Source organism: Artemia sp. Qi Xiang Cuo, chromosome 5 (assembly GCF_049724085.1).
Source record: "Artemia sp. Qi Xiang Cuo chromosome 5, ASM4972408v1, whole genome shotgun sequence".
Classification (NCBI taxonomy): Eukaryota; Metazoa; Arthropoda; class Branchiopoda; order Anostraca; family Artemiidae; genus Artemia; species Artemia sp. Qi Xiang Cuo.
Genome location: NC_142798.1, coordinates 73,628,960 through 73,871,597, shown reverse-complemented (window position 1 = coordinate 73,871,597; position 242,638 = coordinate 73,628,960). Strand labels below are relative to the sequence as shown.

At 36.0% G+C, this 242,638-nt stretch overlaps 4 protein-coding genes across 9 annotated transcripts; 3 read left to right on the top strand and 1 right to left on the bottom strand.

The window, feature by feature from the left end:
• Positions 1 to 52,703: 52,703 nt before the first annotated feature.
• LOC148952504 (phosphatidylinositol 3,4,5-trisphosphate 3-phosphatase and dual-specificity protein phosphatase PTEN-like) lies at positions 52,704 to 131,264 on the top strand. Of its 5 annotated transcripts, none has more exons than XM_089088993.1 (13): positions 52,717 to 52,745; positions 65,611 to 65,712; positions 70,684 to 70,784; positions 76,326 to 76,455; positions 79,187 to 79,361; positions 81,934 to 82,041; positions 84,887 to 85,031; positions 88,464 to 88,621; positions 91,407 to 91,624; positions 96,276 to 96,417; positions 102,020 to 102,305; positions 109,578 to 109,851; positions 131,023 to 131,263. In XM_089088993.1, the coding sequence occupies exons 2-12, from the start codon at positions 65,621 to 65,623 to the stop codon at positions 109,655 to 109,657; spliced, it is 1,635 nt and encodes a 544-aa protein (XP_088945119.1). In that variant the 5' UTR covers positions 52,717 to 52,745; positions 65,611 to 65,620; the 3' UTR covers positions 109,658 to 109,851; positions 131,023 to 131,263. The 5 variants fall into 5 exon arrangements, with proteins under 5 accessions (XP_088945121.1, XP_088945119.1, XP_088945117.1 ...); XM_089088991.1 differs by lacking the exon at positions 52,717 to 52,745 and adding an exon at positions 63,382 to 63,453; XM_089088992.1 differs by lacking the exon at positions 52,717 to 52,745 and adding an exon at positions 63,382 to 63,453 and having other exon boundaries at positions 109,578 to 109,714; positions 131,023 to 131,260.
• On the bottom strand, positions 55,656 to 56,777 carry LOC148952505 (uncharacterized). The gene has a single exon (XM_089089214.1). The coding sequence runs from the start codon at positions 56,775 to 56,777 to the stop codon at positions 55,656 to 55,658; it is 1,122 nt and encodes a 373-aa protein (XP_088945340.1).
• A 16,130-nt stretch (positions 131,265 to 147,394) lies between the features above and the next one.
• On the top strand, positions 147,395 to 166,965 carry lark (RNA-binding protein lark). The gene is made up of 6 exons (XM_089089934.1): positions 147,395 to 147,412; positions 152,116 to 152,266; positions 156,863 to 157,096; positions 159,076 to 159,296; positions 162,370 to 162,735; positions 166,707 to 166,965. Exons 2-6 carry the CDS (start codon positions 152,123 to 152,125, stop codon positions 166,744 to 166,746), a joined length of 1,005 nt encoding a protein of 334 aa, XP_088946060.1. The 5' UTR covers positions 147,395 to 147,412; positions 152,116 to 152,122; the 3' UTR covers positions 166,747 to 166,965.
• A 132-nt stretch (positions 166,966 to 167,097) lies between these two features.
• Positions 167,098 to 199,058, top strand: LOC148952502 (uncharacterized). Of its 2 annotated transcripts, none has more exons than XR_016141814.1 (12): positions 167,098 to 169,556; positions 172,874 to 172,981; positions 174,229 to 174,455; positions 174,789 to 175,003; positions 177,586 to 177,830; positions 180,050 to 180,221; positions 183,103 to 183,358; positions 184,719 to 184,946; positions 186,511 to 186,596; positions 188,429 to 188,532; positions 191,903 to 192,051; positions 194,605 to 199,058. XR_016141814.1 is itself a non-coding variant. In XM_089089935.1 (12 exons), exon 12 carries the CDS (start codon positions 197,438 to 197,440, stop codon positions 197,894 to 197,896), a length of 459 nt encoding a protein of 152 aa, XP_088946061.1. In that variant the 5' UTR covers positions 167,098 to 169,556; positions 172,874 to 172,981; positions 174,229 to 174,455; positions 174,789 to 175,003; positions 177,586 to 177,830; positions 180,050 to 180,221; positions 183,103 to 183,358; positions 184,719 to 184,946; positions 186,511 to 186,596; positions 188,429 to 188,532; positions 191,950 to 192,051; positions 194,605 to 197,437; the 3' UTR covers positions 197,897 to 199,058. The 2 variants fall into 2 exon arrangements, 1 of the variants encoding a protein (XP_088946061.1); XM_089089935.1 differs by having other exon boundaries at positions 191,950 to 192,051.
• The last annotated feature ends 43,580 nt before the right edge of the window (positions 199,059 to 242,638 follow it).

Genomic DNA, 242,638 nt, shown 5'->3' with positions numbered 1-242,638 from the left:
GTATCCTTTTCCTTAAAAAGAAGGCAAAATATAAAAAAAAATCCCCTTTTTCCATTTTGTTGGATAAATGCTTAAGAGGTCAAATTTTGCCCTCCTCCAACTGCTTGTAAGTATAGTCGCGACATCGGAACACAAATATAGTAGGGGTTCTATCATTTGCTGTGTTAGCTTAGGGACATTTCCCAATATAAATGCACTTAGGAAGGTCAAGGCTTGGTTAAAAAGATGGAATTGTCAGTGAAAAACTCACAAATATAGCTCTTAATATGGCTTTTCAGTGTGTTTCCCCAACAAAAATATGGAAATATGATAAAAACAGGCGAAATCCCCTTTTAAAAACAACATAAAACTTTAAACAGGGCTAAAGAGAACCTTAATATTGATAAAAAAATTTTGTCCTTAGTAAACACATACTAGATTTAATGTCCTCAGTAAAAACATGTACGAGATTTAATTTCTTTAGTAAATAGGCGGCAATAACGAAAATAAGGGTACGTCAAAGAAATGGGAGCTTCGCTTAACCACTATCAATGTGTCAAAATGTCACCCGTGTGTTACCACCCCCTCAAAAAATAGGGGGGTGGAATGAATTACTCAGAATCATGAAGGCACTATTTTTTCACTGAAAACAAAATGATATTTTTCAAGGAAATCCCAAAAGAATTATTATTAAAATCATTAGGGGGAGGGATAAGGGGAATCAGCGCCTCATTCATCATTTAGCACTAGAAAGTCGTTCAGAGGTGGATTGTCAACATAAATGTTGAGAAACTGCTTGTAAGTATAGCCGTAACATCGGAATTAGACAAAGGCCGTTTATAGCAAGAGCCTGTGAAATTTGACTCCCAAAACTGTCACTCTCTTTGTAACACGCAAGCTTTTCATTCAAACCAGAAAAATACAACATGTTTGGAAAAAGCTTGTTTCTGAATGATAAAGAACTGTCTTTAAAAACAATTAAAACTTGTAAACATAGCTATGTATGAGAGATTCTATTTACATAATAGAAGAAAGCGTGCTTTGCCTTTTCTATCTAATATACTCATCATCGTCTTAATATTTTGTATTGTTGGAGGGGAGGGGGGCTAAGTCCCCCCTGAAATTTGAATTTACTAGTAAAACGTTTTTTTTTTTTTCTTTTGGGAAATAAAAGAATGAAAAGTGTCCTCACATTGAAAATTGACGAATCCCTTGTTTTCAAAGTTAATAATATGTAGTGTACTATAACCAATGTGTTAAAACATAATGAAAATTGGAATGCAGTGTACAAACATTTATAGGGTTTTTTGCTTGAGTACATTATAGCTTGCCAAGTTTTTTAGAAAACCGACTAATCAAGTCATCATATGGACTAACCGCCAGCTCTCCCTAACCGACTGACACACAAAAAAATGTGTATCACATTAGAAAACCCGTCTGGTAAGGTAAGTATCGTTCGTAGTAATAGGTGACTGACCCTGGTAAACCAATGTACCTGTTAAATTGCTCACATATCCATGTGTAATTCAATGTGGGATCAGAGCGAATTGATGCCTTACTACTCACCCTCCCAGGAAGTTCCCATTTCCTTTAAATTTTTCCTTATGACATCCTCCCATCCCAGACAAGGAGGGCCTGCTTTCTGTTTAGCCCTAGAAGGCTGGCCGAAAAGGACAATCTTCGGCAATCTGTCATCCTTCATCCGCGCAACGTGCCCTAGCCATTTCAACCTTTCTTTCATTATAGTCCTATCAAGCGGGATAAAACCGCATTTTTCGTACAGACTACTGATTGAAATGCGGTTAGTCATCCGGGTACCGGGTAACAATCCCTAGGCAATTTCTCTTGAAAACATCTAGTGAATCTTCATCCACTTTTCGGAGCGCCCATGCTTCAGAGCCATTGTTGACCACTGTCATCACAGTACCTTCCTATATTCTAACCTTGGTTTGCAGACTTATCTTTCTATCTTTTTTTTCTTTCTCTTCTTTTCTCTCTTTTTTTCTTTCTTTCTAATCATGGTAAATTTAAAAGGCGTTATATGTATGTACTTTTTTTACCTTTTTCACCCCACGTCAACCGTTTGGTTTCGGGTGAATCATATTGATTTTTATGTGTAAATTTTTGTTAAAGTTAATTAAATATATGTATATATATATATATATATATATATATATATATATATATATATATATATATATATATATATATATATATATATATATATATATATATATATATATATATATATCGAATATCTATCCTTCCAAACTTTTGTTAACAGTGAAAAAACACCCTGAGCCTTGGCTATTCTACTTTTAACATCTTCACTGCTCCCAACGTCTTTATAATAATATTACCAAAGTAAGAGAAGCTGTCCACCTGATCAATCTTTTCGTTACCCAATGCCACCTTTTCATGTTCGTTTATTCCTAGCCTTAGTGACTTATTCTTCTTAACATTAATTTTCAAGCCAATTCTAGCACCCTGAACTCGCAAAACCTCTAAACTAAAAGTTCATTAATTTTGCTCAAACTTTAATCTAGGATGCTTAAGCCATCAGCATAATCTAAGTCCTGGAGAGTTTTTCCTCCCCATTTGATTCCGTGGTCTCCCATTGTCTTTTGTGCTTCTTAAGACAAAGTCCATCAAAATGATCCATATAGATGGGGATAGAACGCAACCCTGCTAGACTCCTGATTTAATACAAAACCAGTTGCTAGCCTCATTTCCTACCTTAACCAGCAGTATCATTCTCGTACATAGCACTAATCACTTTGATGTATTTGTCTGATATACCATAAAAGTATAAGATCTTTGCTAAAGCTCTGCTATCAACAGATTCGAAGGCTTGCCCATAATCTGTGAAACTGAGGACCAAAGGTGTTTGGCAACTAAGGCACTTCTCAATTATTAACCTAAGAGTGAAAATTTCACATCCTCTACCTTTTCTAAAACCGCACTGTTCTTCTCTTAAAACTTTGTCTACAGCATCTCTCAGTCTAAAAAGTATCATATTACTAAGTAATTTGCTACCTACAGAGACCAGATTAATGCCTCGATAATTATGACACTGACTCTTATCACCTTTATTGTACAGTGGTTTAATTAAGGTTTTCTTAAAATCGTTAGGTACTTCCCCTTTTTCAAAAATCATGTTCATATTCTTCAGTAACTTATTTCTAACCTCAGAGCCACCATATTTAAGAAACTCATTTATGACACTATCAGCACCTGGAGCCTTATTATTTTTTAATCCTTTTAGTACTGTCGCTAATTCTTCCTCACAAAACAAATATTTCTTCACATCCAAGGTATCACAAACTTTTTCATTTTCCTCTATATCTTTTCCTGTAACTGTATCTCAGTTTAGCAAATTCTTAAAATGTTTTACCCACTTCTCTTTACCTCTTTCCTTATCACTAATTGTGCCCCTGTTCCTATCTTTAACTGGGACAAGTCTGGATTGACTACTCCCTCTCAATTTATTAACATGCCGGTACAATAAATTACTATTATGCCCTCTAGCTGCATCTTCTAGATCCTCGGCAATTTTATCCATGGCTCCATTTCTCACCTCTTTAGTTCATATTTTAATGCCTTCTCCACTTTCTTTACATTCCTTTTGTTTTCATATGATCTATCACTCAGATAATTCTTGCATAAAGCCCTTCTTCTGTCTATTAAACATAAACTTTTTACACCAGAATTACTGGCTGCAGTCTTAACTTTCTTCCCTAAGACACCATCAGCAACTTGACAAATTGTTTTTCTAAAATTAATCCAACCATTTTCGACATTGTCAAATTTTAAACTTTCAAATTTAGTATTCAACTGTTCCTGGAAAGTTTCTTTCAAATTCTCATCCTGGACTCTAGCAACATCATACCGAGAGGTAGTCCACCTTCCGAAATTTCAGCTTTAAATTAACCCTAGACACTACTAGATAGTGATCTTTACTTTTAACATCGATAACAGCACTCCTATATACCCTAGTATCTTGCATTGATCCTGCCAGTCCTCGATTTAATATTTTCCTAAAATATATTTAACGTGAGTAATATTTTATAAAAATTAGGCTTAGAGATAATGAGTACTACTTAGCAACGCAATGTTTGTATTAAATTGTTCTTGTTGCTATGATAGGAAAAAATACGCGCACTAAAAGACAAACAACGTCTTAAGATTCATCTTTTTTACGAGTAATTCATTGTATGATGATAACCAACATTTATACATTTTCTACTATTATTAAATAAAAAAAACAAGTTTTTTTAACTGAAAGTAAGGAGAGATATTAAAACTTAAAAATAACAGAAACTATTCTGTATATGAAAGGGGCTGTCCCCTCCTTAACGTCTTGCTCTTTACGCTAAGCTTTTTTATTGTTTTCAAACAGTTCGTGGTAACAAACTGTAAGTAAGGAGCGACCCGGCTCAATAGTAACCGAAACTCTAAAAAACAGAATTTTGATACCAATAGATACATCAAAAGAATTGGATTTTAATGCCGATTTCAAATATATAATTTTCATCAAGTTTAGTCCTGCGCACCTGACTAAATTTGCCTGATTTTCAAAAAAAGGGGAAAACACACCCTAAAAGTTATAGAACTTTAATGAAAATTACATCATCAGATTCAGCGTATCAGAGAACCCTACAGTTAAAGTTTAAAGCTCATATCTGCAAAAATGTGGAATTTTGTATATTTTGCCAGAAGAAAGATCACGGATGCGTGTTTATTTGTTTGTTTTTTTCTTCTTTCCCCAGAGCTGATCGTATTGACCCAGTGGTCCTCGAATATCGTGGGAGGACTCATTCGAACAGAAAATAAAAGTTCTAGTGCCCTTTTTAAGTGACCAAATAATGGAGGGCAACTAGGCCCTCTCCCACGCTCATTTTTTTCCCAGCGTCACCCGATCAAATTTTGAGATAGCCATTTAGTTCAACATGGTCGAATTATAATAAATATGTCTTTTAGGATTACTTAATCCCCGGAGCTCACGGGGGGAGGGCTGAAAGTTATGAACTTTACCCAATGTTTTTGGGAAGTATTGGGAAGTATAGGTTTTTGGGAAGTATACAGACGTTTTCAGGGGGAATTTTTCTGGTAGTTGGGGGGGGGGGGGTCGGCTGTTATGTGGGAGGATCTTTCCATGGAGGAAATGTCATGGGGGAAGGGACATTGCTATGAAGGGGGCGCCGGATTTCCCAGCATTATTTAAAAAATCATCAGAAATTAAATAAAACAAAACAAGTTTTTCAACTGAAAGTAAGGAGCAACATCAAAACTTAAAAAAAACAGAAATTATTACGTATATGATTGGGTTCACCCGTTAGTCAATACCTCGCTCTTCCAAAGATTTGTTAGTGCTTTCATAAGAGCTATTTATTCTAATTAACGGGCATTGTGATTAATGGGTCATTTTTAAAGAATTGGAGCAAAATTAGAACTTTAGCGTTAAGAGCGAGGTACTGAATAGGGGACGAACCCCCTAATATACGTATTAAAAATATATGAATATAGAAGTTTGTTACGTAAGCTATTTCGTAAGTTACATATATTTATTACTAATAAAAACGTTCGTAAATAAAATTTAACTACTTTCGAGAAAGCCATTTAACCAAATAAAAATAAAATTAATATTCAAATTTTGTTTTAATTATTCATTTACGGTGAGCCAAAATCAAAACCTGCATTAATTCAAAAACGTTCCAAAATTAAATAAAAAAACATGTTTTTTTTAACTGAAAGTAAGGAGCAAAATTGAAACTTAAAACGAACAGAAATTATTCCGTATATGAAAAGGGCTGTTCCCTCCTCAACGCCTTGCTCTTTACGCTAAAGTTAGACTCTTTCTCACAACGCTATTTTTTAAAACAATAAAAACTTTAGCTTAAAGAGCGAGGCGTTGAGGAGGGGACAACCCCTTTCATATACGGAATAATTTCTGTTCGTTTTAAGTTTTAATGTTGCTCCTTACTTTCAGTTAAAAAACTTGTTTTTTTTATTTAATTAAAAAAAACAAAGCTGTGAGACAGAGTCAAACTTTAGCGTAAAGAGAAAGGCGTTAAGGAGGGGACAGCCCCTTTCATATATGGAATAATCTCTGCTCCTTTTAAGTTTTAAGGTCGCCTTACTTTCAGTAGAAAAAAACCTGTTTTTTATTTAATTTCTGAACGTTTTTGAATTAATGCAGACTTTGATTTTGGCTCACCCTACATGAATAATTAAAACGAAATTTGCATATTAATTTTACTTGTTTTTCGTTAAATTGCTTTCTCGAAAGTTGTTTAATTTTGTTTACGAACGTTTTTATTACTAATAAATATATTTAACTTACGAATTAACTTACGTAATGAACTTATTTATTCGTATATTTTTATTACTTATATTAGGGGGTCCGTCCCCTAGTCAATACCTCGCTGTTTAAGCTAAAGTTCAAATTTTGTTCCAGTTCTTTAAGAATGACCCCTTAATCACAAAGGCCGTTAATTAGAATAGATAGCTTTGATGAATTTACAAAAGAAACTTTACCGTAAAGAGCGAGGTATTGACTAGGGGGGAGAACCCAATCATATACGTAATAATTACTGTTCGTTTTAAGTTCTGATGTTGCTCCTTACTTTCAGTTGAAATACTTGTTTATTTTTTATTTAATTTCTGATCGTTTTTTAAATAATTCTGTGAAACCCGGTGCCCCCTTCATATCAATATCCCTTCCCCATGAATACTTCCTCCATGGAAAGTTCCGCCCACGTAACCCCCGCCCCTCCCCACTAAGAGAAGGAATAACCCCTGAAAACGTCTGTATACTTCCTAATAACCACTGCTATTTGTAAACATTGGTCAAAGTTCATAACCTGCAGTCCTTCCCCCGGAGACTGTGGCGAATTAAGTCATCCTAAAAGACATAATTATTGTATTTTTCGACCATGCTGAACAAAATGGCTATCTCAAAATTTTGATCGGGTGACTTTGGGAAAAATTACTTTGGTGAATTTGGGGTGATTTTTTCCTCCTTTGAATTGCATGACTGGAGGACTACGCACTTTGGATATACACTACTGAAACAAAAGAGCATAAGTGAAACTTACCCATTAAAATCTTTTTTAAAAGTTCAATTGTTGATGTAACAACTGTCATATTCCCATTAGTTCTTGATGAGCTACCAAGAAGATCATGGTAGTCTTTAAATTTTTTGGGACAAATAAGATCATATTTTTTTTTTTTTTTTTTTTTTTTTTTTTTTTTTTTTGCCTATGCTATCTAGTAACTAGGCACAATAATCAAAGGTTATTTACTTTTTCTACTTGATCACGTTGAGGATTTATTAAAAAAAAAGGAGATATGAAAACACTACGTTTACATAGATATACTTGTGATTTAAAAATCTTAGACACTCCTCATATTGACCTCATTCGTCGTGATTCACCAATTCAGTATTCAAAAGTTTTTCCGTTTTCAGTTTTTTAGTTGCTTCGTTAATTGTCTTATGTTTTTACATAACTATCCTTGTGATTTAAATATCTTAGACACTCCTCAAATTGACCTTATTCGTCGTGATTCAGCAATTCAGTATTCAGAAGTTTTTCTGTTTTCAGTTTTTCAGTTGCTTCGTCAATTGTCTTATGTTTTTTTCTTTTTTATGTTTCGTAGTTTGTTTTTGAACTTTTCTACTCATGGAAAAAATCTCTGTTTCGGCACACTCACTATCTTGACCCTGTCACGCATGAAGGTTATATCTGACATTTTTACATTTCCGAGATCATTGTCACCTTTTACTAAGCTATACTCAAAGGAAGCTATACTCAATGTTCAATCATGCGTTGATCTTCATGATTGACATTATTCTTCTGATCCTGATCATATCTTTCAGAAAAGCTTAGCAAGCAGTTTTGGCTATTATCTCATAATATCTAATAATGATATCAATGCTACCAAATAATAGCAACATAATATCCATAAAAAATAAATAATACCTCACAAGTTTAAAAATCTCGGATACGACCTTTAGCCATTACATCAACAAATTCATCCAGAGGGTGCTTAAGGAAGAGACAACCCCACATCCAATTTCTTGTGTGGTGGTGAGACCGTTGACATAACTTCTATCTGTACAGAGAAACATTAATCCTCAAAATTTTATTTCGGAATTATACGATTTCCTTGCGAAGCATAATTTTGTCTTTTCAAACAGTTCGTGGTAACGAACTGTAAGTAAGGAGCGACCCGGCTCAATGGTAACCAAAACTCTAAAAAACGGAATTTTGATACCAATAGATACATCAAAAGAATCAGATTTCAATTCTGATTTCCAATATATAAGTTTCATCAAGTTTAATCTTACCTATCAAACGTTACGCGCCTGAGAAAATTTGGCTGATTTTCGAAAAAAGGGGGAAAGACCCCCTAAGGGTTATAGAACCTTGATGAAAATCACACCATCACATTCAGTGTATCAGAGAACTCTACTGTAGAGGTTTCAAGATCTCATTTAAAAAAATGTGGAATTTTCCATTTTTTGCCAGAAGAAGATCACGGATGCGTGTTTATTTGTTGTTGTTTTTTTTTTTTTACCCATGGGTAATAATATCGACCCAGTGGTCCTAAAATATCGTGGGAGAGCTCATTGGAACGGAAATTAAAAGTTCTAGTGCCCTTTTTAAGTGACCGAAAAAAATGGAGGGTAACTAGGCCCCCTCCCACGCTCCTTTTTTCCCAAAGTCACCCTATCAAAATTTTGAGATAGCCATTTTGTTCAGCATGGTCGAAAATATTATAACTATGTCTTTTAGGATGACTTAATCCCTCAAAGCCCCCAGGAGGAAGCTAAAAGTTTATGAAGTTTATCCAATGTTAACATATAGTATTGGTTATTGGGACCCGGCTCAATGGTAACCGAAACTCTAGAAAACGGTATTTTGATACAAATAGATAAATAAAAAGAATCGGATTTTAATGCTGATTTCAAATATATAAGTTTCATCAAGTTTAATCTTACTTATCAAAAGTTACGCGCCTGAGAAAATTTGGCTCATTTTCGAAAAAAGGGGGAAAGACCCCCTAAAAGTAATAGAAACTTAATTAAAACCACACCATCATATTTAGCGTATCGGAGAACCATATTGTAGAGGTTTCTAGCTCCTATCTACAAAAATGTGGAATTTTGCATTTTTTGCCAGAAAAAAGATCACGGGTGCGTGTTTATTTGTTTTTTTTTTGTTTTTTTTTCCCAGGGGTGATCGTATCGACCCAGTGATTCTAGAATATCGTGGGAGGGCTCATTGGAATGGAAATTAAAGGTTCTAGTGCCCTTTTTAAGTGGCCAAAAAATGGAGGGCAACTAGGCCCCCTCCCACGCTCATTTTTTTCCCAAAGTCACCTGATCAAAATTTTGAGATAGCCCTTCTGTTTAGTGTGTTCGAAAATATTATAAGTATGTCTTTTAGGATGACTTAATCCCCCGAAGTTCCCGGGAGGAGGGCTGAAAGTTATGAACTTTACCCAATGTTAACATATAGTATTGGTTATTGGGAAGTATACAGTACAGACGTTTTTAGGGGAGATATTTCCTGGTAGTGGGGGGGGGGGGCGGGGGTTATGTAGGAGGATTTTTCCATGAAGGAAGTTTTCATGGGGGAAGGGACATTGCTATGAAGGGGACGCCAGATTTCCCAGAATTATTTAAAAAAAGATCGGAAATTAAATATAAAAAAACAAGTTTTTCAACTGCAAAAGTAGCAACATCAAAACCTAAAACGAACAGAAAATATTACATTTATGATTGGGTTCACCCCCTAGTCAATACCTCACTCTTTAAGCCAGAGATTGTTTAGTACTTTCATAAGAGCTATTTATTCTAATTACCGGCCTTTGTGATTAAGCGGTCATTTTTAAATAATCGGAACAAAATTCGAACTTTCGCTTAAAGAGCAAGGTATTGACTAGGGAGCGAACCCCTAATATACGTATTAAAAAGCTATGAATATAGAAGTTCGTTACGTAAGTTAATTCGTAAGTTACGTATATTTATTACTAATAAAAACGTTCGTAAATAAAATGAAACAAGTTTTGAGAAAGCCATTTAACCAAATAAAAGTAAATTAATATGAAATTTTTTTTTAATTATTCATGTACTGTGAGCCAAGATCAAAACCTGCATTTATACAAAAACGTTAAAAAATTAAATAAAAAAACAAGTTTTTTTAACTGAAAGTAAGGAGCGACATTAAAACTTAAATCAAACAGAAATTATTCCGTATATGAAAGGAGTTGTCCCCTCCTCAATGCCTCGCTCTTTACGCTAAAATTTGACTTTCTCACAACTCTATATTTTTTTTAAACAATAAAAAACTTTAGCGTAAAGAGCGAGACGTTGAGGAGGGGACAGCCCCTTTCATATACGGAATAATTTCTGTTCGTTTTAAGTTTTAATATCGCTCCTTACTTTCAGTTAAAAAAAACTTGTTTTTTTATTTAATCTCTCTTAAAGATAACGGAGACGATCGGACTTACAGCACTGGTCTGTTGAAATAGATTGCTTAAGATTATGAAATACAAATAGTAAATTAATGATTATGGGTGTCAATCGACGGAAAATTATGGGTAGGGGGATCAAAAAAATTTAAAATCTATGAGGACGCAACTTAGTGGTTCTTTCTATTTATTGATTAAATACAAAAAAGGCACTGTAGTTTTAATTAAAATAAAAAAAACAAAGGATTTTTCAAAATCTAAGGCTGAACAATTGCCTCCCTCCCTCCCCTAAAAAAGTCCTGGATCTGTCCTTGTTGCAGACAGTGATAAGTGTTAACCAAAACAATATAATTAACTCGCTCTTCATCCTTTTTTCACTTGCTATTACGGGTAGTCACGCGAACTATTAATTTAAACTTCCAGATAATAGCATAAATCACCTTTCGTGATACTGGTTACCAACAAATATTCTAGCTAAGGGAAAAACCTATTAGCAAAGGCCAAATTAGCAAATTTGTTTAGGAGAAGGGCTAAGGCTTAAGTCACTGGGAGGGGAGCTAAGTTGTAGTTTCATTTAATTTGATGAAACTTTAATGCCTCATACCGGTTCGACCAAATACAAGAAAAAATCAGTTTACGAAAAAAAATTTGAAATTTCTACTTATTTAAGGAAAAACATACTTTTAAACTTGCAGAAGCTCCAAAATTTGGTGACAACTATTTCTAAAATAATAGGTCTCTGGGGAAATGTGGCTCCCTAAATGAAGGTATCAAAAGAGCTGGTGAACTTTATCTCACTGGAATTCATTTCTCAACTAGTCTTTCTAAGAGAGTCCAGATTAAATAAAGCTGTTCCTTTGCTAATAATTCTTCACTTCACAAAGCTTTTTCCACCCACCTCAACTATCTGAAAGTCCAGCACAAGAACGGTTGCTAGATAAGGCTACCCATTTAGTTCTATATATGCCAAAACTCACTTGACAGGATTTTAGAGGATCCCAAATTCGGGAAAGGAAAGGACTGCCAAAGCGCAACTGTTGTAAAGTTCTTTAGTTGTAAAGATTTTTTGGGATATGTATAGAAAGCTGAACGCTAAAGCTTAGATTATTGTATTGTCATGTGTTACTGAACTTACTCCGCAAATTACGATTAAGAAATTTATTAGACAGCCATTTATAAGACATTCATTAGACTCTGGCTTCTCCAACCATGTATTGCTGAACCTCAGCATGTAGCTGTGATGACTTGTTTATTTAGAGGGGATGATGTCTCGGTAGCCAATTACGCTGATAATATTCTGAACATTAGTCGAACGCAGACTGAAATAAAAGAGAATTTCATTGTCGTTTTTCAATTTCATTTTCAATTTCATTTTCAATATTGTCAGAGGAGGGTGACCATTTCGGACTAAAGTTAAACGAGAGTAGAATTGAATTCCTGGTTTTAAAACACTGCACCTAAGAGCCAGTCTGTTTGTCTGTTTGTACCCGTTTCGTTCATGAACAAGATCACCTTACTTACCTTGGAGTACCAATTGGGAAAAGTTGCCGTGCAACACGAACTCTTGAACTGTTGAAAGATTTTTTTTGCGAAAAATAATAGGAAAGCTTTTAGCCTTTTAGTCGCTATGAAATTTAAGTTTAGTCGCCGTATCCAAGGATCTCTACAATGCTTTTGTAGTCTCGCATTTACTTGCTCTTTCGCCTTTTTGGCAGCATTTCACTCGAAATGATGTTGCTGATATTAGAAAGTGTTTTTGCAAAATGTGAAATACCTACTACGTGTACCTTTTTGGACTCGCGACACCACATCATCGAGCAGATATGGACTCACAAGCCCCTTAGATACTATTTGAAGCAGAACTGAGTCGTTTCGAAAGCTGGTAAATTTTGATTCTATAAATGAATGAATGATACTTTATTTAAAACGAAATTTCACAGCATTAAACTGCCGAAAAACATTAAACTGTATTAAACTTCTAATTTCCTGAACGTATTTCTACAGGCTATTCATTTTTTTTCCTACTCCGTCAGTTTTGTGCTTTTGTACATTATGATGGACAATAAAATTTTATTATTAGTATTATTGCTACCTTCGAAGGTGTGCTTGGATGCACAATTAATGGCGATCTTCAGCAAGAGCATCTATTCACTTTTCATGATGATCTTTCTCTTCGTAAGTTTCCCATACAGATTTCAAAAGGGGATCAACATCAGAAGGTGCAATTTCTTATGACCTTTTCTTTTTTATTGGTATTCTGAACTGTAATACTTTTGTGTTTGTTTTTTACTTTATTTTTTTCGGAGGGTTGGGAAATGAAACTGCTTACCAAAGGGTTTCTAAAATTTAATGACTGTAGGTAATTAGGATGGCGATTCCTGGAGTATTAGCTGCTTTCAAATTTGGAAGCTTCAAGTGTAGATTTTGGGTTATGTTTATGAAGCAGCTACATCGAGTTGTGATGTTGGGATAGCTGGACAATTTAAACCTAAAAATTTGAAGTATTTGTATAAAGATGAAATTCAATCTGAGTATGGGGAAGGTGATGCGACAGGCCTCAAAGTTTTCTACCTTAACTGCCAATGATCATATTCTTTCTTTGATTCTCTCAAACGAGATATATGAACTTTCTACATTTCAGGTTATCAGTCTTACCGAAACATGGTTAAATGACCACAACTCAGCTCTCTTACAAACTCCTGGATAAGATAAGATAAGATAAGTTTTATTCTTCATTAAATACACATACAGTATTACATGTTATTAATCCCTCAAAGGCTCATTGGCCTGTACAAAGAGGGAAGACATATGAATTACATACTCAGAGATAAAAAAACAAAAGAAAATTTAAAATGATCACCTACTCACATATGAAGGAGAAGAAAAGAAAATATAGATAAAATGGAAGCTATGTAAAAAATTTGAATAAATAAACTAAATTAATTAACTATATTCAATAGACTCAAAAAGAAAAATAATAAAAAAAAAAAAAAAAAAAAAAAAAAAAAAAAAATTAATATAATCGAATTCCTATCGTCGAAAAATAATTATTTGTATTTTCAGGTAGAACCAAAAGCATAATAGCTGTTACGATATTATTCATAGCTCTTATCCAATATATTAAAATATCATAACTTAAGCCATATACAGCCCTTTTAAGCTTGTATTTAAAACTATATAAATTCCAATTCAATCAGCTCTGCTTATTTCTTAGGCTAGGTAGCAAAATTGACGTTTATGGGTTAATTCAGTCATAAGGCTTATAATTATTGAACTGTAATATAATGGTGCGAAAGCAATAAAATTTATCATGAATGCTACTCCTTAGTGAACTATACAAGTTTCAGCAATAAATATTGATAGTCATACCTGTGGCCTGGGAGTAATAACGCAGAGAATACCACCATAAAACAAACTAAACATTCGGGGGACATCAGGGTACATAAACTCCACAAAAAAAAAAAAAAAAAATTAATTATTCAGTTTGATTATTAAATAAATGGTCCTTAAGAATCCTCTTGAAAGTGCCAAACGAGTGGCATTTCTGTACTGAAGAAGGCAGGGAGTTCCAAACATGATGACAAGCGATGAGGGGATTGAAATTTGACCGAACAGTGGGAGTAGGAGGAATGCAGATATTATGTGACGAACGAAGGTTATATGGAGCTGAATCAGAAATAAACTGAGGAGTTTTTTGAAGAGATTTTGGAAGATTGCCATGAAGCTGATGAAAAACAAAAGAAGCACAAGAAAGAATGTAGATAGACTGTCGTTATTGGTGTAATGAATAAATCGTGGAGTCAAAGCATATTATGAACTTAAAATAATAATTTCAGCTTGTTAATCAATTTTTTCAGATTATATTTCATAACTTGAAGCCAAGTATCGTTTTAAATAATGCAAATTTTCACTGCTTTTTTATGATTACATTATGTCCTTTTTTTTTTTAGCAAACCAATCTACTAAGATCGTACCTCTTTTGAAAGAAAACGATTATTTTAGGAGACCTGATGGGTCTGATCTTAGTCTTACGGCTACTTTTCAAAAAATTTAAGTTTATTCTGCTCTGATCAGTGGTCTAAGGATGTTGACGAGAATATGATTAAATTCCTCTGTTCAATATCCTATTGGACAGAAAATTTGTAATTTTAGCACCATCAACTGATATCTGTAACGTCTAAGATCTTAGCACTTCGATTAAGTAAAAAACGAAAATATGAGGAGAGCAACAGAAATCAGAGAGGTAAGATCTTTGCAGCAAATAATGGACCTATTATATCTTTGAACGTTGCCTCTTTTAAACGGGCGCCATGTGTCCAAAAGAAATTATCCAAGTGCTTGATAGCTTGGTTATATGAGGTTTCATAAAAGAGGCTTAGGCCCTGTCTTAATTGACACGATTTACCCTGTCAGTAGCATTTTCTGTAGGAGGATTAATCATGGACAGCTGGCTTTGATTGGACAGCAAATATAACTGGACCGCTTTCGGAATTTTCGAAGACTATGATTGGCTGTCTAGTTGATGCTGGCCCTTCTGCTAGGAGGATGAAGGGTGGCAACCAAACCAGGCTTTATACTTACATACGGTATCAAATAGTATTTTAATGTGATATAAGTAATATGCCTAGTATGTTTCAATAATTACTACTGCGTCTCTTGCCGTTATTTGAGATCAACAAATATGGAAAAAGAAATGTTGTGAAGTTCATCCGGGACTGTTGTGAAGTTCATCGTGATATACACATGAGTTAATACTTATTTCACAAAGTCTACCACAAGCTCCTAAAAAAGCCAAATTCGATTCTTATGTCAAGCAATAGAAATAAAAAAAACACAAAGAATAGAAATGAAAATAAACAACAAACCTTAAAGGAATGATTACATTGAAATAGATTTTAGACAACGGATTTTATATTCTCTGCTATTTTACTTGTGCATAAAGAATCCCCTCCGGGTCTAACACTTGATGACCTAGGTTTGAAAGTTTCTGCTGAACGTTTCGCAGTACGTATAGGCTTCTAGTACGTACTAGTCTTACAACCTAATATTGCTTCGTGCCATAGTAGATAAAATTAGTACTTTGAAATAGAATTCTCTAGACTAATATTTCTTGTTATTTGTCTATGTACTGTACTTGGTGAACTAAACTATTTATATCTGACCGTCTATATATTAGAGATTAAACGAAGACACAATGTTTCTGTTATTTGAATCTTGAAATAGGTGATTATGACATTTTGTTGGAGGAAAAAATCAATCTAGGAATTTCTAGAACTCGAATTAAAGAATTCATAATTAGAGAAACTTTTTTGTGTCCTGTGCTTAGTTAACCAGATTATCTATACTTGAAGCCGAAGGAGCGTCCTCTTTAAACCAGTTGGTGGACATCTCGGAACACTATAAGTCCTGCACAGTTCCACAGCGCTTAACACCGTTTCCTCCAAGCTCGGTATAACTTCCGCCACGTTTGACACAGTTTCCGCCACGCTTGGAATAATTCTGCCATGCTTGGTGCTTGCCACCTGTTTATAGGTGATTTCTGAATATGGGCCCCCATCAGATTGAAACTGACGATACTCTCTAAGAAGATACTGAAAACAAAGTGCTTCTATTACTTTGAATCTGATTATGAGAGACTATAAATTTTGTTGAGGGATAAATTTGATATCAGAGGATTTTCTAGAAAGACAGAAGAGTAGCTCATTAAATTTTGTTCGTTGGAGTATTATAATTTTAAAAAAATATAGAAAATAGTTTTCCCTTTGAAATAAAATTACTTGCTGACGGATATCCGTATGAACTTACTCATGTTAATAAACATTAATTAAAGAGCGATCTTATTAATCAATGAACCATTCAATTTATTTAAATCACAAAACAAAGTAATTATATGGTTTTACACCTTGAAGTTCATTTGAGGCTTGTTAAAATTGTGCACGGTGAAGTATATTTGGGCATCCACTATTAGGGAGGAGGGCTAGTAGGTCTCTGTGCAGGTTGGAGCTAGGGTAGTGTGCATAAAGATTAAAAAAGTGAATTTTAATGCCCAATTTTTAGATAATTATAGAAGGTAGTTTTGAAAGCTGGGGTAGAAATTAGTTTCCCATCTCCCTATTTGAAGCATTCATGTTTCAAATAGTACTAAATCTTCACTTGAAAGAATCGACATAAGAATTTGATGGAATAGCCCCTCAGGAAAACGGTTGATAGATTTACAGCACAAAAAAAAGTTGTTCAATAGCTCTTTCTTGGGCATTTCACTATTCACGTAATCAGAGACAAATGCCTGTCGATGTCTCTGTGCTTTGCACTGACAAACGTTGCTAAAAAAGTAGTTGAAATACTAGCAAAAGTTTATTTGCTAACGCAAAAAAAAAAAAAAAAAATTATTGTAGCACATGAAAAGAATCCGTTGCGATGGTGTGCTGCTAAAAAAAATAAAATAAAAAATATAAGGCACAAAGAGTTGAAGAATGAAACCGTGTACTGGGAAACACTTGCTTAAATTTTTCAAACGCAACATAACTGTATAATATGAAGATCCCGAAGCAAAAGTAAATATAATTTTAATAACAATTGAAAAATTTCAATAAACATTAAAAAAATAATTATTATTAATTTTTATTAACATTCAATCTCTATCTATTACGAAGGTAAACTTACACAGCAGCCGTAAACATAAATTTGGTTAATGATGCAAATTGTTTATTATGTAATTGGTTAAAGTGGTCTATTAAGTAGCTTAGAGTTAATATTCATGAAGATTTATAATTTAAGCACCGTGTACAAGTTATTGTTGAAATATTATCTCGTAATCGACCTCAAATGAAAATTGACTAATGTATAATTCTTTCATATTAGAATAAAGCTTATTCCGAAGCCTCACCCTCTGTTAATAGTTTTAAAACTAGGCGAATAATCTCAATATCTCCTCGTCCGAGTCTGGCGATAGTGATCGTTAAAAAAACACAAAGATGGAGACATGACGATAGACGACAGCCTTGGCTTCTTAGATTCCTCTTTCCTTGATCTTATGCGATCCATCGTATTTCACAAATAGTGCCTCTTTTAAGAGTCAAAAGTGATCGGAGGGCAACTAGCCCTCTACCCACGCCCTTTCCCCACAAATTCATCATGTGTCTTCCGCTGTAGGTTTTAGACTTTTACAGTTAGAGAAAGAAGCAAACCCAAACTCTTGTTTGTAGTGATTTTTGTTCGTTTCAATCTTAATTTGAATATTCAATTTAAGTTTAACTCTTTTTAAGAATTATTTATTCGTTCATATTAGTACCTATTGTATGTTTGTGTGCTATGATTGTTTATTTAGTTTATGTCCGCTTTGGGTTTCATTTATTCTTTAATAGTAATTTGTTGTAATTTATTCATTTATATTAGTATGTGTTGTATGTTTATTTTGTTATTATTGTTTATTTAATTTCTGTTCGTTTTGGGTTTCATTTATTCTTTAGAAGTAATTTCTTGTAATTTATTTTGCTATGATTGTTTATTTAATTTCTGTTTGTTTTGGGTTTCATTTATTCTTTAATAGTAATTTCTTGTAGTTTCTAGTTTAAATTTAACAGGTATTTGTATCTACTTATCTTAAGTTTAATATGGCCTTTACTTTTCTTTGAAAAACTTCTTTTTCGAAAAGTTTTTAAAATTAGTTTTTGTTCGTTTTTCATTGCAAAAAGTTTCAAGTTTTTAGGAAATGCCTTATTTCAAAATCATTTTTTTTCAACTTCAAACTTACATCGATGCATCAAAACTAGTATCAGAGTACCAAAGTATCAAAGCAAAGAAAGCATCTAAGTAAACAAGGTATCAACGTAAACAAAACATCAAAGTAAAAACAAGCAAGTTCCTTAACTCGCTTGTAGAACCATTTCCCCGGGTCTGGGGGGAGGGTTAAACCCGGAAGCATATTTATTTGGCCTTTGAACTATTTTGAACAAAATGGCTATTTCAAACTTTGACCAGATGTCCTTTGGGAAAGTAGGGCGTGGGCTAATTGCCCATTGATTTCTTTGAACTCTTAAAAAAGAACTAGAAGTTTCAATTTCAGATCAAAAGAGCCACCTCCAAAGGTAATACGTCCACTTTTTCCACAAAAAACTTATAATAGTAGTATCCATCTTTTGAATTCTACGAGACGTATAGGAAAACATTTCTACGAGACGTATAGCAATTTCCATGTAATTTGCTTTCTGGTAGGTATTCTATTCTACAGGTCATTACACTCTTTGCCAAGAGATTTACGCAATTAATTAAACCTGTATTATAAAACCAGCGCGTCTTGTTTCGAGTTTTAACGGACAAGTTTTTGAAAAGCAGACAGTTTTTTTTTCTTGTTTAGCATTTGCAAAAAAGGGGTAATTAGTGAGTCGAAAATTTTTTAATGCTTTTACAATCGGAGATGTTTGATTAACCTTTGCAAAAAAAAGGGGTAATGGGATTTGTGAATTGGAGGAGATGCCATGATTATGTACTGTATAATACACAAGTGATGTTTTGGAGTGTATTGTCAATTTAACGAGAAAATGACTGAAAAGTGTTTTGAGGGAGAAGGGTGGCATGGAGGGTTGAGTTGCATGAGAGTTCAGTTAAAGGGGTTACAGTTTCACGGGGTTTTCGGTTATACAGGGGTTCAGTTACAAGGGGTTTCAGTTGCACGGTGGTTGAGTTAAATGGGGATTGAGTTCCACGAGAGTAGTGCTTTGTCGTGGTTTAGCTTGTCACAGTTTTAAAAGAGCTTTACGGGGATTGAGAGACTCAGTTGCCGGATTCCGTGTGGTTTTTCTTTAATTTGTGGTCATTAAAAACGAAATTTGTGTGTTAAATAAGTATTTTTTTTTTCTTTTAAAAGAGATTTACGGGGATTGAGAGACTCAGTTGCCGGATTCCGAGTAGTTTTTCTTTACTTGGTGGTCATTAAAAACGAAATTTTTGTGTTAAATAAGTAGTTTTTGTATCTTTTTAAAAAGTGAACTAGAACTTTCAATTTTCAATCAAATGAGCTTTCTCTGAAGTTTATACGAGCATCCCTTGTATACATATAACCCCAGGGCATAGCTTACAACACCTGCCCCCGGGCCCTGCAGGGTTGTGTAGACCCTGGAGTTATGTTATATGATCTTTGAACTATTTTTAACAAAATGGCTATCTCAAAATTTTTATCGGATGAATTTGTGGGGAAAAGGGGCGTGGAGAGGAGGCTTGTTGCCCTCCCATCACTTTTAACTCTTAAAAGAGGCTCTAGAACTTCCGATTTCCAATCTAATCAGCCTCCTCTGAAGTTTATACGACAACCCCTTCCATATGAAGTACCTCTAGAAAAAAATAATAAAACATTGGAACCGTATGGCCTTTAGTATAGCAACACTATTGCGTTGCCTCTGATTTGAGTTTTTTAGATCCAAGAGTTGTTATTAAAGATGGATCCGGCCATTTTGGGATCTTGACAAGACTTGAGGATCTTGACAAAGCCAGCACCAAGAATTTCGAGGAGTGCAATGTCCATGTTTAGCCAGCTTTTTCTGTGAACTATAGTCTTTCTAGCCCAACGAGTTAATTCTTAGCCGATCCCCAAAATAAATGTTGGCTTTTTTGGGACCCAGCTATAGGGGACTTTACCTCCAAATTTTTTACGTAGAACCCCCTTGACCAGTTATTTACGGCTACAAGCTTCACGTTAATCAGAGACGAAAATTTTTTTGATCCATTCCTAAGTCTTCTAGTAACCTTTTGCCCTCCCAACAAAACGCTAGGTCTCCTGAGCACCGGCAATGGTTCTTTGAGGTTTCAAGTCAATCGGAAAAGAACTTTTTTGAACATAGGTTTACCTCATTTTTGGGAGCCCGAGCAACAGCTAAAAGAAGGTTGTGGAATGATTTGTTTGACCATAGGGATGATGTAAATACATGTTTTCGACGATTTTATTATATATTGATTTCGATAGAATGATTAAGACATGTACGATGGATCGCATAAGATCAAGGAAAGAGGAATCTAAGAAGCCAAGGCTGTCGTCTATCGTCATGTCTCCATCTTTGTGTTTTTTTAACGATCACTATCGCCAGACTCGGACGAGGAGATATTGAGATTATTCGCCTAGTTTTAAAATTATTAACAGAGGGTGAGGCTTCGGAATAAGCTTTATTCTAATATGAAAGAATTATACATTAGTAAATTTTCATTTGAGGTCGATTACGAGATAATATTTCAACAATAACTTGTACACGGTGCTTAAATTATAAATCTTCATGAATATTAACTCTAAGCTACTTAATAGACCACTTTAACCAATTACATAATAAACAATTTGCATCATTAACCAAATTTATGTTTACGGCTGCTGTGTAAGTTTACCTTCGTAATAGATAGAGATTGAATGTTAATAAAAATTAATAATAATTATTTTTTTAATGTTTATTGAAATTTTTCAATTGTTATTAAAATTATATTTACTTTTGCTTCGGGATCTTCATATTATACAGTTATTTTGCGTTTGAAAAATTTAAGCAAGTGTTTCCCAGTACACGGTTTCATTCTTCAACTCTTTGTGCTTTATATTTTTTATTTTATTTTTTTTAGCAGCACACCATCGCAACGGATTCTTTTCATGTGCTACAATAATTTTTTTTTTTTTTTTTTGCGTTAGCAAATAAACTTTTGCTAGTATTTAAACTACTTTTTTAGCAACGTTTGTCAGTGCAAAGCACAGAGACATCGACAGGCATTTGTCTCTGATTACGTGAATAGTGAAATGCCCAAGAAAGAGCTATTGAACAACTTTTTTTGTGCTGTAAATCTATCAACCGTTTTCCTGAGGGGCTATTCCATCAAATTCTTATGTCGATTCTTTCAAGTGAAGATTTAGTACTATTTGAAACATGAATGCTTCAAATAGGGAGATGGGAAACTAATTTCTACCCCAGCTTTCAAAACTACCTTCTATAATTATCTAAAAATTGGGCATTAAAATTCACTTTTTTAATCTTTATGCACACTACCCTAGCTCCAACCTGCACAGAGACCTACTAGCACTCCTCCCTAATAGTGGATGCCCAAATATACTTCACCGTGCACAATTTTAACAAGCCTCAAATGAACTTCAAGGTGTAAAACCATATAATTACTTTGTTTTGTGATTTAAATAAATTGATTGGTTCATTGATTAATAAGATCGCTCTTTAATTAATGTTTATTAACATGAGTAAGTTCATACGGATATCCGTCAGCAAGTAATTTTATTTCAAAGGGAAAACTATTTTCTATATTTTTTAAAAATTATAATACTCCAACGAACAAAATTTAATGAGCTACTCTTCTGTCTTTCTAGAAAATCCTCTGATATCAAATTTATCCCTCAACAAAATTTATAGTCTCTCATAATCAGATTCAAAGTAATAGAAGCACTTTGTTTTCAGTATCTTCTTAGAGAGTATCGTCAGTTTCAATCTGATGGGGGCCCATATTCAGAAATCACCTATAAACAGGTGGCAAGCACCAAGCATGGCAGAATTATTCCAAGCGTGGCGGAAACTGTGTCAAACGTGGCGGAAGTTATACCGAGCTTGGAGGAAACGGTGTTAAGCGCTGTGGAACTGTGCAGGACTTATAGTGTTCCGAGATGTCCACCAACTGGTTTAAAGAGGACGCTCCTTCGGCTTCAAGTATAGATAATCTGGTTAACTAAGCACAGGACACAAAAAAGTTTCTCTAATTATGAATTCTTTAATTCGAGTTCTAGAAATTCCTAGATTGATTTTTTCCTCCAACAAAATGTCATAATCACCTATTTCAAGATTCAAATAACAGAAACATTGTGTCTTCGTTTAATCTATAATATATAGACGGTCAGATATAAATAGTTTAGTTCACCAAGTACAGTACATAGACAAATAACAAGAAATATTAGTCTCGAGAATTCTATTTCAAAGTACTAATTTTATCTACTAGGGCACGAAGCAATATTAGGTTGTAAGACTAGTACGTACTGCTAGTACGTACTAGTACGTACTGCAAGTACGTACTAGTACGTACTAGAAGCCTATACGTACTGCGAAACGTTCAGCAGAAACTTTCAAACCTAGGTCATCAAGTGTTAGACCCGGAGGGGATTCTTTATGCACAAGTAAAATAGCAGAGAACATAAAATCCGTTGTCTAAAATCTATTTCAATGTAATCATTCCTTTAAGGTTTGTTGTTTATTTTCATTTCTATTCTTTGTGTTTTTTTTATTTCTATTGCTTGACATAAGAATCGAATTTGGCTTTTTTAGGAGCTTGTGGTAGACTTTGTGAAATAAGTATTAACTCATGTGTATATCACGATGAACTTCACAACATTCCCGGATGAACTTCACAACATTTCTTTTTCCATATTTGTTGATCTCAAATAACGGCAAGAGACGCAGTAGTAATTATTGAAACATACTAGGCATATTACTTATATCACATTAAAATACTATTTGATACCGTATGTAAGTATAAAGCCTGGTTTGGTTGCCACCCTTCATCCTCCTAGCAGAAGGGCCAGCATCAACTAGACAGCCAATCATAGTCTTCGAAAATTCCGAAAGCGGTCCAGTTATATTTGCTGTCCAATCAAAGCCAGCTGTCCATGATTAATCCTCCTACAGAAAATGCTACTGACAGGGTAAATCGTGTCAATTAAGACAGGGCCTAAGTCTCTTTTATGAAACCTCATATAACCAAGCTATCAAGCACTTGGATAATTTCTTTTGGACACATGGCGCCCGTTTAAAAGAGGCAACGTTCAAAGATATAATAGGTCCATTATTTGCTGCAAAGATCTTACCTCTCTGATTTCTGTTGCTCTCCTCAGATTTTCGTTTTTTACTTAATCGAAGTGCTAAGATCTTAGACGTTACAGATATCAGTTGATGGTGCTAAAATTACAAATTTTCTGTCCAATAGGATATTGAACAGAGGAATTTAATCATATTCTCGTCAACATCCTTAGACCACTGATCAGAGCAGAATAAACTTAAATTTTTTGAAAAGTAGCCGTAAGACTAAGATCAGACCCATCAGGTCTCCTAAAAGAATCGTTTTCTTTCAAAAGAGGTACGATCTTAGTAGATTGGTTTGCTAAAAAAAAAACGGACATAATGTAATCATACAAAAGCAGTGAAAATTTGCATTATTTCAAACGATACTTGGCTTCAAGTTATGAAATATAATCTGAAAAAATTGATTAACAAGCTGAAATTATTATTTTAAGTTCATAATATGCTTTGACTCCACGATTTATTCATTACACCAATAACGCAATAACGGGGAGATAAATAAATAATTGTATTACCTTTAAATAAATACATAACTAGATATCTATAAACATTGTGCATAAATATGTTACGTAATAACATAGTAAGTAGAGTAGTACCTACCATTTTGCTTACTGCCACAGGAATTCCCATGCTATTTGCTTACTGCCATAGGAAAAACATTTCCAGAGTATGTACTATTTGCTTGCCTTATGTTCCTTGGTACCTTTCCAGAGCATGTACCTATGGATTCTAGTCGACTATGTTCCTTCCTATGCTATTCTAAGGGCTTAGGTTCCCTCCCATGCTATTCTAAGGGCTTATGTTCCCTCCCATGCTATTTTATAGCGCTATGTTCCTTCCTATGCTAATATAAGGGCTTATGTTCCTTCCTATGCTATTATAAGGGCTATGTTCCTTCCTATGCTATTGTAATGGCCTATGTTTCTTCCTATGCTATTATAAGGGCTTATGTTCCTTCCTATGCTATTATAAGGGCTTATGTTCCCTCCCATGCTATTCTAAGGGCTTATGTTCCCTCCCATGCTATTCTATAGCGCTATGTTCCTTCCATTTTTATTCTATGGGACCTCTATACGTGATTAAACACATTATGAAACTATGTGCTATTTGCTTATTTCCCGTTGGTACCTTTCCAAACGAGCGGGGGATTCCCCTCCTGTTCCTAAATATTGCAAAAAAAGATAACAGTATGAACGGGGATTCCCCACACAAGTTTTTGTTTCGACTCCAACTTTTTTCAACCAGAGTGTTTTTCGAGTCAACATCTGTTTTTTATTCGTCCTTGAGATTCCGTGTAAAATGTTCATACATTACAATTTAATTTTTATTATCATTTAACATATCATACATAGTACACTGAATATTATTAACTTTGAAACAATGGATACAACAATGAATAATATTGATGAGTTAGAAGCCTTGGCAACAAATATTTACAATGTGAGTACACTTTCATTCTTTATTTTCAAATAAAATTATTTTCCTTGGTCACCCTCCAGTATATTCAGGAAGATCCCCCCTCCCACTCTAATACAAACTCCACCATGCTATCTTTATAGTCGTTAGAAGACTATAAAATATGCTCTTTTTAACCATGTAGCCCCCCCTCACTCCCCCCACTGTTTACGACTAATTCTTGCAATAGAAATAATTCTCTTTTTCGATAAAATTCTTGCGTTCTATATTTCTATCTAAAGTGACAACCCTTAGCTATTAATATACCGTTTTCCATTTAAGCCGTCACTAACTTGACAATACATTTCAATAAGGTTATAATTAGCTGACACCCTACAATTGCACTTCCTGTATGTTTACGATAGCGGTCTAGTCATAATTGATCACAGATTCAAAATGGATTGCTTTTCCCGTCAAATTAAAAACAGTTTCACGCAAAAAGAGATTGCGATAATTAAGCTTGTGGGTTCACAACCTGTATGGAAGTAGAGAAACGACTTATTTCCAAAATTATGGTCTAACAATATTTTTTTAGGACATTATGTAAAAAAGGGGGGGGCTATGCCTCAATTCTATCACCATCATTATAATGTGAAAACAAACTGTTTCTTCGCGTGAAAAGTAAGGGGCTGAAATTTCTAAAAAAAGATAGCTTTATTATCTGCAAATTGAATACCATTTACATCCAAGATCGTAAATTTATGCCTATAAGCTATTGGGTTAACAATCTTTTTTCTATTTTAAAGCCTATAGACGGGAATATTTAAAAAAAAATTCTCAACAAGGTAAAAAATAAGAGCATTTCTCGTAAATTTTACTTTTTGCTTTGCATTTGGCTTAGGGGGAGGGGGATTCTTAGTGATTAATGCTTTCTAGACAAAATTATGGTTAGGGGGATGGGGGTACTAATTTTTATTCTGTGAAAAAGGGGGAAACTATTTCGATACTAAATTTTTTCTCTTCTTTTAAGGACATTTATGATGAATGTGCGCCTCCACCGGAAAAGAGAGCTAAGGCTAACGGCGTTACTCCAATACAACAAGTGGAGATAGCTGACCCATCGGGGGCCACCCACATCCATTCCAGACCGGCGCTGCCTGCCCAAGACCCACCCGTGCCAACCCCTATGCAGCCGGGTAGAAAGCTGAAGAGAGAGTGGATGATAGCTCATAACGTTACTGCTGCTGCACAAGATTGTGAGGTCACCCCCTATCAAGCATTGCCGGACCCTTCACGACCAATGCAAGGCGAGAATGATGTAGCCCCTACAGCTCTCAACATGCAAGCTGCAAATCTAAATGTGAGTTTTCAAATATTATTTCTCGCTAATGATTCTTTTTCCCAAGTCAATTTGAAGGACTGAGAATTGTACCGCTAGACATAATTCCAAGATTCTAATTTGCATAATAAAGAATTTGATGTGAGATGCGAGACTTAAAAGTTTAAATTTTATCATTTGCTCCAGAAAATCTTTGAAAATAACAGACTACACATTGAAAATAGGCTATTTTTAGGAGATGTCATGATTTTCACTATTTTATTGTGTGTGTGTGTGTGTTTGCGGTGCATGCGCCGCTTATTTTTCTGTCTACCCGATAATTCATTGAGATAGTATAATGAATATTGCAAATTCAATAACGACTTAATGATTTTCACTATTTTGTTGTGTGTTTGTGTGTGTGTGTGTGTGTGTGTGTGAGCGGTGCATGCGCCGCGTCTACTCAATAATTCATTGAGATATTATAATGAATAGTGCAAAATCAATAACGACGTAATGATTTTCACTATTTTGTTGTGTGTTTGTAAGTGCGTGTGTGTGTGTGTGAGCAGTGCATGCGCTGCTTATTTTTTCTGTCTACTTGATAATTCATTGAGATAGTATACTGAATATTGTAAATTCAATAACAACGTAATTATTTTCACTATTTTGTTGTGTTTGTGTTTGTGTTTTTTTTTTTTTTTGTTTGTTTTTTTTTGTTTGTGTTATTGTTTGTTTTTTTTTGTTTGTTTTTTTTTGTGTGTGTTTGTTTTTGTGTGTGTGTGTGTGTGTGTGTGTGTGTGTGTGTGTGTGTGTGTGTGTGTTTGTTTTTGTGTGTGGTAGTGTGTGTGTGTGCGTGTGTGCATATGTGTGTGTCTGTATGTGTATTTGTGTCTGTGTGTGTGTGTGTGTGTGTGTGTGTGTGTGTGTGTGTGTGTGTGTGTGTGTGTGTGTGTGTGTGTGTGTGTGTGTGTGTGTGTGTGTGTGTGTGTGTGTGTGTGTGTGTGTGTGTGTGTGTGTGTGTGTGTGTGTGTGTGTGTGTGTGTGTGTGTGTGTGTGTGTGTGTGTGTGTGTGTGTGTGTGTGTGTGTGTGTGTGTGTGTGTGTGTGTGTGTGTGTGTGTGTGTGTGTGTGTGTGTGTGTGTGTGTGTGTGTGTGTGTGTGTGTGTGTGTGTGTGTGTGTGTGTGTGTGTGTGTGTGTGTGTGTGTGTGTGTGTGTGTGTGTGTGTGTGTGTGTGTGTGTGTGTGTGTGTGTGTGTGTGTGTGTGTGTGTGTGTGTGTGTGTGTGTGTGTGTGTGTGTGTGTGTGTGTGTGTGTGTGTGTGTGTGTGTGTGTGTGTGTGTGTGTGTGTGTGTGTGTGTGTGTGTGTGTGTGTGTGTGTGTGTGTGTGTGTGTGTGTGTGTGTGTGTGTGTGTGTGTGTGTGTGTGTGTGTGTGTGTGTGTGTGTGTGTGTGTGTGTGTGTGTGTGTGTGTGTGTGTGTGTGTGTGTGTGTGTGTGTGTGTGTGTGTGTGTGTGTGTGTGTGTGTGTGTGTGTGTGTGTGTGTGTGTGTGTGTGTGTGTGTGTGTGTGTGTGTGTGTGTGTGTGTGTGTGTGTGTGTGTGTGTGTGTGTGTGTGTGTGTGTGTGTGTGTGTGTGTGTGTGTGTGTGTGTGTGTGTGTGTGTGTGTGTGTGTGTGTGTGTGTGTGTGTGTGTGTGTGTGTGTGTGTGTGTGTGTGTGTGTGTGTGTGTGTGTGTGTGTGTGTGTGTGTGTGTGTGTGTGTGTGTGTGTGTGTGTGTGTGTGTGTGTGTCTGTGTGTGTGTGTGTGTGTGTCTTTGTGTGTGTCTCTGTCTGTGTGTGTGTGTGTGTGTGTCTGTGTGTGTGTGTGTGTGTGTGTGTGTGTGTGTGTGTGTGTGTGTGTGTCTGTGTGTGTGTGTGTGAGCGGTGCATGCGCTGCTTATTTTTTCTGTCTACTTGATAATTCATTTAGATAGTATAATCTTTGTGAATGATCCTCCACAGTCTGTTAGTAAACTGGAAACAAGAATGAGTGAGATCGTCAAAAAGGATAGCGCGGCTACAGTGCCTATGTTTGCTGATGACACGTCTTTAGTGGTGATCACAAAGTCAGAGAGATTGCTCCCGGAAAGTGTAAGAGAATTACTAAATGGTGTTTCAAGATGGCTGACAGTGAATCAGCTAAAGGTGAACCCCACTAAGAGTAATTTTCTTATATTTTCGAGGATATCGAATTATTATCCATGGATACAGCATATAGCATATGAAGATGGTATGATTGCTCGTCAAAAGGCAGTAAAGTATCTGGGCATTATTATAGATGAGACTCTCAGTTTCCAATCCCATATTGAAACTTTATCCTGGATTCTATCGCGTAATTTGGGGATGATTTGTAAACTTAAAAATGTGTTTCCAACTAGTATACTTAGACTTCTGTATTTTTCATTAATCCATCCCTATATTTTGTATTTTTCTTCTGTATACATGGGTAAATTTTCTTCAATTGATAATCCTGTGCGAATTATCTAAAATAAGTCTATTAGAGTATTATCAGGAAAATCAGAAAGAGAATCAGTTCGAGAAGTCTATAGGGATGTTAGGATACTGCCAGCGGCGGGTCTTCATCATTTTTATATATTAGTATTTATGCATAGGTACAATATGAAGCAGCTGCCGGAGTGCTTTAATGGTTGGTTTTACAGCCGATGGAATATACATAACCAAAATACTAGGGGCAAAAATGATTATTATACTCCACCTATAGTTTCTGACAGGTCCACGTTTTCTTTTGTTATAAAGGGTATAAATTTATGGAATAATTTGGATAATGATATGAAGAAACTAGAAAATTTTAGTGGTTTTAAAGCAAAATTGAAAGAAAAATTATTAAGTAAGTATGAATTCTAGTTTTGTTTGTTTTGGAGGTGACTTGATTTGATTTAATTTAAATTAAGTTGTAATTGCTTGTTGGTTTGTGAGTGCGACCCCACAACATGAATATGGTATGTAGTTACTGTCCCTGTACTATTATTATTATTCTTTATTTATTTTTTCTTTCTTTTCTTTTGTCTCTTTTTATCTTTCTTTTTTATTATTGTGTATTTTAATTTTTTTACATGTTTGTATTATTTTTTTTTTTTTTTTTTTTTTTTTGCTTTTTTAACCCCACGTCAACCGTTTGGTTTTGGGTGAATCATATTGATTTTTGTAGTTAAACTTTTTGTTAATTAAATATATCACTATCACTAGAAAAAAAAAATATTGCAAATTCAATGACAACGTCATGATTTTCACTATTTTGTTGTGTGTTTGTGTGTGACTGTGTGTGTGAGTGTTATTAAAAATTTGCAATTCATTACATATTTGTTTTGTAAATAATACTATAAGCAAAAATTCGTAATTTATTATATATTTGTTTGATAATTTAGAATCCAATTAAAAAAAATAAATTGTTTGATAGATCCGACTACGAAAAATACACTTTGCCTTAAATGTAATAAAACTTTCCTCAAAGAAAAAAAAAATTGTTTGATAAATCCGACTAAGAAAAAAATAGTGTGCTATAATTATGATACAACCTTCCACAAAGAAAAAAAATTGTTTGATAAATCCGACTAAGAAAAAAAAAAGTGTTCTTTAATTGTAATAAGACTTTCGTCAAAGAAAAAAAAACTTAATTCATTCAATTTCTAGTTACAGGGGGAAGTTACGAAAACAACTGCATTCCCTGGCCCGGGACTTCAGAATATCATGGGTAATTGTCCCTTCTCGCCGGATGATGTTAGTGAAGGTACGTCATTTAATACCCCCCTGGATTTTCAATTTACAACTGAAGAAATGGACAGACTTATGCAAATTGTTGGACTTAATGTTCCCGGGGACTTTTTTGACGATGACTTTATAATTAGTGAATTGGATCCTGTGCAAATAGGTGCAGGACATGAAAATAGTGGCATGTCCCCGGAACTACGTGAATTTTATTTGTTAGAGTCTGCTCTAGGTCACTTACAAACACATAGGGTAGATTTTAATCCTCCCGAAGAAAACGTGGTTGACGGGAGCGTTATTTTAACAGACCCGATAAATGTTCTTCATACCTACATCGACCGAATTCGAGCACTTATTGAGATTCAGATTCAGAAATGGGGGGGGGGGGGTCAAGCAAGGATTAAGGCATCGGTAAATCAAAATGTTTATTTACAAAAGGTAACAACTAGAGACATTTTTTATTTTCATTTTTCAACTGGCAATCAAACTTTTTAGCCTGGTATAAATGAATTTGAGGATAACTTTTTCAACTGGGTTAATAAATTAATATCGACTTTGGACACGTTTAACGAGAATGGAAGTGGGTCCACAATTTTATACATTGAACACATGGATCTGAATCTCAGTAGATTTAAAAAAACTTTATTTTAAGGGGAGCGGGTAGTAATCGACAAATAAAATGCCATCCAGATTTGTCGGCTACAGGAGGGGTTCAGGGTTTCAAATTTGAAACAGGGCTGCAATGCTTAAATATGCATTTTTAGCAGCATCCCATAAAACATTAAAAAAAGATTCAACAATGAAAAATCTCGACGGACTTGCGCGTAACGGTGGTGAAAATTTCACTAAAGTAAGTTTTGACTGTTTAGAGGGGAAGTATCCGGTGTCCTTGAAAGAGATAACCGTATTTGATACCAAAAACGAAATTCTCGGGTAGGGGATGGTTATTCTCCAGCATGAAACGGACTTTTTGGTTAGGAGAAATAAAATGAATAAAAAAGGAGTTCTGTATTCAGTGAGAAGACCGATGATGTACTATTCTGAAAATTGTGTTTGAATTATTTACAAACCCCCCAAAGACGTAAATTCCTATGGCCATTTTTTCCCCGTTACAGCAATAAGTCGACTCTTATCCCAAGGCGTTCAGAAAGGGGAACGTCTCTATTGCCCCATGTGCTTTTCCGCATTCACATCTGAAGGAACATTCTCGGATCACATGAGACATTGTAAAATTCATGCTAATCAAAGAATAGAAATGCCGGCAGAAGGCAAAGATACTTTACAATTTAAAAACTTCCAAAATTCCCTGCTACAAGTTGATAAAGTATCTTTGGATTTTAATCAAGACTGGTGGAGGTATCAGACCCATCAAGGCCAAATATAGTAAAGGGACACGAACTAGTTGCATTTTCCTATGCACATGCCCGTCGCGATTCGAATAATAAAATGCAGCTAGAAGAGTTTTTTTTGGCTATGGATGAGGAGGGTAGCATGGAAAAGTTATTGGTGTCTTTAATAAAAACAGCAAACGGCGCAATTTCACGTTGGCATCACACCAACTACCCAATGCCATTATCAGATAAGGCGCAACTGGCACTAGAAAAGGGGACCATTTGTTGAGTTTGTAGGGATGTTCTAGCCCCAAAAGACGCTGTCGAGGATTACAATCACCTTATTTACCCCAATTCAACGGGAAAAATTAATTTTCTGGGGTGGGCTCACAATTCATGTAATTTAAAAATTAAACAGCAACTCTTTCTTCCGATTCTTATACATAATTCTAACTACGATCTGAAGTATGTGCTACCAGCAATGGCAGATCTTCAAAGAAATGGAACAGTGGATGATGCATGGGTGATAGACAGCTTTTCCTACAAAATCATTCCTAAATCATTGGAAAAGTTGCTTGTTTTGGAATTTATGTGGAAATTTGTTGGACGACATTGAGTACACGAATAAAATTTACTTCTTAGATTCCCATAGTTCTTGTACCAAATCAATGAGCGAATTATTTCAAGTGCAGGAAAACGATGAAAGCTGAGACGCTTTCCCCCTTCTCAAGTAACTATTGCCAAATTATTTATAGTATTTGTTGACGGTCACGGGCATATATCCTTATGATTATTATTGTTCCATGTCGAGATTCGCCGAGGAAACTATTCCCTCGATTGAAGCGTTTTACGACATTCTACACGATTGTAGGTGCACCCCCGATGAATACAGTTTTGCTAAAAAAGTGTGGGCACAGGGAGGGTGTAAAAATGGGTTTGACTACTGCAAGCTGTATTTTTCAAGTGGTGTGTTAACTTTGTTAGATATGATGTTTAAAAATACGGACAAAATCTATGAGGAATTTAATCCTGACTTAGGACTTTATTTTTCATCTCCTCATCGGGTGATGGACCTAATCCTAAATATTACCGGGGAAAAAATTGGGCTAACCACTGGCATCAATTAGCACCTGTTCTTCAAGAAGTAAATGAGGGGTGGATACGTTTTTCATAGAGATTGTATCTTGTAAATTGATCCAACTTGAGAGAAGACAGGGACAAAATTAGATGTAGTTTTCCTTGTTATGAATTCCCTCTACCCCTTGGCCATGTCCCATTATGCACTACCGTGTGATGAATATAAATGGCTCAATGACCCTCAAGCCTCCATTTCCCAAACATTGACATTGTTGAGGAGACTGGACCGGTTGGATGGTTTTTTGAAATTGATTGGGAGATACCATTTGAGCTTCACGATTCAGTAAAGGATTCTGTTTTCCCGTGCATCAATAGACCTGTGACTATGGACTCTTTGAGCCCTCGCAATAGGTGTTTAGTTGTGAGGGGCTAATTTTATTGGTTACTTTCAATACAAAAACTCACTATTAACCTTCTGTCGAAAAAAAATATTGCCGTACATGAAGGGGTTTTCAAATGGATATGCAGCGATGATGTCAACGTCAAACAAGCTCTAAGAGCGTCCCAGTTGAGTCAAAAGCCCGATCTGAAAACGTTTGTTGACATTTTGGTCAAGAAACGTTCTGAAGCGCAAACGAAAGCCGAAAAAGAAATTTATAAGCTCATTTTGAATTCGGCTTTTGGTAAAATGTGTCAGAGTGTTTGCAATAGGAATCGTTGCGACGTCGTGACCGATCCCAAACAGTGTGCTCGAATTATTGGCCATCCAAATTACACTTCCTTCACAATCATTGGCCCGGACATGGTACTATTGAATAGAAGAAAAAGAAGCATTGTCCTGAATAAAAATATTGCTGCAGGCAGTACGATCTTGCAGATCTCTACAAAGCTCATGTTGGAATTCTACTACAATGTGGCTAGGGTACAGTGGCCGGACAAGGGGCAAGTAGAGGTCTGCTACGGGGACACAGATTCTCTACTGCTAAGAGTAAAAACCCCAAACCTAATTGATGATTCGTCGCACGGTGAAATTATCAGCTCACGGATGGACTACATCAATTGGAGTGGGATTTACCCAGAGCTAGTTAAACGTCGGGCGCAAAATAAGCTTTTATTTTTTAAATCAGAAACTGTAAGCGACATGATTTCCAATGGTATATTTGTAAGTCCGAAGATGTATTTTATACAGACACACGATGAGGAAATCAAGTAACGTTGCAAAGGAGTACCCACGCGCTATGTGGATAAGAATTTCGACATGAACATCTATAGGAATTGTATTGTTCAAAATACAATTCCACGAGCCAAATTGCTGGCAATTCGTTCCCTCAACTACAGGAACTTTACTGTAAATGTAGAAAAAATTGCCATGAGTACCATTTCCGACAAGGTCTATGTTTGTCAAGACGGTGTAAATACCCTCCCCCTTGGGCACTATTTAACTTCAGACCGGGCCGAATGTGTTATCCATAGGGAAAGTCTCATTTTGAATAAAGTCCAGTAAATTTTTTCCTAAAACCTTTTGGGGGGGGGGCCTCGCGGCCTTGGGGGGGGGGGGGGGCTCGTGGCAGGGGGGGGGGGGCGGCCGCCAGCGGGGGGCGCACCGCCACTACCAAAGTTATCTTTTTTTACTTAGAGCAGATTTTTTTGTACATGTTGCATTGAAAAGCAAAAAAAGTGATATTATTTTAAGTGCTTTTTCTAGTGCATTTTTTATAAATAAATTTAAAAAGTGTATTTTTCTTTGTTTTCTGCAAAGTGTTGTTTTTTTTATAATACAAGAAATGCGATTCCTTATTGATTTTGTTCTTGAACGGACTACTAATAGGGAAATTATTTAGTCATTAGACAACTACAGTCTACAGTTAGTTTTCCAGGTGAATTGTTGAACGGAACATCTATCAATTTAAAACACCATTCAGATCGTTTCTGTGTGGACCGTCAATGTCGGGCAAGACAACAATCTTAACTAAAATAATTAAAAATTATGCTAAAATATTTGTAGAAAAGCCAAAAAAAATCTACTATTGTTACAGTATTTGGCAGGAGTCATTCGATAAAATAAAATCAATTGGCACTGTGACATTGGTACAGATACAATTCATACAGGCACTTGATGTTTTCAGAATTATTGAAGAAAACTCTTGGCTGATTATTGATAACTGGGCTTAATCTATTGAACAATTGTCCCAGAAAATGCTGCTATCATTCACCATTCGCTCTCATCATGAGCAGATATCCGTTACTCTGGTTCTACACAATCTCTTTCATCAGAGCAAATCTATGCGAACATTTGCATTGAACTGCACCTACTATATCATCTACAGAGCTGTTCGTGATTCTAGCTCGCTAATAACTCTCAATAAACAAATCTATCCAGGTGCCTCCAAATTTCTGCTCTCAGCATACAGTCAGACAACTAATAAACCCCTCGGCTATATCCTAGTGATCTTAATAAAAATAACCCGAAGATTTGAGTTTAGTCAAAGATATTTTCGACAATAAAATTACAGTATATCTCCCCGTGAACACTAAAAAGATCTATTAGTTACTATCATGACACTGAAGGAACTACATTAATATAGACATATGTTTTTAGTTCTAAGCACTTCAAAACCCCTGCTTAGGAAACCCATACTCACACATGGTATTGACAATGATTTCATTAATCTAATATCGGAACTTTGTTTAAATTTGACCGAGGGTAATGTTCAACTGCCAGATGTAGTTAAGCAACGGGCAAAGCAACATAGTTCCATTGTACGTACATTGGCCTCTAAAAAGAAAGTAAAGAATTTTAGAAGGAAAAGTCTTTTTCAGGTGGTCGGTAGCTTGTTCTCATTTTTACTACTAATAATTGCAAGACTTGTAAACAATGTTTTCTAGAGAATGGCAAAACCCTATAAATTGACTCCAATAAAATTTAGTTTCTCACTCTTAGAATGCTTTGAGAACAATCTGACTAAATTCCTTGACAACGAGAGTATTGAGGATGATAAAAAACTGCTTTTACTTCAAGATGCACTTCGCCGATTGGAAAAACATAAATCCTATCGGACAAAACCCAATGCTACTGATCATAAAAAAGAATAATCTCCTAAGGATTCTCCTGCTGCTGCTGCTGCTGGACCACAATTAAAGACGGATTATGGATATTAATCTTTTTTGAAATTTGGAAATATGCGGCCCAATTCATATCAGGAACAAAGTAAACGACTCATAATCTATCTCTTGGAAAGTGGTCAAGATCATATTCAAGTTGAGAGCAATGGGAAAGGGATTATAATTCAGGGCAAGAGCTATAATCTACTTGATTTAATCTATGATATGGTTACAAATCGTAAAGGATTATTATCATATTACGCTCATATATAAAGATTTATAAATATATTAAACTTCCTCAGAAGTATTATTAGCAATAGACAATTTATAAAAAAATTAAATGAACATGCATTATTGTCAACGCCCTTAAAATATGAACATGAAAAAGAACAAGATTTTAAATCAATTTCGGAAAATATTAGCACCCCACCGATAGCTAGACAAAAGCGAAGACGTATCAAGTCAACGTCACCACCACCACCACCATCACCACCAACCGCCAGTATACAAAAGGGTAACGGACGTTACACAACGTGTTTACGTTCAAAATGGTTGAAGTTCTGAAACGTGTTTATGAAAATATTGGTGAAGTGGGGAGTTTAAGTTCCGGCGCCACTCTGTCCAAAGCCACTAGTATTCGAGGTAATAGTCTATGAAACTGCATACATAATGGAACACTTTTTAATTTGCATGGATATCATTGAAATCTTTATAGTTATCAATATTGCAAAACGAAAGCCTTTTACCCATTATATATCATGCAAGAAGATCTCTTGGCCAAAGATTAGATTGAAAGACATTACAAAATCCTATTAACATCTATTCTAATTGCAATTGGTGTCTTTAGTCGACAGTCCTATGTAGTTCCATCGTAAACAAAAAGAGGTAACGAAGCCGCCAATGCTGTTGAACCCATTCTTTCACAGATTTCACATAGAAAAATTCAATTGGGTCACTGCATTGAATTTGTTAATCCTCATGTTGCAACGGTACTAACGAAACATAATACACTGCTCCATCATGGCCATAGCCCGATAAAGGCTGCATTGGCCGAACAATTAATATGAACTGTTCGACTTTTAATTTCAAGATACTGTACATTGAAAAATACACAGACTTTTATTCATGATTTAGATAAAATCATGTTGATTTATAATCTACCACCTCATCGATCATTGTCCAATTCAACCCAAACGGAAGTTTATCATACTGATCATGATACAATTGACACTTTTCTCAAACAGTATTCCACTGAAGCGATTGTCAAGAAGAAAAATTAACTCAATTTTGTTGATAATATTTGAATTAACAGAACAACTAATGTTTTGAAAAGGGGAATTACTTGTGGTCTACAGAACTTTTTAAAGTGACAAAATCCTAGACACCAAACCCATAACTTATCGTCTACGAGACACCAAATATGAAGAGATTCTCGGTGGTTTCTATGCCTATGAACAAAAAAAATTAAGAAACACTAGTGAGATTTATCAAATTGAAAAGATATTAAAAACTCGTACTCGCAGAGGCAAGAAACAACTCTGATTTTGATTCTTGGATCTGTGTTGAAGATATTGACAATGCCCAATGATTTCTATGTAACTTTTATGTCCAATGTTTCTAATCCTCTCTACAATAACTTGAATACGACAAGTGATTTTTGAACAAAACTCTCCCCCGCCATCAAATTTGACGGTGCGCATGAAGTGGCTCTTGTCGAAGGTATTCTCAAAAATACCTATGCAATCCTGAGAAAGGATCGTGTTTATGATATAAAAGTTATACCATTCAATTGGACACTCTTTGTCGACTATGAATGGGTTGAAGCACTTAAATCTAGCGTATATACACATGTTAAATTGAAATATATTGAATATGATGATATAAGAGATTTGTGTCGTACAATCAATAGAAAAATTTCATATCGTAGGAATGGTACATTCCATTTTAATTATTCATTGGAACACGATAGGATTTACATTACCTCAGCTGTTGACACCGAAATAATTATTCTCAATGACAATCTGAGAGATGTTCTTGGCTTTAAACAGAATATGATCAATGGGAAAAATGCTGGCACCGTTTATGGGATGAATCAAGTTATTTTTGCTGATTATCCATATGGTTTCGCCTCGGACTCATTCAAATTCTTTTATTCATCCTTTGTGTAAAAATCTAGAGTCGGTATTTCAATTTCTCCCCCCCTACGTATCCTTGAACAAAAAGATACGGATTAACTTCTTCATCACTATAGTATGAAGCCTCTTCAGTATGCTCCTGTAAACAATTCATGTTTGGTATTCTGTCAGTTAGCATTAAGAAGTGAATTAGGCGATCCTCTAGCAATAACAAAAGGCTTAGCAGTGATTACATGTCATTTTAGACCCATTATCGGCGATAGCACAATCACCTAAAATGAAAAATAGGAGAATTCCGTTTGTCTGTCGCGATATCGATTGTTATGTTGATGCTTTGAGTCCACGTCAAATAGGCAATGGATTGGAATACTACAAGGGACGTATTACAATGTCTGGCTATGGTCTTGGTAGCTGGTTTGCTATGCTATATCGTTCTGCACTACCCCTTGCCGAAAAATATCTTGTACCTGCTGCATCAGATTTTGCTGCCTCTACACTACAGGACTGGGGGTCGGGCAAAAATTTCAATGAGAGTGTTAAGGAAAATATTAGATCTTCAGCAAGAGCCTTTGGTGAGCAACTAAAATCTCGACAAAATGGGGAGGGATTGAAAAAGATGCGTGCGCGTCATTCACTCATCAGTCTCCACCCAGGCGGGAAGCGAAGGACATCAACAAGGACTTTGAGGAATAAAACAAGGAAGACCAATAAGGAGAAGAAGAAGAAAAAGAATAGGATTGTTAGATCAAAGAAGGACTTCTTCTCTTATGATGACTTATCTCCCCCACAAGGAATCACATCCATCAATCAGTTCCTCATTGAATCTATTCAATGCTGAAAATGTTGATGTCAGTGTCAAGTATGGCTACTATGAGCAATTTCATCCCCAGAAATCCCTCTCAGAAAATATACAATTTTAAATATTTTCCAATGATGACTATTTCATTGATTTGTCATCAACATTTATTGATTTAAATGTCGCGGTGAAAAAAATGTCAGATAATACAACTCCAAATACTGGCGATGGTCTCTCCTATAAAAACTGCATTCTACAGAACCTATTCAAATAAATTAATGAATTTATTAATGGAACATTGGCGAGCACAAGCAATAATTTATCCAACAATGAAAGCTACATACAATTTATGATGGAGACACAAAAGGCACATAAGGAGTGGAGAGGACAATCATTGGGCTATGAATATCGATCAGGTGTTGATACTGACGGCTAGTTGACTACTGCAGTGACCCAGGAGTATCATCTGGTTGGAAAATTAAATCATGAGATATTCAATATATCACAATGGCTAACCCTCAACGTAAAGATTGACATATAGCTGCAACTGGCACAATCGAATTTCATTTGGAGAGACACGCTTTCTGCAGCACCTAATTCAAATATTATGATCACATCGACACGTCCTTTTGTCTTAAAACCGCAAGTAATGAGCTCTGCCGTATCGCCAGTAAAAAGGCTATAAGCCAATGGTGGTCATTATAAACTTCTTGTTTCTCAAACAATCACTACTAAAAGTCAGAATGCCACCGGTTCTCGTAGTTATACCGATTCACCATTTATCAATAGAGAAATGCCATCAAAATTGTCCTTTGCCTTTGTGAAGAGTTGCAGTGCTGTTTGATCCTGGACTGAATCCCTCCATGATTTTAATTTTTTCGGTCTATCTAGCCTTGTGTGCAAAGTGAATAGTATTCCACTAACACTCTATCATTTGACAAAAAATCCTATAGAACTCTGTACGAGTTGACCATGCAATCCCTAGATCATGACTCTCAACTATTTGAAAATAGAATAACCGATTCAATGTTTTCAAAAAATCATGGGGTAATTGGGGTAATCAATGGGGTAATGTATTTATTAATGGAACATTGGTGAGCACTAGCAATAATTTATCAAACTATGCAAGCTACATACAATTTATGATGATGACACCAAAGGCATACAAGAAGTTGAGAGGACAATCATTGGGCTATGAATATCGATCAGGCGTTGATACTGACGGCGAGTTGACTACTGCAGTGACCCAAGAGTATCATCTGGTTGGAAAATTAAATAATGAGATATTCAGTATATTTCAATGGCTACCCCTCAATGTCAAGATTGACATAAAGTTACAGCTGGCCCCATCGAATTTCATTTTGAGAAAAATACTTCCTGCACCACTCGATGCAAATGTCATTATCACATCGGCAATTCTCCTCGTTCGAAAACAACAGGTTATGGGCTCTGTTGCATTGGCAGTGGAAAAGCTAAGAGCCAATGGCAATAACATTAAACTTCTTGTCCCCCATACGATCACCAATCAACGTCACATTGCCACCGGCTCTCGTAACTATAGCGATTCATCATTTATAAATGGAGAAATCCCATCAAAATTGGCTTTTGCCTTTTTGAAAAGTGGCAGTGCCATTGGATCCTGGACTGAATCTTCCCATGATTTTAATTTTTTCGGTCTATCTAGCTTTGTGTGCAAAGTGAATAGTATTCCACTAACACTCTATCATTTGACAAAAAATCCTATAGAACTCTGTACGAGTTGGCCATGCAATCCCTAGATCATGACTCTCAACTATTTGAAAATGGAATAACCGATTCAATGTTTTCAAAAAATCATGGTGTAATTGTTTTGGACTTGTCGGGGACTCAGGATATGACCATAGTACGAACAGGGAATGTACGTTTAGAGTGCACATTTGCTGATGCTTTGACTGAGAGTATCACGCTAATATTACTGAGTAAATTTGAAACCTATTGGGATATCACACCCGACGGCCGTGTTCTAATAGACTTTGCACCATGAACACAAACCAAATAATCAGTATATTTAGTATAGATCCATACATGCCCCATTACAAGTCCTATTGTATACCTTTGGACTTCATTGAAAAAATTCCAAGTGTTAACAATACTCTTATCATTGTTAATAGCAGTCCATTGACTTTGAAGACTGGCCATTGGCTATGCATCTTTCAAACAGCGAAGAATATTGAATTTTTTGATCCTCTTGGCCTATCGTATAAATTTTACACTCCATACATCAGCAACTTTATTGAAAGCAGTGGGAAAACCCTTATTCAAAATCAACAAAGAGTACAAGATTTAACGACTAAGACATGTGGCTTTCATGCACTACTCTTTTGCCTGTCCAGATATCGTGGCTATCCGTACAAGTAGTTTCTCTACATCTGCATTGACCTACCCCGAGTTAACGACTTTCTAGTGTAAAATATACTTACAAGCATATTTAATATTGATTTTAGTGCTCTACGAATAAAATGTTCTAAAAATGTATGTGAAATTGTTTATTAATAAATGATTACAAATTTAAATAGATGATAAAACGACTTTTCTACTCTTTAGATTTCATCTTTTACTAGGTAAAGGTCTTTGTCGACAACAACTAGTGCAGGTAGATTATCTGAATTCACAGTGTCCTGATCCTGATCTACTGCAATTTCAGGCTCACATTTTCTACAGTAGAGTGTAACTTCACTCTTGTCATATCTCTTTGTATAGTCAATGATACTATTCTCATTCATTCTATAGATTTCACATGTTTCAATTTGCATATTTGAAGCAATTTCACAAACAGTGTCCTCAAGTGTCGAATCACATTCCGTCACAGCCAAATAAAAATCAGTGGGCTTATAATCGTAGTAGTCATTGTTTTCACAACGATGACGTAGAAACCATATTCTTTTGTTGTTCCAACAGTTGAATCGCTGACCCGGCTCCTCCTCCCAGAACAATCTAAAACCACGACGATACCAATCTCGTAGCAATAAACTAAAATCATACTTAGGATTCTTTCCAACCATGCCGGGATACGTATTCTCCCACTGATTACATTTATGATAGTGGCAATTGGAGCATAGGTACCCTCTAGGATGAGAGTCACACACCTCTTCAAGACAGGAATTACAATCTTTAATTTGTACAGCATATCTTCTATGCAATTTACACGGGTTGCATAATCTACACTTTTCATCATACTCATCAATCATTGTACAATTCTCACATGATGACCAGCTGCCCAGTGTGCACATACATAGCGGGCATGTATGGAACATTTTTTCATGTGTTGACACTCTCACTGCCACAATGAAACTGAGCTACCAACAACAAGAAATTGAGTGGGATAGAGAGAGGAGTAAATACCTCCGATGTCTCAGATTGGCCATCTAAAAAACAGATGTTGACTCAAAAACCAGTCTGGTTGAAAAATATGGAGTTGAAACTCACTTGTGTAGGGAATCCCCGATAATAGTGCTATCTTTTTTGCAATGTTTAGGAACTGGTGGGGAATCCCCGCTCATTTGGAAAGACACCAAGGAACATAAGGCAAGCAAATCCATAAGTACATGCTCTGGAAAGGTACCAAGGAACATAAGGCAAGCAAATAGTACATACTCTGGAAATGTTTTTCCTATGGCAGTAAGCAAATAGCATGGGAATTCCTATGGCAGTAAGCAAAATGGTAGGTACTACTCTACTATAGTAAACGTTGACAAGGCTCTGCTGACATTCAAAAAAAATGTTATAGAAGAAATTTCCGAGTAAAAATTGACCATGTTCTAGAAAGTTTGAGCAGAAATTTCCGAGTGAAAATTGACCGAAAATTTAAACTATAGGATGAAAAATAACTTCAGCCTTCAAAGGATTGAACCTACCCTTTAGGAGTCTACGTGTGCGAACGGTAAGCTTTTTCGTAGAAAAGGCAGCGCAGTTTTGGCAGTTATTTTAAATATATAAACATGGACGCTCAAGGCAGAGAATTCGTTTGGCCACCCCATCAAGTAGCAAGTTAGCTGAGGTTGCAAGAGTTTAAATCTCTATAGCAAGTAAATCCACCAATACTAAATTAGGACTTTTATAGATAGTCTCTTAACCTTGAACAGTGTAGAAAAGAAGCTCAACATGAGCTTTAATGTTGAAAGAAATCCCGCTTCAAAATCTAGCGTAAAGGATTGTTTTTAGATTGAAAAAATTTTTTTTTTGGAAGATGCTTTTCTGCTATCTATTTAAATATTAGAACGAACACAAAAATTGAAATAATCATGTATTGAATGCTGAGCAAGTAAAGCTTAACCGAAATACTTGCTGTATATTAAAAAAAGAAGCTGTCTACGATTACAGGAATTAAATATGTTATCAAGTTATCCCAATGGTATTAGCGAAAAGAAGAGAGCCGAAAATTTATATGAATAACTGGTAAGTGTGTTACAAACATAGATGGCAGACTAGTAAAAAATACTTGGCAGCTAGTTTTTTAAATACTTAAATTTTTAATCTAGTATTTTACTGATTATGAAAATGTTCCAAAAAGGAAATTTTTACAGAAAAGTAAAAGAGTTACATTGAAACCTAAAACGATCAAAATAAAGCCATTTAATAATTCTAACTTAAAGCTAGAAATTACTATGAATGAAAGATGAAATAAAAAAAAGAATAATAAAATTAAGCATAAAGGCCACAGATACTGCAATCGATAAATGGATGAATCTTAAAACGGAGGGAAATTAAAATTTAAATTAATTAAAATTAAGACAAACAAAAATTGCCATAAATAAAGGAAAAAGTGCGACCTCCTTAAACCTTCTAATGGCCATAGGGGGAAAACTGCATGGATTTTAATAAGGACTTGTTACCTTAAACACGAGTTTTTTTTTGTGTTTTTTTTCTTGTGCACTGGAGTCATCCTGACCCAAATATTTAAGAATATAGGTTTGGGCTGACTAAAACAAAGTTTTTGGTTCGTTCTTGGGCCCCATTTTAGGGTGTACAATTCACCGAAACAATGTTTTTAGACTCTTCTTAATCCAGGGGCTTAAAGCTCCCCCAGCAACCTCTCCCAATTATACTACAGCATCGGGAGAAAACTGCTTAACAATTAAAACACTGTCAGCTTCCTTAAGAGATGAACAAAGAGACCTTTCACTTTTGTGTACAGAATTGATAAAGTATGAGAGGGGCTTTTTCGAGATATTCTATGTATTGTTCTTCATGGATCTAAATTGCTTCTTTCTTCCTATAATTGTTTGTTTGTTTTTTTAGAATTATGTATCTAAGATCATCTGATTTTTTTTATTTGATCCTTTTTGTATTTAGCATTGCATTTCTTTTGAGATTGTATCTTGGTCTTCTGAAGATTTTCTCAATTTTTCGGTAAGTTTGTCTTAAGAAACTTACCTTCGATGTGTTTCAAACAGCGAGTGAATTTGCTATTTCTGAAACGGTTTTCAGAGTAATTGAATGTTCTTTAGATTTTGTTAGTTGCAAAATATGGCAGTCAATTTAATTTTTATAATTTACTGAGAGATTTCAAAGTCATCAGTACCTTAAGGAATTGTCTAAAAATATTTCAACGGGCTTTTAAAGTCATGTCGTTCAATGCTGGGGCAAGGTTGAAATTCATCTTCGCTAAAACTACGACTCAACAACTTACATATAAACTCAGATAAACATGGAGCAACCTAGTATGTTCTACTTTTGGAAAAATTTTAAAAGTTGGAATCTGATAGTTGTTATAGAAGGGTTAGCTGTAGCAGTACGAATATTAATAATAGCAGACGGATTGTTTACGATGGTCAAGGCAATAGAAGCCAGGAAGTTTTGTACTTCAAGAATAAGCAGAACCCATGGTTATTTCTTTATTTTATAAGTAAAATATGACCGTAACACATTCATTATCAGTTTGGTTTGATAAGGTAGCGAATTTATGACTTATCTTCACAAAATTTGAAGCACTGAAAAAAACTTTAACTCTTCAATTTTTTCGGTAACATATATATTTGTTATGGATATGTGGAATTTCACACTGCTTATCTACAAAAGGCTCTTGAATTAAAGTGACGTCGTAATTCGTTCTTTTCAAGTCTTTATATAAAGTCATTTTAACACCCCTACGGTGTTTCAGTGACCCGCTAGTGCTGTAAAAAAAGAAAGAAGACAGGTTTAATTCCAAGCTCTTTTTTGGATTTTCTTTTTCGGGCATTTTTGCGGGCACACAAAACTTCCACACATTTAGTTTCTGCAATAAGCTTTTACTATTAAGATGAATCAAAATAATAACTTCCATTTCAGAATTAGTATCAAAGACAAATTTTCCTTACGAGACAGTTTGGTTTCGTTTTTAAACGCGTTTTTCAGGTTTTGGTTCTATGGGCCGTGGTTTGCTCTGAACTCTGTTCAAGCCCTGGGCACGAATTGCTTACTGTCTTATATATTATATTTGCGTGTATTATATTTTCCTGTTTGAAAGTTGCATATTTACCTGTCTTATATATTCAAATATACAAAACAGAAGGAAAATAATTGTTTTGTTTTAAAAAGGGTACATGAGAATTAACCAACGAATAAAGACTATGTTATCCGAGTCAACTTTTATCACTTCCGACAAAACAGACTGAGTTACATTTTCTAGTTATATTGTTCATTTAAGGAGGTGGTATTTGAAAGGGGTTAAGTTAAAAGATATAACGCAGAACTGGCTAGCCATGACAAAAAACACAAAAAAAAAATTAATAAAAGACGACAAACGGGTCTATGGACAGTAAATTAAAACGAAGAAAAACAACAAAAATCAAACGAATATTTTGCCCGTATCTAACAAGGCTTCTTTAGCGTCGAAAAAAAACTAAAACTAAAAATATAACTAAAAAATATATGTAAAATTAAAATAGACTAACCTAAAACATATAATATACAATTACTTAACATTTACAATTTGTAGCTACCTTAATCAAACCACAAAAGAGCTGGATTAAAGAATTTAAAATAACAATTGTATCAGGAATATATTATTGTGTAAAGCATGATTTTATGCAAAGCATCAAAAGCTTTGCATAAAATTATGTCGCAATAATATATTCCTATTTCATTTGCTATTTAAAAATTTTTAATCCAGTCACTTTTATGGTTTGATGAAGGCAGCTACAAATTGTAAATGTTAAGTAATTGTATATTATATTTTAGTTAGTCTATTTTACTTTTACATATATTTTTTAGTTATATTTTTAGTTTTAGTTTTTTCGTTGTTTTTTCTACGCTGAAGACGCCTTGTTAGATACGGGCGAAATATTTTTTTGATTTTTGTTGTTTTTCTTCGTTTTTATTTACTAGACATAGACCCGTTTGTCGTCTTTATATTCATTTCTTTGTGTTTTTTGTTAGGGGTTAAGTTGAATGGGGATGGAGGCTGAGTTTCATGGGTGTGGGTTAAATAGGCTGTTAAATGTTAAGTTAAGTTAAATAGTTAAGTTAAATGAGGTTGAGTAAATGAGGTTGAGGTTGAGTATAGGAGTTAAGTTATTTGGGGTTGAGTCAAACGCAAGTCGAGCTGAACGAGGATTGAGTTAAAGGGAATAGGTTAAATGAGGATTGGGTTGAACGAAGGTTGATCTAAGCGGGTTGGATTAAACGGGAATGATTAAGCGAGGGCTTAGCTGAATGGGAACTGCGTTATTTCCAAATCTCTGACCTAAAAGATATCTTGTATTTAAATAGATGAAATACACATTTAAATACTCAAAATATTGGAACTAAAACATATAAAGAATAATACTCAAAAGAGGATTAGGAGGTTAACCACATGGGTTTCATTTAGGTTATGCTGTACTCATAAAAACACTACAAAAAACAACAAAAATGAATATCAAAACCTCGTCAATCTGCTTCACTTAAAATACAAGATGTTAGTTTACTTTCAACATTAATTTTTTCCAAATCTATCATTTGCAGGTAAGTTTCTCCTGCAAGTCCAAATGGCACCTCCAACTGAGAAAAGACACTCTACAGGAGCAGACAATATGATTTGCATGTTATATTCTGTGAATAATTTTTGAAATCGTTGGTGAGCCAACATTTTGCCTCTTGTCTTCAAGAAACTGTAGAATCTCTTATTTAAAAAAAAAAGATTGGTACATTTAAACTAGGAATAATCTTTAAGACTATTCCCTTCCATAAGCAAAAAACTCTCTGTACGAAATAGAGGTGGTAGGAAATTGAAATTACAAACTCACTCAAGGGTTTACCCCAGAAGTCCATAGAAGGCGGAATAAGTTTATCCGGTGTATAAAGAATTGTATAAGCTAGTGAAGCAGCTTAGTATAGGGCCTTGCTATGCTTCACAAGAATTATATTCCTCTTCACCCTTATGAGACTGGAACACTGTACCCGTGTAGTATCTTTTTATCCTTGTAAAATAACTAATGCTTTAAAGAATGGAACCTGCACACATTCACTCAGAAACTGAATCTCTAAATTTCTTAATCGAGGTAGTTTGAGTTCATCTAGCTTTTTGCAGCTTTCCTGTTTCATGAATCCTAAGAATTCGTTTGACAGTGTCGCAGGTTGACTTCCAACGTGTTGTATTTAGGAATTTAAGATGTTTTTCTGTCACTTCCATAAGTTTACCCGATGTCTTTGTGCTATACCCTGTGGCCTTCCACAGAGCATGGTACTTGGTACTTAGAAATACAGCTCTTTAAGCTTTTTATAGGGAACATATGCAAAGGAATACTCAACATATTTAGTAGCCAATAATTTGATAGGGAATTTGATATAGTATGGGGAATCAGCTAAATGGGGTTGAATCAAACGCAAGTCGAGCTGAACGAGGATTGAGCTAAAGGGGATGGGTTAAATGGGGATTGGGTTGAACGAAGGTTGATCTAAGCGGGTTGGATTAAACGAGAATGAGTTAAGCGAGGGTTTTTGAATGGGAACTGCAGTATTTCCAAATCCCTGACCTAAAATATATTTTGTATTTAAATAGCTGAAATACACATTCAAATACTCAAAACATTGGGACTAAAACATATAAAGAATAATACTCAAAAGAGGATTAGGAGATTAACCACAGGGGTTTCATTTAGGTTATGCTGTACTCATAAAACGCTACAAAAAACAAGAAAAATGAATATCAAAACCTCGTCAATCTGCTTCACTTAAAATAAAACATGTTAGTTTACTTTCAACATTAATGTTTTCCAAATCTATTATTTGCAAGTATGTTTCTCCTGCAAGTCAAAATGGCACCTCCAACTGAGAAAAGACACTCTATAGCAGCAGACAATGCGATTTGCATGTTATATTCTGTGAATAATTTTTGAAATCGTTGGTGAGCCAACATTTTGCTTCTTGTCTTCAAGAAACTGTAGAATTTTTTATTAAAAAAAAGAAAAAGATTGGTACATTTAAACTAGGAACAATCTTTAAGACTATTCCCTTCCATAAGCAAAAACACCCTCTGTGCGTTCAGTTTTGGTTGTATTTTTAATTTTTTGCTTCAGATAGACCTTTGGCTTTGTACTTTTGTTCAGAAACTGTAACCATAAGTCTAATCTCTATGAGCAGATAATCATTCAAGGTTGCTCTTCAGTCTTCTGAAAGCCACACAGTCTTGAAATAGAGGTAGTAGGAAATTGAAATTACAAACTCCCTCAAGGGTTTACCCCAGAAGTCAATAGAAGGTGGAATACGCTTCACCGGTGTATAGAAAATTCTATATGCTAGCGAAGCAGCTTAGTTTAGAACATTGCTATGCTTCATAACACTTATATTCCTTTTCACCATTATGAGACTGGAACACTGTACCCATGTAGTATCTTTTTCCCCTTGTAAAATAACTAATGCTTTAAAGAATGGATCCGTAACCTTCACACATTCACTCAGAAACCTAATCTTTAAATTTCTTAATCGGGGTAGTCTGAGTTCATCACAAGATTTTTGTGGCTTTCCTGTTTCATGAATCCTAAGAATTCGTTTGACAGTGTCGCAGGTTGACTTCCAACGTGTTATATTTAGGAATTTAAGATGTTTCTGTGTCACTTCTGGGGGGCTGGCCCCACCCCCCATTGCACTACCTGGCTGAGGGCCACGAAACGGAGTTCAGCACCGCCGGTTTAGACCTTAAGGGTCTAGTGCCGTCATACTTACTTTTTTTTTTACTTACTTCCAAAAGTTTACCCGATGTCTTTGTGCTATACCCTGTGGCTTTCCACAGAGCATGATGCTTAGAAAATACAGCTCTTTAAGCTTTTTATAGGGATCATATCTAAAGGAATACTCAACATATTTAGTAGCCAATAATTTGAGTATTTGATTGTTCGTTATCCCGACCAGCAGAATATATTGTCCCTTCCAAAGTATTCTGTAATGGCAAGCCATCTACTACTGAAATTTCAATTTGTTTTATTCTGGCAGATTTTAATTGACGCTGGATGCGAAATTATCTGGTATTTCGAATCCAAGAAAAAAAAGTACTACTTACTTGTACTTGCAGCGGGACCAAGTGTTTCCGCCTCATCCGACATCCGAACGAAGCTTCTGAATGAGGGTCTCCCATGAGGGCTTATTTTTTGCCAATTCTTTAGCGTACCTTAGCCATTGCTTGTCTCATTTTTGGCAAAATATACAGAAACTTCCAGCAAGCTCCAGATCTTGTCTAAAGAGCAACCACCAATTTTTTAGTTGCTCTCCTTTTCCTCTACGCTATGTTGGTAAGGATTCAACAAGAAGTATGTTTAATGAGGTGGTCATTAGGGTGAAACAAAACGTTTCCAAGCCTGCGGAGCTGCTGGAATTTGATGACGCTTGAGATGATATGTCGGTGGATAGAGTCGTTCGAAGTCTGATCTGACGTCCAGAAGTGTAAAATTTAACATAGGCAATGGTGGTACAAAACCTCTAGAGCACGTCCGTGAGCTGCTTTGATGGGCCTTGATTCAACACCACACAGTAGGACTGCCTTCACTGTCGACCTACATATGCTTATCTTCGTTCGCCAGCTAATTTCTCGACGGACCCGGAGATGTTTTCCAATCTGAGTGAAACTGGATGAGCTCTAGATATAATTCAGTTTACATCTTGATCATATCCTCCCATCGAATTCACCTCGGATCCCACATAAACAAAAGTGTCCACCTTTTCAAGCGGGAGACCATTAAGGGCTATTTGGCAATCAGTAATTATGTTCAAATCAAGAACTTTTGTTTTCTTCGTATTTATTTGTAGGCCGAGAAAGTCTGAGAATGTGCGAATTCGTCAAGAATTTGCTGTGCTGAATTTGGGTCTGGCTCGTGAAGGATTACGTCGTTCGCGTATTCAAGATCCGTCAGTTTGATATTTCTACCAACTACTATTCCTTCAATTCCCCGTATGGCAGGGTCAATGATTTAATCGATATAATAATTAAAGAAGACTGGTGAGAGTATACAACCTCCCCCCCCCCACGCCCTATAGAACCGTGACGACTCTTCCCCATGGACTTGAACTCAGGATAAACATCCTTCATAATCAGATTCTAAAATGTCAAAAAATTCTAGTGGCATGCTGTCCTTATAGAAAATCTTCCACAAGGATTTTCGTTCAACTGAATCAATGGCAACGTCAAATTATATAAATATTTTGATAAAGGGAAGGCTGTACCTTACGCACGTCCGTGAGCTGCTTTGATGGGCTTTGATTCAACATCACACAGTAGGACTGCCTTCACTGTCGACCTACATATGCTTATCTTCGTTCGCAAGCTAATTTCTCAACGGACCCAGAGATATTTGCCAATCTGAGCGAAACTGGATGAGCTCTAGATATAATTATGTTTACATCTTGATCATATCCTCCCTTCGAATTCACCTCGGATCCCACATAAACAAAAGTGTCCACCTTTTCAAGCGGGAGACCATTAAGGGCTATTTGGCAATCAGTAATTATGTTCAAATCAAGAACTTTTGTTTTCTTCGTGTTTATTTGTAGGCCGAGAAAGGCTGAGAATGTGCAAATTCGTCAAAAATTTGCTGTGCTGAATTTGGGTCTGGCTCATGAAGGATTACGTCGTTCGCGTATTCAAGATCCGTCAGTTTGACATTTCTACCAACTACTATTCCTTCAATTCCCCGTATGGCAGGGTCAATGATTTAATCGAAATAATAATTAAAGAAGACCAGTGACAGTATACAACATTCCCCCCCCCCACTCCATATAGAACAGTGACGACTCTTCCCCATGGACTTGAACTCAGGATAAACATCCTTCATAATCAGATTCTAAAATGTCAAAAAATTCTAGTGGCATGCTGTCCTTATAGAAAATCTTCCACAAGGATTTTCGTTCAACTGAATCAATGGCAACGTCAAAGTATATAAATATTTTGATAAAGGGAAGGTTGTACCTTTCACTTTGCTCCATGATCAGGCAAAGGACAAAAATATGATACGAGCATCCACTGCCAGACCGGTATCTAGACTGGTCTTCCCGTGTTCGCTTATCTTTTCTTATTTGGAATCTGCATAGTAGAATGGTAGGAAATTTATATTTATTTTTCCTGTATTTAAATATTATTAGAGATACATTACTACTACTACCACTACTACTACTACTAACAACTCACCGCAGCACCAAGCCGCCTGAGGCCAACACAGCTACGCACGCTCCTCCTTCATCCCAATCTATTCAAAGCCTCCCTTTTTACACCCTCCCAGGAAATTCCCATTTTCTTTAAATCTTTCTTTATGACGTCCTCCCACCCCAGACGAGGATGACCTGCTTTCCGTTTAGCCCTAGACGGTTGGCCAAAAAGAACAATCTTCGGCAATCTGTCATCCTTCATTCGCACAACGTGCCCCAGCCGCCTCAACCTTTTTTTCGTTATAGCCCTAGAGAGCGGTATTGAACCACATTTTTCGTATAGCTTGAAATACGGTCAGTCAGCCGGGTACCCAGAACAATTCTTAAGCAATTTCTCTGGAAAACATCTAGCAAATCTTCATCCGCTTTTCTGAGGGCCCATGCTTCAGAGCCATATTTGACCACTGTCAACACTGTAGCTTCTAATATTCCAATCTTGGTTTGCAGACTTATCTTCCTTTTCTTCCGAACTTTTTTTAACTGATAAAAAACACCCTGAGCCATGGCTATTCTACTTTTTTAACATCTTCACTGCTCGCATCATCTTTACTATTAATACTACCAAGGTAAGTGAAACTTCCCACCTGATCAATCTTTTTATTACCCAACGTCACCTTTTCATCTTCACTTATTCCTAGCGTTAGTGACTTAGTCTTCTTAACATTAATTTTCAAACCTATTCTAGCACCCTGAACTCGCGAAACCTCCAAACTTCATTCATTTTGCTCACACTTCCATCTACGATGCTTAAATCATCAGCATAATCTAAGTCCAGGAGCCTTTTTACTCCCCATTTGATTCCGTGGTCTCCCATTGCCTTTCCTGTGCTCCTTAAGACAAATTCCATCAAAATAATCCATATAAAGAGGGATAGAACACAACCCTGCTTAACTCCTGACTGAATACAAAACCAGCTGCTAACCTCATTTCCTACCTTAACCGCAGTTATGTTATTCTCGTAAATAGCACTAATCACTTAAATGTATTTGTCTGGTATACCATACAAGCATAAAAACTTTACTAAAGCCCTTCTAACAACAAGATCGAACGCTTGCTCATAATCTATAAAACTGAGGACCAAAGGTGTTTGACAACTCAGGCACTTCTCAATTATTAACCTATGAAAATTTGGTCGAAACATCCTCTACCTTTTCTAAAACTGCACTGTTCTTCTCTTAAAAATTGTCTACGGCATCTCTCAGTCTAAAAAGTATAATATTACTAAGTAATTTACTACCTACAGAGACCAGACTAGTGCCTCGATAATTACAACACTCACTTTTGTCACCTGTCTTATAAAGTGGCTTAATTAAGGTTTTCCTAAAATCGTTAGGTACTTCTCCTTTTTCAAAAATCCTATTCATAATCTTCAGTAGCTTATTTCTAACCTCAGAGCCACCATTTTACGAAATTCATTTACCACACTATCAGCACCAGGTGCCTTATTATTTTTGAATCCTTTGAGTGCTGTCACTAATTCTTCATCACAAAACAAATCTTCCTTCACATCCAACTTATCACAAACTTTTTCATTTTCCTCTATATCTTTCCTGAAACTGTATCTCGGTTAAGCAAACTCTCAAAATGTTCAGCCCACCTCTCTTTAGTTCTTTCCTTATCGCTAATTGTGGCCCATTCCTATCTTTAACTGGGCCGAGTCTGGATTGACTACATATTTCAAATAGACGCATTTAAATACTATCCTGTCACTTTTCTTGTACCTGCAGGAGTGTTCAAGGCAACCATTTAGCCAGAATGACAGTAACTTTCCTCATTTGGCATTTCTGATAGTCAAGTGGCAAGTAAGTAAATCTTTGCATGGTAAGTACAATAATTGCATCCTATTCATCATGCATTCAAGAAAAGAGGATACAAGACAAAGAATAGAATTAAAATATCAAGGCATCCAAAATTCCTCGCATCCCGTATGTTACATTGCTAAGCTTATGTGTATTTGTCATTAGAGAAGCTGTTTAAGCTGAGTATCTTTATTTGAGCTTTACGAGCTGTATATTTGTATGCACAGCCTGTAGCTTAATCAATGCATGCTGATTAGCCTAGCACCAGCAGATCTCAAAAGACACTGGAATTCCACTTTGACCCCTCAAATGTTGTCAATTTAGAGTTTTCCCATTACTTAGATTGACAGAAGGTGTATATACAACTAGATTATCTTTTCCTGCTCTTTAATGCCACTTTTGTCACACAGTTTGTTTTGAGCCCTTAAAGTGATTCCTTGTTTGAAAATCTTAAATTACCTTAAATCGCAGTGTCCAGCAAAATAAGGAAAGATCCTGTAGAGTCGCTGGTTAGTGATGATGGGGAGCCATTGGTTTTGCGGCGTTCCACTCTGTTTTCCATGTTTGTTGGACCAATTCTTATCAACGGCGATCTTGGATGCATTGACAGAGGAAGCGGTAACAGTTGCATTGGGAAGACTGCCCCAGGGGCCCACCACTCTATTGGAGAAGTAGTGGTTGTGGAGTCTGCTGTGAGCTCTTCCTGAGCAGCTTCTTACTATCAGGAATCTTATCAAGTATAGATACTTTATCTTATCAAAAGATACTATCAGGTATCTTTATCAGGAATTCTGGTGAGTCTTTGCCATTAAATATATTTGAATAAAACAGTAAAATGTATAATTTGGGCAATACATAGGCCTATAAATATTAAGGAAGGGGGATTTAAAGTAAAGTGAAGTACTTTTAGGAATGATATAGCCTAAGTAGGCTAGGCTATTTTAGGTTTTTGGTAAGTTCTACTTTAGCTACTTTTGGCTATCTTGGAAAGGGGTTAGGTTAGGAAAATGAAACTTACAGGGATGGGTCTACAGGCTAAAGTATGTCCTGGGAAGATATTTTGAAGTACCCACCTCCACTCCTTCTCCCTCTAGAGGGTCCTGAAATTTGCCTACATGACATGTTGAATGACTACATGGCAGGCATGAAATTTGCCTATTGAAATTTTTACATAACAACATTTTACCTTAATTTTCAGTTATCAGATTCTTTTTCTCTAGGTTTAGTTCTGAAAATGTAATTCCTGTTATTTGAGTGGAATTTTAAGCCATATGAATTTTTTTTCAAACTTTAGGAAATATATTTGCATATCTTGAAAACCTTATAAATTAGGATTGAGCAAAGTTGTGAAGCTGAAAACAATTTTGTTGTACAGTACTTTATTTAAGCAGAAGATCTACTTTGCAAGGTTTCACTTTTATAACACAGATTTTTTAAGGTCATCAAAGGTCAGGACCCTCTAGAGAGAGAAGGAGCAGAGGTAGGTACTTCAAAATACCTTCCAGGGACATACTTTAGCCTGTAGATCCATCCCTGAAAGTTTCATTTTCCTAACCTAACCCTTTTCCAAGATTGCCAAAAGTTTCTAAAGTATAATTTTACCATTTTTTCTTATGTTGTTTTCAGAATTTAAGTTGTTTCAGAAGGGTGTAATTTGCTGTGGGACAGGAAGGGGAGGGGGGGGGCAAAACACTTGAGAGCCTAATGGTCTAGATTAGGGGCTATTGGGAAGGAAACATGTTAAGAAAACAATTCTTACTTCAGAACATAGAGATTAATTGTGTCCAGCACATTTTTGACTGCAGCTCCACTATAGGGGAGAATGGGGCGAACTTGGACACTTTTTAGTTTTCCAAGCATAACTAGGTACTGGATTGACATAAAACAATTTAGTGTGGGTCGTTAGAAAGGTAAAAGTCTGGCACATAATGGTGAATTTTTTTCAGATTTTTTAAAGATCACCCTGAAGTGTGAGTACCATGAGAGTAGGACCTTGTCAAGTGTCCAGTTTCGCCCCGTACACAGGGTGAAATTGGACAGGCATGGGGCGACTTTGGACAAGACAGTTTTAAGCAGTTAAACTTTATCCAAATACAGAATATTCGTGTAAAATGATACATAATCACTCAAAATCATATGAAAACTCAAAATTGCATAAAAAAATCAGCCAGGAACATTGCACAGGCATCCGGGTTTCAACTAGAATTGTCATTTTAAAGCGTACATCGAAAGATCACAACCAAAGACAAGCCCCTGAACTGCACGACCGGTTCCACCAGCTGAAGAGGGGACATGAAGCTTCAGTTCTATGTCGGTAATGTCTATCTCAGCAATATCGGGAAGCTGAGGAAACATGAATTTGTCCTCTTGTTTCCGAAGAAAGTTAACCCTCGCAAACTGCTTTTCTACAACATCAAAAACTTCGCCAACATAATACACAAGGGCTTTCTTCTTTCCATACTCGAACTTGACAAGAACAAAGTCTCCGGCTTGAATGTCCTTATCTACGTCATCCTTATCAGCCTCATGGAGGTGCAGAGAATTGTCAGATGAATTGTCGTCAAGTTCAATGTCATCACCACTACTTTCCACTGGAGATTCAATTTGCTTTCTTTTCTTGGCAGTGGGCTGCTTGGCCTGCTTGGGCATAGGCTTTTTACTCTGCTTTTCCTTTCTTGCTCGTGCTTCAGCTTCTAAAGCATCTTTTTCAGGTGTGTCGGTAAGAATACAAGTTTGACCTTGATTTTTTGCAGTCCTTCTGGGCTTTGTCATATCTGCTGTTTGAAAGGGTCTTACCGCTTCAGGAGTCTGTTTTCCTAGCTAGCTTTGGGAAAGAGAAGGCGGCGGAGGAGAGAGGGAGGGTATTGACTACATATCGAGTAACGAATCGTCCGGGGGTGGATGATTTGTCACCTCAGCAGGTAGAAAGTCTACCTCAGAAAATACACTTCTGTTGAAGGGCCAAATTCCAGCTTTCGTGAAACCAACTGTTATATTTTCCGGGTTGAACTTGCAAAGGAATGGTTCTTTGCAGAGCTAGGCAGTCTCGTGAATCGTAATTCGTTGACCTGGATCGATCTGCAACCAGGTGTTCAGTGATTCTCTCATCGCAAACTTGAATGGTCCGTAGACAGAGACGTCCAATGGCTGTAAGCGGTGGGAACAATGGGGAGGAAAGGTCAGGAGGTGGACCCAATTATCTTTGCACAGCTGCACTAATTCCACCGAAACATGGCTATCGTGGTTGCCAAATAGCAGTAGCACAGGGTCTTCTTTCGATGGTTTCACCAGCTTGATGAAGTGCTCAATAGAAGCTACAAAATTGATGGAAGTCATCCAACCACTAGGGTGAGAAAGCCCGAGACATCCTGGGGGGCCTTCTCGAAAAAGCCGGTCGTTCACCATCACCCGTGGGAATATAAAAATGGGGGGAAGAGCTTGACCAGTGGCTGAAATAAACCCGAGCATTGTAACATTTTCCCCTCTCTCTGCTGACACTGTCTGGGAAACTTGCTTCGATCCTTTCCTTGCGATTACTTTTGGAGCTGGCAATACAGTAGGAACCCCAGTTTCATCACAGTTCCAGATACGGTTTGGTGGGAACTTGAATTTTTCGTAGAGTTTCTGCAGGTTGTCGAAGAACAGATTCACAACCACTGGATTGAAGCCAGCAGCCCTTGCCTGGCTGGTCTTTTCAGGCTTACGAATAGATAGCTCTGGGTTTCGTTTCATAAAGCCTGAGAACCAGTCAGCCCCAGCTATGTTGTCTCGCACCCAGCTCTTCGGCGTTTCGACGCCAATCAATTTGCCCCATTCAAAGGCAAGTTTCCTCGCTTCTTTCGGAGTGAGGCCGTGATTCATCAGCTGACATTTTAGGAGATACTCTACAAACTCTTTTTCTTGTTTGTTAGAGAAAACAGTTTTTCTCTTCAGGTTGGGCGATGGGCTTGGGCGACCTGGGGGTGTAACTGGATTCGCTCGAGGTTCTTCAGTAACTCCTTGTTGATTTTTCAGAGCATAGGTGACGGTTGATTTCTTCAGTCCATAGGTTTTTGCGGCATTTCTAATAGATAGTCTACGCTCTAAGACTGCATTCACTGACTGCTCCATGGATTTGCCATCTGGTAGATCGTGTTTCCTGATGTAGTTGCGAATCATTGTCCAACTAGAAAGAACAAACAGTAAATGCACGGGAAATAACCTGGAAATAGCTTTAAGAAGCAATGATATGAACCGGGTCCCTCCTTACTTACAGTTCGTTGCCATGAATTGTTTGATCATGTAATTAAAAAAAATTATATTAAAAATTAAATTTTTTTTTTTTTAATTAACTGCTTTTGTTATTAAGGGGTCATTCTTAAAGCATTGGAACAAAATTTGAACTTTAGCGTAGAGTGAGGTATTGACTAGGGGGTGAACCCCCTAAAATACGTAATAAAAATATACGAATATAGTTTGTTACGTAAGTGAATTCATAAGTTACGTCAGAACAAAATTTCGAGAAAGCCATTTAGCCAAAAAATAAATAAAATTGATATATAAATTTTGTTTGAATTATTCATGTACGATGACCCAAAAATGAAGCTGCATTAATTCAAAAACGTCCTGAAATTAAATTACAAAAGACAAGTTTTTTTAACTGAAAGTAAGGAGCGTAATTAAAACTTAAAACGAACAGAAATTATTCCATATATGACAGGGGTTGTCCCCTCCACAACACCTCGCTCTTTATGCTAAACTGTTTTATTGTTTAAGAAAATAGAGCTGTGAGAACGAGTCAAACTTTATGTTGGTAAAGAGCGAGGCTGTGAGGAGGGGATATACGGAATAATCTCTTTTCGTTTTAAGTTTTAATGTTGCTCCTTTCATTAAGCTAATTAAACAGCCAACTTAACCTCGTTTTGTTGTGCGAAAAAAAAAACACATCTACACACAAGCAACGCCATCTAGCATCATCAATCAAACTCCAAATATTAGTTAAGAAATTCTCTAAAAATTGCCTCCAAAGAGGCAAAGACATTCTCTAAAATGATAAACAAAACTAGCACGGGGTAAAGTTGGACACACGGGGCGACCTTGGACAGTGTCCAAAGTCGCCCCCGAATTGCTGTCCAATCTCGCCCCTATCGAACCAATTTTAGAAAATGGCGTCCTGAAAAAGAAGTACTTGGAATAGACAAATCAAACTCAGGGCATAGATAGAGGATGTATCTAGCAACTGTACAACATCAACAACAAAGTAAAACTACCACCTTTTGTTACCTCAAATCGAACTAATGTTGCAACCCCCAGATTTTTTTTAAGCATCTAAAAACTTTCTTACCTCTTATCCTGGTGTCAACAGTTCCGTTAGATTTCAAACTTCCCGCCAATGTAGACATACATAAGCCCCATCTACCCTATTTTTTGTGGATCGATAAAAGCAATAGGCTAGTTGTCAGGTTCGACGTCCAAGTTTGCCCCTGTCCAATTTCGCCCCGTTCTCCCCTACTTTACCATGGGAGCTTGAGTTTTTCCCCTGGAAAAGTCCCCTATACACAAAATTAAGCAGGCATAACACTCAGTGCCTTTTTATGCTCTTTATGAATATAATAGCCTAATTGCTTCTATCACAACTTCAAATTTACCCACCCTGCCCCCTAATGTGAAAATATATACCCTTAATTGGAATATACCATGAATTGCCAACAGCAAAGTTTTGAATAGCAAAATTCAGCACTGATTTTGTTGATGGCATTTGAAAAACATGAAATGATAGGAAAATGTTTTATATTTGAGTTGCACAATAAATGAGGTTTGAAATATTATAATTGATTATGTTTAGAATATGTTACTGTTGAACAACTTATTTGAAAACTAGTGAGGTGTTTTCAAACACATTTCAATAACTTAACTAGTATTGATAACTTCTTTTTGTGGTCACAACTCAGGGCATATATTTGCACATTAGTAAATGTGAATGTTCAATAGAAGCAATTAGACCTATTATATTTGTAAAGAGCATAAAAAAAGGCATCAAGGTGTATGTTCACTTCGTTTGTAAGTCAATAATATGAACTGTGAAAAATTTACCACAAAAGGACCAGATATCAAAAACAATTTTAGGATGGGCTGGTTGGTCTCCAATCACTTTAAACTTACAAAAAAAGGACCAGAACTCTTAATCTCTAATCAAATTGGCATTTTCCAAAGTTTCTACAACCATGAAGGGGTGATTAGGATGAGGAAGGGGCAGACCCCCTCCTATATAGAATAAATTCTGCTCATTTTGGGGTTTAATGTTACTCTACTTACATAAAATATTCCCAGAAATCAAGAGTAATTAAATATCAATTTCTACCTCCAACCCTCCCCCCTGCTCCCTCCTTAGAACTAACTCTGTATTAACCTGAAGGCTCAACAAGAGTTAGGATGTTTTGGCATTAAAATGCATCCTTTCCAGCATCTGTCCCCCTCCTTAACAACAAAACAATTAGGGAACCCTACTGTAGAGGTTTCAAGCTCTCATCTACAAATATTTTGAATTTTGTATTGAAAACCCCTTACTGCCTTGGTCTATAATAAAAGAAAGGTTGAGATGGCTATCCCACATTATGGGTAGGACAATAGCTGGCTGACAATAAAGTTAATAGTTATTGGTATCCATCTGGAGGCTGTAGAATGGGTGATGCAGTTTCTTTCAGGAAGAAAGCAGAGAGTTTAGGTATTTGGAGACAATGGGCAAGAATTCTTCTCAGAAGTTGACAGTGGTGTGCCTCAGGAAACAATCCTAGCTCCAACATTATTTAACATTTTCATTAATTATGCTCCAGAAGCTCTAAGAATTAAGATCCTGATCTTCTTTATCCTGATGATTCAAAGCTTATTGGCTCTGCAGAGTTGTCAGTTACAAGAGCTTCCATACAAGAAGACCTGAATTTGATTTCACCATGGGCCTATGAGTGGAAACTTGAATTTAACATTCAGAAGTGCAAGTCAATGCACTTTGAGAGAGATAACATAAGGTGGCAGTTCCATATGGTAGGAGGGGAGGGTTCAAGACAATTGATTGATTCTTTGGCAGAGAGGAGAGATTTTGGAGATGTTGTTGATGAGGACCTAAAATCTTAAAAACATACACCGACAGCAGTAATTGCTAAAGCATCCCAGGCATAATCAAGCATACTGTACATAGATCATCCAAAGTTATGACCAAACTGTACTAGGGTCTTGTGCAACCATTGCTAGAATTTAGGATGTGTGTTGCACTACCCCTGAACAAGGGAGATCAGCAAAAAATAGAATATTTTCAAAGATGGGCAACAAAAGTTGTTAATGGGTGCAAGAATCTTGACTATCCATCTTGATTGAATAAACTGAAGCTTCCAACACTTGTGTACAGCTGTCAAAAAGGGGCTGTTATAATAGCTTATAAGCTTTTGAATGCTGACTCCTCCTGTCAAAATCAATTTCAGTTTGATGAATCCTCCAGGACAAGGGGGCATAGTAAGAAGTTGACCCAGAAGAGGGCAACCAGAGTCCACTACCACTACTTCTCCAATAGAGTGATTACCCATTGGAACAGTCTTCCTGATACTGCTGTAACTTATCCCTCTGTTGATGTCTTTAAGATTGCTATTGACAAGAGTTTGTTCATTGAGCCATGGAAGACAAAGTGGGATGCAATTGAGTCAATGGCTCCCCATTGTCACTAACCAGCAACTCTACAGGATTTTTTCCTTATTTTGCTGGACAATGTGATTTAAGGTAATAGCTTACCAAAACCTAGCTTTTTGAACATCCACCAGGGGTCATATAAAAAGCAGGTCATCCCCAATGGAATAGAAAGAGTAAACTTCATGGAAGGTTTTAAAGAGTGATGCTTTAAATAGACTGGGTTGGAGGAGCATGGGCAGTTATGTTGGCCTTGTGCAGCTTATTTCAACAATGAAGTATTAGTAGCAGTGTATATTCATGCATTTTTTTTGGAGGGGGGAGGGGGCTCTATTGTAGTAATCATTATATTTGAAGTGTCTATAATGAATTGTCTGTAAAGATTATAATAAGGTAAATAATTACTTAAAAGACCAACTATCTTTAAAATGCCTTTTTCATACAAAAACTCTAGCCTATTCCATTTCTTACAACTTTATATGGCTTAAAATGGTGTTGTTCCAGAATAAAATACTTAACATATACTGCAATTTAAAAATTATTATAGCAATGAAGGCTCCAGGGTTTGTCTAGTATACAGACATAGCAGGTACACAAATTCTCAAAAAAGGCATCCACTGCTTCTGCATTCAAAATTATTTGAGCTGTAAAGCTCTGAATGCAGATCAAGCCCAGGGAACAGAAAGGGATATAAGTTTCTTCAAATACTTTATTGTTTAAATGAAGATGATAGAGACATCTAATTCCTCTTAAGCCATATTAATAATTTCATTTGCTGGACCATCTTCAGTAAAGAAAGGTAACTTTTGAAGCAAAAGGACAGGCACTCATAAAGGAATTTGTTTTTGTAAGGGTTAAAATTTTTTTTATTAACAACAGAAAAACAGGTTAAACAGAAAATTTTAAAACAGGTTAAACAGAAAAATTGTTATTAACAACAGGCAAATTAGGTGGAAAATATTGGAAATTGTGGAAAAAATGTTACTTATTAGAACAGGTCACTGCTTTAAAAAGAAAATAAAAAAAGTTTATGCATGTGACAACCAGGGGCAGATCAAGGGGGGCCCCTCCCCCCTGCCCCATATATTTTTCTGGTGCCCTCCGTTTTTTTTTTAAATAAATAGTAACTGGGTGAATACTCTATTATCTGCTGAGAAGCAGCAGAGAATTAAAATATATTAGTGAAAATTCTATTATTTGTTGTAACTTTATCTTAAGATGCCCATTTTATAAAAGGAAAAATAGCTTTGAGCAACTGAGATTGGTCTCTCACTAAACACTTCTGTCTGCTTTTACCCAGAACTTTTCTTAATTGTTATAGTAAATTAATGACCAATAGAAAAAGTAAAAGGGGATTTTTTTTTTAAGATGTCTTTCAAATCCTTAGCCTTTGAGGACATGTATCCTAATTGAGCATATTATTAAGTCAAAATTTCTTATAACTTTTTTCTGAGATGCCCATTTTGTAGTAGCAGGCTATATGAATAACCTTCTAATGAGTGACTGAGATTCTCTCAAGAAGTAGATCTGTCTATTTTATCTACTACTTTCCTAAATTGTTGAATAATAGAATAATAATAATAGACTCATAGACTCATTTATTTATAAACAACTATCGTAGCCGTGGCCGAAGCCCCGACTAAATGGCGCTGTTTAGTACATTACATAAAACTGGTCACTGGCGGTTTAAATAACTGACAAAAAAAGGCACGAAAGAATTGCTGTGACGGGTTGTTCGACACTTTGGCGGCACTAGTTGATTTTTATGGCGGGTGTTGGCGGTGATAGGTGCAGGTGGGGGAAGCAACGAACGGTGTTTCTCGGACGAAAGAAGGGACTGCCCAAAATTACACATTAACTGTAAGCGCCTGTCACGCAACGTTGGCAGTCGTAAGGTACTAAGGGCAGCCTCATAAGAGTTGTATTTCGGGCCTAGTATCACTTTCACTGCCCGTTTTTGAATGGCTTCCAGATCTTCACTTAGGTATTCAATATTATGAGCCTGAGGGCCCCACACAGGACACGCATATTCAAGGATTGGGCGCACATACGTGACGTAAACCGTCTTCAGCTGACTTTGTGAGAAACCCAGTCGGCGCAAGGTAATTAGCGACTGTAATGCGTAACTACCTTTTTTCACCAGACCGGCGATGTGCGCGCTAAATGAACAGTCGTCACTGAAAGTAACCCCGAGAATCACTGAGGTTGAGGTAGTAGGGTACCAAGGAACCGGGCATGAGAGGTCACGCTTAAGCGGATTAAACCTCATGACTTTTGTTTTATTCATATTAAGCTGGAGGTCATTAATGCTACACGCCTCGAGAAAGGAGTTCCTGATCTCACTGCTGAACTGGGGATACACGTCTGACTTTTCAGCAAGATATTTCAGAAGTAGGGAGAGATCGTCCACGTATTTGAATCTGTCTTCAAACTCGAGGATAATGTAGTTAATTACCGCTAAAAACAAAAGAGCTGCCAGCTTAGTGCCTTGTGGTGCGCCACACGTTAGTTCAGCCCACTCAGAGTTTAAGTCACTAGGGAAGAGAGCATAGACACACTGACAGCGGTTACGCAGGAAGTCAACAACTAAGAGCAAAATATGCTTCCTAGCGCCCATCTTTTTGAGGTTATTTGCTGCTGTATAGTGGCGGATCAAGTCAAAAGCCTTACGATAGTCGACTAAAAGCAGGTCAACGAGGCTACTGCCTTTGTCCAACCACTCGGTAATCAGGTGGTAGAGACGTACTAGATAATGCGTCGTACTACTCCCTTTCAAACAGCCGTACTGAAACGGATCTAGGGCTGGCTGAACTTGGGCTAGGAGCTCTCTATAAATAAAAGATTCAGTCACTTTAGCCATATTAGGCGTAATAGAAATCGGACGAAGCTGATTGCAGGACTTCGGGTCTTTGACTTTAGGTAAGACGCGGACGTAGGCTTTTTTCCAAGCACTCGGGAATTTGTGCTCCTTGAACGACTGATTGATCACTGATGAGAGTGGTTTTGCTAAAAACATAGAATATTCTCTTAAAAGTTTAACTGGCAATTCTCCTGGGTAAGAGGCACAGTTGCTTTTTAACTTTTGAAGTTCTTTATACACCGCGAACTCGGATACTTCAACGATTGTATCTTCAGAGACGTCAGCAATGAGGGCTTCGATTTCGGCTTCGGTGAAGGACGGGTGAGTAGTACAGATTGAAGTGAAAAAGGCGTTCACTTCGGCTGATTTTATCAGCGTTTTGTCGTCTTTCTGTATCTTAATTTCACTGGTGGTACGTTTACCGGTAAGACGCTTGACTTCAGAGTGCCACCTACGGGGCTCACCTTGAAGGAGAGGCGAGACTTTGTCATGAACGTACCTTTTCTGCGCTGCTCGTAACAGTTTAACAATGCGGTTACGAAGTTTATTTGCTTGAACAATATCCCCACTGCGATGTAACTGGCAGCGAGTTAAGATAAGCTTCTTTAGATCGGGTGTTACCCAAGGTTTGTCAGTATCACTAACAGTTATTTTTTTCTCAGGGAAATGTTCGTGATATTTACATGACAGCAAAGAGTTGAAAGTATCAACTTTCTGGTCGATATCTGTCATAGAGCAAATCTCATCAAAGTCAAACGTCCCAATCCACTGTCCAAAGGAACGAATTGCCTCTTTAGTCATAGGTCGAGTGGTAATTTTTACTTTACGTGGTGCTGGAAGGCCAACTTTGGCCTTCCAAAGAAGTGTGTTATGGTCAGAGTTATGCAACGGACCGAGAGAGAAGGGTACTTCGTAATAATCGGGAATGTTCGTGAAAATAAGATCTCATATACTACCACTGACGTGAGTAGGGATTGAGACAACTTGCTTAAGGTCAAGCATGCTGGAGACCCATGCCTTATTAGTCTGATTGAAATCACCAGCGATTACAAAAGCAGGCGCTGCGTGTCTGCGGCGTAGGTCATCAGTGCAGTTTTGGATATACTGGATCAGTTCTTTTCTGTTCTTTGCACTTTCGGGGTAGTAAACTGCAGCAACAACCAAGCACGAATATCGCTTTGATAGGCGCTTTGGTTTGCATTCGACCCAAATAACTTCATGGCATGATTCACTGGGCTGACTTAGTAATTTACAAGGTAAGTCTTCCCGAAAGTACAGTCCGACCCCACCGCCTCGTCGGTTAATCCCTCGGTCGCGTCTCGTATTAAAAAAACACTTGTACCCCTTGATATGCCCGGTTTCATCGTTAATATCCCAACATTCTGTGATAACAGCAATGGGGGAACTCGTCTGTTTGAGAACTACTTCAAGTTCGTCGGTTTTATTGTTTAGTGATCGGGCATTACATACTAGGATATTGGGGAGTCTGCACTTCGACAAGAAAAACTCAGGTGTTAGGGGGGGTGGGGTACTTGACAGTGACGATACTGGGTCAGCGTACCACGGACGAAGCGAAGGAGGGATTTCACTAGGAGGGATGCAGTTAACTACTGTCAGAATACGTTCCCTTGCTGTACTGAGAGACCTCGCTCTGTTGTTAGAAACGAGAACAGGGATAGCACAATTTTTATTTCTTTGGCCTCCTCTTGTCCCTCTGTGGCTACGCTTGGAACGCTGTTGACTTGGATTGACATCTGGCGGCTTTCTCAACAGTCGAAAGAGCCTTAAGTTAATGAAAATAAATGGCGCCACTGTCAGACGAGATGAATTCAGTTCGTATAAATCAGCTTTTCCGTACTTTAATGCCATCGTTATTGCACTAATGGAAACTATGACAGTCAAATTTTCGATTATTCATACCACCACAGCAGAAAAGAAACCATGAGAAAATTCACAAATAAAGCTATACTTGTACGACGCTCAGGCTGCTATTTGAGCGCTCTGGAACGCCATCTCCAATTAAACTCCAAATTACAAAATAGATGGCGCCACTGTCAGCGAGATGAATTCAGTTCGTATAAGTCAGCTTTTCAGTTCTTTAATGCCATCATTAGTGCACTAATGGAAACTAGGAAACAATAAAAATAATGTTGAATAATAATAGTTGATAATAGAAGAGGTAACCAGGAAAAATTTATTTATTTCAAACCCCTAACCTTTGTTTTTCTATATCCTTAGTAAGTATATTCTTTAGTTAAAATTTTAGATTTCTTGTTATTTTCTCTGATATGTCTATTTTATAGGAGCTAATAACACAACTGAACTTTTTGGGAATGATAGCCTCAAAAGTAGTTATGTTCTCCTAAATTACATTGTTTATAGTTCTAATATTTTCATGATCTTATCTCCATGGATATGCTAAAGGTTTTATTTTAGTCATTCCTGTAATAAAATTATTTCCTGTAATTTATTTTTTAGCTTTGCTGTAATGAATGAACATCGGAACTCGGATACTTCAACGATTGTATCTTCAGAGACGTCAGCAATGAGGGCTTCGATTTCGGCTTCGGTGAAGGACGGGTGAGTAGTACAGATTGAAGTGAAAAAGGCGTTCACTTCGGCTGATTTTATCAGCGTTTTGTCGTCTTTCTGTATCTTAATTTCACTGGTGGTACGTTTACCGGTAAGACGCTTGACTTCAGAGTGCCACCTACGGGGCTCACCTTGAAGGAGAGGCGAGACTTTGTCATGAACGTACCTTTTCTGCGCTGCTCGTAACAGTTTAACAATGCGGTTACGAAGTTTATTTGCTTGAACAATATCCCCACTGCGATGTAACTGGCAGCGAGTTAAGATAAGCTTCTTTAGATCGGGTGTTACCCAAGGTTTGTCAGTATCACTAACAGTTATTTTTTTCTCAGGGAAATGTTCGTGATATTTACATGACAGCAAAGAGTTGAAAGTATCAACTTTCTGGTCGATATCTGTCATAGAGCAAATCTCATCAAAGTCAAACGTCCCAATCCACTGTCCAAAGGAACGAATTGCCTCTTTAGTCATAGGTCGAGTGGTAATTTTTACTTTACGTGGTGCTGGAAGGCCAACTTTGGCCTTCCAAAGAAGTGTGTTATGGTCAGAGTTATGCAACGGACCGAGAGAGAAGGGTACTTCGTAATAATCGGGAATGTTCGTGAAAATAAGATCTAATATACTACCACTGACGTGAGTAGGGATTGAGACAACTTGCTTAAGGTCAAGCATGCTGGAGACCCATGCCTTATTAGTCTGATTGAAATCACCAGCGATTACAAAAGCAGGCGCTGCGTGTCTGCGGCGTAGGTCATCAGTGCAGTTTTGGATATACTGGATCAGTTCTTTTCTGTTCTTTGCACTTTCGGGGTAGTAAACTGCAGCAACAACCAAGCACGAATATCGCTTTGATAGGCGCTTTGGTTTGCATTCGACCCAAATAACTTCATGGCATGATTCACTGGGCTGACTTAGTAATTTACAAGGTAAGTCTTCCCGAAAGTACAGTCCGACCCCACCGCCTCGTCGGTTAATCCCTCGGTCGCGTCTCGTATTAAAAAAACACTTGTACCCCTTGATATGCCCGGGTTCATCGTTAATATCCCAACATTCTGTGATAACAGCAATGGGGGAACTCGTCTGTTTGAGAACTACTTCAAGTTCGTCGGTTTTATTGTTTAGTGATCGGGCATTACATACTAGGATATTGGGGAGTCTGCACTTCGACAAGAAAAACTCAGGTGTTAGGGGAGGTGGGGTACTTGACAGTGACGATACTGGGTCAGCGTACCACGGACGAAGTGAAGGAGGGATTTCACTAGGAGGGATGCAGTTAACTACTGTCAGAATACGTTCCCTTGCTGTACTGAGAGACCTCGCTCTGTTGTTAGAAACGAGAACAGGGATAGCACAATTTTTATTTCTTTGGCCTCCTCTTTTCCCTCTGTGGCTACGCTTGGATCGCTGTTGACTTGGATTGACATCTGGCGGCTTTCTCAACAGTCGAAAGAGCCTTAAGTTAATGAAAATAAATGGCGCCACTGTCAGACGAGATGAAGTCAGTTCGTATAAATCAGCTTTTCCGTACTTTAATGCCATCGTTATTGCACTAATGGAAACTATGACAGTCAAATTTTCGATTAGAAAAGAAACCATGAGAAAATTCACAAATAAAGCTATACTTGTACGACGCTCAGGCTGCTATTTGAGCGCTCTGGAACGCCATCTCCAATTAAACTTCAAATTACAAAATAGGTGGCGCCACTGTCAGCGAGATGAATTCAGTTCGTATAAGTCAGCTTTTCAGTTCTTTAATGCCATCATTAGTGCACTAATGGAAACTAGGAAACAATAAAAATAATGTTGAATAATAATAGTTGATAATAGAAGAGGTAACCAGGAAAAATTTATTTATTTCAAACCCCTAACCTTTGTTTTTCTATATCCTTAGTAAGTATATTATTTAGTTAAAATTTTAGATTTCTTGTTATTTTCTCTGATATGTCTATTTTATAGGAGCTAATAACACAACTGAACTTTTTGGGAATGATAGCCTCAAAAGTAGTTATGTTCTCCTAAATTACATTGTTTATAGTTCTAATATTTTCATGATCTTATCTCCATGGATATGCTAAAGGTTTTATTTTAGTCATTCCTGTAATAAAATTATTTCCTGTAATTTATTTTTTAGCTTTGCTGTAATGAATGAACATAACCCTTATTTATTTTAATTCTGATGTAATGAATAGGTTTAACCCTTTGGGACAAGAAGGGTGGTGACCACTCACTCAAAATATTAAATGGCACATTTTAGACAAGTGTTTCAATTTCTTAAACAACATTGGCCTGCCATAATATAAAGAAAAAATGATCAAAGATAGTTTTTTTTGTTTTTTTAGGCCAAACGAAAATACTGAAAAACAAGGTGAATATTTCAGGAGGACAACCATGTCTCTTCTTTAGTGTGAACAAAAAAAAAAAATCAAAGAAAATGCAGAAAAAAAATCACATCCCATGCACAAGCCCTTTGAGATCTGAGGGGTTGATGACATGTTTTATTTTGTGAATGCAAAGTATATTCAAGGATTATTTCAGGAATAACTAAAGTAGTGGCTTCACTTTTGAGAAAACCAAAATATGATTCACTTGTTCTTAAGTCACTGGGATCTCTGTTCAGAGCTAAACCTAAATTTTGGTATTTAAAAATCTTGAGAGCCTCTCTATAGTGCCAGACAAGGTAAAGGCCATATCCTGAAAGGGGAAAACTCTGGTGTTTACAGAATTCTGTGCTCTTGCGGTCTTTGGTACATTGGAAGGGCCAATCAACAGCTTATGGATAGAACAGCTCAGCACTCCACTTCAATTGATAACATCCTTAAAAAGCAGATAAAATTGAAAATTTTGACTCAGTGCTTGTAGACACATTTATGACTACCCAGACCAGTGGCGGCTCGAGGGGGGCGAGGGGGTGCGCCCCTCCCCCTAACGTAGTCTAAAGTAGTGTAATTTACTTAATTAATGCAAGATTGCGTTAATTAAACTTGCTCCTAATGCAATTTTATTGGATCAGCCTATCTTGTGCCCCCCTAAAAAAAATCCTGGATATGCCCCTGACCCAGACCATCACTACAGAGAGGCTTTTGACATTTATAGATACCAAAATTTAGGTCTAGATCTGAACAGAGAAACTGGTGACTTAAGAATAAGTGGCTCATATTTTCAGTTTTCTCTAAAGAAAAGCCAATACTTTAGTCATTGCTGAATCAGCTTTTCATTCACAAAGTGAATTGCATCATCAACCCCTCAAATCTCATGACTTTTGCATGGGATGTAATTATTAAAATCAGAAATCAAATAACAAGTTCTCCAAGTATTTAATTGCTGGTCATTGGCTTGGGTGAATGAAATTTTTTCACTAACTGATCATTTACTAGTATCCTTAGAGACTGGTTCAAAAGTTTTTGAATTTTTGTTAACTGTGGGTATTGGTGAGTGACTCACCTTTGGTTTTAATTATTTTAATTTTGGCTTTTATTGAATTTTATTCTTCTTTTGATTTTGTTTTTATTGGTTTTTATTGGTTTGTTTTTTATGTTGACTCTCCGTGTTGTTTTGGTTTTCTTTGTCTTTTCAAATTTTTTGGGTATTTTCCTTGAATTTTTTTGGTTCATACTGAAGAAGAGAGGCAGTTGTCCTCCCAAAATATTTGCTTTGTTTTTCAATATTTTAGTTTGGCCTTAAAAAAAACATTTTTAATGGTTTTTCTTTGTATTCAAGTTTTAAAGAGAGGGTCTGAACCCACTTCCCTAAAGAATAAGATGTTTTCCCTTATCCAATAAAAATGAGGAATTGGCAGCTCAAAAACACACTTCTTGTATTGTTAACCTCTTCCCCAAGAAAGATTGTGTGATGCAACCAGGGATTGCACCTTTGACCACACATTGATTTCTTCTCTTTCTGACTTTGTTGGGGACGGGGGGGGGGAATTTGCTTGGGAAAATTTTACCTTTTAGTAATGATTACCACCTCCACTAACAACACAAAGCTGTCTAAGGCAAACATAACAGTATATAAATCCTTACAGGGAAAAGTCCTTGCAACAAGAAGGAATACTCTAAGCAAACAATGGATAAAAACAATAACATAACACAGGATAGTAGATAATAAAAAAACAAAGATAATAAAGAGAACTAATAAAAACAAAGGATAGTAGGATTACGTTTCTATTTAGAAGTGGTATTTGTTTTTACATAGTTTTTTTTTTTCACAGAAGTTTTGGAAAGCAAATTGTACTAGAATATAAGTCTTCACCAGCTGTGTGCATTTTTGAAGGGTCAGTAATGGCATTAGGCATCAAAGTGACATTATTTTGCTCACAGTTTTCAAAATAAAAATCATCACAATCATTGGTGTATCCAGGTCCAACTGTTTGGTGGAGGTGGAGAAAGGGAATTTTCAGAAGCCTTCTTTTTTTCTAGAGGAGATGGATGATATAAGATGGTGCATCTTTAGGGCTCTATTTTTCAATTTTGCTGCAGGAGTTATTTAGACCAAATTTGGAGGAAGAGAGAATTCCTTGTCTCCTTTCAAAATGTGATCATATCTGTACACAGTCCTGGGGAAGAGGAGATTCAAAACACAAAAGATTCATTTTAGGCAATAATTATGTAATTTGTCTCATAGATTAGGGTTGGAGTGTGTTGTGAAATTGCAAAATGATGTTTAAATTTACTTCTTTCAATTATCTAAAATGTATTGTTGCCTTACTGCAGAAGTAAGTTCCTTGCTTGTATTAAATACCAATCCCCCCCCCCCCCCCAATCTTTTGCTGAATTTGGCAGAATATGCAAAACTAATTTAGTATTATATATTTATCTTGTACATAAATGCTTGAACATACAAGGGTGGGGGGCCTCCAAATGGGTCCAAAAGAGCCTCTTCCCCAAGGATTGAGTTATCTTTCTATGTGTAACTGGTATATTGTATTTGAACTTAAGTAAAAAAAAAATAATTCTCTTTCAGGAAATCACTGGGAATACTCCAAATGGCAAACCCAATAAGGGCAATTGTGTCCCGTAAAAAAATACGATATAAACAGGATGGTTTTGACTTAGATTTAACTTGTAAGTTTTTTTAAGTCTATAATTGCATTAACAATCTATAATTGTCTCACGTTTACCTTCGTTGAACATTCTTACATATTTTATTGATTTATTCTATATTAATTACTTTTTTATGTGTTATTCTTACTGTTTTATTGTCTTACAGTTTCTCTTTTTATTGATCCTAGTTTCAAACGAAAAACTACCCAATTACCCATTTTTAAAGAGAAGGTCAGGTTGAAATGCTTTAGACAACTGTCAACATACTTCTATGAATGAAGTGCAAACTTTGAATCAATTAAAAGCAATGCTTCCTCTGTTAAAAGAATATTATTTCTGTTTTTCTTTCTTTTTATATTTCTCAGTCTCTCTTCCTCTTCCTCCCTCTCTTTCTCACACATACACACACACGATTTTAAGCTGAACTGGCAATGATTGAAACAATTGCATCTTTGATGTAAAGTTTGTGCTACCACCCTCCTTTTAAGAATGTAGGCTATTAGCTTTCATTAACTTTTGATATTTCCATACTCCATAAAATTAATTGAAGCCTTAAAGTAAGAAGATATGGCATAATCATTTGTAACAATGTTGTGGATTACTTTTTCTTGTTGCTAGCTGAAAGATGTGAATATCAAGTTTATTTTAACCACCCCAAAAGCTCTACTATGAAGTTCTACTATATTTTTAATCATCCTTAAAATTTTCTAAAAATGAGGGCTAAAAACAAAAAAACGAGACAAATCACTCAAATTAACACTAGAAGCAAGACCAAAACACTTTTTTGCCACCAAATAGTTTTTTAAAAGGGAGTTTGGTAAAGCGAGTTTGGGCCATCAGTAAGTTTTTCTAAAGGGAGTTTTGGGAGTTTTGGCCATCAATTAGTTTTTTAAAAGGATTTCGCAAAGGGAGTTTTGGCCATCAATTAGTTTTTTAAAGGGAGTTTTGTAAAGGGAGTTTTGGCCATCAATTAGTTTTTTAAAAGGGAGTTTGGTAATGTTATATACTAAATTGGACTTCAGCATCTTTTATTCTGCTCAAGTACATAGGTATAGCTAGGGATTTTTCCAGGAAGGGGGGGGGGGTTGCCATCTTATACAAAAATTTGTTCTCTGCTTGCTTCTGAGGGTTTTTATAGGACCACCTGCAGAATCTCAAACACACATTAACACCCAAAAATCCTAGCCATTTTTCTCATTAGATGACTGGTGAATTGAAATGGAACCTTATTTTATATCTTTTTTTTTCAATTGTTCAATGTTTTTTTTTTTGTTTTTTTTTGTATGGACTAGATTAATTTGACTTCCGATTTGCTTATGTAAGTTAATCATAGCCAAGAAATATCCTTAACATGGTAATATTTACCTGAAATGAGGAATGACACTTGACAGTATTTACACTCTAGAATAATTGTAATAGAATTTTATTTCAAAATAAATCACTAGTCATTATTGAAAATAGTACAAGACATAAAATATTAGATACAAGTTGACAAAAACGCAGTGTGACCTTTGATATAGATAACCTGAAAAAGTTTCCTGAGACCTGTGGTTGAACAAAGATTTCAATCCCTATAAAAATTTGGATGCAATTTGAAAATGAAGTTTCTTATGCCTCTCTATTCCCCCTCCCTCCATTTTGAATTTCCAACCCATTGGATGTTAGGGCTCAACTTAGGAAATAGCCTTTATATTATTTATTCATAAATCACTTACAAGGTGACAGTAAAGTAAAATAAACAGTCAAATCACGTTTTATTTCTACTGTTTATGAAACGTTTTGAAACAATTCCTTTTGAAGTTCAGGTGGAGAGGTATTTTGAATTTTTGGTAGTAGGCTAAAACTCTTTAACTCAGAATTGCAGGTGGGCAAATAGCCTAATTCCCCTTTTATTGTAGCAAGATCTGGAATTTTGCATTGTTTGTAATACTTAATTCTTCAAATTGGTATTTATCATTGCCCTCTCGACACCCTAAATATTACGGTTATCTGGGTCTCTTGCTACCAAAAACCTGAAATTCAACAAGGGCATACTCAGATCAGTATTGTTAGCTATTCCATGGTACTCCAACTACCTGTTTGCTTGTACAAGATTCAAAAAATATTTCCACTTTCTTCTCGTGTGGGAAGGAGTAGCCAAGTTTCACTCTGTCATTACTCTGCGCGACAGAGGTTTACTTTGCACATGTACTGATTGTAGTTATGGATCACCTTTGAGCAGGGGCGAATCTCTAGCATTTTTATAAGGGGGGGGGGGCGCAAGAGGGGTTCATATCTGGATAGTTAAAGGGTTTGGGATGTATAATAATATTTTCTTCACATTATTGGGGGGGGGGGGACTGCCACCCCAAACGACGCCCCTGCCTTTGAGCATTATACATGTATATGCTCTTGATTGTTTCCTTTCCCAAATCTTGACAAAAGTCTCAGCTATATTATCAGTACATTTGGGAGCCATTAACGCTGACTCATTATTTTACCACTGTGCCCTAGCTGCAGCAAGATCACTTTTACGTCAGTGGTTCACCTGTACCTTTGCTTATCAATGATTTCTCACCTTCCAGAAGAACGTTGGCAAATCGATTTTTTACCTCTGTTGCATTGATTTCTCAAGCTTAGATCTCTTCAAGGAGGGGAAATGTAGGGAAATACCAATCAAAGAGTAAATTGAAATGCTTAGTTGAGTCTGAGCTAAGAAAAGGACTGAGCTCCTACCAATCCCTTTTTAACGGGTGCTCGAGGAAAGATGGAAAAAAAGGAACCTGGAGGAAAGATCTTGTTTTTCGGGTAAATTCCGAAATCTAGCACTAGTCCATTTGGTGGAACCATTTTTCTAAGCCCAAAGGATGTGACTTATTCAGTACATATTCCTTTACTATGATTTGCCCATGAGATGGCACCATTTGTTCATCAATGAAGCACTGAAGAGTTCTTAGAACCATGACAGATTGAACTTACTATACAGATACTTTTCAAAGCTTGTCATTTGACTTTTGCTCATCAGATGTTCCATCATACATGTCAAAAGTGAGCAGCGCTACTAAAATGAATAGGTGTTTTCTGATATTGTGTTCACTTCTCCAAGGCTGTAGGCTTTGGCAAGACGGTTCAAATGACAATCACAATACCCATAATTTTTTTAGCTTATACAAATTGATGCTAGCTGCAGCTCTCATTTCTTTTATGTTGTGGTGGTTCATAGCTAAGGTAGTCTCTTCGAAGAATATGTCACCAAACTGCTAATTAAAACAAATCCAGTCTGATGATTTCTGCTGGGGTTCATAAATAGACCCTTCATAATTTGTTGGTAGCAAGCAATAAGAACCTGTTCTTTTCCATAATGGCCTCCTATTTTCTTGGTTTTGGCCTTATCTTTTGTGGCACTTGTTACATTGAAAGTTTCTTGTCAGGTAAAAAAAAAAACTAACATTACCAGGAAGTATGTTTCTGAAACGGGGGTGTCTCGGAAGACGGACTAGGATTTCTTAGACATTTTTCAGAGGAATTGTCTGTGGATTGTTTATCTTTGGAAGTTAGCTAATGAAAGAGCTTCTGGTATTTTCTTCAGTTTGGTAACATTTCTTACAAAGAGAGGAATGATAGAAACCATGTGTAAGAAGAAAACTATTTCGAAATAATTGCTGTTTATAGACTGTAACACAATATTTAACCTTTTCTTTGGACGAAATGAGCTGTCATTATTAATTGTCTAGTTTTTTCACCGACAGATTTGGCAACAAGCTAGAAAGTTTGATCTCAGCAATACCGTTTGCTGACACTCAAGGCTCGAATGCCTTAATAGTTTTTAGCCATGGTTTCTTTTTTTTATCCTATCCCTTGTTCTGATTTCGATTATATCTACGTGTATCATTGGCTAAGGTACGTAACTCTTAGCTTTGAAAGCAATCGGGTAACGTTATATAAAGTGCACCATAAACCCTCATACAAAGCGAGGAATTTCCATTATGCAATCAGCGTCTGAACTTCCATTGGTGATAACCATCGCCGTTATCATTGAAGCTAGTTCTTCTTCCCCGTACTCGATATGCACATCATGGCTTCCAAATAGAATAAAAAAGATTGTCATAATCGGAACATAAAACAAGGTCGTTTTCAGCTTTTTGAAGAATTTGAAGTACTTCCTCATCTGTAAACCCTAAAAAGGGTACTAATTAAAGTCGAGAAATAGTCGGAATAAGTAGGAATGGTAATCCTACTAACAAAGCTTCTGAGCAACTTGATTCTACTGTTGGCGAACATTTATTTGATCTTCTGCCTCATAACAGAGACAAGCCTATGGCTTACTTTTTTTTCTTAATAATGAACAGTTTTAAAAAACTAAAATAGTTCATAAATATCCTAGAAATTAAAATATATTAGCCTATACAGGTATTAGCATCAACAATGATGTCCAAGATTGCATATTTCTAAATCTTCATTTCTTCTTCTTTATTGAGTTTTCATCTTTTTATGTTGGTTCCCTGTTTGATTTAGCTATTTAGTCTAATTTTCTTTTGTAATTTTTTCCCGTTTATAAAGGTGTTTAGAGGTATAGTTGAAATATTCGAGCTATTTTTGTTAGTATACTCACTGTCTTGGTTGAAATTTTTATGCGTTACTTGCATATCCGTGTATTTTCATCTTATTTACAAAGCTTAAAAAACTGAGAAGTATCAGCGCAAATAGTGTTCTGGTCTTTGGAAGGCATAGGTGGGGGGGGGGGGCTTACACCTGTTTATGGTATTTTCTGTTCGTTAGGGATTTTTCATATTATTAATGATATTAATTATGTTAGTTTTACTCTTGAATTACTATTTGACCTTGTGTCTGCTTGTCTTAGGTTTAATGTAGCCCTCTACTTTTCTAATAGGAAAAGTAGAAAAAATTCCACCTGATAGCCATCAGAGCCAGTTACCCAAAAGGTGTATTACCATACCCATGAACAACCTTTTGTGCAGAAAAATGAAGCTGAGCATTTGGAGTTTTAAAAATTCACGCTTTTACATAAACAGTATTGCTTGTAGTTTTTGATTATCTCAAAATAGAGGTCATTAATATTCCAAACAATGGCCAAAAAAGCAGCAGAAGCAACGGACTGCATCTAAACCATTCTTCCATAATTTTCAAAATTAATCTAAACATCGCCATCTAGTAATTTGTAATTTTTCTATAAGTAGATGCCGCTTGGGAATGCCAGTCATCCTTTTTGAGAGGAAAGCTGTTACATGGTGGAACTAAACACAACTTTTAATAAGAAAAAAGGCCACAGCCGTTAAGAATAATTTATATCACTTCGATACCCCCACCCCCTTCCTCCATTCAACAACAACAAAACTTTTGCAAGTTTCGGAACACGAAGTAGGTAGGTATAACTTCCAAAAAAGTAGAGACTGGTGAAAGGAGAGCCCTGCTTGTAAAGGGTCTCTTACCCAACTTCATGTCTATTTTACTACGTACCAAAACTTAAATCTGAGTGCGAGTGTTCAGTGATTTTTAATTTTTGTATTTGTCCAATTATTTTTAGGTTTTATGTACTGATTTATTTGTTGTTGTTTTTTATAGATATTTTACCTAATTTGATTGCTATGGGCTACCCTGCTGCTAAGTTAGAGTCCATCTATCGGAATAACATTGATGAAGTTATTAGATTTTTAGAAGAAAAGCATAAAAACCACTATCGTATTTATAACTTGTAAGTATTGACACGTATTTTTTTGCATTGGCTTATCTGTAGCTTAATGATGAAAGGCATCCAACACTTGATTTTGAGTTGTATCTAGGATATATCTGCTGTTATAAAACACACCTATGAATGACTGCACCCAGGAGGGTTGGGGCAGTGTCGTTACTAGCCAAACTGTTTGGGGGGGGGGGACAAGAGATTTTACTGACTGGCTGGTCATTTTTACCGACTTTTTTTTGTCAATAATAAGCATAATGTCCGTTTCGGATACAATACGTAAAATCACTGCACGAGTCGGTAAAACCGCTGCACTTACCAATCGAGATTTAGATTTCGGTACATATCATGTCACTATTTTAATGCTGATTATTCAATCAAATGGAAAGTTGTGGCACCATCTATAAAAACAAGGCAGGAGTAGGTAAAATTACTGCATTTACCGACCAAGTTCGAAGTTTCTGTAGATGACATGTCAGTGTTTTTGTGGTCTTTATTGAACCAAACAAATAATTTTAACGGTGTCGGAAAAATCGTGGCGCAAAGTGCCCCGATTTTACCGAATTATTTTTTTACCGAGTAACCAAAAGCATTGGGGGGCGTCCCCCCCCCCCCCTATGGTCAGACGATTATCACTGCTCATGTCCCTCGGCAAGTCACTGCTATCTTCGCCCCATCACAGACTGATCCTCCCACCAGATGCTCCTGTTAACCAAAGAACCAGATCCCAGTCGAAGCTACAACCCCCTGTCTGCAGGACCAACCGCTACAAAAACACGTTTGTCCCCTCTTTCGTAGAAGCATACAACAAGACTTAGTGTTATTTGAATTCACGTGTTAGTGTTTTTATAGTGTTATTTGTATTTTTTTTTTTTTTCATATTGTTGTAAAGACGACATAAATTAGCCATGGCTACGCTGTTCGATCTTAATAAACCTATGTCTATGTCTATGTCTATGGGACGGCCCTGGGTTGGGGACCCAACGTTTTGTTCATTATAGATTGTCATGAGGTCCATTTTTTCATGTTACCGTTTCATCTTCTCTTATTGCTTATGTTCAACTAATTATTTAATTTTTTTAACGCTTAATTTTTAATGTTGTCTTGTATTAGCCTATCTCTTGCTTTAATATTTTGATGAAAATTGATGAAATTTGACTGTTGATGAAAATATTTTGATTGGAAGATTAGTTGTTAATCACTTAAGATATCCAAAACTTCAATTTGGGTTGTATTTAAAATGTAACTGGTTAAGGAATACACCTTTGCATGCATAAACCCAGGAGGGTAAGGGTAGTGTTTTGTTTATAATAGGTTCTCATGATGTCCATCAATTTTTTTTTGGGAAAAAAAAAGTTGATGTTTTAGAAAGATTTTTTAAATTTAATTCATTATAGTTTTTTCCAGGTCCATTATATTTTATGCTGATTTATCATATTTCAGTTTATGTTCAGGGTAGAACCTTTTTTGTTTTTCACAGAAAATGTTGCGATTAGAAGAGCTTTTACAACACTGAAAGACGATCGTGACTGCAGCTTAACTCTAACTGTGGGTAACATTATATTGAGAACCTTGAAGCATTTATATGTGGCCGTGGGGAGAATGTGTAAGAGGGTCGATATGGGTATTCTGTCACCAATAGACTAAACGTCTTAGTTGTTGTTGTGGTTGGTTGGGTTTTTTTTTTTTTTTTTTTTTTTTTTTTTTTTTGTAAATGTTATTGCGAAATAAAATGAAAGGTTTTTCAGAACACTTTTTTTTAGAAAGATTTTTTTTTTATTTTAAGTGTGATCAATTGTAGTTTTTTACAGATTCGTTATATTTTATGCTGATTTATTATGTTTCGGTTTATGTTTAGGACAGAACACTTTTTGTTTTCCACTGGGAATTTGGCTAATAGAAAAGCTTTCACAACACCGAAAGAATATTTGACTCCAGCTAGCCTTTTAGTACTAGACACCAACTGTGGGTAATTATATTTAGAACGCTAAAATTATTTATGTTTTCCATGGGTATAATGTGCAAGAATGCTCTGACACACTAGTAATGTGGAAAAAACTGATCAGTATAATTTTGAAAGGCAATTGGTAAATAAAACACTTGCCATCATCAATTGGCTATATTTTTTGCAGTTTAAAAATACTTTTCCTTATGCACCTTTTGAACTTTTGCGTAGTGAGTGGGGTCTGCGGGAGGGGGGGGTGGAAACCTCATCATATACGTTATCATTTCTATTAGTCCTGATGTCGTTCTTTTCTTTCATTTGGAAAATTTTTGTTACTACTTTTTTCAACTTTAACTATAAATAATAAAATGGCCGGCTACTGCAAACGACTTCTAGTGCAAGTTAGAAGCAGAATTGGATGAGCTCTGGAGATTTCTTCTAACCTTTGGTTCCATTGGGAACCGTTGGTTCCTAATGCTTGTCCAATCAAAATTTTCAACATAGTGCTATAAAAAAAAATCTTTGTTTTTCAACTTTAATTCAGTAGATGTTTTTTTTTAAGATCTTAAGAACGAAAATGTGAATTTTCAGAAGTTTCGTGACCGGGTTGCGACATACCCTTTGACAACTATAACCCACTCACTTTAGAATTCAGGTTATCTTTCTGTTGGGATGTAGATAAAGAGAGCTTCAGCCCTCGTCACACACAGAGTAATTACTGTTCCAGCTTTGATTTTGCTTTTTACTTTCATTTAAAATAAGGTGTTTGTTTAAATTGAGTTTTTTTTTTTTTTTAAGATGTTCAGAACGAAAATATGACGTTAAAAAGTTTCAAGATCGAGTAGCAACATACCCGTTTGAAGACCATAACCCACCCAAGTTAGAACTGATGCTACCATTCTGTAGGGATGTGGATGAATGGCTTCGATCAAACCCGGAAAATGTTGCTGCTGTTCATTGTAAAGCAGGAAAGGTTAGCCGTAACTAGATTCTTGTCTCTTTTGGTTGTTTATAGTGGACCTAATTAATTGTCTAGGGAGCAAATTGCTTCCTTATCGTTCGTCATAACTTCGAATTATATACTTTTCAAGAATTTAAGTTTATATATACGAATGGTCAATAAAGTGCTAAAATAGAATTTTGATATTTTTGAGGGGTGTAGGGATTTATGTTTAGGGACAGCATTCTGTTTCGTACTCTCTGAGAAAGTATCTCCTGTTTTTTTTTTTTTTTTTTTTTTTTTTTTTTTTTTTTTTTTTTTTGCAAAAGACGAATTCGTAAACTTTGTCCGTGAACAAAATAAAATCTACAAAATTAGCCATAGCTGTATGATCACAAATCACACTACTCACAAGTTTTTTTTTTCAATTTAAAAACAAACAAAAAACATTTTAACGTCGTTTTTTATTTTCATTTCAAAAAGGCATATTTTCATATTTAAGTGGAAGATGTCTTGCGATAGAAAACCGTCATTAGGTCTGCTTGTAAAGATTGCAAGTCACAACAATCTTAATCACACTGTAGGCTTACACATATTGTAGGCTTAGTCGAAAAATAATCATCAGAAAATAGGAAGGCTAAGGGTTAAAATTTTCTCCGGCTCCTTCCATATTTATCTGGATAACCTCTCACAGAAAGTTTTTGAAACGACTCAAATAACTCAAATAGTTAAATTATTTGTTTGGTCTGACAATCACAAGTTATGTGCAAGCTCCTTATTGTTACGGAATATAATAATATTATTTTTGACATACGGTTCCTGGCAGGGAGACTGTCACGAATTACATACTTTGACAGGCCATAGCATCAAATTCAAACTCAAGTCCAAGGTTTTTTTTTTTGGTTTTTTTTTACCTACTGAGAACGCTTGACAGGCTACACCATTGGGCCAGACAGGCCGTATCATGCTCTGACAGGCCGTTCTGCTCTTGCAGTTGGTGAAACATGAATGCCACTTTGCATTTTAAAAAGAAGAAAGAAGAACCCGATAAGATTAGCCAACCTTTATTATTTTTTTTTTTTTTTTTTTTTTTTTGAACTGAGAATAATTTGACTGGCTAAGCTAAGCCATAGGGCCTTGTAATTTGCGAATACTAATCGGAATAAATTAAATTTGTATTTGTATAATTAGCCAAGTATATTGGCAATGCAGTTCCAAAAGGCCGCCTCATGCACTGACAGGAGATAAAACTGTTACTGTTCGTGGGGAACAGAAACAAAAGAAGTTTTGGATATGAAAAATAGAAAGTCGGTTTCTTTTTGTAAAACACACGCAGGGTTAGTCAAACAGTAGCTTAGTTGAGGCAACAAGATATTACTTTTTTTTTTTTTTTTTTTTTTTTTTTTTTTTTTTTTGTGATAAAAAGAAAAACATCTGAGTCAAGGTGAAACAAGGCTCTATTCAGCTGAGTTTCAAATGTTTTATACGGCTAAAAAAGATAACTATCAAGGCAATCAGAATATTTTCGTTATTGTTATTGTTGCTGTTTTATACGGCTAATCAAATGTTTTATACGGCTAAAAAAGATAACTGTCAAGACAATCAGAATATTCTCGTTATTGTTATTGTTGCTGTTTTATACGGCTAAAAAAGATAACTGTCAAGACAATCAGAATATTCTCGTTATTGTTGCTGTTTTATACGGCTAATCAAATGTTCTTTTACGGCTAAAAAAGATAACTGTCAAGACAATCAGAATATTCTCGTTATTGTTATTGTTGCTGTTTTATACGGCTAATCAAATGTTTTACACGGCTAAAAAAGATAACTGTCAAGACAATTAGAATATTCTCTTTATTGTTATTGTTGCTGTTTTATACGGCTAATCAAATGTTTTATACGGCTAAAAAAGATAACTGTCAAGACAATCAGAATATTCTTCTTATTGTTATTGTTGCTGTTGCAAATGTCAAAAATTTTAATGTACTTTTAGAAAAACCACCAAGTTTGAGTTATTAACTCATCAACAAGACGGAAGATTTTGAAAATAATATTGACTCGCAGCTCTTATCTGCTTGATCGTGGCATCGAGAGCATGGTAGCTATGCTCCTCTAGACGAACGAGTCTGCTACTGAATGGGGGGAGGGGATTTACTCCGTAACAATATCAGCCATGTCCAAAAGCTTCTTGAGGCTGTCCTTCCCCCTAATGCGTGATGTACCCCTTGAGTAACACGAACTGTTTGCTTCAGGACTGAATTCACAGCCTACTTGAACTGGGGTGATTTATGCTATTTGGGGAAGGTGTCCAAACCGTCTTGGGATTCTTTGTGCAATTCGAATGGAGGAACGGCGCTCGGGATGCATTTTGGTATTTGTAAAATCATATTAACAAGCCCGTGAAAATATTCTGTCTGAAATTGAAACCAGAATTGGCTTTACTACGACATATATGGAGGATATACAAAGGCTATTGAGCCTTCCAGCGATGAAGCTTTGGTATAATAAAACATTTTATCAAATTTCTATCCTTGCTTTTGTAATTAGTCCTATTAAATAAATTTATTGTACTTAATTTGTCTTTAATAATCATGCCTTTTTTTAGGGTCGCACGGGTTTGATGATCAGTTGTTACCTTCTTTTTAGTGGAATATGTAAAACTGCAGAAGATGCAATGGAATTTTATGGTAAAGCTAGGACTTCTGATAGAAAGGTATTAATTCGTTAGGATGCGCTTATTTGCTTTTTTTGTTGCTTTCTATTAAATTAGGCATGTCGTTGCTTTTGCTTTTCATCGTTGCTTTCCGTTAGGAGAGGCATTCTGTTGTTTTTTATCATCTTCATTGCTTTCTATTAGGGGAGGCATATTGTGTTTTTTAATTTTGGTGCGCCTTCTGTTAGGGAGCAATGCTTTTTCATTTTATGAGACCTTAAAAATAATTTCATTTTTATAAAACTAGATTTTGCACAAGTTATACAAACTGCCTTCTCTTTAGTTTCTGCTTTTCATTTGTAAGGTTAACGTCAAATTTTTCAAAATTTACGGATGATTTCTTATCGTTTTCCCAGCTGCTGTTTTCTAAAGCTCATTATCAAAATCTAGACCTTATTTGGTGCTCTTTCGGTATGTTTAGTGTATTTTTTGTGTCGTTCTTATCGGTCATTATCCTTTCTCCCTCTTTTGCTGGAACAATTTAAATAAAAGAATACTAAACATACGTACAGAAAGACACAAAAAATATACTAAACATACTAAAAATATACCAAAAATACAAAAAACACTAAACATACAGAAAGAACACCAAACAAGGTCTAGATTTTAATAATGAACTTCAGAAAACAGCAGTTATGTACCTCTCCGTGGTATGTTCTTAAAGATATTATAGTGGTAAACTTCTGTCCAATATGATTTGGAGAAGAGAAAGGTGGTTAGGGTAGTTGCCTGATGTTCTTCGTTTTCAGTGCTAATAGCCATTACTAAATTCAGTCCGTGGTAATACTTGAGAGTTAGGGATCTTTTGAAGGAAACATGTTAATAAAATAAAAATAGTACCAACATATTCCTTATTTCATACCGTTTTTTCATATAATGGTCATTAAACTACCCTGATAATGTGCCCTACTCCCCCATGGTTCCAGATACCCTAGGACAGTGGTTCTCAAACTGTGGTACGGGTACCCCTTGGGGGTACACTCAAATTTTTAGGGGGAACGTGGCCAGCCAAAAAAAAACAAAAACAACCGTTTAACTCTAGGACTGGCAATTTTATTTACATTTTAGCTATAGTTTATTAGTACTGGTAACTCAGAAGGGGTAACTAAAATGTTTTGTGGTTAAAAACAAAAACAAACCCTAGGATATACAAAAAACGGAAAGTAAACGCTAAAAAATGAAACTCTTACTTTATAATGTGCAGTATTATTGATTATATTATCACGTTTCTTTCGATTGCTATCCATATTTTAAATAATATTTTTATTTAACAATTCTATTGCAACAATTATGTAGAGTCTTTTGGCTTAAAAATAAACCCATTTTATCATTGTATTTAAAAATAAACCCAAAAGCAAACCCATTTTAACAAAGATGACATGAAACATGATAAGATGATAAATAGTGAAGAAATACTTTATTTAGGACTAGGAATACCTTAGTAAAACTGAGTCTTTTGTGGGTTTTTTAATTGTACTTTTCCTAAGAAGTGTTGATTTGTAGTTTTAATTTTTTTAGTTTGTTTCCTATACTCATCTGTATACATTTAAGTATTTATAGAGAGCATAAATGAATAATTACTATTTATCATTAAAGTAGGAAGAAAGAAAAGAAATAAATGAAAGAAAGAACGAAAACAAAAGAAAAGAAAGAAAGAAATTCAAGATGAGGGGCTTTTCCCTACCCTGGCAAGTAGTTGAGTTAGGTGAACAAAACTTTCAAGAATGTATCCAGAGCCTCAATGATGCCTCCACCCCTCCCCCTCCAAAGAGCACTGACCTTGGTAGCCTGACATCATGGATTAGCAGTTCTATAAAAGAAAATAAAATAAATGTAGTGCCATTAGATTTCTTATTTTACATTCTTTTCAAATATCATATTTGTAATTTTGACACCCTCCCTGGTGGTCCCAGGTATAGCTCCAGCATATACAAAAAAAAACTGAAATAAGACACTAAAAAATGAAATTCTTTCTTTATAATATGCAGCATTTTTCTACTAATTAGTTTTTCATGTTTCCTTTCATTGTTTTTCATTTTTTCATAATGAACCTGACAAAACATAGCAGTACATAGTGGTATATTCTTAAGTCCTTCTACCAACTTAAGTTGAGTAGCCATTGCAGCTTGATTAACGAAGATCCAACAATAAAGATACAAAAATAGGCAGCCTCTTGGAAAGAGGCTGCCTATAATAATAAAAATAATAATAAATAAAATAATAATAAACTATAATAATAATAAATAAATATAATAATAATATAATAATAATAATAAATATAATAATAAAAATAATAATAAAAAAAAACTCTGGTCTAGTTTTTTCTTCTTCTTTTTTAGAATTGTAGCTCTTTACCCAAAAATATAAAACATGAATACCTCCATCAGGGCCGTATCCAGGATTTTTGTTCAGGGGGGGTTTTACCAATTTTTGACTTTTTTGGGGAGGGTTTTACTAATTTTTGACTCAGTTTTCGACTAATTTTACTGATTTTTACCTAGGTTTTACTAATTTGCGACTTATTTTCGAGTCGGTCAAAAATTTCGGGGGGGGGGGGGGGTTCAAACCGGGTAACCCCCCCCCCCCCCCCCTGGATACGGCCTTGACCTCCATTCCGCTTAAAAACTATACTAATGAAAAACTTCGTAAAACAATAAAGGAGAATTGCAAAAATTTTAGAAATTTTGACTTGGCACTATGGTCCATTGACTTGGCCCTTGTCAGCTCTTATCCTAATTGTAAAAGTTGTTTCTCTCTATATATTTTTTTTTTATTATGTTGTATTTTTTGGTATTTTCGCATGTCCTACTCCTTTTATCAGATTGTTACTTACCTGTTATTTCAGGGAGTTACCATACCTTCACAGCGACGGTATGTGAAATACTTTGAGCAGCTAAAAGTGCAGCGGAATTGTTCCTATCAGCCTGTTGCTCTTGAACTACAAGAGATATTTCTGCCGTGTTTACCTGCTATTGTGACAGGAGTTTTTGGTAAATCCTCTTTAAGTTTAATTTGATTCCTTAATCTCATACTTTTCTAGTCTAAGGCTGGTCTAAAAATAATGGAATTTCTTGTTAAAGTTATTTTCTATAATTGTATAAAAGTTGTCTTGTCTAACCAACTTATATAGATGAGGGATCCGATGGTTTAGGAAAGGAGCGGGAAGGGGTTTAATACCCTCAGGGAAATAATTCGTATTAAAAAAATCGTATTATCTTACAGAGCGAGGGAGAACATTATTTTCGTTCATTTTCTCCGCTGATCTGTCTAGTAATAAATGTTGGTTTTATTCAGTATGTTTGTATTTTGTAGTGCTATTTTCCAAAATGTAAAATTTTATTTTGTATAATATATCTACACACAAGGAGGGGAGGGGGTGTCCTCTCCAGATTTCTTCGGTTATTAATTACTGATTGAACACTTGGTTCTTAGTTTTGAACTTAAAAATGATGTTTAAAATATTAAGGCATTTGATTGGTATCTGTTTTCACGGCCCCATTTGTCACCAACAATTTTTTGTAATTTTGGGGGAAAAGATTTGATGGCTAGCAAAAAAAAATTAATATCATTTGATGGAAACGAATTGATATAAACGGAAACCTTTATTTTGACGGGTCTTCTGTCGTTTAATCGTCAGACTTGTTTTGATTTAAATTCTCTGCCAAAACAGGAGCCAAGAAATGAAATCATTAAGCGTCCAGAAAAATAAACACCGGAAACGAAAAACAAGACTAAAGAAATGCAAAAAAAAAGCAGACTGAAAGAAGTTGGGTTATTGTTTCTGGAAGAACAGAATGAAATGTAGGTTTCTTTAATTTGTTCAGTGCAGGGTCTGAAATTTCATCTAGCCCTACTTATTTTCCGTTTTTATTAAATTTTTTTTTGGTATCGGATTTTGGATTTTCATTATTTCAATGGTCTCTCTGAACTGTTTCAAACCTATGCAGGGTATTCTACCCACAAAAAAAGGGCGCACTGGGGTCTTATTTGGCGTTTAAGCCTCTTGATTTGATTGGAATGGATCTTTCTTTGCTAGATAGATTGGAGTAGATTTGACCACCAAAAGGGGGTGCTATTGAAGTAGATGCTATTCCAGAGGTAGGGAAGAAAACCTACTATTTAACAAACCCGCTACTTGGTGAATTTAAAAACATAACGCAATATATTATAAACAATAAACGTACATTAAACAGTCATAAATATAAGTGCTAGTGCCTGGCTTTTGCTAAAATTATCAGCAATAAGCTGCTGCAGACTACTGTTGTATAGCGTAAACAAACTTTCGGGTGGGTGAAGGTAAATGCCGTATACACTCGGCTTTTTCAGCCAGATTCACAACTAATACTGCAATACATACCCTCCCTCCATTTTTACCAACCCCCACGCCCAGCACAGGATGCTCAATCTCATAACTGAACCAAGCTCTATTCAGCTAGATTACCGCTCTGTATACTGTAGATGCTATTTAGTATCTCTGCCAACTTGTAAAAGTGGATTTGTGAATTTTACTGATTATCATGGCTGAATGGCTAATTTTAAGTGTTAATTTTGTTAATTTAATTTGTTAATTTAAAAGTAAATTGTTAATTTTAGGTTTAGCTACTACCTTTTCTTTGATTTTTTTAAAATAATTGGTATGTTTGCAATATGTATGTTTGCTCTACAACAATGCTAAGATATTATGATTTTCTGATTTTATCAGATTTTACATAAAATATATACTATTTTTAAAATAGTTGGCTGTAAATGTTGCAATCCGACGAATTTATATGTAAAACCGGCACTGCATATTTGAACATTACATAAAATGATTTTACATAAAATATGTACTATTTATAAATAGTTGGTTGTAAATGTTGCAATCTGACCAAATTATATTTAAAACTGGTACTACATATTTGAAATTGATTTGGGTAAAATTGGGAATTCAGTATTTATTTATAAAACTCCATATACAGTCTTGTAGTTTTTGGTATTAGTGGGTCCCAAATTAATAAAAGAAGAAACGTGGATGAAAACCAGCAAAAAAAGCTAAAAACATATGCCACCAAACAGCTAAAGCAGGTGTAGATTTGCTTTGCAGATGTAGTTGTCGTCAAAGCAGATTGTTAATATTTGAATTTTTACGGACTAAACATTGTCAAGTTTAATCTGTTATTTTTCATTATTTATTCTCAAGGATCAATTTGGCAATACTGACGAAAATGTGATACTGCCCTAGAAACTTCATAATTTTTAAACAACCATTAGAAAAATCGTGGGAAATTGCAGTTTTAGGGTATGAATAGACCTGAGATAAGTCCAGGGGGCATAAATTGTTTTCGTTTTGATGTCATTGATACTTTAAAAGTAAGGTTGGATGTGGTATCAGCAAAAGCTAATGTCCCTTGAGATTTTTTCCTGAAGCTTTGGATTCCAGTCCTGAGCTTGGGATCTTGGGAAGAGTTTATATTTTAAATATTAAGCTCTGTTTGTTTATTAAGGATATATACTTTTTTTTTTAACTTTGGGATTTTTTGAAAGTGTATCTTGGGGAATGGCTACAATTTCTGACAACCGTGGTTTTAATGACTGCCTGGACGAGTTATATGGGATGCTTGAAATTTTTCCGTCTATCTAGCTCCTGCTCCATTTTCCCTCTATATTAGTCTTTAATAAGACTTGAAGCCGAATGGGGCTGCCCGTTTTACATTGGGACTCTATGAACTTTTAATAAGAGGATTCAGAAAAAAAATCAGTAGGGTAGACTGTAAGCCAAAAAATCTTAAAAACTTCAGTTTTTAACTAGCCCTGAAAAGTTTCGTTAATTTTAGTTAATTACAATAAAAATCTGTTTTAGTGAACATTTATTTTATGTTAATTTTTTTTTTCTTTTTATAGTGTTTTGTTATTCCGTTTCGTTATTTAATGCGGCAGATGACTAGAACTTTTTTTGCTTGACACCGATTGCCATTACTTCAATAAACTATACTTTTATTTCCCCCTCCCCTGGATTCGTTTTGGTTTGAAGAGGTATTCATTAGATGTATTTGAATATTAAGTAAGATACAGTAGAGTAATAGAAATAGTAAATTTATAATTCTAATTAAGTTTTTATTTAAATTTATGTTTTTCTAGATGTCTTAGCTTTAATAAAACTCGAAATGTTTTCGATAGGGCGTTTTTAAATTGTTATGTTCAGTTCTCAAATGACTCCATTATAAAGGAAATTTGTTGCCCCCCCCCCCCTGGATCTACCGTTTCATCAGAATTGTTTGAAACAAGTTGGAAACAGTAAATCTTTAGAGGTAGCAAGGAGGTAACCCTGAGTAATATTGTGTTTATAAATTAACTTTTTTATGTTTCTTGGTTTCATTAAATTTGTGAAATATATTTATAGGGCATTTGTAAGTCGTTTCATCATATTAATCTTTTCTCTTTAGCTCCTCAAGTGATTGTTTATGAGAATGAAAATCGGAGACATACAACCGTTCCCAGTGAAGTTAGGAAAGGAGCAACTGGTGTTAAGTTCATTTTCACTTGTCCTATTGTACTATCCGGGGATGTCAAAATTGTACTCAAGCACAAATCAATTGTCAAGGTAGGTAATTGTGTGCTAAATAATACTTATATCTTTTCCTGCCTTCTACTTCTTTTTTGAGACGCAAACTGTTGCAGAAATTTGATCCAATTGCCGCTTATTTTATAGAAACGATTTTCAGTTAAAGTTGTTTATTATTATTATAGAACTATTAATTATTATTCTAAAATTATAGTTAAATATGATAGATGCAATATAGTAACTGCAACATTAAGTATTTAATAAAAATAATAATGATAAACCAAAATTATTTAATCAGATAAATATTTAATGTATATAGTAATAATAAACATAATAAATATGTTGTTGTAATAAATGGCCTCTGAAGTCTAAAGAAATCTTTTTGGTCACCGGTGATCCAGAATTTCCAGAAAGAACAAAACGGTCCCAACTTTCTGGTTTATTTTTCTCTGTTTCTTCCAAACGATTTTGTTTTTTTTGTTAGAGTTCAAAATACATTGATTTATAGAGTCATATGTTGGACAAAAAAATAATAATAATAATAATAATCGCCATCATATTCCTCCTGTAAGATTCTTATGACCTGGAACCTCTAAAAGATCTGGGCAATTTTTTTTATATGCAGTTCGAACAACAATTTTAACCATTAAATCTAAACTCTTTATTTGAAAAAAAAAAACGCATAAAACTCGTAATACGCCAAAACATTTTTTTTTTGTTGCAATACTTTATGTACAAAAAAAGACAAGAAACCCATTCAGTCAATTCGGTATTAAATTCAAAACGATATGACATAATTACGCTCATATTTCGGAATTGAAATTTGTAGAAAAGCGGGAACGAAACTATTCACACCTCGCATGTTGTGTGACAATTGGCTGTACTTGGAAAGAACTTGCTACCGGCCCTTGCAAAGGAGTCTGAGTGTTAGAGAATAATGAAAGGGGAAAGTTATATCGATGAATAGGGTGGTTCGAAAAAATAATCCAAAGATTTAGCGAAGATTCTGACGGCGGTCGGATGTGATTTCAAGCTTAAGGTCCTTAAGCAACCCTAGATAAAGTCCAAGATAAGAAGTCCTTAAGCAACCTTAGATAAGGAACCTTAGGCTCCCTAGATGCTCTTCTTAAGGCTCTAGACTGAATCCTCTCTCACGAGTCAAACTCCTGGGGGCTATGGTTTTATTGCTTCCTTAGTTTTTAGCTTTTTTTCTTTTTTTTTGTTATGTCTAGTGATTTCTTTTTTTTCTGCTCGACGCCCTTTAGAGAAAATTTAAAATCGAAATTCCTAAAATTTCGAGTCCAAAAATGTGGAGATGTCTATTTATGTATTCAAGAGTCATTGTGATTAAGGAAACGTGATCTATCATAACCGTTAGATGTGAAAGTTTGAAAAACCATTTAATTAGAGAATTATTTATTTTACCGAAATTTGCTATTTCAAAGACTTGAATGAGCCGAAATAGAAATTCTAAGGGTTATCATTTTCATTTTTAGAAGAAACATCTTTTGATTCTTTCTATAAAAATTGTCCTATCCCTGCAGTGTCAAACTACGATTTCATCTTCTTCCTTTTAAGGTTTAGTCAATTTTGCTGCACGGAAGCATTTATTTATTTTACTTCTTCCACATTAAGTAAGTAAGTAAGTAAGTATGACGGCACTAGACCCTTAAGGTCCAAACCGGCGGTGCTGATCTCCGTTTCGTGGCCCTTCAGCCAGGAAGTGCAATGGGGGGTTGGGGGCCAGCCATCCTGTGCTTTCGCACACCCTTTCTGCTTACCTTCCCCAGATTTTTCCAGGTACCCATTTAGAGCTGGGTTGACTCTGGCTAAGCTTACAGGGTCAAACCACTGACCCGCGTCCCGAACCAAGAAACTGGCCATACCAGGGATCGAACCCGCGCCCCTTGGACAAAGAACTCAACCCAGCGCGCGTCCACTTAGCCAGGACAGCTAAAATTGGGAACTCCTACAGAGCTTCAAATGACGAAATTATTTATCTTTGCCCAGCGTAAATTTGTAATTTGACTCATTTTTAGTTTGATAAATTTGTAATATAACTCACTCCAATGACCACACCCTCCTAGCTTTATTGTCTGGTAAGTGCCTGTACGAGTAAATTAAGACAAACGCCAAAGCCGTGAACACATTACTATTCTCAAATTCTGCGTTTGAATTCTTTTCATCAACTACCTTGAAACTATTCTAGATCTTTCATTCGGAATATTCTGAGTACACCCTAATTCTGGTGCGTACTTAGGATTTTTCTGGGGGGGGGGGGGTAACAAGAAAATAATTAATTTTATTTAATAATTGGAATAAAACCTGCCCAGGAATTCAGGGAAAAATCAGATTTGGGTGAGGGCACGAAATGTATTGGCATTGTATGTGTCATATTATATTGTCATTGTTTTCGCTGTTATTTACTCTATGGGTATTTTATTATTCGTCTCTTTTCGGTGGCGTCAACTCACGAAAATGGGGGTGGGTCGGCAAAGTATATTTTTCATAGTCTAGGGTGGGGTGGGGGTTCTTTTTTTCGATGATAATACTAAAAAAGGTAGTTTTCAATGAAAATTCCCAAAAAAAGAATGTTTTTTTTAAATCTTTGGGAGGATAAAAATATCTGGAAGGGAATAATGTCTCCCTGTCCTATGCCTCCCAATTGGCGCCGCTGTATCCCTTCTAAGTTCTCTGCATAAGAGGAAAATTTACGGAGATTGCTTGAAATATCCTTATTTTGGGGTCTATTGTATTCTAAGATCTTTGCTTTCAGTGCACAGTGCAGTGTCGTCAATGAGTGAATTTTGTTCCTTATTTTAAGGAGACGTTATTTCATTTTTGGTTTAATACGGCATTTGTTGATACAGTTTTGGATGCTCCTTTACCTTCAGATTCCTCAATAGTTGTTATAGATGGAAGTGCTACTCGTGTACCTGCCGTTGGAACTGCCCACCCTGCAGACTCTCGTAGTAATAGGGGCTCAAGTCAGCAGCCAACTATGACCCCTACCATTCTTGGTAATAGATTCTTTTCCCAAAGGTTTGTTGTTTTTTTGTTTTGTTTTTCGTTTTTTTAATATAATTAAGTTGGTATATATACAGGGATTATTTTCATGTACATTCACTGTGAAGCTATTGATTATGCTTTTTAGCTCTGTGCAGGTTCAAATATTGTTTTGATGAATTAATATTCTAACAAAATAGTAGACGTTATTAATGTTCATAATATGTGAGCAATAATCGTATATATATATATATATATATATATATATGTGTGTGTGTGTATTTATTTGTTTTATCTCGAAAATAGCTCTATATATTTTCGGGAAAATTGGTATCCTGATATATTCTGGCCTAAAAAACGATCTAGATAGGTCATAAGTTTGAAAAAATTCGTTAAGAGCTTTAATTTTGGTTTTTGCAAATGACGTCATGTAGTAAAAATTACAATGACATCAAGGCACTTATCTCACTTATGTGGAAAAATCGGAGATTTTCGTATATGGAGAAATTTACATTAAAGTGCTTAAAGAGCAAAACTGGTAATTGCAAAAATATTTGCATATATTTTGACAAGGAATTACAACAATTCAAAACCTTAACAAAGAAAACAAAAGTTTTGAAGCTTATTAGAAATCGATGTTAGTGATTGGACTTGCGGTAATAATCAAATATCTTTGAATAGCCTCAGTATAAAAAGACATTAAATTGCGTAAAGAGCAAGAGAACTAGTAATTGCAAAAATATTTGAATATATTTTAACAATTGATTACAATTAAAAAACCTTAAAAAGAAAACTAAAAGTTTGAAGCTCACTAGAAATAGTTATTTTAAAAGCATCATTACCGAATTTCTTTTCTTATAAGTACAAGCAATGTCTTTTCAAGACACGAAAAATAGTTGAAAAGTTTTTTAAGTTCAGTCAAGAATCGCTAAAGTTACTATTTTAACTGCAAAATATTTACGGTGCCTGAGCAATAATTTTAATGTTTTAATTCAAGCTAGAAAAATGCCAGAAAATTTTAAAATTAGTTTGTTTTTTTTTGCTAGATAGAAACAACTTGCTACGTGATTAAGCTTACGGGTTTGAACGCAACCTTCATATTATGTTAGTAGGAAGGCCCAAAAAACGAAAACATGCAATTACAAATGAAGATTCTTTATTTGGACAAGAGATTACAATAATTAAAAACCTTAAAAAAGATAACCAAAAGTTTGAAGCTTAGTACATATCGCTGTTAGAAATTGGACTAGCTTCAATAATCAAATATTTTTGAACAAACACAGTATGAAAAGGCTTTACGCAATTTAATGTTCCTGGGGTGAATACAGCAAAAAACTGAAACAGCCATGTGGTTTGATTACCTCTGTCTTTGAAAAGACAGAGTATGAAAAGACATTAAATTGCGTAAAGAGCAAAAACTGTTGGTTGCAAAAATATTTGTATATGTTTTAACAAGGGAGTATAACAATTCAAAAACCTTAAAAAGAAAACAAAAGTTTTAAGCTTAGTAGAGCAGGTATCGTTATAAGAAATCGTACTTGCTTTAATAATCAAATATCTTTGAAAAGACCGCAATATGAAAAGACAGCAAATTATCTCAAATTGTCTGCGGTTAGAAGACGAGTGACGATGAGAATCCATATATAGAAGTTTGCCGAGTGTCGGGGTCTGACGGCGAAGCCGCCGGGCTCCCGGTACTATATATATATTGTGTTATGTAATAAACATAACACAAAATTAAAAATTAAATCATTTTTTTTTTTCGAAAACATTGACCTTCCTATGCAAGATGAAGAATGACACCATATTTATAGCTGGTATGACGTTAAGATATGGCTTAAAATTTGACATCATAGTCAAAACTATGGCGTCATTTCTCTTATAAAAGCAGACAGCTTAATAGGTTTGTTCCATTTATAAACTGTTTGAAAATGAATACGATGTTTAAAAAAGATCTTCAAATGGTCATTGACCATAAAAATACCTCTGTATTGAGAAAGATCGGAATAAAGAGTGCTGAGGTATACCGTTCTTTTCCTTGCGACATGTGGCATCGAACCGGTCAACCTTGAATTAGGGACACGGCGAAATCCACTATACTGTCACAAGGTATCTTAGTGGATGATTCTTCTTTAACATTCTTTACTGTAATGAATGTTCCTGTGTTTATGTAAATGTTCAGTTTCAAATGCAAATTCTATGTTCTTTCCTATAACATCCTTGACGATGACGAGAAACTTTTTTTTTCAAAAAATCAGAATTTATATTGGAATATGGCAAAATACAAAAAAGGGGATTCGGCCTTTGCTCGTTTCCAGGATTACCCACTATGGCCGGTTCGCGTAGTCAAAATGATTAACCCATCTGGAAAAACTTTTCGATACACTGATTTTTGCTATAGAATGTTGTCGAGACAACCCTGCAGGATTTTAAAGAAAATTATCCCGTTGCCTCTAAAAAAAAAGTGCAAAAGGAGTAAAGAATGCTTTCTGTGAATACGAAAATCATCCACATATTTACATTGAGATTATAAAAACGGGCAACGAGAAAAACGAAAATACAGAAGTAACTGCAGTTTCTGTAGGCTTAGACACTTCGATTATTCGTAATCAGCTTAACTCTACTCAAGCAGAAATAGAGGAAATTAAAGCAAATTTGATGCAGGACATTCTGAAAAAAGTAACGGAGAAAATTAGTCCACCAAATGATGGTGTGTCAACAATTACTCAGTCTAAGGATACTCAAAATATTTAGCTTTCAGAGATTTATGATTCGATCACACATACAGTGGTAAATTTAAGCAAATGAAAAAAATTCCTAGTAGGCCTTAAAGGTCAAATTGAATCTCTTGAATTTCGTGTTGAAAAACTTGAAGAAAGGCTGAACGATTTCGAGCAGGAGAAGCTGCAGAATTTGTTTTTGTTTTCTGGACTAAATTTAAGTAGATTTCTTTTTTGTTCAAATGGTGACTTAAATGGACTCTAAGTAAAACCTGCTTTTGTCAATATTTTAAGCCGTGAGACGTGCCTTGCACAAACTCGAAAAATCCTGTTGATGTAATTGGTATCGTAAATAATTCTGTGGGTCATGCTAATCAAAATCCGGTTAATATAAACCCTGTTTGTATATATATATATATATATATATATATATATATATATATATATATATATATATATATATATATATATATATATATATGAATACGATGGATTACTTTAATCTGTAAAAAAGAACCAGAAATTACAGATAAACCACAGTAGTAAACCTGCAAGGATCTTCATTATTTAGAATAAGTCATTAAAAAGCTAAAATTTGAAACCTGTCGAGGCATAATTCGGCGAGAATGTATAAAACAAATTTGTATATCGAGGACCGTACCCTGGGTCTTGTTGCGAGGGGGAGTGTGAAATTTACAAAAGACTTTATAGCCATTGAATAGCTAAAAAGTACGGTAGCTAATTCTTGCATTTTTTGTATTCAATATAATCCACCCCACCCGTCTCTAGGTAAAACCTCGTGTGCGTTGCACTGTTGGGTGGTCGGATGGCCCTATGTTACTCCTTTGAAAAAAAAATCTGTTGTTGAAGATGCTGTCGTTTTCTTTTCTTGTTGTAGACAACTTAAGAAAGGAAACAGAAATAAGGCTGCTACTGGGAACTTTGGATCGAGAATATAATTAATAAAAATATGATTTGGGCAAAATGTTCAAAATTTATAGTTGAATTTGTTTTTTTGTTTTTTCTGTGTATTGATTAGTCGAAGAAAAACCGCTGTATTTAAATTTCTCAAAGTTACAGGATTTTTTCAGTTTGTATTTTATGCTGTTTTAATGATTAGATGTTTTTTTAGAATTTGGTATCGTAAGAGTTTGAATCGTGATAAAGTTGAAGGAAATTATATTAAAAAAAAAAACGAAAAGAATTTCAACAATTTGGAAGTAAATTACAGTTTATTTGGCAAGGAAAAGATACTAAGAGAATGACAGTACCAAGAGGAGACAATACTAAAAGTATTGTCTATAATACTGATACTGAGAAAATAATATAAGATAAGTACTGAGGATCACTAATAGGAATTTTATAAAAGAAAAGGAGCAAATTAGCTAATTTACTTACTTAACTTACTTAATTCTCCTGCTGACTTGGCACCAGCGTGGAGAGAGCAGACGCATTCTTTCTCCAGTAGACCTGGTCTTGAGCCGCCGTGGGTACATGTTCATGTCTTATTCTTGCCTTGCTTAGGAAATTATGCAGATTATCGGACCATCTTGTTCTTGGGCGACCGCGCGGTTGTTTCCATCCAGCGGCCACAGGGAATTAGTTAACTGTGACGTCAATTTGGGATGGAGAGAGCGCCACCGAGGGGGTCCACCTTCTCCCCCCTCGATTTTTGAAAAAACACATTTTTTGGAGGGTACGCTCATTAAAAAAATGTCTTTTTCGTGTTTTTATTGGAAAGAATGTCAGATTCCCCTCAGCTTTTAAAAAGTACATTTTGCCCCTCCTCTGTCCGTAATCTTTCATGAATTGACGCCACTGCTACAGACTTTAGGAAAACTTCGATTAAACCTCTTTATAGGAAAGGTGATAGGAAAAGTCATTTTTATCTCCCGCAAAGAGTTCTTAGCGTCACCAATTTTCAGATAGGGATTTTTATTCTACTAATCTCGCTTTCTTCTATCCAGATCTTCAACGATGATTGCATCGCTACCAGCTAGTTCAAGTAATGAACCTACCCGGGGACCAAGGTTAAAAATGGAGTTTGTAACTTGTGACCTAGATAAAGTTTTCAAAGACAAGCATAGTAGATTTGGTGCAAATTTTATGGTAAGACCATTAGTCGAAAACCAAGGTAGACTTTTATATTTGGCTTAATAGAGAGATAAATTTATTAAAACCAAAAGTATGTATATATATATATATATATATATATATATATATATATATATATATATATATATATATATATATATATATATATATATATATATATATATATATATATATATATATATATATATATATATTATATATATATATATATATATATATATATATATATATATATATATATATATGTATATATATACATATGTATATATATATATATATATATATATATATATATATATATATATATATGTATATATATACTATGTATATATATATATGTACTATATATGTATATATATATATATATATATATATATATATATATATATATATATATATATATATATATATATATATATATATATACATATATATATATATATATATATATATATATATATATATATATATATATATATATATATATATATATATATATATATATATATATATATATATATATATATATATATATATATAGTGTGTGTGTGTGTGTGTGTGTGTGTGTGTGTGTGTGTGTGTGTGTGTGTGTGTGTGTGTGTGTGTGTGTGTGTGTGTGTGTGTGTGTGTGTGTGTGTGTGTGTGTGTGTGTGTGTGTGTGTGTGTGTGTGTGTGTGTGTGTGTGTGTGTGTGTGTGTGTGTGTGTGTGTGTGTGTGTGTGTGTGTGTGTGTGTGTGTGTGTGTGTGTGTGTGTGTGTGTGTGTGTGTATATATATATATATGTATAGTATATATATATATATAGTATATATATATATATATAGTACAAGAAGCTATCGTATAATCCAACAGACTCTTTTACAAATAAGTTTAAGAACGAATTGAAGTGCTTAAATGATGAAGGAAAAATTACACCTCAACTCTATTACAAATGCCTGCCACGCAGTTCTTTGTGCCCTAAATTATATGGTCTTCCCTAGATTCATGAGCCTAACCTACCATTATGACCAGTTGTGTAAAATACAAGGTCGCCAACAAGTGTTTTGAGCTAGTGGCTAGTGTCAATCTGTAAACCACTTTTGTCTAGACTAGTTTTTTATATTAAGAATTCTTCGAATTTAGTTGAAAAACTGAAAAAAGTAGAAATTTCTTCAAGTTCTTTGCTTTTAAGCTTCGACATTGTATCAATGTACACAAATATTGATGTAGAAGCAGCCGAAACTCTTCTAGAAGGAAAGCTCTTAAGAAATTTGGATTTGATTAGTGGCAAAACAGATTTGGAAGTTTCTGTAATTATGAATTTAGTAAGGTTGTGCAATAAGTTCTCTTATTTTTTTCAATTTAGAGGGAGTATTTCGAACAAATAAATGGTTTACCTATGGGGGCCCCTTTATCCCCTTTATTAGCTAGTATTTTTGTGGAGAATATTGAAACAATTGCGTTAGATTCATATTTTTTAAAACATATTTTTTGGGGCTGGTATATGGATGTTATAATTTTAGTATGGGATTATGGGGAGGAGGGATTAAAAGTATTTTTGGAACATCTTAATTGTTTAGGAGGGGATTTAAAGTTTACTGTTGAATTGGAAGAGAATGGGAAACTTCCTTTCCTTGATGTTCTTCTTTTGAAAAATCAAAATAGTCTGGATTTTAAAATTTACAGAAAACCGACAGAGAACAAAATATTTTTTTCTTATAGTTCCGGTCAAGCTCGCAAAGTAAAAATTTGTTTGATCATTTCTTTAATTGACCGGATCTTTAGTATTTGCTCTCCAAAACTTTTTGAGGAGGAGTTGTCTTTTATAAGAAAAATACTAATAAGTAACATATATCCAGAATTGTTAATTAACCAGACTTTTTCAAAAAAACAACAAGGTTTCTAAAAGTTTCCAAGGAAGTTTCGAAGACACCTCAGGAGAAGGGTGTTTTTGTTCCTTGCCATCTGTACCCGGGGTAAGTGAAAATCTGAAAAGAATTTTACAAAACAATGGTCTAAGGGTAGCTTCAAACAGTAATAATACTTTGGGTAGTTTTCTAAATTCTGGGAAGGATCTACCTTCATTGGGGCAACAAAGTGGGGTTTATCAGATCCCATGTACTTGTGGAAGCTCATATGTGGGACGTACTAACCAGAGTTTGGAAATGAGATTATTACAACACAAAGATTCTATTTCTTCGGCTTTAAAGCAAGTTTCTAAGTCTGAAGATTTCACTTCAGCCCTTTCTGAACATATTTTTAATTTTCCAGACCATTTTATTTTGTTCGAGAATGTCTCTTTGATTTCTAGGGATCGGGGTTTAAAGCAAAATTTTCGTGAAATTCTTGAAATAAAGAAAATCTTATTCAAGAATATTGCTTTGAATCGTGATACAGGTGAATATGGGCTGGACTCTATCTATGATAATTTATTAAAATCTGAGAGAGTAAAGTTCAATTCACCCAATGTAGTTGACCTTTGTCCAAATGTTATATCATTGAACGCTAACGAACCGAATCCAAGAAGGTCAAGGAGATTAGCTTCCGCCTTTGCTTTGAAAAGAATTAGAGATTCAAACAATATGTAGTGTTATTTGATTTAGTATATAAACTTTTGTTTTAAATTGTTTTATTTTAGTTTTACTACTGATGACGGTCACTGTATATGTGACCGAAATATCTGGTATTTTTGTGAATTTCTATCATCACTGTCTATTAAAAGGATTTTATCCCTATTTGAACTTTTATTTATTATATATATATATATATATATGTATATATATATATATATATATGTATATATATATATATATATATATATATATATATATGTATATATATATGTATATATATATATGTATATATATATATATATATATATATATATATATATATATATATATATATATATATATATATATATATATATATATATATGAATGCAATGTCTGTTGAACGGCCACCCCGAGAACTAAAATACTTGTCCGAAGGGGTGGTAACTGCAACAATAAAACATAGTAACCTAACAGATAAGATGCTTCCTTTGGAACTACAGACCTTACAAATAAAATCCTTATAAACTATAATAGAGTCAGTATTGTTATTGCTTTGTCTTAGAAACAGGATAATACTTAAATATGTAAAAAATAAATATGTGTAAAAATTAGTATTTTTGTATGCAAATAATTTTTGTAATTTTATCAGTCTTGGCACGCAACAGCTTATATGATAAAATCGTGTTTACCGATATCATCGAGGAATTCGATATTCGATTTGACGAAAACCGGTCACTCGACTAGTTCAGCTATTGTTGCCAATGCATCTTATAATTATTCTTTTTTTTAAGCCCTTGTCTCACAGAAGAGAATTAATTGATGTAAGTTGAAGTAAACTGACTAAAGTACGAAAACAAGCGCGCAAGAATAAAGTAGATAACTCACCACACTGAGCTAGAATCCTACACAGATGAGAAAATTTCTTTGTGGTGCTTCTATTTCCGTAGATACAACAATTTTTTGTCAATTTGCCACTTTTCTTCATAAACCCTTCAAGGACAGATAACTTGTTATTCTCACTAACCGTGCATTTCCCCGTTGACAGGATGGATCCCATCCAAACTAAAATATCTGTGTAACCAAACCTCTGTAAACCAAAAAACCAGAATAATACTTACAATATATATAATTGTTTCCAATATTTAGAAAACTAAAATATAAATAAAGAAATACAATATCTGTTTAACGGCAATCCTGAGAACTTAAATAGCTAGTCCAATGGGGGTGGTAAATTACCTACACTGTAACAACAAAACATTGTAACCCAACAGATCTGATGTCTCCTTTGGCACCATGCATCTATAATCTATCCACCATGCACCTTATAACCATGCAGCTTCTAAACATACACCATGCACCTTATAGACCTAAATAGAGTCAGTATCGTTATTCCTAACTGTTATGGGAAGAATAATTTCTTGATTCCAATATTTTTAAAAGAGTCTTTAGTGTGAATCGATTTAATAATGGTTAGTGGTTTAATCTTAAGCTCATTTTGACTTTTAGCCTTACAGCCATTTGCAAAGGGGGGGGGTTCCTTTTCTTAAAATTGTAGCACTCCTTACTTTAATAGTTTTTATTGTGCTTGGTGATAGGGGGAGGGATTTCTCCATAAGATTTATTCGGAGGACCACTTGCTTGGAAAATCTTTGCCCAGATGATTTTTTCTTAGAAATATGAAAAAAAAACATACAGCCCTATTCCAAGCGACTTCCGTGAATTTCTTCTTTGTGAACGCTTTGGAACACTCTTAAATCAATTTTTATTCTGGTAGAAATCTTGTCATATTTTTGGCTTGTCATTTCAAGTTAACATATATTCCAAAGTAAATTGGAAAAAATAGGAAGTAAAAGATCTTAGAAAAAACCTTAAATTCAGTTAATTTAATAAATATGTCAGGGATTAAACCTGTTTCTTGACTATTTATGTGTAACTTTAAAGTGCTTTTAAACTTTTGCCAAAACGAGAGTTCTTTCTTACAGCACACTTGACTGCTGTAGAAACAAAATGTTCAATATAATATCTAATGAAATAACATACAAAACATAAGGAATGGAATGATATATCATTTGATGCTAAAAAAAAATTTTATTCATTTGTTATTTCTGAAGGATTATTAAACATACGCGAGATTTTGTTCTTTTTTAATTGTTTCATATTGATAATGCCTGAAAATTAAATTAAGTTATTGTTCGTTCCTTTTTTATTCCCTTCCCTCTCTCTATCAATCTCTCTTTATTTCTCTCCTCTCTCTCCCTCTGTTTGTTGTTCTCTTTATATTTCTGGACATGTATATTATAGGGCCAAAAGCTTTTGGTTGTGCTAATTTTAGCAGGTGTTTTACAACGTTTATTAATCATGGTATCAGTGAAGTTTACTCGATCGATTGATTTAATTTGCTACATTATATCTTACTTTGTTCTCGAGGCCTTTATCTTCCATAATTAGAAGCTTACAAATTGTGCTATTCAGCTTTGTGCCGTCTTATTTTAAAGGCGACAAAATACTTTTTGTATAAAGAAACTGTTTTTAGTAACAACCTAAAAACCAAAAACACTTTCAGTTTATTTCGCTCTCCTAGCCGGGTGGTCAGCACGCTAGATTTGAAATCCTTAAATCCTTAAAGATTAAATCCTTAAATCCTTAATTGTCCGTAAAGACAGGAGTTTGAGTCTTGGTGTTGCTGGTTATTCGGTTTGGAACCGGGGTCAGTGACCCAACTCTGTAAGCTCAGCCAGAGTCAACCCAGCTCTAAATGGGTACATGGAGATATCTAGGGAAGGTAAACAGGAAGTGTGTGCGAAAGTGCATGATGGCTACCACCCCCCTACCGCATTGCACTACCTGGCTGAAGGGTCATGAAACGGAAATAAGCACCGCTAGTAGGGACTGCAAAGTCCAATGCCGTATTCCTTGCCTTTTATGCTGTGTGACATACCACCTTTGGATTACTACAGTCATCTTATGAGGGGCCTTATGAGTCAATTTGTTTTGTTTCAGGTTTGTTTATGCTCTAAAACGTATCTTCTTTAGCATACATTATGTTAGTTACGTCATTTCAGGTGATCTGTATATTTGCAAAACCGTCGAATAATAACAGCGCTCAGAGTAGCAATGTTGGTTATAGACGGACCCGGGCCCTGTCGGGTCACGCCATCAATTCAAACCTGAAAGAACTCCGTCCTCCTCTGTCACGAACAAGCTTGAGCAGTTCTCCCCAAGTAAGAATTACCTGTGGGCCCGTATGTTTTCGTCGAGAATACTCAGATGGAGCTTGCAACTGCCAAGAAGTGTCCGACTCAAGCTCCACAGTTGAATCTGAAAGCGAAGGAGGAGGCTGGGATTCAGGTATGCATTATTTTCTATGATTCTATGATGGGTAAATTCATTTTGTCTCTCTAGCGATATATCAAATTTTAAATATGGAACCAAATGTAGCATAGTGAATCGTGGGGGGGGGGTATACGTGTTTTGTTGGCCAAATTGCCGGTTTTTATTTTTTTTTTTTTTTTATTTTTTATTTTTTTTGTATAATGTCAAATAAATAAAGCCGAACAAAGTAGATGTATGCTGCAATGAGGATGCTTATAGTTGGATTGGACATACCTGCACGCCAATGTTGCCTCTGTTCGAAGGGGGAAATCACTCAGAAAATCTCCCCAAAATATCAATACTAAACTTACTAAAGCCGTGTCTCCATTTAGATCTTTTCTTTGTTTTTATCAAAGCAGTCAGAAAGATTTGTGATTAAAGTTTCGTTTTTTTTCTTTGGATTTTTTAGAAATTTTTTATTTTTACCTTTTTATTTATTTTTTATGTTACTTATATCGTCATAGTTGTTTTTACTTTTATGTGGCTTTCATTTTATTTTTTAAGATTTTTTTCACTCTGAGCTAAAGAAGAATTTGTAAGGACTATATATTACTAATTAATTCCAGTTAGTCTGTGAAAATAATTAAATGGCAAAAATAAAAGGAGAATCAATGGTCACTTTTCTTCGTTAGTTAGATTTGGGAATTGATTCCGTCTTTTGTCTGTCGCCAAAGGATTTTGATGATTGATGAAATTAGTATTTATAAGAACAGGTTAGTGCTGGATATTTGAATTCTTTGATGTGAGAAAAGAGGGAATCAAGTCCCGAATTCTCCACGCTCTCGATATTGAGAACCAAATCTCTCCTAGCCGAGTGGTTGGCACTAGTGATCTTGGCTCTGATCAGCAACTTAGTAAAATTAAATTAGTACCGGTCTTTGAAACCCTTTGGTGTGAGAAAAGAGGGAATCAAGTCCTGTAAATCTCAACACATCCGGCTCCCTATATACGCTGTAGTAATGTATTTGCGGAAAATATTGTTAAAAATGTCGCAGAAAAAAAGAACTTAGAAAAGAAAATTGAAAAACCAATGAAAAGAAAAGAAAATTACTAAAACAAATTTAGTTTTTAGAAAATTACTAAAAACTAGTTTTTTGGCAATTAATTTAGAGCTAGAGATGGTAACCTTGATAGAGTTATCAAGGATACCAGGTGAATGGGGGAGGGGGAAAATATTATCTAAAAAGAGTAGGGCGGCTGATTGAGAAGCATATTTAGCATAAATATGCTGCTTGGTTCTGTTTTACCAACATTTTCCAAGAGGAAACGGGATCTTTGATGCCTCCCTTCCCTATGTTTTTGAATATGCAATTAAGATGTTTAAAAGGTATGTACGCTAAACATTGTGAACGTAGCCTTTTTTAGTAATCTCATGCACATACACTATCATCGTGAAGGATTTTGAATTTAGTAGTTTCACTTTTATAGTGTTGTGACAGATTGTATTTGGCGGTTGGTGTAAAAGCTTTTGGTTTTGGTTAAATGCATTGGATAATTTAAAGAAATGTAGTTAAATTGTCTGTCTCAAAAAATAATTGATGCCGTACACCCCGTTTTTTTTTTTTGGGGGGGGGGGGTCATTTTTCGAAAAACGCCCAATTCGAAAAAAGCTACTTTGGGCCGTTATTTTCTTTATGAAAATGATCTTTCAGCTCCGTTTGGGGAGTGGGGGAGTCTTTTATCCCACCCCTTGCTTCTGGTATGTGTATGACCTTCATCTTGAAATTTTTCAGGGTGCTACTTAAAAAGAGTATCCAACTGCAATTCCCGGCAAGCTGTCCCCTCCTTTCTCCTTGGGTGTCATGGTTTTGAAACAAAAACAATATTAATAATGTCAATATTAACAAAATCAAATATTCAGAGCTGCTAAATAGAAGCTATAGGTGAGTAAGGAAGTGAGGTTGCGGTGTCAAGAAGTAAGGAGTAAAAGTCCGGCAAAAAATGCCTGTAAGATGTTTGTTTGAAGCTAAAGATGCTCACATTTGTATGTAGACTTTTATATCCGGGATCACTCCGGATTTTGGTCTTTTTATATACATAAAATCTAGATAAATATCTAGTTAATAATATGTGCTAAAATGGACCATTTTCCGCTTACTTTTTTTTCTTTTTATTGTGTCTCCCTTTTTCTAATATTTCATAGTCTAAAATCGTCAGGTTATCTCATATACCAAATAACTCCGGATAATTTAGGTTGTGTTCTCATTCAACTTGGTCACTAGCATGTAAACATCTGCCTGACTGTTTGGTTGGTCAAAATTTGCTTTCCCGTAAAGCTAGTGGTAGAGTTATAGTAGTCATAAAGATAGAAAAAAGAATGGAGGCCAGATTCCGCAGAATTTCGTGATCGGATTTTGCCGTTAACCTGAAGTCACGCTATATACCCGGAATGGATTTTTGTTATAGAACAATCGAATAAGTGACGCCATCTAGTGAGAATCTTGCCTCTGGTCCATTTTCTCTCTTTATGATTATAGTAGTATTGATATTTAAGCTAAGTTCTGACAGAAGAATGTAACGTTTGTTAAGGCAAAGAGAACCGTGTGACTTACGAAAACAACCGTGTGGCGTCAAACGACCGTTCTGACAGAAGGCCATAATTTATGTCAGGCAGAAACAACCGTATGACGAACGAAATTCGATTCCTGAATAAGTGGATGTGAATTCAAAAATTGGCTTCAATAAAAAAAAGGTATCAATAGTACATTTTTATTGACGCAAAAAAACTACTACTAACAACTCACTGGAGCACCAAGCTGCCTGAGGCAACACAGCTGTGCACGGTCTTTCTCCGCCCCAACCTGTTTCTTGCTTCACTCTTTACCCCTTCCCATGAATTTTCAATCTCCATTAAATCATTCCTTGTGACTTCTTCCCAGCTTCTGCTGATATATAGTCCAGGACTTTTAGGGTTTGACCCGGACAAAATTGCAATATAAACGAAAATGGTACCAAAATGATCAGAAAAAAATTCTGTACAACATACTAAAAGTCACTATAAATCTGAGTGGTGTGAGTACCCAAAAAACAGGGGAAATGCGGGGGAAAATGGGGAAAATGCCAAACATGCCCAGAAAATAGTTCAAAGTGAGTTTTCTGGGGCTTTTCCATACGCTGATCACGAAACTGACCTTTAAAATTCAGTATAGAATAAGAGTACGACGGAAAACGGGGGGAACAGGGGAAAATAAAAATGCAGGATAGGGGTAGAAAGCACTTTGAAATATGTTTTCTGGGGTCTTTCTATCTGCTGATCCCGAAACTGACATCTAAAATGAAATAAAGAACATGAGCCCCACCTAACGGGGGAAAAGGGGGAAAGAGGGGAAGAAAAGGGACAATTGAAGTCAGGGGTAGAAATCAGTTTGAAATGTGCTTTCTGGGGTTTTCCTATCTGCTGATCACGAAACTGACACCTAAAATGAAGGAAAGAAAACGAGAATCATGAAAACCGAACAAAACTGGAGGAAATAACGGAAAAGGGGAAGGGAAGCCTGACTCTTGAGCCAGCTGCTAATGGCTAATAAGTAGGCCTATGGACAAAATAACTCGCTTAAGTATCAAACTTTTACTTTCTTGAATCACAGACATTTCTTACAACCATTTGAATTACTAAACATAAAGAAAACAACCGCTTGGCAGTGGTCACAGTATAAAACTTCAGCTATTATAGGTAAAATTTGTACTTTCGAAGGCAATATCGTTGAATAAAAAACTAAAAAAAGAACTTCAGTAACTATAGGTAAAATCTGCACTTTTTAATGCAGTAGAGTTGACTTGAAAAACACAGCATTGATGTCACTAGTCGAGATCCTCGTCTTCGACAATCTCGTTGTCCCTGTTCAAACAGTTGATACCCTGACAGTCTCCGCACGCGAACGTAAACGCTAATCCATTTTTCTTGCATCTGCATCGCGAGTTCTCGCAGCCTGTCTTGCAGTTGCATATCACGACACTCAAAAGAGTCTTAGGTGCGGGCAACAAATCGGTCATCACAGGTGAGTATTTATGGTCTCTGAGGACCCAACCCTAGTCAGCCGGGTCGAGGTCAGCTGGTTCCCCTTTCCAAAGGGATACCTGGAGGCGCACTCGCTGGGAGTGGAATGAAGCTGCAGCTTCGGTTGGCAGAAGCCTTTCAGGCTTAACAAACGCCGTAGTATTTGACGAAGAAACTTTTTCCAAGAAAATTCGATGTCGCAGCTTAGTGAGATCTTCGTTTGTTCGTGCTTTATACAAGCTGAGGAGAAGATATTCATCCGCTTTCACTATTTCATCTTTGGACGATGATTCATCCAGAAACACTTCGCATTTTTTTCTGAACACTTCGCTCTTCTTCAAGAGAGGTAGCACAGCTTGTTTTCCAAGTCCGAAAACTCATGAGGTCGTGCCACATCCCAAAAGTGCGTGTCCTACCAGAAGCAGCCTGGATACTTCTCACATTTTTTTTTTAACTTCGTTTAGGCACCAGAACCGTGTTATTTCTTCTTTTGCGTTCGTTGACGATTCGAAGTAAAGTGTTTTTGTATTAGGCGGGAGTGGATACAAGAGTAGAATCAGAAGATCAGTGTCGTTGCCAAGAACTATTGTTTCAGAGTTTTCTGCTTTCGTTACGGCAGTTTTCATGATTAGATAGTCAGCATCGTCCTTCGCATGGACGACTTCAAATCCTTTGGCTCTGAGTTTTCCCCCGATGTAGCTTATAATTCGCTGTTTGTTCTGAGAGTTGCTCAAAAACTCTGCCTTCTTTTTCTGGAGCTTCATCCCTAAACTGAAATCGATCACTTGATGCTGGCTTCCATTACACCTTCGGTTGTGGGTAGCATCTTTCGTGGTTGGACCAGCACTGTATCCATCGAAGACAACAGTAGGGAAGGTACAGCGTCGAGTAACGAAACTAACATAGCTATCACAGATTGAATCATAAGTATCACCAATCTTCCAAGGTACTTGCTGAAGCAGCCAACCTCCGTCAACTACAGTGACACGATCTGACACTGGCAGGTGGTGAATCGAGTCCGTTTTCGCTTCTTTCCATATTGCTTTCGCTAGTGGAGGTTTGTCTGGCTGACGCATTATGCCAGAATTCTCAAACAAAGCGGGCGGATAACTGCACAGTTCGTAACGTAGAGTTTCTGCCATGTCATTTTCAAATGTATGGGCAGCAGTCGAAAGACGTTGAAAAAGCAGTGCAGGGTCGACATGCAAAATCTCGCCATCTATCCTAATGTTCCCATCGGATGCCAGTGTAACGACTTTGTCTTTCTTCCTGAATAAAAAACTTTCGACAGATTGACCATCAATGCGCTGGAGGATCAGCACACCTACAGCTCTAGAATCCTCTGCATTGACGTCTTTTTGGGCAATCTACTCGGAACCTGTACTTCTAAGCTCTGTGGAACTAGTGAAAGGACAGTTTTATAGAAGGAATTCAAGAAACGTCAGTAGATCCTTAGTATCTCTCTTTATTCGTGCTGCGGTGGCAGTAACGTGCTGTTCACTAGAACTGTACTCTAGGCCCATCAGTTTCTGCATTAGATCATTCACCAAAGCGAGTACTGGCGCAAAATTATGCTTGACAACAAAAAAATCTCGTCGTACCTTGATTTATCCTGCTACCATGTCACATGTGTATGCATCCATGCAGACTGGGGACTATTGGATCCGCTAGATGTCATTCCGTCAGGATAGGTTCTGTCGTCGGCACTGGAACTCCGCGGTGACTAGTCTACCTTGCTTCTCTTACTGAATGTCGAATTAGAACAGGATTATGTTGACGAACCCACGCGCTTGTTGATAACGGCGAGGAATACGGAAAAAATTAATTTCAGTTTCTTTCCGTTTTTCTTTCTCAAGTTTTTTTTTTTTTTTGCCTTTTCCGTACCAATGGGGTAGCTTAACCTCTATAGATCTCCTGTATTAACATTTGTAAACATTTCCACAGGCTTTCTACCCCTACCCTGTATATTTCCCTTTTTCCCCTCCCTCCCCCCCCCCCTATTTCCCCGTTTTATGTTAATAAGTTTTTTTTATATCATTTTAGTTCTCAATTTCGTAATCACCAGATAGAAATACCCCAGAAAATATCTTTCAAAATACTTTCTACCCCAACCATGTATTCGTATCTTTTCTCATCTCTGTTTCCTTTTCCCCCGTTGTTAGTAGTACTTGGATTCTACAAGGCACTGCATATGTCAAATCCACAATAATCGTATATGAAAACAACAGGAAAAACACTTTAAAATATTTTATTGGCATGTTCGGCATTTTTCCATTTTCTCTCGCATTTCCCCTTTTTCCCTTGTTTTCGGGTACTCGCCCCAATCGGATTTATGGGGACTTTCAGTATGTTGTACAGAATTTTTTTCTGATCATTTTGGTACCATTTTCGTTTATATTGCAATTTTGTCCGGGTTCGACACTTTTTTGAGCTAAGTCCTGGACTAATACCCATAATATCATTTAAAATGTTTATAAGTGTTTCATTTGTGTCACTTTAAAAGTGCTGGTTGCAGTGCATTCACAAGCATCTGCAAGAAGCTCGCGGACCAGTACCCCGGCCAAAGTTGCCGGCCAAAATTCTATATCTATTTTGTGGGAAGGAGTGTCACCCAAGTTATTAAGTTAAGACCTACTGGAACTGCTTGTTATCCGGTAGACTCCAAACATCGTTTTTGATTTGGCGGTTGGAGAAACAAATCATTCAATTCTGCTCTGGACAATGGTATTTCTTCACATGAAGATTTTTTTTTTTTGGGGGGGGGGGAAATCCGGTATAACTCCTAACTGTTTTGTTGGTCGATATTTGCTTTCCAGTAAAGTTGTTGGTAGTGTTATAATGACATTTTGTATAGTAATATTTATATTACTATATAATAATATATTTATATTTAACTCATAAGACAGTAAATTTTGTCAAGCGAAAACATTCATGCGACATCGCTGTGAATTTCAGAAAATTGAATAAGAGTACCTGTTTAAAAAAGAGCATAGTATATTTTTGCCCATGGAGAAACCTACTTTTGCCCGTCGGACAGCCTTGTTTTTCAACTCTCCGACACAGAAGCGGACCTAATTTTCTTCTTTATTTCGTAGATATTTTTTTTTACCAGACGGTGCGAAATCCGGTAGGCGAAGCAAAAATCAATATCTGTCAGAGCTTAGCGTTATATTTCTGTGTTGCACAGCTTTGCTTTTTCTCTTTTAAAAAGGTGGACATAACTTTTAGCTTCTTTTATTTTCTTTTCGCAGCGAATGACTCGGACCAGCCAAGCCAAGTTCGTTATCGGGCTCTTTCCGAATCGTCTGTGACGACAATCGAACCTTCCTGAGACTTCCTTCCTATGCTTTACCTTCTTCCTGCGGTGTAGTGTTGCACAGTAGACCAAGTATGTTGGCTTTAGAAATTCGCAATTTGCGTTATTTGGTAGTAGCGACTCTGAATGGACGAATAAACCATCTCTTGTTTAAAGCTAAGTTGCCTGTTATGTAGGGTGAGAGTGCTCAAGCTACGTTGTCAATTAAGGTGAACGGACAATTTTGTGGTCTAGAATGAAAGATATAATTTTATTTTATACGATTTTGAGTCAGATGTACCATATGAAGCCCATGTTTTCTGAAAGTGGTAAAACTCAGGAAGAAAACTTCCTGTTAAAGGTGGACAACCGTTTTATATGATCATAAAAATGATCATCAGCTCTGATCGTCAGCAGCACAGATAACCTACTACTGAAGCACGTACGGTGGAGCTTATTGCGGGTGACGACACGGGGTAGAAATTGGAAATAAGCGCATAATCAGGTGAATTGTATGGACAATATACGCGGTTATAAGAAAAAACGCATAAATCACGCAGTATCAAGGAGGCATAGACCCGAAAACTATTCTCCCCCTGCGTACAATCTGAATTGAATTGTTGTTATTTCAATGATATCCTAAAATCAGTGAAAGTAAAAAATCGAACATTTGTGATTGATTGGTGTTAAACGAAACTACCAAAGCCACGCTTTCTTATAATTTAACTGTAGAAACATCTGTTAAAAAAAACTGGTGAAATTTGATTTTGAGCAAGAAATTTGAAAGATCATTCAGAGATCTAGCATGATTTTGCTTCTTTTTTAAAAAAGGGAAATGTAGCTGAATATTCAATATGGATTTTTCGGTGACGTCGCATGTGCTTTTTAACTTTCTGACAGTTCCAGTCTCCATTGTTGCTTTTTAAGGGTTAAAGAGCAAATAAGGCGCAATTTAAGTGGTTTTTTTTTTTCTAAATAGCTTTTAGCAAAAGTCAAATCTGGTGGACGAAAAACTGTTTTTACTCGACTGACTTTGCGGAGAAAGCCACAATGAAGACGGGGCTTTTTGTTTTTTTTAATTTCGAGACTAGATTTTTGAAGTCGAATAGCAGCCGTGTCTTTTCAGTAGAAGGAAATTTGACCGTGCTAGTCCACCTGTCAGGAAATATTTAGTAACATCATGACAGTAATTCGGTTTTAGTACACTACCACCTTACTTGCTCATGACTGGTTTTGCGACATTATGTTTTTATTCTGGACAGCCAAATTATAAACCCTAAAGATCTTTTTTATTCTGCCACTGATTATAGTTATGTACAATGTTGGCCCTACTCTGAAACTTCATTCATTATTAATAACAAACACTGAAAAATTCCGTTATTGGTTTAAAATCTTTTGAAATGATAAAAAAAATTCTTTCAATCTATTTAATATTTCTCTGACTTTAAAATACTCCAGACTTGTCAGGTTAAGGATGGTTCCCCTAAATTTGGATATGATATAAAGATGACTGCCTAATTTGGTGCAACTTGATCTAGGTATAGATCAAACCTAGACGAGATCAGTGTCCCTAGCAGATTAGTTTGAACTAGTCCCCTCCTCTCATTTCATCAACATGATTAGTAATTGCAAAATTGTAGAATAGTGCTGATCGTTTTACAGCAAATATTGGGAAGACAGCTTCGGCAGTTCTCTTCGGCACCTAAAAGTGTATACCTAGTTGCACAAATTGATTATAGAAATTTAAAATTAAAATTGGGTAAAAAAAAATTGAAATTGTGCTACCAGTGAGCCGTCCTGGCTAAGTATTTGGCGCTCTGGGTCGGGAATCCTTTGTCCGAGGGGCACGGGTTCGATTCCTGGCATGGCTGGTTATCTGGTTTAGGTCGGAGGTCAGTGGCGTGACTCTGTAAGCTCAGCCAGGGTTGACCCAGCTCTATATGGGTTCCTGGAGAAATCTGGGAAAGATAAGCAGGAAGGGTGTGTGAAAGCACAGGATGGCTTGCTGGCCCCCAACCGCGCATCGTATTTCCTGGCTGAAGGGCCACGAAACGGAGATCAGTACCGCCGGTTTGGATCTTGAGGGTCTAGTGCCATCATACATGCATACTACTACCAGTGATAATGGTGAAGAAGCGAGGGATTAATGGTAATTAAACCGTGTGGCGACTGTACTGGAACGTGGTCAATTTGTTTGAGTTTGTTTTCCTTAAAATAAATACCATAAGAAAAAACATAGGGCGAATAAACGAGGAAACACTCAGACAGTAAAAAACAAGAAAATTATGCAATTCCAAGATTACGGGCTTTGGTAAATTCTGTATTAATTTTACCATCCTTACCATGAAAACTCCCTCGCCATCTAGCATTCTTGCATGTAATCAGTTTAACATCTATCCTTTCACTATTCAAAATTTGTTTACAGTCTTCCTTTCTTGCACATCATTACTTTACGATCCAGCCATTTGCTGTTATTATTTACCAGAAAAACTCCATCGCCGTTTTGTGTTTTGCATATAGTTGGTTTACCATTTATCCTTTTACCATTTACAACTTAAAATTTGTTTACCATCTTGAGTTCTCGCAAATAATTGCTCTGCGATCTACCCGTTTGCTATTGTCATGTGTGAGAAAAACTCCCTCGCCATCTAGTGTTTTGCATATATTCGGTTTGCCATCTATCCTTTTACCATTTACGACTTAAAATTTGTTTACCGTCTTAAGTTCTCGCACATTATTGCTTTGTGATCTAGCCGTTCGCTATTATCATTTATCACAAAAACTCCCTCACCATCTAGCGATTTTTGCATATAATTGGTTTACCATCTATCCTTTTACTATTTAAAATTTTTTACAGTCTTCCTTTCTCGCACATATTTGCTTTACTATCTGGCCCTTTACCATTATCATTTACCAGAAAAACCCCTTACCATTGAGGGTTCTCGCACATAATTGCTTTGCTTTCTAGCCCTTTACCATTTTCATTTACTAGAAAAACCCCTTACCATTGAGGTTTCTCACACATTATTGCTTTGCGATCTAGCCCTTCACCATTATTATTTACCAGAAAACCCCCTTACCGTTGAGGGTTCTCGCACATAATTGCTGATGAGGCACATTTCGCTGGAGCAGGCACATATGTAGGAATCATTTATTTTATTTTCTGGTGGGGAGTAATATTGTCCTTGGGGGTGGGGGGTAGGAGGAAAAATAATAAAAAAAATATATTATAATTTTAACAAGAAATGCCCAGAAATTCAATAAATTTAGGTTTTTCGGGGGTTAGGCGACGAGCCCCTGCCCTCTTACGCACATGTCTGCGTCGAAATACTGCAAAATTTAATATATCTAAATGTATATATTTAATCTATAAACTTAAGCTCAGATACAATGGAAAAAAAACAGTCTTCCAGCCTTAAAAACCGGCTGCTTGTCCGGGGAAAACTATTTACTTTTTTCTCTCTTATCTTGCATAGCCTCTTTATATATATATATATATATATATATATATATATATATATATATATATATATATATATATATATATATATATATATATATATATATATTCTTATACCTTTATATCTTAGGAAATAATACCTTAGATAAAAGGTAAAAATATCATAGGAATAAATAACGATTTTTACTTTACAAAAGTCTTAATTTCTCATTTTTATCATATATCACGGTACCTGTAAGTTTGAACAGAAAAAGTTGTTTAAATTCACCTCTAGCTATGAAAGAATCCGCCATCAACTCAACCACAAGTAACCATTTTCCCAGTTCTACGTCATGTCATCATTTTTTTTTTTTTTTTTTTTTTTTTTTTTTTGAAGACATCAAATTTAAAATTTCTGCCAAAACATGAAAACTAAAGCTAAAATCCCTTGATATTCAATATCATAAACACGGAAATAAAAGTGACCATTCAAAAACAATTTAGGGTTTGACAGACGTAGCGTTTTCTTGGTAGAATACTTCAAATTGAAGAATTTGGACACTAAAAGAAGAAACTTTCTTAAATTAGACGCCAATAAGTATATAAAGTGTGACTGCATGAGCTTAAACCTTTATAGTAATGGTTTCCGTAAATCTAGAATAAAAAATGTTCTGTTGTGTTCAAGTCAACTTTTCAAAAGTAATAAAGGCAGCCCATTATGTATCCTAATTTCTGTTCGATAGAGCGGGGGGGGGTACCAAAAATTACAAAACGCATCAAAAATTTGTTTATATATATTTTTGTTGCTTTTTGACGAGTCGCACCCAAATTTCGGAGGGGGGCGGGTTCAAACCCGGTAAAACCCCCCTCCTCGGTAAAAAAGCATACAAAATGAGTCGTAATTCATAAGTAATTCCTACCTCGAAAACGGGTAAAGTATGCCCGTATTGAATAGTTATGGCAATTTTTAAATTGAAAGCGGTATGTCTGTATAGTTGTTAGAAAAAGATAAAATTACTGATTTTGAAGTAAGCTGAAATACCAGAAACACGTTTTTTTATTAAATGGTGCACTGTTGTTGCTGGAGGACTTTGAATGCCAAGTATGGCTCTTCGAGGCATATATTACAGGCTCCCAGATTTGGTGCCCTGAGATATGTCTGCTTGATTATCGCGGGAGAAAAAAAAATTCTACTTTAAATGCTGCCTTTCAAACGATGTATGTCTCGAGGTTAACGTCCAGCGTATATTTCAAAAGGTTTTAGTGAGTTGGGAAAATAAATGTCAGCACGCACAAACTTTTTTGTGAAATTATAATATAATTAAACAATTAATTTTATTGACAAAATTTCCTAGTTAAGCAAATTGACCATATTCCAGTTAAGCGGCGCCCATAGAAGTATCAATTTATAATATGTTGGAGGCAGCGTGAGTTTCGGTGACCTCTTTCAGCTTTACTTCTTTACAACCAACGAAGGTTTCCTAAGACCTTTGAAGCAAGCAAAACTAGTTATAAAAGTCTGCGTCCCTGTTACTACCATTGATTGCAACTTCTCTTTTTAGATGTATTGTGGCTGTTTACGAGTGTTGCGATATTTTTTTTCATTCATCTTGCTTCTATTATTAAATATATATGCCTAAATTATACGCTTAGCTCTTTCAAAAGTTTAAAATTTTTACTCTAATAATACCCCAATTATTCCTGATCAAGAAGAAATGGCATCTAAACTAATCTGCCACTTGCACTAATGCCATCTAAGGTTAGCTATAATAGGAATAAGTGTATTTGAAGAATGCTTTATATCGCAGGTAAAAGCAATTTGCTTAAATATAAGATTAATTAGCTTTAAAATTACCCAACCGATATCTGTTGAAAACTATGGCTTTCTCTAAAAACATTGAGTGAATCGTATCACAGACTAAGTGTGTACTCGAGAACTCAATTATCATTGCTTATTTGCTAGCACCCTATGGCTAAAAATAGCAGATAACTACAAATTTAGCCAATAAAATGCTTAGTTTTATTCTGGAACTAAGTTATTAATTTGGGAAATCTATTCAGTCGGAACTGCCATTGACTAGTCAAAGACATTGGCAAGCTTTGTGAGACTAAAATTAATTCAGTTAAACGGGAGCAAAACTAGATAATTTTTAATATATGATTAGCCAGTTAAAAATAATTTGGGTAAGCATAAGAATATTTTTCTTAGAATTTTGGCTCGGTAAAAAACGGCTTTTAGAGGTGACTTTTTCCCGGGCTTGGTTTATAAAGCGTATGTTAAAACATCTAGTCAAGTTGGAAATATACGGAAATATAGTAGATGAAAGCAATTTGCAAAAATAAATTCTTCGCAACGAAATATATTTTTGTAAAAATTTTATTTAGCAAGCAAAAGCCATTTGCTTGAATATAGTTTTTCTTTGTTTTTCATTGTAAGAGGAAAGTCCGTTTTTTAGCGTTAAATGTGACCAAATTAATTTGTGTCGTTCGAGTTGCTTCGTGAAACTAGTTCATTTCCTGTAGGCAGCTTGAAGTTCTTGAAGTGAAATTGACAATTGAAATTTGTATGGGTGTCGTAAATTGTAGTTTTGTTGGTATTGTATGAAAGGCGTATACTGTGTCACACTATATGGCTTATTACCGGTGGATTTTTTGATCATAGATAACTTTTGTTAAAGTATGCTTAATTGGTGTTTTTGCAATTATTTCGATTGTCTTTTGTTGTATGCCTTACACTTCCTATTCTAAGTGCTTTTTTAGAAAGGTGAATTTGCCAGTTTTCTAAATTTAACTTTAAAAAGGATATTTAAATAGAAAGTCTTACAAGCATTTACATTCAAAAATCACTAATGTAAGCTGAACAAGCTGAACATGTGAAGGGTTTTCATTCAAGAGCTTGTTTTGCTCAGTCCTAATTTCAAAGGAACTTCAAAAGCTGATTTCAGCTCTTCTCCGTTCAGGTTTTGAAAAGGATTTGAATTCAGTAGCATATAATTTATCTTAAAAATTGAGGGAAGTTTTTCTTTGCTCACGCCTATCTGCAGAGGGATTTCAGAAGCTGAGTGCAGTTTTTGTCTGTTGATCTTTTGGGAAGGGTTTTAATATAAGAGCATTTAATGCGTCAGAAAAATAGAGGGAAGTTTTTTTTTTTTTTTTTTTTTTTTTTTTTTTTTTTTTTGCGTCTAATTGCTGAGTGCTTTTTACTCCTTACTGCAGAGGTTTTCAGAAGCTGAGTTCAGCTTTGTCCTTTTCTGCTTTTGAAAAATTCAATTGAATTTTTTTTTTTATCTAACTGCGGTGCTTTCTGAAGCTGAGCTCAGCTTTTGCCCGTTCCTCTTTTGAACAGGGTTCTCGATTCAATGGCATATAATACATCTTGGAAATGGAGGGAAGCTTTTCTTTGTTCACGCCTATCTGGTGATGACTTTCAGCAGCTGAGTTCAGCTGTTGTACATTCAGCTATTGAAAAGGGCTTTCATTTCATGATCATTTAATATGTCTTAAATTGGCGGGAAACTTTTTTTTTATTCTGGCCTATCTTCAGAAGGCTGTACCCTAAACATATTCAAGGGTAACGATTTCAGGTTTTGAAAATATAAAAACCAAGAACCTATTTGGAAAGGAGTTTAGTAATTAAAATAAAACTGCAGATAACCTATGTGGAAAATATAAAAACCAAGAACCTATGTGGAAAGAAGTTTAGTCATTAAAATAAAACTGCAGATAACCTATGTGGAAAATATAAAAACCAAGAACCTATGTGGAAAGGAGTTTAGTAATTAAAATAAAACTGCAGATAACCTATGTGGAAAATATAAAAACCAAGAACCTATGTAGAAAGGAGTTTAGTCATTAAAATAAAACTGCAGATAACCTATGTGGAAAATATAAAAACCAAGAACCTATGTGAAAAGGAGTTTAGTAATTAAAATAAAACTGCAGATAACCTATGTGGAAAATATGAAAACCAAGAACCTATGTGGAAAGGAGTTTAGTCATTAAAATAAAACTGCAGATAACCTATGTGGTAAATATAAAAACCAAGAACCTATGTGGAAAGAAGTTTAGTCATTAAAATAAAACTGCAGATAACCTATGTGGAAAATATAAAAACCAAGAACCTATGTGGAAAGGAGTTTAGTCATTAAAATAAAACTGCAGATAACCTATGTGGAAAATATAAAAACCAAGAACCTATGTGGAAAAGAGTTGAGTCATTAAAATAAAACTGTAGATATAGTAATTAAAATACAACCGAAGCTATTTTTTCAGCTATAGGACCAATAAGGACCAAAAAAAATCGATTAAAAAAAGTTTGCTTCATTGCTATTTCGCTGAGTACAGCTATTGGTCATGTAGCCAAAATGTTCACTTCGATTTGTATTCTAATTCAAGATTTTTTTTTTACTTCACAAAAATTTCTCATTCCACCTATCTTTTAATTTTTAATATGATGGAAAGACAGTGTCGTCTTCGTATTTCCTTTCGAATAGGGTTTGATTGAAATCTGTTTTTACAGTATCCAAGAACGTATGTCGTTTGGCGTATTTCCCTTGGCAATGTGTGATGTATGTAGTAAAAAAAGCTATTTTGACTGTAATAATTTAGGCATAGAATTTGGAATTTGAATTTCCAAAATGATTTTTGGTTAAAAAATAATCGTGTCATTATAATTTGGCATACGAATCTCAATAACATTTTAAAGAACTTCTATTTTGCGAAATAACTGTAAATGCTACTAAAATTGTATCATTAAAAATAGAATGTCTTGCAATTTGTTTTTAATTTAAGATTTTCAACGCTATTTATCATCAGCATTATCGAAATAGCGTGAACTGAAGAGTTCAAGGCTCAAGTATACGAGGCGAGTTAACAAGCTTACAAGCCGGCTTCCAAAAAAACGGCGAACACGCTAGTTGGCGCGTGGAAACTTCGTATCGTCTGCTGTTACGGCTAATATCCCTAAATCTACTACAATGTATTTCTATGCTAGCAATTCGTGCATAAGCTAATGTTAGTGCACGTGGCAAGTTAGCTCATTTAAAATTCGGCAAATAGTCTTTTTTCCAGACTTTTTCCTTCAACTTTTCCAGAACGTCTTTTAGAAGCAGCTAACGGAGCGAATGCATCGAGTACATTAGACTAGTTTATGACCAGATTGTGGAAAAACCAGATTATAGCCTGTAAATTCGTCTCGTGTACTTGAGCCTTTACGCTACGCTATTTTGATGTCGAAAAACTATTTATTTGTTATGCAGCACATTTTATTTCGAGAACATTATTTGTTTGTTATGCAGAACATAATTTCAAAACCAAGAAATGAATCTCAAAATGGCAAATGGATCTATGGCCAGTAAAAAGAAACGAAGAGACCAAAAAATCGAACGAATATTTCGCCTGTATATATAACTAGGCGTCTTCGACGTAGAAAAAAAAAAGCAACTAGAATGTAAAACTGAAATAACATGAATACAAATATTTACAAAAGTAAAAAAGAATAACTAATATATATCTATATATATATATATATATATATATATATATATATATATATATATATATATATATATTTAAACATTTTTGCCTCTCAATTACTCGGACTTGTCCTTTTTTTCTACAATTAGCCATGTCTTGATGCTTACTACAGAATACTTGATTTTCAATTCCGAGTCCGTTGATTTTGAATTGAAAATGAAGCATTTTGCAGTAGGCATCAAGAGATGTCTAATTGTAGAAAAAAGCCAAGACAGATAGTCCGAGTAATTGAGAGGCAAAAATGTTTAAATGGCGTGTGTGTATACAATTACTCACATGCAATTTACAGCTACCCTCATGAAATCACAGAAGTAACTGGATTATAAATTTAAATTTCCAAATGGACTTAATTATATTGTTGCGACATAATCGTATGGTTGCCGTTTGATGCTGCCAGTGTTTGTTCTCTTCCTTTCCTTTTACTGGCCATAGAATCGCTTCTCATTTTCAGATTAATTTCTTTGTTTTGTCATATTTGGCCAGTTCAGCTTTAGGTCTTTTGTAGAACATTACTTCTTTGTTATATTGTTTGAACATCACTTTTTTCTTCTTTTTTTAATCATTCGTTATTGAGTTTTCAATATTTGTCTCATCTGAGTCAGTATAATTTCCAAAACAGGACGAGGTAAAACGCCATTTAAATCTTATGGACACATTATTTATAAATCCCTCTCCCCCACGGCCCCTCTTAGTCGCTAAAACCTGCCATTTTTTTCCTTCGATTTTTTAAATATTTTCTTTTTAAAAAAGCAAAACAAGCTATTTCAATTACCAAATTAAGTACAACAAAATATCAGATTTATCTGAAGGGGAAGGAGGCTTCTTTGTTTGCTGTTAATAATTTATTTCAGTATAACTGTTGAATTTTATTTTACTAATTGACTGATAGGGCCAAGCTTCAAATTCCCATTCCCTCTTGATCCAACCCCAGCCCCTTCAACTTTTAGAGTCAGCTCTGATATCGCAATTATGTATTCAACTCAAAGTAGCGAGCTACCATACCAAAGTAGCGAACGAGACTCGAGCTGTTCACACAGGGTTGGGAATTTAAAAGACCGGAAAATCTCCATGGTCTGTACCCTGTTGAGCGGTCTAATTTTAATAAGCCCAGTTTTAAATTTGGTAATATTATAAATACAGTAGATTGACTTTTAAATTTGCAACTTCACATGGGAACCCTTGAAAAATACGCTTTGTTATTTGAATTCTAAAAAAAGTGCCTGAATTCCATGCTATTGCCTATGTTAAAACACTTTAAAACTTCCGAAATTCTGGGAAATAAGGGCTTTATACTGAAATTAACAACGATTTGACGATCTTAAATCTGACTGAAGCAGATTTGAGACATTCAACACTATGTTTTAGCTTAACTTGTTGCCCTAGCACTTGATCAGCCCGTGGCTTCGGATGTTCGCGGTGAAATTCCCTAGAATCAGGATTAACACGCCGAAATAGGAGAAACTTTTGTTTATTTTTGTATAAGAGAGCAATTGGACCAATACTATAGTTGAATTTTTCAATACTTAAAATGTTATCAAAACTCTGATGCATGACTAAAGATTATTTGGTTTGGGACCAAATTTGGTCCCAGGCCAAATTTCCGTTAGTAGTTTTTTTTTGCGTAGTAAAACATGAGAATCTTTAGTGTTTATTCTAAACCTTTCACAGAGAACATAACCCTTAAGTTGTGGGTATGAGCGAACTTCCTGTAACCTTGGAAGACCTTTTCGGGTTTTCTCTAATTCTTTAAAGCCAGAAGGTCTTTTGTACTTTACTGGAAACATTTTTTTTATTTCAAGAAGTTTTAATTAACGGCAAAGTATGACCTCGAAAATTTGAAAATATCACCTCTGTATTTTTCTTTGGGTATGACTGAACATTTATGACACAAAAAAGGGTCACGAAATATAATGAAATGAGGTTCGGAGATTTGGAACTTACGCCACTGTCACTGTGACAGACCAGAACAAAATTCACACTTTACTGAAAACAGTCTTTATGTCGATCTGTGTTTTATTTTTCCTAACATCAAAAAAGAAGGCAAAAATCACGATCTTAACCAAGATTACTAAAAAAAAACCTCCCACCAAAAGGACTGGTACGACACAATAAAAACCGGACGTGCATCTCCGTCGCTTTTTTATTTTTAGTTCCATTCAGAATATTTTTTGTTGCTCAAATACGAAGCAAACGCCAAAAATTATCATGAACATGTTTCTTTTTCTCCGCTCAGGGGATAATTAGTACATCGTGATTAAAACCAGAACCATATTGCCTATGCTAGTATCTTTTTTTTTTTTTTTTTTTTACGGGAAGTACTAGTTTAATAACCGAGTAACTTATCGTACAAACTCTTCATGATTTTTTCTCTTTTTATTTCATTAAAAAAGAATATGTTAAAATTATACTAAATCTGTTTACGGTCCGAGTCATAAAAGACGAGTCATCAAACTTGTAGAAAAGACGTGGTGTGGTCCAATGATCAACATAATGTAGCGTTTTTGAATAAATTTGATTATTATATTGAAAACAAAAAATGCTATCTAGTGTCGCCAAGCGAAATCATAAATCCGATTGCAACAACCTAATAAATATTTCTTGATAAAGACCCGTGTTGGCAAAAACGGCACAATAGTTATATTTGTTTACACTTTTACCGTATGATATTTATTAACACTAAAAGCATTTATGAGTCATGGTTAATTCAAAAGTACAACAACATAAAATTTGTAAACAAAGACATACCGTAAATCCAAATTAATATAGGTAATTTTAGAAAATGATCCTTATGTGCCATACCTTTGCCCAACAACTTTTCAACTTCTTAATCCCATAAAAACTATGTTACTTAATATAAAATCCACTCATTCCTCCCATATATCCCATCCCTAAAAATTTCGTCCATCATGTCATTTAATACCTTACATTTAGTTCTTATGTTCTGCCGATTAACTTAGCCCTGACTATTTTATAATCCAAAAAGGAGCTTGAAAACAAAACAATATCCGTATTTTCCAAAAAATTTGGATGGATAAAAAAAAATTAATTAAACCTTTTTTTTCGGATTAGGAGTTTCATAGATTAATTTTAGACTGAAATCAAGCTTATTTTGAATTTTGCTAACTCTTCCGGGTACCACTGCACTGTTAGTGGCGCAATTATCTTTTAATTCTTAATACGTCCATGCAGGCCTCTTTCCAAATTTTTTTTCGACTCGTAAAAAAGTAACGAAATACATACAAACAAATTTTCGTTGCTTTTTGTAAAGTTTTTTTTTTGTAACCAACCCTCGAACAAAAATCATGGATACGCTCGTGCGTCCATATTATATCGCAAAAGATTTGCTTCTCTTCAGTTTCTTGTTTTGTTCGGTGTAGGGACTAAACGATTTTGAAATGGTAAAAAGTCTTTTTAGAGAATTTTTTTTTGGAATAGATAATAGTCCGAAATATGTGCTTGTCTTTTTTTTGCTGCTGTTTACTATATCCTTTTCCCCCTTTTCTACACGCTTTTATTTTACAGTTTGGGGTTCGGGTTGCCCTCTGTATTTATAAATAGCCCAAACATATATGCTTCTTCTTCTTCATTTTTTGCTGTTGTCTGCACTTTTCTTTCTTCTTTTTTCTAATGCTTTTATTTTACTGTATTGGATTTTGGCTTTACCCTTTGTAATTATAAATAGTTGCAAATGTTTTATATTTTTCTGGGAATAAGCAATAATCCGGCTTAAATAGAAAACGTAGAAGACAGGAAACTTTTAACTGCTCCGAACTTACAGTGGAGCTTAGTTAGAGTAATCGTCATTATACTTTATTTATTTGGATGTAAATATTGATATTACTCCTGATTATGGTTATGTTGGAGCTTTTGCGCTTTGCCATTAAAGTCGGAGTCTAAGATTATTATTATCTAAAGAAGATATGACATCGTGGAAAAAAAATCCCGGACAAAAATTAAAAAATCGAGACAAAAATCCCGGACATTTATAGAGATTAGTCATCGTTCCGTTGCTTAATTTTGCGCTGTCGCTTAATCCTTAAAATCGAATTGAACAATTATGACGACATGAATGTAAAGTTTTAAAACATCCAAAAGGGGGTTAAGACCAGTAAAGTGAAAAAAATGGTAGATATGTTTTTGGCCGATGTCCAGCTAAGTAACGATCAAAGGAAGGAAAAAGGGAAGGACAAGATATAAAAAAGTGATAATAAAAATAATTGTCGTTTTTAACGACAATAACAAGCAACATTGAATGGCAAGTTTTGTTTCATATCAGATCCATGGTCTTTTTTCTTGTCTGTTTTCGATGTCAAATCTGCACCGGGAATATCAACCAGGAATATTTGCTTCTTCTTCATTTTTTGTCATCAGCCTTATCTTCTTTTTATTTTTCATCAGCGCCGTCTACTTTTATTTAAATATTCCTCTTTGGATGTTTGGAAAATCTGTGTTTCGTTTTATGGTTTTAGCAGTTGTTGCTGTACAACTTTTGGTTTTGTTATTATAAAAATCAGAAGTTTTAAAAACTTGTCCTAACTGATTACCAGATTTGTTCAGTCCAGTTTGTCATCATGAGAAGTGTGTGTCTTATCTTCATTAGTCACATATAATTGTTGATTACAATCTTGAATCTTTTTTATTATAAAGATTATTTTTGGTCTTTAGAGTAAAAGATCTCTTGTGTTTCCTTGTTTTTTTGTTTGTTTTTAACCAGTGCAAATTTTCTTAGAGCAGGAAAAATCATTATTTGGAAATTAAATCGAAAGTTATAATAAATTGGATAACGAAAATAAGTTTCCTATTACTGTTAGGTTGAAGTATGATATCCGTCTTGGTGCATTCTGAGAACTGGTCCGAAGCATCTAGGCATCTTTTTCATGATACATATCGTCAGGTGGGTATCAAAAGATCGTATCTCCATAATTGTAAATTTTCAGAAGAGCAAGAAAAAACCTCACAACTTTTATTTCACCTTTGATAAGCGTAAAACAAAAAGGGATTAATATGTAAAATCAATACATATCAATCCGTCTTTGTTCTACGGTTATCGGAGGGGAAGTAAAAAAGTTGTGAGTTTTTTTTTTTTTTTTTGCTTTTCTGAAAAACTAAAATTATTGATATGACCTTTTGATAACCGACTGACGATATACTAGGTAAGTGTGTAATACTTAGTTCTAAAAAGTTACCTTTGTTCAGAAGGAATGATCAATGAAAATAGGCTAGCGAAGGGCAGGGAAGACAAAACCCGTCAGAAGATTTGAATATTCAAGACTAGACAGATGTGCCTCTTTCATGCTGCTTTTGATTAACGTTGCCCTGACTTACACCGGTGTATTTTTTCTGACGCAAAAAGTTTGACGTGCAACAGACACTCCAAAAGTATATAGTAGATACATGGGGCAGTTTCATGTTGAGCAGTGTAACCCTGGGTTTACAAAGCTTTATATTTTCTGACGTAAAACGGCTCACGAACAAAGGATGTAGCAGAAGTTTTAATATCATACGCAGGATTCTTGTCGGGGAGGATGATAAAAAAAATTAATTTTATTTGTTGCTTTGCCTAAACAGTGCAAGGAAATTCGGAAGAATTTAGGTGTTTGGGGTCGGACCCCAAGGCTCTCCCTTGCAGACCGACCTGTTCGGTTGGCTTATCAAACAGTTCGTTGGTACTTACAGCGAACTGTAAGTAAGGAGCGACCCGGCTCAATAGTAACCGAAACTCTAAAAACGGAATTTTGATATCAATATATACATCACAAGAATCAGATTTTTATGCTGATTTCAAATATATAAGTTTTATCAAGTTTAGTTTTACCCATCAGAAGTTACGCGCCTGAGAAAAGTTGCCTTATTTTCGAAAAAGGGGGAAACGCCCCCTAAAAGTCATAGAACCTCAATGAAAATCACGCCATCAGATTCAGCGTATCAGAGAACCCTACAGTAGAGGTTTCAAGCTCCTATCTGCAAAAATGTGGAATTTTGTATTTTTTGCCAGAAGAAAGATCAGGGATGCGACTTTATTTGTTGTTGTTTTCTTTATCCCAGGGGTGATCGTATCGACCCACTGGTCCTAGAATATCGCGGGAGGATTCATTCGAACGGAAATTAAAAGTTCTAGTGGCTTTTTTAATTGACAAAAAAATGGAGGGCAACTAGGCCCCCTCCCACGCTCTTTTTATCCCAAAGACATCTGATCAAAATTTTGAGATAGCCATTTTGTTCAGCATAGTCGAAAAATATAATAACTATGTCTTCCCCACAGTCCCCAGGGGAAGGGCTGCAAGTTCTGAACTTTGCCCAATGTTACATATAGTATTGGATATTGGGAAGTATACAGACGTTTTCAGGGGATTTTTTCTGGTAGCGGGGGGGGGGGGGGGTTCGGGGGTTAAATGGGAGGATCTTTCCACGTGGGAAGTTTTTATGGGGGAAGAGACAATGCTATGAAGGGGGCACCGGATTTCCCAGCATTATATAAAAAAAGATCAGAAATTAAATAAATAAAAAAACAAGTTTTTCAACTGAAGTTAAGGAGTAACATCAAAACTTAAAACGAACAGAAATTATTACGTATATGTTTGGGTTCGCCCCCTAGTCAATACCTAGCTCTTTACGATAAAGTATTTTTTTTTTTTAGTACTTTCATCAGAACTATTTGTTCTAATTAAAGGCCTTTGTGATTAAGGGGTCATTCTTAAAGAATTGGAACAAAATTTGAGCTTTAGCGTAAAGAGCGAGGTATTGACTAGGGCATGAACTCCTTAATATACCTAATAAAAATATACGAATATAGAAGTTCGCTACGTAAGTTAATTCGCAAGTTACGTATATTTATTACTAATAAAAACGTTCGTAAATAAAATTTAACAACTTTCAAGAAAGCCATTAACCAAAAAAAGTAAAATTAATATGCAAATTTCGTTTAATTATTCATGTACGGTGAGGCAAAATCAAAACCTGCATTAATTCAAAAACGTTCAGAAATTGAATAAAAAAAAACAAGTTTTTGTTATTGAAAGTACGGAGCGACATTAAAACTTAAAACGAACCGAAATTATTCCTTATATGAAAGGGGCTGCCCTCTCCTCAATGCCTCGCTCTTTACGCTAAAGTTTTACTCTTTCTCACAACTCTGTTTTTTAAAACAATAAAAAACTTTAGCGCAAAGTGAGGCATTGAGGAGGGAACAGCCCCTTTCATATACGGAATGATCTCTGTTCATTTTAAGTTTTAATGTCGCTCCTTACTTTGAGTTAAAAAAAACTAGTTTTTTTTTATTTAATTTCATGTACTAAAGACCACAGGGCAAACCATAAACAGGGGGTTGAGTTGAAAGTCCGTTAATTTTCTTTTCAGGGGTTCAGTTTAAATATTTAAACGCAGCCGTTTTTGTACAAAGACGCCGCTGTGTGAACCTGGTAAGTAAGAGAACGGTAAGCTTCCTTTTCGTGTTATCTTTAACCACGTTCCCCCGTCGCAATCAATTGCTACAATAGGCAACAACCTATTGAGTTCAATCCAATTTTTTACCTAAAAACAGTAAAGAAGATAAAGCAATGAGAAACTTTCAAATACTGTGAATTCTAGAAGAAAATTACTTGAATATTTCCGCTATATCTCCAATAACCGTCGTCAGCAAAACTGAAAATTTCAGCAAAACTAGAATAAACCCAAAATTCAATTTGCAATAAAAAAAACGAGGACATTAAAAGTAAAACTAACATCATCACTATAAGCAAGTTCAGCTTGGACCGAGAAGCAAGGTAATTGTTGTCCTCCTTGGGATCAATAAAAAAAAAATTGTTTTGTCAACTGAAAGTAAGGATTAACATTAAAACTGAAAACGAACAGAAACTATTATAAACATCAGGTGGTGGTGCCCCCTCCTCAAACCCCCGATCTTTACGCTAAAGTTTGACCTTTTGTCCCAGTTCCTTAAAAACAACTGCTCAAACACAAGGACCGTTAAATTGGATAAGAAGTATTCTTAAAGCACTGTAAAACTTTTGCGTAATGAGTGTGGTGTGAGTCTGGGGCACTACCCCCTGATATTCAGAATAATTTTTTGTTCGTTTTCGTTTAATTTTTGTTCGTTTATCTCTCGTTTATTTTAATTTGATTTTTTTTTTTTTTTAACCAAAGGAATATTGTGGTGGTTCTGTCGTTTATGAGGAGGCCTGCCCCCTCCTCAGTACCTTGTCTTCACTCTAAAGTTTATCAGTACTTAAAAGGTTTCTTTAAAAAAAAAGCACTTCTGAGAAATTAAAACAGGAAAATATGAGTTTTTGAGGTCTCGAAACGTTCAAAATAAGTAAGAGTGATTTGCGAAGATCACTTTTGGCTGCACTCTATGGAGCCATTTTTAACTGTGAAACCTCTGCAAGACGAAGTAGATTGAAGTGTGACAGTTTCTTACCAGCGAGTTCTGAAGAACTTTTTCCAGCATCGGGAAAAAATATCATATGGCATACAAGGATGCAGATTGGAGGATCCAAACCTGGCGTTATGATGCATTAGCGATGGGAGTGTGTTTGGAAAGAACGTTGAATGGGAAGTCAAAAAGTGTCTTTTTCCATCTGATCTATACCCTGGTGTGTAAGCATAATCAACCGAAATATGTTGGCTCTGTTAAACAAAAATAAGACAAACCAACAAAATCTGCAACCTTTTTTGTACGTAATTCTGATGAACGCCTACAGGCCCACGGCCTATAGTCACACACCAGAACATCGTAGCTGTGCTCCAACTTACCAGTTAACTGAACTTGAGGTTACCCACACACTGAAATACATTTGGAGTAATAAGTACAGATCTTAGCGTCAGTACCGTATCCAAGGGGGGGGGGGTTACTTGGTTTGAACATCCCCCGTACGAAATTTTTGACTGATCCGCACAAAGGTAACAAAAATACATGTAAACGAATTGTTGTTACGTTTTGTAAAGATTTGTGTACCTTCCCACCCCCAAACAACACATCCGGCCTCTGAACAAAAATTCTGAATATGGCCTTGGTTGGCATATCTCCCCTAAAAATTAAGTAAGGGCATTTCGGGACTCTACATAGTAAAAACTATAAGCAGTGGGAGTTATTTTCCGTTGAAATTTTTGCTCGATGATTCTTTTGAAATTTCTACTAGATAATTTTGCAATTTTTGAAGCAATCTTATAAGTTTTCAGTAAAGTGCAAATGACACTTACAAATCCAAAGGAGCATGATTTTCATTAAATTACCTGGTCCCATATACTGCAATATGCTGTAGCTTCTAGTTTTACCTGTTAAATTTACATGCAACTTGACGGTGAACAAATTTTGACACAACTCTTTTCATGGATGTTGGGATTAATGATTGGGATATTTGACTGTTTTGTTTGTTAAATGCTTTTATTAAACTTCAACTGTTGAAAGGGATTAAATCTTCAATGATAAATTCTTAAAAAAAAAAATTAAGTACAGAACCCGTTTAAAGGTAATATACAGCCTATTAGCTGTTTTGAATGCAAATGTTGAATAGTTGACAGTGGCGTGAATTCAATTTTTTTATTGGGGGGGGGGCAAATGGAATTTTCTATATCTAGTATTGGGGCAAAGTGTTACTTTCAATCTAAGGGAAGATTTTATCGTTTCTTGAATGAAAATACCCAAAAAAAGGAATTTTTAAAAATCTAAGAGGAAAGAAATCTAGTTGGCAGAGCCCCATTCAAATGACCAAAAATTAGGGATGAGTATCATTACGGGGGGTGTTGATACAGAGGGTATAGGCACTCAAATCACGGTGTGCAAAGTATTATTTACATACTTAAATAGTGGGGAAGTCCCGAATACAACTATGCCTTGCACAGACCAGAACGTTATTTGCGTTTTGCTGAAGATTATTTTTATTTAGAGATGTGAGTTTGGTTTTCATAACATCAAAAAAAACAAATCATCTTATTAACCAAGATCACTGAAAAGATCCAATGAAATGCAGATCGACAGTCTAGTATATAATGATATTCACTTCTGGATGTATCAGCAACTTTGTATTCATCAACTTGGTAAAAAAGAAAGCTTAAAATGTATTTTGTTTTCAATAAAGTGCAAATGGCGTTCTGGTCTTAAGCAGGCAATGAGGGGGTTTGCTCTTCTCGTGTTTGTGGTAGTTTCTGTTTGTTTTATGTTTACTTTGATTAATTGCTGTAATTTTTCAACGTTTTCGGTTTATTTTATTTTTTTGATAGTAATTTATGTTTGTCTTGCACGTGAATTACCATTTGCCTTTATTTCTGCTCCCTTTACTTTCGTTTGAAAATTTATTTGTGGAATAAGTTTTTTTTATTAATTCGTATTCCTTTTTAGGCTTTTTTTATTGGGGAATAAAATAAATAACTGTTAAAAACTTTTTTTCCGTTTTTCTGCTTAAGAATCCAGATTTTGGCTTGCTATTTGTACACTAGACAAAATTTTGCAATAATTACAAAATTTTTATTTTGCAAATAATTGAAAAAAGTTGTACTATAGAACTTTGGAAGGATACGTGCGTGGAATATTATTCAAATAAATGAATCAAAAATCGAGAGCTGGGCAGTCGGTTATAAGTTATAACCGACTCCAACTCCATTCAGCAGAAGTTTACTAAAACTCCGACTCCACAGCTCTGTTTTAAAGCTTCATTTAACTAGATTTTGTGAGTTATAAGCTTATAACCGACCTCGGCTCCATATATTTTCAATATGCCGACCTTGACTCCATTCAGAAGAAAATTCACTAAAACTCCGACTCCGCAACTCTGAATTTTGACTCTGATAATATCACCTGTTCTTGGCCACTTCCTGTTTTTCTTTCAAATTATACATTTCCTGAGGTTAAACACAATTATTAAAATGCTAAAATGAACTCCAACCAAACGAGTGAGGATTTGGACTAATCAAGAATGGGCCCAAGAAGAAAAATCCTGCCAACGGAAAAAATTTTAATTAATTATTTTTGTGTTAAATATTTTTATTTTTGTATCTGCTGATTTTACGTCGTTCGTGACACATCAATTAAGTTAGCAAAACCAAAACTTAAATGAATTTACAAGTTTCGAGGACATTAAAATAATCACATTTCGCTCCCTGGACTCATCTTAGGTCAAATTATAACTGAAAAAGATGACTTTCGCGGAAGCACATTTTGGTCAGTGCTTCCGCGATTAATCTTGAAAGTAAATAAGGATAACTAATGAGTCATGTTTGACGACGGTTTCCGTCCATAAGATTCAAACTGTTACAATCTGTTGACTCTCAAAGATAATTAGACCTTCTAAAGCTGTTTGCTGCCATATTTTTGGCTTATTTTTTGCTGATTTTTCACCAGTGTTCTTCTTTTTTGGCTTCCGCTACTGTCAAAATTGCATAACTGTACCTGAAGGTCTTTTTCATTAACAATCGACTCCCAATTATTTTTTTTTAAGATTAATATGGTTGTGTAAATTCCCGCTTAACCGCTTCAAAGACTCATATTCCATTTACACTGTCCTTGGATACTAAAAGAATATTAGCCTAGTAGCAAGTTTGTTTATTAATGTGTATGAGTTTATTTGAATTAATAAAGAGCGTCAATAAGGTTTGAATTAATGTATTATCTCAAGTCTATGGTGACAGTCCCAGTCCCCCTCTAAACTCAGAGTCTTTGGATGGTTTTAAGAACTGCCTTCTTGGTTCAAATTATAATAAGTTTTGCAAATTTTGAGATTTTTTTATTTTTTTTTATGAGCATAAATTTCTGTGAGTGCTCCTTAGAAAAACCCTAGTGATTTTCCTTTCTCTTTGTATCAATGTGGTAATTTCTTTGTATGTTGTGGTAAAAAGGCTAATAAAGGAAGGGTGTATAATTTATTTTGAAAATAAGAGACATTGATCGTTTAATCGGTTCTTCGCAGATTTGTCATTCGATAAAGGAAAGACGTTTGACAAAAAAGCGAAAAAATAAAAATTAAGAAACCAAGAACGAGGTTGGTTTTCAGCGGGTGGAAAAGAAGCAAACCGAAAAGACAAACAAGATAATTCGGCAAGGACCTCCGGCAAGCCCTCCTCATCGTTACACACAAAAAAACACAAAACTTTTGAGGCAAACTGTAACGAGACAGAGAAAACACATCTGACGCATCAGAAAATATTCGGTATTTTCTCTGTCTCGCTACAGTTAACTTCAAAAGGTAAGCTTTTTTTTGTGTGTGTTGAACGATGAGGACAGCTTGCCGAATATCTGCTTTGTCTTTTTGTTTCGCTTCTTCTTTCTGTTTCTCTAAAAATGGCCACCGTTCTTGGTTTCTTAATTATTTCTAAATTTTCTTTCGTTTTTTCATCAACCGTCATTTACAGCCACCGTGTTTTTAGAATGTATTTACTTTAAATAAAGAAAATAATTGCCAAAATTTATAAATATGTTTCTTATTTATAATTCTAGGTGAATCTACATATCTGTAAACATACAGAGCGCAGTCAAGCTGCAGCAGCTGACATATAAACAGCTGATTCCCTACAGTACAAATTCTACCTGCTCAACCCAGTGATTTATACAATGAAAGTCAAAACGTGACTTTAAAATGTTGCAACAGCTATGTTGTTGTGCAATACGCTTTGTTGTTAATTTATAATAGGCCTAGATTTGTCGTGTAATAATTTTGGTGTTTTAAGATTTTTTCTTTTGATTTGTTTTATAATAAATAAATCCAAATATAGCATCAATTTTATAGTTGTTAGCGAACAGAACTACTGAAATATTAAAATCTTAGACGTTCTAAATTGGTTCAAATAGAAATGTTAAATCTTTTGCTTCCACTTTGCCTACTGCTTGTGGGCATGTCAGATGCAGCTAGAACCTGCGCCTCGTTCGATTTACTTTATTAGTTAACTAATAAGTAGATTTTGCCGTTTTTGTCCAATTCTTAGTTAACTTATGAACTGAAGAGTTGACTATCATGGGGTGCCGGCATGGGTCCATGCCCCCCTCCCCGGAAATTTGGGACTTTAAAGTAATTATAAGGAAACCACAAGAAAAAAAAGTAGAATAAACAAAAACCATAGAAAAAATATGCGTTGTCCCATTGTTGACTGCCTACCAACAAATTTTGACCCTATAATCAAAGTGTAAGAGCCTAACTACTGATAACATTCGATCAAAGAATCAGTTCCTTATGGCGATCCTAAATATATATTTGTTTATTAGTAATTAGTGCTGTTATTAGTACCCAAGAAAGTTCGTATAATTAAAGAAAACACAAGGAAAACAACTTAATAAAGGGCAATTTCAGTAAAAATATGCCGTCAACTTTCGCTTGCATTGCCAGATTTGAAGCTACTATTTGAACCCTACTGTAAAAGTTTGAAGCTCCTATCTGTAAAAATGTGGAATTTTGTATTTTTTGCCAGAAGAAAGATCATGGATGCGTGTTTATTTGTTTTTTGTTGTTTTTTTTTTTCCAGGGGTGATCGTATCGATCCAGTGGTCCTAGAATATCGTAGAAGGGCTCATTCGAACGGAAATTAAAAGTTATAGTGCCATTTTTAAATGAGCAAAAAAATGGAGGGTACTTAGGCACCCTCTCACACTACTTTGTTTCACACAGACACCCAATAAAAATTTTGAAATAACCATTTTGCTCAGCATGGTCGAAAATATAATAACTATGTCTTTTAGGATGACTTAATCCCCCAAAGTCCCCGGGGGGAGAACTGAAAGTTATGAACTTTACCCAATGTTTACATATAGTATTGGTTATTGGGAAGTATACAGACGTTTTCAATGGGGATTTTTTTCTGGTAGTGTTGGGGGGGGGGGGGTATGTGGGAGGATCTTTCCGTGGGGTAAGTTTTAATGGGGGAAGGGAAATTTCCATCAGGGCGGTGTCAGATTTTCCAGCATCATTAAAAAAAACGATCAGAAATTAAATAAAAAAGTAATTCAACTGAAAGTATGGAGCAACATCAAAACTTATAACGAACAGAGATTACTACTTATATAATTGGGTTCGCCCCCAAGTCAATAGCTCGCTCTTTAAGCCAAATATTTTTTAGTACTTTCATAAGAGCTATTTATTCTAATTAACGGCCTTTGTTATTAAGGGGTCATTTTTAAAGAATTGGAACAAAATTCAACTTTAGCGTAAAGAGAGAGGTATTGACTAGGGGGCGAACCCCCTAATATACGGATATAGAAGTTTGTTACGTAAGTTAATTCGTAAGTTACGTATATTTATCAGGCAGCGCGCTAGCGCCGCCTAAGTAAAGAACGATGTGGGCACAATTTGTTTTTTTTCTTCAGACCGGCACTTCGTATCGAAGGAGTTGTCGTAGAAACTTCGAAAAGGGCTCATTCCATTGGAAATTGGAGTGGCTAGTGCCCTTTTTAATAGTCGAAAGTGACTGGAGGGCAAATAGCCCCCCCCCCTCCCACGCCCATCATTCCCCCAAGAACGATGTTGGCACAATGTACTATGTATAACTTTTTTCCTTTAGAGCAGGACCCTTCATATGGAAGGGGTCCTCGTAGAAACTTCAAAAAAGGCTCATTTGATTGGAAATTCAAAGGGCTAGTGCCCTTTTTAATAGTCGAACGTGATTGGGGGGCAACTAGGCCCCCCCCCCCCCACGCCCATCATTTCCCCAAACACATCCAATCCAAATTTTGAGATATCCATTTTGTTCAGCATAATTGATTTCCAAATAGAAAATATGTTTTTGAGGAGGACAATCCCCCACAACCCTCAGGGCAAGAGTTTTAAGTTATGCCCTGGGGGCAAAAATAGCGACGAAGACCACACTGCCTTTTGCATAACAACAAGACAGTGGAGATAATTTGAATGAATATTTCGGCCCTATGTCCAAGGGCCGTCCTCAGCAGGACAAAAATATATAAAAGAAAAAAGAGTCACAACAACATGTGCCCAATAAAGCCAAAAATTAAATTTTTTTTCAAAACAGTCATCCTTACTTCAGGGAAGTTCAACCAGGACTGATAATAAGTAAGGTGAAACAAGGCGATTCAATGAGATGAAAGAAAAATAATTTTAAAACACGTTCTTATTGCTAATCCAGCCTTTTTTGCAGCTAACCTCAAAGGTCTTTTTGTGATCGGTTCTGTGTTAATGTCTATTGGTTTTTTAAAATATTTTGTAAGATCATTTTTAATTAAATTTATGTATAGAGCATTTAGTGTATATTCCCCCAAGTCCCTATTTAAGGAAATATTATTATTAATCTTAAGTTTGATTTCAATTGGTTCTCGGACTACCTGCTTCAGTCGTCAAAGAGCAGTCGTAATATCCCTCGTCGATCGTGCCCTAAACATTTGTTCTGATTCCCACATCACAGCAGAACTAAACTTTATCAGGGACATACTTTTCGGAAATGGTTATCCTGTTTTATTTGTTAATAGTGTAATTAACTGAAGACTGAAAAGGCATTCCCGTAAAATTAATGACAGTTTACCGTGTGAGATTTCTGATAATCCGTCAAACCTAATATAGCTTCCCTAGATCCCAGAAATCACTGCAAATCTTAAAAAAGTTTGCACACAAAATAATCTGTATGTAGTATTCACAAATAATTTAAAAATCAAAAATTTTCTAAATTCTGGTAAAAATAAAACCCCAGTTACTCGCCAAAGAGGGGTCTATCAAATACCATGCGATTGTGGCAAATATTATGTAGGTAGAACACACCAGAATTTAGAAAAGCACATACAACAGCATAAAGATGATATAGTCAAAGCTCTAAATTCTCATATTTGCGCTGTTTCATCTGAATCTGCATTAGGCAGCCATATTTTTAAAATCCTAGCCACAATATACTTTTTGATGAATCCGCCCTTATTAGCAACGACCTAGGCATAAAGCAGGTAGTCCGAGAATCAATTGAAATCAGACTTAAGATTAATAATAATATTCCCTTAAATAGGGAGTTGGGGGAATATACACTAAATGCTCTATACACAAATTTAATTAAAAATGATCTTACAAAATATTTTAAAAAACCAATAGACATCAACGCAGAACCGATCACTAAAAGACCTTTGAGGTTAGCTGCGAAAAAGGCTGGATTAACAATAAGAACGTGTTTTTAAATTATTTTTCTTTCATCTCATTGAATCGCCTTGTTTTACCTTACTTTTTATCAGTCTTGGTTGAATTTTACTGGGGTAAGGATGCTAGAACCGTTTTGAAAAAAATTTGATTTTCGGTTTGATTGGTCGCATGTTGTTGTGAGTCTTTTTTCTTTTATATATTTTTGTATTGCTGAGGACGGCCCTTGGACATAGGGCCGAAATATTCATTCAAATTATCTCCACTGTCTTCCAAAAAGATTTCCCTATTGTTGTTTGTGCTTTTGTTATTTGCCCTGGGGGCATATAAGGTTTTTATAGAAGGGGTCGTCGTAGAAACTTCAAAGGGGGCTAATTCGACTGGAAATTGAGAGTTCTAGTGCCCTTTTTAATAGTCGAAAGTGATTGGAGGGCAACTAGCCCCCCCCTCTGCCCATCATTCCCCCAAACACATCCAATCAAAATTTTGAGATAGCCATTTTGGTCAGCGTAGTTGATTTCCAGATAGAAAATATGTTTTTGAGGAGGACACTCCCCCACAAACCTCAGGGCAAGGGTTTTAAGTTATTCCCTGGGGGCATATAAGGTTTTATGGAAGGCGTTGTCGTAGAAACTTCAAAACAGGCTCATTCGATTGGAAATTCGAAGAGCTAGTACCCTTTTTAATAGTATAAAAATTTTGAGATAGCCATTTTGTTCAGCGTAGTTGATTTCCAGATAGAAAATATGTTTTTGAGGAGGGCACTCCCTTATAGAAAAGAAGTTTCCCCGCACATAATTTAAGCTGATCTGCTTAATGAATTTAAGGTATTTGAACAATAACCAAAGTATTCACCTTCATGATCGTAGACAACTTCTCTTGGTCTATATTGAGGAGTGTGCGGCTATTAGGACTTACGGCTATTAACCCTCAGGGCAAGACTTTTAAGTTATGCCCTGGGGGCATATAAGGTTTATATAGAAGGCGCTGTCGTAGAAACTTCAAAAAAGGCTTATTCGACTGGAAATTCAAAGGGCTAGTGCCCTTTTTAATAGTCAAAAGTGATTGGAGGGCAACTAGCCCCCCCCCCCTGCGCCCATCATTCCCCCAAACACATCCAATCAAAATTATGAGATAGCCATTTTGTTCAGCGTAGTTGATTTCCAGATAGAAAATATGTTTTTGAGGAAGACACTCCCCTACAGCCACAAGGACAGGGGTTTTAAGTTATGCCCTGGGGGCATATAAGGTTTGTAAAGAAGGGGTTGTCATAAAAACTTCAAAAAAAGCTAATTTGTTTGTAAATTAACAGAGTTATTGTCCTTTTTAATAGTCGAAAGTGATTGGAGGGCAACTATCCCCCCTCAGGCCCATTATTCCCCCATACACATCTAAAAAAAATTTTGAGATAGCCATTTTGTTCAGCGTAGTTGATTTCCATATAAAAAATATGTTTTTGAGGAGGACACTCCCCCACAACCCTCAGGGCAAGGGTTATAAGCTATGCCCTGGGGGCATATAAGGTTTTTATTGAAATCTTTTTCTTAGAAATTTGAAAAGGGGCTTATTCGATTTGAAATTCAAGGGGATAGAACCCTTTTTAATAGTCGAAAGTGATTTGAGGGTAACTAACCCCCCCTCTCACGCCAACCTTTTCCCCAAACACATCCAATCTAAATTTTTAGATAGCCATTTTATTCAACGTAGTTGAAAGTTTTGGAAAATAGATTTTTAAGGATGACAACCCCTGCCCCCACAGTCCTCAGGGCAAGGGTTGTAAGTTATGCCGTGGGGTATATAAAGTTTTTATTGAGATTTTTGTCGTAGAAACTTCAAAAGGGCTCATTCAATTGGAAATTGAAAGGACTAGTGTCTTTTTTACAGTTGAACGTGATTGGATAGCGACTAACGCCCCTCTCACGCCCACCATTTTCCAAAACACATCAAATCAAAATTTTGAGATATCCGTTTTGTTCAACGTAGTTAAACGTTCTGGACATTAGGTCTTTTAGGATGATAACCCCCTCAGATCCCTCAGTACGAGGGTTGTAAGTTATACCCTGGGGGCATATAAGGTTTATATAGAAAGTTGTTGTATAAATCATAGGCAGCAGGATCGCGTTGCCTAAGTAAAGAACGGGGACACTCGAGAACGAGACAAGAAACCGGGACTAAGTAAAAAGGAGGACCCTCCCCCACAACCCTCTGGGCAAGGGTTTTAAGTTATGCCCTGGGGGCATATAAGAACGATGTTGGCACAATGTATTATTTATTAATTTTTTCCTTTAGAGAAGGGCACTTCGTATCGAAGAGGTTGTCGTGGAAACTTCGAAAAGCGCTCATTTAATTGGAAATTGGAGTGGCTTGTGCTCTTTTTAATAGTCGCAAGTGATAGGAAGGCGACTAACACCCCTCTCATGCCCACCATTTCCCCAAACACATCCAATGAAAATTTTTAGATAGCTATGTTGTTTAAAGTAGTTGAAAGTTCTGGAAATTCGGTCTTAGAGGACGACAACCACCCTAACAGACCTTAGGGTAAGGGTTGTAATTTATGCCTTGGGGGCATATACGGTTTTTCTATAGAAGGCATTGTCGTAGAAACTTCAAAAAAAAAGATCATTCGATTGGAAATTCAAAGGGCTAGTGCCCTTTTTAATAGTCGAAAGTGATTGGAAGGCTTGACATTTTAATAGTAAAGATCGAAGTGGGTATAATGTATTATTTTTTGTTGTTGTTGTTGTACAGACCCGGGCACTTCGTATCGAAGGAGTTGTCGTGGGAACTTCGAAAATGGCTCATTCAAAATACAAATGAAAGTGCATTGTCAGTTTAATATACATATACTGATATTTAGTAATCAAAATGTTAATATTCTTTAATTTTTTCAAGTTCTAAAAGGAATAACATTTATATTTTTTGAGTATAGTGCAAGTTTTGCTCTGACTTTGGGAACACATGAGGTTTTTGTACCCAAGCTATGTTAATTATTGCTCGTTTGGAGTTTGACTCGGTTATTTATTGTAATTTAGGTTCATTTCTGGTTTCATTTATTTATCGATGCTGATTTGTGGTAGTTTCACGCTTGGTAGATTATTTGATTTTATTTTTGGTCACTTTTTGTTTAATAGAGTTCTTTACTTTTCTTTGAAAAACTTATTTTGTGGAAATTTTTTTTAAGTTAATTACTAATAAAAAAGCTCATAAATAAAATTAAACTACTTTCGAGAAAGCCATTTAACCAAATAAAAGTAAAATTAATCTGCAATTTTTTTTATTGTTCTTGTACGGTGAGCCAAAATCAAAACCTCCATTAATTCAAAAACGTTCAAAAATTAAATAAATAAAAATCAAGTTTTTTTTAACTGAAATTAAGGAGCAACATTAAAACGAACAGAAATTATTCTGTATATTAAAGGGGTTGTCCCCTCCTCAACGCCTCGCTCTTTACGCTAAAGTTTTTTATTGTTTTAAAAAATAGAGTTTTGAGAAAGAGTCTAACTTTAGCGTAAAGGGCGAGGCGTTGCGGAGGGGACAGCCCCTTTCATATACGGAATAATTTATGTTCGTTTTAAGTTTTAATGTTGCTCCTTACTTTGAGTTAAAAAAAAACTTTTTTTTTTTTATTACGTATATGAGGGAGGTTGTCCCCCTCCTTATTACCTCGCTCTTCACGCTATAGTTTTTCGGCACTTCAACAAAAACTTACTTATTGTTCTAATTAGACGACCCTTGTGTTTCAGTAGTTGTTTTTGAAGAATTGGTAGAAATTTTCAAGTTTAGCGTAAAGAGCGAGGTGTTGAGGAGGGGCCAACCCACTCATATACGTAATAATTTCTGTTTGTTTTAAGTTTTAATGTTGCTCCTTACTTTCAGTTGAAATTTTTATTTATTTATTTAATATCTGATCGTTTTTTTTAATAATGAGAGTTTTTTCCTAAAAGTATTTAAAAATAAACTCTTTTCAACGTAAAAAAAAAAAAATACTATAATATATTCTCTGTCACCCAACCACCATTGATATTTTGGCATTCGGTCCCCTCGCCCTGGAAAATTTTCTGCCGGCGCCCTTGTTGACTATGGGTTAGATTAGTGGAGGAATGGTCATACTTAGGTGTTAAGTTTAAGGCAAAAGGAAATTTATTTTGTAGCCATATAGAGATTAGGATCGGAAAAGGTAAGGCATTTTGCAGTGGCGGATCCAAAGAGGGGCGTGTCCCCCCCTAGCTTAATCTAAAGTAGGGTAATTTACTTAATTAACTCAAGTTTGCGTTAATTAAACTTGCTCCTAACGCAAGTTTATCGGAATCAACCTATTTTACCCCCCCCCCCCTCCCTAAAAAAAATTTTCGGATCAACCTATTTTACGCCCCTCCTAAAAAAAAATCCTGGATCCGCCTCTGGCATGTTGTAATATGGTATTAAGAAGTCAACTTAGGGATATTAAAAAGATACAAGTAGTTAAAGAGGTTTTCAGGGCTAAAATCTTAGGTGTAATGCACTATGGTTCTGAGGTTTGGGGGTATGTGAAGGAAGATAGGCTAAAAACAGTGCAATTAGGATATTATAAGAGGTGGCTAGGGGTAAGTAAGAATACAAATAGTTTAAGCACCTAGAGGTGATTTAAGTTTGTTTTCTTTAAGAACGCGTAGGCTAATTAACATGGTTAGGCTTCGGGAAAAAATTTTAGTGATGCCTAGGGTGCGGGTGATGAAGGCGGCTTATTTAGAAATGTTATGTTGAAATGTTGATCAATGTGGACTAAGCCATGTGTGGGGAGGTGGTTTAGGGCTCAAGGACATGGGTGACCAAGTAAGTAGATTAGTTGAAAGGACTTTACAGGACCAGGAAATACAGGCATGGCAGGCCCAGCGTTCGCTTTCGAATTCACTGGGTCTATATTGCCGGTCGAAGGAGATTTGGGGTGAAGTTTTATTTTCTAAGGTGGGTTTGAATAAAAATGATATAAAGTTATTAATTGAAATGAAGGCTGATAGTTTGCCACTGGGCCAAAGAAGAAAGTTTATCGGGAGGGAAAGGTTAAAGGCTAGTCCTTATTTTTGTCCTATGTGTGGAGGTTTATATGAGAGCGTATATCACTTGATTGGTGAATGTGAGGAGCTGAGTGATTGGAGACTTGAAGTGATTGGTAGGGGGGATTATGGTTTTGCATGGTTGGTGATAATGTGTGCGGATGAGTGTTTTATGGGTATCAGAAGCTTGGCACAACTGCTTCGTCTCACGATGAATCACAAAAGTATATTTCTGTAGGATTACGTTAGGATTTGTGCAACTTTTTTTGTAATGGTTCTTTGTTTATATTTTTTGCCATGACCTATGGGCTTTTAGCGCAAAATAAATTCTATTCTATGAAACTACTGTTGGGAGTTCTTCGTTGTTAGATATCTACAGAGAATTTCTGGCAAAAATTCGAACTCGGATGCTCATGCTTGCCTCTATGATAAAAGGCTTGGCTCCTGCAAAATATGATTATTCATTTAGGATTTCCCAGAGTGAATGATGTAGCTGTTTGTTAAAAGCACTCACTCATCGACCGTATTTTTAAAGCTAGAGCTTACTTTTCTTATTGTAGGAGAAAGCAAGAGGTGTAAAATTTTCACAAAAAGGTTGTTATCCAAAATGTTTTTGGCCTACTTCAATAGTTTGACTGTTTCAGGCCTCCCCTTCCTAAACTTAATGGTCTGTTCCCAATGTCTTGTACGGCTCACGTTATAGTAACTTCGAATTTTCTACCAAACTTTCCATTCTATATGCAAAAGCCCGGTAAAATTCCTTAGTTCACTTTCTGGCAAATAAAACCCTAGAAGCGGAAAAAGTAGACTTTCTAGTTAACTAAGTTCTTTTAAATTGAACACGAATCTTTCCCCTATCTTAAGATCAGGCAATTGCGCCTTCGCGCAAAATTCGCACAGTACACTGAAATATTTTTTTATACACTCACATAGAACACGCGTTTTTGCAATAAAACGCGTCTAAGTTTGTCCGACAAGCGACGCATTTTTGCGTCTTGGGCGCATAGTGGCTGCATATAAAAATGTATTTATGTATGAGAATAAAAGGCACTTATTTGCAACACATAGTGAAATTTTCCAACAAGCAAGACTTTTTTCCGTCATTGAGCCATGCTGGGTGCCTGAAAATATTCCCATTTATTTGACGACGAAAAACAAGAAATAAAATTTGAATTCATAAACAAACTAATATTAGGTATACTTTCTGCATAATTAGTTCCACTTGGAACTAAACGTTATCTTCCACTAAACGTTAAAAATTAACTTTACGTTTCTTACGGAACTGAACTTAAATAATTAACTTCCAATCAAATTAACTCAACTGAACGTTATTTCTAATTTATTTTGACTGCCGTATTTCAACTATTCTTTGCCCTAGTATAGTTCTTCGTGTTTTATTTGCAGGTTGAAGTGGACATTCGTAAGTTTCTTATGTACCGAACATAAGATACCGGTGTATAAAACAAATGTTTGACGTCTCTGCATCACTTTGGGGTTAGACCTTAGAGAATTTACTTGTAAAAAATACCTAGAGTCAGAAACGTTTTGTTCTTTTTACTGGCTTAATATTTCTCACAGAAGAACCAATGAGAGTTTCAAAAGGCATAGTTATTTGTTTTCCCGAAAATTACATTACTTCATTAGTTCAGATTTGTCACTCAGCATTATTTAACCCGGGTTTAAAAAAGCGATACAATTTTTCTCTCCAGAAATTTGGGATAATGCTATTAGCTTGCAAAAAAAAAACGTCATAAAAACAAAACGATGGGTAAAACACACTTTTTAACACAGAAATACTGAAAAATAATATCTCTTTTCGCTCTGCTTAAATGCTGAAATGTATTTTTGAGAGCCTCTTAAACTCGATTATATTGGCTCTCAGTTGTATGGTTATTTTATTTGAAGAGCACTAGCCGAAGCTCTTTATTCTTCAATAGAATAGGTATTTAGAATAGGAATCTCAATTCTAGCAGTCAAATAGCTAGACACCATTTTTAAATATTATATAGACAAAAATCTAAAATGCACCGCATTTTAGATTTTAGATTTTTGAAGCACGCTGCGGTGCTTCAAATGCACCGCAGCTTCTTGACCGCATCGCCAAAATATCGTCTTAGAATAAGAAATGAAAATTTTGCAGACCCGTCACAAAAGGGATTTTTATCCTCACAATCAAGGCCGTACCCAGGATTTTTTTCGAAGGGAGTTTTTACTAAAACAAATCCAGGGGGGGGGTTACACAAAAAGACGTCAGAAAACGCATACAAAATTTGTTTATATCCATTTTTTGTTGCGTTTTTACGAGTCAGACAAACATTTCGGGGGGGGGGGGGTTCAACCCCCCTCTGGGTACGGCCTTGCTCACAATATCCTTTCATAAAAGGAGGGATACTCTATGGATCTGAGACTGCTCCCATTTCTTTTCATGATTTTGGTTGGGTTTTCTATAAATAGTTTCCTACGTTTTGTGATCAAGGAAGAGAAATGGTATGATGTGTATCTCCTAAACATAACCCTTCTTGGATCTCAAGTTTAAAACTTTTACACCATTTATTTCCTGCCAATAATAAATCCATTTTTTGTCCTCTTGTGGGTATTTATTAGATTTAGCATAAGTTTTATATAAGAAAATGTATAAAATATTAATTATTTTTATTGGGAATGGTTACTCTATTAGGAATGTGTATATTTTTATTGCGACTAAGGCTAAGGTTAATGAGATGAAAGTTTTAGGAAATATAGCTTATTTTTATTGGGAATGGTTATTTTATCAGGAATATGAATTCTGGGGAAATGGTTAATATGACAGATGAAAGGGTACTTTTATATTTAACGCACTCTTTTATATATGTCAAACTGGAGACGCGACAGAAAACCCGTTTTGTATGGGTTGATTCAAGACACTGCTATACAGTAATAAATGCTTAGCTTGGTTTTCAATGCGTTGACGATATTTAAACTATTGTTTTTGGGGGTTTAGGGGGAGAAAAAGGTACCTAGGTTAAGTTAGGTTAGGTTGCTTATTTAATATATGCTCTCCTTTACCCCCATCCCCACCCCCCTAATGCGCAAATATATAAACCAAATTTGTTTATAAACTAATATATATTAATCCTATTTTATTTCATTAGCATCAACCAAACTAGCACTATATAACAGAGTGCGTTTAACATAAAAGTCCCGATGAAAGAAGAAAGAACAATTAAGCAAAGGGAGAATTGTTAAAGAAGCGGAATGGATCAAAAATATTTTTATGTATTTATGTGTTGTCTTTTGTTTATCACAAAAATTAAAGGAAGATGTTGGTAAATACAAGTCAAATCAGCTTTTGAAAATTGACTAGCTGTGGATTATTTACTTACCACTTGGAAAAACGTTTGATACTATCAAACAGTTTGTGGTAACGAACTGGAAGGATAGAGTGACTCGACTCAATAGTAACCGAAACTCTAAAAAACGGAAATTCGATATAGATAGATATATCAACAGAATAAGCTTATTATGCTGATTCCAAATATATAAAATTGCTTTCAGTTTTCTACACAACTGAAAGCTGTAGATCTAAAAAAAAAGAGTGTTAATAAAATGTTGCATACCCCCTTAAGGAGGAGGTATCCAGAAAACTCATGTGTACTTTGTTTTCACCCAGTACAAAGAATCTAAAATGTAGCTCCCCTCTCCTGATTGAGCATCTGACCTTACTCTTTCAGATGATATTCTGTTGTGGTATAGTTCCTGATTTGCTCAGTACTGGAGTAAATAACCCAGTATCAAAAAGGGGAAAGCCCTCGGACCAATGTTCTTGTTTTATGCCAATTACGGTGTCACTGGTTTTGTGCAAAGTTTCTGAGTTACTAGTTAATGACGAGATGTCAGATAAGTGATATACACCGGATAACCAATTTGGCTTCAAGAAAGGAGTAGGCCACGACCATATTCACCATTTGATTGCTAATTTACTTCTACATGCTCATGAAAATAATGAGGTATTATATTTTGCTGGGTTAAAAGTATCTACAGCTTTCGACACGGGTGTACATCCACATTTCTTATTGACTGCTTATAGGGGTGGAGTTAATATTTCTGTCATCAAATCGATACGTGATCATAAACAGCGCGCTAGCGCTGCCTAAGTAAAGAACGATGTGGGCACAATCTCTTTTTTTTTTCTTCAGCCGGGCACTTCGTATCGAAGGAGTTGTCGTAGGAACTTCGAAAAGGGCTCATTTGATTGGAAGTTGGAGTGGCTAGTGCCCTTTCTAATAGTCGAAAGTGATTGGGGGGAAAATAGCCCCCCCCCCCCCGCCCATCATTCCCCCAAACACGTCCAATCAACATTTTGAGATAGCCATTTTGTTCACCGTAGTTGATTTCGAGATAGAAAATATGTTTTGAGGAGGACACTCCCCCACTGCCCTCGGGGTAAGGCTTTTAAGTTATGCCCTGAGGGCATATAAGAACGATGTTGGCACAATGTACTATGTATTATTTTTTTCCTTTAGACCAGGGCACTTCATATGGAAGGGATCGTTGCAGAAACTTCAAAAGGGGCTCATTCGATTTGAAATTGAGAGTTCTAGTGACCTTTTTAATAGTCGAAAGTGATTGGAGGGCAACTAGCTCCGCCCCCACGCCCATCATTCCCCCAAACACATCTAATCAAAATTTTGAGATAGCCATTTTGTTCAGCGTAATTGATTTCCAGATATAAAATATGTTTTTTAGGAGGACACTCCCCCACAATCCTCAGGGCAAGGGTTTTAAGCTATGCCCTGGGGCATATAAGGTTTTTATAGAAGGCATTGTCGTAGAAACTTCAAAACAGGCTCATTCGATTGAAAATTCAAAGGGTTAGTGCCCTTTTTTAATAGTCGAACGTGATTGGAGGGCAAATAACCCCCCCCCCACGCCCATCATATCCCCAAACACATTTAATCAACAGTTTGAGATAGCCATTTTGTTAAGCGTAATTGAGTTCAATATAGAAAATATATTTTGCTAGGAGGACACTCCCCCAAAACCCTCGGGGCACGGGTTTTAAATTATGCCCTAAGGGCATATAAGAATGATTTTGACACAATGTACTATTTAGTAATTTTTTCCTTTAGAGCTGGGCACTTCTTATGGAAGGGGTCGTCGTAGAAACTTCAAAAAAGGCTCATTCGATTGGAAATTCAAAGGGCTAGTGCCCTTTTTTAATGGTCAAAAGTGATTGGAGGGCACCTAGCCTCCCCCCCACCCCACGCATATCATTCCCCCAAACACATACAATCCAAATTTTGAGATATATATTTTGTCCAGCGTAGTGGATTTCCAGATAGAAAATACGCTTTTGAGGAGCCAACCCCCAGGGCAAGGGCTGTAAGTTATGCCCTGGGGGCATATAAGGTTTTTATAGAAGGCGTTGTCGTAGAAACTTCAAAAAAGGCTCATTCGATTGAAAATTCAAAGGGCTAGCGCCCTTTTTAATAGTTGAAAGTGATTGGAGGGCAACTAGCCCACCCCCTCGCCCATCATTTCCCCAAACATATCCAATCAAAATTTTGAGATTTGTTCAGCGTAGTTGATTTCTAGATAGAAAATATGTTTTTGAGGAGGACAATCCCCCACAACCCTCAGGGCAAGGATTATAAGTCATGCCCTGGAGGTATATAAGGTTTTTATAGAAGGCATTGTCGTAGAAACTTCAAAAAAGGCTCATTCGATTGGAAATTCATAAGGCTACTACCCATTTTAATAGTCGAAAGCGATTGGACGGCAACTAGCCCCCCCCCCCCCCCACGCCCATCATTCCCCCAAACACATCCAATCAAAATTTTGAGATAGCCATTTTGTTCAGCGTATTCCGGATAGAAAATATGTTTCTGAGGAGGATACTCCCCCACAGCCCTCAGGGCAAGGGTTTTAAGTTATGCCCTGGGGGCATATAAGGTTTTTATAGAAGGCGTTGTCGTAGAAACGTCAAAAAAAGCTCCTTCGATCGGTAATTCAAAGGGCTAGTGCCCTTTTTAACAGTCGAAAGTGATTGGAGGGCAACTAGCCCCCTCCCCTCCCACGCCCATTATTGCCCAAAACAAATACAATAAATATTTTGAGATAGCCATTTTGGTCAGCATAGTTGATCTCCAGATAGAAAATATGTTTTTGAGCGGGAAACTCCCCCACAACCCTCTGGGCAAGGGTTATAAGTTATGCCCTGGGGGCATATAAGGTTTCTATTGAAATCTTTGTCGTAGAAACTTGAAAAAGGGCTCATTAGATTTGAAATTCAAAGGGCTAGTACCCTTTTTAATAGTCGAAAGTGATTAGTAATATTTTTTGTTGTTGTTGTTGTTTAGACCAGGGTCCGTGGAATCGAAGGAGTTGTAGTGGGAACTTCGAAAATGGTTCATTTGATTGAAAATAGAAAGGGCTGATGCCCTTTTTAATAGTCGAAAGTGATTGGAGGGCAACTAATCCCGCTTCCACTGCCACCCTCTCACGCCCACCCTCTCATCTGCCCATTATGTTTAAAAACTAAATGTTACCTTAAGATTAAATCAAAATGCACTGTGATAATGCTAATTCCCAATAAGGCATCTCAGCAGTATCCCAAGAACGACTGAGGGTATTATGTATAAACTTTCGGGGCTATTTCTGCTTTTAAAGTTTTACCAAATCAAAGTAATATAAGTGTATCCAAACTGTCAAAAAAAGTAAACAGATTTTTTTTTTGCGAATGGTATCAATTTTTCTATTTCAGGTCAACTAGAAGAGGTATGAAACTAAATTAAACAGTACTATTCGTGTCCAGATTTATAAAAGAGTGTATGTCGTTAAAAATGGCTGAAAATTTTTCTCAACCCTATAAATAGCAGCCCAAACTATAAAGTCATAAAAAACGAAAAAACTTCAACTGTTACTTTCTTTCTCTCTGAAAAGACTATGTCAATATAAAACGAACAAAAATTAATTAAAAAAACTTTTTCCACAAAATAAGCTTTTCAAAGAAAAGTAAATAACTCCATTAAACAAAAAATGAGCAAAAATAAAATCAGATTATCTACCAAGTGTGAAACTACCACAAATCAGCGTGGATAAATAAATGAAACCCAAAACGAACAGAAATTACAATCAATAACCGATTGAAACCCAAAACGAGCAGAAGTTTACATAAGTTGGGCTCAAAACCCCTATGCCTTCCCAAGGCCAGAATATAATTTGCATTTTACTGAAAAAAATACAAATGAATGTACTTTATCAGTTTAATATACATATAGTAATATTTAGTAGTCAAAATGTTAACATCATTTGACTTACTAAAGTTATAAAAGTAAAAACATTAATACTTTTTTTATTACAGTGCAAATTACGTATATATATTGCCCTTCGTGAACCCAATCATATACGTAATATTTTCTGTTCGTTTTGCGTGCCTATCCTCTGCGTTTCCTATCTTTCATTGTTAAAAAGGTTTAGGTATGAACGTGCCTTTAGGCTATGTGTGATGACATTACTGCACATTAGAAGCCTAATAAACTGAACATAGACGAGCACAAGCAGCAAATTAATTGGTTCCACAAAATTTTTTCAGCTTGACGTTTGTATCACACACGTTCGCCTGTGACCTGCATTAACTCGTCTTTCTCAATCTTCAATGACATCTATATTGTAATTGATGAAACCGATGGCAGCATTTAAAAATCGTACGAAACCTTGAAACTTCGAGAAGAAAGTTACTACTAAGGAAATCTGATAGTGAGTAAGTAATACTTTTTATCTATTTTCATCTTCATTATTGTTTGGTACTTTGCCACACTAAATGTAAATTCATGATGTATGAAGGCATAGTATTGATTTCCTAAGCAGGTACCGAGTCTAATTTTACTAATATGGTACTTCCAGGAGTATATGCTGTTTCTCTTTTTCTAAAGCATAGCCTAGAAGATAGACCGATCGAAGACAAATAAGCATAGTCTATCTCTCTGAGTAAGTTAGAAAATGGATAATGGCCCAGATAACTAACTGGAGAAAAGGAAACATGTTAAGAAAACAATTCATGCTTCGTAATATGCCGAATTATTCTAGTTGACATATTTTTGCATGCACTCACTGTACTTTACCTCTGACCCTCACTGATGTGCAAATATATAGCTCAAATTATTTTTTATGTAGTGATCAAATTTCAAATTAATATATAGCTTTAATTATATGTTGTTTTGTTAAAATTACAATAGTTATAGACTTGTCATGTAGGCAAATTTCAGGACCCTCTAGAGGGAGAAGGAGTGCAGTTAGGTAGGCTACTTCAGGGGTGTTCCCATTTGAGCGCTTTCCCATTTGAGCGCCACGGAATTTTGTTCCATTTGAGCGCCATGGAATTTTGTTCCCATTTGAGCGCCACGGAGTACCATTTGAGCGCCAAACCCAAAATTGTGATTTTGCGGTGGATGAAGCGTGGTTTGCTGCCACATTGACCTGTAGAAATATTTATTGCCACGAAGACAACGAACAAAACTGAGGATTTTATTGGGTCAATGGTTGTGAAAATAACTTCCATTTATAGTATTATAAACTAAGTAAATATATATAGTATTTATGTATACCATATATATTTACTACTAAAGGTATATACAGGTACTTATGCATTATGCGGTATCCACCGCTATATACTGTATGAGGAAAACAGACATGAAGACCCGTCGGTAAATTTTTCGCAGTTGATATTATTGACATAAGAATAAAGTAAACATACCACTCGATACCTTTTTATGCTCTTTCCAAATAGAATAATCATTTTTTCTGATATGAATTTTACCCCCACCCCTATATATACCAATTCATGGTATTTATTTGCACATTAGGGGGTGGGTAAATTTTATTTCTGATGTTAATGGGAGTTAAGTTTAAACTTTACCCCCACCCCCTAATGTGCACATATATGCCCTGGATTGGTATACATAGGGGTGGGGGTAAAATTCATTTCCGACAAAAATGATTATTATATTTGGAAAGAGCCTAAAAAGGCATCGAGTGGTGTGTTTACTTTATTCGTAAGTCAATAATATGATTTGCTAAAAATTTACCTGATCACCTAGCTATATCACCTAACATACGCAAAATTTTATCTGGCGCTAAACTGGCACACAACTGAACTAATTAAAATACGGCGCGAAAAGGGGAATTTCCAATTTGCGCGCCATGGCGCTCAAATGGGAAAGCGCTCAAATGGGATACACCCCTTCAAAATACCTTTCTGGGACATACTAGACCCATCCCTGAAAGTTTCATTTTCCTAACCTAACACCTTTCCAAGATAGCCAAAAGTAGCTAAAGTAGAATTTTACCATATCAGTTTATCTGGTATGCTAGACTCCCACAAGAAAACATGATAAACAAACAATTATTGCTTCATAACAGGCCTTGAAATATGTAGTCAGTAAAGTCTCCAAAAGTATGTTTTAGGTGTATGATTTGGTTGCTTATTGGGTATGAGCTTAGGCCTCTAGCAGAACATAAGGAAACATGTTAAGAAAAAAAAATATCCATTAGACTGCTAATTGCTGCTTACAGTTTCTTCTTGATTTTGACTTTGGTATTCTACTGGGCTCTGCTTGGTGTAGTGACACCTGCCTCCTCTATCTGCTTTGGTCAAATGCATGTATTTGTGCTTTGATTGGGTCTGATATTTACCATTGCCAGGAACTTGGACAGGCTGTCTGACCATTAATTCTTAGGTAGGCTAGGCTATAAGGGGTTAATTTCTTGTTCATATTGACTTAAGAATAAAGTAAATATATTAGCCTGCTTAATACCTTTTTTTATGCTCTTTCCAAATATAAAAATCATTTTTGTCAAAAATATATTGTACCCCCACCCCTAGCCTATATATACCAATTCAGGGTATAGGGTAAAAGACCTCTTTTTGGGAAAGACGACTTTTCTTTGGCATTTTGGAAAAATAGCAATGGGTTTTTGGACCACCCCTTTTTGCTACAACATGAAGCAATGTGAGGGCAGTAACAAGAACCCCGCCTTGGTCAAATTTTCACCAATGATTTGTCAGCATAAATTGAAAATACGGTCTCTGTTTAGACAAGCAATTGAAAAGAAAAACTTTATTTAATATTTGTGATTTATAGAATAAATATCAAGCAATAAAAGTCACATTTCTAGAATCAGAAGAAAATCAGCTTTCTCTTAATATGTGAATAAAACTGGAACATTGAATGGATATATACATCAAAATAGGATAATTGATATTTCCAAAAAGAGGTCCCTGCAGGTAAGTCAATAAATTAAGAATTTCAAGTCTCTGATCTTAAATAATATGAATAATAACCATATTGATGCATAGCTTAGACTTTTTGCTATTCATTAATGTACCCAATTCTTCTCAATTCCTCTTTGGTAACAAGATGTGAGGGTTTTAGTTTTACATAATTTTGCTCAATTGGATACTGTTTTTTTACCCTATATTTGTACATTGGGGGGGGGGGGAGGGGGAAAGTTTAAACTTACCTCTCATTTACATAAATAATATTTAACCCCACCACCCTAATGTGCAAATATATACCCTGAATTGGTGTATATAGGGGTGGGGGTAAAATTCATTACTGACAAAAGATTATTGTATTTGGAAAGAGCATAAAAAAGGCATCAAGTGGTATGTTTACTTTATTTGTAAGTCAATAATATGAACAACAAAAATTTGCACTGCAAGGTTGCTTCTAACCAGCTCTTATTTTCTACAATTAGATCACTATAAAATCTCTTGTTATCCAGCTAGAAAGTGGATTTTTTCAATATTGAATTTCCCTTAAATTACTTTAAATTGCTGCTAGGAGCAATCTAAGGATCTCTCTTTGTAGAGCTCCTGAATGATGACATGTTGTTTTCAAAGTGGATTTGTCTAGATTTTTTTCCTTATAACAAGTAGACTATGTGATTAGCTTAAATATATCAATGTATTATGGTACAACTGATAATAAATGCATTTATTGTTAAAAGTGAAGCCACATCACTGACTTGTACTTAAAGTCTGGGCCCCGATTTGGAGAATGATGTCATAAAGTCAGAAGAAAGCATCTCAATCATAAACATAGTCAGTCATGGATGCATTCAATCTAAAGAAAATGTTGTGAAGTAGAATAGTTGTTTTTAAGTTTGGTGGATATAACAGTAACCTTTTTAAAATTTAAATGTAAAACAAAAAATCCCTGGTTTTCACCAATTTCTACCAACAGACCAAATTATCAGCCAGTCATTTATTTTACTGTAATGGTTATGTTTTTCTAGTTTTACCAGCTTTTTAGGTACACAGTCATATAGCAAAACTTGCTATAGTCACCATGCTGCATATATTAACTATGCTTGTTGTAGTCAACATGTGCTGCATCTTAGGATCAGGTCAAATGTTGATATGAATGCTTAAAAAAATGGATAATAAACAGCTGTTTTTTTTTGTGGTGTTTATGGATTTTTTTAATTTTATATAACACATCTTGCAATAAAATAAGCTCATTTTTTGCAAGGACTAAACCAACTGAGGACAAATGTGAAAATTCCCTTGCAATACTGAAATCACTTGTTCTTACCTCTCACAATATTACCAATTGGCAAATATTCTGATTAAATTTTTGAGAAACAGAATAAAAAAATTAATGTAATAAAGATGCTGCCAAAGAACATTTCCATTAGAACATTTGTTTGGATGCAAGGAGTACCTGTTGCATAACATTTCTTATACATTAGCATTTCAATTGGCTTATCAATTGACACATTTGTAAAAAAATATTTGAGCAAAAGTAATTTTGAAATCACTTAATTTTTCTCCTGGGAAGCTAATATTTTTGTAGATACAAGGTATAAACTGCTGGGTGAAATGACCTTTTTGTAGATCCTAACCAGAATGCTGTGCAGCTTCCCAGAAGAATGTAGCCTTCCTCAATAAAAAGCTCTATACCAAAAAGCATGTATACCATCAAGACACCAGGCCCTAACTCAAAGGACAGCATAACCATTGTCTTGTAGAATAAAGATGATCAAATATATTAAATATCTAATATGAAGCTGTATAGGTTCATATTATTGGTATATATTCATAGATTCTACCCCCTGGACAGTATTTTTCCAGGAAGAAGGTGGAGACTGAAGCCTAAAGTTTGGAAGGGTAAAAAAATTGCTAATCCCTCATTTTATGGTATAGCAGGATCTATTGGCAAAATAAATCTTAATTTTAGATTCTGTATCTGACGTATATCTAGATCAAGGAGGAATATTAAGAATATCCTGTGGTACATCTAAAGCTCTTCTTCCTCCAAAAGCAGGCTTCAATCCTCTAGTTGTCTTGACCCCCTTTCCCTGCAGACTAGTCTTCTAAATTCTCACTATTTGAATCTTATGTTCAAACTTGTGAACTATTAATTATATAACAGTGTAAATAAAATGTTTGGTTATTTTTAGACCCAAGATGCCAATTCCTAACAGAGGAAAAACTTTCAAGATTTTCCTTGGCAACCTAGCTGAAGGTGTAAGTAATGAAGATGTCCGTCCACTCTTTGAGAAATATGGTGAAATTGTTGAATGTGACATTGTTGGAAGTTTTGGATTTGTGGTAAGTTTTTTTTCTTTGCTGAACTTAATAGGCTACTGACATAAGTAATTCTCAGAAGTTGAAAATTCTAAACATGATTTGTGTATTTTGTATCTTCTTCCTGTTTAATATGGATTCAACTTCATTAAGCAATCCATTTTTGAAAAGTCAGTGGTAACAAAGTGTATGTAAAGATAAACTCAGCCCAATAGTAACAGAACTCTAAAAAGTGATTTTTTACAGTAATTTATACACCAAAAGAGTCTGATCTTTATCCTGATTCCAAATATACGAAATTTCATACAATTAAACAATTGCCCATCAATAGCTTAAGTGACCAAAAACATTAGAGGCAAACTAGCCCCCTCCCTTTTCCCTGTAGGCTGTAAGTTGTGTAATTGCCTATTGTTTACATATAGACTAGGTTGGGAAATAAACAGAAGTTTTTTAGGGGAGATTTTTAATGTTAGGGACTTACTGCAGGGAGAATGTTTCATTAGGAGAATTTAGTTTCTAAAGGAAATTTAACTAGGGGGAATTTTTTGGTATAGTTTGAAAAACAGTCAAAAACTAAATAAAAACTTTTTTTTCAACTGAAAGTAACAGAAATTATTCTGTATGTGATCAAGGCTGTGCCTTCTTCAACCCTTAACTCTTTATGGTAATTATTTGAAAAAAAACTACGAGGCTGTGCCCTCCTCAACGCCTCGCTCTTTACGCTAAAGTTTGACTTTCTCACAACTCTTTTTTTAAACAATAAAAACTTTAGCGTAAAGAGCGAGGCGTTGAGGAGGGCACAGCCTCTTTCATATACGGAATAATTTCTGTTTGTTTTAAGTTTTAATGTCGCTCCTTACTTTCAGTTTAAAGAATTTTTTTTTATATTTAAAGGCTGCGAAAGCGGGGGTTTGGGGGGTGGTAGCCCCCCAACTGTGCCTCCTAATCCCTGTACGTTTTAAGGTTCGACCTTGTAACTCAGCCTCTTTAACTCTTTAGAAAACGTAGTTTTTTTCAAATAATTTCTGCACGTTTTTGTACAGTTTATTACTTATTATTGCTTGACTAACTGTTAGCTGATCGTGTCAGGAGTTAAAGTTGGGGGGCTGCCGCCCCCAAACCCCCTGCTCTTGAACATTCTTGTGTTAAGGCTTTTAATTCCTGAACACTCAAATCGCGTTGTACAGGGTGCCTCCTAATCCCTGTACGTTTTAAGGTTCGAACTTGTGACTCAGCCTCTTTAACAGCCCCCCAACTGTGCCTCCTAATCCCTGTACGTTTTAAGGTTCGACCTGGTAACTCAGCCTCTTTAACTCTTTAGAAAACGTAATTTTTTTCAAATAATTTAAAAAAGAAACTGAGTTTCTTTTCAAAGTATATAAAAAAGTTGCTCTGATGGTGAATCGAACCCGGGTTTTCCGCCTGAGAGTCTGGGGTATCAGCCGCTGGACTATACAAACACAATAGTTATTGTTGTTTAGCAAATTGAATATATTTTAGACGCAAGCAAATTCCCAAAAATCTTGAGATGTGGTTTTTGGAAAACAGGGAAGGAGTGATCAGATTGAGCTGAAATTTCGAGGATAAGCTCCCAGGCCCCAGGAAAGCCTATCCTCTAAATTTCAGTCAGATCAGACAACGTTAAAGGGGGGTTGTGGTGGGAAAAATTAACATGGGCTAATATAGGAAAACGAGGTTTTTCGTAAATGTAAATTCGGGGGGTAATTTTTTCGGTCTGAAAATATCAAAAGGCCCTAAAAGGTCGAATTCTGCTTTGAATGAGTCCTCATTCAACCGGATCCGTGGCCAACTGTGGCCTGTAGGCGTGGATAAGAAAAAAAAAAGAAATGAATTTTAAGTGGCTATATTTGGTTTTTTGAAAACAGGGAAGGAGTGATCGGATTGAGCTGAAATTTCGAGGAAAAGCTCCCGGGCCCTAGGAAAGCTTAATCTCTAAATTTCAGCCCAATTGGACAACGTTAAAGGGGGCCTTTGGTGGGAGGGTCCAAACTTCCGGCCCAGTTTACCCCATGAAGATAAAGTCGGAGGTGGATGAAATTTTGCAAGTTTCTTAGTTTGAGCTTGGGCTACAAAATGCGATTACCGCCGTCTCTCTGCGACCTCTAGGACCTGAAATCGCTTAACATTGTGGTGGGTCGCCTCTTTATAGAGGCACAAGTGTGCCTCCTTGATGTTTGACTTTTTGCCACAATTAATCAAAAACAATTCCTAAAACACGCGGGTTATTGAATCACCTTACCTTAAATTGCAGCTAGGAGCAATTTAAGGATTTCTTATGTTGAATTTGAATGTATTTTTTAAAGAGCTTAAAGACTTGCATAAAGACCAAGTGTTGGGAAATCCCTTCTAGATGAATGATTTTGTTTGTTTTAAGTTTTAAAGTTGCTCCTTACTTCCTTGTTTATTTAGTTGTCTTTAGAGTTTGGGTATGGATTGTAAAATTTGGTTTCGAGTTTCTTGTAATTTAACATTAAAAACTCAAGACTAAACATTTAAGTACAGATTTCTTGTGTTGCTCTGATGAAATTTTTCTGCAAGTTAAACTTAATACAGGGATGAAACCTATTAAATACAATTTTGTGGTTTATTTCAACTTTGGTCCTGTTTCTTATATTTTAGTTATGCTGTGGCTATTATTGTTTTTCAATCCCTTAATGCTTGAAATTAGTTTTCAAGTTTTCCATCAAAGTTCTTGCATTGAGTTTCAGATTTTAACAGCAAAATCTTTGTATGTAACTTTCTAAATTCCTGTGATGTAGCTTTAAGAATCTAAGACTAAACATTTAACATTTTCTTGTGCTGCTCCAATGAAGTTTTTCTGTAAGTTCAACTTGATATGGAAATGCAATAAAATACAATTAAAAAAACTTTTTCCACAAGATAAGTTTTTCAAAGAAAAGTAAAGAATTCCATTAAACAAAAAATGAGCAAAAATGAAACCCAAAACAAAGAGAAATTACAATAAATAACGGGTACAAACTCAAAACGAGCAGAAATTAACCTAAGTTGGGCTCAAAACCCATATGCCTTCCCAAGGCCAGAATGTAATTTGCACTTTACTGAAAAAATATAAATGTTTTTACTTTTATAACTTTAATAAATCAAATAATATTAACATTTTGATTACTAAATATCAGTAGATGTATATTAAACTGATGATGCACATTCATTTGTTTTTTTTTTCAGTAAAGTGCAAATTATGTTCTGTCCTTGGGAAGGCATGGGGGTTTTGAGCCTAACTTATGTTAATTTCTGCTCGTTTTGAGTTTGACTCGGTTATTTATTGTAATTTCTGTTGGTTTTGGGTTTCATTTATTTATCGATGCTGATTTGTGGTAGTTACACGCTTGGTAAATTATTTGTTTTTTTTTTGCTCATTTTTTGTTTAATGGAGTTCTTTTACTTTTCTTTGAAAAACTTATTTTGTGGAAAAAGTTTTTTTTAATTAATTTATGTACGTTTTATATTGACATAGTCTTTTCAGGGAAAAAGAAAACAATACTTAAAATTTTTCGTTTTCTAAGAATTTAGTTTGGCCTGCTATTTGTATGCTGGAGAAAAATTTTCAGCGATTTTTAACAACATACACCCTTTTAAAAATCTGGACACAAATAGTAGTGTTTAATTTTTTTTCATACCTCCTCTAGTTGACCTGAAATGGAAAACTTCATACCATTTGCAAAAAAATCTGTTTACTTTCTTTGATAGGGGCATATGAGCCCCTTTCGAAGTTTCTACGACAACTCCTTCGGTACAAAGTGCCCTGGTATGGAAACAAAAAAATAAATAATACATCAGCCAACATTGTTCTTTACTTAGGCAACTTAGGAAACTTCCTAAGTTTCTTCGTAGAAACTTAGAAAAGGGCTCATTCGATTGGAAATTGAAGTGGCTAGTGCCCTTTTTAATAGTCAAAAGTGAATGGAGGGCAAATTGTCCCCCCCCCCCCCCCCACGCCCATCATTCCCCCAAATACATCCAATCAAAACGCATATGCTGTGGTGGTACCTGCTGAATTTCTGGTACCGGTTTGAGCTACTTGTCGCGGAAGCCATTTGTGTGAAAGGATATGCTTATGGGGGATGATTTTACTTAGCCGCGGATTCTCCAAAATAACAACACAAAATTTAAAAAACAATATATCATGGCGTATTGAAAAGAGTTGTAAGGGAATATTGTTTGAAAGGGAGCAATAAGGGACTTGGGGAGATTTAGTCACTACCTGAAGAGCTTGGTATCCCCCCACTACCTGGGGGGTTGGAACATGATGACTAGCAAAGGGTTTTAAAGAAAGGATAGCCAGGTATCTTTTCTCTCATTTGGATCTCAAATGATTAGCTTTTTTAGTAGCTTGTGTGAATAAGAAGGAGTAAAGTATTTTCTAGGCAAATGGGCGTTTTGTCCAGGGAAGGGCAAAATTAAGGGCACAATCCTCTTAAAATATATAAATCCTCTCACAATCCTCTTATTGAATGATGAATTTTCAATCACCAAGATCTTTGAATCCTGATTACAACTATTCTCCTGATCTTCATGATCCTTATTATTGTTTACAGTCTTTTTTACTGACAAGACCTTAAGTGTTTCCCTCGTTTCTAGCATATGAGAAATGCAGATGAGGGAAAAGCAGCTATTGCTGACCTGAATGGACATTTCATCAAAGGAAAAAATATGAGAGTGGAAGCCTCAACAAGCAGGCCATCAAATGTACCATCTGTCAAAATATTTGTTGGTAACTTGCCAGATGATGTGAATGGTACTGAGCTTAGAGAACTGTTTGAAAAATATGGAACTGTAATGGAATGTGATGTTTTGAAAAACTTTGCCTTTGTGGTAAGTAAGAATTTTGTTAGACCTATACCCAAGCCACACCATAGTTCCACCTGTCAATATGAAAGCCAAGATTTAAGAATCGTCCATGCTTGTCTTTGACTTTTGTATCAGCTGTATTTCAGAAACAGTTAATCAAAATGGCAAGAACTTAGTTTGGAAAGCCTATATTCATAACTTATTGTGTTCACTCTTGTAGTAGTTCAACAAAGAATAAACTATCCTTCAAAGTTTAATGCATTCCAACTCCTGAATGCCTTGTTCACAACGGGATTTTACTAATATCGAGATTTAGCTAGCACTAGTTTAAGCCAATCAGAATTTTCCATGGAATTTTTAGCCAATTGGAGAAAGTGAGGAACCCGATTAACTCAAAACTTGTGTTAGCTAAATCTAGGTGTTAGTAAAATCTCATTGTTGCTGTGGATATGCTATTGGCAATGTAGTTAAGTGTCCTTTATTTTATAGTGATTATTGTGTCCGTTTTGTGGAATGGGTAAAATGTCAAATTTGGGGGGATGTTTTTTTTTCTTGTATGCAAATTATTTTTTTTTTAATTTTTCTGTTGCAATGCCTAGCATTGAGTGTGAAGCCATTAAAATCCAAGAATCTTCACGGCTGTCAAACGGGAGTGTCTTTCTGTAAAAGCTTGGAACCAACTGATTTGTCACCAAAAAAAGCGTCTTGAAACTCCTATTTCAGGACTTTCAACCTTCAGGGGTCTGTAATTTCAACCAGCAGATGATTTTATGAAAAATAAAGGGGTTTGGGATGAATTTTCCCAAAATTGTAATCTATTTAGATCGTTTTTTACACGGGAAAAGGTAGTATGCCAATTTTTAGGAAAAATTACAATGCCATGTTTGAGAAAAAAATTGATGTATATAATTGCTCGTTTAATAAGATAGATTGCTCATTTATTAAGATAAATTTGACAAGTTATGGGAGATAAATAACAAGTAACACCAAATAAATATACCATTGATTACAATAAGAGTGGTTTCCAAGATTTAATCTGGATTCTATGACAAACATGAGGATTTATTTAGCCTGTACATATGTCCAGACCAAAAAGTATTCTCCAAATTTCAGTTTTGATTCTCGCAATTTCCTAATTCTGTCAAACTTGGCCATATTTTCTTACAGTTCATAGCTTGACTATAACCTCTGATTTGAACATTGTTCTACCCATTCCTGAAAATAAAATACTGTGTATTTTTAGAATTTTTAAGCTTTTGAACTTTTAATAAATATAGGTAGTCATCTCGTTTTTGTTTCCTCGTTTTCATTACCTCGTTGCATTTTTAAGTTACGAAACGTTATATACAAGTATATGTTTTCATGTTGTTTTTATCTTGGTTTTTGTATCCGTTTCTGTCACCTTCTGAAAAACAGCACCTGGAATCCACAACTCCTTTCGGCTTCTAGCAGGTTTCTTCTGAATACTCATTTGATATTTCAAAACCAAGTAATCGCCAGATAAACAAAAATGTTCTTTTTGCCTTTGACATATGCACAATCTTTATACAACTTTTTTTCTATATAATCGTGAAGGAATATAATATCTCATCTTGCTTCCTAAAAGCCAGACTATTTGATCACTTTTTCCCTAGCATTCACCATGATGAGCATGAAGTAACTCATATTGTCTGTCAGAAATATTTCTGCTCTTGGTGAGGATAAGAACTAATTTAATTGGAGGGGTAACGTCCCTTGCATTTTTTTTTCTTGATTGCAGTAATTAGCCCTTACTTTCTTCATAGCTGATATTCAGCCTATATAGGCTAAGAGTATTAGCAAAACTTTCCATCGGGGTTGTCTAAACTTCTTAATCTTGATGAATTGCTATTAATTTATCATAAAACTAATGCTAATGCAGTCTGTTACACCGTCGACATTGCTGGTTAACAATTGATGGAAAAAAACGATCAACATCTATGATTAGTTTCCCAAATTGAAACATAATTAGCTCTATGTTTCAGCACATGGAAAAAGGTGAACCGTCCAATAGAGCCATTCGAGAATTGAACAGTTACAACTATCATGGCAACCCTTTGAACGTCCAGTTTTCGACCAGTCGTGTAAGAACCAAGCCAGGAATGGGTCAATCAGACCAATGCTACAAGTGTGGTCGAAGTGGCCACTGGTCAAAAGAATGTCCTGCTGAGAGATATGGAGGACGCAGTGGTGGTTTTAGAGGCCCGTAAGTTCATTTTTTATGTTTATTTAGTCCAACATGGATAAAATATGGTTGTAATATATCGAAAATGGTTCCGTTTGGAAATTTGATGTACAAAGAGCTGTTTGTATTAAGATGATAGATTAAGATTATTAATATTAAGATGATAGATTAAGATTATTAATATTAAGATGATAGATTAAGATTATTAATATTAAGATGATAGATTGTATTAAGATGATAGATGTTTGTATTAGATGATGTATTAAGATGATATATAGGGAAATAGATTTGGCTTCTGGATTTCTCATTTTCAGTAAAGAAACTTCGTATTTATGCGTTATAATAGCTTGTTTATTTTAATTCATCATTTTTTACATTGAAACACGGGCTTTTTTCATCTTATTCACTTCATTCTAGCCTTTTTGTCTTTATTTAATACAATCTTTTTTTCTTTTTTTTTTATTAATATTCATTAATAATGTTTAGAGACAGATATTTTATGAATGACAAACAGGTATTTCTGCACCTCGTACACTTTGTCGTTGTTGGAGTGCATTGCTAGCCTGATTTGAAGTTTTAATTGTGAATTTTAGATTAAATGTAGGAAGTTCCATTAATATCACATGCTAAGTTGTTTAGCCAAATATCAGATTATTTTGATAAAGTGGGAAAGGGAAGGGGTAAAAAATTTTTCTTTCTCATTAATCTCTTGACGTGGTTATCAAAAAGAAGAGATTCTATGATTGATCGACATACAAGGGTGGGTAAGATGAAATCCACCTTGAGGATAGTCGAGGGAGGACAAGACTAAATATAACTGGCTAATTACATTAAAAATAATTTTTTATGCGTAAATATATATGTATATATATCATAAAGTTAAAATTATATTCATAAAAATTATAAGAAAAGCGAATGACTCCTTCACATACGTGCCTGTTTAAGATAAAATTCAGTTGTTCTGTCATTGTGTACCGCGGTACGGTTCTATGTCGTGAATTTCTTGCGCTGTTACGTATATTTTGAAATTAAGTAATAGAAGCTGAAAAGAACTGCAGCTTTCTGCTTCATTTTTATGTGTGATTGTATTTCTGATATCTTACAAAGAAGTCTTAGTTAAATAATATAAAGTTCGTCCAGTTGTAGCTGCTTGAAATTTAACTATAGGCAACTAAATGAACTTTATTTTATCGAAGTTTTTGACATGGCTTTATGGTAGGTTATAACGGGTTGCGCTAATACTTTAGTTCGGATTTTTTTTTTTTTTTTTTTTTTTGCTTGCTTCGCGCGCCAAGACATTTTTCTCTTTAATTTGACTCACACCACTTTTTGTCATAAAATTTGAGGTTTCCTGCAGAATTAAGAAGCTTGAAAACCATCAATCTGTTCGTAGTCAAGATTTAAGAGATTTCCAGTCTTCTAATTCCATATTTGTCTTGTAGCTGTGGATTGATGTTCAGGTTGGCAATATGGGGCCCACGGTTCGATCCACGCTGTAGCAAAATTAGGCAACAAGCTTGAAACTTTTCGCTGTAAAAAGATATGTTCTCTCTGCAAGCTGTTGGTAGGTTATTTTAAGCAGTCCTATGGTTTTGATGTTGGAACATTGGATGGCTATTTGCTATCTTTTGACAGTTGAGAATTAGCTTCATCCATCTTCAAACAATAAATTGTAATTCTGTTTTTTATATCTTGTTAGACTGAAAATACGCCATAAATAGTAACTACCTTGTCCTTTTGGTGAAGTTACAGCTGTAGGCTTGTCACAAAGTCATACTTCTGGAAGGGAACATGAACCTTACGGGAAACAAGTGTTTCCTGTTTTGGCTGAAATGGTTTTAAATAAATAGGATTAATCATACTCTGTTGCGTAAATTAATTATTTAAACTTTGGGGTGTATGATTTTTTTTATTACCACTCCTTAAAGAAGAAAAGGTTTAACATGCTTCTTGCTTTCTTAAGTGGATCGGCAACAATGGTGCAATGCCGTGATGGTTTATTTATTTTTTCTTGTAAGTGAAAATTGCGAGACACATGTGATTCAAGTGGTCCCCGCTGGAAATTGATTTCTTGTTCATTGCCTAGTGTTTTGGCTTTTAAAAAGCCGACATGAAGCCTAAAATAAATGAAACAAACTACAGGTCACGAGGGTGAATGGTCAAAAAGACATACGAGGTAACGAATGCTTAAGAAAAAGTAGGTTTGGACTAATATACAACATGATAAAGACGACAGAATATGTTATGTCTTCAACGATGATGCGAAAATTACTTTTGCATAAAAAAGTTACTGTTTTTTGGGGATTTTCTGCTAAAACCTTCTTTAAAGATGGTTCAATTATTAATGAATTGACCGTTTATATGTATAGAACTGGGAGCCTTGTGGCCTTGCCGCCGGGCCCGGCACTCGGCAGGCTTCTATATATAGGTTCTCACTGTCGCTTGTCTTCTTAACCCAGACAATTTGAGCTTGGATGTCAGGACGTCCAAATAGACCTTAAATTAGAAGTGGTGCCTTGGTATAATTAAATTTTTTTATTGGACCTTTAACTTTTGCATCGGCTTGTCTTTTGTCATTATGAAAGACATCGCCAAACCTTTGTTTCTTTCAATTCTTCAGGTAGTGGGACAACAACTTTTTCTTACAGCTATTTATCTAGTACAGGTTTTTGATTTTACAAGGTGTGGAAGGCATTCCTGACCACCTTTGTTCCTTGTAATTGTTCAGGCGGTGGGACAAAAACTTCTTTTTCTTCCAACGATTTATCCAGTACTCACGTTTAAAGATAGTATATTCAAGGGTAGATTCCTGTTTTCTCAATCCAAGTTATACAAAGATTATAATTTTAACACTTTGTATTTGCCTTTATAGGGTATAATTACTAATAAGCATATGGATGTCGAGGAAGCTAGAAAGTATACGATTATGATTATAATAGAAAGCATATTGGAAAGGACGTTCGTAAGACGAAGCTGACAGACAAACCTATTTCAGTTTAAAATAAATTAGACAAATTTAGCGCCTTATTACTGTTTGTTACTTATTTCTCTAATAATTACGTACACTTTTTACGATCTGAAATATTTTATTTAGTGGAGGATTTGGTGCGCCTCCAGTTTACGGTGGATCACCTCGATACGGAGGATCGTCTGCATATGGTGGACCATCTGCCAGAGGCCCTCCCCTACGTGGCCCTCCACGTCGAATGGATGCTCCAGCACCTCTTGGTCCCGGTAAGATGTACTCGCGACGCTATGAGGATGACTTTTACGAAGGGGGTTCAGCCGATAGATACCGTGATTCCTATGATGATTATGGAAGGTCTGGATATGGAGATGTAGGAGGCTATCCATATGAGCCAAGTGACAGCTTCACTTCTGATTATCCACCTGGTGGCTATGGTGGATCTTCATTTTCTGATTATCCCCCTGTTGGTCGAAGCCCCGCTGGTCGAGGACGGTAAGAAATGTTTAATATATTTTTGTTTTTTAAATGTGTTCTTCAATCGCTCGTGTAATTGATACGACGATGCAATATTTACAAGCCTTAAAGTACCAAGGACATCAAAATAAAAGACATTGTCCCTCAGGTCTATTCATGCCTCAAAACAGAATTTTTTTTTGAGAATTTTTGTTTGTTATTTCAAAATTATGAGGTTTTAAGGCAGTACCACATTTTGGCCTACGGTGCCAGATTGAACAAAGAGAATAAAGAAGCAAGACTAATTGGTTAAATTTGTCAAGACTTGCCGCCATTAAAGTTCAGACGTTCATTTATGCTGAATCCAAAAGACGATTGCACCTTTAAAGGAAAGTTATGCAATATTAACCTGTTTGGTCCCATATTTACCTGCCCTGTTATCCTGTTTGGTGCCAAAGATATGCCCTTTAACCTGTTTCGTGCCATATTACCTGCCCTATTATCCTGTTTGGTGCCATATTTACCTGCCCTGTTATCCTGTTTGGTGCCAAAGATATGCCCTTTAACATGGGCGTAGACAGCATATTGTCTAGGGGGGGGGGCAGTCGATAGTGTGATGGAGTTTTATCAATTGCTTTTTCCAAACCATTGCTTTTTCAGCCATATCTAATGTAAATTTGAAGGTCTAGGGGGGGCAGCGGCCCCCCTCCCGACGCCCATGCCCTTTAACCTGTTTCGTGCCATATTACCTGCCCTGTTATCCTATTTGGTGCCATATTTACCTGCCTTTATCTTGTTTGGTGCCATATTTACCTGTCCTATTGTCCTGTTTGGTGCGAGAGATATGCCCTATAACCTGTCTGGTGCCATATATTTGCACGGTTCATCCACATCTTTCTTTTTTAATTTGGTACTTGCTACTACTAAAAACCGCATATAGAGGTCTTCTTCAGATTTTAATTACTGATACTGATTTTTCTTAATTTATATATATATATATATATATATATATATATATATATATATATATATATATATATATATATATATATATATATATATATATATATATATATATATATATATATATATATATATATATATATATATATATATATATATATATATATATATATATATATATATATATATATATATATATATATATATATATACGGGTAACAAGTTTCGCGAAACCCATTCAAACTTTTAGATTTATTTTCACTGTCCTTGGTACAATAAGTATTGTAAGAAAGCTTGTCAAAATTCTTCGTGTTTTTCCGAACTTAAGTGCCAAAGCCAATAAAGCACACTCTTCGAAATGTAAAATAAGTGGCTTAGAAATCCTATCACCCTAGCTTAAATGCTAAAGTTAAGTTTTTGTCACCTAGTTAGTCAAATAATAAAGAAAATCTATTACTGGGGACTTGGCCATCAGAGCCTTTCTCAAATATAAGCATAAAAGCCGAATCAAATTGACAAATGGGATGAAAGTGGGCAATTCCCCTATTAAGGTGCTGATTAACTTTATTTAGGTTATTAGGATGAAGCTACTTTTTACTTCTTAAACAAGCATGAGCTCGGAATCTATACTAAATCGTGTTGTAATGTCTGTTAATTCTTAAGGGATGGATGGATTGAGTGTTCTTGTTTTAAAATTAGCTGTATCTATTTAACATAGGTATATTTTACGCCGTGTTTCTAAATATGTATCATTTCTTCATTATCACTCATTTTGGGTATTTAAAGTTCGGGGGATTGGCTAAAAAATTTTATATTTTCAAATTGGATTTTGAAAGTACTTTCAATAGTGGTTTCCACTCACCCTGTCACTTCTTGGCTGAACAATTTTATCCTGATGAGGATCCATTTTTTATGAATTTGACGTAGTTGCCAAGAAAACAGAATCTGCTCTGTAATAAGGTCAACTTATCCGTATGTACGTTCTTAAATTGCTCCTGACCAGCCCTTTATCCTTGGTTCAATCAGCTGCGTTTAACTCAAAACCGGTAACTTTCATTTCTCCCCATTTTATTATTTTCTGTTTCATTTTGCATGGTGATCCAATAGCTGTGTTGGAATATTTTAATCATGTTGTTATTAAAAGAATTAGTTAAAACATTTTAGTTTGTTAAGAAATGGGAATATTGGTGGAGATGAGAAAAAATGTGCCGTTGCATTAAACGCGGTTATCCATTGCTAGATTATGCGAATCCTCTAGAAGCTGAATTATTTTAAGAAGTACAAATTTGGATTATCCGTGTTAACCATGCCGCACAATTCTGCGGACAATGGTGAGTTAGCATCTACTTCAACTAACTTCATAGCCATTAAAAAGTATGGGCCTCTTTTACTTCCTCTGAGTAGGAAGTTCTCTAACTGCTCCATGCTTTGTGGCTGCGTTTATCTCTTTATGTCAGAAAAGCGTAGCTGTCTGAACTAGGTATATGCGTATTGTCCTCTTGAGTTCTGCCTGCTACTATTTTTTTTTTTTTTGCTTTTATCATTGGAAAAAAGTAAACCAAAGAACTATTGAATAATTCGTAAATTTGAATTAAATCGTATGTACGCTAGGCTGATTAGGAAAGAGGGTTGTCCTATTTAAGGCAAGAGGTAGAAAAACCGCCATTATCATCAATAAATTTATAAGAGTAGCCAAAAAAATCGAAGTTTTCGCAACCACTTGTCAATATACGCTTTTGCTTATTCGGGGAAGTCTTGAAAGTATCCTTAATGTATTTTTGTGAAGAATTTTAAATTTGACTAAAAAAAATATTTTTTTATCAATTGTATCCGTTGTAAGCTTATTGTTGAAAAATATTGCTTCAGTCTTGAATTTTCATGAGTTAAATAAAATCGTTTCCTGAATGTAAGCCAGTTGTTTTTGTGCGGAAAAAACTTCAACCCATGCTAGATTTTGAAACCCATCCAACTATGACAATTGTCTATTCTTTTACTGTTGTGTGAGTTTTCCCCATTGACTAAAGGCTAAACAAATGCGCAACTATTACCAACATTGTAATTTTTTATAAACCCCGCTACACTGTTGACGGGTCATTTGTAACTAACTTGCCTATCAAAACTATAACTAATTTTCATCGAAAATAAATTAAAATGATGGAAAAAACATTTTTACGCCCAGTAAGACATTTCTTAATCCATAAAAATTGAATATAATATAGTCTATTTATTACAGTTGACTAAAATCGCTAATTTTTCTCTTATTAATGTCTGAGAATTAAACCGGTACCGTTTTATTAAATCGACTATAGAGCGTTGAAAACAGTTAATCGCGTTTTTTTTATCGGAATCAGTTCGAGTAGTAGGGCAATTTTGATCTCAGGTCACAAACTCGTGCCGCGTTGCTCTTGCGTCTTATTTTTGTATAATATTGAAAATAACTTGTTGCAAACTTTAAAGTGCTTGTTGGCCTGTCAGTGAATCGGATCTTAAATCTGGAGTGTGCAGTCTGGGTGCGTTCCAGGTACTAAACTGTAGTAACAACGAAGTCACTTAAAGTTCACATGCTCCAGGAATGGGTGGGAAATAACCAAGGAATTGTTTGACTTAAAATCATTTAAGTTCCATTTTATTAATCTTTCTTTCGCTCTAATTATATTTTTAATATGCCTCTCTGATAGTAGTGCTGATGATGATTATATGATAATGATTCAGATTTACTTCTCGAGATGCCCATTTACTGTCTTGGGTCTAAAAGTTACTAGGAAAGTAAATTCAAAGTTGCTGCTCTATCACTTGTGACAACGTTATCTGGGACGAAAAAGTTAGTGTTTCGTAACATTTTGTCGAACCTGGAATGCATCCTCTATCTCAGGATCTTCTTGAAGGAATTAATAAGATTTTTTGAATTTGTATAAGAAAAGAGTACAAAGAGTGCTCATGTACAATCTGTCGGTAAATTGAAAGTAGAGGAAACAATTTATAATCATATCTGTTCTTTACTACAGGTGGTGAATATTATGTAATCCATTATTTTCTTTTGATACTAGTGGCGGTCGTGTCGGAGGTTCTCGGTTCACACCGTACTAAGAAGCGGCGTATTTTCGTGTTTTTACGACTTTGATGGAAATCGGCGGATGACTGGAAGTTCGGTGCGGAGTCGTCACACCTTGCGTTCATGTTGGAGCGTCCGGTTTTTCAATTTCTTATATTATTTACCTATCTGTATATTATTTGATATATTAGTTCTCTTTTTAGAAAAAGTGTCTGTTGATGTTTTCTACTCTTAAATACACTGGTCACTATTAACTTTTCTTATCTACAAATGTATTACAAAACGGAAGATTATATTAGTCTGTTGACTATTGATTCTGGGAATTGCCAATAATATCGTCGTTATCGCGCCTACGGGCGCTGTGCATGGCCTCTGAGATACTTATGAGATAATTACCGAAAACCGTTTACTAAGCTGTGCTCAGTGGGAGGATCGGCAGGGCAATGTATGTTAAATGGTCCTTTTTTTCTTTTGCTGATCTGCCTTATTGATCTCCCATTTGAAGACACCCTTATAAACGTGTTATACTAATTATCTCAGAAGGTTTGAAAATCTCAGATATGGTCCTCGGGCTTGACAACGGTAATATGGGGTTATCTTTTAAACACATCCCTTATCTCAATATAAACTTTTTCATGTGTATTGGGTAATAAACATGAGCAGCTTTATTAACGATCAGCACTAAGATCTTATGTTTTGATCAGACCTGTAAAATTAAACTATACCTTGGATAGGAAGTTTTTGACGGATTTTAGAACCGTGTGATTTATTAACTGCTAGTATTCTATTAATTTCTGGTGATGGGAAGTGTGATAAATGTTTTAATTCCGCGTTAGGACGGATCTACTATAGAAATAACTTCGTAAGCTTATTTAAATATTTGGTAACTACCAGGATTCGTAAAAAAATTATAATCATTAATGGTAAATCATAGGTCAAGCTCAAAATAGGATAAGGCCTATTGAGACCTGCAATCGGATGTGATAATTCAACCATTGTTACTTTATTTAAGCTATTTACAGTTCATCCCCTTAAGCTACGCAACCTGTATCAATGTCCTTATTCAGCTCTCCGGATGTCAATAAGTTTTTTTTAAAATCTAAATCTATCTTTCCTGCCCCAAAAATTGTAGATCAGCGGAACTTGGAACTTTTTTCGGTATTTAGGATATAGCTTTATGCCTCAAACATCGATTAAGTTTAGTTAGTTTGTTCGTAACATTGAATGCAAAAAAAGCTTCCTTAGATAAACTACTTCCCCTTGATAACAGTAGGAGTAACTTAAGCACATTTTTAATCTTTTTTCGTTATATTCAAATTTATGCAGATTATACGATTATACAAAGCGCCTTTTGAGCTACTGATTCTAAAAGTCACCTGTCCCAAGAAGCAAATAATTGACCAATGAATAAACTAGGGATTTAAAAAAATTATAATTTCAAACGACCTTTTTCTTTACCACGTTCTTTCTTCTTTTCTTGAAATTCAAGGAGAAGCTTCTTCATGTGCGTATGACTGTTTATCAACAGTCAATTGTTCTTTTGACAAGTCAAGAATTTATAAAACAAATTGTGCAATGAGCGAAGATAAATTTTTTTTGTATTGCTTTCTTATGTTTATTAGTCTTATCACATGGTTATCGTAAGAAGTTAAATGTTATCAATAGCTAGGTTTTGTTTTTCATAGCAAATGTTGTATCTCAATTGGAATTATTCTTACAGAATGTTCTAAAAACTGACCCAATAGATAGCTCGCTAGATTTGTTTTGTGTAAAAGAAATTAGCTTGAATCACATCTTGTCTTTTATACTGTTAGATTTTTCTGTAAGTCAAATTGCTGCCAACTTAGCCGGATTGTTCTTATATTATCCCTAATTTATTACTGCTCACACGAATAAGGAATGAATACCCATTAGTTCGTCTCAACCCAAGTTGGGGTACGGAAGCCCATGCCTATTCACATTGGGACTACTTCCATCTCCCGTGATTGTTGTAAATAATCCGTTTGTTTACGTGGAAGTTAAAAAACAGGTGTAGAAGTAAAAGTTCTGTCACAGATCCCCCCTCGACACTCCCTAAGGGCTATTCCTGATTGCATATTTACGCGAGCTAGAATCAATTAATTTTTTATGTTACATTCTAGGCTTGTATTATGTGTGGTTCTGTGCACTGACGGGGGAGAGGGGTTAAATGGTTAAGGACGCTGCAGAAACCCTAGGATTACTTTATTTTGAAAATAATGAAAATTTACTAAAACCATGTACGTTGTTGTATGGTTCTAAAAAATTGTAGAAATCTTCTTGTCCACTCGTCTTTATTCACTGTTGGTACTAGAGATAGCTTATTTATGACTACGGTTCAATGTTTTGTGGTTCATGTGGTTTAATGAGGCAAATTACAGAAATCGCCATCCACATATTGAAAAGAAAAGTTTTCGTCAACTCCCATCTAAGTTTTCGTACTCAAGTAGCACTTTATGAGAATTATATTTGCAAAAGAAAGGTGAAAATGAATTTGTTTGAAATTTAGCCTAAAAAAGATAAGAAGTAGCTTTTTTAGTTTTACCACGCCTGAGTTTTCTTTAACTCCGCATTTCCAACGCCTTCTCATAAAATGTCTAACATAAAAATTTGCGGAATAGGCTACAAATTAAAAAATATGAAAGAAAAATCTCCAAAGAAGACACCGTGATAAAGTAACAATAAGAAGTACTGCATGCTGACTATTGGCATATTAAAAAGTCAATTTCTATTGGTAGAAAAGAAACGATCACTCATGACTCTTGGACGGAGCGCCGACAATGTCTGCAGTATGCTCCATATGGCTGAGAATTACTTAAAATTTTAGGTAAGATTCTTTCCCTCTTAATTTTATTTTAATTACTTCATTGTTTTAACTTTTGGGGCGGAGGAAAAGCAAGCATACCTGTTTTGGCCTCAGGCGACTTGGTGCTGCAGCGAGCTGTTAGTAGTGGTAGTATTATTTTAATTTTATGCCTGAGTTTAAAGTTGTACGCTTCGGTTTTTCTTTTATTCTTTTGTTGTTTGTGTCTCATATTTCTGTCAAAGTTACCTAAAAAGGCCGTCTTACAGTTCTTTTGACAAGCAAAAAGCCGTCTTTCGTCGCCTCTCAGCTCGCTCGGGGTCATAGTCTTTATTTCGCTTGAGTCTGGGCTCAGGTCTTCGGCTCTGGTAGTCAGTAATAATTTTGTTAATGCAGGACCCTTATATAGTTTAAATAAATAAAAGATGTCTGAAAATGTTACCCATAAATAAAGTGTCGATCGAACACGGTTGTTTTACTCTGTTGATATGGGTTTTCTCGAATTATATGCAGTTTTGATATTTTCTAGTATATAATCTGGACCTAAAAAAAATCGGATATGGTTATGGATATTATCATAGCTAAAAATGCCGCCTTGTGGTTCTTTTGGGAAACAAAAAGCCGGTCTTTGGTCAACTCTGTTCTCCCAAGGTCTCGGTTCTCGCATCACTTGGGTCTGCTCTCGTATTGAACAACAGTTCGTTTTTGCAGGGCTTTTATGTAGTTCGAATCTAAAATGGAGTTGTCTAAAATTATACCCTTCAATAACGAATTCTACATAATTTTATGTTTTCAAGTTTGCAGTATAGACCTAAAAATATATACGAACACCCCAATTTACTTAGAACACCTAGTATTGGCTTGTATTCCATCTGAAGAGGACGGAAACATGATGGATCTGTAACTGTAACCTGCAATAAAATGACAAGATACTCGTATCATCGGATTGTTTAGTCTTAGATCTATTCATTCATTGAGCGAGAATCACGTTAGTACCTAGAATTTCTCCTTGACAGGGATCTTAAAAAAATAAAGAAATAAATGAAAAATTATTACTTAAAAAATAGAAAAATTATCTTTTTTCGACAATTTTTTAACAATTATAAAAAAAAAACCTAAAACACCCTGTACACCAATTTTCAAAAATATAATTTGGTACATGATAGAATTGAATCTCAGCTAGAGAGTGATAGTAAAATTTTATCTTACGTTGATGCAGTAAAACTAGGAAATGTTTTTCAAATGGATCGTAGGCCTTGAACTATGTCATGTACAGGTACAATCATTAATGAACGGAGATCACTAAATGAGCATTTTAACTTAAAAAAATGCTCATTTAATAAGAGACAAGAGACCCACCTTTTACTCCATGTTGATTTTTTGATTCACAAATGCAGCTTCTACCCCCCAAAAAATATATTTTCAGTAATTGTACTTTTTTATAGGGTAAGCGCTCAAGGCCGGGGTCAACTTCCGACCCCGAGGTTGAGTCTGATGGGGGATTCGTGTACATGTGTAATCAAAGTAACGTTCTTGTATTGTGACAGAAAAAGGGAATTTATTTGTGTCACAACTCGTTGTGACTCGCGTAAAGCATCAAAAGACGCACCTTAGTATATTGTGATCTGTATTTGAAAATATTGAAGGACCAGAATTTTCTTTAATCATATAGCCATAGTTACAGGAGGATTCACATGGAGCAGAGGAGTTACTATGAATGCTTGTGCGTTTCTTATGTATATTCTGTTGTAATTGCTTTAATTTTGTGCGTTTTGTTTGGACCATTCAGTTGTTAAGTCGTTTTTACGGATATATCAAAGTGAACTTTGGCTCCTTACGTACTAATGCAGGGATTTGGGAAAAACTTGAATTTGAAAATCTTGAACTAAAAAAAAATAATCTTATTTTTTTAAAAAAAAATTATCTTAGACGTATTTGGCACCCACACGACTGCCGATGTATCAAATCCCAAAAGTAGATCTTGTTATTGGAGTAAATGAGGCAGTTGGGGAGTATGATGTGTGGTTTTGGAAAGTGGATGAAGTTAAGTTTGGCTCCTTACTAATGCAGGGATTTGGAAAAAAAAACTTGAATTTGAAAATCTTAAATAAAAAAAAAAAAAAATTAAAATCTTCGATGTATTTGGCACCCACACAACTGCCAAGGTCCCAAAAGCTGATGAAGTAGATGAGGCAGTTGGGGAGTATGATGTGTGGTTTCGGGTCCTTCTCAGCATCAGTCTACGTAAACAGTTAATAACACTCAGGAAATGCGTAGAGAAAGATGCTTCGATACCAGGAAAAGATCGCCCCAGGAAAATCTTTCATTTGTAGCACACAGAGGCATTGTTGTCCGCTGATGCCCACCAGCATGGATGACCTAATACTAATAAATGTAAGGATTGTGGCTCACTTTATTAAGTCAACAGGATGGTAGTATCCAATGTAAATAATATTAATTATAATTTATTTATGCCCTCTATACATACATGATGTACACAGAGGAGTATAGGAAATAAATGAAAAGAATACTGAAAAATACAAAATTACACTTCTAACGAAAAGGACGACAACAAGAAGCTCATAATACTCAGTAACTCATGAATATATAATAAGTAGCTTATGATAGCTCATTAGTGCATAACACTAAAAAAACTCGTAAAACATAACGCATAAACACTCATAATACATACCGCATAAATAGCTGTTTTATTAAAGCAATGGCGACAAAACTATTTTTCTGTTAAACGAGACAATCAAGGGGAAAATTCTATTTTCTCTAGATCGTCTAAGAAATCGGTCGTATTGTTGAACTGTTTTAACAGTAATATCAAATATTCCAAATTTTCGAATAATATACCTATTTTTGAACCACAGTGGAATTCCAAGAAAATATTTACAAAACCGGAAAAATTACACACGGATACGCTTTTTATCATATTTACTTAAAAACTTCAAAAATAGAACAATGAAAAATACATGAGGTCCAAACATTGAATTATAAATTATAGCAAGTGTTTGTTTATCAAAACGACCTTTCACCCTGACTAAATTGGAAAAGGGTGGGTACCTTTTTAGCCAGGCTTTGGGAAAGTTTATTAAGAAAATGGCTTCAACCCTATATATTTATTTATAATATTAATATTCTTTTATCCTGATATCCCTTTTATCCTTTTATCCCTGATATTCTTTTATCCAATGAAACAATTTTTTATGATGATACAACCCCGCAGATATGAAATTATTTTGATTCGAAAAATTTCCATTATCTGATTGAATGCAATCTATTTATTGTCTTATTTCCATATGTTTTTTTGGTAGTTCTGATTTTTCCCTTTACAGTTAGGGGATTAAATCATTCCTGTGAATATCAACCAACCGAGAAAACGATACTATTGGAGATTTGTGGAGACTGAAGATTGGAATTAGATGTATTGTTTGGTGATCAAGGTATGCTTCATTTTACATATAAATTACTTCTTTTTACCTTATTTATATCTTGTGTTTCCTTATGTTTTATATGATCGTTTTATGGAATTAATTTCGTTACTTATAATAAGATCCTTTTTGAATAAGATAATAATCTTTTGATTGTTAACAGCTGGGTTAACATCTGCGACATAAAGTGGGGGAACTTTTTTTTGTGGCTTAGAAAATAGTTGCCCAAGATTTTTGTTCGGTTGTAAACTATGTTTGATATTGTATCACAATGTATTTTATGATTCCTCTTTAGATCAATTCTGTTGTTAATTTTTTTTTTTTTTTGGAATTAAAATCTCATTCAAGAGCCATGGCTAATTATAGTAAAGCCAAGATAGATGGTGTCTGTGAGAGGGAAAGGTGGCATAAATTTTTCAGAATTGTATAAAAATGATTCATTATGTCAGTATGACAATGGTGATATTCTACTTTTTAATTTTATTTCAACGTTTTATCAATTGCCTGCGTCAACCCGTGGTTAGTAGAACATTAGTATATTTAATTAAAAGTTAATAAATAGCACAAATTGAAATTTGAATTTTAGCGTATTTGTATATTTAAATTGGTATTATAATTACGTATCTCAGCAAATAAAGTTAGGAAAAGTTCTTTTTTTCAGTCGAACTGACTTGAAAAGTTAAATTTATATCTTGATAAAGTTTTTCAAAGTCAAACTTATATCTTGTAAAAGCTAAACTCAAAATTTGGTGAATTAATAGTTATGTTGTGAAGTGGTGATCAATAGTGACAGTGATGTGGCCAGTTGGAATTGTAAGAGAAAATGGGAGTGCCGAAGTTAATCTGAATGATGGCAATGCCTTGTTGCCAATCCAAAGGAATTAAAACTTGAATTTTGGAATTTTTAATGTAAGTAAAATAAGTCAGTTTTTAAAGGAACAAATATTCGCTATTAAAGTTTAACCAGTTAAAAATTTGTCTGCCTTTAGTGGCATTATTAAACAGTGAAGGGGCTGGGTCAGTGATGATTGTGGTGAAAGTATGGGCTGCAAGGAATTGAAAAGTAGAATTGTAATATTGCCAATAAAAGAAAGAACAAAGAAAAAAACTGTCATTTATTTAATGAGTATGATGATCATTCTTAGGACACCTAACGAGCTTAGGCTTTGATTAGCATTTTAAAGCTGAATTTATAAAAAAAAAGTCACTCATTGTTAATACCTTATTATCGTATTTTGTTACTACGGTCTACTTTTCAGGCTATCTGTATCACTGCTGTCGCAAGTTTTGGCTTTCAATCAATTGAGGAGTATAAATTCAGGCATTGAAGATATGTGGTTTTCATCTTAATTAAATTTCTGGAACATCCTATTACATCGACGAGGTATTGAGCCGCCTAAAGAAGACATTGACGTACTATTTCACCTCTCCGTGCCGTTCGGTGTTTCTGCTTTGGCCGGCTGTTAAGGAATACTGGCTGATATAGGTAATTTTATCTGATTACATGGAGCATTGCTATGCAAAATTAAGATTTAGAGAAGTCTTACTATTCAAAATAAATGTAAATTTTGTGATTATAGCTGACAAGAAGTAAATTTAAAAAAAGGATGGCTTTCAAGGTACAGTTATGAGTAAGGTTAAAACTTAAATTGAATGAGCAAAAAATTGATTGTAGTAAATTTACTGTATATGATGATCATTCTTAGGACACCTAACGAGCTTTAGGCTATGATTAGCGTTTGAAAACTGAATTTGATAAGACCGTCGCTATATTACTGACACCTAACTATGATTTTTTATTCCTATTTTTACTTCCTAGATTTCCTCCACCACCATGATCACAAATGTGACGTTCAATTGTTTCATAAGTATGGTGAATTCACTGAGGCTTAATGGTATCTGCGTTGAGTAAATATGTCTATACTACATTAGAGTATTGTTCAAGTTTTGAGGTTGACATTGGAGCACTGTTTCTTGGCCCTCTTCTGCTTGAAGCCATTTTGAGGGGTTTCCAAGGAATCCTATACGATTAAGGTATTGTTTGTTCAGTTTTGTCTCAGTTTTTAATTTTAATTAATCTCACTCTGAAAATGAAAGTCCGAAAATCTAAAATTAAGTCTAAAAGTCCTTAATCTCAGCCGTTTATTTTTATCGAGCAACAATAACAAGGATACAATCAGTTATGTCTCAGCTTTTAAATTTCATTAATCTCACTCTGAAAATGAAAGTCTCGAAAATCCTGAAATTAAATCCAAAAAACTCTTCTTAATCTCAGCCGTTTATTTTTATCGAGCAACAATAACAAGGATACAATCAGTTATGTCTCAGCTTTTAAATTTCATTAATCTCACTCTGAAAATGAAAGTCTCGAAAATCCTGAAATTAAATCCAAAAAAGTCTTCTTAATCTCAGCCGTTTATTTTTATCGAGCAACAATAACAAGGATACAATCAGTTATGTCTCAGCTTTTAAATTTCATTAATCTCACTCTGAAAATGAAAGTCTCGAAAATCCTGAAATTAAATCCAAAAAAGTCTTCTTAATCTCAGCCGTTTATTTTTATCGAGGAACAATAACAAGGAGATATAATCAGTTTGTTTAAAATTAAATGCAAAAGTGTTGTTAAGCAGATGCCATATGAGGCGGAAAATGCCTCTTCCTGCTGCAATTACAAGAATCTTGTTCAATTTAAAAGAACTTAGTTAACTAAAAAGTCTACTTCTTTCACTTTTGGTTTTTATTTGCCAGAAGGTGAACTAAGTCAACTAAGAAAGTTTACCAGACTTTTGCAAATAGAACGGAAAAGGTTGGCAGAAAATTCGAAGTTGCTATAAGCCCTACGAGATATTAGGAACAGACCTTAGCAAGGGGGGCCCGAAACAGCCAAAATATTGAAGTAGGCCAAAATCATCTTAACTAACAAAAAATCAACGTTTTTGTGAAAATTTTACATCTATTGTTTCATTTTACAAGAAAAGTAAACTGCAGCGTAAAAAAATCCAACCACTGCCTTTAATAAACAGCTGCATCATTCAATGGGAGAAACCCTGAATGAATCATTCTATTTTGCAAGAGAAGTATATTTTTGCACAGGGATAAGTATGACCTGCCGAGTTTATATTTTTGGTCAGAAATTCTTTGTAGATATCTAACACAGTTCATATAATTATCCAGTATGATCATTCCCTATCTCACCCATTATAAAAACCCGGACCGGGGTGCGAGTGCTCCAGAGAACGTAGAAACATAAGCGGCGTCAGATCTTTTCACGGGTAGACAAGTCAGACGCGAAACAATCGGAAACAAGTGGAAACCCGCTATTAATAACTGCACGAAGAAGTGGAAGGAGCTTTTTGTTCGCACCGAGAACGAAGACCAGAAATGATCTGCGATAAGCTTACTGGATAATTATATGAACTGTGATATCTAACAACGAAGAATTCTTAATAGTAGTTTTATAGTCAACTTTTTAGTTAACTAAGAATTCATTCGTCAAAAAAAATGTTCTGAGTTAACTAAGAATTGCAGAAAAAGCTGGCAGAATGTACTTATTACTTAACTAATGAAGTAAATCGAATGAGACTAAGTTAAGTATCTCATAACAAAAGATTACGCATGTTTTAAATTATTAGACCTAATTTTGCTTAAAGGAAAAATCTATTTTTCTTCTCCGGTCAATGTAAATTTTGACTCTCTTTTTTGGCTGTTTATTAATAATATTGCAGAGTTGATGTTTTGTATCGCCGGAAATTTTTTTTACCTCTGCATAATTTAGTACCAGTTTTGTTTCTTAATTTCGAGGTTCTATACTGCAATTCTAAATGGCTTGGGAAATTGATGAATTTGGGCCTCCCCTTTTGTTTAAAAAATAAGTGTCGCAATAGCAAGGCATTACTGCAGACTCCTAACCAATAATGCAGAATAGTTATTAAACCTGTATTTCTATTAAAAGAAGAAAAAATGATAAAGTTGGTAGTTAAAAATCATTAATTTGTGAATTATTTGTAAACTGCACCTAAAATGAAGAATTAATTTTTCTATTTGTTTTTTTCCTTTTCTTTCCCTTTCCTCTTCTTGTATCTCTTTCCTACACTTTTTTCTAGTTTAATATATTATTATTTATTTTTTTTAAGTATACTTGTTTCATTCGTCATAGCTTTGTAAGAAAGTGTTTTTCCGAACTTAAGATTGCCAAAGCCAATAAAGCACATTCTTCGAAATGTAAAATAAGTGGCTTAGAAATCCTATCACCCTAGCTTAAATGCTAAAGTTAAGTTTTTGTCTCCTAGTTAGTCAAATAATAAAGAAAATCTATTACTGGGGACTTGGCCATCAGAGCCTTTCTCAAATATAAGCAAAAAAGCCATAGCTAATTCATAGAATAGCTAATTCACTAATCCAAAAAAGGAGCTAACCAAATGGAGGTTCTGAACTCTAATATTGCCAAAGAAAAGAACATTAATTTTAAGTCCAAAACATCTAGCATGTATGATGATCATTCTTAGGACACCTAACGAGCCTGAGGCTATGATTAGCATTTTATTGCTGAATTTGAGCAGATTGGCAATATTGTGTAAACATGTAGTTAGTATTTATTATTATTGCTTTTATTCTAGGCTGTCTATCAATCTCATTACAAATATGGCTTTCAGTCATTTGAGAAGTACAGTAACTCTAAGAAGCTCAAATGGCTCCTATTCTTAGTAAATGTTGTTACCATTGCATTGCTAGATGCTTGACATTCTGTGTGTAGCAATCCTTACTATATCAGCGCTTTGCTTTATGAGGAAGACGTTGGTTGTTCCCATTTTGTCTGAAGCTTCTACTCAGGTCGCTTTAAATGGAATCCCTGCTTATTTAGGTAATTTTTAGACAATTTCATCTGACCCTAAAGCCCAGGTTCTAACTGAAGATACTGTATTTTGTCAAGCGAAAATGTTTAACTGACATTATTAGATGAACTCGATCATATTCTCTGAGAAAATGCAACTTTATGACACACGCCTACAGCTTTGGCTTTCACCGAAAGGACATGGTTCTTATTTTCCGTAAATTCATTTGTTTCAGATATATCTTTTATATCAGGCCAGAAATTTTTCTTTAGAATGATTTAAACTTGGATTAAAGGCAACAGATTTTTCCAATTTTGTCTGTTTCTGAAACATTTCCCGTTTAAAAAAAAAAAAAAAAAAATGTCAAAGCGAATTTTAAAGTGGAATTTGGCAATTCAACAGAGCTGAATCTAAACTATCCAATGATAGCAAAATGCCTGTCTTACATTGAAACATTTAAACCTAAGAAGGACCAAGGTTGCACGGAGGACCTCCGTGCGACCTTGGTCTATGGTTTAAATTCCAGAGGACTGGTTTATTTCTACCTAAAGCAAAGTTCTATTGTTTATTAATAACTGGCAAAGATTAAATCCCAAGGAATTCCTTAGATCTGGGTAATTTTTGTTCTAGTACAATTTCTCCCCTCTGGCTAAAGCTTAAGCCCTGAGAGAAGACGTGTAATATAATGAAAAAATTCTATATAAAAGACAGGCTACAAATATAAAGAATAAATAATCTAAACTCTATATAAATTCTTTTTGCTATCCCGGGACGTATTTGAGTTTGGTGAATGAAACATTCGGTAAAAAAAAACAAAAAAAGGTTTGTCAAAATTTAGGTATTGAAAAAATTCATCTTCCATGCCATCTTCTGACTTGTAGAAAAGTAGAGAGGTAGGGATATTGGCTTGAAAACACCTTTCAGGGTTTAAATTTCACTCCCTGGGTTCATTCCAGATACTCCTCCAAGACAGCGAAGCCCAATGGAACTTGGCCTATTTGACGGGGGAAAATGACAAACAACCCATTGTTATGTGAATTCTCTTTAGAATGTCTAATTAAAAGCCAAAGTTCTGTTCTTTATGGAAAAAATGTCTTTCAAAGAAAGTAAGAATTTAATTTAGATACTTATTTAAGAGCAGATTACAAATGGTAAGGTTTTAGTAGTGAAATGAAACAAAGCTGTATTTTTTGAACCATTGTGTTGACTTGAAAATGGCAGTTTTTCTAACTCTTCGTTAAAATCAAACAACATCCAATTGAATGTTAGCTTGCATTGCAACTAATACCACGGCTATTTGAATTAACTATCAGAGGGGGTGTGCAGCAGAACAGTGTTTTCGGTCATACTTTGATGATCCTTACCTACATTGCCCTGGTCCCCCTCCCCTTCTCGAATAGCTTTGCAAACAATTTTTGACCATTATCACAGAAATTTCGAAATGACATATACAGTCTTTAAGCCCGATAATGATGAATTATGTTTGAAAGTACCCTGTAACTTAGTTTTGTCCAGAAAATGGCCTGGTTTGTCTATTTTATTGTTGATTTTCCGTAACCCGAGTTAAACCTGTATATAGGGAACCTGTTTACTTGTGTATATGAATGCATCAAATTTGATAAAAATCAACTAATGATTCTGACTAGTGTAAATGGTAGAGAAGCACTACTGATCTTGGAGTCACGGGTTGGAGGCTGACGTTTAGACTTCCATTTCCGTCGGTAAAAAGTAAGGTACTGAGAGTAATATGTTTTGGATTCAAGTTACATTTCTAGGGGGAAACCGGGCATTAGATTCAAACGCGCTTCCAGATGGTTAAAGAATTCGACTAAAAGGGAGATGGGTTTCTCTTCGTACGTGTGTATTTACGTTATTTGAGTATAACCGTAGCAAATGTTACAGGTCTTGTTGTTATTTATTTTTGTGTGTCATTTGGCCAACGTCATAGATAAACGCAGAAAAGGGAGGCAATTTTTCTCTTTATAAACTGAGTAATTTTTAGGTTAGTTATTACCAAAGTAATCGTTGCGGTGTCTTAATGCTTCTCGTCTGACAGGTTTCACTTTTCTTGATCTTCTTCATTGCTTAATTATGTATTTTTGAGTTATTATGATGATACCACATTGGCCTGAATAAAATGAGGGTCCATATTTGTTTCAAGACGGAACTGAAAATAAACGGAAGATATCCTCCTTTTACTTTTGCGTACTCATTGCAGCATGACATTTATTAGTTTTCTTCTTAATAGAGGCTAAATTGTGGAAATTAAAGCGGCCAAGGAAATCTGCTGGATTCCTCCTTCAGTTATAGAAGAATGCTGATTTCAGAGTTTTGGGTGAACCGCTTGATTGTTGATCCTATTCAAGTTCAACACATAACCTAAATGAGAAGAACAAGCAGAGCTTATCGTGGAATTAACCGTAAGTTTCTTCTTCTTTTTTTTATGAAAGATGGGATCCGAATATTTTCTTGACAAAATACTTTTTTCCCCTTAAACAAGCTTTAGACTTTTTGTCAAAAATTATTGATTTTTTTATTTTTCCGTCTTATGAGTGAATACCAGGTACTGTTAATGGAATGATCGGTTTTCTATGCTTACAAGCTGTTCCCCTCAAATTTTTTTTAAATCAACGATGATGACATCATTGCCTCTAAAACATACTAAATCTGACCCAGAGTTTTAGATGAACCTTAATAATGTATTGAAGCTAATAGTCTGTTCAAATTTTAAGTTTTCGGTGGTTTTTAGTTCTATGTTATTTTGTTAATGATTTTTTTGGAACGGAGACGCAAAAAAGATAATGTTTTTTAATTTACGTCTAAAAACATTAGTGCCCTAGGGGAAAAGGGACTATAAAGACTTCAATTTGAGATCTAGCTACTGTTCTGTTAGCATTGTGCATAAAATTTCGGTTCTTATTAAAAGTCTGTACGCTCATAATGATTTTTAATGCCATCTCTGGCCCTCCCTCTCCATGGCCATACTCCCCCCCCCCCCCCCGAAAAAAAATTAGCGGTATTTTATTCCAAAAATCTTTGGAACTGACCCCTGGCCCCCCCCTACCCCTCCATTGGCTGGCCAAACCCTCTCCCTTTTCCCCGAGAAAAAAATTATTAACGATATTTTATTCCAAAAATCAAGGGAGCTGACCCTCCCTCCGTGGGAGGGAGGGTCAGGGTAATAAAATTAATAAATATCATGCTGCAATGTGTACCCAAAAGTAAAGGGAGAATATCTTTCGTTTATTTTCAGTTCCGTCTTGAAACAAATATGGACCCTCATTTTATTCAGGCCATGATAGGGTTAATGATTTAAAAGAAAGAAGTTACCATAAAAGAAGATTCGAGGTGATCTGATCATCAAATGCTGAAATTTTTTAGCTTTCAGAAATTATCTAGCAATTCAAAGTGTAAATTGATATATTGAATTCAAAATTCAGTTCATTATCATATCATAATTTATTTGTCACCCCTTTTTCCTGTAGGTCTAAGAAAGGTTTTAAATAGTATCTTGGGTATAACTACGAGCTTTATTGTTAGGAATTTTGGGACCCAATTATTGTTACTACGCTTTACTGGCCTGAAATGTCAATTGAGAGAGAATTTACTCATTCTGTTTATTTCAAATCTAAATTTCGAAAACAGGAGGACCAATCGGGCTTATAAATGGCCAAAAATTGTATTTACAATACTCAGCACCTTATAATTTTCTTTATGATAGTTGTAATTTAGCACTTATGAAGTTCCCAGACATTTAGATTTTCAAATATTAAATGAAAATAAAATTTGGGACTGGCAGTCAGATTGTCAGTTGTTTTTTTGTTTTTTTATACTAAACTAAAGCTTCATTCGAATTCCTTTACGAGTTAACTAATGAGTGTATTTTGCTTTTTTTGTAATTCTTAGTTAACTCATAAAATTTTTTTAAACGGATTCTTAAATCACTAAAAAGTTGATTACGAAACTATTGTTCAGAATTCTTCGTTCTTAGATATCTACAAAGAAGTTTTGGCAAGAAATTTGAACTCTAAAGTTCATGACTTCAAAATGGAGATGTAACATTTTGGCTCGTGACGCCCCTGAGTGGGAAACTCCATGGTAAAAGGCTTACCTATTGCAAAAAATAATTCATTTAGTTTCCCAGATTGAATGATGCAGTTCTTTAGTAAAATCGCTCACTCAGAGGCTGAATTTGTAATGCTGGTTTTAACTTTTCTTCTTGTAAAAGCAAACAAGAGGTGTAAAACTGTCACAAAATGCATGATTTCTTTTTAGCCTAGTGCCCTAGATGATTTCGGCCTACTTCCTTGTTTGACTGTTTTAGGCCTCACCTTCCTGAACCTGGTGGTCTATTCCTAATTTCTTGTACGGCTCATGTTATAGCAACTTGAAATTTTCTGCCAAACCTCTCGTTCTATTTGCAAGCATTGTGAACTTTCCGAGTTCCCTTTTGGCAAATGAATAAATAAAAATAAAAAGACGAAAAAAGTAGACTTGTTAGTTAACTAATACACAACCACTTATATTTTTGAAAATTATGAAAACCCGGGAAGTTAATTTTTGATGCAAATATGCAGTTTAGTGACTTTGCAGACTGTGATCAGATGTCAAGTTTAAAAATAAAATTTGCGATAAGTTAAGCAAAAAATCAAAACATTTTCACTGTTCTGATGGCTGTTACAATGTACGAGAACTACAGAAAATATTCAGAAAGACTAAATAGGCTATCCCATTTTGTTTTATTTATCTCTTTAGTAGACTATTGAAATATCAATGGTATCTTTTATATTCTGATACAAAAAACATTATTTTTCAAACTTAATTTTGACATATTCTCAGTAGTCTTTATTTGTTCAATAGGAAATGGTTATATCAGTCAATTGATTGTTCAAATAAGTGACCCTATAATGCACGTAAATTTGGTCATAAAAAACTTCGTTTAATTTTTTGTGTAAACAGGAAAAGTTTCCACCTGTTTCTCTTCGCGATTCAGTGCGGCAATAAAGAGGAAAACGTAAGGGACGAAAATATGTTGATAGTTATATAACAACCAAAATAAAAATAATAAACAAGTTTTGGTTTTCAGGAATGAATAGACCTAAGATGGAGCCAGGGGGCGTAAATGTTTTCATTTAATGTCCTTACTACTTCTAGATTTACGTCTGATGAACGCCTGTTGCTGTATGATATAATATATGTGATTATACATTTAGGTTTCCCTGGCAGTCTGATATTAATTTCACAGAAACTTGCAATCCTTGATTTAATTGATAGGTGAACTTATTTCTGTATTTATTTAAGTTTGAACACACTGATGACAATATTTAAAATGGCGCGAAGAGCTTTAGACGATGCTGATAGTTCTTATATGCCAAGAAGACCGTCTTGGTCCCATAGATTCCTAGAAGCTGTTTATCCTAATGGCAATCATTCCCCATACTTTGGATTTTGACGTTTTTATTCTGCTCGGCCAGTGCTTTTGAAGATGTAGGAGTCATGACTGAAGCAAAGAATTTTATGAAAGTTTGGTTGCATATCCGTGGTGGTATATTCACTGGTAAGCAATGCTCACATCCACATTAAGAGATTAAATAATGCTAGCCTAAACTGCATGGTACATAATTGTTTCTCTGCTTTTAGCGCCAGATCTGTTGCTTTCTAGTATATTTATTATCAACTATCCTCACCCTCTCCCCTTCACACCCTTTTAACATTCTACTGTCGTTTCCTGCCCCGTAAACAAAAAATGTTGACAATTGAAATAAAGAACCCGTTTTGGATTGAACCTGGGCCCTGTTGCGTATGAAACAAATGTGTTCTGTAAACTTCTACTGATGCTAAAATTTTAGGCAAATTTTGTGTGTGTCCTATTTTCCTTATTTGTCTTGTTCTCCAGTCTGGAACAGAGTAGCTTGAGGAACAGGCTTATTAAAGTTGTCACCGACAGCATTATAAAAGTATTTTTTAGATCATTTTCAAATATTTTATAATAGCCTGGCTCAAGAAATTTAACTTTTAAATATGCATTTATATTTACGCGAGCTTTCCTAGCGACAAAACTTCTATGCGTTGATAAAACGTTACAGAAACGTCAAAAGAAGGCTCAGAAGACTTAGAATGTGGGATAATTTTGCCCCAAAAACAACAGTTGCTCTCGAATAGGACCAATTTTTGTCAAGTCAACCTGCTGAAATAGCTTTACAGTTTTAAAATAATTTCAAATACCATTTAGTCCCCCCCCCCCCTAGTCTCTGATAACATATGGGCATTGTGTTATGTGGGATATTACAGGATGAATGTTTACTATCAACAATAATGTGAAAATTCCTTTGAATGTTTTTATACCTTTAAGGCTTAGTGTGCAAGTTCATTTATGTGTTCAACTTTAACTGCTATGTATAAGGCTTTCACGGTATAATCCAAAGTGACAATTTTTCTATCCCTCCCTCATCCATCTACCGAAGAAATATCCGGAATATAATTTGCATTTTGTGTAAATGGGAAAATATGTGAAAATTTATTAAAAATTGTGGTTTAGATTATTTTCTAATAAAAAAGCCTTTAAGTAATGCTTGATCATAATGAATGAATGAATTTGAGATTAATGAATCCTATGATGTAAGTATCTTGTCCTTTTGGTTCAAGATTTGTCGCAAAATAGAAGGATTTTTAGATTGTTGATTTGGACAGAATTTTGATTTTCACATTATCAGTTAGAAAGAAATGTCAATTTGGTAGCCAGATTATTAGTTTGTTGTTATATTAATTTGGAAGATTCATAGATGATGAACGCCTGTTGCTGTATGATAAATGTGATTATATAATTAGGTTTCCCTGGCAGTCTGAAAATAATTTCACAGAAACCTTGATATCCCTGATTTAAATCATAAGTACTTATACCTCAGTATTTGTTTAAGCTTTGAACACACTGGTGACAAAATGAAAGATGTTGAGAAAGGGTGTGAGGATGCTGATCGTTCATGTCTGGCAAGAAGACCACCTAGAAGCTGTTCGCCTTGATGGCTACGACATACCATGCGTTATTATCCTGCTTGGTCCCGTGCTTCTCAGGAAGAAGAGGAAAGAGCTGTGGCGGAAGTAAATAATGTAAAAGTTTACGAATTTCCCCAGTGGTATAATCACAGGTAATTGACGCTCACAATTTCATTAAGAGAATTATTTAATGCTAGCTGAAATTGCCCGTTTGGGCAATTCCACATGAAAAGAAACTAAGTCCCTTTTAACTATAATAAACAAAAAATCGCGAAGAAAGGAAACGAGGACAATTAACAGCCAGTGAAAAAAATTGAAAAATTATGCAAATATTTCGGTCAAGACCTCCGCTTGACCGTCCTCAGTGCAGAACAAAACTGATAAAAATGTAAAAACCAAACCTTAAAATAAAAACACCAAACTAAAATTGGACGACTCTTTCCTAGTAACGGTGAAAGGGTAACTCTTACCCTTTCACCGTTACTAGGAAAGGGTCGTCCAATTTTAGTTTGGTCTTTTATTTTAAGGTTTGGTTTTTACATTTTTATCAGTTTTATTCTGCACTGAGGACGGTCAAGCGGAGGTCTTGACCGAAATATTTGCATAATTTTTCAATTTTTTTCACTGGCTGTTAATTGTCTTCGTTTCCTTTCTTCGCGATTTTTTGTTTATCATGATTAGCCAGTGTGGTCTCAGAAATTATTTAACTATATTAATGATGCCCGAATTGTCGTTCTTATCTGCGGTATATTAGAACCGCCTTTAGTTCTATTTCTTCCAAAAGAGTGATTTTTGTGCAATTAAAATAACGGCGGGTCAACCATAATATGATAATTTCTTCGGAGTCGACATTATAAATGGTTGCTCTAAAACTGGCAAAAATGCAAAAAACAACAACAAAATAGAAAAATCATTATGAAAAATAATTTAAAATTAAATAACTAAAAATCTATAAATTAAACTAAAAAGTTAAAAATATAGAACCTTTTAAAACTAAACTGACACAACTACGAATCATAAAAAGAATTAGAACAGACATAAAAAAGAAAGGGGGGAAAAAGCAAATATACATAAAAAAAAGAGCGAGACATGCATGCGTATACATTAAAAGAGACACTAAGTTCAGATTTGTAGCTCTTAACATTTCTCATGGTTTGCTTTTTACTTATGTCCATTCTACCCCCCCTTCCTGTTCTGTTTTCTTTTCCTCTTTACATCTGTATCTCTATTTGGATACAAACTGCCCTTTCTTACTCTGTTAATGATGCCCGAATCATCTGCAGTACATCAGTACCAGCTTTAGTTCTGTTCCTTCAAAAATAGTAATTCATGCTATGATTTTTGTAGATAATACTTTCGTGAAACTAAAATAGCGGAGGGTCAACCTTTATATACTACTAAGATAAATCTTTAGTTTCTTTTTTTCTTTTTAGTTCGTTTCGTTTGTAATCCTTGTGGGATGAACTTCTTATTTTCTGTATCTCTAACTTTGGAATTCGAAGCTTTTATCTTATCTCCTACTTTGCTATTTATTTTCTTTCTCTCTATTCCCCTTCCTACTCTGTTTTGCTTCCCTCGATCTGTATCTATATGATGACTTTGCTTCATGACGGTCTTCTTAACCATATTGATGAATATTTGAACACTGATAGCCTATAATCAATCATAAAATCTCTGTCAGTCTAAATTAGCTCTGATCGTACTATTCTTTTTCAGGTTTAATATCGTAAATGTCACCCGTTTATCATCAATTTATCAAGATGAATGAAAGGGAGTTTGAATGAAAGCAGTGAAAATTTAAGGTAATTCCACACTACTGATGGTTTCATATTAAATTTTGAAACTTAGTTTAAGGTGATTACCAATCACCTTTATTCCCATAAAGCAAATTGAATTAAATAATAGATTAATTTTTTCATGAGCAAATTTAATTTATTAATGAAAAAAAAATTGTCGGATTCGTCATGGTGGGAACAGAAGCCCTGGAAGGTTTTCCTCCGTTAGTAATTGCTATGTAAAAGAATTAGACTTGATCTGAAAAAGTAGTTTTGCTAAAGACCCTATCATAATGAAAATCTTCTAGAGTTCAATAAGCATTTGAATTAAGTAAAACAAGTTTTAAAGGCTTAATCAAGTATCAACCTAATAAAGCAAAATATGCTTGAAAGATTCTCCTGAACGTAATTCAAAATTTCTCAACGGGTAGGTCTGGGCCAAAAAGGGTAACATCGAAATTTCCAAATGATTTCTCCTGAAAGATATTAAACTTTGAAAGAGGAAACAGTAGGTTATGTTTGAAAAGCATTTGTATGAACCATTCGATGTATGACTGCATTGTTTCTTGGTCTTGAAACAGACAAAATTTGATTCGTTTTCGCTCTAGTGTGGCAGAGAATTTGTTTTTTGCCTTGAAACAGGATTGCCAGAATTGGCATTATGTTGATGAAAAAATTTCAGAGCTCGATAAGTTTCGCAATATGTTATTCTCATGAAGAAAGATCTGGGCACAACAAATTTGGATTGAAATATTTACGTGTGAGAGTTGAATTTAGGTTGGTGTCAGTATACTTCAAATTAAATATTTTAATATTAGTCTCTGATTAAACAAAATTAAGATACTTGAAAAAATTCCAAGAATCAGCAAACACTAGATGGCGTTACTTTTTTCAAAACATGCCGGTTTGCACTTTAGAAGTTGCCCGTACCCTTTTTCAGTGATGTTTACTGGCTTAAACAATGCGAACTTACATGTATTCTATATACGTATTTTCTTCTTTTTTATTGGCTAAAGATTTGTCAATTGGGGTCAAGTGCCCAATAAACCATTCAACTTGCTTGCATGACTTTGTTTTGTATATTAGAAAATATTTGGTCTTGTCTGCTTTTACAAGTCAAGTATGAATTTGGGTCGAACCCAATGCTTCGTATTCCCAATAGAGATCTACCCAACGTGGCACCACAAGTACTAAAACGGTCTTTTCACAACTCCTTTCAGGCACCTTTCAAACAAGTTTTAGGGTAGATTATAAAGGAATGGTTGCCACTCCACCTTGATGTACAGTCTGACCAGGGCCAGTTTTAAATTTTTGACCCCCTAGGCCCAAGCAATTTTTCGGGGAGACACAGGACGGGGAATTCTCCGAAAATTTGGGGATAGTGGAAACCCTGAACAGAAGTTATGCAAGAGAGAGATGATACCGAGCTCTCAGCTGCCATTCTTCTGAGATATTTGACACTTGGGCTACGGAAATCCTATGAAATTACTTTTCTGTGAATAGGCAGTGGAGCAGCCATTTTGACGGTAAATTCCATCAGTCCAGTTTTTGTTTGGGAAAAAACCGCTCAGTTTTTTTTTTTTTTTTTTTTTTTTTTTTTTTTTTTTTTTTTTTTGCCCCACTGTATTGTGCGCCTTTAGGCCCGGGCCTATTGGGTCTATGCGTAAATCTTGGCATGAGTTTGGCTCATGCCAATCGACCTTGTCTTTCCAATCGACCAATTTTATCATGATGATACAACCCCGCAGATATGAAATCATTTGATTCAGAAAATCTCCGTTGCCTGACTTCAATACTTTTTATATTTTAGTATATCTATTCTCCATGGCTTTTGTACAATGTGACCGTTTTTCTTACAGTTTTTATTTTGACGTTCGACGATTCCTTTGGCTATCAACAAATCAGAAGTATTCATTTTTTGGAATGTCAATTGGAAAAGATAAACTGATCAGTAGTAATCAAGGTAAGAGGTATTCTGGATTGTTTCGCTGTATCCCTGAATTCATGTTTTTGTACCCTGGTGTGAAACAGGCATTTCTATAATTTCAAAGGGTAGATAGTGTTTTTCAATGAAAATGTCGTTTGGGGGTAGGCTATAACTCATTTTGACATAAAAAGTTGAAAGTGATTTTGTGTAAAAACTAGGCAAGTCTTTTACAAAGGATTGATTTAAGGATTCAATTATAAAAATTATTGTATCGTTGAATTGTAATTAAAAATCTTCCTCTGGCCGATATTGATCATTGAAATGGCTATTATTCCGTTCGATATTGCGTATGGAGTCTTTTGGGTTGGTGCATTCGAGTGCCTCGTTTGAAACATTTCCAACTGAGTTATTTCAGATAGAATCTTGAATTTCATTTTCTTGCCCCTTGTAGGAGAATATGTTCTTTTACTATCATTACTTGACCAATGTTTGCGCTTTTTTTTGCTCCCTTGGCTTGAAGTCCCGGCTAAGTGGACGTGCGGTGGGTTGAGAATTCTTTGTCTCAAGGGGCACGGGTTCGATCCTTGGCGTGGCCAGTTATTTCGGTTTGGGACGCGGGTCAGTGGTGTGACTCAGTAAGCTTAGCCAGAGTCGACCCAGCTCTAAATGGGTACTTGGAGAAATCTGTGGAAGGTAAGCAGGAAGGGTGTGCGAAAGCACAGGATGGCTGGCCCCCAGGCCCCCATTGCACTTCCTGGCTGAAGGGCTACGAAACGGAGATCAGCACCGCTGGTTTGGACCTTAAGGGTCTAGTGCCGTCATACTTATTTACTTACTTGGCTTGAAGTTTTTCACAAAAAATTAGATTTTGGCATAAAGCCAGATTCATTCCTACTCCTACTGTTTGATGCAGGTTAGTTGCCTTCTAGTATTAGTATTGGACAATATTATGCTTTTCTCTTACGCAAACGATTAAATAAGTACAGTCCCCCTCCCGCTCCTCATCCTAAAAGTTTAACCTTTTTTTGCTCTCCATCTTGAAAGATTCGAGAACATTTTATTTTACTCCGTTTTTCACCAATATATCTAGTGTTTTTTCGATGTTAGTGCATGTAAGTCTTATTTTTTTTTTTTTTTTTTTTTTTCGGATGAGTCGGGTAAATATTAACTACCAGAATTGGGTTTCAAAGTTTCTGTCTGTCTAGGGATCAGAATAATTTGTAAATCTGAAAATCTTTCATTTCTATATTACAAAGAATCCGTATTTAATTATTTTAGATTTCGTAAATGTTTTGGTACTTGTTAATTATTCAGAACACATCCAAGGAGTGAAATTAGGTTAAGTATACCAAAATATGATGAAAATTTAATGCTTTATTTACAAAATTATTGGAAACAAGCCGCCCAAAATGCTTCAAATTAAATACCTAACCCCTAACAACCTGTATATTAAATATTTAATTAGAATATATCTAATTAAATCGTAGTTTTCTCACTCTAATTTTATCGCAGTTTTCTATATATAATTTTATCGTAGTTTTTCTCACTCAAAATAAGCACATCGTAACTGATTGCAGAGGCAAACCAGGTTTTTTATAGATCTTACAGAGCGAAATTTTTGAGTGCGTTTTGAATAATTAACAAGTACCAATGTTTTTTCTTCCACCTTGGATAAAAATAAGAAACAGGTTCTTATTAAAAAAAATCTTGTTCAGGATATTGCAGTTAAACTTTAAGTACTGCTCAGAAAACTCAAACGCAGCTTGCGTCCAGAGAAGGTTTTAGAGGAGAGGCAGAGGGGGAACTTGTCCTGGGCGCAGAAATTCTAGGGTAAATTTCAAATTAATAATCTTATCTTTATAATCATTTTGTAATTTTTGAAATAGTATTTTTATGAAAAAAAGTAGAGGGCGCAGTTAATAGATGAAAATAATAAATAAATTATTAAATAATATACTGATGATAAATTATAAGTAATAAATTAATAATAATTAAATAATTAAAAATATAAAAAATAATAATAAATTAAAAAATTATAAATTGAGAATAATTTTGTTAACTGATGAAAATTTTGTTAAAATTATGGCCTGAAGATTTGTGGGAGACAGTGGGAGAGGGGTATTAATCAAGATCTTGCCCAGGGCGCAAGAGAAGGCAGAACCACCACTGAATGCGTCCGTATTTCCCCACGTCACCGCCTAATTAGGTTCTTTCAGGTGTTAGTTTCTTTTTTTGTCTTCCTCTTCTACTGTTTTTTTCTCCTTTTTATTTTCATTTTTTACTTGCTATTCTTCAAATGCTTTCTATTTCAATTTGTATTTGTTTGTTTAATGTTTTTGTGTTACTCCACTTTTTTTTACTATTATACAGTGCAGGTAAAAAATAAATTATATATATTCTCATTCTCTTCCTACCTCTCTCTGTTACTCTAATATACACACAAATGTCAGGCTGTATGATGACTTGCTTCATAACGGTCTTCTTAAGTATATTGAATGAACATTTCAACAATGATACTAACCTATTTTTCAACTATGCGTATGATGTCTTTTAAATATTTAAACACCCTTCCCCCTCCCACCCTGAGATTCTTGGAAAGTTTTTACTCAACTCCCTTAACCGCTCCTGGGAAATTGCAGATACAGGTTTTGACAACATGAATGCACATGGTGTCGTGAATTTGTTCAAAATGTCCCCGAAAGCTTCAAGTCAACACCAAAAGTTGTTTCTGAGATTGCAGATAGTTTTTCTGCAGCTCGGCTGCACACAGTGTTTTATCAAGGGTTCAACAACCCTTGAGATTCTGCGCGGGGTTCCTATTGATAATCTGGATACCCATATTGTCTGTTTAGCTTTACAGCCCCCACAGTCATCCCTGAAAGTTTCAACCTTTGGTAATTTCTGAGATGTTGCAGATATGTCCTTCTAAAAACCTCAATACATATACTGCCCTTTGATTTAGTTCAACACCCCATCAACATGCACTGAAAAATACAACTTGATACACTTAGCCACTCCTTAGATATTGTAGATACGCCCCTTTGATAACCTAGATGCATATGCTATCTTTTAAATTCGCTTAACATAACATGAAAATTTTATCTTGTTACCCTTAGCCTTTTTGTAGACCCAATATCAAATATACACCCTCACCCCTCTCCCAAGAACAAAACCTCCCCATTTGGAGGAGAGGGGGATTGACCCCCTCTCCTCCAAATGTTTGTCCTACTTGTAAAAACGTAATAAAAATGCATACACACTTTTTGATGTTTTTGTACCAAATGATATCCAGTGGCGGTTCTGGTATCTCTTGCGCCCGGGGCAAAATTTTGAATTGCGCAGATATGAAATCATTTGATTCAGACAATCTCCGTTGCCTGATTTAATTACTGTGTTTATTTTTCAGATATCTGTTTTCCATGGCTTTTGTACAATGTGACGTTTTTCTTACAGATTCTTTTTTACGTTTGCCGATTCCTTTGACTATCTACTAACCAGAAGTATTGATTTTTTAGAATGTGAATAGGAAAAGATGACTGATCAGTAGTAATCAAGGTAAGAGGTATTCTGGACTGTTTCGCCGTATCCCTGAATTCATATTTTTTGTACCCTGGTATAAAAGGTGGCCTGCGTTTACCCCCCCCCCCCCCCCCCTCCGTGAGTTTACGCTGTGTAAAATTCGACAACACATCGGTTTTTACGTTCATTTCTTCGTTACTTTAGAAATAAATATGGGCTATAGATTTGCACATTCGGAGGGAGGGGTAAAGTATAGCGGGTCTGCGTGCAAAATGTGTTTGGTACAATTATTCTGCATATTAGATAGATAGATAAATGTATTTTAAAGCCAAATTTACGGCCATGAACACTGTAAAATAACATAAATGAAAGGCACAAATAACATAAACTTTGATCTGCGATCATCATAAAACACTAAAATGAAACACTACGTTAACCTAATAATAGTACTTAATGCTTGGAAAAACGGTCATTGAAAAAAAAACACATTTAACACTTGGAAAAAACACTTAAGTGAAACATTATTTACTTTATATTGTTTTTTTTTTTTTTATTTTTTTTTTTTTTTTTTTTTTTAGTTAATAAAATTTCCATATACATCGCAATTCTTCTGTAATTTTTTAGTGGCCATATACATAGAAAGAATTGTTTTCTGACTTCAAACTATTCAAATATTCCCCTCCTCCCTCTTATGTGCAAATATATAGCCCAAATTATGTATTTACCGTATATTCTGTCCCGCTATTACTTAGCCCCCCCCCCCCCCCAATTTGCAAATCTATAGCCCAAATTTATTTCTAAAATAACGGAGAAACTAACGAAAAAACCGTTGTGTTCTCGAATTTTACACAGCATAAGCTTGAGCTCCCTAAATACAAAAAAAAACATGTTAGATAATTTTCTGATGTTAAAATCAGGAAACGTCGTTGATACACCTAAAGATCGTATTTGATAATTTAATAAGATGATGAAATTTGTTTGCTAAGCTTTTTTCAAAGGAAGAATCGGCAGCAAGGCCGCATCCAGGGGTGTCCGTTTTATCTTTTGTAAAATGTTGAAGGCTACCAATAAGCTGGAATGGGACGGGGAAAGGTCTTGTGAAAAGATTTGGTTTGTTGTTGGTATTAGTTGTCATGTTTTTCTCTTCCTCGCACCAAACGTACACCCCAATCCACATCATAAAATTTTAACTTTTTTTACGCAATAGTGATTTGCTCTTTGCTAGGTTCCAGATATTTCCCGTGTGTGATGTCATCCCAGAAACTTTTTACAAAAGACTTTCCTTGCTATGATTAAGCTTGAAATTTTTTACTAATGATAACCATGAGTTTTTTTTTCTTTTTTTTCTTTTTTTCTATTATGAATTCGGTTGAATTTAACTTTCAGTATTGGGTTTTGAACCTAGCAACAGGAAAAACACGAGATATAATTTCCAGTCAGCCTAGTTTCTGTCAAGGGATCAAAAAATCTGTGGAAATGTTTTTTTCTTTCGTCTTGGATAAAAAAAAAACAGGTTCTTTTTGGAAAATTGCTTGTTCATGATATGACAGTTAAACTTGAATTACTGATCAGAAAACTCAGAAACAGCTTGCGTCGAGAGGTGGTTTTAGGGGAGGGATTGAGGGGGGCACTTGTCCCGGATGCAAAATTTCAAATAAATAACCATAACGCTTATAATCATTTTTACTTCTTGAAATTTTATTTTTATGAAAATAAAGTTTAGGTCGCAGTTACTAAATGAAAATAATTGATAAATAAATAATTGATTGATAAAATTAAAATAATTTTAAAAATTAGAAATAATTAATAATAATAATTAAAATTATTAATTTAATAAACTAAAAAATAATTAACACATAATTTTGAGGTGGCACTAATCAACATTTTGCCCCGGGCGCAAGAGAGGCATAAAGTGTCACTGCTTGCGTCCGTTTTTCCCCCTTATCACCATATAATTAGGCTTTATCAGGTGGGAGTTCCTTTTTTGTCTTCTCTTTCTTCCTCCTCTAATGTTTTTTCCTATATTTATTTTTTACTTCATATTAAATGTTTTCTATTTTGATTTGTATTTGTTTTTCAAGTGTTTTACTATTATATAGTGTAGGTAGAAATAAATAATATATATATATGGTACCATGAATGTCATGAATTTCTTTTTTCCCTTTGATTTATTCATTTTGCCTGTCAACTTTTCAGTTTTTTGCAAGGTTTGATGGTGACAGACTTGGTTAGGTTTTAACCCATTTCTGAGATTTATATTCTAATTTAACCTAACTTTAACTTTTACCATCAAAGCTTGTATAAGACTGAAAAAGCTGATTAGCAAAGCTAATTGAATCCAAGCAGAGAAAAGGGAATTTCGGACATTCACAAGTGAATGCCGACAGTAACCAGATTTCGGACATTCTCACTCTCTTCCTACTTCTCTCTTGCTCTCATATACACACAAATGTCTGGCTGTATGATGACTTGCTTCATGACGGTCTTCTTAATTATATTGAAAGAACATTTGAACACTGATAACAACCTATTTTTCAACTATAATCTTAGTTAACCAATATTAGTTCTGATTCTTGTATTTTGTTTCAGGTTCAGTCCCCTTGGCCATTCATATGTTCAGAATAGCCAAAATGGTCCTGGATTAAAGCAACGAAAAACCGTATAGCTCATAACAAACGTAAAAGATCTCACTAAAAATAGGCAGATTGTTGCTTAGTCATTTCTTCAAAGGGCGATTGAACCTGATCTGTTAGAAGTAAACGCCCTTGCAGTCATTCTTAGAAATCAGACATAATAGTTGCGAAATTTTCGTGGACTTGAGACGATTTTATGTATATGAGTGTGAAAATCAACGGGATTATTTTCGTTTTCGCTTTTATCGTTTTTTTTGCGATTTCAAGCTCTTGCTTTGCTAAGAATTGCAATTCTGAATCCTAGAACGGTACGAAGTATGTTTCTTCCTATGATCCAAAAAAAGGGTTCCGAGAACTAAAGGCACTGCGACGAGGAAAGAAGCACCTCGGGAAAGGTTGCAAAGACACAGGGTGTTTCCGATAAATTTTCTATGTCCTCTGTGATACCACGGGAAAGGTTCATGAGCTATTTTTTAAAACGGCATATTGACCTGACAGTTTGTGTTGCGGAACCAACACACGGGGGTAGGGCCAGGGGCGGATCCAGGATTTCTTTATTGGGGGGGGGGCAAAATAGGTTGATCCGATAAAGTTGCGTTAGGAGTAAGTTTAGTTAATGGAAACTTGCGTTAATTAAGTAAATTACACTACTTAGACTACGTTAAAGGGTCGCCCCCCTGGATCCGCCACCGGGTAGGGTGATCTTGACAAAACAGACTATTCTAAATAATTTCACTGCTAAACAAGAGGGACTTCAAACAGACGAAGGACCTGCTGATGATGACTTTAGAAACCCTGCATTATGGTTTTATTGCGACGATACTGATTAGGTACGATACACCAGTGCCTGTTTTAGCACAGAGGGGATCTAAAAACATGTTTAAAAGATGTGTGAATGAAAAGGATGGGTTAATCCTAAAGATGAATACCCTCCCCCACTAGCTGTGTACAAGGGTGCTAAGACAAACAAAAATTTCCTTGACGCGGTTCTAGTAGGCATAAAAGCTCTCCATAGCGAATCAGCATGTATCACTATTGGTCCTCCGAAAGAGGTGAAGAACATGTATTTTGGTCAACCTCTTCCGTATATAATTTTAGGAAGACAATGACCCCAGAGATACGTAAAATTACGTTTAGGAAAAGTGGAATTTTTTCCTGGAATTCCAAAACATAGATTTTAGTAAGTTAACTGACCTTCAGCCTAATAAGGATGTAGGTAGCCCTACAGAGAGTGGAATTTTGCCAGAATGCGCAAAAATAGGCCTACAAAACACAACAAATAGCAACCAGGTTCCAATAATTATAGGCCAACCACTTGAACAAACCAAAATCGAAATATTAAAAGAACATTTGGAGGCAAGCATTGAGCAAGCTACATTGCGGGACTTTGTCTCCAATGACTGACCAATTTGGACCGGTGCTAAAGAAATGACAGGTCTGTATAAATATTGGAGGTCCACTGAAGAGGAATATCAGTCAGAAGTACGGGCAACCTCCTTGCACCTCTACTTCTACACCTTTTCGTCGAGAACACTCACAGATTTTAACCTGCCTCATTTGCCGGAAGGGCCGCTAGCCCCACAAGCTGAACCGTTGATTGATATCGACGAAACCACTGGGTCATCCAATGAGACGTTTTACAGAGGGATGTCTCCTGCACAAATAAATGAGGCACTTCAAGAGAGTCTTTCAATGTCACCCAATAAAAATCCCATTGGAAACCTCTGTAAACTGGGTGAAGAATATGCAGAAAGCCGGGTTTCCAGTAACTAAGAAGCGATTTGGCTCAGGTAGCGAAGATACAGGTCGTTGCTGATAAATTTTCTTAGTGATGGCATACCAGGTGAGAGGTTAATGACCACTTTTTTAAAATGACACACTGACTTGGTAGTACGTACTGCGACCGACAGATGGTGATAGGGCGACCTTGACAGAAGGCAGGATTCTAAATTACTTCACTGTTCAAAAAGATCGACTTCAAACAGATGAAGGAATGACTGATGAAGACTTTACAAATGCTGCCTTATGGTTTAACTGCGACGAGACGATGATCAGGTACGATCCACCTTTGTGTGTTCTAGCAGAAAAAGGATGTAAAAATGTTTTAAAAAGGTCTGTGAAAGAAAAAGATGGATTAACCGTGTTGGCATTTGTTAGTGCCAAAGGTGGGTATACCCTCCCCGCCCCCCCCCCCCCCCGCTAGTAGTTTACAAGAGTACTAGGCCAAACAAAAGTTTCATTGAAACGGTTCCAGTAGATATAAAGCCATGAATTGCGATTCAGGATGGATGACACAGAATTTGTTTCTCAAATGGATGGAAGAAATATTTCATCCATGGTTAGTTCAAGAGGGTTACGTAAATTTTGTTTTGACTATGGATAACCACAGTAGTCACATCCTTGAAGTCATCAGAATTTGCTAGGAAAAAAAATATTAGGTTAGTGTGTATATTACCAAATGCTGCTCACATTTTGCAGCCCTTAGATGTAGGTATATTTAAGCCGCTTAAATGCATTCGGAAGAGGCACGTAGGCCTCTGGACGAAAGGACACGTGGATGAAAATGGCAATAGAATTGAAATCATCAATTGTCCTCCGAAACTGGTAAAGAAGACGACTTTTTTGTCGACATCTTCTATATATCTTTAGGCTCCAGAGATATGTACAAATGTGTTTAGGAAAAATGGCATTTCCCTGTGCAATTCCCAAAACATTGATTTTAGTAGGTTAACTGAACTTAGGCTTAATCAGGATGTAGCTAGGCCTACACACAGTGTAATTTTACTAGCATGCAAAGAAATATGCCTACAAAACACAACAAACCACTTGAAAAAACCAGAATCATAATAAAAGAGCATTTAGAGAAAAGTCTTGATGAAGCTTCATTACAGGAATTTGTCTCCAATAACGGTCCAATTTGGACCTGTCCCACAGAAATGACTGGTGTGTATAAATATTGGAAGTTCATTGAAGAGGAGTATCAGTCAGAAGTATGGGCAACCTCCTTGAACCTCTGCACTTCACCTTTGTCGTCGAGAACGCTCACAGATTTTACTCTGCCTCATTTGCCGGAAGGGCCGCTAGCCCCACAAGCTGAACCGGTGATTAATATCGACGAAACCATAGCGTCATCCAATGAGACATTTTACAGAGGGGTGTCTCCTGCACAAATCAACGAGGCACTTCAAGAGAGTCCTCCAATCTTACCCAATAAAAAACCCACTGGAAACCTCTTTACGTTCGTGTGAAACCCCTTACATTCGTGAGAAATCCTTTTCAGGAAACACATTTTCTTCGTGTTCTTCTGATATAGTGTCAGAATTTCATTTCCCTGGGGATGCTCAAATGAGTATGTTGAGAGGTGAAAGGGCGAACGTGTGTGTCATAGGATCCACTGTGGATAAACTTGTAGAGAGAGGAGTAGGTACGCCTGCCAAGAGATTAACACTCACCCCCACTAAACGTCTTTTAAGTGTTCCAGTAATAAATCAGCCAAAGAGATCAACACTTCGAGGTCTATTTCGTTACTTACTGAATCTTTTTCTCCATCTTCAACGTTGTCGATGAATGTTTGTACTTCAATGAGTTGTAGCATTGTTATATCTAAACGGTTTGATAACCTCTACGATTCGTCTTCATCCCCACTAGAAGCTTTATTCCTCTTAATTTTGTTCAACTTCCAACTCAGCTTTTAGTCTGCGGAGGTCATGCCCATCTAAATCTATTTGGTTATACCATTGATCTCTATCGAACCACATTAGTCATTTTCTAAGTTTAGGGAGACAATTTCAGGCAAGAGATACTATATCCATATTTAGCCATAAGACCCGACTACTTGATTTAAAGCGGTTTTTAGCAGTCACCTATTTTGCAACTACGTGGCAATGTTCATTTTTGCTTTGTTCATGCTATATGGAAATGTAACTTTTTTAATTTTTGAGACCAGTTTGTTCATAAAAGAAAAACAAATTGACTGGCTATAGGTCATCGTAAATGTTAGGAAGGGAACCTACATGAAGCGATAAAAATGACCCGACACTTGAAGTGATGTCTGAATTGGCCATATAGCTCTGCTATATTAAGCGGTTTGGAAAAATTCTATTTGTCTATACCATTGTTCACTATCGAACCGTATTAGCCATTTTATAAGTTTAGGAAGACAATTTCAGGGTAAGGGTCACTGTACCCATATATAGCCATAAGACATGACTACTTGATTATAAGCGGTTTTAACATCTCTTACAAGTCGAGACGAGGCTTTGGAAAGGTCTCCGATTGCTTAATTGCAAAAAATAATACTTTGTATATGTTCTGTCTCATTAATAAAAAGCTCTACATATCGTGTTTTTTCGAAATTCTTTTTCCATTTTATACGCTAATTTTATTGTTTTAATAAATAATATCTCTTGGTTTAAGTTATTATAGTAAAGATGGTTTTGAGTTTGCTTTTTTAGAGAGTATTCGCTCGAAGGTTTTTGTGCTGCCCGCGCTTATCTGGTTCGGAGCTTTTTTGCTAATCGTGAACAAAAATGGTGTGACATTTTCTGGATTGTATTAACCCAGTTTGCTTTTAATCGGTGAAATGATACTCATCGGTTGGTCGTTCGATTTGATTTTCGACAGTAATATTTTGGCAGCACAACAGTTCTGCCTAAGAAAAGAGCGATAGAGATAGCTATTATAAATAAAAAAAAAACTGAAAAGTTCAATAACGACACCTTTGGGTACGACGTTACCCCTACAGCCCCTTGGGTAAGGGCTGTAAGTTATGTTATACCAGTTGATTAAACCTAGGATTAGTTATTGGGAAAGAACGTATCTTTGATCTTGGGCCTACAAAAATGTTAAGAGTATTAAGGTGAAACTTTCATGGGACGTTAAACTTAAGTCAAAAGATAACATGTGTATCAAGGTTACCAAAAGGGAGTATTTACAGTATCTAAGGAGTGGTTAAGGGCATCAAGTTTTTTTTTTTTTTTTTAGTGCATGTTGAAGGGTGTTGATCTAATTAAAAGGGCACTGTGTGTATTCAGGTCGTCAGAAGGACAGATCTGCAATATCTCAATTGCCAAAGGTTGAAACTTTAAGGGATTGTTAAGGGGACTGTAAACCTAAACAACAGACTATGAACATCCAGATTGTCAATATGGTGCCTGCGCAAAATCTCAGGAACATCTCAGGGCAATACGGAACATTGCCCAATTGGTAATTGAATAAAATCAACTTGGTGGACAGTCATGCCATGGCTAATTGGAGAAAAACCCAAGACATAGACAATTACATAGTAAAAATATGTAATTGAAGTTATCAAGTATTTTGCAATAGGTTGCATCAAGACGCTGGGTAATTGTAGACAGAGAAAAGCCAAGACAGATAGTCCAAGTAATTGAGAGGCAAATGTTTAAATGGCTGGGGCACGGGTAAATGGCAGGAGTATGAATGACTCTTATTGGACACATACTTGTCAGGTTAGTTTTTGGAAAGGCATGCCTGCCTAGAGTCTTAGGCATGCTGATCAAGAATTTAAAAAAGAGGCAAACAAGGCACACCCGCCTATGGTCTTAAGAAGGTTGACCAAGAATTTAAAATTGACATAGGACCATAAATTTGCTTGAAATAACAGGCAAAACAATTGTCAATATGGTGCCTGCGCAAAATCTCAGGGCAATACGGAACATTGCCCAATTGGTAATTGATTAAAATCAACTTGGTGGACAGTCATGCCATGGCTAATTGGAGAAAAAGCCAAGACATAGTCTGAGTGAGAGGCAAAGTTGGCATAAGTGTTTTTCAGAATTATAAAAAAATTATGTAATTTCACTTGTTGAATGACAGTCAATCATCCATGCTAGGGCAGAACTAAGATAGGGGATATTCAACATTCAAGGGATGTTAAACTTAACCAAAAGACTATGTCCGCAGCGAGGTTGTCAAAAGGAAGTATCTGCAATACCTCGGAAAAGGGTGTGGGTGTTGACTTGAAGCTTTCAGAAAATGTTAAAGAAATTGCCCTGAGATTTTGCGCAGGCACCATATTGACAATTGTTTTGCCTGTTATTTCCACGCTGTTAAAAACTCGTACCTGCAATATCTCAGGAACAGTCAGGGAATTGATTTAAAACTTTCAAAGAATCTCGGGGTGGGAGAGGAAGGGTGTTTCAATATTTAAAAGTTACCATGCGCATCTTGGTTTTCAAGAAGGCATATCTGGAATGTCTAGGAAATGTTAAGCTCAATCGATGACGCTGTGTGGATCCTGGTTTTCAAAAAATCGTACCTTTAATGTTTCAGGAATGGTCAAGGACACTGAGTTGGAACTTTCAGAGTATGTTCATAGGATTTAGAAGTAAACCATTAAACTATGCGCATCAGAGTTGTTAAAGGGGTCTATCTGCAATATTTTGGCTAAGGATAATATCCTGATCAACATCTAACGATATTAAGTTGAATTTTCAGGAGGTCGTTGGAACTGGATAAAATTATACTTTGTGCATCAATTTGATCCTAAGGATGTATAAGGAACAGGTAAGAGAATGACTTGATACTTTCAGGTATATTTGAGGGGGGACATAGAACTATATCAAAAGACACTTTATGCATCCATGTGGTTATAGGGACTTACCTGCAGTACCTCAAGAACGGCTAAGGGTATAACTTAAAACTTTCATGGAATGCCGAACTACATCAGAAGGCACTGTGTACGTCATGGTTGTCAAAGGGGTGTATCTATAATATTTCAGTAATGACTAAAGGTATTGAGGTAAGACTTACATTGCATGTCGAGATCAATAAAAAAAAACTGCGCTTTCAGGGTGTCAAAGGGTCGTATCTGCAATGTCTCGGGAACGGCTAAGGATATACTAGGCGTGTAGAGATTGTTAAAAAGAGCGTAGTGTCCAAAGAACATCCAAGATACAAAGTTGTGTGCATACAGGTCGTAAAAAGGGACATTTGCACCATATTTTGTGCACATAGATTGTTAAAAGGGCGTTTCTATAACATACAATGATGCAAAATAGGAACTTTCAGGGAATGGTAAGTAAAGGACTGGACAGAATCAAAAGGTACTATGTATATCAAGGTCAGGGGACACGCGTGATAAAAAAGCCATATTCGCTATATATTTTTAAACGCCATATTCGCTATATGGCTGCATAAGCATCCTTGAGAAGAAAAATGCATTCCGAAAAATCTCGTTTTCTTGAAGATGGGGACAAAGAATGAGATTAAGGCCGGAGAACATGCTTCGTTATCCATCTGTGGTGACAAGAATGAAGACCTAAACTCAGCTTGCTATCGTATCAAACAGTTCGTGGTAACGAACTGTAAGTAAGGAGCGACCTGGCTCAATGGTAACCGAAACTCTAAAAAACGGAATTTTGATATCAATAGATACATGAAAAGAATCAGATTTTAATTCTGATTTCAAATATATAAGTTTCATCAAGTTTAGTCTAACCCATCAAAAGTTACGTGCCTGAGAAAATTTGGCTGATTTTTGAAAAAAAGAGGAAAGAGTCCCTAAAAGTTATAGAACCTTAATGAAAATCACACTATCATATTCAGCGTATCAGAGAACCCTACTGTAGAAGTTTCAAGCTCCTATCTACAAAAATGTGGAATTTTCCATTTTTTGCCAGAAGAAAGATCACGGATGCGTGTATTTTTTTATTTTTTTTTCCAGGGGTAATCGTATTGACCATGTAGTCCTAGAATATCGTAGCAGAGCTCATTGGAACGGAAATTAAAAGTTCTAGTGGCCTTTTTAAGTGACCAAAAAAAATGGAGGGCAACTAAGCCCCCTCCTACGCTCATTTTTTCATAAAGTCACCCAATTAAAATTTTGAGATAGCCATTTTGTTCAGCATAGTCGACAATCTTATAAATATGTTTTTTAGGATGACTTAATCACCCATAGTTCCCAGGGGAAGGCCTGTAAGTTATGAACTGCCCATTGCTTACATTTTGTATTGGTTATTAGGAAGTATACAGACATTTTCAGGAAGGATTTTTTTCTGGTGGAGGGGGGCTGGAGGAGGGGGTTACTTGGGAGAATCTTTCCATGGAGGATGTTTCTTTGGGGTAAGGGACATTTCTATGAAGGGGGTGCCGGATTTCCAAGCATTATTTAAAAAACGATCAGAAATTAAATAACAAGTTTTTGCAACTGAAAGTAAGAAGCAACATTAGAACTTAAAACGAACAGAAATTATTACGTATATGAGGGGGTTCGCCCCCAAGTCAATACCTCGCTCTTTACGCTACAGTTTTTTTTTTAGTGCTTTCAAAGGAGCTATCTATTCTAATTAAACGGCCTTTGTGATTCAGGGGTTTGTGAATTAAACAAAATTTTAACTATTAACGCAAAGAGCGTGGCATTGACTAAGGGGAGAACCCCCTCATATACGTAATAAAAAAACAATCGATACGGCTCAATAGTAATCGAAACTTGTAAAAACAGAATTTTGATGTCAATAAATGTATCAAAAGAATGGGCTTATAATGCTGATTCTAAATATATAAATTTTATTAAGTTTAGTATTATTCATCACAGGCTACAAGCCTGAGAAAATTTACCTGATTGTTTAAAGAGGGGGGAATCATCCTCTACAAGAGAAAGAATTTTAATTAAAATCACACCGTCAGATTCAGCGTATCAGAAAACCCTGTTACATAGGTTTCAAGCTCATCTGCAAAAATCTGCAACTTTGTACTTTCTGCCAGAAGAAAAATATAAGAATATAGAAGTTCGTTACGTAAGTTAATTTGTGAATTACGTGAGAACCAAATTTAGACAGCCATTTAGCAAAAGAAAAGTAAAATTTTTATGCAAATTTTGATTTCTTATTCAATGACGGTGAGCCAAAATAAAAGCTGCATTAACTAAAAAACGATCAGAAATTAAATGAAAAAACAAGTTTTTTAAACTGAAACTAAGGAGCGACATTAAAACTTAAAACGAACAGAAATTATTTCGTATATGAAAGGGGCTGTCCCCTCCACAACGCCTCGCTCTTTACGCTAACGTTTGACTTTCTCACAACTCTATTTTTGTTAAACAATAAAAAACTTTAGCGGAAAGAGCGAGGGGTTGAGGAGGGGACAGCCCCTTTCATATACGGAATAATTTCTGTTCGTTTTAATGTCGCTCCTTACTTTCAGTTTAAAAAACTTGTTTTTTTTATTTAATCTTCTAAAAGTACGACTTAGCATCCTCAAAACTTGTGCATCCTGTAGAAGTACCACCCATACGTGCACCTGGAAAGTTTTACTCGCTGCGTGTTTATCGTCAGGTTCGAAACTGGAGTGAAAATAGTAGTCTCGACCCTCTTCAGTAGGAGTTCAGGTGCAAAGAAACAGTCCAGGCCTCTACGATGACTAATTTGCGTACTGCTCAGTTGAAGATTCTGAAAATTGTGAAATCCTCCTGTTTGCGCCACCTTTTAAGACTCGTGCACACAAACAGTGATTAGATACTCAAACAGGAGCTTCAAAATAAATTCGGCTTATTTTCTATAAAAAAAAATTCAATACACCATATGGTACAGGAACGGTATAATGGTGTTCCGTCTGAAATATTTACAGAATTTTCATGTTGCAAGCTTAACTTGCATCGTAAGATCACGTTACGACTTTTAATAATGTGTCGATAAAATTTTAGAAAGTGGGTTGGTTCGTGATAGATCCTATTCTATTTTAGCGTGGTGGACTAGTTTTTCTAGCTTGCCCTTCGTTGCCGTTATCACTGTCCACAGTCCTTAGTACTTGGATTAAGTGGGTTAAATACAGGACTTGACCAAAGACGCATTTCATTTATTCAATTTAGAGGAATCTATATATCTTTAAATGAAATAACAAGTTTTTTTCAACTAAAATAAGGAGCATTATTAAAACTTAAAAGGACAGAAGAATGACGCCTGAATCACAAAGGCGGTTTAGTTAGAATTAAAAGCTCTTTTAAAATTTCATTAAAAATACTAGCTTAAAGAGCGAGGTATTGAAGAGGGCCGAACCCCCTCGTATGTGTTATAGTTTTTGTCCGTTTTATGTTTTAATATTTCTCCTTACTTAGTTACAAAAAAACTTGTTTTTTTAAATAATGCTTAGAAATCCGACTCGCCCTCCATGGAAAACTTCCTCATGAAAAATTCTTCCGTGGAATGATTCTCCCACGTAACTCCGCCCCCTCCCTCGCCAGAACTTTCCCCCATGAAAACTTCTGTATACTTTCCAATAATCAATATTATATGCAAATAATGGGCAAGTTCGTAACTTGAAGCCCTTTCCCTGGGTACTATAGGGAGTTAAATCATTCTCACAGTTGTTATATTTATCGACTAAGCTAAAAAAAATGGCTATCTCAATATGTTAATCGGGGGACTTTGAGGAAAAATGAGCAGGGGAGGGGGGCTAGCTGCCCTCTAATATTTTTGGTCACTTAAAAAGGGCACTAGAAATTTTGATTTCTGATCGATCTTCTACGATTACTGGTTCGATACGATAACTCCTGGTGAAAAAAAAAACAACAAATAACGCGCATCCATGATCTTTCTTCTGGCAAAATTTCACATTTTTGAACATAGGAGTTTGAAACCTCTCCAGTAGGGTTTTCCGGTCTTCTGAATCTGATGGTGTGATTTTCATTCAGATCACTTGATGTTGTGGGGGTGTTACCCCCCTTTTTCAAAAATTGCGCAATTTTTTTCAGGCTCGTAACTTTCGATGGGTGCCATTGAATTCGATGAATCTTACTTACTTTGAATAAGCATTAAAATTAGATTCTTTTGATGTATCTATTGTCATCAAGGCTCTGTTTTTTAGAATTTCGGTTACTATTGAGCTACATCGCTCCTTACTTACAGCTCGGTACCACGAACTGATTGAAAACACTAGTTTTCCTCTCATTTCTTTTTGAAAGGTCAAATTTATTTTAATATCTTATAATTGTTTGTAATAGGGACGAAATGGATGTTGAATCTGAAGTAATCTGCTGATGATATCCTATCATGGTTGCAGCAGTAGTTACCAAGCTAGTAAAAAGTGAACGACGGCCCATAGTAGAAGAAACTTGAATTTTGTGTTTTTGAAGAAACTGCCAAGTGACAATTTTTTCCCTTCAAACCCTGTTTTTACAAAAAAAAAGAAAGAAAAAGAAGCTTATTTAATCAATAATTTGTAATTGCAAGAATTTTTTTATTCTAATTAAAGTCTGGGAAACCTCAGAAATGTCCAATCCAAATAAAACAACATATTCTAACCACGATTTTCGAAAACCCTGAGCTGGATTTGTATAGCCCCCCACCTCTAGTAACAGGAGATAATCAAAATATTGTTATTGATGTCACTTGTTTTCCTTTTTACTTTTATTGGGAATGATCATATCAAGCCAGTGGTCATAGATCATAGAGATGGGGCTAATTTGAACAAATAAAATATCAAGTGATATTTTTAAATAATACCCCCTCGCCCATGCTCCTCTGCTTATGCCTCAATGCAAGGAAAATTGCTGTAGAAGTCACAGAATTGCTGTTCCTCTTTTTAAAAGACTGAGATTTATTTAATTTCTAGAAGGTTATTTACATCATATGCGCTGCCTAAGTAAATAACGATGATAGCACAATGTATTAATTTTTTTCCTTAGACCAGGGCACTTCGTATTGGACGAGTTGTCGTAGAAACTTCAAAAAGGGCTCAATCGACTGGAAATTGGAGTGGCTTGTGCCCTTTTTAATAGTCGAAAGTGATTGGAAGGCAACTAACACCCCTTCTACGCCCACTATTTCCCCAAACACATCCAATCAAAATTTTGAGATAGCCATTTTGTTCAGCGTAGTTCATTTCCTGAAAGAAATTATGTTTTTTAGGAGAACACAACCCTCAGGACAAGGGTTGTAAGTTATGCTCTGGGGGCATATAAGCTTTTATAGAAAGTATTGTCGTAGAAATTTCAAAAAGAGCTCATTCGATTGGAAATTTGAAGGGCTAGTGCCCTTTTTAATAGTCGAGTGAATTAGAAAAAGTGATTGGAGGGCAACTAACCCCCCTCTCACGCCCACTTCTTCCCAAAACACATCCAATCAAAATTTTGAGATAGCCATTTTGTTCAACTTACTTGAAATCTCTGAAAATTAGGTCTTTGAGGATGACAAGCCCCCCACAACCCTCAGGGCAAGGGTTGTAAGTTACGCCCTGGGTTGTAAGTTACGCCCTGTAAGTTACGCCATATAAGATTTTCATAGAAAGTGTTGTCGTAGAAACTTCAAAATAGGCTCATTCGATTGGAAATTGGAATGGCTAGTGCCCTTTTTAATAGTCGAAAGTGATTGGAAGGTAACTAACACCCCTTCCATGCCCAACATTTCCCAAGATATATCCAATCGAAATTTTGAGACAGCCATTTTGTTCAATATAGTTAACAGTTTTGGAAATTATATCTTTGATCAGGACACTTCACATACAGTCTTCAGAGCCACGGTTATCAGTCATGCACTGGGGACATATAAGGTTTTCATTGAAAACTCTGTCGTAGAAAAAAAGAACTCATTCGATTGGAAATCCAAAGGGCTAGTGTTCTTTCTAATAGTTGAAAGTGGTTAGAGGGCAACTACCCTCCTCTCACGCCCACCTTTTCCCCAAACACATCCAATCAAATTTTTTAGATAGCCATTTTGTTCAAAGTACTTGGAAGTTTTGGAAATTAGGTCTCTAAGGATGGAACCCCCCGCTCCCCCCCACACCGCCCTCAGGGCACGGGTTGTAAGTTATGCCCAAGTGGCATATAAGGTTTTTATAGAAAGTGGTGTCGTAAAAACTTAAAAAAGGGCTTATTTGATTGAAAATTGAAATGGCTAGTGCCCTTTTTAATAGTCGAAAGTAATTGGAGGGCTACTAGCCCCCCTCTCATGCCCTTTATTTCCCCAAACATATACAATCAAAATTTTGAGATATCCATTTTTTTTTCAAACGTAGTTGAAAGTTCTGAAAATTAGGTCTTTGAGGATGACAACCCCCCCCTCCCCCCACCACAGCCCTCAGGGCAAGGGTTGTAAGTTGTGCTCTGGTGGCATATGAAGTTTTTACAGGAGTTGTCTTAGAAACTTCAAAAAGGGCTCATTCGATTTGAAATTGAAAGGGCTAGAGCCCTTTTTAATACTCTAAGGTGATTGAAGAACAACTAACCCCCCTCTCACGCCCACCATTTCCCCTGACACATACAGTCGAAATTTTGAGATATTCATTTTGTTCAACATAGTTGAAAGTTCTAAAAATTAGGTCTTTGAGGAGGAACCCCCCCCCCCACAACCCTCAGGGCAAGGGTTGTAAGTTATGTCCTGGAATCATATATGGTTGTTGCAGAAACTTCAAAAAGGGCTCATTTGATTGCAAATTTAAAGGGCTAGTGCCCTTTTTAATGCGCGAAAGTGAATGGGGAGCAACTAACCCCCCTCTCACGCCCACCATTTCCCCAAACACATTCAATCAAAGCTTTGAGATAGCAATTTTGATCAAAGTAGTTGAAAGTTCTGGAAATTATGTATTTGAGGATGACAAACCCCCGAGAGCAAAGATTGTAAGTTATGCCCTTGGTGCATATAAGGTTTTTATAGATAGCGTTGTCGTAGAAACTTCAAAAGGGGCTCATTCAATTGGAAACTGAGAGGGCTGGTGCCCTTTTTAATAGTCAAAAGTGATTGGAGGATAACTAACCCCCGTCCCACGCTCACCATTTCCCCAAACACATCCAATAAAAATTTTCAGATAGCCATTTTGTTCAACGTAGTTGAACAAATATATAATTTGTACTTTAGTGAAAAATTCTTTCAAATGTTTTCACTTTTACCATAGGCAGCGCACTAGCGCTGCCTAAGTAAAGAACGATGTGGGCACAATGTGTTGTTTTTTTTCTCTAGACCCAAGAACTGCTTATTAACAGAGTTGTCTCAGTAAGTTCAAAAAGGGTTGACTCGATTGGAAACTGGTGTGACTAGTGCTCTTTTTAATAGTTAAGGCTGGTTGGAGGGCCCCCAGCCCCCCCACGTCCCTACTTCCCCACAATACATCTAATCAAAATTTTTAGATAGTCATTTTATTCAGCGTATATGATTTCCAGATAGAAAATATGTTTTTGAGGAGGACACTCCCCCACAATCCTCAGGACAAGGGTTTTAAGTTATGCCCTGGGGCCATATAAGGTTTTTATAGAAGGCGTTGTCGAAGAAACTTTAAAACAGGCTCATTCGATTATAAATTCAAAGAGCTAGTACGCTTTTTAATAGTCGAAAGTGATTGGAAGGCAACTAGCCCCCCCCCCCACGCCCATCATTCCCCCAACCACATCCAATAAAAATTTTGAGATAGTCATTTTGTTTAGCGTATTTGACTTCTAGATAGAAAATATGTTTTTGAGGAGGACACTCCCCCACAACCCTCTGATCAAGGGTTTTAAGTTATGCCCTGGGGGCATATAAGGTTTTTATAGAAGGCGTTGTCGTAGAAACTTCAAAACAGGCTCATTCGATTGTAAATTCAAAGGGCTAGTGCCCTTTTTAATAGTCGCAAGTTATTGGAGGGCAAAAAGCCCCCCCACGCCCATCATTCCCCCAAACACATCCAAACAAAATTTTGAGATAGCCATTTCGTTCAGCGTAGGCTAGTTAATTTCCAGATAGAAAATATGTTTTTGAGGAGGGTACTCCCTCACAACCGTCAGGGCAAGGGTTTTAAGTTATGGCCTGGGGGCACATAAGGTTTTTATAGAAGGCGTTGCCGTAGAAACTTCAAAACAGGCTCATTCGATTGGAAATTCAAAGGGTTAGTATCCTTTTGAATAGTCGAAAGTGATTGGAGGGCATTTAGGCCCCCCCCACCCACAACCATCATTCCCCAAAAACATCCAATCAAAATTATGAGATAGCCATTTTGTTCAGCGTAATTGATTTCCAGATAGAAAATGTGTTTTTGAGGAGGACACTCCCCCACAACCATCAGGGCAAGGGTTTTAAGTTATGGCTTGGGGGCATATAAGGTTTTTATAGAAGGTGTTGTCGTAGAAAATTCAAATCAGGCTTTTTCGATTGGAAATTCAAAGGGCTAGTACCCTTTTTAATAGTCGAAAGTTATTGGAGGGCAACTAGCCCCCCCCCCCCCACACCCTTCATTCCCCAAAACACATCCAATAATAATTTTGAGATAGCCATTTTGATCAGCGTAGTCGATTTCCAGATAGAAAACGTGTTTTTGAGGAGGACACTCCCCCACATCCCTCAGGCCAAGGGTTTTAGCTTATGCCCTGGGGGTATATAAGGTTTTTAAAGAAGGCGTTGCCGTAGAAACTTCAATAAAAGCTCATTCGACTGGAAATTCAAAGGGCTACTGCCCTTTTTAATAGTCAAAAATGATTGAAGGGCACCTAGCCCCCCCCCACACCCACCATTCCCCCAAACACATCCAATAAAAATTTTGAGGTAGCCATTTTGTTCTGCGTAGTTGATTTCCAGAAAGAAAATATTTTTTTGAGGAGTAAACTCCCCAGCGACCCTCAGGTTAAGGGATACAGGCTATGCCTTGGGTGCATATAAGATTTTTATTGAAGTCTTTGTCGTAGAAACTTGAAAAATTTTTCATTCGATTTGAAATTCACGGGGCTAGAACGCTTTTTAAAAGTCGAAAATGATTTGAGGGGAACTAACCCCCCTCTCACGCCCACCTTTTCCCCAAAAACATCCAATCAAAATTTTTAGATAGCCATTTTATTCAACGTAGTTGAAAGTTTTGGAAATTTGGTGTTTACGGATGACAACCCCTCCCCCCACAGCCCTCAGGGTAAGGGTTGTAAGTTATGCCCTGGGGTAATATAAAGTTTTTATTGAAAGCGTTGTCGTAGAAACTTCAAAAGGGCTCATTCAATTTGAAACTGAAAGGGCTAGTGCATTTTTTAATAGTCGAAAGTGATTGGATAGCGATTAACGCCCCTCTCACGCCCACCATTTTCCCAAACAAATCGAATTAAAATTTTTAGATATCCATTTTGTTCACAGTAGTTGAAAGTTTTTTTGGTTCTCCATACCCGGGTACTTCGTATCGAAGGAGTTGTCTTAGAAACTTTGAAAAGGGCTCATTCGATTGGAAATTGGAGTGGCTAGTGCCATTTTTATTAGTCGAAAGTGATTGGAGGGCAACTACCCCCCCACGCCCATCATTTCCCCAAACATATCCAATTAAAATTTTGAGATAACCATTATGTTCAGTGTAGTTAATTTCCAGATAGAAAACATGTTTTTGAGGAGGACACTCCCCCACAATCCTCAGGGCAAGGGTTTCAAATTATGCCCTGGGGGCATATAAGGTTTTTATAGAAGGCATTGTCGTAGAAACTTCAAAAAATGCTCATTCGATTGGAAATTCAAAGAGCCCTTTTTAGTAGTCGAAAGTGGTTGGAGGGCAACTAGCCCCCCCCCCCCCACGCCCATCATTTCTCTAAGCACATCCAATAAACATTTTGAGATATCCATTTTGTTCAGCGTAGTTAATTTCCAGATAGAAAACATATCTTTGAGGAGGATACTCCCCCACAACCCTCAGGGCAAGGATTATAAGTTATGCCCTGGGGTATATAAGGTTTTTAAAGAAGGCGTTGCCGTAGAAACTTCAATAAAAGCTCATTCGACTGGAAATTCAAAGGGCTAGTGCCCTTTTTAATAGTCGAAAGTGATTGGAGTGCAACTAGCCCCCCCCCACACCCATCATTCCCCCAACCACATCAAATAAAATCTTTGAGATAGCCATTTTGTTCAGGGTAGTTTATTTCCCGATAGAAAACATATTTTTGAGGAGGACACTCCCCCACAACCCTCAGGGCAAGGATTATCAGTTATGCCCTGGGGGCATATAAGGTTTTTATTGAAAGTGTTGTCGTAGAAACTTCAAAAGGGCTCATTAGATTGGGAATTGAAAGGACTAGTGCCTTGTTCAATAGTTGAAAGTGATTGGATAGCCACTAACGCCCCTCTCACGCCAACCATTTCCCCAAACATATCGAATTCAAATTTGAGATATCCATTAAGTTCAAAGTTGTTGAATATTCTGGAAATTTTGTCTTTTATGATGATAACCCCCTCAGAGCCCTTAGTGCAAGGGTTTTAAGTTATGCCCTGGGGGCATATAAAGTTTTAATTGAAAGCCTTGTCGTAGAAACTTCAAAAGGGCTCATTCGATTGGAAATTCAAACGGCTAGTACCCTTTTTAAGCTATTTTGTTCAGCGTAGTTGATTTCCAGATAGAAAATATGTTTTTGAGGAGGACACTCCCCTACAACCCTCGGGGCAAGGGTTTTAAGTTATGCCTTGGGGGCATATAAGGTTTTTATAGAAGGCGTTGTCGTAGAAACTTCAAGAAAGGCTCATTCCATTTGAAATTCAAAGGGCTAGTCCCCTTTTTAATAGTCGAAAGTGATTGGAGGGAAACTAGCCCCTCCCCCACACACACTCATCATTCCCCCAAACATATCCAATCAGAATTTTGAGATAGCCTCTTTGTTCAGCATAGTTGATTTTCAGATAGAAAATATGTTTTTGAGGAGGACACTCCCCCACAACTCTCAGGGCAAGGGTTTTAAGTTATGCCCTGGGGGCATGTAAGGTTTTTATAGAAGGTGTTGTCGTAGAAACTTCAAAAAAGGCTCATTCGATTGGAAATTCAAAGGGCTAGTGCCCTTTTTAATAGTTGACAGTGATTAAACGGTAACTAACCCCCCCCCTCTCACGCCTACCTTTTCCCCAAACATATCCAATCAAAATTTTGAGATAGCCATTTTGTTCAACGTAGTTTTAAGTTCTGGAAATTAATTCTTTGAGGATGACAACCCCCTCACAGCCCTCGGGACAAGGGTTGTAAGTTATGCCCTGGGGGCATATAAAGTTTTTATAGAACGCGTTGTCGTAAAAACTTCAAAAAAGGCTCATTCGGTTGGAAATTGAAATGGCTAGTTCCCTTATTAATAGTCGAAAGTGACTGAAATGCAGCTAACATCCTTTCCACTTCCAGCATTTCCCCAAACATGTCTAATCAAAATTTTGAGATAGCCATTTTGTTCCACGCAGTTTAAATTTCAGGAAGTTATACCTTTGAGCAGGACACTCCCCCCCCCCCCCAGTCTTCAGATCAAGGGTTATAAGTCATGCCCTGGGGGCATATAAGTTTTTATTGAAATCTTTGTCGTAGAAACTTTGTCGTAGAAAAGGGGCTTATTCGATTGGAAATTCAAAGGTCTACTTCCCTTTTTAATAGTCGAGAGCGATTTGAGGGCAACTAGCCCCCCTCTCTCGCCCACCTTTTCCCCAAACACATCCAATCAAAATTTTTAGATAGCCATTTTGTTCAGTGTTGTGGATTTCCAGATAGAAAATATGTTTGAGGAGGACACTCACACACATCACTCGGGGCAAGGGTTATAAGTTATGCCCTGGGGGCAAAGATGGTTTTTACCGGACGAGTCGACGTAAAAACTTCTCAGACGGCTCATTTGATGGGGAATCGGAATAACCAGTGTCATTTTGAATAGTCAATTGTGTTTGCACGGCCACTAAGCCCAGTGCGGAACACCCCTTTTACCAAATCATATCCAATCAAAATTTTTTGATAGCAATTTTGTTCCACGAAGTTTAAAGTTCAGGAAGTTATACCCTGGGGGCATATAAGGTTTGTATTGAAATGTTTGTCTTAGAAACTTGAAAAAGGGCTCATTCGATTGGAAATTCAAAGGTCTAGTGCCCTTTTTAATAGTCGAAAGTGATTTGGGAGAAACTAACCCCCCTCTCACGCCCACCTTTTCCCCAAACACATCCAATCGAAATTTTTAGATAGCCATTTTATTCAACGCAGTTGAAATTTTTGGAAATTAGGTATTAAAGGATGACGACGCATCCCCCCCCCCAAACCCTGCGGGTAAGGGTTCCAAGTAATGACGTGGGCACATTTTAGGTTTTTATTGAAAGCAATGTTGTAAAAACATCCAAAAGGGCTCATTCAATTGAAAATTGAAAGGGCTAGTGCCATTTTAATAGTCGAAAGTGATTGAAGGGAAAATAACCCTCTTCTCACGCCCACCATTTCCCCAAACACATCCAATCAAAATTTTGAGATATCCATTTAAAATTGCCGAGGATTTAGAAGATGCAGCTAGACGGCATAATAGTAAAATATTGTACTGGCACGTTAACAAATTGAGAGGTAGTAGTCAATCCGGACTTGTCCCAGTTAAAGATAGGAATGGGGTGGCAATTAGCGATAAGACAAAAGCTAAAGCAAGATGGGCCGAACATTTTGAGAATTTGCTTAACCGAGATAGAGTTGCAGGAAAAAATATAGAGGAAAATGAAAAAGTTTGTGATACCTTGGATGTGAAGGAAGATTTGTTTTGTGAGGAGGAATTAGAAACAGTACTAAAAGGATTAAAGAATAATAAGGCTCCAGGTGCTGATAGGGTAGTAAATGAGTTTCTTAAATATGGTGGCTCTGAGGCTAGAAATAAGTTATTGGAGATTATGAATATGATTTTTGAAAAAGGGGAAGTACCTAATGATTTTAGGAAAACCTTAATTAAGCCACTTTATAAGAAAGGTGATAAAAGTGAGTGTGGTAATTATCGAGGCATTAGTCTGGTCTCTGTAGGTAGCAAATTGCTTAGTAATATGATACTTTTTAGACTGAGAGATGCCGTAGACAAAGTTTTAAGAGAAGAGCAGTGCGGTGTTAGAAAAGGTAGAGGATGTGTTGACCAAATTTTCACTCTTAGGTTAATAATTGAGAAGTGCCTAAGTTTTCAAACACCTTTGGTCCTCAGTTTTATAGATTATGAGCAAGCGTTCGATTCTGTTGATAGAGGAGCTTTAGTAAAGGTTTTATCCTTGTATGGTATACCAGACAAATACATTAAAGTGATTAGTGCTATGTACGAGAATAACACTGCTGCGGTTAAGGTAGGAAATGAGGTTAGCAGCTAGTTTTGTATTAAATCAGGAGTTAAGCAGGGTTGTGTTCTATCCCCCTTTATATGGATTATTTTGATGGACTTTGTTTTAAGGAGCACAGGAAAGGCAATGGGAGACCACGGAATCAAATGGTGAGGAAAAAGTCTCCTGGACTTGGATTATGCTGATGATTTAAGCATCCTAGATGAAAGTGTGAGCAAAATGAATGAAGTTTTAGAGGTTTTGCGAGTTCAGGGTGCTAGTATTGGTTTGAAAATTAATGTTAGGAAGACCAAGTCACTAAGGCTAGGAATAAGTGAAGATGAAAAGGTGAGGTTGGGTAATGAAAATATTGATCAGGTGGGCAGTTTCACTTACCTTGGTAGTATTATTAGTAAAGATGGTGGGAGTAGTGAAGATGTTAAAAATAGAATAGCCAAGGCTCAGGGTGTTTTTTCACAGTTATAAAAAGTCTGGAAGAATAGGAAGATAAGTCTGCAAACCAAGATTAGAATCTTAGAAGCTACAGTGATGACAGTGGTCAAATATGGCTCTGAAGCATGGACGCTCCGAAAAGCGGATGAAGATTTGCTAGATGTTTTCCAGAGAAATTGCTTAAGGATTGTTCTGGGTACCTGGCTGACTGACCGTATTTCAAACAATAGGCTTTACGAAAAATGTGGTTCAATACCACTTTCTAGGTCTATAATGAAAGAAAGGTTGAGGTTGTTAGGGCATGTTGCTCGGATGAAGGATGACAGATTGCCGAAGATTGTTCTTTTCGGCCAACCATCTAGGGCTAAACGGAAAGCAGGTCGTCCCCGCCTGGGTTGGGAGGACGTCATAAAGAAAGATTTAAAGGAAATGGGAACTTCGTGGGCGGGTGTAAAAAGGGAGGCTTTGAATATATTGGGGTGGAGAAGGAGCGTGCGAAGCTGTGTTGGCCTCAGGCGGCTTGGTGCTGCGATGAGCTGTTAGTAGTTAGTAGTAGTAGTAGTATTTTGTTCAACGTAGACGGAAGGTCTGGAAATTAGGTCTTTTAGGATGATAACCCCATCAGAGCTTCCAGTGCAAGGGTTGTAAGTTATGCCCTGGAGGCATATAAGGTTTATATAGAAAGTTGTTGCAGAAATTTCAAAAGGGGCGCATTTGATTGGAAATTGAAATTGCCCTTTTTAATAGTCGAAAGTGAGTGAAGAGAAATTAACCCCCCTCTCACGCCCTCCATTTCCCCAAACACATTCAATCAAAGTTTAGAGATAGCCATTTTGTTCAACGTAGTTGAAAGTTCTGGAAATTATGTATTAAGGAGGACAAACCCCCCTGAGTCCCCAGGGTAAAGGTTGTAAGTTATGCCCCGGGGGCATATAAGGTTTTTAATGATAGAGTTGTCGTAAAAACTTCAAACGGGTCTCATTCAATTGGAAATTGAGAGGGCTAGAGCTCTTTTTAATAGTCGAAAGTGATTGGAGGGTAATTAACCCCCCTCTCACGCCCACCATTCCCCCAAACACATCCAATCAAAAATTTGAGATAGCCAATTTGTTCAACGTAGTAGAAAGTTCTGGAAATAAGGTCTGTGAGGATGACAACCACCGCCAGCCCTCAGGCCGAGGGCTGAAAGTTATGCACTGAGGGCATATAAGGTTTTTATTGAAAGCGTTGTCGTAGGAACTTCAAAGGGGCTCATTTGATTGGAAATTGAAAGGGCTAGTAACGTTTTTAATAGTTGAAAGTGATTGGAGAAAGACTAACGCCCCTCTCACGCCCACCTTTTTCCCAACCACATCCAATCAAAATTTTGAGATAGCCATTTTGTGTAACGTAGTTGAAAGTACTGGAAATTAGGTCTTAGAGGATGACAACCACCCTCACAGTCCTTAGGGTAAGAGTTGTAATTTATGCCGGGGGGGCATATAAGGTGTATATAGGAAGTGTTGTCGTAGAAACTCAAAAAGGGCTCTTTCGATTGGAAATCAAAAGGCCTAGTGCCCTTTTTAATAGTCGAAAGTAGTTGAAAGGCTTGACATTTTGATAGTATTAATTAAAAAAAAACTTTCCGAAAAATAAGTCCTTAAAAGAAAAGTAAAGGCCATTTTAAACTTAAGCTCAGGAGATACAAATACATGTTAAAATTCAAACTCAAAACGACCAGAAATTACTATTAAAGAATAAATGAAACCCAAAACGAACAGAAATTAAATAAACAATCATAGCAAAAAACATACAACAAGTAATAATATAAATGAATAAATAGATCCTAAAGTGAGTAATGCTTGAATATGAAAATCAAGCTTAAAACGAAAACAAATATTTTGCTATTAAAGTATAAATGAAACTTAAAACAAACAGAAATTAAATAAACAATCAATGCGAACAAACATACAATATATATTAATGTAAATGAATAGATAAATCTTAAAACGAGTGAAACTTAAATTGAATATGCAAATCAAGTTTGAATCGAATGAAATAACTACAAACAAGAGTTTGGGTATCGTCTCACTGCAGAAGCCTAAAACCTAATGCGTCATTGGCGCTTTACTGAAAACGAATTATATTACAAATGTTTTCTTTGTACTTAATATTGAAAATAAATATTAAAATTACAGTAAAATTTTGAACTGATGAGCTTTTATCAATTAATATCATTATGCATCAAATATTCAGTTTAATTTATTAGTTCTTTTTAAGATGGGTCAAGACAAATATAGTTTCACAACAAGCAAAATTTGGATACTGCCCCCTTCTTTAACTGTAAAAACCTAAAGCCTTCTGCGTCATTGGTGCTTCCCTGAAAACGAATCACTCGTATATTACAAATTTATTATTTTCAGTTCTTACAGCATTGAAAATGAAAATGAAAATTACAGTGAAAAAAATCTTGAACTGACAGATCTTTCGACAATTAATATCATTATATATCTAATATTCAATTTGATTTTGTTTATACTTTCCAAGACTGTTCAAGACTCATATAGTTTTGCCATTTCTTTTAACTCTGCCATTTTTGTAACTAATCGTGTTAGTTTGTTATGAAAACATTCTATTGCTTCTAGACATTTCTATTTGAGCGGAAAACTGCGCCTCAAACTTTGTGGAACATGCATTTTCTTGCATGAAACACCAAAATATAGTAAAATGTTAAGTTTCGGAGTGTTCCACCACTCGCAAGCAAGTGCCATTGGTATTTTTGCATTCGCATGGTCAATTTAGGGGGTGGAGGGTAGGCTAATTTTGAAGTTTCTACGACCACGCTTTCTATAAAAACATTATATACCCCCAGGGCATAACTTAAAACCCTTGCCCTGAGGGTTGTGGGGGAGTGTCGTCCTCAAAAATATATTTTCTATCTGGAAATCGATTACGCTGAACAAAATGGCTATCTGAAAATTTTGATTGGATATGTTTGGAGGAATGATGGGCGTGGGGAGGGGGGGCTATTTGCCCTCCAATCATTTTAGACTATTAAAAAGGGCACTAGCCCTTTAATTTCCAATCGAATGAGCCTGTTTTGAAGTTTCTACGACAACGCCTTCTATAAAAACCTTATATGCCCCCAGGGCATAACTTAAAACCCTTGCCCTGAGGGTTGTGGGGGAGTGTGCTCCTCAAAAACATATTTTATATCTGAAAATCAACTATGCTGAACAAAATGGCTATCTAAAAATTTTGATTGAATGTGTTTGAGGGGATGATGGGCGTGGGGGGGGGGGGGCTAGTTACACTCCAATAACTTTTGACTAATAAAAAGGGCACTAACCCTTTAATTTCCAATCGAATGAGCCTGTTTTTAAGTTTCTACGACAACGCCTTCTATAAAAACCTTATATGCCCCCAGGGCATAACTTAAAACCCTTATCCTGAGGGTTGTGAGGGAGTGTCCTCCTCAAAAACATATTTTATATATGGAAATCAATTACGCTGAACAAAATGGCTATCTCAAAATTTTGATTGGATGTGTTTGGGGGAATTATGGGCTTTGGGGGGGGGGGGTGGCTAGTTGCCCTCCAATCAATTTCGACTATGAGAAAGGGCACTAGCCCTTTAATTTCCAATCGAATGAGCCTGTTTTGAAGTTTCTACGACAACGCCTTCTATAAAAACCTTAAATGTTCCAGGGCATAACTTAAAACCCTTGCCCTGGGGGTTGTGGGGGAGTGTCCTCCTCAAAAATATATTTTCTATCTGGAAAGCAACGACGCAGAACAAAATTGCTATCTGAAAATTTTGTGTTTGGGGAAATGATGGGCGTGGGGGGGGGGGGAGGGGGCTAGTTACACTCCAATCACTTTCGACTATTAAAAAGTGCACTAGCTCTTTAATTTCCAATCGAATGAGCCTGTTTTGAAGTTTCTAAGACAACTCCTTCTATAAATACCTTATATGCCCCCAGGTCATTTATTAAAACCTTTGCCCTGAGGGATGTGGGGGAGTATCCTCCTCTAAAATATATTTTCTATCTGGAAATCAGCTACGCTGAACAAAATGGCTATCTCAAAATTTTGATTGGATATGTTGGGTGGAATAAGGAGCATGGGGAGGGGGCTAGTTGCCCTCCAATCATTTTCGACTATTGAAAAGGGCATTATAACACTTGATTTCAAATCGAATGGGACCCCTTTGAATTTTCTATGACGACCCCTTCCATATGATGTGCCTCTGTGAAAAATAAATTAATAATAAAACATTGGAGCCGTATGGCCTTTCAGAGGCAACGCTGTAGCGTTGCCTATAGTAAGGGCCATACGGCTCCAATGTTTTATTATTTATTATTATTTTTATTTTTTTCCTCCAGAGGCACTTCATATGGAAGGGGTCGTCGTAGAAGCTTCAAAAGGGGCTCATTCGATTGGAAATCGAGAGTTCTGGTGCCCTTTTTAATAATCAAAAATGATTGGAGGGATTGGACACATCCAATCAAAATTTTGAGATAGCCATTTTGTTCAGCGTAGTTGATTTCCCAACACACAATATGTTTTTGAGGAGGACACTCCCCCACAACCCTCAGGGCAAAGGTTTTAAGTTATGCCCTTGGGGCGTGTATGGTTCTTTAATAAGGTATTGTCATAGAAACTTTAAAACATGCTGATTCAAATGCACATCAAAGGGCTAATGCCCTTTCTAATAGTCAAAAGTGATCGGAGTGTAACTAGCCCCCGTCTCCCCCCCACGCCCATCAAATCCCCAAACACATCCAATCAAAATTTTGAGATAGCCATTTTGTTGAGCGTAGTTGATTTTCAGATAGACAATTAGTTTTTGAGGAGGACAATCCCCCAGAACCCTCAGGGCAAGAGTTTTAGGTTAAGCCCTGGGGGCATATAAGGTTTTTACAGAAGGCGGTGTCGTAGAAACTTCAAAAAAGGCTCATTCGATTGGTAATTAAAAAGGTAGTGCCCATTTTAATGATTGAAGGGGCTAGTTGCCCTCCAATCATTTTCGAGTATTAAAAAGGGCACTAGCACTATCGATTTCCAATCGAATGAGCCCCCTTTGAAGTTTCTACGACGACCCCTTCCGTATGAAGTACCTCTGGGAAAAAAAAAAATAATCAGAGGCAGCGCTGTAGCGGTGCCTATAGTAAAGGCCATACGGCTCCAATGTTTTATTATTTATTATTATTAATTTTTTTCCCCAGAGGCACTTCATATGGAAGGGGTCGTCGTAGAAGCTTCAAAAGGGGCTCATTGGATTGGAAATCGAGAGTGCTAGTGCCCTTTTTAATAGTCGAAAGTGATTGGAGGGCGACTAGCCCCCCCCCCCCACGCCCATCATTCACCCAACCACATCCAATCAAAATTTTGAGATAGCCATTTTGTTCAGCGTAGTTGATTTTCATATAGAAAATATGTTTCTGAGGTGGATACTCCCCCACAACCCTCAGGGCAAGGGTTTTAAGTTATACCCTGGGGGCATAGAAGGTTTTTAAAGAAGGCGTTCTCGTAGAAACTTCAAAACATGCTCATTCAATTGGGAATTCAAAGGGCTAGTCCCCTTTTAATAGTCGAAAGTGATTGGAGGGCAACTAGCCCCCCCACGCCCATCATTCTCCCAAACACATCCAATCATAATTTTTAGATAACCATTTTGTTCAGCGTAGCTGATTTCCAGATAGAAAATATGTTTTTGAGGAGGACACTCCCCCACAACCCTCAGGCGGTGTCGTAGAAACTTCAAAAAAGGCTCATTCAATTGGAAATTCCAAGGGCTAGTGCCCTTTGTAATAGCCGAAAGGGATTTGAGGGCAACTAACCCCCCTCTCACGCCCACCTTTTCCCCAAACACATACAATCAAAATTTGAAGACAGCCATTTTATTAAACGTAGTTTTAAGTTCTTGAAATTAGGTCTTTGAGGATTGCAACTCTCCCAAAGCCCTCAGGGCAAGGGTTGTAATTTAAGGATTCTCCGAATCCTTCATGTTATTTCTTATGGTAGGGATACTCGTATAAACTTTAAAGAGGGCTCATTTGATTGAAAATTGAAAGTTCTTGTTCACTTTTTAAAAGTCAAAAGAGATTGAAGGGCAACTAGCCCCTCTCCCTCGTCCACGCCCTAAATGCATCAGATAAAAATTTTGAGATAGACATTTTGTTAAAATAGTTTAAAGTTCTGATAACAAAAAACTCCGGTGTCGGCACAACCCACCAGGGCCCAGGGGTAGGCGTTTTAAGTTATGCCCTGGGGTGCATCTTATCAAGGGGGGTTTATAACTTATGGGAAGGGGTTTTATATGGGAAGAACACATAGGAAATCTATTATAATTATCCAATTATAAGGTTAAAATACATACTCTGTGATAGATGAAAAATTGCTTTGGCACACAAAATCCTATTAAGTTCAATTCCAAACAGTCGTGATCCCTTTGTGTCAGCAAGTGAAATGGTCTAAACCCCCTTATCGGATGCTATTTTTTCAATCCATACATTGTTGTCAATCGCTGTCCAAAAGTTATGCAAGCTGTCTATTGTTCATATATAAGGTTTTTATCTAAGAGGTAATCGTATAGATTTTGAAAAAAACCTCATTCGATTTAAATTGAAAATTCTAGATCCGTTTTTTAAAGTCAAGAATAATCGGACAGTAAGCACCCCCCCCCCCCCATGCCATAAAAACTTAGAAACTTTTTGCAATCAAAAACGAACAAAAATTAATTAAAAAAAAGTTTAAGAAAAATATTTTTTACAAAGAAAATTAATGTCATTTTCAAAATAAAGCTATGGAGATACATCTCCCTGTAAATATTCCAACACACCACGACCCGGCAATTCTATTCCAAAATACATGAAATCAAAAATATGCCGTAAAACAACAAACAATCGTGTCAAAAAACATACAGCCCGCAAGAATATAAATGAAAAAATAGATTTTTAAGCGAGCAATACCTAGATTGAATATGAAAATCAAGCTTAAAACGAAAACAAATATTTTTCTATTGAATTGTAAATAAAAACTAAAAAGAGCATAAATTAAATAAACAATCACTGCGAAAAAACACAAAATGTACATTAATGTTAATAAAGAAATATATTTTAACACGACTAAAAATTAAATTGAATATCCAAATAAAGTTTGAATTTAATAAAAGGAACTACAAACAAGAGTTTGGGTATCGTCTCACTGCAGAAGTCTAAAACCTAATGAGTCATTGGCGCTTTACTGAAAACGAATTATATTACCAATGTTTTCTTTTGTACTTAATATTGAAAATAAATATTAAAATTACAGTAAAATTTTGAACTGATGAGCCTTTAGCAATTAATATCATTATTCATCAAATATTCAGTTTAATTTATTAGTTCTTTTCAAGATTGGTCAAGACAAATATAGTTTCACTACAATCAAAATTTGGATATTGCCCCCTTCTTTAACTGTAAAAACCTAAAGCCTTCTGCGTCATTGGTGCTTCATTGAAAACGAATTACTCGCATATTAGAAATTTATTATTTTTCAGTTCTTACAGCATTGAAAATGAAAATAAAAATTACAGTGAAAAAAAATCTTGAACTGATGGATCTGTCAACACTTAATATCATTATATATCTAATATTCAATTTGATTTTGTTTACACTTTCCAAGACTGTTCAAGACTCATAGTTTTGCCATTTTTTTTAACTCTGCCATTTTTTGTAACTAATCGTGTTAGTTTGTTATGAAAACATTCTATGGCTTCTAGGCATTTCTATTTGAGCGGAAAACCGCACCTCAAACTTTGTGGAACATGCATTTTCTTGCATGAAACACCAAAATATGATAAAATGTCAAGTTTCGGAGTGTTCCACCACTCGCAAGCAAGTGCCATTGGTATTTTTGAATCCGCATGGTCACTTAAGGGGGTGGAGGGTAGGCTAATTCTCGTAGCAGCCCCATTCCGTCGTGGTATGGTTCACATTTTCAACACCTGGCGTCCGGACTATCATATAATCTACCAAGCATACAACTACCCCAATCAGTATAAATAAATAAATGAAACCCAAAACGAACAAAAATTAAAATAAATATTAGAGTCAAACTCAAAACGAGCATAAATTAATGTGAGTAGGGTTCAAAACCCCTATGCTTTCTAAAAGCCAGAATATAATTTGTACTTTACTGAAAAAAAATTCAAATGAGTTTACCGAAAAAAAATGTGCATTGTCAATTTAATATACATGTGCTGATATTTATTCCCTAAAATCTTAATTAATTTTTGATTTCTTAAAGTTACAAAAGTGAAAACATTTAAAAGAATTGTTTTCAGTAAAGCGCCAATGACGCAGTAGGTTGTAGGCTTCTGCAGTGACATGATACCCAAACTCTTGTTTGTAGTTATTTATATTCGATTCAAACATGATTTGCATATTCAATTTAAGTTTCACTCGTTTTAAGATTTATTTATTTATTCATTTACATTAATATATATTGTATGTTTGTTCGCATTGATTGTTTATTTAATTTCTGTTCGTTTTAAGTTTCATTTATACTTTAATAGCAAAATATTTGTTTTCGTTTTAAGCTTGATTTTCTTATTGAATCTAAGCATTACTCGCTTTAAGATCTATTTATTCATTTATATTATTATTTGTTGTATGTTTTTTGCTATGATTGTTTAATTAATTTCTGTTCGTTTTGGGTTTCATTTATTCTTTAATAGTAATTTCTGGTCGTTTTGAGTTTTAATTTTAACAGTTATTTGTATCTGCTGAGCTTAAGTTTAAAATGGCCTTTACTTTTCTTTGAAAAGCTTATTTTTTGAAAAGTTTTGTTTTAATTAATACTATAAAGATCGATGTGGGTATAATGTATTATTTAATTGTTGTTGTTGTTGTTTAGACCAGGGCACTTTGTATCGAGGGAGTTGTCGTAGGTACTTAGAAAAGGGCTCATTCGATTGAAAATAGAAAGGGCTGATGCCCTTTTTATTAGTCGAAAGTGATTGGAGGGAAACTAATCCCACGCCCACCTTCCCATTTGATTTTATGTTTAAAAACTAAATGATAAGATTAAATCAAAATGCACTGTGTTAATGCTAATTCCCAATAAGGCATCTAATCCCAAGAAGTATCCCAAGAACGACTGAGGGTATTATGTTCAAACTTTTGGGGCTGCTTCTGCTCTTAAAAGTTAACCAAATCAAAATAGCGTAAGTGTATCCAAGCTATCAAAGAAAGTAAACAGATTTTTTTGCGAATAGTATCAAGTTTTCCATTTCAGGTCAACTAGAGGAGGTATGAAACTAAATTAAACACTACTATTTGTGTCCAGATTTTTAAGAGGGTGTATGTTGTTAGAAATTGCTGAAAATTTTTTTCCAGCATTCAAATAGCAGGCCAAACTATAAATTCTTAAAAAAACGAAAAGATTTAAAGTATTATTTTCCTTTTCTCTGACAAGACTATGTCGAAATAAAACGAAAAGAAATTAATTAAAAAAACTTTTTGCACAAAATAAGTTTTGCAAAGAAAAGTAATGAACTCCATTTCGCCAAAAATGAGTAAAAACAAAATTAAATAACATACCAAGTGTGAAATTACCACAAATCAGCGTCGATAAATAAATGAAACCCAAAACGAACAGAAATTACAATAATTAACTTAGTCAAACTCAAAACGAGCAGAAATTAACATAAGTTGGGCTCAAAACCCCTATGCCTTCCCAAGGCCAGAACATAATTTGCACTTTACTGAAAAAAAATACACATGAATGTGCATTGTCAGTTCAATATACATATACTGATATTTAGCAATCAAAATGTTAATATTGTTTGATTTATTAAAGTTATAAAAGTAAAACATTTATATTTTTTTCAGTTTTAACTAAATTCAAGGAGAAAAAAAAAGTATTTCGGGCAATCACCGGTGAATCTCGACATTCACGAATATCGAACATTCACGGTAATATAATTTACATATATATTAATAGTAGTGTAAGTTTCCAGAAATGAAAAAAAAAATCATTATTTGTAGCTTAAATTTAGGAAAAGCAAGCTACTGTCTATCACAAGCTTATCTTACGAATTACATAAGGCATATTTCAGATTAGAGGGATTAAATAAATTTTTTTTATATTGAAGTAACGAGCAACAAAACTTAGTAAAGAGAACGAGTAGTTGTTTTCATTAAGAAAGTGAAGAAAGCATTCATGAATTTGGCCAATCTGGGCTCACTATAGACAGATTTTCAAAATAAATATCTTATCTAAGAATCTCCCTATGCTTAGCGGTCATTAACATGAACTGTCTCTTTCACAGGTTGACAATTCTAGCTCCAATTCCTACCCTTCTCTTCATTTTGGCACCTAGCCTCAGGGCAAGGGTTTTAAGTTATGCCTTGGGGGCATATAAGGTTTTTGTAGAAGGCGTTGTTTTAGAAACTTCAAAAAAGGATCATTCGATTGGAAATTCAAAGGGCTAGTGCCCTTTTTGATAGTCGAAAGTGGTTGCAGGGCAACTAGCCCCCCCCACGCCCATCATTCCCCAAACACAACTACTCAAAATTTTGAGATAGCCATTTTGTTCAGCGTATTTGATTTCCAGATAGAAAATATGTTTTTGAGGAGGACACTCCCCCACAACCCTCAGGGCAATGGTTTTAAGTTATGCCCTGGGGGCATATAAGGTTTTTATAGAAGGCGTTGTCGTAGAAATTTCAAAACAGGCTCATTCGATTGGAAATTTCAAAGGGCTAGTGCCCTTTTTAATAGTCAAAAGTCTTTGGAGAGCAACTAGCCATCCAATCAAAATTTTGAGATAGCCATTTTATTCAGCGTAGGCTAGTTGATTTCTAGATAGAAAATATGTTTTTGAGGAGGACATTCCCCCACAACCATCAGGGCAAGGATTTAAGTTATGCCCTAGGGGCATATAAGGTTTTTATAGAAGGCGTTGTCGTAGAAACTTCAAAACGGGCTCATTCGATTGGAAATTTCAAAGGGCTAGTGCCCTTTTTAATAGTTGAGAGTGTTTGGGGGGCAACTAGCCCCCCCCCCCGCGCTCATCATTCACCACAACCCATCCAATCAAAATTTTTAGATAGCCATTTTGTTCAGCGTAGTTGAGTTTCAGATAGAAAATATGTTTTTGAGGAAGACGCTCCCCCACAACCCTCAGGGCAATGGTTTTAAGTTATGCCCTGGTAGCATATAAGGTTTTTATAGAAGGCATTGTCGTATAAACTTCAAAAAAGGCTCATTCGATTTATAATTCAAAGGGCTAGTGCCCTTTTTAATAGTTGAAAGTGATTGAAGGGCAACTAGCGCCCCCCCCCCCACGCCCATCATTCCTCCAAATACATCCAATCAAAATTTTGATATAGCCATTTTGTTCAGCGTAGTTGATTTCCAGATAGAAAATATGTTTTTGAGGAGGATACTCCCCCACAGCCCTCAGGACAAGGGTTTTAGGTTATGCCTTGGGGGCATATAAGGTTTTTATAGAAGGCGTTGTCGTAGAAACTTCAAAAAAGAGCTCAGTCTATTTAAAATTCAAAGGGCTAGTACCCTTTTTAATAGTCAAAAGTTATTGGAGGGCAACTAGCCCCCCCCCCCGCTCATCATTCCTCAATATACATCTAATCAAAATATTGATATAGCCATTTTGTTCAGCGTAGTTGATTTCCAGATAGAAAATATGTTTTTGAGGAGGAAACTCCTCCACAACCCTAAGGGCAAGTGTTTTAAGTTATGCCCTGGGAGCATATAAGGTTTTTATAGAACGCGTTGTCTTAAAAGCTTCAAAAAAGGCTAATTCGACTGGAAATTCAAAGGACTAGTGCCCTTTTGAATAGTCGAAAGTGATTGGAAGGCAACTAGCCCCCCCCCCGCCCATCCTACCCCCAAATACATCCAATAAAATTTTGAGATTTTTTGCCATTTTGTTCAGCGTTGTTGATTTCCAGATAGAAAATATGTTTTTGAGGAGGACACTCCTCAAATTGAGAGTTCTAGTGCCCTTTTTAATAGTCGAATGTATTTGAAGGGCACCTAGCCCCCCCCCCCCCGCCCATGATTCCCCAAACACATCCAATAAAAATTTTGAGATAGCCATTTTGTTCAGCGTAGTTGATGTCCAGATAGAAAATATGTTTTTGAGGAGGACACTCCCCCACAACCCTTAGGGCTATGGGCTATCTTATCTAAGAATCTCCCTATGCTTAGCGGTCATTAATATGAACTATCTCTCTCACAGGTTGACAATTCTAGTTCCAATTCCGACCCTTCTCTTCATTTTGGCACCTAGCCTCCAGCCCATGCCCATCATTCCCCCAAGCACATCAAATCAAAATTTTGAGATAGCCATTTTGTTCAGCGTAGGCTAGTCGATTTTCAGATAGAAAATATGTTTTTGAGGAGGGAACTCCCCCACGACCCCCAGGACAAAGGTTTTAAATTATGCCCTGGGGGCATATAAGGTCTTTATAGAAGGCGTTGTCTTAGAAACTTCAAAACAGGCTCATTCGATTGGAAATTCAAAGGGCTAGTGCCCTTTTTGATAGTCGAAAGTGATTGCAGGGCAACTAGCCCCCCCCCACGCCCATCATTCCCCACACACAGCTAATCAAAATTTTGAGATAGCCATTTTGTTCAGCGTAGTTGATTTCCAGATAGAAAATATGTTTTTGAGGAGGACACTCCCCCACAACCCTCAGGGCGAGGGTTTTAAGTTATACCCTGGGGGCATATAAGGTTTTTTATAGAAGGCGTTGTCGTAGAAATTTCAAAACAGGCTCATTCGATTGGAAATTTCAAAGGGCTAGTGCCCTTTTTAATAGTCAAAAGTCTTTGGAGGGCAACTAGCCATCCAATCAAAATTTTGAGATAGCCATTTTATTCAGCGTAGGCTAGTTGATTTCTAGATAGAAAATATGTTTTTGAGGAGGACATTCCCCCACAACCATCAGGGCAAGGATTTAAGTTATGCCCTAGGGGCATATAAGGTTTTTATAGAAGGTGTTGTCGTAGAAACTTCAAAACGGGCTCATTCGATTGGAAATTTCAAAGGGCTAGTGCCCTTTTTAATAGTTGAGAGTGTTTGGGGGGCAACTAGCCCCCCCCCCGCGTGCTCATCATTCACCACAACCCATCCAATCAAAATTTTGAGATAGCCATTTTGTTCAGCGTAGTTGAGTTTCAGATAGAAAAGATGTTTTTGAGGAAGACGCTCCCCCGCAACCCTCAGGGCAATGGTTTTAAGTTATGCCCTGGGAGCATATAAGGTTTTTATAGAAGGCATTGTCGTAGAAACTTCAAAAAAGGCTCATTCGATTGAAAATTTAAAAAAACATATTTTCCAGATAGAAAATATGTTTTTCAGGAGGACACTCCCCCACAACCCTTAGGGCTATGGGCTATCTTATCTAAGAATCTCCCTATGCTTAGCGGTCATTAATATGAACTGTCTCTCTCACAGGTTGACAATTCTAGTTCCAATTCCGACCCTTCTCTTCATTTTGGCACCTAGCCTCCAGCCCATGCCCATCATTCCCCCAAGCACATCAAATCAAAATTTTGAGATAGCCATTTTGTTCAGCGTAGGCTAGTCGATTTTCAGATAGAAAATATGTTTTTGAGGAGGGAACTCCCCCACGACCCCCAGGACAAAGGTTTTAAATTATGCCCTGGGGGCATATAAGGTCTTTATAGAAGGCGTTGTCTTCGAAACTTAAAAACATGTTCATTCGATTGGAAATTCAAAGGGCTAGTGTCCTTTTTGATTTTCGAAAGTGATTGGAGGGCAACTAGCCCCCCCCCCACACCCCTGATTCCCCAAACACAGCTAATAAAAATTTTGAGATAGCCATTTTGTTCAGCGTAGTCGATTTCCAGATAGAAAATATGTTTTTGAGGAGGACACTCCCCCGCAACCCTCAGGGCAAGGGTTTTAAGTTATGCCCTGGGGGGCAACTAGCCTCCCTACGCCCATCATTCCTCCAAATACATCCAATCAAAACATTGATACAGCTATTTTGTTCAGTGTAGTTGATTTCCATATAGAAAATATGCTTTCGAGGAGGATACTCCCCCACAGCCCTCAGGGCAAGGGTTTTAGGTTATGCCTTGGGGGCATATAAAGTTTTTACAGAAGGCGTTGTCATAGAAACTTCAAAACAGGCTCATTCGATTGGAAATTCAAAGGGCTAGTGCCCTTATTAATAGTCGAAAATGATTGGAGGGCAACTCGCCCCCCCACACCCATCATTCCCCCAAACACATCCAATAAAATTTTGATATAGCCATTTTGTTCTAGCGTAGTTGATTTCCAGACAAAAAATTTGTTTTTGAGGAGGATACTCCCCTACAGACCTCAGGGCAAGGGTTTCAAGTTATGCCCTGGGGGCATATAAGGTTTTTATAGAAGGCGTTGTCGTAGAAACATCAAAAGGGCCTCATTCTATTGGAAATTCAAAGGGCTACTGCCCTTTTTAATAGTTGAGAGTGTTTGGAGGGCAACTAGCCCCCCCCCCTGCGCTCATCATTCCCCCAAACACATCCAATCAAAATTTTGAGAAAGCCATTATGTTCAACGTAGTTGATTTTCAGATAGAAAATATGTTTTTGAGGAGGACACTCCCCCACAACCCTCAGGGCAATTGTTTTGAGTTATGCCCTGGGGGCATATAAGGTTTTTCTAGAAGACGATGTCTTAGAAACTTCAAAAAAGGATCATTCGATTGAAAATTCAAAGGGCTAGTGACCTTTTTAATAGTCGAAAGTGATTGGAGGGCATCTAGCCCCCCCCACGCCCATCATTCCTCCAAATACATCCAATCAAAATTTCTATATAGCCATTTTGTTCAGCGTATTGGTTTACAGATAGAAAATGTGTTTTTGAGGAGGATACTCCCCAACAGCCTTCAGGGCAAGGGTTGTAAGTTATGCCTTAGGGGCATATAAGGCTTTTATAGAAGGCCTTGTCGTAGAAACTTCAAAAAAGGTCTCATGCGATTTAAAATTCAAAGGGCTAGTGCCCTTTTTAATTGTCGAAAGTTATTGGAGGGCAACTAGCCCCCCCCCCCCCACGCCCATCATTCCTCCATATACATCCAATCAAAATTTTGATATAGCCATTTTGTTCAGCGTAGTTGATTTCCAGATAGAAAATATGTTTTTGACCAGGACACTTCTCCACAACCCTCAGGGAAAGGGTTTTAAGTTATGCCCTGGGGGCATATAAGGTTTCTATAGAAAGCGTTGTCGTAGAAACTTCAAAAAAGGCTCATTCAATTGGAGGGCAACTAGCCCCCCCTCCGCCCATCATTTCCCCAAACACATCCAATCAAAATTTTGAGATTTTGAGCCATTTTTTTAAGGGTAGGCTATTTGATTTCCAGATAGAAAAGATGTTTTTGAGGAGGACACTCCCCCACAACCCTCAGGGTAAGGGTTTTAAGTTATGCCCTGGGGGTATATATGGTCTTTATAGATGGCATTGTTGTAGAAACTTCAAAAGGGGCTCATTCTATTGGGAATTCAAAGGGCTAGTGCCCTTTTTAATAATTGAGAGTGTTTGGAGGGCAACTAGCCCCCCCCCCCTCCGCGCTCATCATTCCCCCAAACACATCCAATCGAAATTTTGAGATAGCAATTTTTTTCAGCGTAGTTGATTTTCAAATAGAAAATATGTTTTTGAGGAGGACACTCCCCCACAACCCTCAGGGCAATGGTTTTAAGTTATGCCCTGAGGGCATATAAGGTTTTTATAGAAAGCGTAGTTGATTTCCAGATAAAAAATATATTTTTGAGGAGGATACTCCCCCAGAACCTTTAGGGCAAGGGTTTTAAGATATGCCTTGGGGGCATACAAGGTTTTTCTAGAAGGCGATGTCTTAGAAACTTCAAAAAAGGCTCATTCGATTGAAAATTCAAAGGGCTAGTGACCTTTTTAATAATCGAAAGTGATTGGAGGGAGACTAGCCCCCCCACGCCCATCATTCCTCCAAATACATCCAATCAAAATTTTGATATAGCCATTTTGTTCAGCGTAGTTGATTTCCAGATAGAAAATATGTTTTTGAGGAGGATACTCCCCCACAGCCCTCAGGGCAAGGGTTTTAAGTTATGCCCTGGGGGCATATAAGGTTTTTATAGAAGGCGTTGTCGTAGAAACTTCAAAAAGGGCTCATTCGGTTGAAAATTCAAAGAGCTAGTGCCCTTTTTAATAGTTGAAAGATATTGGAGGGCAACTAGCCCCCCCCCCCCCTCCACGCCCATCATTCCTCCATATACATCCAATCAAAATTTGATATAGCCATTTTGTTCAGTGCAGTTGATTTCCAGATAGAAAATATTTTTTTGAGGAGGACACCTCCCAGAACCCTCAGGGCAAGGGGTTAAAGTTGTGCCCTGGGGGCATATAAGGTTTTTATTGAAAGTGTTGCCGTAGAAACTTCAAAAAAGGCTCATTCAATTGGAAATTGAAAGTGCTAGTCCCCTTTTTAATAGTCGAAAGTGATTGGAGGGCAACTACCCCCGTTCCAACGCCCATCATTCCCCAAACACATCTAATCAAAATTTTGAGATAGCCATTTTGTTCAGCGTAGTTGATTTCTAGATAGAAAATATGTTTTGAGGAGGACACTCCCCAAAAACCCTCCGGGCAAGGGTTGTATGTTATGCCCTGGGGGCATATAAGGTTTTTTATAGAAGGTGTTGTCGTAGAAACTTCAAAACTGGCCCCCCCACGCCCATCATTCCCCCAAACACATCCAATTAAAAATTTTGAGATAGCCATTTTGTTCAGGGTAGGCTAGTTGATTACCAGATAGAAAATATGTTTTTGAGGAGGATACTCCCCCACAACCCTCAGGGTAAGGGTTTTAAGTTATGACCTTGGGGTATATATGGTTTCTATAGACGGAATTGTTGTAGAAACTTCAAAAGGGGCTCAGTCTATTGGAAATTCAAAGGGCTAGTGCCCTTTTTAATAGTTGAGAGTGTTTGGAGGGCAACTAGACCCCCCGCGCTCATCATTCCCCCAAACACATCCAATCGAAATTTTGAGATAGCCATTTTTTTCAGCGTATTTGATTTTCAAATAGAAAATATGTTTTTGAGGAGGACACTCCCCCACAACCCTCAGAGCAATGGTTTCAAGTTATGTCCTGAGGGCATAAGTTATGCCCTGGGGGCATATAAGGTTTTTATAGAAGGCGATGTCTTAGAAACTTCAAAAAAGGTTCATTCGATTGAAAATTCAAAGGGCTAGTGTCCTTTTTAATAGTCGAAAGTGATTGGAGGGCAACTAGCCCTCCCCCTCCACGCCCATCATTCCTTCATATACATCCAATCAAAATTTTGAGATAGCCATTTTGTTCAGCGTAGTTGATTTCCAGATAGAAAATGTGTTTTTGAAGGGGGCACTTCCCTACAACCCCCGGGGCAAGGGTTTTAAGTTATGCCCTGGGGGTATATAAGGTTTTGATAGAGCGTGTTGTCGTAGAAACCTCAAAAAAAGGCTGATTCGAATGGAAATTCAGAGGGCTAGTGCTCTTTTTAATAGTCGAAACTGATTGGACGGCAACGAGCCCCGCCCCCACCCCCCTCAGTACCCAAACACATCTAATCAAAATTTTTATATAGCCATTTTGTTCAGCGTAGTTGATTTCCAGATAGAAAATATGATTTTGAGGAGGACACTTCCCAGCAGGCCTCAGGGCAAGGGTTTTAGGTTATGCCTTGGGGGCATATAATGTTTTATAGAAGGTGTTGTCGTAGAAACTTAAAAAAATGGCTCAATCAATTTAAAATTTAAAGGGCTAGTGCCCTTTTTAATAGTCGAAAGATATGGGAGGGCAACTAGCCTTCCCCCTCCACGCCCATCATTCCTTCATATACATCCAATCAAAATTTTGATATAGCCATTTTGTTCAGCATAGTTGATTTCCAGATAGAAAATTTTTTTTTGAAGAGGACACTCCTTCACAATCCTCAGGGCAAGAGTTTTAAGTTATGCCCTGGGGGCATATAAGGTTTTTATAGAAGGCGTTGTGGTAGAAACTTCAAAAAAGTCTCATTCAATTGGAAATTCAAAGGGCTAGTGCCGTTTTTAATAGTCGAAAATGATTGGAGGGCAACTGCCCCCGCCCCCACGCCCATCATTCCCCCAAAAACTCGAGTCAAAATTTTGAGATAGCCATTTTGTTCAGCGTAGTTGATTTCCAGATAGAAAATATGTTCTGAGGAGGACACTCCCCAAGAACCCTCAGGGCAAGGGTTTTAAGTTATGCCCTGGGGGCATATAAGGTTTTTATAGAAGGTGTTGTCGTAGAAAATTCAAAACTAGCCCCCCCCACGCCCATCATTCCCCCAAACACATCCAATAAAAATTTTGAGATAGCCATTTTGTTCAGCGTAGGCTATTTGATTTCCAGATAGAAAATATGTTTTTGAGGAGGATATTCCCCCACAACCCTCAGGGTAAGGGTTTTAAGTTATGCCCTGGGGGTATATATGGTTTCTATAGATGGCATTGTTGTAGATACTTCAAAAGGGGCTCATTCTATTGGAAATTCAAAGGAATAGTGCCCTTTTTAATAGTTGAGAGTGTTTGGAGGGCAACTAGCCCCCCCCCCCCGCGCTCATCATTCCCCCAAACATATCCAATCGAAATTTTGAGATAGCCATTTTTTTTCAGCGTATTTGATTTTCAAATAGAAAATATGTTTTTGAGAAGGACACTCCGCCAAAACCCTCAGGGCAATGGTTTAAAGTTATGCCCTGAGGGCATAAGTTATGCCCTGGGGGTATATAAGGTTTTTATAGAAGGTGATGTCTTAGAAACTTCAAAAAAGGCTCATTCGATTGAAAATTCAAATGGCTAGTGCCCTTTTTAATAGTCGAAAGTGATTGAAGGGCAACTAGCCCCCCCCCCGACGCCCAGTATTCCTCCAAGTACATCCAATCAAAATATTGATATAGCTATTTTGTTGAGTGTAGTTGATTTCCAGATAGAAAATACGTTTTTGAGGAGGATACTCCCCCACAGGCCTCAGGGCAAGGATTTTAGGTTATGCCTTGGGGGCGTATAATGTTTTATAGAAGGTGTTGTCGTAGAAACTTCAAAAAAGGGCTCAATCAATTTAAAATTCAAAGGGCTAGTGCCCTTTTTAATAGTTGAAAGTTATTGGAGGGAAACTATCCCCCACACGCCCATCATTCCTCCATATACAATCAATCAAAATTTTAATATAGCCATTTTGTTCAGCGTAGTTGATTTCCAGATAGAAAATATGTTTTTGAGGAGGACACTCCCCCACATCCCTCAGGGCAAGGGTTTTAAGTTATGCCCTGGGGGCATATAAGGTTTTTATAGAAGGCGTTGTCATAGAAACTTCAAAAAGGCTCATTCAATTGGAAATTCAAAGGGCTAGTACCCTTTTTAATAGTCGAAAGTGATTGAAGGGCAACTAGGCCCCCCCACGCGCCTCATTCCCCCAAACACATCCAAAAATTTTTTAATATAGCCATTTTGTTCAGCGTAGTTGAGTTCCAGACAGAAAATTTGTTTTTGAAGAGGATACTCCTCCATAGCCCTCAGGGCAAGGGTTTTAAGTTATGCCCGGGGGGCATATAAGGTTTTTGTACAAGGCGTTGTCGTAAAAACTTCAAAAGGGGCTCACTCTATTGGAAATTCAAAGGGCTAGTGCCGTTTTTAATAGTTGAGTGTTTGGAGGGCCACTAGCCCCCCCCCCCCGCGGTCATCATTCCCCCAAACACATCCAATCAAAATTTTGAGAAAGCCATTTTGTTCAGCGTAGCTGATTTTCAGATAGAAAATATGTTTTTGAGGAGGACACTCCCCCACAACCCTTAGGGCAATAGTTTTAAGTTATGCTCTAGGGGCATATAAGGTTTTTATAGAAGTCGTTGTTGTAGAAACTTCAAAAAAAGCTCATTCGATTGAAAATTCAAAGGGCTAGTGCCCTTTTTAATAATCGAAAGTAATTGGAGGGCAACTAGCCCCCCCCACGCCCATTATTCCTCCAAATACATCCAATCAAAATTTTGATATAGCCATTTTGTTCAGCGTAGTTGATTTCCAGATAGAAAATATGTTTTTGAGGAGGATACTCCCCCACAGCCCTCAGGGCAAGGGTTTTAGGTTATGCCTTGGGGGCATATAAGGTTTTTATAGAAGGCGTTGTCGTAGAAACTTCAAAAAAGAGCTCATTCGATTTAAAATTCAAAGGGCTAGTGCTCTTTTTGATAGTTGAAAGATATTGGAGGGAAACTAGCCCCCCCCCCACGCCCATCATTCCTCCATATACATCTAATCAAAATTTTGATATAGCCATTTTGTTCAGCGTAGTTGAATTCCAGATAGAAAATATGTTTTTGACGAGGACACTCCTCCACAACCCTCAGGGTAAGGGTTTTAAGTTATGCCCTGGGGGTATAAAAGGTTTTTTTATAGAAGGCGTTGTCGTAGAAACTTCAAAAAAGGCTCATTGAATTGGAAATTCAAAGGGCTAGTGCCCTTTTAATAGTCGAAAGTGATTGGAAGGCAACTAGCCCCCCTCCCCCACGCCAATCATTCTCCAAACACATCTAATCAAAATTTTGAGATAGCCATTTTGTTCAGCGTAGGCTAGTTGATTTCCAGATAGAAAATATGTTTTTGAGGACGACACTCCCCCAAAACCCTCGGGGCAAGGGTTTAAGTTATGCCCTAGGGGCATATAAGGTTTTTATAGAAAGCGTTGCCGTGGAAACTTCAAAACAAGCTCATTCGATTGAAAATTTCAAAGGGTTAGTGCCCTTTTTAATAGTCAAAAGTGATTGGAGGGCAACTAGCCCCCCCTCCCATCATTCCCCCAAGCACATCCAATCAAAATTTTGAGATAGTCATTTTGTTCAGCATAGGCTAGTTGATTTTCAGATAGAAAATATGTTTTTGAGTGGGGAACTCCCCCACGACCCCCAGGACAAAGGTTTTAAATCATGCCCTGGGGGCATATAAGGTTTTTATAGAAGGCGTTGTCTTAGAAACTTAAAAACATGCTCATTCGATTGGAAATTCAAAGGGCTAGTGTCCTTTTCGATTTTCGAAAGTGATTGGAGGGCAACTAGCCCCCCCCCCCCAAACCCATCATTCCCCAAACACATCTAATCAAAATTTTGAGATAGCCATTTTGTTAAGCGTAGTTGATTTCCAGATAGAAAATATGTTTTTGAGGAGGACACACCCCCGCAACCCTCAGGGCAAGGGTTTTAAGTTATGCCCTGGGGGGCAACTAGCCTCCCTACACCCATCATTCCTCCAAATACATCCAATCAAAACATTGATATAGCTATTTTGTTCAGTGTAGTTGATTTCCATATATAAAATATGTTTTCGAGGAGGATACTCCCCCACAGCCCTCAAGGCAAGGGTTTTAGGTTATGCCTTGGGGGCATATAAAGATTTACAGAAGGCGTTGTCGTAGAAACTTCAGAAAAGGCTCATTCAATTGGAAATTCAAAGGGCTAGTGCCCTTTTTAATAGTCGATAATGATTGGAGGGCAACTAGCCCCCCCCCCCCGCCCCTCATTCCCCCAAACACATCCAATAAAATTTTGACATAGCCATTTTGTTCTAGCGTAGTTGAGTTCCAGACAGAAAATTTGTTTTTGAGGAGGATACTCCCCCACAGACCTCAGGGCAATGGTTTCAAGTTATGCCCTGGGGCATATAAGGTTTTTATAGAAGGCGTTGTCGTAGAAACATCAAAAGGGGCTCATTATATTGGAAATTCAAAGGGCTAGTGCCCTTTTTAATAGTTAAGAGTGTTTGGAGGGCATCTAGCCCCCCCCCCTGCACTCATCATTCCCCCAAACACATCCAATCAAAATTTTGAGTAAGCCATTTTGTTCAACGTAGTTGATTTTCAGATAGAAAATATGTTTTTGAGGAGGACACTCCCCCACAACCCTCATGGCAATGGTTTTAAGTTGTGTCCTGGGGGCATATAAGGTTTCTCTAGAAGTCGATGTCTTAGAAACTTCAAAAAAGGCTCATTCGATTGAAAATTCAAAGGGCTAGTGACCTTTTTAATAGTTGAAAGTGATTGGAGGGCAACTAGCCCCACCACGCCCATCATTCCTCCAAATACATCCAATCAAAATTTTGATATAGCCATTTTGTTCAGCGTAGTTGATTTCCAGATAGAAAATATGTTTTTGAGGAGGATACTCCCCCACAGCCCTCAGGACAAGGGTTTTAGGTTATGCCTTGGGGGCATATAAGGTTTTTATAGAAGGCGTTGTCGTAGAAACTTCAAAAAAGGGCTCATTTGATTTAAAATTCAAAGGGCTAGTGCCCTTTTTAATAGTTGAAAGATATTGGAGGGCAACTAGCCCCCCCACCCTCCACGCCCATTATTCCTCCATATACATCCAATCAAAATTTTGAGATAGCCATTTTGTTCAGCGTAGTTGATTTCCTGATATAAAGTATGTTTTTGAAGAGGACACTCTTCCACAACCCTCAGGGCAAGGGGTTAAAGTTATGCCCTGGGGGCATATAAGGTTTTTATAGAAGGCGTTGTCGTAGAAACTTCAAAAAAGGCTCATTCGATTGGAAACTCAAAGGGCTAGTCCCCTTTTTAATAGTCGAAAGTGATTGGAGGGCAACTACCCCCGCTCCAACGCCCATCATTCTCCAAACACATCTAATCAAAATTTTGAGATAGCCATTTTGTTGCGCGTAGTTGATTTCCAGATAGAAAATATATTTTGAGGAGGACACTCCCCCACAACCCTCAGGGCAAGGGTTTTAAGTTATGCCCTGGGGGTATATAAGGTTTTTTATAGAAGGTGTTGTCGTAGAAACTTCAAAACTAGCCCCCCCCCGCCCATCAGTCCCCCAAACACATCCAATAAAAATTTTGAGATAGCCATTTTGTTCAGCGTAGGCTAGTTGATTTTCAGATAGAAAATATGTTTTTGAGGAGGATACTCCCCCACAACCCTCAGGGCAAGGGTTTTAAGTTATGCCCTTGGGGTATATATGGTTTCTATAGACGGAATTGTTGTAGAAACTTCAAAAGGGGCTCAGTCTATTGGAAATTCAAAGGGCTAGTGCCCTTTTTAATAGTTGAGAGTGTTTGGCCGGCAACTAGCCCCCCCCCCCCCGCGCTCATCATTCCCCCAAACACATCCAATCGAAATTTTGAGATAGCCATTTTTTTTCAGCGTATTTGATTTTCAAATGGAAAATATGTTTTTGAGGAGGACACTCCCCCACAACCCTCAGGGCAATGGTTTTAAGTTATGCCCTGAGGGCATAAGTTATGCCCTGGGGGCATATAAGGTTTTTATAGAACGTGATGTCTTAGAAACTTCAAAAAAGGCTCATTCGATTGAAAATTCAAAGGACTAGTGCCCTTTTTAATAGTCGAAAGTGATTGGAGGGCAACTAGCCCCCCTCCCCTACGCCCATCATTCCTCCAAATACATCCAATCAAAATGTTGATATAGCCATTTTGTTCAGCGTAGTTGATTTCCAGATAGAAAATATGTTTTTGAGGAGGACACTCCCCAACAGGCGTCAGGGCAAGGGTTTTAGGTTATACCTTGGGGGCATATAATGTTTTATAGAAGGTTTTGTCGTAGAAACTTCAAAAAAGGGCTCAATCAATTTAAAATTCAAATGGCTAGTGCCCTTTTTAATAGTCGAAAGATATTGGAGGGCAACTAGCCTCCCCCCCTCCACGCCCATCATTCCTTCTTATACATCCAATCAAAATTTTGATATAGCCATTTTGTTCAGCGTAGTTGATTTGCACATAGATTATGTGTTTTTGAGGAGGACACTCCTCCACAAACCTCAGGGCAAGGGTTTTAAGTTATGCCCTGGGGGCATATAAGGTTTTTATAGAAGGTGTTGTCGTAGAAACTTCAAAAAAGGCTCATTCAAATGGAAATTCAGAGGGCTAGTGCCCTTTTTAATAGTCGAAAATGATTGTAGGGCAACTACCCCCGCCCCCACGCCCATCATTTTCCCAAACACATCTAATCAAAATTTTTAGACAGCCATTTTGTTCAGCGTAGTTGATTTCCAGATAGAAAATATTTTTGAGGAGGACACTCCCCGACAACCCTCAGGGCAAGGGTTTTAAGTTATGCCCTTGGGGCATATAAGGTTTTTATAGGTGTTGTCGTAGAAAATTCAAAACTAGCCCCTCCCCACGCTCATCATTCCCCCAAACACATCCAATCAAAATTATGAGATAGCCATTTTGTTCAGGGTAGGCTAGTTAATTTCCAGATAGAAAATATGTTTTTGAGGAGGACATTCCCCCACAACCCTCAGGGTAAGGGTTTTAAGTTATGCCCTGGGGATATATATGATTTCTATAGATGGCATTGTTGTAGATACTTCAAAAGGGGCTCATTCTATTGGAAATTCAAAGGGCTAGTGCCCTTTTTAATAGTTGAGGGTGTTTAGAGGGCAACTAGCCCCCCCGCGCTCATCATTCCCCCGAAAACATCCAATCGAAATTTTGAGATAGCCATTTTTTTCAGCGTATTTGATTTTCAAATGGAAAATATGTTTTTGAGAAGGACACTCCCCCACAACCCTCCGGGCAATGGTTTTAAGTTATGCCCTGAGGGCATAAGTTATGCCCTGGGGGCATATAAGGTTTTTTATAGAAGGTGTTGTCGTAGAAACTATAAAACAGGCTCATTCAACTGGAGATTTCAAAGGGCTATTGCTATTTTAATAGTCAAAAGTAATTGGAGGGCAACTAGCCCCCCCCCCCCCGCCCATCATTCCCTCAAACTCATTTAATCAAAATTTTGAGATAGTCATTTTGTTCAGCGTAGGCTAGTTGATTTCCAGATAGAAAATATGTTTTTGAGGAGGACACTCCCCCACAACCCTCGGGGCAAGGGTTTTAAGTTATGCCCCGGGGGTATATATGGTTTTTATAGAAGGCATTGTCGTAGAAACTTCAAAAGGGGCTAATTCTATTGGAAATTCAAAGGGCTAGTGCCCTTTTTAATAGTTGAGGGTGTTTAGAGGGCAACTAGCCCCCCCGCGCTCATCATTCCCCCGAAAACATCCAATCGAAATTTTGAGATAGCCATTTTTTTCAGCGTATTTGATTTTCATATGGAAAATATGTTTTTGAGTAGGACACTCCCCCACAACCCTCAGGGCAATGGTTTTAAGTTATGCCCTGAGGGCATAAGTTATGCCCTGGGGGCATATAAGGTTTTTTATAGAAGGTGTTGTCGTAGAAACTATAAAACAGGCTCATTCAACTGGAGATTTCAAAGGGCTATTGCTATTTTAATAGTCAAAAGTAATTGGAGGGCAACTAGCCCCCCCCCCGCCCATCATTCCCTCAAACTCATTTAATCAAAATTTTGAGATAGTCATTTTGTTCAGCGTAGGCTAGTTGATTTCCAGATAGAAAATATGTTTTTGAGGAGGACACTCCCCCACAACCCTCGGGGCAAGGGTTTTAAGTTATGCCCCGGGGGTATATATGGTTTTTATAGAAGGCATTGTCGTAGAAACTTCAAAAGGGGCTAATTCTATTGGAAATTCAAAGGGCTAGTGCCCTTTTTAATAGTTGAGAGTGTTTGGAGGGCAACTAGCCCCCCCCCCCCCCCGCACTCATCATTCCTCCAAACACATCCAATAATAATTTTGAGATAGCCATTTTTTTCAGCGTAGTTGATTTTCAAATAGAAAATATATTTTTGAGGAGGATACTCCCCTACAGCCCTCAGGGCAACAGTTTTTTGTTATGCCTTGGGGGCATATAAGGTTTTTATAGAAGGCGTTGTCGTAAAAACTTCAAAAGGGGCTCACTCTATTGGAAATTCAAAGGGCTAGTGCCGTTTTTAATAGTTGAGTGTTTGGAGGGCCACTAGCCCCCCCCCCGCGGTCATCATTCCCCCAAACACATCCAATCAAAATTTTGAGAAAGCCATTTTGTTCAGCGTAGATGATTTTCAGATACAAAATATGTTTATGAGGAAGACACTCCCCCACAACCCTTAGGGCAATAGTTTTAAGTTATGCTCTAGGGGCATATAAGGTTTTTATAGAAGTCGTTGTCGTAGAAACTTCAAAAAAAGCTCATTCGATTGAAAATTCAAAGGGCTAGTGCCCTTTTTAATAATCGAAAGTGATTGGAGGGCAACTAGCCCCCCCCCCCACACCCATCATTCCACCAAATACATCCAATCAAAATCTTGAGATAGCCATATTGTTCAGCGTAGCTGATTTCCAGATAGAAAATATGTTTTTGACGAGGACACTCCTCCACAACCCTCAGGGTATGGGTTTTAAGTTATGCCCTGGGGGCATATAAGGTTTTTTATAGAAGGCGTTGTCGTAGAAACTTCAAAAAAGGCTCATTGAATTGGAAATTCAAAGGGCTAGTGCCCTTTTGAATAGTCGAAAGTGATTGGAGGGCAACTAGCCCCCCCCGCACGCCCATCATTCTCCAAACACATCTAATCAAAATTTTGAGATAGCCATTTTTTTCAGCGTAGTTGATTTCCAGATAGAAAATATGTTTTGAGGAGGACACTCCCCCACAACCCTCAGGGCAAGGGTTTTAAGTTATGCCCTGGGGGCATATAAGGTTTTTATAGAAGGTGTTGTCGTAGAAACTTTAAAACAGGCTCATTCGATTGGAGATTTCAAAGGGCTAGTGCTCTTTCTAATAGTCAAAAGTAATTGGAGGGCAACTAGCCCCCCCCCCCCCGCCCATCATTCCCCCAAACACATTTAATCAAAATTTTGAGATAGCCATTTTGTTCAGGGTAGGCTAGTTGATTTCCAGATAGAAAATATATTTTTGAGGAGGACACTCCCCCACAACCCTCAGGGTAAGGGTTTTAAGTTATGCCCTGGGGGTATATATGGTTTTTATAAAAGGCATTGTCGTAGAAATTTCAAAAGGGGCTAATTCTATTGGAAATTCAAAGGGATAGTGCCCTTTTTAATAGTTGAGAGTGTTTGGAGGGCAACTCCCCCCCCCCCCCCCCGCGCTCATCATTCCTCCAAACACATCCAATCAAAATTTTGAGATAGCCATTTTTTTCAGCGTAGTTGGTTTTCAAATAGAAAATATATTATTTTGAGGAGGACACTCCCCGACAACTCTCAGGGCAATGGTTTTAAGTTATGCCCTGGGGACATATAAGGTTTTTATAGAAGGCGTTGTCGTAGAAACTTCAAAAAAGGCTCATTCGATTGAAAATTCAAATGGCTAGTGCCCTTTTTAATAGTCGAAAGTGATTGGAGGGCAACTAGCCCCCCCACGCCCATTATTCCTCCAAATACATCCAATCAAAATTTTGATATTGCCATTCTGTTCAGCGTAGTTGATTTCCAGATAGAACATATATTTTTGAGGAGGATACTCCCCTACAGCCCTCAGGGCAACAGTTTTGGGTTATGCCTTGGGGGCATATAAGGTTTTTATAGAAGGCGTTGTCGTAAAAACTTCAAAAAAGGGCTCATTCGATTTAAAATTCAAAGGGCTAGTGCCCTTTTTAATAGTCGAAAGTTATTGGAGGGCAACTAGCCCCTAAATTTGTT

Excerpts from the sequence above, each read along its gene's own strand:
- LOC148952504 (XM_089088991.1), top strand. The coding sequence starts at position 63,419 with ATGAGGGCTTCGATTTCGGCTTCGGTGAAGGACGG. Across the intron at positions 70,785-76,325 it reads TTTTGACTTAGATTTAACTT|ATATTTTACCTAATTTGATT; the intron begins GTAAGTTTTTTT and ends TGTTTTTTATAG. Across the intron at positions 96,418-102,019 it reads GATTTGGTGCAAATTTTATG|GTGATCTGTATATTTGCAAA; the intron begins GTAAGACCATTA and ends ACGTCATTTCAG.
- lark (XM_089089934.1), top strand. The coding sequence starts at position 152,123 with ATGCCAATTCCTAACAGAGGAAAAACTTTCAAGATTTTCCTTGGCAAC. Across the intron at positions 157,097-159,075 it reads TGAAAAACTTTGCCTTTGTG|CACATGGAAAAAGGTGAACC; the intron begins GTAAGTAAGAAT and ends TCTATGTTTCAG. Across the intron at positions 159,297-162,369 it reads AGTGGTGGTTTTAGAGGCCC|TGGAGGATTTGGTGCGCCTC; the intron begins GTAAGTTCATTT and ends TATTTTATTTAG.
- LOC148952502 (XM_089089935.1), top strand. The coding sequence starts at position 197,438 with ATGCAAAGAAATATGCCTACAAAACACAACAAACCACTTGAAAAAACC.
- LOC148952505 (XM_089089214.1), bottom strand. The coding sequence starts at position 56,777 with ATGATTCGCAACTACATCAGGAAACACGATCTACCAGATGGCAAATCC.